Raw genomic sequence first — 206,408 nt, forward strand, 5'->3', positions numbered from 1 at the left:
CGGAGACACTGACCCCTCGCATAGCGCCGATCTCTCTCCTCTTCCCAGGCTCTATAGCCTGGCCGGGCAGCAGTTGCAGCACTTCGGGGTCCTCTCATGGTGGCTGGTGGTTTTTCAGGTCTGGTTTGCATGAAGGTATGCTGGGCGTGCTCAGCCTTACTGGCCAGACAGATCCATTCGTACAATGACTCCGGGTCGTCTCTACACAACGCCCACTGTAGGACGTCCCAGTTGAGTCCCTTTTTAAACTGTTCTATTAAGGTTGACTCAGACCAGTTGGGGATTTTCCCAGCTAAAGCCTTAAACTCCAGGGTGTAATCAGCTACAGACAGCTGGCCCTGGGTAAGATCCTTCAGCGCCCTCTTAGCTCTTGCCTTGGCCAGAGGATCCTCAAAATGCAGCTTTAACACCCCCATGAAGTCCTCAAAATACTCAAGTTCAGGGGAGTCAGCCTCACTTAATTGAACATACCATCAGCTGCTCGACCCTTCAACTTGGTGGCAATGGCAGTTATCTTAGCCTCTTTGGAAGGGAAGTATGCTCCAAACTGCCTCACGTAACTTTTAGCATTGGTTAGAAAGAAAGATAACTTGGTTGGATCCCCATCAAACTTGACAGAAAAGTCTCTCACCCCCACTCCTGTTGGAGCGGAATCGGCAGCTGCTTGAGTGGTTGAGCCCCAGGTTACAGTAGTTCTCCCTCTTCGGGGTGAGGACACTGGTGGTTGAGCTCTGCGGGGTGGATATTCATCCCGGAGCCGGCCCCGGCCCCGCTCTGCCAGCAGTCCCGGTGGGAGGATGGGGGATGGTTGCGTGAAGCTGGGACCTCTGTCGTGCCTCCCCTGCCCCCCCAATGATAGAGACAGGTTTCTTAACATGTACTCCATTGATTCTATTTTGGCCTCCACCACTCTTAGCCTTTCAGGGATTTGAGATTCCTCCCTCCCTCGCGTGTTAGGCTGTCTCTCCATTGATACCGTGGTAGATTCTACATCTGGGGTCAGCGGGAACTGATACTTCCAGGATGCCTGGGACGTCCCTGGCTGGGCTTCTCCCATTTCATCCCAGGTGATCAACTCTGCGGGCGATTCGCTGGGTGCCAGTTGCTCTGGTTCTCCTGCATCGTCAGATTCCTCCACCTCAGGGCTGGAACTCGAATCCTGCCGGAAATCTGAAGGTTCTGGGGTGAGGCTCAGTTCTCTACTCTTGACCGTTGACTCAGGCATCAAACTAGCTGGCTCCTCAAGTCCCCCAGTCGTGAGCTTGGACTCGGCCATCGTTAACTATTTTCCCTCACAAGAAACTGATCTTGGTAGGAGCTAACGGTACAACTTTGGTGATTCTCAGCTTTATGTAATGAATGCCTATTCTAAAACACTCTCAGACTCATGAGCAGGAATTCAAAGATATCTGATTTATTAAAGAATAGTATGCAGGATCACAAAGAAAGCTGAGAATGATAAAAGTGCACCAAATGCAAACTAAAAACCCTCGGTGCAAATGAGATCCCTCCCCCCGTAGAATCTTCCCAAGTTCACAATCTGAGGTGCTCCTAACGGCTTCTGATGGTCTGCGGGAAAAGTCCTTGAACAGAGCACATAACCCAAACACATTCCATTGTAATCAACATAGATACAGAGCTTGGTACAGAGCTTGGTTCACAGCAGCTCCCTCCTAAACAGAAACGCGCGTCAGCACCATGGCATGTGAAACGTTACGATGTACAGTGCACATTGAAACAGTGAACATGACACCCACATCCTTATATGGTGTCCTTTTTATGATGCTCCAAGACATGCTTTGATCTCTCCAATCATTCCTAACTTTGAGGGTCATACTGATAGATTTTATGTTAATTTCTTTTTAAGGGATGCTGACTGTACACTCACACACCAGGTGGACAAATATTTTTATCATGCACGAAACTTTTAATTAGATACTATGTTGTTTCACTGTTTTATTCTTTTCCATTTTTTCCTGATAATGAATTGTGGGACTAAATTATTTTATTTCTTTTATTGTAAAGGCTGGTCAAAGACCGTAATAAAGATATTTGAATTTAAAACAAATAGCAAAAAGCTGAATAAGAATTTAAGAAAGTTTTAAATGGATTAAGGAGCCAGACAAATTTGGAATATTAGGACTTTTGCTAAGATTTTTGAAAGATTGAGTAAATAAAATAATATTTCTGTGGCAAAACAAATTGTTTAGTCTACCAGGAAAGAGACCATTGGTTGAAGGTTGAAGACAAAGTGAAGTAATAATGAAACCTGAGACTTCATTAATATAGAAATGGACCACTAGAGGGGACCGTAGTTCCAGCAGGAAAAATAAAAGTGAAATCTGCAAAATGACAAATAAAGATATGACTCTGGAGTCATTTCAAAGGATTTTTTAAGAGCTAGGAGACAACAATAATCTTTGCACCTGTAAATGTATTTCTTGAAGAAAATTATAGAGAAGATGTGACAAATAAAAATATGGAAGAATTTATGGATAGACAGGATGAAGAGGGGATACAAATCCTAGCTGATAGAGATATATTGGAAAATAAATAAATGGAGGATTATGAGGTAGAGATGACAGTCAGAGTGGAGACACAAATGACAAATCAAGAGATGAAAAAGGACCTGGTCAAGGACTTATTTTTGGATTTACAAAATAAGGTTTCTAAAACCTTGAAAATATCTTTGAGATGGGAGAAGGTCTGCATGGAGATTCAGCCCTATGACAGAAACTTGATGAACTAAAGATTAAGATTGTTAGAAGCAAAAGAAATAAATTTAGAGTTGACTTGTTTGATCAGGGTTAAAATACGCAACATTTTTATAAAATCTGGAAACCTTTATGGACTTTTTGCTGTTATTTGGACAGAAACAATGATAACAATTTTTGGATCTGTGATGGGGGACTTTGGGAAGAAGTGAACCATGTATGTAATCTCATAGGGGGTAGGGAACTATTAATTTGCCTGTACATGTTGCAAGGAAGATTGGCAGTTGCTTCTTTAAATATTCTTTTTTTTCTATCTCTCTTCTTTGCCCTTTTCTTTTTTGCACTTTATATTTCTTTTTTTCTATTTTTTTTCTGATTTCAGTTTGTATTATCTTTTAGCATTGTAAAATTGTTTAAGAAAAAGTATTTTTTAGAAAAGGAAATGTGTGGTAAATAAAAGCATGTACAGTAATAAGTAAATAAGTCTAATGACTTATTGCAGCCAAAAGGTTTCTTGCCTGCATATGAGAAAGAACAGCTCTGTATTCATATTGGATCTATGCCTTCTGTCATGAATCAGAACTGCCACTGGTTTCAGGATTAGTTGGACTCTGGACTGGTAACCTGTCAGACTGATTTGTCCTTTGTTGATTTTATTTTTCTTTAATGAAGTTACAAATATATATTTATTTAGTTTCCAGTTTTTACAATAACGGAGGCATGATCTAAATCAGACTTTCTCAATCTGGCTCCTTCCAGATACATTGAATTTCTATTCCCATACACCCCAGATAAGAAGAAAGAAAGGATACAGGAAATAACAAGTAAAAAACAAGATAGCAAAAGTAAGGAAATGTGCAATCCTGAAGAGAATTCTAAAGTTCAATAAACTGGGCTGGGCTTAGAAGCAGTGGTCCTTTTAAGGTAAGAGAGGCATATTACATCCTCTGAAAACAGGTAGCATTTGAGGTTAGGCAATTGTTTGTTCCAGCTTTGAGAAAAGAAAAGAAAAATGGTGCAGGACTTGTAGCATCTTTATGGTCACATGCATATATTATTAAGGGAGAGAAGGGAATCCAGAAAGACAAAAAAGAGAAATGGGAAGAAAGCTTTGAACTTATGCCTCTTTTATTCATTCATTCATTCATTCATTCATTCATTCATTCATTCATTCATTCATTCACTGATTTAAAACGTATATCTCTTTATCCTCGACTCAGCTTCTCAGGGCAGTTTACAATGAGCATTCCAACAAAATACGGTTAAACATAAAGAAGTTACAAACAGAGTATTTCTAAGAGTCACCTAAACAAGTGAATATGCGCCAGAGTAAAACAGATCAGCAAAAGCAGTAAGTGTGAGAAAATAAAAAGTCAATGATATAAAAATGCAATACTATAGACATCTTTGACATGAGAGAAGCTGGGTTTCCACAGTATGAAATTCCAATTTTTCTTAACTCTGCTTTGGCACTTTGGGATGTAGTAGTCTGCAATGAAAGAAATTAGGTTCTTTGGCAGATCATCTCTTTCCTTATGTTCCATAATAGTCCTCAAGATCATTCAAAAGTATTTCCTGACAAGACATCATGAGAAGTTATTAGAGTCCTCTGAACAGTAATATTCCTTAGATCTGGAAGAGCATTATGTTCTGTGGAGCTTCTGTTCAGACAAGACACCTACTAAGATCCTAGAATCTATATGAAGATGACCAACTCACAGTTTATGGTTTCAATCTTATATCCAAACAATTTTCTCTTGCAGATGTATTAGATTTTAGACAAGGTGTTTTCAATTATTTGCCAAAGCACCTTGAATGGGAAGTTCTGATAATGGGCAAATAAGATTTAGGGTAATCCAAGTTTATCTGTGTACAATTCTAGCTCCTTATTCTATCATACTATATATTGGCAAACATTGGCAAGAGGACAGTAAAATTATCTTGCATGGGAACAAAGCATTGGACCTGACATAATACTAAAGTATTTTATAAAGATAAATTTCCTAGTAGCATGGGACATATCAGTCAGGTGGCCCAAATCAAAGGGTTTTTTTTCTCATACACTCTACATCTGGGTTTTCTTTTCTTTTCTTTTTTTCCTAAAGCCCATGGGCACAGGTGGGGAGCAGCTCCAAAACTTATTGGGTCACCACAGATTTATGTATTCTCCAAAACGATTTTTTAAAAAGGAGGAAAAAGCTTCCCACCCAACTTTATAGCATCTAGACTTCCTGAAAGATGGCTGCTTCAACTGAAGCTTCTTGTCTTTGTCAATAATTTGCCACTGGCTCAAACTAGTAATTACCTTTCTAGGGAAGCAGCAAATCAGTCAAATTTAGTCAAATCAGTGTTGCAAACCATGCCAATAGGTGTCATGGTAGGTAAAGGGACCAGGATATCTGAGGGACCGTCTTATCCCTATTACATCATCCTGCCCCATCCGGTCATGCATGTCATGGGCCCCATCTATAAAAGAATTCCATCTAGCGGGGTCTCAGAAGCATGCCTTCTCTGCTGTAGCTCCTGCCCTTTGGAACATCCTTCCCCCAGAGGTGAGACAAGCCCCCTCACTCCTGGATTTCCGCAAAAGATTAAAGACCTGGTTTTGTAGGCAGGCTTGGAATGGGAGGGCAAATAATTACACCTGGGGATGGCTAGCACCATGAAGTGATTCGGGGGGACCTACCACACTGAAGGACTAATTAAGTTCTCTTCACCATGTAGATTTATTATATTTATATTTTTATTGTATTTCGTAATGGTTTTATATTTTAATCTTGTTTTATTGTAAGCTGCTCAGAGTCCCCCCATAAGGGAGAGATGGGCGGTGAATAAATTTATAAAATAAATAAATAATAAATAAATAAAGATAAAGCATGCCCCCCAGTGCCACTCAATTTCTGAGATCTATCTGGACCCTCCTATGTGCTTGGTTAGCAGCAACATGGAAGCAGATTGGCAACATATTGTTCTAGGCTCTTTTTTCAACTTCTTCGTCTATCCAGCAACCCTGGCATTTTCAGGTAATAGCCCATCCATATATAGAGTTATGACAGAGTAGCAAATGGATAATTATTTATCTTATCCTCATTGTATTTTTTATTTCCAGAAAAGAGGAGAGGGGCCTTGACTTGACTGGCCTTTTGATACAACCTACGTTGACTTGGAAGATCAGTGTTATTTTCAGCTTTGCCTCAGGCTGCAAGATGAGATGTCTCTGATGATTCTAAAATGTAGAAGTTTTACACTTGATGAAGGGAAGGGTACAAAATCCCTAGTTACTTATTTATGTTCCTTTTAAAATATCACATAAAAGCATGTTTTGTAAAAAAACACTTTTGATTAAGGATTATATGCTGGTGCATATTGAAGCTGAAGTCTCCCATGAGGATGCAAGATAAGAGGAAACCACCAGCAGGTATGGAAATATATGAGTTAGGAAGAAAGTGGGAACTTGGAGCCAGCTACAATCTCATCACTATTGTTTCCCACAAGAAGAGGTCAATGAAAAAAAAGAGTGCAGCATTCAAAATATAGAAAGTAAAGCATTGTAATGAATGATGCTATGAAGTTACATTTGTGCAGAGATTTCTGGATTCTGAACAATCCAAAACACAATGCATGTATTTCCAAATAGGCTGAACCTGTCAATATCTTTCATATTAACACACTATTGCTACAGCTATTTACCTCTGCCACCTCTACCGTATACTGCCAATTCAAGACAAAGAAACAGCTCAGTTTCCTGAATCATGTTTCCAAATATTAACTCTAATACTAATACTAAATAGTAAAAGCAAATTTTAAAATGCATTTTCATAGAGTCATTGATTCAAATATAAACTTTTAAAAGGAAGGGAAACTATCCATGCTGGACAAAACAATGCTGAAAGTGTAAATACTTACAAAAAATATATATTTTCCAACCAAACAAGTTGGTAGACTTTATCCTATTAAAACCCCATGTTTTTTCCCCATTAGAATCCACCAGAAATCTTGCAATTTTCCATAAGTATGGCAACACCTTAAAGTGTTATGTCTGTATGCATCTTAAATTCTCTTGTCCGTAAACTGAAACACAGCAAGATTTTCATGGAATAGTATCCTACATAACTGGCATCCTGACAGAGGCATTTCTAAAATATTTGTTTTAGGAGTCCATCATTTTAAGCTTCCTTAAACCAAGCCCAATGGGACTTTGTTCCTGGAATAAATGGCACTGTATGTAAAGATATAATTATACAGACATCTTTGTTTGGCTCACATTGGCCACTGCTAATGTTAGAAAGCACTTATTCTGTGGGTAAGACAGGCTGGAGCAGCATCTACTGCCTAGAAGCACTAGACAGGCAAACAAGATGAACATTCAAGGGTGTTTTTTTTTTTTTGAGAATCTGTAAGCCACAATCACTGACAGATAGTAAATTGCTTTCGGTCTAGATGGAATGAAGAGACAATTTCAATTTATTTTGAAGGAAGCAGTATCTCATTCAGGTGACCTCCAGGCTTAATAACTTTAAAAAGTAACAAAAATATCCTTATCTCTTGCTAATAAACGTGGATTATTTCTGCATCCTGATCCTTTGCATGTTTAATTCAGAGTTAAACTTGAGATTTATTTCCAACTACATATGAACCATAGGATTGCAGCTGGGCATCCTAATTCTAAGAAGCTAATTTGGAAGTAAGTGGGTTGAGTGGGAATTTCTCCCAACTTAAGTTACAATCTTAAGCACATTTACTGATCCACTAAATTCAATAGAACTCACTTCTGAGCAGAGATGCATAGGATTGAGCTATTAGTCTTCTAGAGCAATATCAGGGAGAAAAGATTCAAAATCAACCCCAACTCACACATAAAAAAACCCTTTGAACATTATAGTCAGAACACATTTTGTAATGTTAAAAGAGGTTGGTTAACTATCACTTTGCCAGTAAATAGGTACATATAGGCAAGTTATTTCTGCATCTTCCTCACTTTCCAGATGATCTGGGGACATTTTCTGTTCACATACTGCTAGATTACAGACACAGTGGATCTCTTGAATCCAAATCACTCCCAAAGAACAGCTCTTCACTTTAGATTTCCCTGGAGGTCACTTTTGCTCCTGACACGTTTTTTAAATAGTAATTTTATTAAAGATTATAATTGCAACAGTAAAAACTAATACAAATTGAAAAAAAATAGAAGAAGAAAAAGAAGGTACAGAAAAGAAAGAAGAAAGGGGGGAAATAGAAAGAGAAATTTAAAAGAAATATATAAAGAAGTGACTTCCCACCTTCACAAAAAGTATGACAATTTTAGTAACTTATCCCCTTCTTTTAAAATAGAGCAAATGATCTCTTCTTCCCATATCCCATCTCTTACTTATAAACAAATCCAAAAAGCCTCGTCATTTCAGTTAATGTCAGCAAAAGTCCTTTAAGGGCACCAGAGATAGCAACATATCTATTTTAACCTTGATGAAATAAACCAACTTTACATTCCTTTCTTTTACTTCTAACAATCTTGATCTTTAGTCCCTTCAAATAGTATCCTAGAACTTGATTTCTTTTCATTTTTTTCTTTGTCCCTTCTCACAAAATACTTTAAAGCTTTAACAAGCATCTTTTGTAAATCCAATATAATAAATTATCCAGGTCATTCTCTTGGTTTGTTATTTGTATATGCCTTTTAATTATTAAGACATCAGCTGGTTTCTTTTGTATGCTCAGTGTAATATCTTTTTCCATGTCATTCTTGTAGCCTATCATTTTTTAATCCACTTTCAGTTTAGACTCGATCTTGTCAGGTAGAACTTGTTCCTCTTCCATAACATCTTTTAAATACAGTCTTAAATTAAATTAACTTCTGGGTCCATTGCTCAAAATTATCCTTCAATATATCCAATGTTAAAATATTTTGCTCCATTCTGTATTAATAAGTTAAATTTAAGTGTAGGTAAAGGTAAAGGTTTCCCTTGACATTAAGTCCAGTCGTGTCCGACTCTAGGGGGCGGTGCTCATCTCTGTTTCAAAGCCAAAGAGCCGGCGTTTGTCCGTAGACACTTCCGTGGTCATGTGGCCAGCATGACTACACGGAACGCCGTTACCTGCCCACCGAAGCGGTACCTATTAATCTACTCACATTGGCATGTTTTCGAACTGCTAGGTTGGCAGGAGCTGGGACTAGCAATGGGAGCTCACCCCGTCACGCGGATTCAAATCGCAGACCTTCCGATCAGCAAGCTCAGCAGCTCAGTGGTTTAACCCGCAGCGCCACCGCATCCAAATTTTTTTCAATTTGTATTAGTTTTTACTGTTGTAATTATAATCTTTAATAAAATTACTATTTAAGTGTACTTCTCCTTTAATTGTAATCTTTAGTTCCTTCCTGTTCTCTCTAGTGTCCAACCTTCAAAGTCCCTTCCTATCATGTTTTTTTTTTAAAGAATTCAAAACAAAAGCATTTTCCCACAGGAAGGATTCTTATAATTAATTCCAAAATCTTATTTCAATCCATCTGGACCCTTAGTCCATTTGTAACTTTCCAAAATCAAAGTTTTAATCATCCTTTTGCTGTTTATTAAAGAAAAACATTTTTTTAAATTCTTAAACTTGTAGTTAAAACTTCTTTTGCTAACATTTGAAGGAAACTCACCTGGTGCAGTAAAACTTGTCATTCCAAAGGTTCCTAACAGCTGAAAAGCAGTTAACAAGCAATTTCTGAAAGTGATTAGAAAAGCAAGTATGTGAACCTAGTGTCCTTTTAAAGGCGCTGACTGCAGTTTGAGCAAGATGACTATTTCCTTGTCTCCCAGAGCACTAAACCCGCTGGAGACTATCTTGCAGTCTCCTTGTGAGGAACAACTGGCTGAAGCACTTGTGGGAGATTTCATGTCTTATCCTTTTCCAGAGAGGAATTATCAAATAGACCAGCTCTTCATTCCACCATGGTCATCAGCTCTGCTTTTCGTGGAGCCATCTTCAGTCCACCATTTCTTCCCCAGAAGCCACCTTTGCCCCCAAGACTGAAGGTTTTTATTTCGAGATAATTGCCTAGGAACATGCATACTGCCATCCTAAAAAGCTTGGCTCCTACCTTGGAAGCGGGGTATAGACAACAATGTATTCCATTTGTAACCTCCCCATTTATTCTTCTCAGATTTTGTTTTTCTTTTAACAACAAAATATCTGTTAAGGAAGAAATAAGAAGAGTTGTCCACCATCTTTGATTGATATCACAAAGAGATCTATGTGAAGTACCTTAAGAGAGAATGTTAAATGGACAGTAAGATCCTATTGATACGCTATTGTGTGTTTATGTAAGTTATTTTTGGACTACATTAATTTTGTGACTTTCCCTTCATGTGTACATTCCAATGTTCACTATACAGTACTACTGTACCATAAAAGAGTCATTCTTACCATTTTATTTATTTATTTGTTTGTTTGTTTATCATATTTGTATAGCCACCCATCTCACACAGTGACTGTGGGCGGTGTACATAACAAAACAAAATACATAAAAACAAATACATTAAAACATTAAAACAACAATTTAAATTAAAAGAAAAAACAAGAAAAAAAAAAGATGAAATGGTGGCAAAGCATACAAAAAATATTATCAGTTGACCATCATACAACCATCTAACTGGCTCCATTCTATCATGGGATCCCCAAGTTTGTTGACAAAACCATGTTTTGAGGGCCTTCCAGAAGGCCAACAGGGTTGGGGCCAGCCTCACCTTGGGGAAGAATGATGTTTCACAGGGAGGGGGTACAGCAGAAAAGGCTTTCCTCCTAGGTTCCACCCAACAAAACTCCCTAACTGACAGGACCCACAGCATGACTCTTACCAGACATGATGGGACAGATAGATGTCATGGGGAAAGGCAGGCTGTCAAATAACCTGGTCCCATGCCATGTACAGCTTTAAGGTCATAACCAGCACCTTGAATTGGACCCAGAAGCAAATTGGTAACCAATGCAGCCTGAGAAGCAGAGGTGTGACATGTGCAGTTTTTGGAGTACACATAAATGCCCACGCTGTTGCATTTTGTCCCAGCTGAAGCTTCCAGATACTCTTCAAGGGCAGCCCCATGTACAGTGCACTACAGTAGTCTACCCAGGAGGTGACTAGGGCATGAATAACTGAGAGTAGAGCCTCTCAATCCAGGAATGGATGCAACTGGCGCACAATACGAATCTGTGTAAAGGCCCTTCTGGCCATGTCTGCACCTGCTCTTCAAGCAGGAGTTCTGAGTCCAGAAGAACCTCCAGATTACACACTGGGTCTGTTTGAGGAAGAGCAACACCATCCAGCACCAAAGATGGTACATCCCCAGATACAGAAGGCCCTAAAACCCAAAGCCACTCAGTCTTACCATGGTTTAGTTGAAGGCTGTTTTTCCCCATCCAGAGCTGACAGCCTCTAGGCACTGAGAGAAGACATCAACAGCATCACTTAACTCACCAGAGGGAAAGATATGCGACTGGGTGTCATCAGCATATTGATGAGACCTCACCCCATGGTGGTGGATGTTCTCACCCAGCAGCTTCATGTAGATGTTAAACAGGAGCAGAGAGAGTATCAAGCCCTGTGGCACCCCATATAGCAGGGGCTGAGAGTGAGACCTCTCATTCCCAATCAACACTGACTGGAACTGACCTTGGAGAAAGGAAGAGAACCAATGCAATACTGTGACACCCACTCCCAACTCCCGTAACCAGTCCAGAACAATACCATAATTGATGTATTGAAAGCCACCAAGAGATCAAGTACAGCAAGGACAGATGCACTACCCCTATTTTATTTATTTATTTATTGCATTTCTTCACCGCCCATCTCATACAAACGACCCAATCCCCTATCCCACTCCTACCAGAGATCATCCAAAGCCACAATCAATGCCATTTCCATCCCATATCCAGGCCTGAATCCTGACTGAACGGGGTCCAGATAATCCACTTTATCCAGGGTCCTCTGAAGCTGCTGCATGACCACCTTCTCTACAACCTTCCCTAGAAAGGGAAGGTTGGACACAGGACAAAAATTGTCAAGGATGGTGGGATCCAGTGATGGCCTCTTGAGGAGAGGGTGAACCAATGTCTCTTTAAGAGGTAGAGGGACAACCCCCTCCCTCAAGGATGAATTCACCACCACTAGAACCCACCCACAGGCAGCCTTAGTCAGGAGGGGCATAGTTTTGAAGAGTAGGTGGCCACGCTCACAGTCATAAGGACCCTGTCCACTTCCTCAAGTCCAACAGATTCAAACCGTTCTCAGGTAACAGAGCAAGACTGCATCCCAGGCACCTCCACTGGACCTGTACAACTGCTGGCATGCAACTGAGGGTGAATCTGAATGATTTTATCTGACAGATGCTGTGCAAAATTTTTGGCATGACCCTGAAGGTGAATGTCAGGGCCTGTCTTACCCAGGAGGGCCTGGGCCACCCTAAATTGGGCTGCTGGTTGGCTATCTGCAGACACAATAAAGGCGGAGAAGTACTGATGCTCCACTGCCCTTACCACCATGAGGTAGGCTTTAATAGTGGATCTCACCTGTGTCTGGTAGAGTTCATTCCTCGTTGATCTCCAGTGGCACTCCAGACATCTCTTATTTCATCTCCCTCAGCTCTTCCATAAACCACAGAGAGTGTCAAGATCCATGGGCAGGGATTCATGGGTGCAATCCGGTCCAAGGCCTCAGCCGCCTCTTGTTCCAAGCAACAACCAGGGCCTCAGCCAGACCATGGAACAGACAATCAGGAATAACCCCAGTTCCCTCTGGAAACCATCTGGGTCCATCAGTGGCTGGTGGTGGACCGATTGAATAGATCCTGCCTCCCTGCAATGAGAGGTAGCACCAGAGAATCAAATGGCCACCAGGGAGTGATCGGACCATGACAGGGGCATCATAGAAAACTCCCCCAATTCTAGATCACATTGCCACTGCTCTGACTGGAAAACCAGATCAGGTGTGATGTAGTATAGCTCTGGATGATGTGGGATAGGTCCATGGCTGTCATGGTAGACATGAACTTCTGAGCCTCCTCAGACCCCACTCCCAGGGAAGACAGATTGAAGTCCCCTGGGACCATAAGCCTGGGGAACTCCACTGCCAATCCTGAGCTAGAGTTGAGGAGCTCAGGCAGGGAGGTTATACAGCAGGGAGACTGGTACAGTAGCAACAGTCCCAACTAATCCTTAGAGCTCAATTTAAGGAATAGGGTCTCATATCTGGCAACTTCTGGAGCAGTGACCTGAAAGCCATAAAAGACTCCCAGATGACAATTTCCATACCCCACCCTGCCCTGGAATCATGGCTGATGCCACATCCAAAACCCAGTTGTGCGCATTTCCAAGAGGGGAACCCCCCCTCCATGCCTAGCCAGGTCTCAGTAATACATGCAAGGTCAGTCCTCGTCATCTCTGATTAAATTACAGATGTAAAAGAGCAAAGGTAAAGTTTCCCATTTAGTCGTGTCTAATGACACACTAGGGGGCGGTGCTCATCTCCGTTTCCATGGCTGAATAGCCAGCGTTGTCGAAAGACACTTCCGCATCAAATGGCCAGCATGACAATCATAGAAATGCTGTTACCTTCCCGCCGAAGCAGTACCTATTTATCTACTTGTATTTGCATGTTTTCGAATTGCTAGGTTGCAAGAGCTGGGGTGAGTGCGGAAGTTCACTCCACCGCGCAGCGCTCGGGTCTTGAACCGCTGAACTTGCAACCTTCCGGTCGACAAGCCTGGCGTCTTAACCACTGAGCCACCACGCCCCCTAAATCACAGGTGAGGGAGGCCTTATTACAGACTGACTTGGTGTTTAGCCGCAGCAGCCAAAAGCTAGGGCCTCTGTAGGTCTGCTGACCAGGAAATGGGGCTGAGTTCATGGAACTAGAAGTGACACCAGTATAAGACATCAGGATCGCATTCCTTGAGGACAGCCCACCCCGTCTCCCACCTTCTCTCTCCATACCTGTCACTACCAAGATGTACTGACCCACATCAAGGCCCCCCCTAGGTCCCAACATCCCCCAACCCAGACCTCCTGGTACCCAGAACAGTGTCCCCACATCTCACCACTAGGCACATACAGTACATCCAAGGGAGGGATTTCTGAGTCCTTGGCACTTTAGCACTTGATCTCAATGCCAAGGAACAATGATAAGAGCCACCCTTACCAACCCATCCATCTGCTACCTCCCCACCAGCCACTCTCACCAGGATGGCTAGGGGCTGCCATCCATACAACACACAGGCCCCACTACTGCCCCCCCCAACCAGCTCTGCCCCAGAGGAAGGAATCAGTCCCTTATATAGGGAGGGCCACCCACTATCCATAACCCTATCAATAGCCTGTCAATAGCCATTGGGCCATTCAGATGGTGAAATTCTGACAGCAAAGTCCAACCAGCCACAAACTGGTTGCCAAGCTGTACTTTTTGCACACCTGGGGATGAAGACAACAAGATGGTTCCTGTGAAGGAGGAGCACAAGCCCTCTGCTGCTGCTAAACCTTCTTGGTTAGCCACCCTAGCTCATATTCCTCTGGTTCCCAAAAACGGGAAGCAAAGCCATCTTCTAAGTCCTGGTAAGCCCGCCACTGAAGAGACCATAGAGAGTGCTGCATTTGGCTGCCACCCATCCTCTGCATAAGCCAGCTAGGCACCATCAGAAGCCAACATTAGCTGCGCATGACTACATGCCACTGGTGCCAGACAAATGAATGCCATTGCTGCCGAACCCAGAGCAACTTGCTAAACTCCGGCCGCCACCATCAGGCAATGTGCTTCTGTTGGCAACATTGCTGCCACCAAGGCTTCCAGTGCTGCCGTCGAGCATCGCATCTCCCCCACCATCATTCTGGCCGCTGGCTGCTTCCCTACCTTAACAGTGCAGTCCAGCAAGCCTCCTCCAAAGCAATCCCGGCACAGCTCCTGCTGCCAATGGTAATTCACGGGGGCAAGGAACACACGCAGCTCTCTCCCCTTGCAGCCAATGGTCCAGAGGGGAATCCAAGCCCCACGGTCCAGATGATCCAGCCTAGGATCCAACTCTTAGCAGTCCGGCTATACCAAGGTGCAGCACACAGGTAGGCTCTGGAGCCCCCAAGAAACCACATACCTCTCATCACCTACAACTTACACAAAAACATCCACAGGAGCCCATACCACATCATCTTTCAAAAAAAAAAAATCTGTTTCAGCTTTAGCAAGGCATTGAAGAACTGGCTGTTTCCTCAGGCATTTGGGTCAGGTCAGTAGATGAGCTCTGTTGTTCCTGATGTGTTTCTTCAATGATTGGGGTTATTGTTTATCCCTGGGCACCAGGAGTTATATGTGGTGAGTTTTCTGTATTTTAATCTTTGCAAGCTGCCAAGAGTCACTTGTGTCATATCTTGTGTCATAAATCACATCAATCAATCCATCAAATAAAATTCTTCAGATACTGATTCTTCAATGTAAGGTGAAGGCAAGGGCATCTGATAAATTGCTCACCTTTTCTGTAGCATCACTGGTTCCATTGCTATTGCTAGCTACTTGGCTTCTGAACTGATTAATTACATCAACTCTCGTATCTCAACAGATGTACTCTTTGTACTCAGAACAAAGTTTGTGATACTGGGCAGTAACTCAAAGTGTAACGAAAATATTACAGGATGTTTGGTGGCATGGCCCATATTCCACCCAAACTATGATAAAGAATGTCCAATTTAGACAAAAGCCCTGATGGCAATATGGCAAAAGTATTCACCACTTTGAGTATTTCAGCCAGAAGTTCCCACATACATATTTCATATTTCCAGAATACAAACAATCCAGAAGCAGAGCAGCATCAGAGGTTTATTCAGTTCTGGTCTTGAAAAAGAAAATACAAGTTTCCTGAGACTAGAACATGGAGGGTTACTTTGAACTGTATTGGCTTGGCTTGGCTTGCACACCAGCCCCACGCCGCTCTTCCCTTTGGACTGATGTAGTCACAGTGCCCTCTTCTGTTTCCCTCTGCTTTAGCTGCTGGCTATACTTGTGGTTGTGTTGTACTACAGTGGCTCTCAGGCCCCATCTCCCCTGCGGCCCTCATCCTCCGGACTGCAGCCAAGTGACAAAGAGCAGAGAGTCCCGTGTGCAAATGGACTTGGTTTGTAAAACTCTGGAGACTTTTACAGATGTAATTAGCACTGGCAACTTTCAGTCAGGGGGAGATAGTAACCTCTGCTTAAGCCAAAGTACCCATTTGAAAGCAGTTTTGATTGTGTGCTCCTTGCTGGTTTTCTTGGATTCTTACAAGTAATTGTTTAATGCAATGTAACTGGATCACTCCACCTGCCCAAGATAAAGCCTGAACATGAGAAAGTGAGTGTGCTAGGAAGAGCCTTCAGCATACTTTAATCACTGTTTCTTTATAAACATTTACACTTCAGCATGAATAAATAAAATGAAACTTTCTGCATTTCACTACATTTATAGGTATACTGAATATGTCCATATCATATGGCTTATGAATCAGAAAATGTGGGGCCAGAGTAGGATAATCTCTGTTCAATTTAACAATGCTACAATGATGACTTTTACATGTTTGGACATCAGCTTCCACAGTGCCAAACAACAAATACATATTTTGAAATTGTGGGAGAGGGAGTCGAGCATATTTGTAAGGCATTAGGCTAGGGAAGGATGATTTCATTAATAAAGTTTTCTTTCTTCTGCAGGCCTCCCTCTTGCCTTCCATGCATTAGAATAGTAGAATCAGTCAGCAGTATTTAAGGAGTTAATAGTTGAGTAGAAAAGGAAAAGGTGGAGAAGGGAAGTGGAGTAGAGGAGGTTGAGGTGGGGGCAGGAGGAACAGCCGCCACAATTGCAATCATCAGATCAAATCACCGGGTGGAGGAAGATTTTCCAGATCCTCTGACCTTAAAGTTAGGGAGTAAAAGGAAGAGGAAGCACATTTGCACAGACCTTCTGTAATAGCTTCCTTAGGGAGGGGTGCTCGTCCACGCACATATAAACCTCTCTAAACAAGCACATACGTGAAGTTCAAATTTGAGATCCACAAAAGTACATATAAACAATCATACTCTTTTATTAATATCTTTGATTTCAAATCCTTCACATTCATTAGTCCCAATAAATCATAATTATTATTTTACATTTAGGTTACATTTTCTCCAATTTTTAAAATCCAAATTAGGGAGAGAGCTTGACATGGATCTGTGCTCAACAAAGATCCTATTCTGATCTGAACAGCACTTTATATAATCTCAATATGCTGCCATGATGTGAATCTCCTATAAAATCAGATTGCAGGCAAGCATCTGGAGGCCCCTTGGATGGCAGCAAAGAGTTAGACTTAACATGTATCTCTTCATTGCCCTCTAATGATTATCCAGATTTTTGCAGCCCAAATCTGATATCCCTATGCAAATCTGATATCCCTATGCAAATCTGATATCCCTATGCAAATACTATCTGTTGCAATTCATCTGCGGGCTGCTTTTCAAGGCCAAGCCATCAACAGCCCCTTTAATGTTAATAACTGCATATCAAATAATACCTCTTAGAACAAAGATGTAATGCAGGAATGGATGGGAGGTAGATTAGGATCACCTGATTTGATAGTTGGATGATTGTGCAGGCGGGAATCTGTTCAAAACATTTTGCTTCCTGAAAGGAAGAACAAGATATCCTGAAACAAACTGATCCTATATTTTACTTAATTTTAGCACTGATGAAAGAACAGTGGAATCCACTGTAGCAAAGGGCTGCAGGGTACTTTAAGAGAAACTGGACAAGAGGAACACAGAGCACTGTCTTCCAAAGAAAAGAATAGGAAACACAGGAGGAACGGCCATAAGCTTGCCACTCTGGTCCCAAGTGTTTGCCTCACTCTGACTAATGGTAAAGCCTCCTCTGCTTACAGGACAGCTGCCAGGATTTGATATCCAGATTTATTATTTTTTTAAACAATAGTAGCAAGAAAATGACCTGCACCCTATTCCCCATTTTTAAAAAATCTGATGTCTGATTTTGGAAAATAATATAATTTCAAATGCAAAACTCTACTGACTCTAGGAATCATCTAGGATGTTATTCTGCACATTATATTAAACTTGACATTAATGTTATGTGAATGTGACTGGGCAATCTGCAGGCTTACAAACTCCACTTTTTTTCTTTTTAAATTAGTTTTAATATACATAAGAGAAAATATAAATGAAAAAGAGAACATACATAGATCACATCAATTACATATACTTATTATATTATACACACACACACACACACATATATTATTCTTATTATTCTTATTATTCAAAATTATTTCCACCAAAAGAGAGACTCTGGGCAGTTTACAATAAAATCAAACTACGATCATAAACGTTAAAATTTCATAAAACCAGACACATTACAATTATTATAAAATGCAATAAATAAATATAAAATCCAAGAGGATGTAAAATTCCAAGCTGGTGGGAGGGACTCTAGGGTGTGAGCCACCCCCAAGAATGGTTACCCACTTTCCCACCCCAGGCGAGAGGGCAGAACCAAGTCTTCAGGGCCTTCCAGAAGGTCAGGAGTGAGGGGGCCTGCCTCACCTCAGCGGGCAAGATGTTCCAAAAGGTGAGGGCCACTGCAGAGAAGGCCTGTTTCCTGGACCCCGCCAGATGAAATTCTCTTATGGACGGGGTCCGTAACATGCCCTCTCTGGATGATCGGGTGGGGTAGGTAATGGGGATGAGACAGTCCCTCGGGTAACCTGGCCCCATACCATGTAGGGCTTTAAAGGTGATAACCAGCACCTTGAATTGGACCCGGAAGCAAACTGGCACCCAGTGCAGCTCGTGCAGCAAAGGTGTTATATGTGCTGACCTAGGGGCACCAAAAATGGCCTGTGCGGCTGCATTCTGGACCAGCTGAAGCTTCCGGATACTCTTCAAGGGTAGCCCCATGTAGAGCGCATTGCAGTAGTCTATATGGGAGATGACCAGGGCATGAGTGACTGTTCGGAGGGCTTCTCGTTCCAGGAACGGGTGTAACTGGTGTACAACCTGAAGTTGTGCAAAGGCCCTCCTGGCCACGACTGCTACCTGCTCTTCATGCAGGAGTCATGAGTCCAGGAGAACCCCCAGATTACGCACTGAGTCTATCTGGGGCAGTGCAACCCCATCCAGAACTTAAGATGACAATTTCCCAGAAGGCGAGGCGCCGTCAACAGCCACTCCATCTTACCAGGGTTCAGCTGAAGCCTGTTGTTCCCCATCCAGAACCCTGCAGCCCCCAGACACTGAGAAAGGGCAGTCACTGCATCACTTACCTCACCCGGGATGGAGATATATAATTGGGTATCATCGGCATACCGATGATACCTATCCCGTGGTGATGGATGATCTCACCCAGTGGTTTCGTGTAGATGTTAAATAAGAGAGGAGAGAGAACCGAACCCTGCGGCACCCCACAAGAGAGGAGTTGAGGGTCGGATCTCTCCTCTCCTATCACCACCGATTGGGATCGGCCCTGGAGGAAGGAGGTGAACCAGTGCAGAACTATGGCGCCCACCTCCAACTCCCTGAGCCATCCCAAGAGGATACCATGGTCAATGGTATCAAAAGCTGCTGAGAGGTCAAGGAGAGCAAGGATAGATGCACTGCCTCCATCCTGCTCCCGCCAGAGATCATCCATAAGTGCGACCAATGCAGTTTCTGTCCCATATCCTGGCCTGACACCTGACTGAAAGGGGTCCAGATAATCCGTTTCATCCAGAATCCTCTGGAGTTGCAACATCACCACCTTCTCAACCACCTTCCCCAAAACAGGGAGGTGGGAGACTGGACAAAAATTGTCCAGCACAGTTGGGTCCAGCGATGGCTTCTTGAGGAGGGGGTGCACCAGTGCCTCCTTAAAGGCAGCCGGGAACACTCCCTCACTCAAGGATGTATTTACCATCGGTTGGACCCAACCACACGTCACCTCCTGAGCTGTCTTCGCCAGCCTGGAGGGGCATGGATCTAAATGACAGGTGGTGGCATTCACAATCTGGAGGATCCTGTCCACTTCCTCGGGTCCAACAGGATCAAACTGCTCCCAGATAACAAGGCTAAAACGTTCCCTTGGCAGACCCTGCTTCATGTGTGGAGTCTAACTTGGAACGGATCTGAGTGATTTTATCCTGCAGATGCTCAGAAAACTCTTCTGCATGGCCCTGTAGGTGGGTCACTTGGCCCACCTCCCCCAAAAGGGTACATGTGATCTTAAACAGGGCTGTCGGGCGGCAATCTGTGGATGCAATAAGAGCGGAGAAATACTGCTGTTTGAATGCTCTTACCGCCACAAGGTAGGCCTTAATAGCGGCTCTAGCTTGTGTTCGGTCAGATTCGGTCTTTGTCTTCCTCCAGCAGCGCTCTAGGCATCTCTTAAGCCTCTTCAAAACCCTCAGCTCCTCTGTGAACCATGGGGAGTGTCGGGTTGGATGAGGCAAGAGAGGCCGCACAGGTGCGATCTTGTCCAAGGCCCAGGCCACCTCCCTATTCCAGGCAGCAGCCAGGGCCTCCACTGGACCGTGCAGCAGATCTTCAGGTACAACCCCCAGCTCCCTCTGAAACCTCACTGGGTCCATCAGTCGCCGGGGGCGAACCAACCAAATGGGTCCTGCCTCCCTGCGGAGGGGGGCGGCATAGGACAATCTCAGGGCCACCAGGGTGTGATCTGACCATGACAATGGGGATAGATGCGGCTCTCCCCTCAGATTACGTTGCCACTGCTCCGACAAGAAAACCAAGTCCGGAGTGAGACCACTGTCTCGAGTCAGGTCCCGAATAATCTGGGACAGGCCCGTGGCTGCCATGGTAGCCATGAACTCCTGAGCTGCCTCCGAGGCACACCCCAGGGAAGGCAGATTGAAGTCCCCCAGAACCGTAAGTCTGGGGAACTCCACTGCCAACCCTGAGATGACCTCCAGCATCTCAGGAAGGGAGGTTGCTACGCAGCAGGGAGGCTGGTACAGTAGCAGCACTCCCAACTGTTCTCGGGAACCCAACTTGAAAAACAGGGTCTCACACTCAGCCACTTGTGGCGCAGGGTCCCTGAAGGCTACCAGAGACTCTCTGATGACAACAGCCACCCCTCCTCCCCTACCCTGGTATCTCAGCTGGTGCCACACCTGGAACCCAGCTGGGCACATTTCCAAAAGGGCTACCCCCCCTTCTGAGCCCAGCCAGGTCTCGGTGACACACACCAGGTCTGCCCACTCCTCTGCGATCAAATCACATATGAGTGGGGCCTTGTTGTTAACTGACCTGGCATTAAGGAGCAGCAGCCGGAGACCAGGGCCCTCAAGGATCTGCTGTCCAGGGCCTGGGTCTGAACCTGGAGGGCCAGAACACACCACCAGTAGCAGACTATAATATATAATTATATAATATATATAATCAGTTTTTAACAACAAATTAATGGTGACCATTCAGGGAATATTTCTAGTCACCTTTTTTCATTCTCCTGTAATCATAAGAAGAATGGGAGCTTGTTCCCATGTTTTTAAAACCTATTATTGTTTTACTAATGACAGAATTATTATCCAAGCTAGGACAAACTGCTAAACTATATTTAATGGAAAATGGAAAGATCAGCAACTCAGGCAAAAACAATCAAACAGAAGTTCAAATTAAAAAGGTTGCTGAGAAAATCAAGAAAATGCACCAACTGACATTAATTCTGCCAGATGTTTTGAGGAATAGGGAAAAGAAAGCACATGATTGTGGTATCAAATTCCCCCTTCCCTTTTTTATCTCTCCTGAAATATGGCCAACTTTTAAATAATTAATTAAACATATTTCTGTGTCACTCCAATCAAAAAGACTTTCAGCAGCTCACATAGAAAAAATACAATACATCAATTAACCCCTTAGATTTGGGTCTTAATAAGACTCCAGAAAAAAAAGAGAAAAAATATTCCAGTAACTCTCTTGGTACTCAAAAAAGCAGCATTCATTTTTTCTGCCTGAAGGGGAAAACCAAATGGCATCTCTACTCTATTAAGGGTAAGGCTGAGGCAGAAAATCCGACAAGCACCTTTCCCTGGCAGCAAGAATACATTAAAAATACCAACATTTATAAATAGAGCAAAAATGCTAACAATTTGTTGCCCTTTCAAGTCATCCCAAATTAGCTGCTCTTTTGAGATGTTGTGCATGAAAACATCCTGGGGCCAGGTGAGTTAGCAATACTCTTTCGACAGTTGCACATTTCAGCTGTCTCCATATCCTAGGCCCAGGATCCCTCTCACAGAAAAGATCTCCCCTACCCTAAGTATGCTAAACAAGTAGGGTCCATGCTAATGTGGGCCAGTGTGAGGAGTGTTCAGTGAACGTTTCCATCTTCCCTTTCCATGCCTTCGCTCTGTGGATGTGGATGTGGCACTAGGGCGGTGCTGAAATTCAGAGGCTGCTTTGTTGAACTTAAGTTCATAACAAAGGCAGAGGAGGCAGTGTTTTCAGTCTGAACATTTCTTGGAAATGTTCAGCTGTGAATTCTGTCTGGTTTTAGAGAACTTTTTAGAATAAGTTTTTGGATTTTAAATATTTATAATGTGCCTTTAAAATGTTATTCAACGCTGACACTAAAAAGTGAGCAAACTCTTCCATTTCAGGAGCCAATTTATATTCTCCAGAAAGAGGCATTAGAATGTTTTGCCAATCAAGTGACCTCAGCAGTAGAATATTCTTGAGTGTTTTGCATGCATAATGTATTGCTTCTGACCAGATGTAGTTGCAAGCATATTGTGGCAGAAACATTCAGGCACATTTTAATGAACAGCAAAATCTCATAAAGCAAATAGATTACATGTAATTTAATGGGTCTCACCTCCTCTGTCCTGGTGGGCCCTTTCTGTAATCCATATATGATTCCAAAAGAAAGTTGGTCCTCCTTTTTAGTGCAAACTGTTACTTTAGCAATTCTTCCACAGACATGTTGTCAAGTAGGCATTGCAAGCCCTATCTGGCACAACAGCTTCACTAGCAATTAAATTAAACAACATTTAAAGGAATTGTTCCATTCAGGTTCCTTTAGTGGTGCCAATGTTAACTTGCATGTTCTAGCAAGTAGATCTTAAGACATAGCACAAGATTTATACATCTTATACTGCCACTTCTGAATTTTTTCTTCCAAGAAATATGCCTTCAGTAGATGTGCATTCATGTGTCGACATTAGTATGAGAATGTAGTTATGAAAATGAAGCTATTTCCCACAAATTCCATGCAATGGAGATGGATGGCCATTAAGAAAAGAAATCTAGGATTTCAAAAGAAAACAAAAAAGTCTTGGTTTTTATATTGCTATAGATATAATTATAATGAGTTACTACATCTTGACAAATAGCTTTCCTTTCCCTACTCAGATGAAAGTATTCCCTCAACTACAGTTGGACGTGAATATGAAGACATAAGCAATGATTGCAAGAAAATAGGCTGTTTAAGCAACAAAATTCTAAGCTGGATAAGCTTACATCTATGAACATGATTTACCAAAGACTAATTTTTTTAGAATCTAAACATCACTCATGCTAGATAGAAAGTTAGGTAAACCTTTACTATAGCCACAGACTAAGATAAAAGGGAGCAACTGAATGACACCCATAATTTAAAATAAAATTTACAATAAAAGCACTATGATTGATTATTTGCCATCAAGTCAGTGTTGATTTGTAGTGACCTTATAGACCTTCAGGATGATCAGTCCCCAACTAGGCCCTTCCAATGGCACATCCATTGCTACTGTAAATGAGTCCATCCACCTTGCTGCTGGTTATTGTCTTCTCTTTCTTTCCTCTTTTCCCAGCATTATGGACCTCAAGGGAGCTGTGTGTTTACATAGTGTGTGCAACATACGACTTCAGCCTGGTTATGTGTGCCTCAAGTGAGAAATATGGGTCGATTTATTCTATGATCTGCTTGTTTGTTTTCTTGACTATCCATGGAATTCAAAAGATTCTTCTCCAACACCAGTGTTCAAAGTATATATTTTTTTCCTATCCTTTTAAGTCCAACTTTCACTTCTATAGAGTGTCATAGAGAAAACGATTGCCTGCATGATTCAGATCTTTGTAGGTATAGGCATGTCACAGCATCTGAATGTCTGCATTACTACCCTTTTAAGGTCTTCGTTGTTATCTAACAAACAGCTAGACTGTAACATATTTCTTGACTGATGGTTCCTTTACTGTTGATAGTTAATTTTAAAAGGCAGAAGCTATCCACCACTTTAATAACTTCAATGTCATTTCCAAGGCTGGTTGCTGGACCTGTTGTCATTAGTTTGGTCTTCTTTATACTAAATCATAGCCCCATGTTTAACTAGTCTGCTTGACTTTCATTACTAGAAGATGGAGATCATTTGCATTTCCAACCATGAGAGTAGTGTCATCAGCATACCACAGGGTATTAAAGTTCATTTCTTTAATTTTAAAATTACTCTCATCTTCTTCCAATCCAATATATATTCAGCATCTAGGTTAAATAAATAAGTTAAGAATATAAAGCTTTGTCTCACTCCTCTGCTGACTTGGAGCCAGGCTGTTTTGTCATGTTCTGTCTAGACTGTGGCTTTCCGTCCTGTATATAGGTTTTGCATGAGGACAATGAGATGTTCTGGGTTCTCATCTTCCTAAGGACATTTCACAGACTGACCTGGCTGATACAACTGAAAGACCTTCTATAGTCAATGAAAGACATATTTATTTGTTTTTAGTATTCTTTGGCTTTCTCATTATCCAACATATATCAGCAATAATGCCTCTTGTTCCTTGTACCTTACATCCTATAGTAAAGTAGGATGTGTGCCAGTATAAGGACAAGTTCCATTCCTTTAGTGAATATGCCTTTCAATATGCTGAAGAAAGAATATTACGTTAGGTGAGTGTAAACATTTAAGGAGAATGAGCTGCTCAGGAATTGGCTTGGAACTGGAATTATTTATTGATTTATAATTGGATGCTTCACCAAAAAAATAAAGCTATGCCTAGATATTTCAGACAACAGTTTTAGGAACACAAAATAGGAAAGCAGTATAAGCAAGAAGAAAGCAAGTGTGTGGTATTGGAAACATGGGCTAAGGTGAAGACTATTAGGAATTGAGATTGGAAGCTACGATAACCACAGGCAGAAATCAGAATCCACTTGGACTCACAGTTAAAAATGTACTTTGAGACTAAATACAAGGAAAAGTGCAAGCTTCAGTCCTGAGCAGTAAGGAGCAGTGACTCTGAGCTGAATCAGAGTAGGAGTAGGAATAATGACTGGCTTCATGCAATGTATTAAGCCAAAATGTGGTCTGTTTGATTGTGATTAAGCATGTTGCATATACTCAGCCAATATATGACTTGGAAGATGAATAAGGGTTTTCTGTTGGATTTTGGGGCACATTATTGAATTTAGGCTGCTAGTTAAGCATTTCAGAACTATGCATCAGGAGGAAGTGCACAAGTACTGCTCTATTTTGTTGATTTAGCTGATGATGAGAAGATGATTTGGGATTCAAGCAGTTTTTTAAATAAAGCTTTACCCTGGTCAACCCAGAGTTCTCATTCAAGGCAAAAATGACCAGGCTCAAATTATCCTACTTCAGATACATTTTGCAAAGACCAGCTCTCTGGAGAAGGCTTTAATGCTGGGAAAGGTAGAAGGAAAGAGAAGAAGAGGACAACCAGCAGCAAGGTGGATAGACTCAACTACAGTGGCGATTGGTACACTGTAGCAAGACTTGCTGGCTAGGGTCCAGGATAGGGACAGATCATTCTGCAGAAAATCCATCTATGTGGTCAAGTTGACAGCAACTTGATGGCACATAATCAATCAAATAATCATAGTAATAATAACTACTACAGCACTTCATGTACAACATGTCTCTGGTGCACAACTCAGAATACATATACACTCTAGGAAAAAAAGGAAAGATAAAACCATCTTAGGACTAGTACTTCTTCCACAGAAATATCTACATTACTATTGCACAAACATGCATCAAACAACCTTTAGTTCCTGTTCTTCCCCCCACCCCCACTAGTGTTAAAATCTCATGTCCAAAAAGTTTGTGCCTACCATGGATGTAATTGATTGGTGCAATATCCTTGTTGTGATTATAGTCTGGGTACATAAATTCAGAGGTAATTGTCAACCATTGATCACTAGCCCTAACCCATTTGGGGAGTGGGGGGAGTACAAGACAACCAAAATAAGCAGACATCATCAATTGATGCACAAAACTTACTGGTGAGCAAAAAGTTTTTAGTGGGCAGAAAAGGAACGAGAGTTCAAACTGTTTTAGAAGCAGAGCATGAGGCTGGTTCAGAAGGCCATTTTATAGTGAGTCTAATGTCTTGAGCAAAGAGACCTCTAACAGAAACCTTATTAGAATTTTTGTATTTCCTTACCAGGTTCGCTTCTGAGCCGCAATCAAAGAAAGAGGCAGTTGCATGAAATTAAGTTATTTTTCACCCAAGAGCAAAAGCAATAACAGCAAGCTGTTAGGTGGGCGATCGTGCAGGACCCCCTCCTTACGGCACATTATATACATTCCATTCAACTCCTCCTTTAGAATACCACCCCTTACTCAGTCACCCATGCTCCACTTTAACCTCATTCCATATTAGGAATTTCCTTCCTTCACTCTATCTTAACATCATTCCATATAAGGAACTTCTTTCCATCCTTGCTAGGGCCCCGACTGTTATTAAACAATACCTTTCCTCTGGAGAAGCTATCCTTGGAATGTACACCTTATCTTGTTTCTATGCCCACAGCTATCAATCAGGGCCTGTTAGAAAGGAAGAGTAAGAAAGCCAACAAAGCACTTCAAGGAAATAAAACATGGTTTCAGAGCCAATAACTAAAGTGCAAATGTTTCTAATATATTAATACTAAATATAAAATATATTTGTATCTAAGTTTGATATATGTAAGATCTTCTATCAACCTTGACAGGCTTCAGTTCATCTATGCCAGTGTTTTTCACCCTTGGCAGCTTGAAGATGTGTGGCTGGGGAATTCTGGGAGTTGAAGTCCACACATCTTCAAGCTGCCAAGGGTGAGAAACACTGATCTACACTGTTCCCGTAAGCAGTAGCAAAGGCAATTGCTAAAGTTTGGCCCAGCCCTTACTCCACACCCCAGCTTCTTGAGTTCAGTGGGATTAAAATGATATCCTGGAAAGCAAGACAAAACAAATATAGCAGACAGAGAAAGGCTTTCAGCAAAGACCTGAGTGTGTGTTTTGTATCCAAGACTGAAATCTGATCCACCGTCAGATTTCAGAGTTTGTGAATGTGTTCCCCAGTTAAAACAGTCAAAGTAGGTTCCTTATATTATTTTGAAAAGCAGTAATTAAAACGTTATTTGGTGACACTCCTCCTTAAACCTTTAATTGGTTGACTTAAAAATGAATTGGCCCTCCTAAGAATAGCACCCCTGCAGGTGTGAATCGTAGGCTTCCTACACTGCTTCCATATTGGCATAAATACTGAAAGTCAGTAAAGTAGTAACCTATTGTTTGTGGCTGTTTTTTGTGAACAAGTAAAATACGCCTCCTTTCCGTCTGGAAATCTATCTCAATTTCTGTTAACACTTTGGAGACATACAAAAAAAACAGCCTCTCCCCGTCGGGGAATCGAACCCCGGTCTCCCGCGTGACAGGCGGGGATACTTACCACTATACTAACGAGGAAGCGCTTGATAAGGGTTCTCTTTCTGTCCATTTAAATTACTCTCTTTGAAATTTCGCGATTTGTAATAGGTTGATAGGTTATTTGATCAATATCCTGAAGCCATTCAGCCGTTATGTATCATGGGAGTAGCAGCCTATTTCCTATAGTTGCATGAGCTCCAGACCTCCTAAAGAACTATAACTCCCAGAGGTCTTCTTGAGCCCACCTACAATGGGGGAGGGCCCTACAGCCCACAAGGCGGTCCTAGGACTTTATTAAATTGTGAGCATCGCCTAAGCCCGCGAGTGTGTGGATGTGAAGTGGAATCATGGCTGACGCAGACCCGAGCTCCTTCGCTGCTCCTGATGCCTGTCGCACTCACCATCTCTACTTGCGCTGCCGAGTTAACTTCGAGAGCCGATCACTACGGGGCACCGCGGCCCTCACCGTGCGGTTGGAACGGGACAACCTGAGTTCCCTGGTAACGCCGTCCCTTCCGTTGGCAGCTTCGGGGGCGCTGGGGTTTCGAACTCGGATCGCGGGGCGGGGCGGGCAGAGGCGAGAGCCGATATCCTGGAAACCGGAGTCTCTCGCGCTGTGTTAGGCTTCAACATTCCGAATTCCCCGGGAATTCGGGGGTCGAAGTCGAACCGCAGGGTGGGGAAATAAAAACGGAGGAGGAGGATCATCCCGTCCTCCTCCTACCTTGTTTTCTGCTTGAAATGCCTTAAATCGGAAAGCCGTCTTGCGTAATTACTGACCGTGATTTTGCTCTTTGAGCATTGGAGTGATTGGGTGGAAGACTTTCTTTGGCTTCTATTTTAAGCCGTTGAATTAAAATAATTTTCTTAATGGAGGGACGCGGTGTCGCTGCTACTTACTGGGTAAAATTAGGGCAATCCTTTGATCTTGATTCTTAAAGGAGCAGTGTGGAGTAGGTGGGATGATCATGAATGATGGCTCACACTCAAAATACCATTAAAGGACAATATAAAAATAACTTTAATGCTGTGAATGTGCTGAGCAAGCACTAATCCAATTTTCAGTCTCTTTGGAAGTTGCATTTTATCTCCCTGATAGCAGATGTTGTGCTTGCAAAAGTTCCTTCAAGAACTTTCTGCTAGGTCAAAGGATAGTTCTTGATGAAGTAGTGGGGGACGGTTCTTCCACTGACGTGGGTAATAGTCTTCAAGATGGACCGTTGCCTAGCCCTACTTCTAAGCTGTAAACAAAATTCCCATCCATTTTTCTTGGAACAGAATGTAGGGCTTGCATGTCAGTTTCTGAGATGTGTATAGCACAAAAGAAATGTAAAAATATGTACTCATGTTTTACTTATGCTGCTAGACTGTACATAAAATTCTGACCTTTTCTTCCAAAATATGACACTCTACCCACAAAAATGTATTGTATCTTCGCCAGAATAGTCTCCAAAGAATTTTTGGAATTTCCTCATGTTATTGCTGTTGATAGTATTGTGAAATTATGTTCTGCCTTTGCAGTTTATCCCACAAATTAAAAAATTTGGAACTTAAATTGCACTAGTCTAAATAATATTTTATCCTCTTTTTTATATCTATAAAAAAAGGAAAAAATGGGCCAGAGAGTACCAGTGGTTATATAGCCTTATAACAAATGCTTATACCAGTCTTAAGGCTTGAGCTGACCTAACATTGCAGATATGCATAAATTTGGCTCTTTTAAAAAAATGAGTAGAAAAATGTACAGTAATTAAGTATTTTCTAACTCCTGTCTTCTGTGCCAAAATAGTTTAAATACTTCGTTTAGTAATTAAAAGTTTTAATTTACACTTCAAGAACCTTTTCATTATATTAGAACATTTATTTTTTACAGTAACTCACAGATTTATTTAACAGGTTTTGGACACCAAAGATCTAACAATACAGAATGTGGCTGTTAACAACCAAGTGGCTCAGTTTGTTCTTGGACAACGAGACAGCTTCAAAGGAGCACCACTTGAAATCACATTACCTTTCCACTTGAGGAAGTATGCATTTTTATCTTCATAGTTGAGTTATCTTGCTAACAGCTTGATCTTAGGACTTATGTCAATATATATTACCCTACCCATGCTGAATAAATGATGACTCTAGTATAATACTGCACCATTAACCTAATTCCAGTACTGTAAATATTATTCTGAAGGTGGGGCACAAGATTGTATGTTATCTTTGATGTTTTTGTAACTATGAATATTAAATTAATGCAATGGAAAATGGCTCATATTTTTGTGGACTTTTGATATGATAATAGTTGCTAATGTCATTCTGGGACCTGATGCTAATTTGTATGTACTTTTATTTTGTTATGTGTCTAATACAATTCAGTCAACATATGTAGAACAATACCATAAAATATACAACTATTGGTAGTTACATTAGAAATTTCTGTCCATTTGGTAAGATACAGTTCCTGCGCTCTTTGTTTTTGCTGTTAATAAACTGACCAAAAGTAACAAAGGCTTTTTTCCTCCTTTTCCCCAATACCTTTGTCAACTCTTCTTGCATCCCTCAAAATCTCCAAGATGTTCTCAGCTTTCTATTTTATAACCCACTGTATGTTGCAGTCTAGCACATCTTTTCAGAGGCTCACAGAAATTTACTTTTGATCTTTTATTAACAGCAGATTTTTCTTCATTAAAAAAAAATCAAGTTTTTGCAGAAAAAGTCTTTAAAAATCTTTTGAAAAGTGAAGAACAAATCTATGAAAGTGTTTGAAACGCAATCCACTTGAAAATTGTAGATTGGGAGGCAAAAGAACAGACCTAGAAGTTTACCTTCTGAAAACTGGACTGGTTCCCTACTTCTAAAGCAGAATAGCTATGGAGGAAAAAAATAACTCCAAAATCAGTAGCAGGGTGAATAATATTAAGAGAAATGGTCCGCTAGACAAATTCATTTCCATAAGTTTCTCTTCTAGTATTAAAGTCAGAAATACTTGTTCCCTCAACCCTACCCATTTGCTAATTGGATCCTTCTTGATAATCCTGCTGCAGGGGAATGGGTTGTCAAAAGTCTTCAACTTCCCCTCTAAAGATTTTGGCAAATCATGCCAGAGTCAAGCTGTACCACCACAGAGGTGGTGGTTCATTTGAGCCTTTTGAATGGCAGCTAATCAAAACATACTGCTGAAAGACTCAAAGTCGTCAGAAGCCATGTGTCAATCTGCTGACAAATCTGCAGCAATTTCTGCAGCGTTCTCTTCTTTACTCCAAAAAATATTGTGAATTTAAAAAAAAATCAACATTAAAGGCTTGCACTATAAGCATTATATCAAGAGTAAGCTAAAACCCAGCAGGCTCCTACAGTATGTTGTTGTAACTCTTTGTGCACATATTCAAGAAAAAAAATGCTCACATTCTCTTATTTGTCCATAACCATTAAAATGGTTTTGATAGAAATCTGTTCTGAGAAATTTAGGGCTATGATGATTTGATAGTTTCACTTCATTGTTCATTTCATGTAAATGGGACTCAGCAACTGAGACTATAATAGTTGAACAGCACATTATGAAGTTATCTTGATTTGCTTTAAAAAGTGTAATAGCTTCGGTCCAGACACTGGGTGGTTTTGTTATTTTTTCTTATTCTTCAAGTTAGTAATTTAAATTTTCCCCATGCTCTATTAGTATCTATGAAGTTTTCTTACCCTCTTGCTTTGTATGTGGAATTACTGAACTTAAGAAGAACACCACTAACTACTAAGGTCTTCCAACAGCTATTGATCTTTGTTACAGTTGAGGTTTGATGGATGGTTAAGGAAAGTCTAAGTGATATTCCCAGACTAAATATTTGAATATTTGCAGAGGCCAAGATGTGGTTGTGGAGATCTCTTTTGAAACTTCTCCAAGGTCTTCAGCACTCCAGTGGTTTACTCCAGAGCAGACATCAGGGAAAAGGCATCCATTTCTTTTTAGTCAGTGCCAGGTGAGTAAGTTGCTTCGGCAGTGTCTTTCATAAGTATTAGGAATCTTATTTGATGGTAGCAGCTAAAAGGCTCTTGAGTGTGAGAATGCCTTATTTCTTAAAAGTTCATATGTTGTTAATAACACCCTAACATACAGTAGATGTGCTGTTGAGTGCAAAGACATACTTGGTTGTCATACTTAGTTTAGTACTTGGTTTAACGTACTTAGATGAGCCATATGGCTTTATACATGCTGTCTTAAACGATAAATATACACATCCTGATTTTTATATATAAAACTTGGGATTGGACACTTCAGCTCACACTGCAATTCTTTTTTGAGGCTCTGCTTATAACTCCCTGAGGTACGTACAAGTGATGGCATGCATTTTTGTGATTTTACTGGTTCACTTCCCATGTGCCTGCCAAACTTCATGATTTGCCTAAGAACATGAGGTTAAGCAAGGGGTATATTGACTGGGAAGTGATAAACTGTAGATGCACAATTGAATTAAGGACATGAGCCTGAATGAACTGTGGCTGGATATGATTATGCGAGAATTGGATGCTGGCATTGTAGTATAGAATAAACACTGTACTACTATTAGCAATACCTATGCCCTTAGTGGCTTGCTGCACTATCATACAAAAACTAAACTCTGCCCTTTTCTCTTGATCAGGCTACTCATTGCAGAGCTGTTCTCCCCTGCCAAGATACTCCTTTTGTGAAGTTAACATATTATGCGGAGGTAAGTAATAGTGCTGTTGTGTGCTTTAGGCTCAATTCTGAAAAGGTGCTTTGGAGAGCAAAGGGTCATGAACCTGTCTGTGACTCTTTGAAGTATCTACATCTTTTCCCTGGATCGTATGGCAGCTGCAGAGGTCAACTGTATGATCCTGGGGAAAGATGTGGCTTGAAGAGTTTTAAAAAGTTGCAAATGGATGCTACATTCATGTTCCTGCATACTCTGAAGCACCTTCTTTAAAATTATTCCCAAAGTCCCTAGTAGGTAAGCACTTCAGATTGCAGAACTGCCCCCCTTTTGTACTAGGATTGGTCAAACACAATTGGTATATATTATGCCTCGAAACCTTCAGCAAAGGATTGTTACCTTGTCGTGATGCTGGAGCTTGAGCACCTCAATGATGCCATGAGCTAAACCGTGAAGGGCCACCCAAGACGGGAAGGTCATGACAGAGAGGTCAGACTAAATGCGATCCCTGGGGAAGGTAATGGCAACCCACCCCAGTATTCTTGCTGTGAAAACTAAATGGATCAGTACAACCAGAGATATGTCGGTATACCATCGGAAGATGAGACCCCCAGGTCGGAAGATGGTCAAAATGCTACTGGGGAGGAACAGAGGATGAGCTCAACTAGCCCCAGACGTGATGACGCAGCTAGCTCAAAGCCGAAAGGACGGCTAGCGGCCGACGGTGCTGGTGGTGAACGGCGAATCCGATGTTCTAAGGATCGACACACCATTGGAACCTGGAATGTAAGATCTATGAGCCAGGGCAAATTGGATGTGGTTATTGGTGAGATGTCAAGATTAAAGATAGACATTCTGGGCGTCAGTGAACTGAAATGGACTGGAATGGGCCACTTCACATCAAATGACCACCAGATCTACTACTGTGGACAAGAGGACCACAGAAGAAATGGAGTAGCCTTCATAATTAATAGTAAAGTGGCTAAAGCAGTGCTCGGATACAATCCAAAAAACGACAGAATGATCTCAATTTGAATTCAGGGCAAGCCATCTAACATCACAGTGATCCAAATATACGCCCCAACCACAAATGCTGAAGAAGCTGAAGTAGAGCAGTTCTATGAGGATCTGCAGCACCTACTGGACAACACTCCTAAAAGAGATGTTATTTTCATCACGGGAGACTGGAATGCTAAGGTGGGCAGTCAAATGACACCTCGAATTACAGGTAAGTATGGCCTGGGAGAACAAAACGAAGCAGGACATAGGCTGATAGAATTTTGCCAAGACAACTCAATGTGCATAACAAACACTCTCTTCCAACAACCTAAGAGACGGCTTTATACATGGACTTCACCAGATGGACAACACCGAAATCAGATTGATTACATCCTTTGCAGCCAAAGGTGGCGGACATCTGTACAGTCGGTAAAAACAAGGCCTGGAGCTGACTGTAGTTCAGATCACGAACTTCTTCTTGCACAATTTAGGATCAGACTCCAGAGATCACGAACTTCTTCTTGCACAATTTAGGATCAGACTCAAGAGATTAGGGAAGACCCACAGATCAGCTAGATATGAGCTCACTAATATTCCTAAGGAATATGCAGTGGAGGTGAAGAATAGATTTAAGGGACTGGACTTAGTAGATAGGGTCCCGGAACAACTCTGGACAGAAGTTGGCAGCATTGTTCAGGAGGCAGCAACAAAATACATCCCAAAGAAAGAGAAAACCAAGAAGGCAAAATGGCTGTCTGCTGAAACACTAGAAGTAGCCCAAAAAAGAAGGAAAGCAAAAGGCAACAGTGATAGGGGGAGATATGCCCAATTAAATGCAAAATTCCAGAGGTTAGCCAGAAGAGATAAGGAATTATTTTTAAACAAGCAATGCGCGGAAGTGGAAGAAGACAATAGAATAGGAAGGACAAGAGACCTCTTCCAGAAAATTAGAAACATTGGAGGTAAATTCCAGGCAAAAATGGGTATGATCAAAAACAAAGATGGCAAGGACCTAACAGAAGAAGAAGAGATCAAGAAAAGGTGGCAAGAATATACAGAAGACCTGTATAGGAAGGATAACAATATCGGGGATAGCTTTGACTGTGTGGTCAGTGAGCTAGAGCCAGACATCCTGAAGAGTGAGGTTGAGTGGGCCTTAAGAAGCATTGCTAATAACAAGGCAGCAGGAGACGATGGCATCCCAGCTGAACTGTTCAAAATCTTGCAAGATGATGCTGTCAAGGTAATGCATGCTATATGCCAGCAAATTTGGAAAACACAAGAATGGCCATCAGATTGGAAAAAATCAACTTATATCCCCATACCAAAAAAGGGGAACACTAAAGAATGTTCAAACTATCGAACAGTGGCACTCATTTCACATGCCAGTAAGGTAATGCTCAAGATCCTGCAAGGTAGACTTCAGCAGTTCATGGAGCGAGAATTGCCAGATGTACAAGCTGGGTTTAGAAAAGGCAGAGGAACTAGAGACCAAATTGCCAATATTCGCTGGATAATGGAAAAAGCCAGGGAGTTTCAGAAAAACATCTATTTCTGTTTTATTGACTATTCTAAAGCCTTTGACTGTGTGGACCATAACAAATTGTGGCAAGTTCTTAGTGGTATGGGGATACCAAGTCATCTTGTCTGCCTCCTGAGGAATCTGTATAACGACCAAGTAGCAACAGTAAGAACAGACCACGGAACAACGGACTGGTTTAAGATTGGGAAAGGAGTACGGCAGGGCTGTATACTCTCACCCTACCTATTCAACTTGTATGCAGAACACATCATGCGACAAGCTGGGCTTGAGGAATCCAAGGCTGGAGTTAAAATCTCTGGAAGAAACATTAACAATCTCAGATATGCAGATGATACCACTTTGATGGCTGAAAGTGAAGAGGAACTGAGGAGCCTTATGATGAAGGTGAAAGAAGAAAGTGCAAAAGCTGGTTTGCAGCTAAACCTCAAAAAAACCAAGGTTATGGCAACCAGCTTGATTGATAACTGGCAAATAGAGGGAGAAAATGTAGAAGCAGTGAAAGACTTTGTATTCCTAGGTGCAAAGATTACTGCAGATGCTGACTGCAGTCAGGAAATCAGAAGACGCTTAATCCTTGGGAGAAGAGCAATGACAAAACTTGATAAAATAGTTAAGAGCAGAGACATCACACTGACAACAAAGGCCCGCATAGTTAAAGTAATGGTGTTCCCTGTAGTAACATATGGCTGCGAGAGCTGGACCATAAGGAAGGCTGAGCGAAGGAAGATTGATGCTTTTGAACTGTGGTGTTGGAGGAAAATTCTGAGAGTGCCTTGGACTGCAAGAAGATCAAACCAGTCCATCCTCCAGGAAATAAAGCCAGACTGCTCACTTGAGGGAATGATATTAAAGGCAAAACTGAAATACTTTGGCCACATCATGAGAAGACAGGACACCCTGGAGAAGATGCTGATGCTAGGGAGACTGAAAGGCAAAAGGAAGAGGGGCCGACCAAGGGCAAGATGGATGGATGATATTCTAGAGGTGACGGACTCGTCCCTGGGGTAGCTAGGGGTGTTGACGACCGACAGGAAGCTCTGGCGTGGGCTGGTCCATGAAGTCACGAAGAGTCGGAAGCGACTAAACGAATAAACAACAACAACATGCCTCGAAACTGTATAGATTCTGCCAGATAGACTAAGTTGAGTAAAGAAATGAAGTTAAAAACTGAAAATGTACAAGAGGTATCTGTTAGTCTTGGCAGTAGCAAATTGTGATCTTCTGCTTGTAAAATCTGGATACTTTGATATACACTCCTTTTATGGTTTAGACCAGTGTTTCTCAATCTCGGTGACTTTAAGACCTGTGGACTTCAACTCCCAGAAGTCCCCATCTAGCATGCTGGCTGGGGAATTCTGGGAGTTGAAGTCCACAAGTCTTAAAGTAGCTGAGGATGAGAAACACTGGTTTAGACCCAAGTGGGGTCTGCCTGTTCCCATAGAGTGTGTCCTGTGCTCTCAGGTCTTTGGTAGGCACCTTTTGCAAGTCATATCACAGATACACGTAACATTGAAAATCCATTCTCCTTTTTCCATGGGAGGCCTGTGTAATGAAACAAGCTGCCAGTGGAGCCAGGAGTTTGGGAGAGGTCTCATATTTTTAGTCTGGCCTTTTAAAGGAAATGTTTCCACTGTCTGTGTGCTTTCTAATGATTATTGCATTGTAAGCTACCATTCAGGATTGAACAGCATATGCTTTTATTAAGTACATTTTAAAAAATGGTGTTAACTTAAGTCTCTGCAGCAGGATGCTTCCCATCACAACCTCAACAAAGAACTCTGCATTGCTCTTTATAAAAATTAAAGTTTTCAATACAATAAATTTGTTAGAAGGTACATCCTAATGCTGGAAGGGACCAGAGAAGCATAATGTTTACAGTCTGCTACAAGACAGTATTTCCTGTTTACCATCTATAATCCAATTGTAGAATGAACCATAGACATAATAAAAAAGTTGTAAGAGCTCAAAAAAGGAGGAAGCTGTAGATGAGCAATAAATGTGATAAAAGTTCCAAAATAATTTTCCTGTGTCATTACAAAAAAGTTGGGGCAGTATTTCCACATAAAAGTGCTGAGATTAGCAGATAATTTGCAGCATATAAATGTTCTCCTTGAAATTATCCTGTTTGGTGCATTGTGAATTACATAAAGGTTACCTTCAGGAAAATGTATCTTTTATTGGTGGTGCCTATTATTGGAGCTAGAAATTCCCAGTGTTCTCAAGCCTTTAAACAGAAGGTAACTAGATGCAGTATTGTGTGCATTTTTCATGAATGATCTTTTAAAATAACACAATGAGTAGGCTAGCAAGATAGGAATATAGTGTGGAAGGACCTTCAACTGGAGCTTCTATGCTCTGCCTTGGTAGGGGTTAGCACCATTTACCAATTTGAATAAAACCCACAAGAGCTAAATATATGAAAATCCTATTCATAAACAAATAAATAATTGTAGCCTCAAGCAAAACCAACATTAATTGGGCATATGTATTCTCCCCAGAGATGAGTATTTTAATAGTGAATTATGCTGAATGACCTAATATTAATAAAAAGGAACAAAAGAACAAAAGTAAGTTCTTACGTTTTTTGTGTTATTTTGTATTTATATAGTTTTTTAACAATATTTTATTAGCTTGGAGGTATGGGAATCCCATAAAAGTTACAAGCAATAAAAGTTACACATAAATATGTCAAACAGTCAACAAATCCTTATATCAACAAGACAGCCCAAAAGCCACTTAAAATTACTCAGCTCTCTAACAGTTGATGGAAGCCCAATATTAGACATTGTCATGTTTGCTCCTTCTGATTAAGGATTTTTTAATGTATGTTGTCCTATATTAACATTTGCCAGGCCCCAAGCTGTATAGGGTTTAAAGATAGCAACTAGCACTTGAGTAGCACTAACAAACACACTGCAACCAGTGCATCTCTCACAGCTGTGATATAACAGAGCACTACTGTGATTGGCCAGTGAGCATGCAGGCTGCTGAACCAGCTGAAGTTTCCAGGTGGTCTTCAAAGGCACCCCATGCAGAGCAATTTACAGTAATCTAATAAGGAGATAAAAGAACCAGTTTGGTGTAGTGGTTAGGGCACTTGAATAGAAACTGGGACACTGTGAGTGACTCTCCCCTTGTGTGGAAAACCTCTACATATGTCAAGGCTTTATTTGTACATGCTAAATTCATGGAAGATGCATGTGGTTTTTTAGGACTTATCTGCTAGAAAGCACTTTTTGTTTTTTGTAATGGTTACACTTAAAATAATGTCTTTGAATTAAAGTTGTACACTTAGTTTTCTTGTTAAATGCTAGACAATGCAATGAAAGATTTATTGTAAGGTTATAAAATTGAAGTACCTATAATGTGCCGAATCTTGCTTCAGTGAACTGTTGAAGATACAGTACAGGAGAATCAAAGCTAAAAACATGGCAAGACTTAGAGGGAAGTTTGCATCTGAGCATGTACATAATGCATAACAGAAAAGGAATTCTGAGTTGCATTGTTGCAAAATTAGCATTTTGATTAAAAGGAAAAATGTTACCATATTAGATAGAAATTGCAAATATGTTTTGTGTTTGACTAGATATCTGTTCCAAGTGAACTGGTGGCTCTTATGAGTGCCAAGAGGGATGGAGACTTGCCTGATCCAGAAGACCAAACCAGGAAGATATTCCGTTTCATTCAAAATGTAAGATGGTTCACTATGATATATTGTATCGTATCATATTATATTATATTATATGGGATGACTTTTCTTCAGCAAATAGCCATCTAAATTTAAGCTGTCAAACATGCAGGTCTGCTATAATTTTTTGTTTTTTAGAAGTTGACTTGTTTCCTTTCTTCCTCTGTTTTAGGTTCCAATACCCAGTTATCTGATTGCTTTAGTAGTTGGTGCCTTGGAAAGCAGGTGAGGGGAATATAGTTGAATGCTAAATTCTGGGTAAGTGCGTGAGTAGGATCCTGCATCCTCAGTTGTTGTGTGTGGCTCTCAATCAGTAAAAGAAGGGTGCCTACTTTCTCCACTGGACACATCTCAGGCAATGAACTCGGTACCTGCCAGCCATCTGGTTATTGGTTCAGCTGACTGGGGGGAATCAGATTTCATTTTCTCACTGCAAATGGCAGCAGGAAATTATCAATATTAGCAGCTGGTAAGAGGCATCTGCATGCAACGGGGGCAAGAGTTGAGGGAGAAGAAGGTGAAGCATATTCCTATTCTTTCTGTGGTGATCAATATATTAGTTGAAGAATAATCAAGAAACTTTCCAGCCCATTAGGAACAAAAATAAGTGAAATAATTTCCTAGCAACTGTTGCATTACAATGTTATTTACTGCAACCCACTTGCTCTAGTTATTACAATTTAACAGATACTGCCTTGTATAGTAATGAAATCCAAACAGTATTCTTCATTTATTTAACTGAATTTTGTTCTACAGAGTAATTGGCCCTAGAACTTTGGTGTGGGCTGAAAAGGAACTGGTGGACAAATCAGCTTATGAATTTGCTGAGGTGGGTGAAAATGCTATAATTATTTGATGCTTGCATTTTGTTAAATAGCTGTATGTGCTGGTTTACTTGTTTTTCTTCTTCACAGTCCTATGTTCAAACATTAAGCACTGGTTTGCTCATTCTTGTTTCAGGCTGAAGCTATGTTGAAAATAGCAGAAGATCTGGCAGGCCCTTATGTCTGGGGTCAATATGACTTGCTGGTGTTGCCACCATCATTTCCATATGGTGGTATGGAGAATCCCTGCCTCACTTTCGTAACTCCTACCTTATTGGTAAATTTGACTTTATTATGGGTTGCATCTCCTAGAAAAAATTACGGAATCACTTTGATCCCATTTTGCTTGTAGAACTTTCACAGAGGCTTGGCTTTTGATAAAGCTGTATAAACTAATTTTTGTCCAAATTAGAACATGATATTGTAGAACTGGTATGAATTAAGAGACTAAATTACCATTTTTTTTTGGTCTGTGCAGGCTGGTGACAGATCATTATCTAATGTAAGTATAAATCTAAATTTACACATTCATAATGATGCTATGCTATGAAATCTAAACGGGGTGCTTGAAGCACTAAATCTTACATAAATAGCTTGAGATAATAGATATTATTACTAGCTGTTTAGTTTGAAAATATTCAATACAAGTTAATAGGGAAAACAGCAAAGGGTTTAGTTCAACAGAATTTCATATAGAAAGCTACAACTGACTGAAGCACTTTCAAGAGACTTACGGGATTATATGGAGAATGGGCCTTGGCAAAACTTAACTTTTCCCTCTTCTCCTGGATGCATCCAGTTGATGGCATTCTTCCTCATGTAATTCTGTACTCAGTGCCATAGAAATAAACTAGTAAAATAGGATGTAATTTTGCTCCTGTTCATTGTCTCTTTGAGTAACAGAAGCCACAATACATTTTTATACGTTTCAGGTTATTGCACATGAAATTTCTCATAGCTGGACGGGGAATTTGGTAACAAACAAGACTTGGGAACACTTTTGGTAAGTGAAATCCAAATGTTTGAAGAGTTTGTTGTTGTTCTTTAAGGGTCTATTAAGAGAAATACTCACTCGTCTGCTTTGTGTTTTAGGCTAAACGAGGGGCACACGGTTTATCTAGAACGCAGAATTGGTGGGCAGCTGTTTGGAGAACAATTCAGGCATTTCCAGGCTCTGGGAGGTTGGCGAGAGTTACAAAATACAGTAAGTGAATTATTTATGTATTCTTTAAATTTATAAGGCTACTCCCTTGAAACTTGACTCTGTGCGGCTAACCACTTAAAACAGTTAAAAGTCCTACGCATCTAGGGAAATTCAACACATGTATGAACAGAACACCAGGAACACCCTGCCTAGTGTTCTGCGAGGGAAGAACAAGTCTTAGCACCTTATGAAAGGCCAGCAAGCCTGGGGTCATCTGAATCTTCCAGGTAAACTGAAGATAATATACATAATAATAAATAATAGGAATGTGCAGAATTTCGAAGTTGATCTTCAGAAAGCTAAACATAGCAGTTGTCTACAACAACTTAAAGTAGCTGTTCCCTTTCTTGGGATTGTGTATCAGGCAGCCACATGACTTGGGAAAAGATGCAGCTGCTTTAAAATGCTGGAGATAGATGCCATGTTTATGTGCACAACGATTAAAAAAGAGCAAGAACAATAAATGTAAATAAAAACATACGACCATACCAAAACTACAGGAGAAAAGCTCTCTTCCTGGGTCCCATCAGATGACATTCCTTTTTTTTTTAACAAACTAATAAACTTCGAAAATGAAAGAAACTACAAAACATTAAACACAATAATACTCAGCAATAATGGAGAAGTACAGCAATCAAAGAAAAACACTAAGAAAAAACACTAAGAAAAGAAAACATCACGTAGACATAAACAATTATAAAAGAAAAGAAAAAGAGAAAACAAAAACAAAAAAGGGTGACTTCCAACTATCCGAATTATAAATATATCTAAATTTAAGGTGCTTACTCTCTTGCTACTAATTATATATACATATCACCATTATTTCTATTCCATAAAGTCCTTATTATGAGAAACCCATAGTCATGATTTCATCTTTTTCTGTCTCTAGCAGGTAGTCCACAAATGGTTGCCATGAATCCATAAAACTGGCAATATTTTATCTCTTATCAGGTCCATTAGTTTTGCCATTTGTGCCAAGTCCAGTAATTTGATTATCCAGTCTTCTATTGATAGTATTTGTGAGTCTTTCCAGCGTTGAGCATAAAGTATTCTAGCAGCCGTGATCAAAGGTAGAAGCAAATTCCCATGTTTTTTTCTCTAATTCTTCATCCATGATACCTAGTAGGAACAATTCTGGTTTTTTTGTTATCTTAACTTAAAGTACTTTCTGAATAACAATATAAATCTGATCCCAAAACATTTTTCGCTTTCCTACAAGTCCACCAAAGACGATAAAATGTTCCCTCTCCCTGTGAACATTTCCAACAGACATTTGATATATTTTTAAACATTTTTGATAATTTGTCAGGTGTTAAATACCAACGGAACATCATTTTGTAAAAAAATTAAGTTGTAACTCAACATAAATTTTAACCCTTTTGTCCACATTTTTTCCCATTGGTTCATCATAATATTATAACCCAAATTTCTGGCCCACTTTACTGTATACTCCTTAACTTGTTCATCTTCCAAGTTCATTTGTAGTAACATCTTACACATTTTAGTAATTGTATGTTCATTATTCATACATAATTGTTTCTCAAAAATTGATATCTCATTTACAAATCTAAAATTCTTTTTGTCCAACTTAAAACGGTCAAGTAATTGCATATAACTAAATCAATGGCATAAATAACCTTCTGTCTCCAATTTTTCTCTTGTTTTAAACACAGGTTTACCTTCTTCAAAAATTAATAAAGCTTTGTATCTTAACCATTTTTCTTCTCTCTTCTTATAAATGCCTCCTGAGGAGATAGCAACATGGGTACATTAGGTATCAATCAAAATTTGTATTTATCCCAAATCCTTAATAAAGTCTTTCTAATATAATGATTTTTAAACTTATTTATCTTCACTTTATCATACCATAGGTATGCATGCCATCCAAATCTTAACTCGTGGCCCTCAAGTTGTAACTATTTTTTGTTTTTTAATGTTATCCAATCTTTCAGCCACATAAAACAACATGCCTCAAGATAACATTTTAGATCCAGTAACCCCAAAACCTCCTTGTTCTTTTGCATCCTGGAGCAATTCATATTTAATTCTTGGGTTTTTACCCTGCCAAATAAACTTTGAGATACCTTTTTGCCATTGTTTAAAAATATTATCTGCTGATAGAATTGTATCGTTTGAAAAAGAAACAGCATCCTAGGTAGTACATTCATTTTAATTACAGAAATCCTCCCCAAAAGGGATAGGTGTAGTTTCTCCCATCTTGAAAGATCGTTTTTTCACCTCATTCCAAATTTTATTGTAATTATTTTGAAACAATTCAATATTTTTGGTTGTCAGAACTACTCCCAAATATTTAATCTTTTTCTTAATCTTAAACCCTGTTTTTCCTAATCAACAATTCTTGATTATTTACTGTCATATTTTTAATTAACATTTTTGTTTTTTGTTTGTTTACTTTGAATCCTGCCAGGGATCCATAATCTTTTAATTTTTTCATCAAATGTTCCAGTGGGTCTTGTATTAACCTAAACTAGATCATCGGCAAAAGCCTTTAACTTAAAAACCTCCTTTTTAATTTTTAACCCTTTTAATTGCTCACTGCCTCTGATATCTCTATTAAGAACCTCCAAAACTAAAATAAACAGCAGAGGTGATAATGGACATCCTTGCCTTGTCCTTTTTCTATCTTATAAGCTTCAGTCAATTCTTCATTCACAATTATGTTGGCTCTTTGTGATATATAAATTGACCTAATTCCCTTTGTAAATGAATCTCCAAATTCCATTCATCAGTTGACATGCCTTAGTAGGACCTGTAGTATGCGTCTCTTGCTGGATCTGATGGGACAGGTAGATGTAACCTGGGAGAGGCGATACCTCAAACCAGCCCTATGCTGTGTAGGGCTTTATAGGGCATCACCAGTACCTTGAATTGCACCTGGAAGCATACTGGTAGCCAGTGCAGCTTGCAGAGTAGAGGTGTAATGTCTGCTGCTGATTAGTGCACAAGTTATATGCTAATTAAGGACTCATGACAGTGGTTGTTAAATGACACTAATTTAAAATAATTGTCATAAAACTTTAAATGAGAGTCAAGTTTTCTCCAATTCTACTAATAAGAAAAGTGAATTCCTCATAATATAGTTCAAGAAGTAACTTTCATGCATTTTAAAATGTAACTAGTCTCTGAAGATATTGTATATGCAGAAACTTCTGGCTGCATTCTGAGTAAATAATAAGCTAACATAAATGTAAGATATGTTTGCCTATTTTATAGGTTTGGGATTTGAATGTAGGTTTATTGAGAAGTAGACTCTAGAACAAGTAGCCTCAGGGAAACTGCAGTTCAAAGTGATTGACTATCTGACAGAATAGTCCATAGTTAAGGAGACTGTCAGTTGGTTTCTGTTTGGTTTATAATGAAATAATCTCAGTTTTCCTAACTCTGTTTGTTTTCTAGATTAATACCCTTGGAAGCACAAATCAAGTGACTAACCTGATCCCTAGTCTGAAGGAGGTAGACCCTGATGTTGCATATTCTTCTGTTCCATATGAGAAAGGTTTTGCTTTACTGCTTTACCTGGAACAGCTTCTTGGTGGACCAGGTATTAATTTATTTTTAAAACTACATGACTTTTTTTTTACCTAGGCATTCTACTACTGATTAATATATATCATACACTCGCAGATATCTTCATTGGCTTCTTGAGGGCATACATCCAACAGTTTGCATACAAGAGTATAGTGACTGAAGACTGGAAGAATTTCCTCTACTCGTATTTCAAGGATAAGGTTAGGTGCTATTCTTGTAACTCAAGGTTTTTCCTTACAATTTAAACTAAAAGAAAGTAATGAAAGGAAATGAAACTGCTTCAGTCTTATCAATAAACTGTCTAGTTTACTTACTATCCCTTCTCACCTAGCAGCTACTTGAGTGACTTTTTAGTCTTTTAAACTCAATATACTGAACTAGTGTCTTTAGGTAAGAGAACCACAGGCTGCATATAAAAACATATATTTTACTAGTAAGCAGTTTAGATGGTAATAGTGAATTTATTCTAGCAATGTCATCCTATGACCTATGTTTTCCCATTCTTCATTAGTGGGTAGACAGCCTGTGACCCTCCAGAGATTGCTGAACTGCATCTCACAACATCATTCCTCATTGGTCATGCTTCCTAGGGCTGCAGGTGGTGGAAATTCAGCAACATCTGGGATGGAGCAAGTTGCTTATCCTTGCACTATTCAATAAAAGCAAAGTGTGGTCATAGTACATTACTAGCAAAGTACATTGGTAGCAAAGTACATTACTAAAGGAATGAAAGTTATGTTGGCAGCTGGCACTTAGAAAAATGAAGTACAGTCCAAAATATATCTATGGCAAAGGCTGATTTCTTCAAAGTTGATCAAACTTGCTCATATCCTGAGCAATATGTTAAAGCAAAATATGGGGAAGTAAAATGATAAAGCAGTGCAGTAATTTAGATTCACATATTATTCAGGATTATGGGGCTTGGGATCAGAACAGGTACTACTTTTGAACAAATACACTTAATGTGCATAAAAAGTGTCTTATTTAGATATTTATCAACTCTGTGCCTGAGTGCTTCCAGCAAAGCCAGCCTGTGATTTATCATTCTATTCATTATGAGTGAAATCTGTATCTGACAATCTGGAGACTAGATGACTTCTCAAATTTTCAATTGCATTTAATTTGTTTTGATGACATTTTTAAAAAACTGGGTATGTTACATTGTCTTAAATTGATATGACTTTAAAAACAATTTTGGTTCATTGCCCATATTTTGGGTAACTGGTTTGTTTGTTTGTTTTCCTAGGTTGATGTTCTTAACAAAGTTGACTGGAATGCATGGATGCACACTCCTGGTATGCCACCAGTAAAACCTGAGTAAGATTTTTCCTCTAGTATTTCTCCCCAACTCCTTGTTTATATTCAATCATCTCCTCAAATCTTTTGGTTGTATTTTTAAAGCTATTGCTTGACAAGGTGTTTTTTTCTTTGAATCTAAATTATCTGTTCTGGATCTTTTGTATGCTGTGTTGATACGAGCATTCAGCTGACTGCTTGATAAATATGAGACACGTTATTTTTTTTACATGATCCAAATCTACATATAGAAGAGTTTTGTATAAAAATAATAACAAATCTAATATTAAAAATCAATATTAACTGGTCTATAAAATATTTTAGATTACTTTTTAAATTTTCTGTATCTGTATGCAAAGTTCTTTATATTACATAATCTGTTACAATGCCTGTAGAGCTCTGGACGTGTGCCAGAAATAAACATGTGACTTCATGCAGGTGGACGTGCACACACACACTTTTACATTTGTAAATAAATCCTGTTCTTTTTCCCATTGTCAGATATGATACTACACTGTCAAATACTTGTGTTGCCTTGAGCCAGAGATGGATCAAAGTGAGTTAATGACTTCTAAGGCACAGAAGGTTTATATGTGTGTCAGGTGTCATTTTAGTGTTCCATTTTGCATTGACTTCACCTTTCACAGTACAGTGTTTAATACAATGTCATTGGCCAACTTACCTTTATACTGAAATGTTGTTCCATTAGCTGTTGTTTTAGACTGCTTTTAACAGTAGCTCTTCACATTTTTTCTTGGTGATAGTATATCTGTGGGAGAGATTGCATGGTTTTACTCAGTGGGCCTATGTACCTGCCATAATCCTGTGTTACATAGTTGTTCATAATTATGTGGAATCAGGATCTTAGTTTTCTTTATTGCAACTAGAATAAGTGATACATCCAGTAGGAAGAATATTCTGTCTAATCTTGACTTTGCAGACATTTGTAATCTCTAAAACTGTATATGTAAGTATGTAGAGAACATTTCTTGTCTCAGAAGAGATACTTGGTATTTGATCCTTATTTACCTAAGTGAGGTTTGGTAAATGAAATCATTTTGAACCTAAGCCCTGGTATTTTAAAAACTAAGACCTGCCTTGTACATTCCTGCCTGACGTATTTCACATTTCTTCCCAATTTGGCTTTCTTTAGGCCACTGAAAGTGATCTTGGTTCTTTCAGAAGAGCTGATATAGAAGAGATGTCTTCTCACCAACTGATTGAGTTCCTCGCACTCTTGCTGTTGGAGGTAAGTTGTTGCCAGACATCTGTCCTTTAAACACATATCTGTGTTCAGCAGGCATTGAAAGGAAGGATTTTTTTTTTCAAAGAATGTGGAAAAAATGCACTTAGCAGACTTAGACTGTATTTCATTAATTTGGAAAATCGTTATTTCCAACCTGTAACATGGAGAATGTTTGTTTGTTTATTTGATTTGTTTGGCTGCCCATCTCATCTAAGTAACTCTGGGCAGCTCTCAACTGATAAAAACAAGTTAAAAACTAATATACAAACATATAAAAAAACTATCCATAATCAATTTAAAAACAAAGTCATGATCAGCAGCATAATTCATTCTATATTAGCTCAACATAGCTATTGTAAGAGGTTCCCACCATTGCCAGACTCCCAGGCATGGTGGCAAAGCCATGTCTTCAGGGTCTTCTTAAAGGCTGGGAGGGTCAGGGTCAATTTAAGGTCTGGGGGGGATGATGTTCCCCAAGGCTGGCACCCCAGCAGAAAAGTTTCTCTTCCTGGGTCCCGGCAGATGACACTCTTTCATAGATGGGACCCGTAGCATGCCTCTCCTGATGGGACAAGTATTTGTAACTGGAGAGAGATGGTCTCTCAAATAACCTGGCCCTGTGTCATGTAGCAAACTGGAAACCTGGCAACCAATGCAGCTCATGGAGCTGAGGTGTAATGTGCGCTGATTAAGGAGTGCACATAACTGCCCATGCCACTGCATTCTGTAGCAGTTGCAGCTTCTGGACGCTCTTCAAGGGCAGCCCCATGTAGAACACGTTACAGTAATCTGTTTTAAGTGGTGACCAGGATATGACTGTGAAGAGAGCCTCTAGTCCAGGAACAGGCACAACTGGTGCACAATACAGAGTTCCACAATTTTATTTTTGATTATTATTATGCCAGTGTATAAATAGTGGGAAATGGTAGCTCAATGTGATATTCTTTCATTCATAAACATTGGGGAATGATAACTCAGGCAAGCATTTAATTCAAAAGACATGTCTGCTTCTTCCTTATTTATGTGAGTGTAAAGCAATCATTTACATTACAAATTAACCAACTAATTTTTTTCATACAGGAGATGTTGGTTTAGAAGGGCTCTGGGTATGCTAGAGCAAGAAGAGCAGAGGCACTGGCCTTAGAAGTAGGTTGGGCACCAAAGGAGACAATGCTCGGAATCAGTTACTTAACTGTTCTTGTATCTATCTGACAAATATAGACCAAGGACAAAAGAAAGTTATATAATATTACTGATATCTGCGTGAACTGCACTTTTCTACAATTAGAGTGAGTGAATTTTCAGATACAGAGCTTAGACATTGGCACAGTTATTTCCAATTGAGGATACATTATGATTTTTTTCCCTTTCCCCTCCTCTCCCATCTCTCTCTTTCTCTCTCTCTCTCTCACACACACACACACACACACACACACCCCATTTCAAAATTCCTAGAATCCTCTTCCAGTGAGCCATGTGAAACGAATGCAGGAAATCTATGACTTCAATGCAGCAAACAATTCAGAAATCAGATTCAGGTTGGTTAAAAATGTAGAAATAGTATCTTGAAATGGTTGAAAATCAAGTTTTCCTGTTTAGTCCTATTGCATGTGCATCTAAATATCTCATTATGGAGGTCAGAAATTATACATGGAAACAAATACGTAGAATTAAGTAACTGTTCAGGAGTATGTGTGTATGCACATCATATGTGAGAAGTTTGAAGAAAGTGAAAGTGGATGCCTTTGTTTTCTATTTCCTCTCCATTAGGCTCCTTTAGATAATTAATTATATCTGGCAAAACCATTTGTTTAGTTAAAAACTTTGCAGACTTAATCTATTTACTTTGATGCCAACAAACATAATTGTTAGTTAGAAGGTTACGCTTTTGGCTAAATAAGCCATTATTACATCAGGACTATATATTTTTTCCTTTGCTTTGTCCTTATGCACAGACTTCAGTGCTTTGTTCCAAGTCTCTTTAATTCAAATTTTAAAGCTCTTAATAAATTGACATGAAACCACAATTCCCTGTTTTGGTCTTCAGCAAGAAAAATGGGATTTAAAGAGACCAGAATGAAAGTTCCAAATAGGAGGAAAGGGGAGGGAAGTGACTATGGGCCTGAACAGTCAATCCATAACTTAATAAATCACTGGCATTTGTTAAACCAAGAATGTTACATTGAAATTATCCTTAAATGTGTCTAATCTGCAGAGGGTGCTGCCAATTTTTAAAATTCTAAGTAGTGATTTGATTATTCATTGTTTATACAGTAAGTTATGTGTAGGATTCTTGCATATTTGTTAGGTTGTCCATGATGCACTGAAAAGCAGTCTCTCACTGTCAGTAGATCGATTTGATGTATGTGGTAGAATAGAGCAAACTGACATTTATTTAAAAAAAAAAGTATGAGGACAGGGTGAAAGCACATGTCCAGTGTGTGCTGAAACTGTGAGATAAATGTTAAACACTAAGACTAGGAAAGGGCTTCTTGCCAAGATGTGTTCATCTTGCATGCAGCGTGCTGCTTCTAAACACTACTGCTAGAGGCAGAGTATAATTTTAAATAATTTTTCTTATGTGCCAGTTAAATTTGTTTAATAACTGGATTTCAGAAAAAAGATTAATTATATGAGCAATTATGTATTTATTTTATTATTTTATTTATTTATCATATTTTTATCACCGCCCATCTCCCCCACATGGGGGACCCTGGGCGGTTCACAGTAAAAACAATTTAAAATTCAATAAAATTATAAATAATACTAATATTTCAATAAATATAAAATACAATAAAAGCCAAAGAAGGGCAGATCAAATTCAGCCCATAAGGGATAAGGCTGGTCCCTGCAGGGCTAGGGAACTAACCAGCCCCAGGAATGGCTCTTCCTTTCCCCACTCCAAGCATGGTGACAAAACCAGGTTTTCAGCTGTTTTCTGAAGTCCAGAAGAGAGGGGGCCAACCGTATTTCCGGGGGAAGGATGTTCCAAAGGGCGGGAGCTAATGCAGAGAAGGCCCGCCTCCTGGGCCCTGCCAGATGGAATTCTCTTGCAGACGGGGTCCGTAGCATGCCCTCTCTGCATGACCGGTGGGACAGGTTGATGTGACGGGGATGAGACGGTCCCTTAGGTAACCTGGACCCATGCCATGGGCTTTAAAGGTGATAACCAACACCTTGAATTGGACCTGGAAGCAAACTGGCACCCAACGCAGCTTGCGGAGCAATGGAGTTATATGTGCTGAACTTGAAGCATCTAAAATCATCTGTGCAGCCGCATTTTGGACCATCTGTAGCTTCTGGATACTCTTCAAGGGTAGCCCGATGTAGAGCGCATTACAGTAGTCTATATGGGAGATGACCAGGGCATGAGTGACCATTCGAAGGGCCTCTCGCTCCAGGAAGGGGCGTAACTGACGCACAACACAAAGTTGCACAAAGGCCCTTCTGGCCACGACTGCCACCTGCTCTTCTTAAGCATGTATTTATGCTTAATTTGCATAGTAGTTCACTTTAGAAACAGTATATTGTAGAACCTGGGTTATTATTACTTCTATTATATGTTAAAAGGATTTATATATCACTTCTTCTAAACATGCTGAAGTAGTTTACAGTAATATAAAAGAATACAAAGAAATGGGAAATAAACTTCACTACCTTTCAGATGGCTCCGCCTCTGCATTCAAGCCAAGTGGGAAGATGCCATACCTCTGGCTCTAAAAATGGCTACAGAGCAAGGCCGTATGAAATTTACTCGCCCGCTATTCAAGTAAGACAAATATTAAAATGTGAATGTGCACTCTTAGCTAGGCAAGAGAGGTTCAGTATTAGCCATTTTCCAGATCGCTGACTCATCCTTCACTCAAATTATTTTTGTCTTGAGTTTTTCAAAATCACCAGTACCAGAGCTATAATGCAAATATACAACTTCCTTATTAACCATCTTATTATGGAATGTGTAGCAACTTCTGCTCAGGCTATTTCTTTTCATATGCCAAACAGATAGTTTTCACAACCTGGGTGTTGAAGAGTTAACCTTTTTAATGCTTTATAATGTCATTTTAACACTTAAAATCATTGAGCCATTTTAAAATAATTTTAAAATTATCTGTGAGATCACATAGGAGAATCTAGACCTTGTTAGATTTGGCTGTGAGGTTTTGGCTTTTTGAAATAATAATTGTTATTGGAGATTAATGAGCATCATGTTGATCTCATTTGATTGAAGTTAGCAATCTGTCTATCATCTGTCGCTCCACTTGGGATTTTTAAAATGGCAGACAGTATATACATATTTTACATGAACAATAGCTCTACCTTATACAGAAATGTAACAAGGCAAGTTCTAAAATAGATCTCTGCAAATCTGCTCCTATTTATCATACAGCTTTTTTCTGAAAACTCCAAATAGTTGGAGCAGATGAACTATGTTTGGACGTTACTTAGTTCAGACTACAGTTTATACTGTGCAGCAAACTGTTCTGATTATGGAAACAAAAGCATCTTAGCACTAAAATAATGTGGGTTTTTTTCATTGTTATGTGGAATTTATTATAGGGATCTCTATAAATTTGAAAAATCGCGTGATCAAGCCATCAGTGCTTTCCAGCAGCACAAAATGTCTATGCATCCAGTGACTGCAATGTTGGTGACCAAAGATCTGGGCCTGGAGGGACAAACAGCCTAACTTCTGTGGACTTCATGGTGCTGACCTTGTATAAGAGAACTTTGCTCTTTTTTTCTATCCTCTTAGCAAAAATAATTACAAATAAATAAAATCATGGTAGATCACATCTTTGCTTTCTTACTTCACTTTCTTTTCTGACCCTGCAACAAGGAAGCTCTTTCTAGATTTTCTAGAGCTTCACACTTGTGCCATGTACACATTCTGCAAAACTGGAAAAAAAATCTGTATTTTGCTACATTGCTTGTACTTTTACCACAGCTAGTACAGACACTATTTTTAACCATACAGCTTGAAAAAAATAAAAATGTTATATATATTTTAATCAGTCTTTCTGTGAACTTTATTGTTTCCTGCACTCAAAGAACAGTCATAAAAATAGCTTTTTGAGTTGTCCTACCCACAGTCTTTTTTTAAATTGATACACTTAATAACTTAATCATTGACTTCATCGGAAAATTAAACAATCAACATTTCTGATTGATATTCTTTCCCTAGTAGCAACGCTGGCATAGCTCTAATGTCCGATACATGAGTGGAACCTTTGTCTTGAAAATATAAAGACAGAAATAACTAACTGGCTTATTTTATTTATAAGATTTATATGGCCACACATCTTGCTATGGTGGCTCTGGGTGGTGTACAAGGATTAAAACAAAACACACGGCATGGAACTCCTGGCACCCAAAGGTAAAACAACCATCTCATTCATAGCAAAATACAGCAGCAGCGGAGGGAGCTCACCCAGTCACCTGACCCGAACCCCTGCGGAAGCAGCCAGGTCTTCACTGTCTCGCGAAGGGCTAATGGGGTCAGGGCCTGCTGGATCTTCAGGGGAATGCTGTCCGTAGGGCAGGTGCTGCTACTATGAGAAGACACAACTCCAGGGTCCAACAAGATGTCATTTTTTGATAGAAGGGGATCAGAGCATGCCCTCTCTGCTAGATCTGTTTGGGGTGAGTAGAAACAATGGGAGACAGGTGGTTGTGAAAAGATATGCAGATCCACTTGTTCCATTGTGCTCCAGGTATAGTCACAATCTCCTAGTACCTTTGTGTGTTTTTACACCCATATTTTAATTTTAAAATGGTACAGCTGTCATCCTATTTCATTTCCCCAGATTGTTTATGAGTGGCGGTTGGTTTTTTGGAAGTATGCTGAATAATTTAGTTTAGAGAAAAAAGGGTGTTATTGCCTGCTGTGGGGGGCGGGGAGGAGGTTTTAGAAAAAAACAGAGCTAAAAGCAAATTAGTAGACAGCCCTCCCAATACCACTTCCAGATAAACCCAGAGGATTGTATTGCATACATAAAGCATCACAGTTTCCATGCTCTGTGGTGAAATTTCAATCTAGTTACCCCATAACCATATTTATGATACTAAACATGAATGAGCAGTTTTAGTGGTTTTCTTTTTGTGTGCCTTTTTTGCTTCTGTTTTAAGCTGCATTTCAATATGACATAATACACCAAAGAAATCAGTAATAGCTATAACTTAAAAGTTGTGTATTCACATTTGGATTAATGATTAATATTGATGGGTCTACTATACATAGGACTCTTGTTTGGGCTAAGGTCTAAAGGTTGTTGCATTGCCCTAGTTACCTCATGATCAATACTGATTTTGTCATTAGACTCATGTTTTATATCCTTTGAAAATATGCCCATAGAGAAAATTACAACTTAGTTGAAGGAACACATTATCTTAACTCTAAGCTCATTTCAGAATGGCTTCACCTGGAGTGGAGTTCTGTAGTGAATTTGGGAAGGCAAGCAAATTTATTTCATACAGACCTACTGGCACTATCCCTGGCAGAAGAACAGAAGAGATGAAGACCAAACCAGGAGTTCACATTATTGCTTCCATTATCAACAGGCTAAAAGAAACTACCTTACTTAATTTTGTAGTAAACATACAAAATATGGTTGAGTTGAGTAATGTTTGCTCTACTTGGCTACAACCCAAATTCAAAGCAGCTGCTAACCCAATTTGTTTCCAAGGGGAAATGCCAGGGACTAAACAAAAAGTCTTCCGTCTACTAAACAACAACTGTTGGGTCTTGGGTATGTGTTTTCCTTGAACATGCATACATACATCATACATAAATATTTTTAAAGAAAGTATTGTCTCAGAGCTTCCTGAGCTCCAATATGTCTGGTGACTTGGTGATGTGATCTATAGGTATAGATTGCATTCCTCTAGTGTATAGGAATAACCCCATTTGCTATTAAAGCATGTGAGGTTTTGAGGGTGTGCACTTGGATGATTTGTCATGATGGAATGTTTTAATTAACAGAATATCAAGTTCAGGAAAAAAATGCATTCAAATGGTTATTGCCTTAGCCAAATGTTTGGGATCACTTGAGTTTAGGAGGCAGTTCTTTCAAGCACAACAAAAAACAAAGCAAAGCAGGTTTCAGAACTAGTTTGGCCAGCTAGAGGTAATTTTTATGATGTCTATTTAATTTACGTAGACTTGTCCTCTCTGTGTTTTTCATCAGATGCTTGGCTATGTACATATGCTGATTTATTTGCAGAGCCTGGGAACCTCTGGGTGGGTGGGTAGCTGGCTTTTTGGTCTTCTGATTGGGACAGTAGAATCCAGTCAGGTGGCTTGTGCTGCAGAATGTAGACCAGAGTGGTGCTCAGCCTTCGACTGAAGCTCTCAAGTAACAGGACAACCCTGAGCTGAAGGCAGCTATGCCAAGGTACACAGTGCATGTCCGAGGGGAATGGCTCACTGTCCCTTGTCAAACTTTGACAAGAACTGTGAGATGGCTGGGAAAAGAAGCTCTGAGGCGTTACATCAAAAATAAGCCTGATAATGGAGGGTTTGCTTCAGTGGAAGATATAACATTCTATGTACGGTGCTGCAAAGGACTTGGATTGCTGGACCAGGATGATGCCCTGGAGGATGTCCTAGAGGACAATGAGTTTGTGGAAGTCGGTAAGCAAACTGCTTATTACAGGTCTGAAAATCTCTTGTGTAAATCAAGGGGAAATTATCTATAAATTTCATGAATTAAGAGGGTCAGAAAGGGAAAAGATGGCAGGAAACAATGTCTTAAGCTTGGGTCCAGAGAAGCCACATCAGGAACATGTTTACCTTTAAATGTGCAATATTTTAGTCACCGCTATTTCCAAATATCTAAAAACATTTTTAGAAGGGATGTTACAAACCATGCATTTTCCTTATTTATGGACTGAAAGAAAAGATACTTATCCGAATATATTAGATCTAAACTGCTGTTTTCAATGGGGAGTTAGCTGGCTCGATGAATCCCCTGGCTAAATTTTTATCAAACTCCCTGAGTACTTTTTTCTCAGTTTCTGACATGGTGTATATTTTTGGTTTAGGCAATTTAGCCTCTGGGTCAATTTCAATGGCACAGTCAGTTTTTCTGTGGGGCAGTAACTGGTCTGACTCCTTTTCATCAAACACATCTGCAAAATCAGCGTATTCGCTAGGTATAGCTGCCTCTGCCTCTGCCTTGCCCACCGGCAGCTGACTCAGCAATACCCCTGCCAGCTGGGCATCCCTCTGCTTGTGCGCTTGCGGTGGTGGGCTGCTAACCCTGTCTTTGAAAATTAAGGAACCAGTTCCCCAGTCGACTTGGGTTTTTCTACTTTTTAGCCATGGGAGTCCTAATATGAGTGAATAGTTCGCTATGGGGGCCACAATAAATTGCAATGTCTCTTTGTGCCCCCCCAACCTCATGGCGACGGTTTCAGTTCAAAACTCTACTGGACCCCCACAGGCAGTGAAATCATCCATTTGGCTGAAAATGATGGGTTGCTTAAGTCTCTCAGCGTTGAGGTTCAGTGTGTTGATTAGTGTGGGGTGGATTAAGCATTTAGTACCCCAGAGTCTAACATCGCCATCAAATTGGCTTTGTGGCACATTCTTAAGTTTTTTAACTCTACCCTGATTAGCAACATGGGGCAGTCATCACTCACCAGTGGGTCTTCTCCTTTCTCCTCCTCAGCAGCTGGCATGGTGCGCCCAGGATTTTCCACCTGCTTGCGGGCGTGATTTAGAACAGGTGAAATTCATTTCCTGCCAGCTTTTGTTCCTCTGGTTCCGAGTCCTCACTTGACTCCAGCAGCAGGCTGGGTTCCATGTCTCTGCAGGCTAGCGCGATTGCCGCAGCTCCCTTGAGCTTGGGTGGTGGGGTCTTGGTCAGTTTCGCTCCAGATTTGACTCCCTCTGTCCTCCGCGTGGACACTCTGCTGCCCGATGGGTGTCTTTGCCGCATTTGAAACAGCCGCCTTTCTTCCAGGCACATTCCTTGGTTTCATCTCTCTCAATTCAATTCAGTTCAATTGGTTTTATTACGGTCACTGACCAGTACAAGATACAATTCGATAAAAATATGCACATTAGCCATTAGCCATAAAATATGAGCCATCTAAATTAAAATAATTTTAAATTTGAGTTTACAAGTTCCAATTAAGTGTTAAAATGTGTTTGGATCACAATGTAAGTAAGCCCCTTAATCAAGTTTAAAAACAATCTTATTAATTTGCATTATCATGACTAATGTTCTATCAGGTATAAGTGTCTATAAAAATATATGTAAATTATTAAAAGAAGTGATAAAAAGAGTAAAATATCATATATAAAATATGTTATATAGACCACAAAGTTATTACAAGGGATACATTACTACATTTTTCCAATCATAATCTGACGTATCTTCATAGCAGCTGCGCAGAATCTGGCTACTTGCGCCGTGACAGTTGGATATTCATCTATAAGTAACATTTGCATACAATCTATATCTTTCCATCTAGGGCATTTACTAATCAAAGGTAATATTAGTTTACTCCTGAGCTCTTTATAAAAAGGACAACGGAGAAGCACGTGGTCTGTAGTTTCTATCTCTCCATTGTTACAAGGGCACCGCCTTGCAGCTATTGGGATTTTTTTGTATCTGCCTTCCAAGACTGCAGAAGGGAGTGCATGACTTCAAGCTAGGGAGAAAGCTTTCCACTGGCTAGGAATTTCGAGTTGAGAAAGGTAGTTAGCAATATTGACAATATATTTATTATGCTCTGAAGATAGGAAATGAGGAGCCTTCTGTAAGTCCGTTTGTCTCTCTATGTCCTTTATCCTTTGCTTCAGGGTCAGTTTTGCCTGTTCGTAATCCATCCTAAGAATTGAATCTGTAGAAAGTTTCATCTCTCTTGCGGAACAGCCTTCTCTGCGCAAAGGGAGCCCCGGTATTCCTCCCCGCTGTCTGCGCTCTCAGTTGCCTTCGGAATTGGTACTGGGTGTTCTCGACTTCTCCAGCTAGGCAGATCCATTCCTTTAAGGTGAGGGGGGTCTCCTCTACATAACACCCATCGCAGGATTTCTGGTTGCAAGCTGCCCTTGAAATAGTCAATCTTGATGGTCTCTGACCAATCTATGACTTTCCCTGCCAGGGCTTTGAACTCCATAGCATACTCAGCTACACTCTTCCCCCCTTGTCTAAGTTGCTGGATGGCCGACTTCGCCCTCATCTTATCTAGCGGGTCTTCAGACCTCTCCCTCAGGGTTTTCATGAACTCTCTTAAGTTATGAAGTTCAGGTGCCATGGCATTGTGCAGCTGTACATACCAGTCTGCTGCTGTGCCGCAAAGCCTCACTCCAACTTGGCTCACCTTCTTGTATTCGGTGGGGAAACAAGTCCCAAACTCCCACATGTAAATGGATACATTGGTCAAGAAAAATGCCAACTGCTTGGGGTCGCTGCTGAATTTGACTTGTATCTCCTTCGAGGTTCCCAGGTGCACCACCTCTGTCGTAGGGGCTCCTACCGATCCCTCCTGGCTCTCTGCGTGGCCTCCACTTCTCCTCCATCTGATTGGCGAGTCGAACATCCTCAGGGGGATTACCATGCATTGTCGACCTCGTTGATCCGGTGAGGCCCCCCTGGAGAGCTGGGCGGAGAACTCCCCTGGCGGATAGGCTAGAGTGTCAAGGGCTTTTGATACGTGCTGCATCATCACTTCCATGGCTGACATCCTCGCCTCCAACCCCCGAATCACTTGTGGGGTTCCGTCGCCTTCTGTTGCCATTCCTCGAGACCCCAGGCTCAGCACTCTCACTTGGGCTTCGGGGGGGGGGAGTGCTCTCCCTTCCACCTCCTTCGTGCCAGATTGTGCGGGTCCTGTCTGTGGCTCTTCCACTATAATATCCGGAGTTTCGGGTTCTCTCGCGAAGTTGAGGGTGAAGAGTGCGCTCTCCAACTTGGTGGTGTTCAGCCAGGGTTCTGCTTCACACTCGCTTTCTCCGCTCCTGGAGCTCTCCACTGACTCAACCTTATCTTCTTCTCCCTTGGCGTACAGCACCATCCACTCGGTGGAGGTTGAGGACGATGGCTCCTTCGCTTTGGTTTTTCCATGTTTTGGCATTTTTCATTAACTCTCAACTGGGTAACTTTCCCCAGGAAGAGTTCTCGAATTTAATTAGATTCACAGCTTAATGTCAGCCCTGGCTCATTCAAGCATTCACACAATGACAGTCAGGAGACCTGGGTCCTTTAACTGTTTTAATGAAGCGAAATGATCAGGACAAGAGTAAAGCTGCGAATGGAGAATTCCCGCTAAAACATACATTTAAAACTGCATTCCCTTAATTGCTTTCTTTTCCTTCTTCCCACGGCAGTATGTCACCCTCCCCCCCGCTTCCTACCCAGTTGGTGTTGCTGGAGTATCTCTACTGACTGGCCTTGATGTGTACCACCATAAATCTCTAGCCATAATAATGCAATTCACACTCCATCCCAACACCCCCTCCCATCTGGTGACAGAGAGTCTGACCCAGTGATAAGGAAGCAATGGAAGATGCTCCGATAAGGGGTTCTGTGAACCTTTTGGTCAGAGGAATCTACAGTCACAATCATCATAGCACCCCAGATTTCAGCTGCAATAGTGTCTCAGCTGAAAAGCAAAGATCTTCATGCTGCTTGTCCTGTATCACTCCTCCCTGTTTCCAATCCACTATCAAGCTTTTAAGAATAAGTTTCTGATACAAGGACTTGGTTTCTTGGCTTATGCTTTGCATCAGCCTTCTGTAAGTATTGTTAACAAAATAAATTGGACTGCTATTCCCATAATACCCATTCTCAAGATATTTGTAGGGCACCGATATGGGAAAGATATGTGCAAATAATAAATTAATATTTAGGTCTGACAGAATTATATGCTTCTGTCTGCTATTAAAAAGAGCACAAAGAGCTGGTGTTTCCCCAGGTTCTGGGGTAGAGATAGAAGCCTGTGGATGATCTGATGAGGGCATTCCAGGATAATGGATGAGGCACCCGGTTCCTTGTTTTGATGTTTTTTGTTTTTTCACTGCTTTGTGGTTCTATTGTTGTTGTGAGCTGCCTAGAGTTGTGGTCTAAGGTGGGTGACCATACAAATCTTTTTATAAATAAGGGAATTAGGAAAAAGGGAAGCATAGAGAGACATGGAGAAATGACACAATGAGGTTTGGACTGATTCAGCAAGATGAGGATGAGGATGAGGATGAGGATGAGGAAGAGGAAGAGGAAGAGGAAGAGGAAGAGGAAGAGGAAGAGGAATTAAATTTATATGCCACCCAACTCCCAGTGGATATAGTGTGCTTGATTCTGAATGCAGGGTATGCTTCTCATCAAAAAAAGGTAAGCGAGGCATGACTGGTCTGGACATAGAAATAAAGAAAACCTATGTATTCACAGGATTAATTTCCCTTTCCCCTAGTGATACAAGGAGATGTAATGTCACCAGACTTCATTCCATCTCAACCAGAAGGTGTTCATTTGTATCCTTTGAAAAAAACCCTCAGATTTATCTTTGTTGAGGATTCCTAGATTGGAAAGATTTAGTTTAGTGCATAATTGTACTCTTTATTGCTCATAACAGTAGCCTAAAAAGAAGTTTAAATGAACAAAAGTAAAATAAAAGCTCCAAAATGATCCTAAATGTAAGCCACCACTTGCCATGTTTGTTTTCCTTATATGTTATTTCAGATACAGTAAATATAGAGAGCCGGAACAGGTATGGAGGAATGATGGTTTATCAAGAGTTAGCACAGCCTTCAGCAATTTCATGTCCATGTGATGCAATCAAATTAACAGCATCCCAAACCAGAATGACCATTGATATAGTGGGAACTGAAATTAAAGTCTGCTCCAGGATGGGGCAGGTTGAATATAAATCCAAATGTGCTTGTTTCCTGTTCTCTCCCAATCCTTGTTTTTTCTTCTTACACTATCACTTAGATCATAAATTTGCAGGCTGCCTTGTTTTCGTAATTTTCCAACAGTGACTAAAAAACCTTGGTGCTTTAGTAATAAACCACAACAGGATGACATGTCTGGTCTGGTAATCTAGGTTCTGGTCAACAGAGTGGGATTTACTTCTGAATAAACAGAAGATGCTGAATTCCTAATAATCTCAAGGCTAGTAAATTGGTTGATGTTCAAATGCTGGAAATAAGCATTGCACTCTAATAGTTTTGTGTGTGTGTGTGTTAGATTTATATCCTGCTTTTTGTTCAGGAGCTTAGCAATTTGTTTTTAATTACATGAAAATAGTTCCTTTATCACACAAAATTATTAGTACAATGGCTCAATTTAGGATTATTTTTCTTGTTTTCTTATAAACCACTTTGGGTTCCTCCAGAAGAGAGAGCAATACAAAAATTAAATAAGTAAAAATGAAAGAGAAACTATGATGGTCCCAATTCAACACCTTTGTGCACAAGCATTAGCAATATCTCCACAGATTAGAGTTGGATGCCATTATTGATGTCATGTCCTTCACTCTAATACAATTCTTTTGTTCAGTATCTTTATTTAGATGGGAACAGTTTGACAACAGAAGATTTGGTCAATCTAGGAAAGGGGTTGTATAAAATCAAGGTAAATATCTGGAGAGATTTTGACTCCCCGCCCCCCTTCCCCTTGAGCCATAATTAAAACAGAAAATAAGTAAGGTCAACTTTTTTTCCAGATTACTCCTGAAGCTGAAATTAGAGTTAGAAAATCCAGAGATGTTATTGAAAGTATTATAAATGAAAAAAGAGGTAACCATTACTTTCATTTCATGAAATGGTCTTATGGGTAGCACAGACCAACATTTCCCTTCTTCCACTTCTTATTTTAGATTCCTATAACTTAAGAGCAAAGAAAAAAATCCCATTTGCCAACCTTATTTTGAAACAAACAAAATGCACATATTACAAACCCAAATCATGGCAATATGGTAACAGAAATAGAACTGAGTTTGCATCTGCTGTCCTAATGCTGGATACATATAGCTGGAATGAGCACTATTCAAAGGGAAAACATATTCTTAATATAAAAATAGTAAAGTAAGTATTAACACCCATCAGCTATGCTGCAGTCATTGGGACAGAATGAGTGGTAGGGAGTGGGAAAGGAGTCACCATGGCCATCAACACAATAAGCTGGTGGTATGAAAAAGGTAGCATGAAGGCAGGGCTTCACCAATGACATCATCATCATCATCATCATCATCATCATCTCTGATGTACCATTAAATTCTTTCTGGTGTGCCACATGATGCAGTACTGTAGCCAAAGGGAGGTGACTGCAGCAGGTAAACATGCACATGCCCAGCCAGACCTCCCTGATTATAAAGCATTTTGGGAAGGGAGGAAGAAATAAGGATGCTGCAGTGAACAATATGGATTGTAGTGGCCTCAACATGCCCACCTTCTTCTTTGTTGCTGCCACTATCTGTTCTAAGTGATGTTTTGGGAGGTCCCTTGATAGTCTAAATGCCTAATCCCACCTGGACAATGATTGCAGAAAACATGACAATGTAAGTCTTATTTCTTGAAACAAAAAAATAAAATATCTGTATCTTTCAGTTGTCTATGGAATCACAACAGGCTTTGGGAAGTTTGCACGAACTGTTATTCCAAACAGTAAGCTACAGTATGTCTCTTATGTTCTTTTTAATGTCTATGAAAGAAAACTGTGAAAAACATAGTCAATTTCTAGATGATCATTTTGAGTCAAAATAGCTTTCACTTTAGTGAAAGAATGTCCTTAGTCTTAACATGTAGGTTTTGACTTTTTAATTTTTTTGCATTAAATTTAGTTTCAGAATATAGTTTGAACTGTTTTCTGGTTTTTTCTCTCTGAGGGAGCTTCAAGTGAACTTAGTCCGGTCGCATTCTGCAGGTAATGAAGAGTTCATTTCCAACTATTTCATAGCAATTTTACAATCATTTTCATCCTGATAATCTTGAGGTGATCATTTTCATTTCAGGGGTTGGGAAGCCTTTGATTCCAGAGCGATGCCGTATGCTCTTAGCTCTAAGGATAAATGTCCTAGCCAAAGGCTACAGTGGACTTTCATTAGAAACTCTTCAGCAAGTCATTGAAGCATTTAATGGTAACATAAGTGTTTTCCTGAATTTTTTCATGCTTCAGTATTTTAGTGCAATTGTTATCCTTTTGAAGAAAGTAAAGCTCCTACTAATGGGCTAAGAACTCTTCCAAAAAAGGGAACACAATCTTTCTCCCTTCTCTGTGCCTTTAAAGCAGCAGGTTCCACTCTGAATAAAGCAATAGAATGTTAGAGTTGAAGTGGACCATGCTTGCCAATATAAATTTTATTTATATTCAGTTTTTTCATGTAATGCTCTAGCACAGTGGTAGCCATACCTTTCAAGTAGAGAATGCATGGAGCCCAGGGTTGAACTGTTGGGTTCTTGGTGCTGTCTGAGTTTGGCTGAAGAAGCCTTCCCTCCTTTCCATCTGCCACCTGAAAAATGCACGCACGCACACACACACACATATACACTCCCACAGGTGATCTTATCCCCCCCTCCTCCAAAGTTTTTCATTGGAATTAATGATGAATTGTGTGGAAGACAGAAAATGGTAGCACTTGAAGTGCTTTGGGGAACCCTGGTGGGGTTGTCTGTACAGTATGGTTTAAAAAGTTGAGATGGTGGCTGTGATCAAAGTTTCACCTTTGATCACAGTTTTTTTATGTGTGTTGCCATCTTGACTTTTTTCACCATGTACTTTGGACATTCCTGTAACTTGGGATATTGGTAGTGACTAGAGAAAGCTGAGACTATTGCCCCTGCTGAAAGCCAACAGGGTGACTTGGTTTATGTGTGGCACCCCTACTCAGTGGGAACTATCATTCAAGTGCCCTGCTAAAGGTGAGGAGACAGAATGCATGGATCTCAAAGAAAGAGATGCCCTAACCAAAGTGACTTTCCCCCATAGCTTCCTGCCTGCCCTACATTCCGGAGCAGGGGACTGTCGGGGCCAGTGGAGACTTAGCCCCTCTTTCCCATCTTGCCCTGGGACTTATTGGAGAAGGAAAGATGTGGTCCCCAAAGAGTGGATGGGCTGATGCAAAATACGTAAGAGAGATATTTTCTAATGTAAATGGTACATGTGCTGATGGGAAATTAATTAGGGAGGGTACATTGAAAGGGAAGATTTTTTTAAAAAAAACTCTAACGTCACTTTAGAAATTATCTTAACTACAGAAATGCCACTTCAGAATGTCTAGAAAATCTTCTGTTATAGAACAGCAGAATTTCAAAAATCCTACTAGGGAGGTTCTTTATATACTGTAGTTCAAGATCTGTTCATAGTATATGTTCAAAAAACCCAAGTGTTCTGTATTATTACTACAGCACATAATCTAATCCAATATGCAGCCTGAATAGAGTGAGGCTGTAAGAGACATTGGGCTGCATAAGCCAGCCCTGTTCTCCCAAATCACTAACTTTCCTGTGTTGAGCAGCCTCTATGAGGGGCTTCTACTCCAGCTTGCTTGAAGGTAAATAGGAGTCACTGTGTAAGGGCAAGCACTGATATTTCAGAGTTCCTAGTCATGGGAAAGTTTGTACTTGTGTTGAGGCAAACACACATAGAAGCCACCTCCTGAATGAGGAGAAGCAGTTCACAAAGTTAGGGCAGTTTGAAGAAGGACAGTGGAGCTGGCGTTGCAGCCTCACATCTCTTACAATACAGCTGTGTTAAATGGTGATAGCCAGTAAAAAAAAAAAAACTTCTGTAAAAAGGAATACAGAAGAACCTAGAAATTCAAAACAACAATTCACGTTAAAACTAAAAATTGAATGGAAAGTTAGGGCCACTTCCTCATTTTTGTTCTAGCATGAATGGCTGCTAGATATTTCAAAGTATTTGGGGACAGAATGCTGAGAACATCAATTTATTTAAAAAAACTTTTCTCACTTAATAAGCATTCTTGGTACTGCTTTGCAGGTGCTGGAAGCTCATGGACTCAGACCAATTACTTTGAAGCCAAAGGAGGTAATAAAATGCATGTTTGTTTCCTAATATCACTGTTTCAATAGGCAAATAATTTATTATATAGGTACATAATGCAGCACTGAGTTGTTTTAGTGCAGTTAGGGTGAACCTTTTGGGCTTGGTGTGTCAAAAAATTGGAAAATGCCTAACTTGGCTCTGCTGGCATGTTCACCCCCACCCCCTGAACAAAAGACAAACAATTCTTTACATATTCATTTATTTTTAAAAATGCAGTCCAATGTTGGGTAGTCAAAAGGACAGAGATGGGAGAAAGATAGGTAGGTGGGGGAAGTTGCGGTGCCTTTTGTTTGTTCAGTTTCTTTCACAAATGACAACCTCAAACAGGGAGAATAGTTGTTGGGTGTTGTTGAACGCTGGTGTGTTATCCAGAACGTTGTGGCATGTCACCTTTGACATGAGTGTCATAGGTTCGCCATCACTGTTTTAGTGAATCCATGAGGTCTGATATATTCTGCAAAAAAATATAAAGTTTTTTTAAAATCTTCTTAAAAGTCTTGGGCATAGGGAAATGGTTTATTTCTCCCCTCTTTTTTAGGACTGTGCAATTTTTTCCAGAAGTCCTCCACTAACAGCTCATTCATACCTTCCCTATGCCCAAGGTCAACTCTAGTTCCTTCTACATCTTCTTACTTAGCTGTGGCTAGAATGCTAGTCAGTACTCAGTATAGGATTAATTGATCTCTGCTGGATATAGTGGACGTTTTCCTTACCTACTTGGATGCGATACACTTGAGTGTTTTTGATAGATTTTATTGCATTTGCTCCTTCCCTGAATATATACTTACAGAAAACAGGCCTTACGTTAACTATATGGTGAAAGATCCAAGAGATAGAAATCTCAGGCATTCGTGGAGTTTTCTAAATGGCAGGACTGCTAGAAGGGGGAATTGTGGAGAACCTTGCACACCATGCGCTATGACTGGCAGAGAAGCACCTTCAAGTTAAACAAAGGTTGGAGGGAAGGAGTTAAGCAGCTTGTTTCCCCACCAAAGCAGTTTCCTGAGGCTTCTTTGGGCTGAAGCACAAGAGAAAACATCTTGTGTAGTTTGAGCCAGGAACATATAGGAAGGACACACACATGTCTTTAAAGCAGTGTTTCTCAACCTTGGCAACTTTAAGATAGGTGGACTTCAACTCCCAAGCTGGCTGGGGAATTCTGGGAGTTGAAGTCCACCTATCTTAAAGTTGCCAAGGTTGAGAAACACTGCTTTAAATAGAAGGACTTGCTGAATATAACCCTTGCTGTTTCTTCGAAGGGTCTGGCTCTTATCAATGGAACACAAATGATAACCTCTCTGGGATGCGAAGCAGTTGAAAGGGCCAGTGCGATTGCTAGACAAGCTGACATTGTGGCTGCCCTCACACTGGAAGTCCTCAAGGGCACAACAAGGGCCTTTGATACAGGTTGGTATTTTTAAAGCATGGTATAGACCAAGGTCCGTCTCTCTCTCTCTCTGTGTTAATTTGCTTGTTCATTATTTTCCACATGTTCTTTATTCAGAGACATATTCCAGAAAACTCTTCAACAATTCTAAAACGTACTTCTGATCACACCTACAAGTCACCTGAGCTTGCCACCAAGATAATGAGTAACAGTATTACAGATTTTACACAATGTAAGCCTGTGGTATAACAGTGTCAGCCTAAGGAGGAAAAGCCTATTTTTATCTTTTATCTACATTCAGAGAGAGTTGTTTGGTACACTTAGAGCATTTTGGAGAGCCAGTTTGGTGTAGTGGTTAAGGCAGCAGGCTAGAAACTGTGAGTTCTAGTCCCACCTTAGGCACAAAGCCAGCTGGGTGACCTTGGGCCAGTCACTCCCTCTCAGCCCTAGGAAGCAGGCAATGGCAGACGGCTTCTGAAAAACCTTGCCAAGAAAACCTCAGGGACTTGTCCAGGCAGTCTCCAAGAATCAGACATGATTGAACGGATTAAAAAAACCACACCTAGTGATAGCTTAACTATCAGTCTATGAGTAAAATCACTTAAGGTGATTTTACTCATAGACTGGGACAAGATAAAAACATTATCAAGCAGTTAAAAAGGCAGATGGGGTTGTCAGAGCATATATATTCGCTGTCTACAAGTTGAAGTCCCAAACCAAATGTGACTCTCCCAAATCTTGGGTGCAGTCCCCAAAGTCCTTTAAAAGTTCCCGCTAATATTTAATTGGATTAATGTAATTGGAGAAGATGATAATATGCTAGTTTGCATACCCATGACATATATTTCAACAATACTAATTCTCACTGTGGGCAGCCAAAACGGCATCATCACATACAAGAAGCAACTTCGAAAGAATCCTAAGCTTTGCAGAAGTATGAAAATATTTAGGAAAATACTTTAACAGGAGGGAGACCAAACAACTCAACCAGAATGGGTTATGCTCAGTGGGCACCGATGCTAGCTGATCGCGGAGGGAGCAAGAGTAAAATGGAACTAAATAATCCTTTTTTAAAAAGGAATGGTGTTTGGACCCCAAACAGAAACACTCTGTACACTGCACCATTTTGTTGTGGGTCCCATTTGTCCAAAGAAATAGGAGTATGCTGAATGAATCATCACCAAATCTTCTGTACTACAGAACATTGCTAGAGTTTAATGGATTACAATTTTAAATTATTTTTTTTCCTGCTTTGTATTTCCCTTAAGTGGAGCCTTAAGCTTATACAGAACTAAACAAGAAGGCGTTATTTTCAAAAGCAAAGGGAAACTGTTACCTCTTGATCCTTATTTTAAAACAGATATTCATGCACTGCGACCACATCGTGGGCAGATTGAGGTAGCTTTTCGATTCAGGTCTCTTTTAGACTCTGATCATCATCCTTCTGAAATAGCAGGTGAGTAACCATTGGCAGTAGAAATAGACTTCACTTATCCAGTTAGATGTAATCTTTTTTTTTTTCACTGAGAGTAGTACTTTGAGTCATGAATATTATTTGTTGCTAAAAAAAATCACACATATAGAATATTTAGAATACATTAAACATGTTACAGCATAAATTTAGTCTGAGTGTAGAACTTATCTGTAAGCACATGATATGCAAACTTCATTGTAAAAGTAAAATATTATTGGTACTAAAATTCAATACTCTTGTACGTGTTGCTATGTGAATCCATAGTTACAGAAGTGAAAAGGATTGCCACATAATCTATCTTCAAAACATTTCAATGCAAATCCCATATTTTAATTCAGCATTGTGGAGGTTTAGTCAAAATATTAATGTAGGTCTTCTAAAACAATTGTTGTTTGCTTTGTTTGTTTTACAGAATCGCATAGATTTTGTGATAGAGTGCAAGATGCATACACATTGCGTTGTTGCCCTCAGGTAAAGTTTCAGAAATTCCTTAAGATATACTGTATGTAGTCAGGATCTTAATATACATTCCAAGTTAACAGAAGTTAGTTTTATAAGCAAGTGCAATTCACAAATAACACTGCTGACATTAACAAAAACTGTTAATTTCAGCAGTTGTGCCTAGGAATTGCACTTGTTGATAAGTTGTATCACCTGCATGCAACTAAGTGGCAGCAGCCAGTCAACTTTGGCTGAACTCAGAGAAATTAAGGAAGGTTAGACAGGCAAGCACTTGGACTGGAAATCAGTAGGAAATCCCAGGACTGCAGACTTATTTCAGCAAATGACTTCCTAGATGATGAAGACAGTGATAAATCATTTCCAGATTCTTCCCAGGAAAATTTCACTTAATCTTTACCTGAAAGAGAGTTTAGCATGTGCCTGTACATGTGCACAGTTTCAGTAGGTGACAGCACCTAGCCAATCTTGTCTGAACTTCAAAACTAATCCTGACTGGAGCTACGGTAGTGCTTAGGTCCTACCCTGAAAATCAGGGCTTTAGTACTTGCAAAAAACATCCTGGAAGAAGATAGTAATAAACCACTTCCTATTGTTGCCAACAAATTTTATGGATGTCTCCATGAAGTCACCAGGAGCTAAAGTTGACTTCAGAGAGACTTTACTGTATGCAAAAATGTTTTCCAACCAGGGATTATATTTGTCACAGAACGCACTAGAATCTACAGTATATGGAATTATCATTTCAAAGAATAATAATTCAACAATTAGTTGAATAATTATAGAGAATAATTTAACAATAGTGAAAAATGGTCACTCCTGAATAGATTACTTGCAACCAATTAAACAGTGCTGCATGCACTATAGATATAGGCAAACCTATTGAACACGTGTAGCATGTTGCATAGGAAACTTTATGTAGGGATATTTTTCAGCCTTCGTGTATTCTGAGTGAACAAAATATCTGCCTTTCATTAACTCCGTATGTTCTGCACACATGTGGCTGAACCAAACAACAATCTGACGTAAATCCTGTAAGACTTATGTGCAATGATGAAGTATGCCATGAATATAAGCGGCATACCTTCTAATTTTTGCAAAATATCAGACCTTAGTATGAAGACAGTGCTCCATTTGTAAACAAAGATGGAAAGGGTGGGCTTTTTTCTTATAATCGCCTTTCAAAACTGAAGTCCTCTGGTTATGCTGGCTGAGAATTTGGAGAGTTATAGTTCAACACAAACAGAGGGAGACAGGTTGGGAAGGTTAACTCTAAAATGAATAATGGTTTACCAAAAAATGACTAACTTCTATCTTTTTCTTGTAGGTTCATGGTGTTGTGAATGACACAATTGCTTTTGTAAAGAACGTAATTACCACAGAGATCAACAGTGCAACAGACAATCCTGTATCCTTATTTCTTTTAATACTTACACTGGTCAACAAAAATAGATTTATGGTTTTATCTCCTGAGGAGTTCTGTTACAGTGCATTTGGGGGGGGTGTGTGTGAGAGAGATGATAGATGATAGATGGAGCCATTATGCTATCCTCTCCCAGGTTAAGCAATGTTAGGCAAAGCACATAAAAAGATTACGAAGCAAAAGAAGTTGTAGGACAAAAAAGGTGAATCTAACTAAATCTGATTTATTCCAAAACCATCCACTATACCTCTTCCTATAGTTCTATCTATGCCAACCAGTCTTTTTCAACCTCATCCATACACTGATTTATACATTGCCTTTTGTTCTTTGTACTTCTCACCTCTCCCTTTCTGAGGATTTTGTCAACTCTATCCAACCTCAATTTTCTAAGTCTTTTCTATGTTTTCAACCCATTCATTCTTCCTTCATACTTTTATTTTGTGGTTTGATTCACATGTATTCTCTCCACAGTGTATGATCAAACTATCTCAATGTACTTCTTTTGTACTGGTTACTCTTTTTTGTACTGAATTTTAACTTCTTTCAACAAACATTTATTCCTCACAAGAAGCTACTTAGTATCCACTGTCTTTCTACCAGCATTTCTGCATCTTAAACATTTTTCATCCATTTTCTCATCTTTAATAAATATTTTCCAAAGTTCACAAATTCATCCATTTATTCTAGTTTTTCCCCCATGTAAGTGTACTGTAGCTTGCAATTGTTCACTCTGGTTTCTCTTCCAAATCTTGGTCTTTTACATACTGTATTAAATTTTAATTCCATGCTCTTTCTTTCATCATACAATCTATCTAACATTCACTGCAAACTATTCTATTTCTCAGCCAACAGCATGACATCATCTCAAAAAGATGTATATGCACATTCACATCCCAGTTAACATACCTCTAACATCACCATAAGCAGTCCATATATATTTATTCATAAATACACTAAACAATAAAGGGGGCATCATGCACCCTTGTCTGACTCCCTGCTCAGAACTGAACCATTTGCTAAACATTTCTTTTATGCTCATTCATTTTTTATTTCCATTATTATATCCTTCTTACTATATTTGGTAACTGACATTCTACTCCATATTTGTGCAAAAACTCAAAAATTCAAGCCTATTGACTTTATCATATAGTTTCTATACATCAAAAAAGGTATAAGCTTACCTCTCAGTCAAGATCTACTTTAAAAATTATTTGCTAAGTCCCACCTGTATTATTTAATAAGTAAATGAATTAATACATTAAAATATGGAGTTTAATCTGATCAAAATCATCCTTTTTAAATCTGTCTTGTTAATTCTTAATTTTTTTGGCAAAGATGGTTTTTGCTGACCGGAAGGAGACAATTTCTGGAGGAAATTTCCATGGTGAATACCCAGCCAAGGTAGGTGTCTAAAATACCTTTCTCTAATATGCACTTACTAATATTGGAATTGGGGGTGGGGGGTTGGATAAAAATCCTATGTCTAAAACTGTTTAACTTGCAGGCTTTAGACTACCTTGCAATTGGTGTCCATGAACTTGCTGCAATTAGTGAAAGGAGAATTGAACGACTCTGTAACCCATCACTCAGTGAGTTGCCACCGTTTTTAGTCACAGAAGGAGGTCTAAATTCTGGTTTCATGATTGCACATTGCACAGCAGCTTCCTTGGGTGAGTACTTAGGCCCACAGGCATTTGAATGACTTGGGAAAATATGAATTCACACAGTGCATCCTGTCTGTCTTATGATTGTACTGTAGTGCATACAGCTTTTCTGACAATTTCTCTCTTGTTCATAGCCCTTTGCATCTAGTGATATCAACTGCAAGCTGACACTGTGCCAATACTTCTGTACATTGATAGCATGATTCTCTATATGCAATATCTCTTAGGGTAGATACTGGTGTGGCTTGTAGGCTTATTCCCAGATATGTATGCATAACATTGTGGCACTGTATCTTCCACTCAGGGGACTGGCAGCCTGTGGCATAGGAAATATTGTGTGGGTGGAAGGAAGAATGGATTCAACTATATAGAAACATATCCTAGAAGCTAATATCCCACAATGGTTGGGCTACAATATTTCAGCAAGACAACAGTCTGAAGCATACCTCCAAATCAAAGAGCCAGTTTGGTCTAGTGGTTAAGGTGCTGGGCTAGAAACCAGGAGACTGAGAGTTCCAGTCCCGCCTTAGGCCTGAAAGCCGGCTGGGTGACTGTGGGCCAGTCACCCTCTCTCAGCCCAACTCACCTCACAGGGTTTTTGTTGTGGGGAAAATAGGAGGAGGAAGGAGTATTCGGTATGTTCACCACCTTGAGTTATTTATAAAAACAATAAAGGCAGGATAGAAAATAAATAAATAAAACCAACTATGATAGGAAAGAAGAAAAGATAAAGCTTTTGGAATGGCTTGCACAGTATCTAGACTTGAATATTATTAAAATCTGTATGGAAAATTCAAACATGTAGTGCATGCAAGGAGCTCTGATAATATCTCTGAGCTAGAAGACGTCTGAAAGGAAGAGTGGTAAAACATTCTGAAAGCAGAAATAGAACGATTTTTAGGTTGCTCCAGGAAACATTTGGAAGCTGTTATTTCTGCCAAAGGGAGTATAACAAAATATTGTAACTGGAACCATTTTCAAATTTCTGTACCTGCCATATTCTTTATGTTCTTATTTTGAATCTGTAAACAATTACATATAAATAGGAAGTATGCATTCAGCTTGTACTCAGAAAAATGTCAAATTTAACTATACTAGGTAGAGATTATGTCGGCTTCTGTTCACTTCAGGATTCATTGAAACATACAATATGACCAGTGCCTAAAGTTTTGGATACAACACTATTATCACAAAGACCTTTCATGGCTGACTGTTGTTTATGATGGGACATTGTTTCTATTATTATTTGCTTTTGAGGCCATCATTTATTCCTTCTGGGCTTCCGCAGTTTCAGAGAATAAAGCCTTGTGCCACCCCTCTTCTGTGGATTCTCTTTCAACCAGTGCTGCTACAGAGGACCATGTATCCATGGGAGGATGGGCTGCAAGAAAAGCACTTAAAGTCATAGAGCATGTGGAACAAGGTAAAGCTCAGTTGCAGTTTCCTAGGCAGGATGGGTGAGTCAGTGTAAATTTGATTTCTCTCACTGCTTGCTTTGCAGGGCAAAATCTTGTTTTTAAATAAACTGTCCAGACACAAATTTATTGATCTCTTTAAAGTCTACAGGGAATCTATTTCTTTTGAAAATGTGTAAGACCACCTGGACTCTTGGCCTTTTCTTTCTTTTCACAGTACCACTGGTACATCTCCTATCTTCTAGCAGATTGTAAGATCACTATTACCCATAATGTAGCCAAATTTTGCCTTGCTGCTACCAGAGTAAGGCAACAAATATTGTCCAATAAAATTGCATTTCTTTGACACCTTTAAATTTTCCTCCTCTCCTCTCCTCTCCTCTCCCTTTCCTTTTTTTCTTTTTAACTCTTTTAACTTCTTTTAATTGTTAATTTTTATGATATATCTAGAACTTTTTGTATATACGTGTATATGTACACATGCTGGTGAAAGGCCACAGTAAATTGACCTATCCACCATAGTCCCTCATATTCACAGCAGGCTTTTCTCAGAGGCTGCTTCAGAAAATTCTACAACAGAGAATCAGTCCCTGAGGCGAGCCCACAGTTGCTGTGACTGGGTGGAGTGTTTCTGCTATGAACCTAAAGAAAAAGCAAAGATCCCTGATAATTTCACACATTTTCAACAGTGAGTCAGATTTGGAAGCATGAACTTTAGCGAGACTTTGTTCTTGCTGGCATTCATTTTGCCATGTATCTATGGGGAATTAAAAACTGGCAATTGTTTCCAGCAAGATCTGTGGCTAAATTCTTTAACATTTCTAATGAGCTGGAGGAGAGGTGAAGAGTATGGCATCTAAGTGGTACAGCAAGCTTTTTAAAGTGCAGGCCTATCACGAGGGATATATTTTGGCTCCTTGAGGCAGCCCAGTGCTTTGAAATGGTATTGTAAGTGACTCTAGTATGTAGGGTTTAAGACTACGAAATAGACCAAAAGTAGGTTTTTAGTTGCTGATCTTAGATGGATTGTCATAGTGTGCTTCATTAGAGGCTATTACTAAGGTAGTTCAAGTTGACAAGACTTCTTTCCCCCTTTTATTCTTCTGCAGGTATTTTATTGTGGGGGTTCTGCATTATGAATAGCTTGGTGTGGATGTATTCTTAATGGTATTGGATATTATTAAATCATGTTATGCTGGTCTATGACTGTAATAAAGATTTGATGTTGATGATTTATGGCCATGGTGCTTGCCCTGTTTACTTGTTGTTTATAATGTTGCCTAAAGTTTGCACAATGCATGCTAGTTTGTGGTCTTGAAGTGGCCTAATAGATGTACTGTCTTAGTTTGACTTTTTTCCCTGATATTTTACTTATAGAACAACTTCTTGCATTTCTTGGCAAATGGTAAAACATTTATACAATTGCTTCAGAAGTCCAATTTCAGTCACATCCTCAAAGTGCCAACTGGATTGTGTAACTACAACTGTTGAGTTGGTAACTCAAGGTAAGAGTTAAGGTAACTACAACCTTAAACTCTTTTCAGCTAACAAAGAACTTTCCTATTGCTTTCATTCACTAGTGCTGGCTATAGAACTTCTTGCAGCATGCCAGGGCATTGAGTTTCTACGCCCCCTCAGGACTACAACCCCATTGGAGAAAGTCTATGACCTTGTGCGGTCTGTTGTCAGGTATATCAAACAATGATTCCCACAGATTATAGCTTTTGAGAACATTGGCCAAATATTAACAAAACCAAACTAACGGCTAAATTTAGGATTTCAATTTGACTCTTTTTAGGCCTTGGATGAAAGATCGTTTTATGGCCCCAGACATCGAAGCAGCTCATCGGTTGCTTGTGGATCAGAAGGCAAGTTGCTGAAGTCCATATATATACACATACACATACATACCCACAGACAGACAAACAGACATATAACTGTACATGCCAAGCAATTGCTCCTAATTCCTTACAAGTTTTTAGTATACACTGTTCTATGAAAAATATTTAAATGGATAAATATTAAATATTTAATGATATTCTCCAAATGTGTTAGGACTATAACTCTTCCCAGCCAATATAAATAAGGTTGAATCAGGGTTGTAGCATCTACTGCAAGAAGATAATAGCATATTTATTTCAGATATATTTACCTGCTCTCCAGTGTCAAAAGTTTCCTAGGTTAGCTCATTAATGGTGAATGTTAGAAAACAGAACAAGATGAGAAATAATCAGCAAAAAATAATCAGCAGGTCAGTAAAAATAAATATTCAAACCAAGTAAAGCAAAAATAGAATCTGTAAAATGTGGGTAGATTAGGAAGTCTTCCTTCTCTTTATACCAAAGAGATAAAGTTGGTGGTAGGTAGAGATGTGGCATTTCAGAATAAAAAAGAAAAAATTGGGAGGAGTTTTTATCTTGCCTTTATGATGTGGGCATGCTATTCAAACTGGCTTCAATCAATTAAATTAATAAAATCATAATAAATAAATAAATAAATAAATAAATATCTTTGAGTCAGATTTTATTCCTGTAACTGTATGGATAAATCCATGCAGGGTTTTGTTTTGGTTTTGGTTTTTTTGCAACTTTTGGGGAAGTGGTTTACTACTGCCTTCTTCCTAGGGGCAAGAGAAAAGTTATCCAGTTGGCTTCTGTGCCTAAGGCAGGACTAGAACTCAGGTTTTGCACTCCTAATCCAGTACCATAACCACTAGACTGGCTCTCAGTAAAAGCATACTCTGTGTAAATACTCCACAGACAGGTATATCTTACATGAATTGATAATTTATTTCGCACTGATGTTGTTTGGTTATCTGTGAATGGGTATATATCTTCACAAAGCCATTCAGAATTTTCTGGAGCATGCTGAATTGGTTGAGGATGACTGGTCCCTTTGCAAAATATATACATATGACTAGGCATGGCTCTTGCTGAATCACCTCAGTCCCTAAGGCTGATACAGCACGTCCCACGAGGAACACTGAAAGTGGATTATATGTGCACCCACTGAAGTACAAAACACTGCAGCTCCCTTAGTGATACTGATTGTCACCCCTATGAATTGGATATCTTATCAGGGATAAGATAGACTTTCATAGTTAATTTGGAAACCTGGTCAGGTAAAAAAAGAAGCACTTTTGAACTGTTAGAAAGGTTAGGGTTATAATACCTCATTACTGAAATGTTTAAAATGTAATCAGATTATATCAAACTTAAATACAGTGGAAAAATGTGACGAAAAAAATGAGATCTAAATCAACGAACGACTTGCCACTGTTGGGGTGCCTGCCAACAAACTGAGAGGAGTCAGTGGGAATGGTACAGTATCTAATCTGGTGTGCTGTGCCAGAGAAAGGCTCCCACTAAGAAATTTTGTAAGACCGCAAAGGTTCCAAATGAGCTCTGCACAGGCACACAGCCCATGTGTGTGAATCACAGATATCACAATCAACAGTATTCTTTTAAAAATATATTTATGAAAAAGAGGTATGTTCTAAAAATCAGGTCCTAGTCCATATAAAGCACCCAGATGAAGCAAAAAGTGACTCTGTGTAAAGATCAGAAAGTCTGGATTCGATATTATAAAAGCGAAATGCATTAAGTCAATATACTGTAGAAAGCAATAAGCAAACTAAAATGAAACCATATATAGAGAATTTAAGACTACAACTATATAACTACAATTGAACACTGAAAAGCTCTAAAAGCACTACATTTTTTAAATGCTGGGAAGATTTTTTTTTAAGTTAATGAAGGTGCCAGATGACGGTTTCTAGGAAGGACAGTTTCTAGGAAGGAAACAATTCTACACATGGAAGAACATCACTGAAAAGGCTTTTTCTACTTGCATCATTGTTTTACCTTTCTGTCATATTAGAAATTACAATTCAGCAACTCCTTTTGGAGATCTCTAGTACCAAAGCCAAAGACTGGTTTAGAGCAAATACAAAGAAAAGTTATTGGGCCAGTCACTGTCTCTCAGCCCTAGGAAGCAGGCAATGGCAAACCACTTCTGAAAAATCTTGCCAAGAAAACTGCAAGGACTTATCCAGGCAGTCTCTGAGAATCAGACATGATTGAAGGGACAAAAAAAAAAAGAATCCAGATATGTTTCCATTTTTAAGTGTTATGCCTCCTGTGTCATGCAGATAATAAATCACTGTATAGGAAAATCTTTCTAACCCCACCTGGTTTTCCAGGAAAGACAGCAGGAGGTGAGATTCCAGGAGGCTGGGCTTATTATATTGCATTATTATATTTTCAGGCCAAGGGTCATGCTCAGCTTTGAATTACTTAACAGGAAACCACATTTCATAAAGTAACCAGACCAAGGACAAATGAACAAATGTTATGTAATTGGCCAGTCACTCTCTCTTGGCCCTAGGAAGCAGGCAATGGCAAACCACATCCAAAATCTTGCCAAGAAAACTACAGGAACTTGTCCAGGCAGTCACCAGGAATCAGTACTGATTCGAAGGCACGCATACATACCTATAGTCTGAACTTCAGATAAAAAAACTTGTCCTCTAAATATTCTGGACTTCAGGTCACATAAGCCCTAGCTTGCATAGCCAGTAGCAAGACACCTGTACTGCAAAACACCTGGAGGGCATCAGTTACTTGTTCCTAATTTTAGCGTGTCTCCTATTTATTAGTGATTTTGACATATATTCCAATATTTTGCTGAATTCCAGAATCAGACTTTGTCTTTTCTTCTAACTCACTTTTTTTTTTTAAATTATTTCCTACATCTAGGTTTGGAAAGTAGCTGAACCATACATTGAGAAATACAGAAGGGAACATATTCCAGAATCCAGACCCATTTCCCCAACTGCATTTTCTCTAGCAGCCGGTAAAAGTGCGTCCCATCACCACCACCACCACCACGACAGTGATTCTGAAGCACAAGATGAACAGTGAAAGCTAACAGAACTGAATCTCAGTATTTCATATGCGGGATTGTTTTATGTGTTCTAAAAATTTCCATAGTTTATTCCAAAGGTTTGGGGGAAAAAACCTATTTCCTAAACTAGAAATACTAACAGAAATGTGGCTGAAATAATTTTACAAGTTTAAAAAGATGAATATATACTGTAGATTTAGTTTATTACAAAATTAATGGGGGTGGGACTGGAATGCAAGCCTGTGCGTTAACCACATTTCATGACAAAGTTAATAAAATCAATGTCAAGCCAGAATTAAGCCAGTTAATATGAACAAACTTCCAATATATTAAAAGGAATATATCTAATGTTGCAGTTTTTACAGAAATTAATCCTTAAATCTTTTCCAAGATGGATTCTGAATTCATACTTTTGCAAAATTAATCCAGTACTAGAACTGTATATAATACACAAAAGCAGTGAAAGATATTGTAGAAGTATAGTAAAATACAATTTGGTAGTAATGCCAAGTTTGCAGGCTGTAAGCCATATATCCAAAAGCGCTGTAGGACCAACAGTACTTCTACATGTCCCCTTACCTCCAACCTGGGGATATATAGGTTTGTTAAATAGCTGTTCTTGAAGGACTTATTTGCATGATATAGCCTTCCTCCCATCCCTAGCCCACAGCTAAGGCCAGCTGACTTTGGATTTTTCTGATCCCATATGGAAGCACATTTCCATCTTTTCCAATATAACCTCATTGGTCTTTTTAAAGTCTAGAGGGAATTTACTTCCTCTGAAAATGTGTAAGACCACCTGGACTCTTGGCCTTTTATTTGCACAATATGTGACATTTCAGTGATGACTCTTATGATGCTGCAAAAGAGCTGGGATTTTCCCAGATCCTATTAGATGCTTTTGGCTGCTGCAGGCATGCTCCTTCCTCTCCAGTGGTTGTGAGCTCCCCTCCATGGCTATTTTGTTTTGTGCTGCTGGACCAACATGACACTAGGAGAGGAGTAGCAGCAGTAACATTGCTACAGAAAGGAAGTAACCAGGACTTAAGGACTTCCTGTAGCACATTGGTGCTGCTAGATCTTCTAGTTTAGTGCTTTCTCTGGTGGTATCAAAATAGATGATTACACCAGGGCCCCTCTAAAGCAGAGCATAGTATTTCTGACATATGGCTAAACCTACTGTGCTAGCTGTCTGTCCATCTTGCCTCCCCTCCCAGTCTCAGCAGACATTGTGGAAAGAAATGGTTGGTTGTTTTAATTGCTGATTGGGAAATCCATTAATCACTGAACCTTAAGTTGACGCACAATAAAGTGGATAGACAATACTATGTGTTAGTCTCATGACAAAAGTATAGACTGGCTTCACAGACAAAACAAATTTATGCTGGCTTAGATTGTGTCACCCCATGGACTGGAACAAATCATATCTAACCAGCTGTCTGGATGTGCAGCTGGTGAATCAACTTTGAAACCAGGAGTGTGAAGCAAGCCTTGGGGTTGTGGTGGAGATCAAAAGATATGAAGCCAAACCAAAAAGAAATACACAGACAATATCCTACCTCACACAGGAAGACTTCTGTAGCTCTTGCTGGGTTCAGTTACCAACCCAGATAGATAGGATTGGTCCCATATCTCAGAACACCCAATTGCTATGAAAGTAGTAAATACTAAACTACACTCCTAGGAATTATCACAAAAAGAAACCAAACACAAACCGAGATTTCCTCGTGTGTGTATGCCATATCACTCTCCCATGCCATATGATAAACCGCTCTTCAGCATCCTCTCATTAAACGATAAGGGATGCTATTCAAAAGAAATACAAAATCAACTTCTTCTTGGAGACAAAATAGCAAATGTGCAGTTCTTTGAATCCTGGCTACTATATTCTGACTGTAATGACAAATGGTATTAATGAACTGGAATTGAAAGAAACTGAGGCAGATATTAGACATGCACCAATTTATTTCATAATTTGCTGAGAAACTTTCAGTGTAAAAGTAAAATTATCCATTATTTTTCATTAAAAAATAGAAATGAAAATTGGTTAAATCCTGGAGTTGCATACAGTAAACAGGCATGACATTCAGGTTTTACATAAATGTGAGATCTTGCTGATCACTGTTCTGTGTGCACTTTGGAGGTCTGGAAACTGTTGTATTTATTCTTATAGAGTATATCTAGTATTCCAAAATGCTGTCATTTTTGTAAACTATGTTTCCTTTAATAATTACATACTCAATCAATTCTTGATGGCCGCCGAACTGATAGATTAAATGTTCCCACCTGAAAGAAGTACATAATTATATTTTATACAGAGAACAGAATAAGAAACAATAGATAGTCTACATGATCAGAAAAGATAAACAAGAACAGGATGGTATATTTAAGCGCCTTCCTATTTAAAATATGTGCAACCTTCCACTTTCTGCCCCTTGCACCAGCAATGGTACAGAAGGCAGTTCAGTAGAACTTCTGTGATTATAACAACCTCGGCATTTGAGCAGATGCAAAGGCATTCTTGAAAAGGATGTTGTTGAATCTCCCCTCTCTCACCTAGGAAGATAGGCCTTCAAATCTAGCCAGAGTGAATGCTCATTAATTGCAAATAATTAATAATAATTAATATAATAATTAATAATAAAATAAATAAATAAATAATTTCTGTATTTATTTAATAATAATCAATAATTGCAAATGTGATTGATGAAGTGTTTGGAAAAATTAGTATGATATCATTAACGTAAAAGGTAAAGGGGCCAAGATACATCCTTGCTTGAGGTGGAGATAGGAATCATCAGGTTGCTTGATCATGTACAGTATGTATTTAACAGTCATAGAGGTCTTTTCATAAAGCTTCATTATCAGCTGGAGGACATGATGATCTCTAGATGGGGTTCTAGTCTCCTGCACTGAATCTTTTCTTTGACATCCTAAAGCGGATATTGTTGGATGCCAGTTCCCAGAAAACCTTAGCCAACCTGATGGCAACAGTAGCACAACATCTGAAAGACTACTAGCTCCTCACACTTGTCCTCAAACACTTGTCTCCTCAAACACTTGTCTGAAATTTCCATATACAGTTTGTGTGTTTGTGTTTGTGTGTGTGTGTGTATGTAATGCATGACAATGCTTGCTAGATTACAATTAAATGCCTGTTTGATAATAATCCAGCTGTGATTTGCACCCATCTTCAAAAGTTGCCAATTACATGCTTCAACAAAAGTTCTCTGGAATGGTGGAAGGAGATGAAGCATAGGCTGAATGCTTTCATATAAAAAAGATTATTTATATGAAAGCATTCAGCCCTATGCTTCATCTAATGCATGTAACGGTCTGATCTGGAAAGGACAAAAAATTCTGAATTTCACCCCTAGATTTATTATAGCATTAACTCTTCCACATCCAGAGCTCAAAGTCTCCTTGGCAACTTTTAAAGATGGGTGCAAACCACAGCTGGATTATTATCAAACCCTTATTTTCATTCCTAGTCAGAATTTTCTAAATCATGTGAAAATTCAAATACTCCAAGTGGATAGAATTGTTATTAGTAGTCACTAGGGCCCAACTAGTTAGTAGCACCTAACTGACCTTGGATGATCTCAAAAAGCTAAGCAGAAACAGGCCTGGCTACTACTTGTATAGGAGATTCCTAGGATCTATAGTCTAGATTAAGAAGTGAAAAAAACCAACCAAACAAAAAGCCCCAATCTGGAAGAAAATAATGGCAAACCATTATACTGTTGCTATGAAAACAACACGAACATCTAGGAGGTCACTAGGAACCAAGCGTGACTCAAAGGAGATTTCACCTTTTATTATGAGTAGTAGCATTATTACTCATAATACTTTCCCAGATAGTGCCGTCCAACTTACAGAATTTCTAATAATGTCAACATTAGTGAAGACCTTTCACTCTTACCTTGGAGAGTTAATGATAATGAGATCTCCCTGTTTGCCTTTTTCAATAGAACCATGGGTGTGAGATCTCCCAAGAGCATAAGCAGCATTAATGGTGGCAGCAGCTAAGGCTTCTTTCATGGACATCATCATGTTTACACAGGCTAAATGCATGACCATCAGCTGATGAAAACACCAAAAGTACTATCTGAATTCACTAAATAGATTAATAAATCCAACAGTTACATCAGTCACATCTGAAAGCCTCCAAGTTCAGTTTGGTATGAATTCTAAACTATGGCATGATTCAAACCATAAGCTATGTCAGGAGTTTTAAACTACAGTTTAGAGAATTAGGCGTTCTGGTTCACATAATGGGTCTGTTGGAAGTCACAAATGGGAGCAGGTTGTCCCACTTGGTTTTATTAATTACTTCTTTTGGAAGTTCAATGCCTCAGGGAGCCTGACCAGAATGTAATGATGCCTCCAGAGGGGACAGGAATGACATTTTCAGCCATTTCTTATCACTTTGGGGTGAAGTGGGAGTGGGAGGTGGAGGATTGGGAACTGTTTATATGTTTTGTAGGTGGGTGGTATTCCAAAATTGGCCAAAAATTGCATTGCTGTTACTTAATGGTTTGAAACCACACTTTGGCAATGTAATCTTGGGAAGTTCCAGAGACCACAAAAGCGAGGCTAAAGACCTCTGTATGACCAATTAATTACTCTTGAGAAACTCAAGGTCTATCTGCATGGATTTCAAGTATCCAAAACCAATTTCCTTCTGGAGAGTCTTGTGGAAATCTGCTTTCTGTATGAGGCTACTGCAGCCTATCAGCGTTTCAGTCCCCAGCATTCAGTTCATAATTAAATTGGAAAGATAAATGTACGGCCCCATTTACTCAATGGATTGAAGACCTGATTGTACTTGCCACTTATGAATGGATTGCCTATAGACATAGACTTTGTATGGACAAGTATAATGAGATATGGAACTCAATACAGTAGGTTAAAAAAAACACAAGTCATATAAATGAATCAGAAATACATATATACTTGAATACATACTAGATAAGTATATATAGAATTGTAATCATTTACTGTTATAATGACATATTAACATTTTTTATTTTTGTTGTATTTCTTTCACTTTTTTGTCAAAGCACTTTTTACTGTATGTGTTTTTTTCCTTCTCTTTTTGTAATTAAAAATTTAAAAATAAATAAATTTTAAAAATTCATAGAGCACCAATATAAAAAATGAAACAATATTGTTATATCTCTATTCCAGGACTGAAAGAAGAAAAGGAACAGTGAATGAACAATCATTATGATTCCAATAACAGCCAGTATAGCAGCATTACCATAGAACAGCAGTAAGCATTTGGATTAAAATCACTGCCAAGAGCCACAATTACTCCCTCTTTCAACATTTTTCTAGCTTGAGGCTGTTTCAATCTAAAAGAAAAAGAAAAAAAGTAAAAAAGTATTTCAGTGCCTAAATAAAATGCATTAGATCATTCCCTGTGTAAGACTACAAATATTCTAATATTACAAAGGAAAAAAAAGCCAATTTCTTTCTACAGTAGAACGATACTGATTCAGGGTAGTAAGATTATATTGTAAGTATGTCTTTTAACATTGGCAAAGTTTGAATTAGAAACATTAATACTAGAAAATTAAAAAATGATTTATAATTCAACCCTGTGCATGGCGTTTTGGAAGTAAGACTCATTTAAATCTCACATGAGTGTGGATCCCAATTCAAAGTATTAAAACTGTCAGAAGTTAGAACTAGAATAAATATTTTACACCCAGCTGACAAAAAGAACAATTCAGCAGAGCTTAGTTGCAACTGAGTCTCTCAGAGCATTGGAATTCTTATCTTCATCATTTCCATACAACCATCAGGCAGTTCCTTTAGGCCAGTGTTTCTCAACCTTGACAACTTTAAGATGTGTGGACTACAATTCCCAGAATTCTGGGAGTTGAAGTCCACACATCTTAAAGTTGCTGAGGTTGAGAAACACTGTTCTATACTGTAGTGGATAGTGAGCATGGAACTCCTCCCCTCACTCTTGGGTCCTCATGGTGACCAATGTGTGAGTACTCCATTCACATGGACATTCTAGTTCATTATGGGACAAATAGCTAACTTGACCAGCCCACTCTTTCAGCCTACAACTGCATGTCTAAACTTGGCCAGTATATCACAAATTGCCAAGATGGTTGCTTTCCAGTGCCTGAAAGACCATATCTTCCAGGATAAGAGTCAAGATATTTTAGGAAAAAAATGATAAATAGATAGTACAGACCTGCTAGAACATCCTTATCAAACAGCTGAATTTGTTGACACTGCAAAAATCATGAATTCTTGTTTCATAGGCCAACATTTAGTTTTATTATTATTGTGAGCTGCCCAGAGTTGTGCTCTAAGACGGTGGCCATACAAATCATTTAAACAAATAAATACATTTTAAATTAAGTATATTCTAAACTTGTTCTTGGTTTTAAGTAGTCTCACTCTCTTTCTAGCCATGGAAGGTCAATATTTAAGTTGAAACTGAAGCTATGTAGCACAAACCTAAGCATGCTGACTCAGTCATAGGGCCCACTGAGTACCATGAGAAGTATTCCCTATACAGCCTTCCCTAATATAAAATATTTATATATAGCCATATAGATAGATTAAAGCATTGCACTTACCTCAGGATGTAGGCAGTGGTTGGCAATAGGACAGCTGCACATTTTGCCTGGGCCATGGCAACAATGCCTTCATCACTAATTTCTTCTAGGTGACTTACAGCTTGTGCTCCCAGTTCAGCTCCAAGCTATGGTGCCAAATGTAAGGTGACAAAGAAGCATTACCCAAATGATGCTTAAATGTAACATAAAATCCAAGCATCTGGCACTGACTGGCTCTACCATTAGGCAGAGTGAACCACTCTCCTCAGATAACAGACACTACACCATAAAGCTGTCCCAAGGTCACTCAACTAGCCTGATGCCTCAGATGTGGGGGAAAATGCTACCTGCTCACTGCCAGCCTAAGTATCCGTAGACAGTAAAGAAGAGATCTGGATAGAGATAGGCTCAGGGTTACCCAGTGTACTTTGTGGTAAAGCAGCAAGTACTAGATTAGATGGGTACCAGCCAGACATGTTGGACTTCAGTTTATATATTCCGTGTGAGAGTTGAAATCCAATACAAACAGATGGAAGGCTCCAGGCTGCCAAAGGCTGAGCCACACTTGTGTTCAGCACAATCATCAGGATTCAAAGAACATTTCCACTGAGAGTCCGAGCTCCTCCCATCGCACATTTTCAAATTTCCCTTTCAAAAGCCGTGTCCCATACAGCTTGCATGGAACGCGTGTAACAGCTTGCCCAGCTATTTGGAAAACACATTTCCAAGCTATGCAAATGAGATGAAAAGTTTAAGAATGAAAAAAAAAAGCAGTAGGTTATAAGATGCAAGCTAAAACAGAGTCATGGCTTGAGATATTTCCTGGCCACATTTGCATATCACATGAAAGCATGATTTTACAAGTATGAAACTGATGCCCAGAATATCCAAAAAGCTTCAGAGTAGCCCCCAAAACTCCACCAAAAGCTGCTAGCCAATTGTTGTTGTTTTTTTAAAAATGAGACAAGGGGCAAAGTAATAAAAATATAGGAACTTATTAAATTTAATTGTGAATCCAATTAAATAACATTTGTTAATTGTCCTTGGCCTGGCTACTTTATGAAATGTGGTTTCCTGTTAAGTAATTCAAAGCTGAGCGTGACCCTTGGCCTGAAAATAATAGGAGGATCCTGGCTTAGTGCAATATAATAAGCCCAGCCTCCTGGAATCTCACCCCCTGCTGTCTCTCCTGGAAAACCAGGTGGGGTTAGAAAGATTTTCCCATACAATGGTTTATTATCTGCATGACACAAGAGGCATAACACTTAAAAATGGAAACATATCTGGATTCCTCTTTTTTTTTTTTAGTTCCTTCAATCATGTCTGATTCTCGGAGACTGCCCGGACAAGTCCTTGCAGTGTTCTTGGCAAGGTTTGTCAGAAGTGGTTTGCCATTGCCTGCTTCCTAGGGCTGAGAGAGAGGGACTGGCCCAAGGTCACCCAGCTGGCTTTGTGCCTAAGGTGGGACTAAAACTTAGGTCTCCCAGTTTCTAGACTAATGCCTTAACCACTACACCAAACTGGCTCTCATGGATTCTTCTTAGTCACATGAAAACAGGGAAGGGGAAAGAAAGCATGCAATCTGATTCCCATTGTTTGAAACTATGGTTTGTTTATTTATTTATTTATTATTTATTTATTTTAGTTTTATCCTGCTGTAATTATTTTTATAAATAACTCAAGGTGGTGAACATACCTAATACTCCTTCCTCCTCCTATTTTCCCCACAACAGCAGCAACCCTGTGAGGTGAGTTGGGCTGAGAGGGACTGGCCCAAGGTCACCCAGCCGGCTTTCATGCCTAAGGCGGGACTAGAACTCACAGACTCCTGGTTTCTAGCCTAGCACATTAACCACTAGACCAAACTGGCTTTATCATGATACCTAAATATAGTCATGGTATATTATGATAGAAATTAATGCATAAGCTTTCAGGTGCCTTTAGGGATCACTAAGGAATGTTCTTCTTTTTTTACATGTTTTAATATTTGATTGAGAGTTATTTTTTTAAACATGGATTGCTACCAGAAAAAAGAGATGACATTAAATTATAATCAATATTTTTGTTTTAATTCATTTAATATATCAAACATATTTAGGATATTACCAGCACCTTTTGGATACTAGGTTTAGTTAAAGTTTATATTGGAATATATTTTATAAATTATCAGACAATAGTAATGATAATTTGTGGAACTGAACGAAGTATGATACAGCAACTCTTAAACTGTATATTGGTAATACAATGAAAAAAAGTAAAAAACAGTTCATACTTTAATTTTACATCATAAGGAAAAGGAAAACAACATCAGTATTTGAATGGATTATAAAAAGTGATCAGCAAAGGTTAGGAGGTTCAGCTTTCTAACTGATTAACCTCATATACTGTCTGCCACATTTCTTTGTTACTCATTGCCAAAATGTTGTATTGCACTTTAGCATGGCATGTTTGTCTATTTCAGAACAGAATCAAAAGCAAATGCATCTTAGTAAAGGCATACCTCAGCACATTTCATTGGATGCAGCTCATCCCCATGGAAGTTCATGTGTAACCCTACAGCTTTTCCCGCCTGAAGAATTCTTCTGGTAGAACTCAGATCAAAGACACCCTTCTCACAGAAGACATCTATATTGTCAATATGTATTTCATCATTAAGGTCAAGTTCCTTCAGTTTAGGAAGATGAGTGTTGATAATGTCATTAGCAGCTTCTATAGCATTTTTCCCTCTATTAAGGAAAAAATAAAACAAATCTGCAAAATCAATTGAATTGAACAGTGTATGCTCCTGATTCCCTTATGCATAAAAATCAGTAGATGAAGTAAGATCTGTTTAATTATAAGGTGGCCAAAGGATGTTGTCAATGTCCTGTCTTTCATTATATAATTGTGCTCGCTTCGGCAACACATATACTATGAACTGACCATTATATAATCATCTCTCCCACAGCCTGCAACTCCCTGGCTTCCCACATTCCATTCATTCCTGCAGAAAGGCGTTATGAAGAAACTCCTTCCTTTCATTGTGCTTTTTCAGTAGCAATGCTACTTTCCTCAGTAAGAGGATCTGACTTTAAGAAATGGTTAGATAATTTCTCCTTCCCCGAAGAGATCAAGATAATTCAACCGCACAATTTGCCCAAAAATTTAGTGGAGAACTCTGAAAGGCCATCTGTGCCCAACTCTATCTCAAGTGATATAGACAAAAGAATATATATTACTTAGGTACTGCATGGGCTCCACAGTAAGTAGAAGAAATACCAATGTCCAATTCCCTTTTAGCCTGTTCAATGACTCTGAGCATCTTAATTTCTGTTTCTAGGTTTAAACCATATCCACTTTTGCATTCAACCAAAGTGGTGCCTGCTCTGAGCATCCGTAACAGCCGGATTTTGAAACTTTTGAGGAGCTCATCTTCTTGGGCTTTCTGAGTCTGCTCCACAGTGAAATGTATTCCTCCTCCAGCTTGATGAATATCCATATAGGAAGCACCTGCCAACTTAAAAACAGAATTATCTGTGAAACATGTGTTTGGGGCAAAGTACATAGCACATTGTACAAAAATAATGCTTTTCTGTTGTAAGAGAGGGTATCAGATTAGCATCAGAGAATGTGAAAACTCAGCCTTTCTCCATCAAATTACTTTCATACCTTAATTTCATCTAGATACTTTAAACTGTAAAAGTCTAAACCCACATTTATTAGATGGCCCCAGAACACTGGTATTTGTGCAGCCATGTAAATAGGACAGAGAAAGATGGAAGGGGAAGGATTCAATATCAATTTTCTCCACCATCTCTTTTCTGATTATGAACTATCACAGCTCCAAAAGAACAATTGTTTGGGCTCTGTGACATGCAGTAATGAACATAACTTTATTACAGAAATATATTTCTCCTATAGAATGAAAAACACATAACAAATTAAATTATACACTTGTATTGGAAAACATATATTACTGTAATATTTAAGCCTGAGAAAGATCCTACAAGATATGCAAGCTATCCATCAATATATTTGCTTAATATAGACACTAAAATATTTACAATACTAGTTAGAAAACTACAGAAAGCAATGCCATCTATGATATACCCATCTTGACCTGGATTTATAAAAAATGGACAAGCATCTGCCAGGATTTGCTTGGTGATTGATATTATCCATATAACTAGAAATAAACTGAAATCAGCGATCCTAATTTCATTGGTTGCTGAAAAGACCTTTGATATGGTTGAAGTGTATTTTAAGAAGATCTGAGTTTCTATTCATGAGTTCACTGGATTCAATTTAGTATCTTCATTGTGTGACTACTATTATCACAAATGGATTAGTTTCTCAACCCATTAAATTACATTGTGGAACTCAACAAGGATACCCCAAGTCACCCTTAAACTTCAGTTTGGTTCCAGAACCAATGGCTTCTTCTACTGAGACAATCTCAAGATATTCAGACTGTGCTGGTGCTTAATACTGAATATAAATTGACCTTATTTGCCAATTATATTATGGCTACTCTTGATAATTATGCAATGTCATTACCAAATCTTGCTGGTATATAACAATGTATATAACAACGTTGTTTATATTCTGACTGTATTATTAATTGGAATAAATCTATTTTTTGGGATCTACTATAACTATAGGAGATTAAGATTTATAATTTGTAGAGATTCTATAAATTACCTGGGTTTACTTTAATTCCTAAGCTGGGAAAAGATCACAGGAGGCAATCTCCTATAGACTAATTTCACTTCTTGAGGTAGATTATAAATTATATACAAAAATATTGGCAATCATCTTAAATATATTGTTTAGACATTTTCTTAAGACCAAGGTGGCTTTATTCCAAAAAGAAACATATTCTCCTCTATTAGGAAAATGTTAAATATTGTATGGTTAATATGACTAATTTAGCTATATGTTCACTGGATACATTCAAGGCATTTGATTTCCCAGAGGAAACATTTTTAAAGCAGGTACTAACAAAAAGTAAGTTCAGGCCCTATTTTCTTAATATGATTGATCAGATTTACATTCCTACAAATGTTCAAATAAAGCTTAACAATTAACATATTTCAGTGTAATTTTGCGAGGCACTAAACAAGGATGCCTCCTATCAACTCTTTCATTTAATTTGGCTTTAGAAGCCTTAGCAATTGTACTGCATACTAACAATCAAATTCAAGAGATTAAACTTGGAGATAAATTATATTAATTAATTTGCAGACAATATGGCATTTGCAATGTTAGATTACGTTTCAAATAAGCTTGGAAAAAGATAAATAAATGAAAAGTTGGACTAAACAACACTTGGATATTTTAATATTTACAGATAGCAGCTATAATAATGAAGGTCCTTTCCAAACTTTTCTTATTTCAATCTGTTCCATTAGAAGTTCCAGATAAAATATTAACAATGTGCAAGAAGAAGATTAAAAGCTTTTGTTTCAATTCTAAGAATTCAAAAATCAACAGAGTTTATATTCACCCCAGAAAAAGACAAGCTTGGTGGGGGGGGGGTCCCAAATTTAAAAATCTATTATCATGCAGCACAATTAAGTCATTTGATTCCATTTAAATTAGAAGATCTGACTAAGCAGTGCACTAATACAGATAATATATCAGACCCTGACAATTTTTAAAAATTATATACTTTTTCAGCTGAAAAATTTTCCAAAAATAAATAAAATTAATAATGCCTTTACTAAGACAATGTTTCAGATTTGGAAGAAAAAAATAGTATTTATGGGTGGCATTCCCTGCTCTACACTGCTGAGGATCTTTTTTGGGAGGAAAATCTGATATGGATGAGCTAAATTAAAATTATTAAAGAATTATAACTTTTGTAGGATAAATTACTTTTATACCAGTACTTGGCCACATAATAAGGAAGAGATTCAACAAGGTACTGGATGACAGTAACCTTGTTTTTTCTGGCACCAGCTAACCCTATACTGGGTAGAGAAGCAGTTAGGAATTCTATAACTCGCCTATGTATTATATTTGAGAATTTAATGTCAAATTATTTGAAACAACCAGAAGGAACAATGTTAAAGATTTACATGCTATTATTGCAAAATGAGACCATCTAGTCTAAAGGATACTTGGGATACTGACTTTGGCAACCCTGTGGTTGAACCAAAATGGCAACTGTCTTTTGGTCTCCACCCATGAGTTCCAGCTGAAGGCTTTACATTAGGGCTATTTAAGCCCTGCTGCAGTAGCATACATTTACATGATCATTCTTCAAAATGATGGAGAGGCTATACCCCAAAAGGATCACTTTGCCATCTGTGGCAGACATGTGAAAAGGTGGTACTTTTCTGGTGTAAAATTTGTAGCCAATTACAGAACAAAGTGCCAAATGCTCTGCAGAACTTGGCTTGTTGCATCTATTCCTGTGCCCCAACTGCTCTTAAAAACAAGGAGTCGATGATCTGCTTACTTTTGGCAGCAGAACTAACTATTGCACAACACTGGACATGTCTTGAAATTTTAATGATTTATTTGTGGGTTAAAAGAGCTTTTTCCAATGCTATATTAGAAAAAAGTTACTGAAGAACTAAGAAAAATGAACTTTCAGAGGCAAGAACCACAATTTATCAAGTTTATAAAATGAATATAATGGATAGATTGTATTCAATATGGTAATTGCAACCAGTCTCAAGCCACTATATCATTTCAAAAAACATTTTTAAAAAATCTTTGAATGGAGCATCTCCTTGTCTGGGGCTCGCCTCCTCTAAAACTGGGCTCCCTTATCCCCAGATCTCTTACCCATCTTTCTCACTGGTTGATGATAAAAGCAGTTTCTTCCATTTTAAATACATAAATACATGTGCATCCTTAGATGTGCAGTATGTTTTCTTCTTACACAGATGCACACCTGTAGGAGCACCGTACTTCTACCTATAGGAATCAGCTGTTTTCTGTTGCTCTTGCCTAACAACTACCTTTTAAAAATCTGTCATCATCCTTCATTATTCTGCTGTTACCACTGTCTCAGGCACCTGAAGTTATCTATATTACCATCCAATGACTGCACCACAGCTTACAATATTTCTGCATTTCCAAAATGAACAGAAAAGCCCTGCAGGCATATACAGTGTAACAGAAAGGAACCCAAATCCTCTCTAAATGTCGAGAAACTTACCTTCATTGCAAATTCATGAACCCTGTCACCAGCCCATACAGGATGTGTGTGTGCATCTACTAGACCTAATTAGAAATAATTAAAAAGCACAGTAAATACACTTTCTGGAGTTTTCAAAGTTAGCCATTAGTGCACAAAAGAGAGAGAGATTACCAAAGTTTAATAATGAATCATGCAATCTGCAAATGCCTTACTTTGCATGTTCAGAAATTGAGAAAGTGAAACCAGGAGGGGAGAAATTTGTTTGCTTTTATTTTTTTTGAATTGTGTATGCTTGTATGTAACTTTGTTGCAAATTGACTTGAAAGAAATTAAATATCCATTCCACTTGAAAATCTTAATGTAACTTCCACTGAGCCTGATGGAGAGTTTAATTGTAATTTGATTTATTCATTTACTTGCTACATTTAAATCCCATCTTTCGGCAGGAGCCCAAGGTGGGATATATATAGTACTTCCCAGTCCAATTTTATCTTCACAACAATCCTTTTGGGCTGAGAGATAGTGACTGGCCCAAATATTGTATTTCATTTTTTAATTCCAGCTGCCAAGGAGTGGGATTGTGGGATGATGGATCCATTATGTCCTGCCTGGGGACTTCTGTAATTCTTTTTTATTTATTTGAAAATTTTCTATGTCATCATTCTTGTAAACATGCATCCAGCTGTCCATGGATGGAAATATTAAACCAGATGAAACCTTAATATCCTTCAGGACAACTTTTATGTATTCTTTTTCAGGTTTTGCTAGTGTTTCAGTTCTGAAGCTTCTTGATATGTTAATACTTAATTCTATACTGTTTATCTCATGCCTGCTTAACATATACATATTAGACAGGTGAAGTTCATTCTCTGACCAGGAAAAACTTCAGCTGCACAAAGGAGCTCTCAGGGCAGCAAAGCACAGATGAGTCAATCCTGACAATTCTGTCGGTTCTGTCAAGTTGGGGAGGAATGCCTGGCCCAAGATCTTGCAGACAGCTTTGCAACTGTGGTACTGGCTGAGGGATTGTGGGAATTGAAGTCTCTGGGGATCTCTGGGGAACACCAAGTTGGGGAAAGCCGCAGTTGTAACACATAACTTCCCTGCCCCTAGGCCTCCAAAGGCAATAAAACAAGGAACAATTAAGCACAGGAAGATTTAGACACATTGCTTCATCACATTCAATACTTATGTGGGTAGTCCTAGACATGAGACAATCATAAACTTGGAAGTGGACTTGAAGGTCTTCTACTCCAACCCATTGCTCAGTGCCTCTGCTTAAGTATTTCCAGTGAAGGTAGGTCCACTGTAACTGAAGCTGTTTCACTATTGAACAGGTTATAGTTTAACTCATTTCTGCTGTTTACTCAAAATTAGTTTCCCTGCAATTTCCATTCCTGAGTTTGTCTTGCTCTGTAGAGTCAGCTCCATCTTCTGCACGATGGTCTATCAGCCATTTGAGGATATCATCATTGCTGCGCTTTTCTTCTTCTAAGCTAAACATAGTTTTTATTTATTTTATTAATCTCAAGAATGTATATGGCCACACAGCTTGAACAATGCGACTCTGGGTGGTTTACAAGAAACAAGATAAAACAGCAGTCAACAATAAACAATAAAACCAATAATAGATGACATGGCTCAAATTCAGTTAGCTTTTTCAGCCATGTTGCATGTGATTGAATGTATGTATGCATGTATTTATATAGCCACTCATCTCACATACAGTATGTGATTCTGGGTGGCTTACAATAAAATAGATAAAAACAAATAAAATAGATAATATAAAATAAAAATACATGACAGCTGAGATTTATAAAATAACCACCAGCAAAGCCAAGAAACAGGCTCTATCACACTTCCAGGGCCCCAGGCCCAGGCACAAAATCAACTTTTTAGGGACTTGCGAAAGGCCAGCAGGGTCTGGGCTAAACTAATCTCAGGTGGCATAGTGTTCCACAGGGCAAGGGCCACAACAGCAAAGGCTGTCCTCCTGGGCCCCACCAGACAACACTCCTTAGCCCTCCTGCTGGACTGGGTGGGGCAGGTAGAAACAACTGAGGAGAGACAGTCCCACAAGTAGCCTGTCCCAAGCCATGAAGAACTTTAAAGGTAACTACCAGCGTCTTGAATTGCACTTGGAAGCACACTGGAAACCAATGCAGGTCATGGAGCAGTGTTGTCACATGCACCGAAAACCAACCCCATTAAAACTGCCCCCGCTGCCACATTCTGCACCAGCTGAAGCTTCTGAGTCTGATACTGCATATTCTAGATCAGGGTTTCTCAACCTTGGCTGGAGAATTCTGGGTGTTGAAGTCCACACATCCTAAAGTTGCTAAGGTTGAGAAACCCTGTTCTAGATTAAAGGTCTGGCAGGCTCAGCAGACACACACTAATTGACAGAGACATCTTTCTTTCAGAATGTTCTGTGTCCTTTACTCATCCTTTTCACCTCAAGGGAAGATAAAGGACTGAAGTAGAGGTGCAGCTTGTACCTCCATAAATACATAGCTTTCTGTATGGTGCAGGGAACCTTTAAATCCATACCAACCTGGTAAAATGCACTTCCCTGAACAATCAATTATTTTTTCAAAAGTTACTCCGGAGAATTGCTCACGAATGGCCTTTGCATCACCGACTGCCTTTATACACCCATCTCTGAAAACAAACCACAACCTGAGGTTAAATTTCATAGAATTATCTGTTTCACTCTAATGTTAGATCTCTTTTCTCAAGGAAAGTGCTGAAGATCTTTCTCATTTCTCTTAAGAAAGTGTTTCATCAAGTAGTTTAAGCAGAGTTTTGTGATCTACCAGTATGGAAAGAAGAGTAAGCTGGGGCCTAAATGGGGGTGGGTGAGTGGGTGGGTGGTTACTTACAGATAAGTCTTTTCTGGGGAGATTGTTCTGTCTCATTTTTGCAAGAGGTCTGGTAAAAGTTCTCCTCCTCTGTAACCCTCCAGTCACTTCCCATCTCTTCTTCTTTCTTTTTTTCCATTTTTTTAAAACTCACTTTCAAAGAACTTTTTTTCAGAGAAAATAAGTTATGAAAGAGATGTCCAATCTCTTTACTGATAGCCCCAGAGGTCCATCAATCTGTTCCATCAGGAATAATATTAGGAGAGAGTAAGCTACTGACATCAATGGGGCAACTAATTTAAATGTGTTTCATTCAGGTATGATTGCATCTTGATTGACTCATTAACTAGAAAAATTAAATAGTAGAAATGTCGAACTGGATTTGCACACTATGCCATGTGGATTTCTTGGTTCTGCATTAGCATGTGTGAACCTGCTGTTGGGCTTCATAAACCATGTTTTATGGCAAACCCCCATGGTTAATGCAAGCTATGGCATAGCATGATGGGTGAATTTATCAGAACTGTCCTAAACTTTAGTTCCAAGAGAGTTAATGAAGTAAAGCAATAATCCAACATTGTTGATCGCTTTTTATATGGGGTGGGGGGAGACCCCACTTGCTTCGGGCAACAGTTTCTCTCATTCGCCTGTCCTTTGAAAGGCCAGGGGGCTGGCAGCGGCCATCGGAATGCCGTCTCCGGCCAGCCAGCCGCACACCGCCCCTCCGAAGACACACTTACTTGCCGACCACCACGCTGGCGTTTTCCCGCACGGCCACCTGCTGCATGCCGGCCTCCAGGAGATACTGCTCGCCTTGGGTGCAAACAAGCACCACTTGCTGAGCGCCTTCGAGCAGCAGCTTGTACTCCCCGCCGGCCATCGCCTTGCCCGCCGCAGACCTAAGGCAGGAGCCGGGCAGCAGCCTCCACGGGCGGAGAGCGCGGCGCAAAGTTTGCACGGTCAGAGTCTAACTCCCTCTCCCGCCCTGGCTCTCTGGAAGGGCCGAACTTATTTGCTGGCATTCAGCGCGACAAGGCGCAGCCGGGTTGACACGTAGCGTCTGGTCGCCCTTTGCTTCCTCGCGATCCTGTGCTATCAGACAAGAGTCGGCTTGCTTCGGTCTCAGCAATGTCATGGGGGTGGGTGGGTGGGTGGGAGCGGGGGCTGCTCTCTGGAATAGCCTTCCCCTGCATCCTCTACCTTGCCCGCCTCAAGCAAGCCCTACAAATTTGGTTCTTGGCTCCAGCCCTCAGGTTAGGGGGTCTGGTGAACCTTTTGGGTTGGAGATGTGGGAAGGTAGTTTTTATTTGGGATGACTGTGTTCTTTTTATATAACGTTGTCTTCTTGCTTTTTAATTTTGTGAAGCCACCTAGAGTCATTTTGGAGCTGGGCAAACTTGATAAATGAATGCAAAGCAATTCACAGTAGGCTTAGCACCACTGATATGGCTATGAACTGTGGTTTAGGGCCATAATAGACTGGATCTACAAGGTGGGGTTTGGAATTGTTTGGAATGGGGAAAAAAAGTCATGAGAAATGCTTGAAAAAAGAAATAAATGCCCCACCCATATAAACCAGCCACAGAGAAGCCACCCACTCAGGAACAAGAGGTAAAAGAACTTTTCTAGGTACAGAAGATGCCTTCTGCACTAGAGAGGAAACCTGTGAATCCCAGTCTACTGGGAGGTTTTGAAATGGCAAATGGTATCGCTTTAGTGCCAGTTAGGACAGCTTTTGGAAAGGAAACAAGTATATTAATAAAGAAATGAAGACACAGACAGACAGACAGACAGACAAATCAGCATCACACTTTTCCCACTCTGAGACCAGAACGAATATAAACAGAAAAGAGCGGGCTGTGGTAAAGGTGGAGGGCTAGCCTGGACAGCTGGCAAGGGCCTTGGTTACATCTGCTGGAGCACCACAGGCCAGAACTGCTCTCTTGTGATGGATTGTACTTGCAGGATTTGATTTTATGTGATTGCTTATAATTCAAAAACATTGGAGGGTAAACACTTAGCAAAGAGCTTTAAACTTTTTTTTAAAGATTAACTACAGCAATTTAGTAATGGCATAAGCTTCAGTCCACAACGCTTGCACCATATCAGTGTGCTAGAGTTTAAGCTGCCAGAGTGCTTCACTGTTTTCTCAAAGCACTCTTCGTTAGTTCCAAACTGATCAGTATTTTACTTAAATTGTCAATCTCTCAATCTCAATCTTGTCCTCTTAGAAGGCATGCTCATAACTCTGTGCCTGAGCATTACTGGCTCAATCTTATGCAGGAGCATCAAAGGAAGCAACTCCTGTAGAGTTCAGTGGAGCTGATGTACTCCCTGGGGGGTCTTTAGGCTCCAGTGAACTCTGAGTGGACTTCTGGGGTGGTGTGCATCGGATGACAAGAAATACTTGATTATGGAATTCAGAAGGGTGGGGTTTTAAAGCAAAAGCCAGAGTCTTGCGGAATCTTAATGAGAGTCAGATTTGCTTTTCCTGTTTAGACCACAAACCTGTCAGAGCAACAGAAAGAAAAGTAGCCACTTGCATCTACAATACACTATAGCCCTAGCTAGATTTACCCGTCGTATTTTAACTACATAGGGTCGCCATGCGTCGTAAACGACTCGACGGCAACTAACAACAGAAGGGAAGAATCTCAAACTCTATGATTAATCATAAAGGCATATGCACATGTCAGTTACAGGGAAAATGTTCTCTTTTCCTGGCAATGCACTTGCCCTTAAGAATTTGAAGAATTTGCTCGACGCGAGCCACGAGCTCTCCTTCGTAGTTCAGCCGCGGTAGGTGAGAAATGGGGACGAAGCCTCAGGGGGAAGTAGCTGAACTGCAGAGTTGCGTCCTTTTTCACTGGCGGAGTCAAGTTCGGGCTTTTAGAAATGGCCCAGGTTCCCTGGTCCAGCCACCGTGACCGCAGTCCCGACTACTAGAACCGACTAAAACCCACGCGGCCCACGAAAGCAAAGGAGAACGGCGTGGGGAAGAGAGATCCGACGCCCGCCCCGTTCTATGGCTGAAGCAAGACGAAGGTCCCTCCGGCGAAGAACTCCGACCTTCCAGCGCGCCAAAGGGCTTTTCTCCCGGAGACGGACAGGCAACTTCTGCCGCCCTGCAGGCCCGGGGCTGGCGGGTGCCCGAGAACGGCCGCAATCCAAGCCAGAGTTCCGTGGGAATCCTCGCCTCGTGCCCAGCAGCCGGGCTCAACCGTCTCCCCGTGGGAAGGCCAGCCTGATCGGGACGAGCGCAGGCGCTTCGGCTGCGCCGGCAGGTCTCGCTTGCCTGCGGCTGCGGTTGCCATCGCCCGAGGGAGCTCTGTTGGTTAAGGTGAGCGGGGCCCTTTTCCGGGCTGTTTTGAGCTGTGCAGGTGCCGGAGGGTCGGGCGGCTGCAGCCGTTGCGCCTCCCGACTGTGCCCATCTCCCTCTGAGTGGTTTGGGAGGCAGGCAGGCAGACGCTGACTTGTCTGGCCAGGCAGTGGCTGTTCCCTCCTATGGCAGCATGGAGGCCTCATTCAGAAGTGCTGGAATCGGCTAGGTCAAATCAGTCTTGGAGAAAGACATTCTGCACATTGAGGACTTGAGGATGAAATAACTTCGAGTGATTTTATTAGATCCTAGGAATTCTGCAAGTCTTACACCTTCCCCTTTGCTAAGCCACCAAGGCAGTATTGAACAAATGTAAAGTACAGGTAGTCCTCAGTTAATGATGGTAATTGGGATTGGCAACTCTGTTGCTAAGCGATGCAGTCATAAAGCGAGATGTCATGTGACCGCACCGATTTATGATGGCAGTTCCGGTTGTGGTCATTAGCCAAATCCCACACAGATGTTAGGCATGACATTACGTGATTGTCATTTGCAGCCTCCTGCCAGCTTCCCCATTGACTTTGTTGGAAGCCAACAGTGAAGGTTGCAAATGGTGATCACATGACCATGGAACACTGCAACCTTAATTGGGAACTGGTTGCCAAGCAACTGAATCCTGATCAAGTGACTGTGGGGTTGCTGTGAAGGCTGCAACCTTGAGGACTGAGTATAAGCCTCCTCGTTCAGTGCTGTTGTAACTTTGAACAGTCACTGAACAAATGGTCCTTAACTGAGGACTACCTCTAAAACTAAATTCACAGTAAATAGAATAGAAATAGGAAGCATTAAAGCATAAAACAAAAGAACACTGATGTTAATTTAAAAGGATATGTTCAGCAAAAGTATAGAAAATATAACTTTTAGTATAATAACTTTTCTAAAGGCCAGTCATGGCTGTAGAGGAAATTATTCTAAAATTGTAGCTCTGAAGCTAATGTATTTCACAATTTAGGAGCAACAAATGTTAACTCTCAAATTGTGTTTGACAAGATGAGATCCCAAGGCACAGATGAGCAACAGTGTTGATAATGAATAGAGGCTGTTCAAGCCTGAAGCTTGTTCCCTATCATAAGACAGGTGGAGCCACATACTTTTATATTTTATATTTGTCTGCCAATATCTCTCCACTGCCACCACCATTAACTTTAGCTCAACATAAACTGTAGATAAGTCAACATAAGAAAAAAAGGAAACTGTAGGTAAGCATACAAATGTAAGAAAAAAGGGAAACCAAAAATTAATTTTTGATGCAACATTTCTTATTTTAAAATATAAATGTGTGACACACACATACACACACATGTGAATTTTCAGGATATCAACTGTATTACAGCTAATTATTCAATTATTTACTTGCAGATTGAATAAAATGTGATTTCAGTCCTTCTTGCTATTGTGTTTCTCTGTTTTGCTAGATCTAAGAAGAATTTTATGGTACGAAGATGGCATCAACAAATATTACGCGTTCTCCTTTTGTGGAACTCGATGGTAATGGTAACAACATTGTAACCTTAGTAATTATAAGATAAAATTATAATTAGAGGAGCTGCCTGATTCTAGAAAATGCATATCAGGAGATTTATTAAGGAAAAATGTGATGATGCATTCTTGATAGATTCTCGGTACATTATTTAGAGAGATTGAAATGAACCCTGGTGAAATAATCAGATATATGGAAGGAATGAATCCAATTGTTAGGTTAAGAAGCTGTCTGCCGTATGGACCTCTCACATACAAGGTATATCTATGACAGTGGAATCTGTGGTTCTCTAAACCTGGCACTTCAGTGTGGTCTTGAGGACCCCAGTGTGCTTTGTGACCTTGAGGTTCCATGCCCACCTGAAAAATAAGTGCCCATTTTATTTTGTGACTGGCCATGCCACCATGGCAGCCATTTTGTGAACCAGCAAATCCCCGATTTCCACAGCAGCTTTAACACATACCAAACGTCCTCAACATTCAAAATATGCCTGTTTTCCAAAATGGTTGAAGACATATTGGAGGATGGGAAAGGAGGCAGGAACTTTCTAGACAAGCACTAAATTTCTTCTCTAAATTACAATGTTTATTGCTTTTAAGTAAATAATTTCTGTTTATTTCTGATATATATAGTGGCCTCAGCTTATCAAAGCATACATATATTTCTCTACAGAGATTTTTACTGCTTCTTAACTGTCCTGCTTGCTCCCTTTCTGATTCCACAGGCATTCCTTATATAACTCTGATATATTCTGTTAGACAGGATCAGTACTAGAAAAGAGAAAGAGTGAAAATATTTTTTTCATGAGCTTCTTGGGATTCCAGTCCCTTTGTCAAAATATGTTCACTGATATCTGATCTTGCCTTTCCAAATGCAGCAGTCTTGGCCACCAGCAGTCCACTCTTCTGATTTCACTTTCAGGTCCTTCTGGCCCTCAGCTGCAGATCCCTCCTCCAACAATCCCTTGACTCATCTAGAATGTCCAGTCTACATAGCACAAATATACCTTCAGCAATGTCCAACATCCACCACAACATACTCCACTGCCTAAGAAGTCTGTCCTTTATATAGTTTCACTAAAAGGCAGACATGACTGATCTCAGGTGTCTCAATTCTCAGTGTTTGTATGACATTATGCATTGTGCTGGCAAATAAGAACAAAAAAACCCCTTTAATATTGAGACTACTTTATAAGTCCATCATCTTACTCTGCCACAGGACCTTTGCTGGAGATGTTGCTGAACAGTCTTAGGCACTGTGGTCAGTGGTGAGAGATGCCTGGAATAATAGTTCAGTAACATCTGGGGGGCTACTGATTCCTTATTCCCTTTCCTAAGGGAATTGTAGTTCCTTAAATAACATAACCTTGTATACTTAGGACATGTGCAAATACATAAAGCTTGTTTCGTGATAATCCTATTTCACAGGATTCCAAAATGCTCCAGAATAAGAGGAACTGTTTTGGGGTGGGTTGCCAAAGAATTCTGTCAGAGATCACTGAAGTGCTATCATTAGAGATCATGGTGGGGAAAAGAGGTTATCCCCAGGTTTTCCACTTACAGCTCTGAACTAAAAATCTCTACTTCATCCTTTATATCATGAATGTCAAGTAACATAACAGCCCCCCCCTTCAAATAAACTGCAACTGTGCTTTTATTTTTTACATTTAATATCAATTGTTTTTCGGTTTCCTCCCTTTTATATCTGAATCTAAATTATTTATTTACCTTGGATCTTATAACATCTAACAGAGTTATTTATTTAATTTCTATTATACAGCATGAAGTGCATACTTCTGTTAGGGCATAGAATACAGAGGTATCTGAAGAAGTGGACTGTAGTTATATTATGGCATAAGTTTTTATGAACTAGAGTCCACCAGATATTATCTGTTGGTGTTTAAGATGCCAAAAACAGACTCTGCTATTTTTGCTGCAACAGACTCATATGGATGGCCATCTGGAAATTAATTACTTGGTTGATGTGTCCTTGAGATGAGCATGTTTACCTGTTACAGATTCTAGCCTTGTAAGACAAAACTGTTTTTACCTGATGTTAGTGCTGACATTGTTAAATGTACTAAATACTTTTCTTTAATATTTTGTGTAAGAAGAATGCAGACAAAGAAGCCCTTTTGAAAGGATGAACACTGAAATCTACCTTTACAGAGATATTGAATGTACAGAGAAAGAAATAGTAAGTATTCTACTGGTCAGCTATTGCTGATTATAATGCCTTCTTGACCCCTTTGTTTGGATCAGTTTCACATATCCCATTGAACCATGGTTTGTTTTACCCAGAAAAAAAAGTAAGGACAGTCTCACAGGCAAACCAAAGTCATCATGGTTTCTTACTAATAATAAGAAATAATAATACTAATGATGATGGTTATAATAGCAGTTATGATGCATTAGTGTATACCTGGAGATAGCTAATAGTAAGATGAACTGCCAGCCATATTACACTGAACCTACTCCACCTTATGTTAGATCAGCAGATCTAAGTAAGATATTTTACTCTGAGGATTTCCTTATGTTAGATCAGCAGTCAAAAATCTGCTTAAAATCCACTAAAACTGCTTTAGCTGGTTGGATATACTTTTGATCAGATGGAAAAGCACTGATCCAAAGTGGATCAAACTGATCCAAACATCTGCCCACCTGTGTTCTTCCCCTCTGGCTAGTCTAGCAGCTTTCAGTTCAAATAAAAACCTTGCTACTTACTAGGCTGACAGGATAGTAGTTAACCAGCTCATCTTTCCTGACCTTCTTGAAAATGGGGATAATTATGGCCAAACCTCACTTTTTGGGTTTACAAAGTGATCTCTCAGTATAACTGCCCACCATCAGAAAGAACTTATATCTATTCAGTAGGGATTAAATGCCATTCTGAATTTTCTTCTGAGTTTTAGGTACCTACTTAATTCCTATACTGCTGAAATCCTGACTGGTAGCAAATCAGACAGCTGGTTATTGTTCACCTCTAGACCAGGAGAAAGTGGCTTTCTTGCACATTTAGTCCTCAAAAATGGTCATCCCAGATAGTTGCTTGGTTATTGCAATTAAGTGGGAAGGCTGAGCATTCATTTCCCACTGCTGCAACTCATCAAAATTTGATCAGGTTGTTTGCTTCATGGATGGTTATTAATTGCTTCTAGGCAGCTTTTCTTCTGCTCCTCTTCCTCCTCCTCTTCCTCCAGTATTTAGAATGCCTCTTTTGAAGGTTTACTTTCATAAATGGACCCTGCCTATAGACCCATAAATGACAGTGCTTTTTCACAGTCCTGATCAAATCAGTGTTTTGATCTATGCTAGTCAACATATTGCTAATTAAAGTAAAAATGGGTTATTATCTGCCAGCCAAATCTAAATTTCATAGCACCAAAAGTTTTTGTGTGTTTGTAATGATTTAGGAGTGGGACAATAGTGATTGATCAAAGTTTGGAATCTCAGTCAAGAATGTTATTTCTTTATGAGACTTTATACCACCTGAATTGCAATCTACTCTAAGTTATATCTATAGACTAAAACTAATATACAGAGTGAAAATCAACAATTTAAAATAAGACAGTAATAATAACAATAGCAATAACAATAGCAATAACAATAATAATACAAATAATCATAAATAATACAAACCAGGAACTTTCTCTGTGTCCTAAAGATTCATTTTGGAAAACCAAAAGGGAAAAGACTATTTCTTTCTTTGGTATCAAAGAATAAAAATAGCATATTTTGTGGCTAATACTGCTCCTTAAATCAAGTGTCTTGGCTCCTCCTCCTCCTCCTCTTCCTCCTCCTCCATTTCTTATCTTGCTCCTTCTCCTGTTCTTTCCTCTTCAGTGAATTACTGGAAACCACTAAATATGGAACTTCAACTGTTGTTTGAGAACTAACATGAAGAGAACACATTAAATCAATCCCAGGACAATTCTCTTGGCTACCATTTAGTTTCTCATTTAATTTGAAGTTTCAATAGTTTACTTTCAAATTTCATAGAACTATGACATACTATACCTTCAGAATTACTATGCTTTTGAGAACAACATGCAGAGTCAATAAAATTGGGCTAAATTGTTTTTTTTAAAACTCCTTTTCCTGATCTACCACTCTTCATCCCACCCCAGTCATGTGGAGTTGGGAATGACAAAACATGTGGATTTTTTATAAACACTGGTGGGGCTTTAAAAATATTTGTAATATGCTTTTATTATTTTTAAAAACTGTTTTGACTTTGTAAGCCACATTGGGAAATCAAATCAAGTCTTTATTATGATCAAAGACCAGCATACACATTGGGAAGACAATGGATTTGGAAGGCAGGTAGGAAATGCATTATACATTGTCCAAAACTAGACAATAAACATGGATTTCAATTTTAGATTAGAAAAAGTAAGCAGAGTCTGAGGTCATATGAACGGAGCACCATTTCCTCAAGAGCCCGATCTCGAAAGGCTTTGAGAAAACTAGAAGAAGCCATTGAACAAGAAGCAACAGCAACAATGGAAAAAGATGTTCCTGCTCTGAACTGGGCTCTTGCTTTTGCAAAGTGTGAGTAAATATTTTAAAGAAATAATAAACCACAGGAACACTGAGGAATTTTGAGATTTTGCAGTCTTGGTTGAGTTGGCTTTTTGATAGATGTGTGGGTAGTTGAAGTATCCCATTATTGTCTCTTCTCTCTAAAACCTCTGTAATTTGGTTCAGGATCTTCTGACCAGCTTGGTTGTCTCTAATACACAGTTGTTTCCCTTTTCTGGTATTCTTACCCAAATACTCTGGGCTGGATTCCTGTGCTTCAGTCCCTGGATCTCAAAAATGTGTGAACTTCTTTCACATGTAATGTCACTCCTGCTCCATTGGAGTAAGTGGTACCCTTCAATCCTTGCATTCCACTCATGAATTTTGTCCCACCAGGTGTTAGTAATGCCTATTACATCATATCTGCCTTTCTTCATTAAGACTTCTAGTTTTTCCTGTTTGTTCTTCATACTCTCTAATTATATAAAGACCCTGGAAACCTTGAATCCTATCTTTCAGTGAGGCAGCTCTATAGAAACCAACTTCCTTAAATGTCTCCTGAAGCTGCCTTCCCTAGCTCAACAGGAAGCAGTGCTCCAATCACACCCAGTGAACAGTCAGGAAAAATCACTAATAGCAACTGGTAATCTCTCCTGCTCCTTGGTTCTTCCTTCCTTCACTTGAACTACTCTTCCAAACTCCTGTTGGGTCACTCAGTTCTAATAAATTCTCAGTTTGGGCTTTATTTCTATCATAGCTTTTTTATCCTCTGGTTTGGTATTATACAACTTCAATTTAGTTTCTGGAGAAACAATTAATATTTCAAATTTTAAAATGTCAATTTAATTGTGTTAAGTCATTGATAACATATAGTTTATTTAAATATATAGGCTGCAGAGTATCGGGGGGAAAATCACAAAATTCATTTTTTTAAAGGTTGTCAAAGTGACAAACAATCTATAGCAGATTACATCAGTGAAGAGAAGGAGCTATTTCTATTGGAGGTAATAGTTTCTATAAACCATGTATAACAGTGTAAGAATATATGTCTCTGCTGGCATTCTAGACAGCTTTCAAGACCTGGCTGTTCCCCCAGGCCTTGGGTTAGGGTGGTTGGAACTCTTGCTGAATTGTGTGTGGGGGTGGTTAGTTGGATCATTTATTTTTGTATAATTCTTGTATTTGGTTTTTATATTGTTGGCTTTATTGTACACTACCAGAGTAGATTGGAGTTGGGTAGTATCTACATTGAATAAATTAAGTCTCTATCTTTATAGCATTTCTTCATATGAAAATTTTCAGATCTATATTATTTTGTTAGGATATTTTATACTTACTAGCAGCTCCCAACAGGGCATTTCTCATTGTCCCCAGACCTTTGCAGGGCCTTCTCTTCCTGTCTTCCCCTGCCATCTTTCAGTCACTGACAATGTCCTTGGCTTTTTCCTATTTTCTCTCTGCCCAGTACAACTATCTTTCAGTATCCAGAACAAAGCAGCCCAACTTATTTTCATACTCAGACCAAACATACAGAACATCTTTTAGCTGCAGCACAAACTGCCTGAAACCAGATTTATCATGTACAGACTTGGGTGTGCAGTTTTGCACATCTCTTATTTTACTGCATAATCACTGGGCTGAGAGAGAAGGCAGGAGTGGGTCACAGCTGATAAAGGGAAAGTGGACTTTGCTGGAATACCAAAAAAAAAAAAATTAACGGAAAGATCCAATTTGGAGAGCTGAAGCAGGAAAATAATCATTGGGCTGTTGACAAACAGCTGGAATATTTTGAAGACAAGCTATGTAGTTGCAGCTGATAGAGAATAGAAGAAAGAATCCTGATGCTGGTGGGAAGATTTCATTAAATGGGATGTGAATGAACTGATCATTCCCCTTTACTAATTACAGAACCAGGAAAAGGACATGTCAGACTACCAGTTAATAATGCAATTTCAAGATGTTGCAGACTTTTTTTTTAAAAAAAGGAAAAAGAATAGACATACGTAGTAATATGCTGGTTCACATTTCTGAATCTATTTATATAGGGGTAAATGGCATTCATAATTTTCATCACAAAAGCTCACACAACATGTGTAAGAAATGACCGCAGGGAAGTAATTGTGGGAAAGTGATCGGTGGCTTGACAGGAATATACTGTATAGGCTGGTCTTTCTCACACATATACCCATGCAATCCAACTGACTATTTAAAAAGCATATAGGATTTAGGTAATCAATATCTGAGTCTTAAAAAACAAAAGAACAGCAACATTTAATCAAGTCCTCTTTGGGAGGGCTTACTGCCAAGTAAGTGTGCTTGGGAATGACCTTGGGTACAACAAGTTACTGTACGTTAAGAATTTTTTATACTTAACATTTTGCAATTGTTTTCTTCCTCCAGTACTCCGTTAAAGTAAAACAGCGCACCATGGCAAAGCTGGAGAAGATGGCAGCAAAGGAGGAGAGGAGAACCAGAATTGCTGAAACAAAATTAGAAGAAGATACCCTTGCATTTGAGGAGTTTCTCAAAGAAAATGATAGGAGCTCTGTAGATGCCCTTAAATTGTTAGTTACAGTTCTGTTTTTAACTCTGCAGCTGACTGTAGTGGCCACATTTGGAGGGTGGCTTCAGAAGTTCATTGTCTGGTTCCTTCTTCTGTTCTCCCAAGTAAAAAGCCCTCAAAGAGTAATTGCAGGAAATGTACGCTCTCTCTTATATTTCTTAGGTGGTAGAACTTTTTTGGGTAATGGGTAATTGGTCATCTTTGGCTTTTGAATGGTGTCATGGAGGTCACATTCTAAAATGTGAATGTCCAGGACAAGGCAGTCTTTTAGACCAGCCATATGCTTGATTTAATTTTGCTTATATTAAATTAAATAAAAATAAACATGGTTAAAAATGGTCTCTATGATTACCCTCCATGGCATTAATAATGTCCCCGTGTCACATTATAAACACTGTAATTCAGCAACTTTTGGAGGGGCTTAAGGAACCAAACATAAGGCATTCAGGACTGTACTTTCCTTTTACAGAATATGAATAAACATACATAAAAGCCCATAAAGAAAGAGCTGTTTTGTAAACTGCATCCATGCATTCCTTGCAGCAGGCAGCCGAAATAAGGAGTCTTACTTTGCCCTAACCTGGTTCCTTGTATGAACTTCAGCCCACCTCTATGTTCATTCCTGCCTCCCCACCAAAATGCCCCAAATCTGCCTTTACTCCAAGCATCATATTTGCAACAGTAGCTCTTGGTTATGTCCCCACATCAATCATTGTCACTATATTTACAATACAGAATTGCAGTGGGCTTGTACCCTCATATACACTCTGAATGATCCCAAAAGAGGCTCCACTGCCCTAGCATCATGATCAGCCCAATTTTGTACAAGTCCTTCTTCAAGCATGATTTGCCTGAAAAATCAGTGAATGTATTTAGAGGAACTAAATGTATTCTGTGTGGCCATATAAATTTCTATAACAACAACAACAACAACAACAACAACTGCAGAGTAGTGGTGGTGGCATGGGTATGCATTTGAAAATAATAATAATAATAATAATAATAATAATAATAATAATAATAATAATTTCTTCCATTAGGTGACTGCCACTTATCAGATTTCGGATCTTTCTAGCTTATGCAACTAGATCTTAGACGTAATATTGTATAATCAATCATTGCCAACAGCTAAAAGGGTGAGAGCTAATAGGAACTAACAGAAAATGAACTAATTTAGTTTTAAAAACAGTATTCCATAAAAGTAAAGAAACTGTTTCTATAGATGAGATTTCACTGTCTACCTCATCACACACAAAATGAATGGGGAAAGAGAGTTCCCAAAGATTCCTGAAGAATTTCTGATTATAAAAAGAAGCTGATATTCGGGTTCAGCTATGGTATTATTTCCTTTAGACAATGTGTTTACATCAAGGGAATTTTTCTGATTGTTTTTTTCACTTTTAGAATTTTCAGGTAATAACAGCCATTGCTGAATGAATTTGCCACATTGGATTTATTTTTCAGTTTTTGCCATTCATCAATTGTTTGATTGCTTATTTGTTTTTGTTTTTTTAAGTTTTCTTTAAAATTATCCGCAGACTATTTTAGTGTATTAGTTAAGGCATTAGGCTAGAAACCGGGAGGCCGTGAGTTCTAGTCCCGCCTTGGGCACGAAGCCAGCTGGGTGACCTTGGGCCAGTCGCTCTCCCTCAGCCCTAGGAAGGAGGCAAGGGCAAACCACTTATGAAAAAGCTTGCCAAGAAAACTGCAGGGACTTGTCCAAGCAGTCTATGAGAACTGGACACAATTGAATAGATTAAAAAAAAAAAAATTTCTAACTAATTTTCTGGACTACCACTATTTTTTAGAACTATCATCTCTTACTACTAATTTGAGAAGACAAAAGATAGTACTTCTTTCCTGGGTTAAGAGGCATAAACTGCATCAGTATAACTATTTCGATATTGGGGGGGGGGGTGCCTTCAAGTGTTGACTCCTGGTGACTGCTTAGACTAGTCCCTGCAGTTTTCCTGGCAAGATTTTAGAAGTGGTTTGCCACTGCCCGCTTCCTAAGGCTGAGAGAGACTGGCCCAAGGTCACCCAGCTGGCTTCATGCCTAAGGTGGGACTAGAACTTACAGATTCCCAGTTTCTAGCCTGATGCCTTAACTAGCACACCAAACTGGTTCTCTCTTTCAATATTAACACCTCTATATTAAAATAACATATACCCTTTTTTAGGGCAACTCAGGAAGCAAAATCTAAAATGGAAGTGACAACAGAACTGAGGTCAGCAATGAATGAACTGTTCTCTCTTAAAAGGTGAGCATTTTCTCGTTGCTTTATGAGAGAGTTTAGTGGGAAGGATTCTTGATGTGATTCTCAGTATATTTTCCCACAATGCAGCATCTTCTTGCTGCATGAAGAAGTTGCATTTCAAGTACCGGATGTGTACATCTGTCTAAATGTAGCTTAATTTTTTTTTGCATGGTGCTCTGAAGTAAGAAGTAATAGCCCTTTTCTGAATGGAAGGCACCTTTCTGCATATAGAAGGCACCAAAAGGCCTAGTTCGCCATCTTCAAAATAATGTAGTAACGCGCATGATACTATGAACAATTGAGAAGTAACAGCTAATTGAGATTAAGAAAGCTGAATCTTTAGGACTATAAAATAAATTCAGAATCAAGTATATGTTCTTATTAAGCCCAAGCTAACAGTTTCGGTTCCTTTTATAAAGCATATTCGGTTGTGATTTCTTTAATTTCTGAGCAGGTGCACAGAAGTTTGTGGTAAAGGACAGAAAGCTTCTTGATGAAATAACCTTTCCTTCACTCTCCTCCACAAATTAAAATTGTTGTCCAGGCATAGCATTATAGCTCAGATGTTAATAACAATTATTATAAAACCATATAATTCAGAGGAAATGTTTTCCTCAGCTTTTTCAGGTATGTTTTTAAGTGTCTCCTAGGCATTGTACTTCTGTAATGTCTGAGGACTTGCTTCTTGTATCCCTTGTTCTCTTTTGACGTCTGCAGTGAAATTGTGAACACCGAAGATCTTTTGAAGCTGTATTTTTCCTACGAAGCCTTTTTGTTCAGTATTTCTCCCAAAGCATGGCAAGAGCAACAGATGGCAAAGAGGAAGAAAGACAGGAAAAAAGGCCACTCAAAATCAATAATTTCTTTCCCATTAACTCCTGATAAAACTAAGCCAGTGCCAACCTCTACTTTAGTACAAAATAGATTAAGTAAGTATGTGGTTTTCAGTGGTCCATTGACCGTTTAAATTACAGTATGGGGGAGAACTGCTTTGTTGTAATCATTCTAGCAATCACACTGACTAGGAATTCTGAGTGTTGCAAGGCCAACACATCTGGAGCACCAAATTGAAAAAGGATAATATATAAAGTGGAGGCAGGAAGGTCCTTAAGTTTTAATATATATAAAAAAAGAAGGGAAGGCATTGAACTTTCTCTCATTAATATGAGATAGCCTGGTGAGTAAAGTTTCTGAATAACCGGAGGGAATTTAGCGTACTTTCTCTATGATACCGTTTACCATATTCCCATCTCCTGCTTTATGTTTGCAGGGAAGGAGGCAGACAGGAGCAAATACATACGTAACTTGGGCTTGAATCATATTGACTGGTTCATATATAATGATTGCAGTCCATGAGGCACAGTTTACTGGAGAGGGATAATTACACTGCTCTGGTTGTACCTTAAAGCACTGGGATATTTGATTCCAAAGACATCCTGCATGTTGATTTTTTCCAGCCAATTTGTTCAATATACTGGGACTGCTCACACTAATCAAAGGAGACTAAGATGGTTGGAGGCTCATCAAGATATTAAAACTATAATTGAAAAAAAATCCATCAGTGGAAAAAAGATAGAAGAAAAAGCATGTTACATGCTTTTATGTTTAACATACTGCACAAAAAGTATGTTAAAGACCATAATACAAGAAAGGACACATACAGGGGATGGAACACAGACAGGTCACCAAAGAAGAATGCATATGAGTAGCCCATAGAGAGGGTAGTTGAACAAGTTAAACTCAAAATGAGCTGAGGTTGGCAAAGGATACTAAAAAGAATAGAAAATACTTCTTTAGATGTGTTTAAAGCAAAACAAACGAACAAACAATCAGTATAACAGCTGCTAAGTGGAAACAGCAAAATGCTAACAGGTAAAAAAGAAGAGACAGAATGACTTCACTTTACTCATGTTTTGGCTCAGTCTTCCCTGAGAAAACATCATGTGTTCCACCAGGTAAATAGCAGAAGCAGGTGGCAGGACCTAAGTCTGAGAATGATAGAAAGATGATCAGGGAATACTTCTTTATCTTAAATGAGTTTTAATTTCCAGAACTAGATGAATTGTCTAGGGTACTAAAGGAAGTTGCTGATTGGTTGAGAATCCAATATTTTGTAATGTGTAGTAATACTTTACCTATTATCTTAAAGAAATCCTAGATAACAAGTGATACACTAAACAACCAAAGGAAATAAAATATTGTTGTCTTCTTCAAAAAAAGGAAAAATTAAGGATTCGGGGAACTATTGGATTAGTCAGTCTGGCATCACTACCTGAGAAGTTTCCAGAGTAGGAAATCATGAAATGAAAACATTATAGTGATTGCCTGAAATCAAAATTTGCCAAAACCAAGTCTTGCCAGACTAAACTTATAGTTATATATAGGCTGGATTGTATGACAATTAAATGTGTACAGAGTGGCTCAAAAATCATATTCAGAGAGCACTCATTAATAATGTTAATCTAACAAGAGAATGATAATTCCAGTGGGATGCCACACAACTCAGTCCTGGATTTCTATTTCTCAATATTTTTATTAATAATATGGATGAACAAATGTGGAAATGGGATTTTGTTCCTTTTTTACTCTCCCAAAAGTTTTGCCTACCAGTGAGTTTTGAGCACCAATCAGTTATGTCCACTTATTTCAGCTGTCTCACACTTTTTGCTGCCAACTGGGTTCGGGTAGGATTAGGATTATCAATCAATGGTTGACAGTTACCTCTGTGAATTGATGAACCCATGCCATAATCATAACAAGGATATCTGACCTATGGATTATGTCCATGGCTGGCAAAAACTTTTTGGACATGAGTTCTTTTCCTTTAGTTGAAAGTTCCATAAAGCCAAAGGCTAAAGCCTATCCCTAAATAATACAGATTTATAGTAAAGTGATTTATGCTTCATGCTAGAAAATTAGTGGAAGATACTGAAATACTAATTTAATTATAATAGACTGTAGGGAAAGCAGGATTTTAGGTGAATGAGAGAAACTTAAAAAGGACAATATCTAAAAGATAAGGCTATATAAAATCAGCCTTGGCAATTTTAAGATGTTTGGACTTTGGACTTCTGATGGGGACGTGGCAGACTGAACAACTGTGCCCACAGGCTCTGCGGGCAGAACTGACAACATGGCAGTTTTTTGGGGCTCAGGCAGGTTTTTCCTGATGCCCTGGAGTGTTTTCCCAGATAAAGAAAATACTCAGAATCATCCCATCTGTCCTCCAGAACAGCGTCTTGCAGCCAGAGGATCAGAAACAGTGTTCGCACTAATCTAGTAAGAGATGCTGGGAGGATGGGACGTCACCATTTCCAAGCCGCGCTGTAGCCTTAAAGGGACATTAAGACCGGCCACCCCATTTCTAAATCACCCAATTTATATTTTTTTAAGTTTATGTACCCTAAGAGAGGCTTTCTACAGCAAGGAGAAGTGATCTCTCTTGGTGCTTATCGTTATTTTTGGGATTAATTTTTAAACATCTTTTTAAAGTTTTGGCTTGTTTCCCATCCAAATACTAAGGAGGATTGAGAATAAATAATTGTCTCCCTGATATTATTTCTGCACTGAATTTGAAGATTTTAATATTTTCCTACACATTGAGTCTGCTGTTTTGAACCTTCAGCTTTCTGCTGCTACTTTCCCTGGGGAACTGCCTGTTATCATACTTTCACTTGTGTAAACATGTTCTGGAATTATTCTATTATCTCCTACTTTCACCGGTTAAGTACCTAGGGGGATCCATAATCTACTGCATGAGACATGGAAGATTTCAAGCAGACTTTCTCAGATTTCCATTGAGAACTTAAATAGATTCTTTTTAATTCTTGTCAAGTTATTATGCAAGATATTTGGGCATTGTAGAAAACGTCAGCTCTAAAATGTGTCATCTGGCTTGGGATGTCATGGAAGACATCGAAGAGCTTGACAACAATAGAAATGTTTCTACTGACAGTGAGACTGAGGTTTCTGTTCAAATGCCAGGCAACGACTAGATTGTTGAGTTGAAGAAATTAAAGGGACAGATTGAATTGCAAACCATAAGTGAAATTGTCTTTCTGATGGAATGTTATGGGAAGGAAGGAGTTGTTATCTATGGGAGGTTTTCTGCTAGAAGTCAGAGTTTTTAAGGGGGGCAGTTGGGCTGTTTGATTTCTTTATGAAAAATGCTTTGTGCGCACTATGGAGATACGTAAATGCTTTGGTTTATTTTGAAGTGGGGTAAGGGTTTAAAAATATTTATTTGTATTGCTTCTAGGGCTGGTTTGACTTCATTCCTTTTTAATGATTTGGATTAAGATTAAGAAGGTATAATAATAATAAATGCTTGGGTTTAGGTTTAATATGATTAAGATTGTTATAATTGTAGTATTATTAATTATAACAGCAGACAATGTATATGCTTTTTAGTTTATTTATAGAAGTAATGTGATTTTGGTTTGATATAGAGTAAGGGATTGATTATGGAAATTGCTGTATATTCTTGCTATTAGAAGTCAGAAGTCACCTCTTTATGTAATCTTTTTTAAAAATTTCTTTTTGTGTTTTCACACCTTTTTAGTTTTCTTCTTTTTCTTTCTGTAGTTTTTTGCTTTTTTGTACTTTTTATCTTTGCTTTAAATCTAATAAAATTCTTATTTTAAAAAAATGTGTGGACTTCAACTCCCAGAATTCCCCAGCCAGCCATCTTAAAGTTGCCAAGGTTGAGAATCACTGGTCTATTTGCTTCTGTTCAGCTTTTTAAAAAAAGATGTTTTAACCAATTGTATGCCCCCGGAGTAATTTTTGATTAGATAACTTTATAATTTGAATAAATAATTAGTAGTAGTGGCATTACATCAAGATTAAAAAAACCCTAATAGCATAATTGGTCTGTTGATGTATGAGAGAAACAATGTATAAGCATTCTTACTGCTTGTGCTACATCCTTAATCTTAGTGTGAATGATTTCCCTAGGCTTCCTGCATTGTAGTTCATTATCCAGTCTGTGTAATTTGGCTATTTACTTTGTCTGCCAGCACTTTACAGTTGCAGATTGTTCACACTTCCTGTCAATGTTTGGATTTAGTAAGGACTAACAGAACTGACAGCCTGTTCGTTTTTGTTCTTTTTACAAATATGTGACTTTGTGTTATTTGGCTACCACCTTTAAACAAATGGGCACATCATAAAGAGTCCCAGCCTGCCAAGAAAACGGTACTAGGGAAATCAGCCTCAGTCATCTTTAGCAATAATGAGGAAAAGAAGAAAGTTTCACAGACCCAAGGTAAGGAATAAGGAAGACCTATGAAGGGAAGGAATCTAATATTCATCTGCACAGAAATTCTTGATGGGAGGAATCTTCAGTGGTTGAAGCATAGGCTGTGATTTAAGAAGCTATATGTTATCATGTGACCTGAACTCCATTTGTGTGTACAAATAGTCCTCATTTAGCGTCCACAGTTGGAACCGGCAACTGTTGTTAAGTGAAGCAGTCACTAAGTGAAACTGCAATTGTGCTTATGATCTTAGTTCAGCTTTGCTTTGCTTTACAGGCTTGCAAAGATAGTAAATGCATCATAACTGCAAACGGTTGCTGTACAAGGCAATTGCTAAATGAGGATTACCTGTATATGCTTGTGTACATATACAGATAAATAATATAACAACATTTCTCTGCCTTGAATGAATTTCTACTTCTATGAATAGCTTTGGAAAGTTTTTCCTGTTTCAGAAATTTGTCTTACTGCACAGAGACCTGCCCTATTAGAATAAAAAATCCAAATCCTCATTGGTCAGTTCTTTGTATCCCATTAATGTATAAAATTAATCTAAGAAGTTGATGTGGCTGACTTTTTCACAGTGCCCAAAATATGCTATTTAAAGCAACTGGCCCACTCTGCTTTCATAACCTTATCAGCCCTGGATGCGGAACGGCAAATGAAATTTAGGACCCTATAGCAGAGAGATCATAGGGCAATTGCTATTTTCCATCAATCCTGAACTTTACAAGAACAGCAGAGTTATGTGATCCTTCCATTGTCCTTTCTGGCAACAGTTTTTAAAGCACATCAGTCCTTTCGTGAGGAAAAAACACAACTATAACTTAGTTTGAATAAACACATTGGCAGCCATAGACCATTTCCACATTTGTTAGATACAGTGTTTTATCATCCCTAGCCAATGGATGATGACAGCTATGGTTCAGAATGCCATAAAAGGACTAAATTGAAGAAGACCTTTGCAGAGGAAACTTGATGAGAAATCTTTATTTCATCCATTGTGGGGTATGGCGTTAGGTGGCACCTTTACTAACTTAGGAAATAGGTATATACAATTCACAGGAATCAATTAGCAAATGAAAATGAATGCAGACAAATTTTCCAAAGTCTGTTGGGATTTGCCACCCATATTTTCACTGCAAATGGCGATGATATGACTTGCTTTATGCTCAAAATATAGCTCCTAATTCATGCTATTGATCTGTTTATTTATGTCTCACATTTTTGTACAGCCAAAATTCAAAGACACCTGGCAGTTTACAACAATAAAAATGTAAGGAATATTGATATATTCCTTTTATGAAAATGCATGAGATAGTCATTAGACAATGACTACTTATTGCATAGGATGCTTCCATTTTTGTTTAAGGGCCCAGGGATATCACCCAGTTTGCACTGGGAGACTTAGGGTTTTTAAGGGGTAAAATAGATGCTTTAATCCTTGCAGAAGTTTAATGTACTTGTTTTGTGCCTTATTACAGCAGAACATTCTGTAAATATTCTAGAGGCCACCAGAAAAAAGTGGAATTGGGAGCTATGTGTCCCATGGTTGACCATCCCTGCTTAGGGCAGTGCTTCCATACCTGATTCATTTCTCCAGTAAATATATTAAAATATATTGTATCTAAGATATAATTCTAGTAAATTCCTGTTGTCAAATAAGAATGATAATGTATGTTGTCTTTTTTTTTGCAGGAGACTATAGGTTCTTTAGAAAGCCATCACGAATAATACCAGACCCAAAATTATTCATGGATGAGAAAAATAAATCAGAAAGGTGATAGTAATCTGAGTTTGAAAGTTCCTTCTGTGTCTAGTTGCAAATGTGGCAAGGGAGAGCTCCATTAAACAATACATGCCCATCTATGTATACAGGCTTCACTTTATGCTATGATATTTGACCTAAAATAAATAAATTGGGAATTCTGTGAATTGGCAACATGGTTCATGAGCATTATCAAGTTTTACATCAAGAAGAGTAATTTTCTTTTACATCAAGAAGAGTAAATTGCAGTAAATTCTTCCCTTCCCTTCCCTTCCCTTCCCTTCCCTTCCCTTCCCTTCCCTTCCCTTCCCTTCAAGTGGGATCTTTGTTTTACCCAGCATAATCTTCCTTCTTGGCATTAAACACTGACTTGGCAAGCTTCATGGTATAAACACAAATTATATCTAAGTCAAATTTTCTTTTAGTAACAGCTGTCTAAGTGAACAAAGTGTCTCTCTATCTTCAGAAGATAATTTTTGCTTGGATGATATCCAGAATAGTGAGGAGGTAAGGCATTTATCTTTCCAATAGAAGAGAATCTATGGGTTGAACTGTGGAGTCCTTGGTGCTCTCTGAGCTTGGTTGTTTGCTTGCAGATGTTTCATTACCCAACTTGGTAACATCATCAGTAATGTCATCATCAGTGATCAGTGATGATGTTACCAAATTGGGTAACGAAACATCTGCAAGCAAACAACCAAGCTCAGAGAGCACCAAGGACTCTGCATCTACCTTTATTTTTTTTATGAATCATATTTGGACTGACACTAAGGTTATTATTAATTCAGTTGTACAACATGAGAATTTCTGGGTGAAATCTTCTGCAATAATGTAACCAATAGCTGTGGGTATGGATCTTTCCACGTAAGATTCCATTTTTTCACAAACTCTTGCATTTACTTCTTTGCTCATTTCACAAGTATGGATTTTCTTCTTTTGATGTGAAAGAAGTCATATAGGAAATGACTGGACATAGCTCAAAATCTAGTTTAGTTTACTCAGTGATTTGCACTAAATAAAAAATGAGCTGCACATTTGAGAGATTTGCAGTTGTGGTTGTGTCTTAAGGCACTGTAAATCACATATCTCATAAAACCACATTTTAGCTAGTGGTCTAACTAAACCATGAAGTAGAAAATGGATTTCCTTTTTAATGCAGAAATCACACTGGCATTATAATAATCCCAGCCTTCTTTACATGTCCTCCTGTAGTCATAACTGAAGAAATAGAAATACTGCAGTTTTTGAAAAGGAAGTGTGCCACTAGATACCAGTTAATACCCACAGCTTTTCAGATCTCATCTGTATAACCTGAACAATGTACAGTACTTTCAGTGCTGTAGGGATCCAAGCAGCAGAAAACAGTACCTAATAAATGAAGCAAATCATTATTTCATTCATTCATTCATTCATTCATTCATTCATTCATTCATTCAGAACAAGGTATTTGGATTAGAAGGAAAAAATAGTATCTTTTGTTTTGTATATTTCACCCAGTAGGTCTTTAGTGGATAGTCAATCCAGTGATCCTTGTAAATGAACTTATTTTGCTGTGTTCACTATAGCAAACACTGGTGTCTGTAAATATGCTATAAATTTGTGTCAGTGAGAGGTACTTATGCAGCACTTCAGTGCATATCAATCATCCTGTTCCCATCACGTTTAAGCATGTTACTAGAAAATAGGTGGCATAGCAAACCATGTCTTCTGTATAATATATAAATTGACCATTGAAATTAATGTTTTTACTGATTTATACATTCAGTAATGAGGCAAACATGGTCCTTTATAGCCAGTACAGCAGAATCCTCAACTGCCCTCCTTTACTTTAGCATATTTCAATTTTTCAAAAAATGTTTGCAAATAGATGTGGAATTCCAGAGAAATTGCATTCCAGAAATTATGCATTACCATTTCTCCTTCATTAGGAGCCAGAGATATATTTCAAAGACCCAGAAGAGATACTTCAGATGTTCAGATATCTTGAAGAGCAAAACCTTTCATTGTTCCAAAACATTCAAGATATTAGTGGTACATTGGAGGAAAGCCAGCAGAGAGAAAAAATAGTTAAGCAGCACATGTAAGTTACTAATTTAATAGGGTTGTTTTGTTTTGTTTTGTTTTGTTTTTTGTTTTGTTTTGTTTTGTTGTGTTTTGTTTTGAAGTAATCTTCCATTGCCCTCTTGAGATGGCTTGCAGAATTATAAAACACATGAAAATAAAAACACAATTTCATGAAGAGGAGAGAGAAGGCCAAATGTGTGGTCAGAAATTATTTTGAAAAAAGAAGACCACGACGAAGCAAGATCCCATGTTATGTAGTCAGTCATTCCAGTAGAGAAAGAAGAACCTTATGTACAAAGAGCCCACCCTGGTTGTAAGCATGCTAGACTTTCGCTAAATCAAAGTGGAAAAGATCCTTCAGGTACCTTGAACTTGTTTAAAAAGTGTAATTCCCATCTTCTTCCATCACCTTAGCAAATGTATATCTGTAATTTTTTTTAATCCTTAAAGAAAAAAATTCTGGACCAGAAAGCTGGCCTGCCAAGCCAAATGAAGCAGAATTTGGGGGATTTGTGCACACACAAATGTTTCTTTGAATATATACAGTATCTTCAAAGTGTGGACATATATAAACACTAATAGCAGTGTGTGCTCTAAACAACCTCACTGAGATCTTGTGATTTAGCCAGGAAGAACGGAAGCTGAATTCATTATGGTGCTCTCTTTCAGGCACAGCTGACTAGCATAATTTTAAGTGGGGGTGGGGATGCGGCACAGCTTCTGCTCTTGAAGAGTTAACAAAGGGGGAAAGGGATTTAATGTTAGAATGGAGAAGCTAATCAGTATGATGTGCCTCAAAAATGTAACGAGTTCTGGTTTTAAAAATGAACCATTAGAACACTGAATAATCTTAATCATTCTAGACTTTAGTTAGAGAATTTTGGGAGGAGAACACCCTGCCTTCCCCACCACGACCTTTTTAAAATGTTTGTATTTCATGGAAGCTATTTGGCGCAAGACCAAGCAACATTTCGTTCTGTTATACAGAGGGTCGCCCTGAGTTGTAAAGGACTCGATGACAACGAACAACAACAACAACATCCTCCACAAAAAGCCTTTCCACGTAAAAAAAAATAAAAAATAGGGAATACAACACTGCCCAATGAAATTAAGATTGTTGCAATGGGAAATAATACAGTTAGGAAATGTAGAGAATATGATTAGGAAATTATATTATTACATGAGTATATTACATTTTCAGAGGACCAGTACACAAGATCAGTTTTTGTGAAACTGCAAGTAAGGGGTGTGTATATGTGTGTGTTTTAAATATTGTGATTGTGGCACCAATACAGAACTGGCTCAAGAGATTCTGCTGCCTGAAGCAAACCACAATTCCATGTGCTGAAGGTGGTTGGACTGGTGATGGAATCTTAATCCAGTGCTGGTAATCAAACAATACCCTCCACTCTTCACAAGGGTAGCAGACCATGCAGGGCAGCCTTTGTGGCACATGTGAAAAGAGGCACAGTGGGGCTCAGAAGGAACAGCCAGAGAGCTGCCACAGCTGCCCCTCCAGCACCTGCCTCCTCCAGTGGCTGCCTTCTGCCAAACGCAGGATAGCTCCTGGCTCCCCTTCAGTACAATCGCTGATGCTTCCACTATACCCTATTCTACCAGATGTGTCTTGCATTGCATTTTTTCACAGGTTCTTCTAAAAAATGTTTTCAGTTTTAAAAAAACTGATGCCCTCTCTAATCAAGGGGTCTTGGCTCTTAATAGCAGACCATCTGCATAATTATTTTACAGCATTAGTCAGTTTGTAATGACACCTCTACAAACTCAGGACCATTTCTGCCACAAATCACTCTATGACAATTTCTAGGAATCCCTGAGTCAGAAATTCCTATTAAATCAGTTTGGCTTTAGTAAAAATGTGTTGTTTCCTCTGCTGAAAATAGAATAGAAAAGCTTGATGAGTGAGTCAGCTATTTATAACACAGACAAGCTAATTTAAAATTCTAGCTATAACTTTTTATAGCCTCTTTTAATAGGGAACAAAAAATAAAGCACCTTGTAGACCAAAAAGAAGCCCTAATAGCTGCTGGCCTCAAAGAAGATGGGAAAAGTGCTGAATTGGTGTTAAAAGCAAACATGTTTTCTGCAGGAGAATATAATCCAGTATCCATGGTAGGTTTGAATGCATCAACCATCTTCATCATGATACAGATTTTTCAGCCTAAAAAGGTACAGGAAGTCCTCACTTAATAACCATTTGTTTAGTGATGGTTCAGACTTACAACAGGGCTGAAAAAACTTACTTACAACTGGTCCTCACACTTACAACCATCACAGTGTCCCCACAGTCACATGATCATGATTTGGGCACTTGGCAACTGGTTTACATTTACAACTATCACAGTGTCCCATGATCACCATTTTCAACCTTCCCAGCTGGCTTCTGGCAAGCAAAATCAATAGGGAACCATGTAATTCACTTAACAACCACTTGGTTCACCTAACACCCATGGTGATTCACTTAACAGCTGCCACAAAAAGGTCATAAAATCGAGTTGGATTCACTTAATGACTGTTTCACTTAGCAATCAAAATTCCTGTCCCAATTGTGGTTGTTAAGTAAGGACTACCTGTAGTTCACAGTTTGTGCTGGTGCCCTTGTATCTCTTATCTGTATGTAATACCCTGGTGCCTCAGGTGGCAGTGCCTAGCCAACCTTGTCTAAGCCCAGAAGTTAAGCAGGGTCAGGCCTGATTTGTCCTTCAATGGGAGAAATATCAAGGTTTTAGGTTAGTTAGACTGGGAAGTCAAAAAACATCCCAGAAGGCAGCGATGGCAAAGCACTTCCATTCTGATGCCAGGAAAGCTGTGGGGATGCGTACGGGAATTCACAAGAAAGTGAGTTTGAACCACAAACTTCACCTTTTCGTGCCACTGACACAAATAGATTTGGGGGGTTGGGGGTTGACTCAGGCTCATCACTGATGGACAAAGGAAACCAATCCTATCAATATGCCAGTGGGCAACATTTAGCTTAAAAAATGCTAGTGTGGCAGTTAAATACTGACTATAATTAACATTGCAGTACATCCAAAATGACCATCAGTAATTTTTTATTGGTACTGATTACAGAGTAATGGTACCAATTGCCACTATAGTATCTGGTGGTGGTAATTAAATGATTGGTTTATTGATTTATTATACGCTATCAAGTCAGGGTCAATTCTTAGCAATCACATAGATTTTCTCCATGACAATCTGTCCCTAACTTGGCCCTTCAGGTCTTCCAATGGTGGACCCATTGCCACTTAACTGAATCCCTCCATCTTGCTGCTGGTCATCCTCTTCTCCTTCCTTGCACCTTTCCCACCATTAGCACCTCTCCCAGAGAGCGAGGTAAATAGGTAAGGGAACTAAAAGACCAGAAGGTGTCTAGGCTACAATTCCAAGTCTTACATTTTACAGCCTTTTTTGTAACTGACATGAAATCCTACTTACTGCTTCTCTTAATAAGGAATAGGCTTTTCCAGATTTAGCAGAAGCAGCAAGACCTTGAAATGGATGATTCAAATCCCCATTTCGCAGTTCTGGTTGGGTCAGAACAGCCAATGCCAACACTAGAACTTTTTCAATGAGTTCAGGACAGGGCACTGAGGAGCAGGATGTTTTAACTTTGAAATATTATGTACACCTCTTCTTCCAATGTGCACTGGGTTCTTCCATTTGTGTTTGCATCCATATTGGTTTTATGCCAAACTACATTTATTTTTAACATTTATGCTTTTGAATCTGCATAATGTATGTTGCCAGCTTTCTATTGTTAGGTTTTGTTCATGAGTGAACACCATCTTTGCTTATACATTATATTCATTTTCTTCCTTTTTAACAGTGTTTAGAATTATATAATGAACAGCTTACTCTAAATTTGTGAAATGCTCACCTATAGAATTTGAGTATTTTAGAATTCAGGTTTAATATTTCACTGTAAGCTTTGATTCATTTTTTCTAATATAATCTAAGAATTTGCCTCACATTGTTTATGTATTTGTTCACTAAAATGGATGCCCTATTCAGTTCCCAAGACTATGAATAGCTAATGATATTAATGTTCTTCTTTATATCATAAGAATAAAACACTGGATTCACTTACTAAAAAAGTAGCAGAAGTATACAAAGTTTGCTGTGGAACTGATGAAATATCCAGCATGACCTCATTCCAAATGCTAAAAAACATAGAATTACGAGTTTCAGAACTCTGTGAGATGTTTGAAATACTTCCAAAAGAATATCTTGAGATCATTGAAGTCACTGAAAAGCTCAGGGCAAAAGAAAGACGACAAAGGTAAGTTTAATACAAGAGTCTGCCAAAATATCTCATCACTGAACAGAATTTAACTCTGAATTCCAACACCATTTCCAACCAATATCAAGATTGCCCATGTCTCCAGCTTTTGGCCTAAAGGCAGAGAGCTTCAGAAAGAATGAAAAGTTTTTGTTTGCTGAATGCTTTGTGGATGCCTAAGGCCCTTTTAGGGTAAAACAAAAATGGTATAAGCAGAGTCAGGGTGAACAGTTAGAGAATGTTGAACATGTCTGAAGAGATCAGTCAGACTACAGGGGATGACAGCCACTAATGCTGAGACTCTACAAGTGACGGAGAATAGGGACAGATGGAAAGATTATTCCCAAGAATCTCAACATATGGTTGGTGACATAACGGAAGATGGTATTTGCTGAATTATAAGGAGTGATAGTATAAACATGGAGCCTCCAATAAAGGTCAGAAAGCTTTTAGAGAGTGTTTCTCAACCTTGGCAACTTTAAGATCTGTAGACTTCAACTCCCAGAATTCCCCAGCCAGCAACACTGATTTAGAGGATTCAGAAATAATAGCAAAATAATAGACTATTAGGGAAAATAGTCTATGATTAAAAGCTGCAGGATGTTCAGCCAGTAGCACTGGAACTCAAGCAAGGGAAAATTACGTGAACTAGTAGAAGAGGGCAGGGGAGGGCAGGCATTATATTGGTGAGAAAGAACTTCCTGTTCTTTCTCACCAATATAATGCATAAGATTTCCCATCTAGTGGGACAATATTGGTGTGGATTTCTCTTGTAAAATATTATTCTTGTCCTGTAAGGATGTTCAGCTTTGTTTTGTCTTCTAAAATGAACAAATGTAGCACTTTCTTAGCGCAAAACAGATGTATAACTGATGTAATTATGTAAGGATGAGGTGCTAAGTCCTTTTCATTAGACCACCTTTTGGCACCAATGCCAAAAGCTGTACCCAGAATGCATGAAGAAAAAGGACCCAGATTTCCTTCTGACTGGAGCAAGAAGGAAGAGGATGAAGTGCAATCCCTCACCCAGTCAGGATGTGTCTCTGGCAGGATTCCAATAAGCCAGCCACTATCACCTTTGGTTTAAGAGTTCTCCCTCTCTTTCTCTGGTGTAACATTTTATAGATTCTTTCCTGAGTTCTTCAGATTTAAATATAATAAAATGCCACACCACCAGGGAGCATTAAAAACAAAGGAAGCTTCCTTCAGACAATAAACTAGAAGTCTTTTCATTTTCAAAATCTTTCCTTTTTCCATTCTTGAAGGGTGCGTGAAGACAAATTGAAAGAACTCAGAAGAATTCAGGAAGAACGGCTGAAGCTTGCGCTTGAGAGAGCAATTGCAGAACCAAAGAAAAGGGTTGGTAGCAGTGCTTTAAAGATTATGTGTTCTTAGATTGTGCCTTAGACAAACCTTGCCAATGGTATAAGAATGGAAGGTTGCCTAGCTACATAGTCAAAGCCTAAACTACTTGTAGTTAAAAGTTTTTACGAGCATCTTAAGTTATACCTAATTATGCATATTGTTGGCTTGTGAATAAAGTTATACTTGTTATTCAAAAAAGATGCATCACAATGCATGGGAGCACAGAAAGCACCAGTTTTGGGATCATGAAGATATTTATTTGCAAGGCTTGCTTGACTGTTTCAGAAGCTGCTCCCAGCTGTCTTCATGTGCATGTAACTTTAGCAAAGTGGCTGTGCATGTATACGTACATGTAGATAGGTAACAGCAACTTCTGAAGCAGCTGCACAAACCTGGAAAATATTGTCAGTTTTAAGTTTGCATACATTACTGTACATTGTGAAGCACCTCTTGAATACTCTGCTGTAACTCAGTATTAAATAGGGCAGGGTTTCTTAAGCTTAGCAACTTGAAGATGTGTGGACATCAACCCCCAGAATTCCCCAGCCAGCCAGCCAAAGAAGAAATGAAAGGGCAAATGGAGCCCACAATGAGGGTACTTGGCTTACCGACTACCACCCACTAATCTGAGGATGACTGTTTGGTTCAGCCATAGTATATATTCTCAGTAAAGACCAGCCTTCCCACCCCTGACACCTCCATATCTGTTGGATTATAATCCCCTCATCTCCAGTCAGGTAACAGTGTAACATCTCTAGATAACAGTGTTCCGTGACATTCATGCTGGCCACATGACGCGGAAGTGTCCTTAGACAATGCTAGCTCTTCGGCCATGGAAACGGAAATGAGCACCGCCCCCTAGTGTGTTATTTGACACGACTAAATGGGAATTTTTACCTTTACCTTTTTACCATCTCCAGTCAACATGGCCAGTTGGCCCAACATCATTAAAGAAAATACAGCCTTGGAGGTTACCAAGTTATGTTGTGGATGTCACGAGCATCAGATGCCTCCTCCAAGCACTAGGTTTAGCAAAAGTTGATACTCTCCTTGCCACATATGCTGCATGGCTGGGTAGCACCAATCCACACACTTCAGACTGCAAATATCTGTTAAGGGACAGGGAGCCTCATCTTGAAAAGGTGCCTCTAACAAATCCTGAAATTCAGCTACCAGAACCATCAGTGACGTCAGATGTTTTGTAGTTATTTGTATGCATGGGATCCAAAGAGGACAAATAATTGGGCCCTAAGTGCAGCCTCATCGCACTTATCTCCAACCTTCACACATTAAGGCGGGAGCGTTGGGGATACACTCACTTTCAATTCTGGTCCGTGTGTGATCAAGGGCCTGATAAAGCAAGGTCATGGATTGTGCTGACAGTTGTATCCATGTTCCATGTTCAAGCAGGTTCAACTCACTTTCAGAACTTCCATCTGAACACATGGACATTGGACAGAGATTAGGGCAGGGCTGTGTACTTACACCACTTCTTGCTTCACTTTGAATTCTCCATACATTCAGGCAAATAATTGAATTCAACGAAACTGAATTCAGCTTGTTCTCCCACATTCAGTTCATTAGCAATGTTGTCCAAACTCAGAAAATTGGGTTTTGTTAATGTTATATGCGTTATGTGAACACAACAAAATTCACCTAAATTTAAAAGAAAATTATCCAATGTGGTACAAGAAATTAAAGATGCTGCACAGCTGCTTAATCCAAACCAAAAGAAAATTAGTTTATGAATTCAGAATGAGTGTGAATACATCTTTCCGAAAGGAAGACAACCCCAAATTTAAGACAATTCCCCTCATACACACATACATGACAGAATGATTCCATTTATTTGTCATATTTATATGCCACTCATCTCACAATCAAGTAACTCTGGGTAGCATACAACAAAGTTAAAAACAATATATATAAATTAATATTGTTATTAACATCAAAAACTTTAGCATTATAAAAAGCACAAAACTAAGAATAAAGATTAGGCAAAGAGCAGGTGTTAATTTCACTGGGACCTCTCAATACTTCACCAGTCCCCTGGGGTCCTTAAGCCTGATGACACAACCAGGTCTTGAGGGACTTCCAGAAAGTTGAGAGAGATGAAGCCAGCCTCACTTCGGGGGGATGTTCCATAAAGTGGGGGCCACAGCAGAAAAGTCCTGCCGTTTAGGACCCACCAAATTAAGCTCCCTAGCTGACAAGACCCACAGTATGCCCTCTCTGCTGGATCTGGTAGGACAGGAAGATCTAATCGGGGAGAGGTGGTCCCTCAAATAACCCGGTCCCAATACAAGTATATCAGGTAAAATACCAACTGATGCAGCAATACATTTATCTGCACTAAATAATGAGTATATGTGGGGACACTATGTCTCTTCCTGAAAGAAAGTGACCTTGTATTTGCACAAGCTAACTTCCACACCTTTGTGTCTAGTTCAGAAACTTAAAACTGCCATATAACTCAGCAGCCAGATTAGTCTCTGGAATAACTCAAAAATCACATTATTCCTGTTAAAAACATTGCACTGACCACAGTACCTCTGTTCCAGGAAAACTAGTACAAGGGCTAATCATTATTTTTAAAACCCTCTAAAGGTTGTTGGGGTCAGGCCACCTGGGAAAACACTTCTTTTCTGCATTTCCATGTCCACCCACACAAAGGAAACCACCACTGCTGCTGCTGCGAATATTTGGATGGCATTCTGAGCTGAGCAAGGGATTTATTTCTCCACTTTTTAAAAGGCCATTAGATTCTCTTTTAAATAAAGTTGTAATTGTTTTAATATTATTGGTTTTAATTCTGATTTCCATTCTGAAAGATTAGGATATTATAAAATAAATAATACTGTAGACAGTGTGTGTCTAAATAACTTTTTATTAGTTTCTTAATCATAGTCTACTACAAAAATGTGCACCTAGTTTCTGGACCAATACCAGCCACAACATAATTGCAATCAAAGCAGGATATTAATATGATCTAGCTTTAAGATACATATCCATGTTACTGGGGCCAAGTTAGTCATAACTACTTTGTCCTACTGATTTAAGTGGTCTATGCTACTCATCACTGTGTCTGGTTACATCACCTTATCTTCAACTAATGTTTTCAATCATGTCGCAGAAACAAAACAAAGTACAAACACTGCCAAAACTCTTCCCTGCGAAGTATTTTCTAAATGTACGTAAGACTCAGGTCTATTGAATTCAAATACAGTGGGGGAAGGTGTCCAGTGATGTGACATTACTGGGTTTCCTGTCCAAAAGTGCTGGGCACTTTTTTGCAGAGCTGAGCAATCTTAAGCACTGAAATGTGTTTTGCCTCACAGAAGCTCAATGTATACATGGCCATCTTCTTGTTTTGCTACAATTAACAACCCCCTCTCCCCATGTTTTGTTCTAAGTAAATCTACCTAAAGGAATCCATTTCAAGCATTTCTATGATTGCAGAAAGTATAACTGAAAGATTAGATATTAAACTTTAACAGGAAAACTAAGGCTGATTTTAAAAGTCCGTGCATATGAAGATTTTATATTTTCTGGCTTTCTTTCAGATGGGAAGAAAACTAGTTTACCGGTCACAGCCTCCAAAGACTAAGCAAGAAGCACAAGAAGTTATAGATGCAACTACAAAAAGTGAAGATGATTACTACTTTACTTGAATTTTTTTGTAAAATGTATTTTTGGACTAGTTATAGAGCTCATTCCTAGCTTAGTGCAACAGTCACACAAAGTAAATGGTGACAGAATAAATATGATCCTGTTTGCTTTAAAACTTTTGAACTAAGACTAAATAATCCTGGTTTTAGGAACTATCACCCCTGTTGTTTATTTTTCATATTGATTGTTTCTTTCAACAATATGTAGTTTTCTGCTCCCAAGTTTAAAGTTACATGAAATTTTTTAGAAAGCTATAACTGAATATATATTTAACACAATAAAAAAAACCACAAGATTTTCCAGCATTATTCTCTCATTTCTCCATCTTCTTCTTCTTCCTCTACACCCCTTATATACAGGACATTGTTGCACCTGGCAAAAAAGATATGTCATTTTTTATATAATTCACATGAATTTAAAAGACTGTTTTCTATAGGTGGTTTGCATTCAAATATAATTTTGAATTCTGTATTTGGCACTATGTTTAATTAATATTAAAACTGCCTGTTCATTGCATTTGCATCATTGCTTTTGTACATTTTTCTATTGCTGTCAGATACATTAGTGCACAAATTTCAAATTAGTATAAAAAAGCAATAAAGAAGCAGAGCTTTATTTATAAAGAATGAAATCAGGTGAGAAACAAGCAAACTTTGGCTCATGCAACAGGTCTTTCTAGTATTCTGCTTCCCTAGACCTGTGCGTTCCATTTTCACTTGTCATTAAAATCTTGGGGACCCCAGTAGAGCATATCCTGTTTGCTTTAAAACTTTTGAAGACTAAATAATCCTGGTTTTAGGAACTATCAGACATATCACCTTTGTTTATCTTTCGTACATTTGGGCATATTATGAAGGTGGAAAGGGAATACTGGAGAGAGGAAGAAACAGTACCTTCTGATTGTTCTAAAAGAACCATGTAATTAAATTTCATCCAGAGCACTGTTTCTCAACCTTGGCAACTTCAAGCTGTGTGGACTTCAACTCCTAGAATTCCCCAACCAGCCATGCTGAAGTACACACAGCTTGAAGTCGCCAAGATTGAAAAACACTCATCTAGAGACTTAATATTTAAAATTTAAATTTACCTTAGGGATATAATAAAGTCTTAATTTAACATTAAACATTTAATTTAAAATTAAGACTTTATTATATCCCTAAGGTATTTGATTAGTGTACATTTTCAGATACCAAGTACTATACAGTAGTTGATAAATGTTATTTATTTGTTAGATTTATAACTCAAATTTTCTCCAAGAGTTTAAGACAATTCACATGGAGGCTTCCTCTCATTTTATTCCCACAATAATCTGGCAAGGTAGATTGGGACTAAAATGTAGCAATTGGCCCAACATTTTCCAATAAGCTTCCACAGCTGAGGGTGGATTTTACCTTTTCTCCCTCTGCTCCTCATCCAGCATTTCAACCACTATTACCACACTTCATTTTAACCCACTAATTTACATGCTGAAGTTACCTTATCAGAACTTCACCAAGATGTCCAGACAGTGCACCATCAATATATTCTTCTGTATTGGCAAGCTTTATGAAAATAAATGAATATTATTGCATGGGAGAGTGACATGTATTCCTTTCAGAAAATACTTTCTACAACCCATTCTTAAAATTTAATAGAATTTCAAACATTTAGTATTCGGTGGTTCCCAAACCATGAACTGCAGACTTCTGGGATCTTATAAGGCATCTATCATGTGCACAAAATATAGAAAACTTTTTTTTTAAAGAAAGCATTACACAGCTCTTCAGCTGACATATATAGTGATCAAGAGATACTTCATCGCCTGGCATGAGGTGGCAGGGAGAGAAAAAATAGGCTTAGGAGGTAGATTAGAAGGAAGAGCACCAGCCAATTTGGGAAGGCTACTCCTGGCCAGCACTGACATTTCCCTCCCTGTATACAATATATGCCATCTGTTCCTGCTGCTGCCACACTCCTGACATCATGCCTGGTTGTGATCCACCTAAGCAGCCCATAAATGCTCTCGTACCATAACAGCAATGCTGTTGTGTAGGTGCCGCCAGACCTACCCAGCTAACCCACAAGGCTCCTGGTGCATCCTATCACTTTCTTTTGTTTCCCTTCTCACATAAATTTTGACACCCCTCAGCCTTAATTACGAGGGTCATGCCAACAGACTTTTTTCTCTGTCCCCCTTCCTCACTCGAAGGGCCATAAGGCTGAGGGTCCCTGCAGAAATGGAGAAGGTAGCCTGCAGTCCCACTTAGCCAACCAACAGCATCCCCACAGGCAAAGCCCCTTTTGTCTGCTTAGTATCCACCACTGCACACACACTCGCCTGGGGAGTTAGTGCAGAACAAGTGCAAGTGCGCCTGCCCACACCTGGCAGGGAAACGGGGTGCACTGGCCTCCCTAAGCCAGCACAAAGGACTCGAGCCAAAAAAGAAAGTAAGTACACAGGTGGGGAGTGCATTCGGTCATTAAAAATATTTCTAATTTGTTTCTGACTTTATTTATTTAATCTTTTCTGAACAAGTGTGTATATATGTGTAGAGGAGGGGAGGAGTCTATGGAAGGGGAGGACAATGTCACAGCCCTTTGGGACTATTTCTGTAGGTTGCTAAAAGATTTCCTTTCCTGGGCAGGAAATAACGGTAACCTTCTGTAGACCAAATAATTACTTGAAGTTAAGTAATACTATTTTTCAGATGGTACATGGTTAATAAAAAAACAAATTCATTTAAAAGCATCATTCATGACTGAATTCACAGCTTTTTTACTTTTATCTTTTATTTCAGTCAGTAGATATACAATTACTATCATATAGGGGTCTGCAAACTTTTTTTTTGTTACAAAGGTCTTCATACTCAAAAATCACTGTCTTAAATTTAATATATAAATAAATTGTGAAAAAGTGAATTTAAGAAAACTCTAGCTGTACCTCCTAATAATACATATGTGTACATGCAAATTCTATGTAGGCTAGCAAGCAGTCCTGCACCAGGAAGAGAGAGTAGACTGTTTATTTTCCATTCTGGCCATAGAAGAAGAGTCCACTTCTTTGTCTATCATGTAAATACAACAGGCTGGTAGACATGGAACAGATAATTCTGTTCTTCCTCTACCAGTCAGCTTGGGAAAAACTGGTTTATTTGTTTGGGGTTTTGATAAACTAAGAATCTAATTTGTATTTCAATGCTATCCACAAAGGAGACCTCCCCTCCTCCAAGTCCAGGATTTGGTTCGTAATTCTTATGGACATCCATGAGTTTATAAAGGTAAGTTTGTGGATGCTATATTTCATATATTTTAGTTTACTTTGTTAGCAATAACACTATACAGTATGAACATTGCAAAAGTACAAACAACAAAGCACGAATCCTAAGTTAAATTGGCAATAAAATGTAGAGATAAACCTGACTGCTAACCTTAGCAATTGGGCTTCATATTTTGTTTGTTTTTGCAGTGTTCATACAGTTCAATGCTATATTTGCATAGATTAAGCCTCAATTTATTTGCTCAAATCTAATCCTTTACTGTACTCAGGTACAGCATCTTCTCCCTATATTTTTGCCAGCTGGATAACATGGGTATATTGTTCCAGCCTGACTTACCTGCATATTCATGTAGCCATCAACTGATACAAGGTAGCCCTTGTATTCCATTCCCCACTTCAATTTCACCATTACTGGCTTCCCAGTCAGCCCATTTAGGAATGGCTTTGGATTGAGAGGCAAACTCTGCATGGACAATGAAATAAAAGAAGAAACGCCCCCCCCCCTAGTTAGACTCTTGTCTAGATGACAGTTTTATTTCTAAGATTTATTGATTACAAGTTTAAGATAGCATTTCAACAACTGTTGCTGAGAGCTACCATTTTTTTTTAGATGTTTATCCTACCTTAAGGCAGGGAACATACCTAATGCTCCTTCCGCCTCCTATTTTCCCCACAACAACCCTGTGAGGTGAGTTGGGCTGAGAGAGTGACTGGCCCAAAGTCACGCAGCCAACTTTCATGGCTTTAATTCTATAAATGCCACATAGGCATCTTGACTTGACTTTTAGGAATTTTATTTTTATGACAGCCATAACCTAACCTACTGGTCTCAGTATTTGGGACATTATTTCCCAGAGACGTGCTAAGGATTATGGGAATTACAGTGCAACCAATCTGAAAGCAGCCAAGTTGGGCTCTAAAAATCTGTCTAATCCTCTTTTAAAGTTGTCCAAACTGGTGGGCATAATTAGCTGTTGTATTACTGTAGTGAATTCCAATGCTTCTTTCCAAAGATGTACTGTTTCCTCTACCTTAAGTCTTTCACTAAACGCTTCACACTTGAGTTCTAGTACCATAGTACCATCCAGACCATGAATAATTTGATACACCTTTAGCAGGCCTTATCTTACTGGCTTTTTAAGCTTTAGCTAAACAAGGCCCAAACACTGTGACAAGAACCATATATGGTATTCTAACTATAATCAAGCCATATATTTATCTGAAGGCATCCTAACCCAGGAATTTTATTTATATCCCCCAGGAGGGGCATGCTGCAGGTTCCATCTCCAAAGGAGCTCCATCTGATGGGACCCAGGTGACATGCCTTTTCTCCCTCTGGAACATCATTCCTCCCAAGTGAGATTAGCTCCATCTTAGCCTTCTGGAAGGTCCTTAAAACAAGGTTTTCCATCAATCTTGGGGATCCCATGGGAAGCCTGCAAGGTGGTTGTATGTGGTCAAGTGACTGTTGTTCTCCTGAAATCTTGGGTTTTATGTTTTTTATTGTATTTATGCCTGGTTGTTTTGAGATTGATATGTAGTTTTAATTGTTACGTTCGTACTTTTCACGAGATGGGTGTTCCAGCATGGTGTAAGCAATAAAAGTTGCAAGCAATTTCCATGAAGAGTGGGGCCCATTATTCCCCCCACCCTATGCACAGGCACAGGTAAGGTAAAGGTTTCCCTTGACATTAAGTCCACTCGTGTCCGACTCCGACTCCAGGGGGCGGTGCTCATCTCCGTTTCAAAGCCGAAGAGCCGGCGTTTGTCCTTCCGTGGTCATGTGGCCGGCATGACTAAACGGAACGCCGTTACCTGCCCGCCGAAGCGGTACCTATTAATCTACTCACATTTGCATGTTTTCGAACTGCTAGGTTGGCAGGAGCTGGGACTAGCAACGGGAGCTCACCCCGTCACGCGGATTCGAACCGCCGACCTTCCGATCGGCAAGCTCAGCGGTTTAACCGGCAACGCCACCGCGCAGACCCACACAGAAAACTAGGAATCTGCAAAGACCAGAGGCAGTCCTCTGGTCATTCTAGCTAGGTACTGTGTTCAACAGCCTTTCCCAGCATGGTGGGTCCATCCAGCTACGAGTGGTAAGAACTCTACCCCAACACATTTGTTGGGATAAAAGCTTCGTAGTAAATGCGAAGGCTGGGTACACCAACCCGTAGCACCCCGCCAATACTGCAGCCAAGAGACTCTTTCTAAGCCGTGTTCGCAAATGCAACACCCCGAACCCAGGATCTTCCGAACGCGCTCCACTTCCCTCCTCTCCTACTCACCATAGTAACCCGACCAGGAGAGAGGGGCGCTGCGACTGCAAAAAGTGTACTCCTGCGTCCAAGTGCACTCCTGCGTTCAATGCAAAAAATGCACTCCTGCGTCCAAGTGCACTACTCCGTTCACTGCACTACTCCGTTCAGTGCTCTACTCCGTTCTCCGTTCAGTGCTCTACTCCGTTCACTGCAGTAGTCGGTTCCGTGCACACACTCGGTAAAGTGTACTTCTCCGTTCAATGCAAAAAGTGCTCTCCTGCGTACAGTGAAGTCGCAAAAGAAAAAGGCGGGAAGTGGCGTCACGCGCCGTCTCTTTACTCGAGGAAAGAGGCCTTCCTGTTGACCTTTCACCTGAACGGAATAACTTTCCCTCGTCCTGCTCATAGATTTACATGTTTTCCTATCTCTATGGTCCCAAGCGAAGGCGGGAAGAAAAGGCACATTCCGATAGGGGAGTTTCCAGAGACAAGGGGGAAAGGCGGGGCTAGAGCGATTGAGTTTGGCTGGAGCTGGAGAGAGTAGAGAGCGAGTGGCTGCTTGTGTCCGTGCAGCGCTTTTGGCCAGTGTATCCAACTATGGGATCTTCAAGATATGCTGGCTGAGGAATTCTGGGAATTGAAGTCCACACATCTTGAAGTGGCCAAGGTTGAGAAACACTGCTTTAGGCGGTATCCTTTATAACCAAAATCAGTTGCCTGGGTTCACACAGTGAACTAATACTATTAGCATACACCAACCACATTGGGTTTAGAGTAGTGAATGCAGCCACAATGAGAATGCTTTTAATCAGTGCCATTGGCTATGATTTCTTACATGGTACAGTGGGGTCCTCCAATCCTTGGCATCCAGATTGTAAAAACTGGCAGTGCATCTTTTCAGTGAAAGTAGAAATTCTGTTCTATTTTAGGCTGAAACTAACTGCAGTTGTCGGCTATAATGGTGCATAACTTTCTCACTGGAAGATTTGGAGTATTTTCATTAAGAAGATTCCTTCTGGCTTTCCTGCAATTGAAGAGCCTGTGGAGCAGGACCAGGAGATGTAATCACTCTAATGTTCACTGTCGTGCACCCATTTATAAACCCTGTCCCTTTCGGCAGTGAATGACTAATTATTAACTCTGTAGTCATGAGCGTGTTTGCTTCAGGTTTTTCCATGCATCCTCGTCACCATGGTAGAAAGACTTCTTTCACTGGTTGTAGAAGGCATGTCCCCCCAACGTCACCTCTTATATCAATGCCAACCCACTGCTGAATGCAGCCTGAATAGGCTTAGATATTCCAGTGTGAAAGTGGTGTTTTTCCTCTCATCCTAACTCAACACACCGCTCTGTTCTGCATGCACATAAATGACGTGCTGCAGGGGCAGCACAATTACGATATAATTTCCTCCTGGCTCTGAGAAAAAAGAAGCACAGCAAAGTGTCTGTCTGGATTAGTCCTTAGAAATAAGCTCCGTATAACCAGTAGAACATTACCCAAGAGGACAATCTGGGGTACACTGAGCAGGAGCCTTTGGATGAGCGGGCAAGGTTGGCATTCTGCTCAACTCCAATTGTCCCAGCAAGTCTCCTGTGGGAGTGACAGTGAAACTCAGTGCTATCACTGGGAGTTAGGTCTCCAGGGCCATTTGGCTATTACTGCAAGAAAGAACAGACACTTGCACAGGTGATTCCTTCTCTGGGGTAGGGTTGGACATGGGGATATAAATATCATGGAAGATTCAGTGTGGATCTTCTAAGGGATATTTATTTCCATTGGTAAAATATATATATATAAACGTACAAAATATTTGTCCCTTAAAGATTCCAGAAGACTTATTTCAGCTCCTTCCATCACAAGATGCAACCCCTTTACCAGCCTGCATGGCCTTCAGATTTATGGATTTCAACTCTCAGAATTCTCTGCAATGGTCATCCTCCCTCAAAATTCTGGGAAAGCTTAGGTAAGTTAAGGAATCAAACAATCTTGTAACATTACAAATTTATTTGATAGCAACAGTGGAAACACCTTCATTTCTGAGCTGTACTTGTTTCTATTTTAAACTAATTGTTGTGGTGCAAGTTGCATCCTCTAAGGTTACCTCCAACCTGGACAATGTTTAAGAATATAATGATTAATGGTCATATTTTAATCATTCCATCAGAAAAAATTGTTAGTGTATGAATGGCTGTGGTAGGAAATTTTTGTGTCTGTTTGCTGTGATCTTGTCCACTGGAGGCACTCTGGTAAGAAACATCTATAAAGCTTATGTATCTTAGCTTACTTTTAATTGTCAAGAATAAATCTATTGTGCTGAACTATTTCTACTGGAAATGGTTTTGTATTTTATTTTTTATAGTATGTGTGTATGTGTATGTAAACATAAACATAACATCCTTTCCTTGCGAGCGCAGTTTAAAGATTAAGCAATATATGATGCACTATTATTAATTTGCAGCAAGTTGGATTTCTAGTACAGTAGATTTGTTGTGGTTGTGAGGAACATAAGATCCATGGCATCTTGTAGTATGGAATGTCAAACATGTTTCTAAAGATTGTAGGTTACGATGAGTCATTGGTCTCTTGTATCAAATGGAGCCAAAAGCAAAACTCCCAAGGTTACATAGATCTTATATGGAATGTTGATATGTATAAGAGCCTGCACACATTCCACAGAGACCCCAGATACATTATAATTAATAAGGATGCATGATAACAAAAACTGAGGCATGGGTATCATTCAAAGTGTGAAGACACTACAATAAAATTCTTTGAAATTTAACATAGCAACTTTGATATACAAAAGGTGTTAAGAAGCTAATTGTTATTTTAACTAGCAAAAAGTCAGAAGAAGTCTAGTAGTACATTTTCTGGCTAATGAACCGTATTCAAAGATATAAGCTTTCATGAGCTACAGATCACTTCATCAAATGCCATGGGGTGGCTAGACTGAGGTAGGATTTAAATTGGGATAAGGTGTGTGAGATAAGGTGATGACTGGGGAAGGCAATGGCAAACCACCCCGCTATAGTCTGCCAAGAAAACGTCATGAAAGCGGTGTCCCGCCAAAAGGTCAGACATGACTTGTTGCTTGCCCAGGGGACTTTTCACCTTTCACTCACAAGATGTGTGAAAGGAGGAAGAGGGAAGTCAGAGTGGTTATGTGAGACAGATTACCTCATCAATTAACAGTTATAATGTTCTTTTAAAAATCTACAGTATTGTATTTGTTGAGACCTTCAGAGATAACCTGAAACCTTTTGAAGTACGTGAGTTCAACAATATCTAGCTCAGTAGTGCTGGGAAATTTACTTTTTCAAGATGAGAATGAGATCTGTAATGGGGTGTCCTGGGAAGTTAAAATGCTTTAATATTACTTGGTCCTTGCTTGAGTCCTGATGCCAAATATGTGTCCATTAATTTTTTTGTGCAAAATTCAGTCTGTTTCTTCTATGTAGAATCCTGAGGGTTATTGCTGGCAGGTGATGGCATATATCACATAAAGGAAAAGCATGGGAAGGTACTTCTAATCCTGTAGACAAAGTTGTTAGGTTGATGGTGCTGTTAGTATAAAAGTGGGGCATTGTTATTCTAACAAGCTGTGTACTTAATTGCAGAGGGACAGAGAAGCAGTCACTACACAGCCTTGAATCTGTTACATTTCACTAAAAACTTAAATTCTATAAGTATTAGGGTTAATTGACAGAACTTGGCAAAACTATAAAGAATCCTCACAATTAAATGAACAACTAAAGAATAAATGATACTCTGATTACATATCATGAAGTCAACTATTGTTATAGCAAGCATGATGGGTTTTTTTGTTTCAATTCTATTTCATCCCTCCATAAAAAGATTTAAAAACTCAAAACCTATTATTAAATCTTAGAAACTGTGCATTGTGCTGGTTTCTGTAGATAAAAAAACTTGAGAGGTTTCTTCACAAACCTTTCCAGAATAACAATCCAATCTGAAAAAGTTTGGATCATTCTGTGGTATCATCTTTCTAGGCTCATTTCAACTCAGGGCAGTTTCAGAAGGTGAACCATGGAGATCAAAATTAGAGAAAAATATTAATTGACTTGATATGTCAGCATGAACCCAGCTTCAGGAATGCATATGTATAATATTGGCAAAGAAATAGTGCTATGGTATTTATGGGCTTTCCATGTGTTAATGCTTAGCACTTCATCAGACATGAATGAAAAAAGCCATTTGATTTATTCACTGAAGACTATAAAAATTCAAGATTTTGCAAATAGGTCTAGTTCTGATTACATCATACCAGATCTAGCTGTAGCAAAATGCAGTTTATATTTGTGTACAAACTGAAGGCTTGGGCAGAAGTAGGTCAGTGGTAGAATTCATTTTTTCCTCAGAACTGGGACTGTAATTTGCCATGCTTGATTTTACTGTACAACAAATTTGATCTCACTGGTAGAAGTGTATAGCAGGCCCACATTTTAAAAAAGAAAAGAAATACAAAAATGATGTATTAGAGCCAGATTATAGATACTCTATTAGAGTCAATTAGAGTAGATTAGACTAAGTCAGCAGGATAATTTGAAAAGAGATGTTCTCAGAAATATCTGGGATATAAAGTACAAAAGGAATAAGCTATTTTGCTGTGTGGTAAATGTGAGGATTGAATGCAGTTAGGTGTACTACATGTTCCAAAGCAGTCTTGTAGCATGGTTGATAACTGTGTTATCCCAAGTAAGTTTGCACAACTCGTAATCTACCAAGTCAAATGTAGAACACTAACCAAATATTATTAGTATCCTTTTGGTGCCAGGGGCTGCAAAAAGAGGAATTCATCCAGAAATATATAGGCTGCAATCCAAGACTTTGTAGCTATGTATGTAGCTTTGTAGCAAAGGGTGATCACAAGTTCTGCAGGCTTGATTGCAAGGCAATAGAATAATAAGAGATCTACAGATCCTTCCCTGCTTCACCAGACTGAAAAGAGGGAACTTGGGCTTGTCCAAAGAAAAGTGTAATATGACAGAAGGGATGAAATAAGGCAGTTGACAAGAATTTGTGTAGTACAGTGTGATTCCTCTAAAGACATCTGTCTTTGTTTCTATGGAGGCAAGGGTAATAGAGGTGGAAAGGGCTCTTTTGGTGGGTAGATTCCCAGGACCTCCCTTCTTAAATACCAGGTGGATTGCTCTCTTCTGTGAATCTATAATGGACATTCCAAATGACCCATTTATAAATGTGTCAATCAGGATAACTTCCTCGGCTTAGCCAAATGTAGCCACTTTCACATGGAAATAATGCTGACACCATAATGTGCTATTTGTGCTCAAATGGATTACACAAGCAAGGCCTCTGCCGGGCCTGATATTATTATATCAATAGGACATTCCTTTTCCTTCGAAGCTTAAAATTCCATCAAAGAAACTTAATTCCAGTGATACCACAAGCACTTTGTGTGAAACTGTCAGTTTCCTTGCATAAGTACTGTGAACTTTAATTTGCTTGTTACACTAAAGCGTCCACAGCCACTGTGTCAAAAGATGAAAACAAAGCAAAACAAAACAAAAAAACAGCCTCTCATCAGCTTCAGACTTTTATTGTTTCAAATGCTAGGGTTTTTTTTTTCTTTTTAAGAAAAAAAACAATGCTACATGATTACATCATGGTCCTGCTGAAATCAGTACAGTATAAAGACTACTGTGGGCTTCTGAGTGTTTGAATAATCTTTCCGATAGATATCTGGAAATAAAAAAGCATTCTGAGGATCATTTAAAACCAACAGTTGATAGTTTCAAATAGAAAATGCACGTATTTTCTGCATTTCTCTCTTGCATATGTGGTTTATGGTCACACTGGCTTGCAAATATATATAATAAAATTACACATACACAAACCTGGAAAAGAATTCAGCAGGTGCTGAGAAAAGGATACATTACCCATCTGTCTCTGCAGAAACAGTTGATGCATTGATACTACATGGTCACTTCTCATTTTAACCTTTCCTGGTATTTTCCATCATTTTGACACTCTTTATTAAAAGATAACACATTATTCATTCTCAGGGGGTATTCAGAGACAGTTCTAATAAGCAAACAATTCCTTTGCCAATCTTCAACCTTCAATGAAGGTAGTGATTCTAACAGAAGACTTTGTCATATAATTGTCACCAGTTCATTTCCTGGTTCAGCATGCCACGGCATCCTTGCTACTAACTCCTTTAAAAGGTTTAATAAAAATGGAATTCAAAGTGGAATGTTCAAATGAGCATGTCACCATGTTCAATTCATGTTGCCAAAGCAAAAAAAATTACAAACTTATAACCCCAAAGATCTGTGTATCTTTCATTAACTTTCTCATTTTTAAAGCTCTATATGAACAATAATGTTTTAATTTTATAAGGAACTTTTACAGAAATATTATACATATTTTTAAAATTGTCCTATTCCAGTAAGTAGGGCATAAGCAATAAAAAGTACATCACCATCCTGTTTTGGCTCTTCTTTTATTGTAATTTTTTCCTCAGACATTATGTATTCATATTGTCTATCCAGATACAGAAAATTTAGACATAATAGATATAGATATAATGGCTATCACTATGTCTACATATAGATAGTAATACTTATCATATCTATAGAATTGAAGGTTGGATTATTGCAATGCATACTACATTGAGTTGCCCTTGATGAATATTTGGAAACTTTGCGTAGCTCAAGTAGTAATAGCCATGTAATACCTTTGCTTTGAATGCTACACTGATTACTAGTTGACGTCAAGGTGTTTGTTGTTACCTTTCCAACCCTTCATGGCTCAGGGCCTGGGTATCTGTGGGATTACTTTCTCCCAGTTCAGTAAGATCACATAGGGAAGAGATGCTCTGTGTGTCTTCTCTTAGGGATTGCCATTTGCAGAGTGTACCTTCTCAGTCACAAGTGTGTGCCTTTTCAGTCACAAATGCTGTTCTAGAATACTTTGCTGCAGGACATCTGAATGGCCCTCTCCCTCCTGGTTTTAGATAGTGCATAAAAATATGGCTGTTTCATCAGACCTTGGTGCTGGAATGTTATAACTACTACCTCTAGAGAAGAATGGTGTTTTTAACATTGGACTGTTGATTGTTGCATATTCCCTTTTTTTTACATATTGTTTGTTCTTTGGATTTTCAGGATTATTATTTCTCATGTTCCTTTATTATTTTGTTTTAATCTGTATTTATAAAGATGGGAATTCTATACTCTTGAGTCAGTTTTGACTGAAGCAACTTAGAACCCTTGTAAAATAAATACATACTTGTTTTTCAAGGAGACAACAAGGAGAATGCCCAGTTGGGCAAAATAAATTTAATTAACAAAGGATTATAAACATTCTGGAATAATTGCTCAAGTTATTATTGGATCCATGGTTCTCCGTTCAAGTTATCAGATTACAGACAGAAATTTTAAATAATGTAATTATTTAAATAGAGCTAAAAACCTGCTTAATAATGGATGTTGAATTTCATAACTGAAAATATAGATTGGTATTTAAATAACCAGATTAGCAGAAATGGCTGCTTGTTTTATAATTGTCCACTATGAAATGATTGGCATCTTGTCTGTAAGCAAAATCCTTAAAAATATTAATAACAGTTGAGATCACATGATATTTGAAAATACATGAGCTCAACTGAGAGTTGTCATGAGGGTTTCAAAATGGATAAATTTAGCTTAAGAATATTTGGGATGAAGATGAGGTGAAGTATGGAGTTTGAAATTTTGAAGTTACATCCAGCAATTTCCTTATAGGCTATATTTTTCCTATTTAGATTAAGTCAGTTCCCTGGACAAAGAGAATACATATGTTTTCTATAACATGTATTGTAAGTAAAGATATATGTTGCTCAGAACATCAGAATAACAATTTAATTATTTTTCAGTACCTCTCCCGACCAAAAAAAGGAAAATACAATAAAGAATGAATGCCAAAAGTTGAGTTTACAGTCTAGGATCCTTGACACTCAGAGTTACACTATAAAGGTAGGACATGATTATTATTACAAGATATGTAAGGCATATTAGAAACACAGATAAATGTTTATGCGTCTGAATTTAGCCAATTTTTCAATGAAGCCTTCTTCAACTTGTGCTCAATTCCTGAAGACTTCATGGATATATCCATGTAGTTTTCATAAGCTGGGATGGCCTGGTTGCTATTTCATTCATGCATGCATTCATTGCAGAGGCTGTCCCACTCCATAAGAGTCAGAGTGGATTATAGCATTAAAAGTAAAGCAATAAAACAAAGGAACAAAGTTCATATGTGATTGGAAGAAAGAAGATATTTATTTGGACCAGTAGATTTCCTGTTTGAAGGAATGTAGCATGGCAGGTGAACTGGACAGCACACTTGCACTGGCACAAACCAGAAAACATTATTTCTGATGTGTAGCAAAAAAAAAAAGACAGGCAAAGGTTGCCTTGTTGGTGGACTGCCACATGTAGAGGATGACATTGTACATTCCTGTCCTAAAAAATGCCCAGCAGTTCATATCTGCACTAGCACAAGCTGGCCAGCCCATACTAACTGGCTCCAGTGAATCATGCCCTCATAACCATTGAGATAACTGCAATGCAGTTGTAGAAAGGTCTGTTCTTAAAGAGGTCCCATCACTTCAGTTAGTACAAAATATAGTAGCTGAGGGGCTGGATCTAGGTGACATGATCATATCCTGCCAGTATTATGTCATTTTTATTGACTTCCAGATCATTTTATGGTCTCACATCAAAATACCTGAATGAGTACCTCTTCTTATTTTTATTTGAGCTCTGAGACTATAATCAGACATCTGTTCAGGGTTTGTCACAAACTGCCATGAACTGGTTGATTTAGTCCTGAAGGGACAGAGATACACATCACAAGAACGTTTGGAAGAAAAGAGTTGGTTTATTCTTCCGAGCAGAACTGAATGCTGGAGAACTGAATATCTCTTACAGGTTCTTAACACCTTTGATAAGAAATCTGTCCTTTAAACTACAATTCTAAATTGGCAATTGCTGAATTGAAAGCTGCAGACAAGGACTACATATTTTTCTTTGGATTAAAATAGTTGATTGGCTTGCACTGTTTTGTGTTAAAATAAGCTATTTGCATTTGACTCTAATGTTTATGTATCTGTACTAAAACAAAATGGTGTTCAGTTTGAATGTTATTACTTTCATTCCAGTTAAGCTTGATAGGATTCATATATGCTATGATATAACATTTGAAGGTTAATCTTTTCAGAGGTAGTTCCCCATTTATGGCTCTAAAAACCTGGCTCTAAAGATCTGGCATTTGGGCTAGGAGGTTAGGCAAGATCTGCTGGCAATGTAGCTTTTGTTGTTTCAGTTTATTGTTTTAACCTTGGGCATCATGGGTTAGATAGTTGTTGTGGTTGCTTTAACTTTGACTGCTACCCATAGTCACTGTTTGTGAGATAGGCAGCCATGTAAATTGTCCAAATAAATAAACAAATATTCTTCCTAGTGGTATCCTCATGATACCTACATGGTTATTCTTTGGGCATCAGGGCATTTTTTTGTTTTTTGTTTTAATTCTCAGATCAGGACTTCCAGGGAAGAAATTGCAGACTGAAGATGGCTCCAGAAATAGTGAAGCTGATGACTGCAAGTGGAATGAAAAGCCAGTGAGTAGACTGGCTCTTTGTAATTCATCTCCAGACAAGGAGAGGACTTGAGATCGCCCACAAGTGCTCCATACAGTTGCATTCAGCATCTTTAAAAGGACACTGGGTTCACTTACTTCCTTTTCTAATCACTTCTAGAAATTGCTTGTCAACTGCTGTTCAGCTATTAGGAACCTTTGGATTGATAAGTTTTACAGCACTCGGTGAGTTTCCTTCAATCCTTACAGAAAGAAGTTTTAACTACAAGTGTAAGAATGTTTTAAAAATACTTTTTTTGGAATAAACAGCAAAAGGGTGATTAAAATTTTGATTTTAAAAAGTTACAAATGGACTAAGTGTCCAGATAAATTTGAAGTAAGATTTTGGAATTAATTATAAAGAATCTTTTATAATCCCATTTCCCATGGGAAAATGCTCTTGTTTTGAATTAAAAAAAGAAGACTTTAAAAATTGGACACTAGAGGGAACCAGAGGGAATGAAAGATTATAATTAAAGGAAAAGAACACTCAAAGTCAACTTACAGTTACAGAATGAAGCAAAATATTTTAACATTGGAGATACTGAAGGATATTTGTAAACAATGGACCCAGAAGTTAATTTTAAGAGTGTCTGCCTCTATAGACAGACTGTGTTTAAAATATGTTATGGAAGAGGAACAAATTCTACCTGACAAGATCGAGTCTGAGCTGAAAGTGGATTTAGAAATGATAGGCTACAAGAATGACATGGAAAAAGATGTTACACTGGACATACAAAAGAAACCGGCTGATGTCTTGATAATTAGAAGGGATATACAAATAACAAACCAAGAGAGTGACCTGGATAATTTTCCTATATTGGATTTACAAAAGAGGCTTGTTAAAGCTTTGAGAAGGGACAAAGAAAAAAATGAAAAGAAATAAAGTTTTAGGACATTATTTGAAGGAACTAAATAAATGATAAGACTTTATGGATTTGTTTATAGATAAGAGATGGGATATGGGGAGAAGAGATCATTTGTTGTATTTTAAGAGAAGCTGATAAGTAACTAAAATTGTTTATACTTGTGGTAAACGGGGAAGTCACTTCTTTATATAGTTCTTTTCTTTTTTTTTACTATATTCTTATTTTTTCTTTTCTGTTTCTGTTTCTGTTTTCTCTTTTTGTCTTTTCTGCACCTTCGTTTTTTCTTTTTATTGTTTTTTAGTTTAAATTAGTTTTTACTGCTGTAATTGTAATTCTCAGACTGGTGTAATACTCTGCTATGTTATATGTGTTTTAAAATACTTGTTCAAAATATAGTTTGCAAATACTTTGGAAGTTACTCAGGAAGTTCAAGTATGGTCATTACATCTAGAGAATTTTTTAAAATTTATTTATCAGCACAGTATATTATCATAGTATAAACTTGTTATTTTTTCTAGCTATTAGACAATTTTTAGTCATTAACAGCCAGATATTGATGAAAAGAAGTATTGTTTTCTGAAAAGGACTACTGTACAACATTACAACTTAGAGATCAGGCATTTTCAGCTCGAATTCGTCATGAGCAAGAACTCTTTCAAACCACTTTCACTGCTTTCAACAAAATTAAGCATCTGTCTCCATCCCATGATTCACAATGAAGGTATTTTTGCAAACTGCCTTCCTTTCTCTGCTCCAGAGTAATACCTATTGTAAGACAGCTGTAACTTAGAAAATTTAGTGGGTTGACTAGTTAGGAATTTAAATTGTCTAATTAACTGTCATGAAATAAATCCATTTGAAACATGGACTATGGAGGAGCTACATATTGCCTGTTCCTCTCTGAAGTGTCAAAAAGATACTGAAACACATTGCTTCCTATGTGTATGTTTGACAAGTAATAATTTTATTAAATATATCTAGATCTGTCTTTTCAGACAGGCAAAGACAATTTAGTAGACTCATTCCCTGATTCCTTTCTTAGGCCAACAATAATCATATTAAGCCAGACTTGATAATTACAATTTTATTTTTTAAAATGTACTATAGAACTTGGTTTATGCATGAAGGCACAATATAGGGTTAAGTGTTATATCTATAATCATTATCCTGACTGATGTATGAGTGTGGACTAACCATGGGAGCTAATTCAGTCTCAAATATATGTGAACTAAGTATAATTGCTACACATTCCTAAGCAGCTAAAATTATTTGACTCTTGAATTCATACCTTAAAGCACAAAGTAAAACATACAATAAGTGCTTTGAAATTATTTGGCAGGAACTCGTGTCTGCCTTGTGTTTAATTGTTTTATATTCATTTGAGAGAATTTTTCCCAGATAGCCTTATAATTCACTGTGTTGAAAAAAGGCAAAACCTGACTAGCAAGAGAAGTGAAGGGGCAGAGATGGTGAGTTGGAAAAAAAAAATCAGTTTTTCAGTTCAGTGGAAGAGAATAGAGTATCTAGGCAAAGCAAGGATGAGGCAATACCAAATGTACTGTTTGTGAAACAAAACAGCTTGGGAGGAAGACCCAATATGTATTGTAAGGATGTTAGGAAAAATAATACTTGAAATGGAGAAAATAAATCATAAAGTAAAATTATTATTCTGGCAATATTTTTATCTTTGAGGAGCATCTTCTTGTTTCAGAGGAATACTGAAGGGAAGTGGGGACAGAATATAGAGGGCCACAATCCGTAGAAGGCTATCTGGATTAGCTTCACAGTCTGCAATAGTTTTTTTCTGACCTGGTGCCATTCAGATCTGCTGAGATTAAAACTTCCAGAAGGTTCTAATCAGCTTTGCCAAGAAACTGGTTTTGCAGTAACAATTGTAACTCAATTAGTAAAATGGAATTGACAGAAAAATACCTTCATTGTGAATCGTGGGATGGAGATAGATGCTTAATTTTGTTGAAAGCAATGAAAGTGGTTTGAAAGAGTTCTTGCTCAAGACGAATGGATTCAGTCCACTTTTACCTGTGATAAACAGATTTACTGGTTTTATATTGTTTCATATACCTTCAAAAATGTTGTCAATTAGAAGTGAGTGGGGTATGAAAAATATATTCCACTGTATACTGTGTACTGTGAGAAATAATACTTCTCTCTTACTCAGCCATTGTTTAAAATCAATCATTCCTCCAGGGAGAATAGCTAAGAGCTATTCCTGAATCCAGTAAGAATAACAGGGGGATCATCACAAGGACATTCTTTTCTCCCCCCCACCCCCCTGCCCCTAGTTCTTAAGCATGTACCTACTCAAAACTTTGAACTATGGAAAAATTTAAGATCTCTAGTCCCTGCTATGCAAATATTAGGGTTAGTATAGTGTAAGAAAATAGTGGCCTTCCATGATCTCAGGCCAGGGTCAGCCCAAGACATTTCACTGGCTGAAGTAAGGGTGTGCCCCACCCCATATTCCATTGAAGAGAAGCTGGCTGGACTACAGCTGAATCTTAACTGAGTGCTGAGGAGAGCACAGAACCTTCTACAGCAGAAATGGGCAAAACTTTTGCAGCCTGGGGCACTCCAGTTGGACAGGCTGATGATGCAAAGTAGGTGGAACATCTGGTCATTGACCATAATAAAGGATCTGATAACACTGATTTGATAAAAAGTAGGTAGGGACAGAATTTTCTGACTGCATTGCTTGAGGGTTGGGAGTTGGATGGGTTCTTTGTTCTTTTTTGTTCAATTTATGTTATATCCATTTGAAAGCTTCCCTTATGCAGCTCAAATGACAGGAAACCACACTGCAGTTATGGGCAGTTGTTTTTGGAGAGGGTTCTTAAGGATGTAAACAAGGAGCCTCTGGCCTGCCCAGGGCCTTGGGGCTGTAGGTGGCTTACCCTCTCTTTAGGACTTGGGTAAATAGAGTTCTGGGGAGCTGTGGGCTCTGGGCTAGCTGTGCAGTGCCTACAGTTCTCTCTTCTAACAGGGTGGAATGCACCAATCATACTTTCCTTTTTTTTCCTAAGTATTAAACTTCAAGCATTGTGAAAATATAGAAAGATAGCTGAGTAACTGTCTCTGAACGCTCCATAAATCACAGTTGTTGTACACACACCCTTATTAAAGGAATCTGCGGCAAGATGAGAGAGCTGATCTCCCTCCAGGGTAACTGTTCTAGTTTGCCTGTACTGTGTGTTGTATCCTACCTTTTACCTTGCTAAGAAACTGGCAAGGAACCAAGTGGCTTGCAGCCATAAGTGACAGCAAAGGAATTCTTAGCATTTTTCATTTAAAGTGTATATGCCAATAGAAATTCTTTGTTCTGAAGTACTATTTAAAATTACCAAGCAACAATTTTGGTCAGCATACTCATATGCATTGGGCAGGTAATGAGTAACAAAACCTGTCTACTAGGAGCAATAATAGTAATGTATTGCTTGTACTTTTTCAACTGAAAATAATCACACTGCAAACTAGCATATTCTTAGATTTTCCCCAAATGCTTTTTCCGGAATGAAAATGTGAAAAGGCAACAGGTTGGGAAAAGCTGATCTAGCCCATCTGTCACAAGCAACAGCAAATGGAAGTAATTCTCAATGGGACAATAGTATAGTGTAACAGTCATGACATTCATTATATGTCTCGTTGATCAGTATGTATTCTTTCACAACTGCCTTTCCCTGGAGGACTGGAACCCTGATTCAAGCACACTTCAGGGAAGTCAGTTTTAGTGACTGCAACAGTTCCAATGCAAGCAAACTGTGCAATTTGCTGAACTTTCTGATTAAGTTAAAATTCAAGTTAGAATTTGAAAAGGAGCTCATTTGTCTTCCTGGTAGGCTCCAGAACTTGGATATATCGTCAGTCAGAACAAATCTGACTGCTTGAACCAAATAATCATATAGCAATATATTTAAATATTTTGTGACCAAATCCACCATGAGGATAGTTTAAAAGAAAGTCATATGTGTAGGTAATGGTATTGAATATTACATGTGGTTCTATTTAATTCTTTAGATGTGGAATTTATAATTATAGTAATTATAATAGTAAATAATAAAGGTGGGATAGAAAACAAACAAACAAACAAACAAATAATGAACTACTTGGATAAATTTCACTTGAAGAGGTCTAGGCCCTGAAAGAATTACAGTAAAGGAAAGTTAGAAAATCTGTCTATCCAGATAGTGGGTGGAAGAAACTGAAGCCCAGGAAAATTAAAAAAAAATGAGGAGCCAATCAAGAGTGTGGGTTTTCCCTCCCAGATGACTTTTCATAAGGGCAGTCTCCATTTTTTGCTTCATCTTTTGGAGTATGTGTTTTCTCTTATGAGGCTGGTTGAAATAAGGTAACAGGGTTGGATCTAGTAATTTGAACAGCGAGCTATCTGGACATAATTAGGTTGACCCTTAAATGCTTTACCTAAACTTTTGTGGACTACCACCCTAATTGGAAAAAGTGCTTACAACATCTGCTGCTTCCTATTGCCACAGAGCACCAACTCACCATATTTTGGGGTCCTTGCTGGGTCCTTGCACAGCCATTTTGGCTCATACTTCCCCATTATGTTTGTCAGTATAACAAGACAAAGTCTAATAGAGTCTAGCAACATTCAGCTTCTTTGTTGATACACTCCATCAACATGGACAAGGACTTACTACAGCTTATACCGACACTATATACAGTTTTAGTGGTGTTCTTTTCTTAACCAGCTAATGCTTAACCCCCTCCATTTTTAAATTCAATGTATGCAATTCTATAATTGCATTAAGGCATTTACTTCTCAAGATCCTGTTATGTGGAGAACACGTCTATGCATGCCAGCCTTGCTGACGCCATTCATGTCATTACTCAGATGCTCCAGCACTGGATTTGAGAGAGAAAGCCAGTAAATGAGTAGACCCTCCAAATAATGATTCCACAGAGTTTCACATCTGCATGTGGAAACTACTCATATGCATGTGAACTATTTGTGTGGAGCAGGCTCCATAACTTCAAACCGTCCCCCTCCAATATAATACAGGGAAAAAGTGTGGCTTAAAGACTTAATTACGTTTCTTTCTCCCTACTGCTTTTTTCTGGTTTTTTTTACCACCTAGCCTGAATGAATGAGAGCCAGTTTGGTGTAGTGGTTAAGACACCAGGCTAGAAACCAAGAAACCATGAGTTCTAGTCCTACCATAGGCACAAAGGGTGACCTTGGGACAGTCACTCTCTCAGCCCTAGGAGAGAGGCCATGGCAAACCACTTCCAAAAACATTGCCAAGAAGACTGCAGGGACTGGTCCAGGCAGTTGCCAGGAGTCAACACTGTCTCAAACACACACACACACACACAATCTGATGAATAGTTCTCCTTGAAAATATGGAAGTTTCTACATTCTCTTCTACTGGAGTTTCTACATTATTTTATTTCTAGATTATTTTTGTTTAGAAAGTTTCCAAATTATCATGAAGTATTCTAATAAATATATTGCCTTAATATTAATTTTAAATTGTGTAATTTATAATCCAGATAGAATCTTTCCACCTTTTTCCACAATGAGGGTATGGGAAGAATTCCAAACAACTCTGTCCATTGTTGAGGCTGTCTTTACATTTACCTATCAGATGTAGTAGAGTTTTTGTAGAAAGGATTACATATCATACCATGTTCTGTGGCTAAGATTCATATACATAGACCAGTGGAATAGTATTACAAAATATAATTTGTAAGTTACTAATAATATACAGAATATGACAGATATAAACAGCAAGTGACTATTATATACAAATTTGATTTAATTACCCATATAATTTGGATTCAGAAATCAACTAATATGCCTTTTTTTTAAAGTATTGTCTGAATTTTGACTGGTTCATTCTTGTAGCTGATGCTAGATGTCACCATCATTATTCAATTATGAATAATTCTTTTTTTTTCTTTTAATTAGGACTTTTCCACATAATTTAAGTTGGGTCTCACAATTTCTTGTTATTTAGCCTATTCTGTTTCATGTGCACACTGGCACTGTGGTCAAGATTCAGTAGCAATTCTACATTATTTCTGATAAATTTTAATTGAATAAGTTCAGATAAGTAAATGTTCTGATCGCACTGGTGCAATTCACAGCATTTAAGTTTTAATGGAAGAATTGTAAAATGATAAACACAATGCTTTCTGTACTTTTCAGTACATTAGTCATGGAGCCACGTATTAGTCTTGTTAATTTAACTGAATTCTGAAAAAGTTGCCAACCAATATAGTTGCATAATATTGCATATATTGTGGGATACATCGGGGCATTGCCAGTAAAGGGAAAACTCTGGAGACTCCGTATTGGTATGATGCTTCACTTTTCTCTTCACAAAGCAATGAATGAAAGAGGCATGGAGACAGAAGTGCAAAGAGGGGTTAACCTTTCCATAAAAAGTCATAAAAGAATTTGGATTGAGTGTTACATTCCCAAATAGGAACCTATTTTTCAGCCTCCACCTTTCATCTCTGTAAATTATTTGAAAAAAATATGCTTAGGTCAAGCAGGGCCTTGGGACACGTTTAACTTTTCAAGCTAGGTTCAGATGCATAAGGATAGTACGTTTTCTGAATTCTACTGAGGAAAGGAAATAGCTGGATATGAGAAATAATGTTGTGGGGACAACTATGTTTACCCCTATTTTCACCACTTTTCTATTCTAATTTGGCCACATCCATTGATTAGCAGTTACAAGACTGATAGTTGATTTCAGTAATATTAATTCTAATACAGGAAATTAGACTCAAGCATGGAATCCTGTTGGCTTGAAAAATTTTCAAAGCTTTCTAAAAAGGAAGCTTCAGTCACTCTGCAGTCTCTGGTGAATTCATATATTAGAGAAAAGCCAAGGAAGAAAACTCTCTACAACTCTAACAACAAAATCAACTGTGTTGTTTAATTTATGTTTCTTGGATATTCCTTTTAGTCCTTTACAGAAAGGTCAAAAGCAAATACACACAGGTAGCAGGGCATTAACACAAAAGGATTGGTTTCTCGTGACTCTTAGCTCAGCCACCTGTATATTAGATCCATATCCCTCCTGACTGGCTAAGGTCTCCAGGGAGAAGGTGTGTGGCTGGGTTGTGGCAGTGGAGAATTCTTCCTTGAAGGAGAGGGTGGTGTTACTATCTCTTAAAGAGACAATAGTTCATCCCCTCCTAAATAACCCATTGCTAGACCCAAAATTGTCCATTACTGGACAATTTTCATCCAGGCTTCAACCTTCCTTTTTTAGGGAAGGTTGTAGAGAAGTTAGTTGCATGAAGTTAGTTGCATGGTACTCTTCCTTCCTCTGTGGCTGGTTCCAGTCAGTGCTGATGGAGGGGAGAGGTCCACCCTGCAGCCACTGCTTTGTGGTGTTCTACAGGGTTTGGTACTCTTTCCACTCCTGTTCTACATGAAGGCACTGGAGTGAGGTCATCCAACAGCATGGGGTGAGGTAGCTTTAGTATGCTGATGTTACCCAGCTTTATATCTCCACCCGGCAGCCCAAGTGATGTTGTGGAGGTTCTGTCTCGGTGTCTGGAAGCTGTGGGGGTTTGGATGGGGAACAACAGGCTTCAACTCAACCCTAGCAATACTGAGTGCCTTTGAGTATTAGGGCCTTCTAGTTCCAGGGACTTTCCATTTTTAGTTCTGGATGGAATTGCACTACTTCAAACAGTACTAATGTACAATTTGGAGGTCTTCCTGAACTCAGGGCTCCTGTTCGAGGTGGCAGCCATGGTCAGGAGGGCCTCCTAGTTCCAGGGACTTTCCATTTTTAGTTCTGGATGGAATTGCACTACTTCAAACAGTACAAATGTACAATTTAGGGGTCCTCCTGAACTCAGGGCTCCTGTTCGAGGTGGCAGCCATGGTCAGGAGGGCCTTTGCAGAACTTTATGTTGTGTGCCAATTGTGCTTATTCCTGGACCAGAAGGTATGCTCATGGTCACTCCTGCCTTATTTACCTCCCAAATGGACTACTGCAATGTGCTTTAAATGGAGCTGCCCTTGAAGAGCATCAGGAAGCTACAGCTGGTATAGGCAGGGAGTGTCATCTGGCAGGGCCCAGGAAGATAGCCTTTTCTGTTGTGGCACCTTCTCTTTGGAATATCACCTCCCAAGAGATTAGACTGGCCCCAAACCTGGTAGCCTTTCATAAGGCCTTAAAGGCATGGTTTTGTTACCAATCCTGTGCAATGGTTATGTTGATTAATTGTTGGTTGTTCTGTTTTTCACATCAGCTGATGATTATGTGTGTCGTGTTTTTATTGCTGTATTTTTATGGTGTTTTAAACTGTTGTTAGCCATCCAGAGTCATGAATTTGAGACGGGTGGCCATATAAATTGAATACATACATACAGGTAGTCCTCGCTTAACAACTGCCCTGTTTAGCGACTGTTTGAAGTTATGATGGTGCTGAAAAAGTAACTTTATGACTGGTCCTCACACTTATGACCATTGCAGCATCCCTGTGGTCACATAATCAAGATTTGTGCACTTCACAGCTGGTGGGCATTTACAACTGTCACAATGTCCTACAATCGCATGATTGCCATTTGCGTGCTTTACAGCCAGCTTCTAACAAGCAGAGTCAATGGAGAAGCCGGCAGTAAAATTGCAAGTCGTGTTAATGTGATGTCTCATTTAATGACTGTGTCGCTTATTTGCGGAGTTGCTAGTTCCAGTTGTGGTTGTTAAGTGAGGATTACCCGTACATACATACACACATACATACATTCCAGAGGAACTTCACTGGAAAAAAATGGGAGGCTGGCCAAAAATGGGGAAGAAACCAGAATGCTTGGAAATATGGAGTCAGACACCTATATTTTCATTAAATCTTCTTTATCATTTGGCAGGTGATATTGACAGTTTTAGACTTTCTTATCATGAATGGAGTTAATCCCAGACTGGTTTAGTGATACAGATGAAGCCATTTTGTTCTACCAGAAAAAATATTTTTAGTTTTCAAAAATATAGGTTTGCAAGTACTTCAGTTCTATATCTATGCAATTTAGAAATCTTAATTTGTGTGGTTATGCTACCTTCTAGAGCACTTCCACATCTCCCTTGTTTCCATTCCCCAATCTTCGCAAAGTCATTACTAGTCAAACTGTATTAATCTTCATTTCTGCTTATCTTGAAAAGATGATAATGTGAAAGGAACACTGAGCCAATCAGGGGAATATAAAAAATATCATCCAATTAGTGTTTTTCCTTTGAGCCACTGCAGATCTGGGAGCAAAAATAAATCCACTCAGCCTCTCTCCAGACACAAAAGAAATATAACTTGCTAGCACCTCCCATCCCTGTTTTTAGGGTTCATTGTGTGCATTGTCTGAATGGTTGCTTTGAAGAAAATCTTTCTGTCTGGAAAGCTGCCTTTCATTCTGGAGTTAACATCTACTTCCATGCTGTGAAGGAAGAAGAACAGGAATTGGCATTTCTGCAACAAGCACTTTTCCTACTATCGTTAACCGTGGTGCATGCTGCAGGTTGAGGAGGAGAAAAAGGAAGTTACATTCTAAGCAATGCCTATGGACAGGCAGCAGGTACTGGCCACTGAAGTTCAGAGCTGAAAGACAGAATTGTTGCTTCTGCCAACAGGAAAATGAGCAACCACAAGCTTTGTAAAGTTGTAAAAGAAAAGGCCACCTTTATGCTCAAACTGGTGTGGAACAAGAACAACAAAGCCTCAGCTCTCAAACACTAAGAGAGTCATGATAAGATGGGGAGGGATGGTTAGAGCTAATTTGGCCCTGGCACATATAGTCCCTGAAGAAGTGTCCATACACTGGCTTGTAGACATATAATAATTGCCTTCTTGGAGCTGAAAATCTGGCTTATTACAATTAAATGTCAATTAAGGGAATTCGGGTCAGGGTAACCTCTTGTGGTTGTTTTACTAGATATGAACACGTCTACTGCATAGCCTTTAACACAAATTGAATTTCAGGTTCAGAGAGGAAAATTGACCAAAAAAAATTGACCAAACCAAACCAATCACATGACACTACAGATAGCTAAAAGAATCTGAATAACTGCACCCCATGCAAAGACATCTTGTTAAACTATAACAAGAATGCTACATACTTATACAGATGCCAATATATTAAAAAGTGAACTTTGGTCAGGCTTGTAGTTAAAAAATAAACCTTATTGTCCACTTTTAATTTTTTATGATAAAATGTTTCAATTGCCCTAATAGAAAAACAAAGTAAGTATCCCTGCAGAAATATTTGTTTCCAATTCTTTCCCAAACACTTCAGAGTACCAAATGTTGTCTTTGGTCCACGAGTAGAATTCCCTACCTACTGGCAGTTTTCACAAATCAGAAACGTTTCCATGTCTAGGCCAGGTCCACACTTTTTGCTTGCCCTATTGCCAGAACTGCCATCATTTCTTGAAAGCAGGAATAGACATAATTGTTTTCCACCCACTTCCAGGCCACTGCAAATGCCCACTTGCCTGTGTTTTGAAGCTTTGCTTTGCTTCAAAAGTACTATTTCCCAGTCTGAGCTGTCTTAAGGCCATCTCTGTCAAGCATCATTCCAGTCTAGCAACATCCTCAGCTCCAACTGGCTACAGCATCTAGCACACCTGTCCCTCCAGCAGCTGATCACTGTCATGTTCACTGTTTCAATGTGCACTGTACATCGTAACATTTCACATGCCATGGTGCTGACGTGCGTTTCTGTTGGGAGGGAGCTGCTGTGGAACATTGTGCCAAGCTCTGTATCTATGTTCATTTCAATGGAATGGGTTTGGGTTATGTGCTCTGCTCAAGGACTTTTCCCGCGGACCATCAGGAGCCGTTAGGAGCACCTGGGATTGTGAACTTGGGAAGATTCTACGGGAGGGATCTCATTTGTACCGAGGGTTTTTTAGTTTGCATTTGGCGTGCTTTTTTCATTCTCAGCTTTCTTTGTGATCCTGCATACTATTCTTTAATAAATCAGATACCTTTGTGATCCTGCTCGTGAGTCTGATGGTGTTCTAGAATAGGCAAGCATTACAATCACTGTATGGCCATTTCATCCTGGGTTGCTGGCTGCTATGTTCTCAGCTGGTCAGCAGCTTCCTTTTTTTTTTTTCTTCCCAAGCATGGCCAATAAGGACATGAAGTTCAGTAAATCTTCAGGCTACCAGGTTTTCCTCACCTCTTTAGCCAGCACACCTTCTTTCTGCTCTGACATCTCCTAATGGGCATCCCTTCAGTTTCCGCCCAAGCTGGGTGAAGCATCCTCCCCTTTCTTACTCACTCTCTATCCCGTCTAATGCAATCCTTCCCTCCCCTGCCCTCCTCTCCCCTTCTTAATTTTAAGTTGCAACATGTGCATGTTGAAATCAAGTTACAAAGTATCCCTGAATCCTGTTTATTGCTCTTGATTTGAACTATCAGTTCTTAGTTGCTACAATGTTTCTATTGTCCCACAGTGGAATGAAGGAACCAAGAAACAACACATTCCCTTTGTTTTAATCATTATAATATCAAAGAAACAATAATACAATGAGGGTAGAGAGGAGAAGTATCTGCACTATTATCAAAGGAGAGATTATGGGAAGGGAGTGTGAAGGCATCTAAGTGGTCAAATATCTGGGAAAGTAAATGAAAAGAATGGGGATAGCAAGGAGGGAAGAAGCTCTTGGCAGGCAGGTACTCACCCCTGTGAGGTTGGCCTTCCCCACAGGAATGGGAAGGGCAAGAGGCAGGGGAACAACCCATCAGGGCCTGTAGTAGTCATTGTCTGGAGTCAGTACCAACCCTGCCCCTTGACAAGCCACTGCAATCCAGACAGGATTTTTTAAAGTTGCTCCAGAAACAGCTGAGAGCAGCATGGGAGGCAAGCAATTTAGGCTGTCTTGTAGAATAACTTTGGATATGATATCTAGTCCTTTTTTCCTTAGCTTTCTCCTTAATGAAGGGTCGGGGGGAGGAATCTGCAACATTACCAACATTATTATGACAGGGGCTTTTTTCATGGGGGGATTTCTCATCATGCCCGCTGCCTCCCAACATCTCTGCCCAGTTGTAGCATTTCATTTCTATGTGAATTGAACAGCATCTGCAATCAGGTTCTTCTTTTCTGCCCACAATAATGGGCACAATGGGGGTGGCTGCTATAGACCACTCCTCCCACACTTGGACTGTTTTAGATTATTTTGCCACCTGCACTTTTTTATTTTTATTTTTTACTCTTATTTATATTATTTATTACTGTAATTTTATATTGTATATTTTATTCATTGTATGATTGTTGTTTTGATTGATTACTGTAAACCACCCAGAGTCCCCTGAAGGGAGGAGATGGGTGGGAACAAATTGGATAAATAAATAAATAACATCAGCCAAAAACAGCAACAACAAGAGAGCATATCTTGGGAAGATATTCTGCATCTACAGTTTTACCCCCTCCTGCCAATTCAAATCTCCAGCTGCAAAAGAATTGTAAGAGGGGGGAAAAAACCTTCAATCATTGGGGGCCCTGACCTGCCATCATGAAGTGATGCCATAATTTCCCAAAGCAGCCTGCCTGTTTCAGGTAGGCTGGGCTGCTGTTTTCTATGTTCAGTTATTGGATAATTCAGGCTGAGCAGTGATCTCATGAAGATTCTGTCTGCAAACTGTAGATATATGAGCAAAAGCCGGGTAAAAGTATCTATAATCAACAATGGGTACTAATAGCAGGTATAACAGAGCAAAATGCAGACTGGGTCTATGGTTGCAGATCAAACTTGTAGTATGGTGGAGCTCAAAACCATGGTATAGTGCTAGTTCCCCCCAATCACAGTCATCTTGGCACAGAAGGAAGAAATTCCCAAATGGTAATGGGGTAGCTCTGACTGTGAACCTTTACCCACACAAACATGTAACAGGCACACAGATACAGTAACACTAGATGTCTAATGCAGGAGCACTGTGGCACAGGCAGCAAGCAAGTACTGATCAAGCCATGTGTCCATATCCTTAGTGAGCAGTCTTATTCAGCTGTCTCTCCGCTTTCCTATTTTGAAAGGCTGGACATTGAAAATAAGGGGAGAAAATAATGAATTTCACTAATAGATACACTTCTACAGATATTCCAGAGACTACATGTGATACTAGAAGTTGCCAGCTGGTGGGGAACATTCAGCAGTCACAGCACAGCTTTGATTGGCAGATATTTTCACAGCTGGCTGTTGCTATTGGCTCTCTCTTAGCCCTTGCTCCTAAGCAAGCCCAGGCCTGCTGCAGACTCTCAGGCAAAGCAGGGACAAGTTTCTACAGTACTCCAGCTTTGACTGGGCAAACCTGATCAGCTTTTTTAAAAAATGGACCCCCTTCTAAGTGGCTTGTGACTACCGAACGGTTGCAACCCACAGCTTGTGAACTCCTGTTATAGAAAGATTAATCCCTGAGTCCCTCCTCAGGGGGGAGATGGGCAGTGATAAAAATTTGATAAATAATCAATCAATCAATCAATTGAATAAAGAGATATTTTCAGCACCCATTTTAAAGCACCCAATAAAGAAAATAGTTTTTTAAAACTTCCTTTAGTGGAATAATGTTCTCCAAAGACCTAAGTATGTATAATATGGCCAATGAAGAGCATTAATGGCCAAGTCAAGTCTGCACACTCCATCTTTAGTATCTAAACTGGAGAGTTGCCTTAATTCTTTTTAAGAATTTTTTCTTTTTAAGACTTTTTTTTAAATGGAAGTGGGTTAGGGAGAAGGTGTGGGAAACAACCAGAGAGAGAAAAAGACGACGACCCAGGTGGAAGGCTATTGTGTCGGCCAGGCGGTCAAGGCAAGAGTACCTTCAGGGATGGCCGTGGCGACGGAGGGCAAGGTGGTCAGTCGCACTCGGAGGCAAGCTGGGAGGGAAGAGAACAGCAAGGCCGGGGAAGACGGCAACGGGGTGGACGGCGGCCGGCTGAGGGGGGAAAAAGGTGGGGAAACCCCTCCTCTCCCCTTCCCGCTCGCCCCCCAGCACTACCCGTCCGGCCGAGGCACCTTCGCCTGCCGCGAAGTGGCAGCGGGGGAAAAGTCAGCGGTTTTGAGGAATGCTGCGAGGGGAGACGGGAGGGCAGCGGCTGGGTGCCACGGGGCAGCCCGCTCTTTGCTCCACCGCTGCACCAGGCCCCCTAGAGGGCAGAGGCGGGCTGAGGGAGGCGGGAAGGAAGGCGGCGGCCAGGGCAGCGGGGAAGGGCGAGCGGGAGACGGGGAAGGCGGTCTCGACTCCCCACTATGACAGAACGGGAGGGGTGGGAGCAGCTGAAGCCGGCCCTTCCTCCTCCTCCTCCTCCTCCTCCTGGGGCTCCGCCGCCGCTCTAGTATGAGCCGCCGCCGCCACTCCCCTCTCAGGGCTGTCACTCGGGACGAGGAGACGAGCCGGAGGGGCGGGACAGGAGGGTCGGCGCCTCTTCTTAATGCACCTGGCCGGGGATCCCCCAGCGGGGAGAAGCAGGCGGCGGCGGGCGGCGAAGGAGCGACTCATAGCCGAGCTGGCGGCGATCGGCTACGGCGAGGAGCGAGAAAGATGCCCGCGGTAGCCCATGCAGCTCGGGTTGGCTCGAGGGGTCCTCCGGCCGTCGCCCCGCGGGGGCCTGTGGCGAGGGAGCCTGGCTGTCGTCCTTAGCGGCGGGTAGGCGCGCAGATAGAGCGGCCACAGGCAGCCCTCGCGTTCGCGCCCCACAGGACTGCATGCCTGCTCTTCGCCCCGCGCTCCACCATGGGGAGTCCGTTCTGGCACCTCGTGTTGCTGGGCTGCTCGGCAGCGGCTGCAGGTGGGTGTCTCGGAGCCGGGGTGCGTGCGTGCCTGTGGTAGCTCTTCCCCTCGCAGGTCTGCTGGTAGGCGGAGAAGAGATGCTTTTGGAAACGGTTCCTTGCGGGAGACGTTGGAGCGCAGTTAACTCGGGGGTGTTTCACGCGCACCGCTCCGTAGTTTGCTTAGGACAACGTGAAAAGCGTCGCCTCTCGCCCGCAGCGTTCCTTCCTCGACCGAACTCAGATCGAAGCGCTTTTCCCCCTGTGAATGAGATAATAGTCGCTTTCTCAACATCGCTAGCGGTTCCGTGACTTTAGAAGAAAATCCTAAAGGGCTAGAGCTGTGCAAGAAAGAAAGTCGAATTTCTTAAAATAACTCGGCAGATAATATACCGCGTTTTGCATATGACTCAGCATAACCTTGGGAAATAGAATTTTAAAACCACCGAATATAAGAATATTATATTATAATATTAAGGAGTGACTTTGCAGCTTTCCTTCCACACTTGAAAAATGGTAAACTGGAATAGTGAGCATCTATGGTAAAAAAGATAGAGCCAGTTGATGTAGTGGTTAAGACACCAGGCTAGAAACCGGGAGACCGTGAGTTCTAGTCCTGCCATAGGCACAAAGCCAGCTGGGTGACCTTGGGCCAATCATTCTCTCTCAGGCCTAGGAAGGAGGCCATGGCAAACCACTTCTGAAATCTTGCCAAGAAAACTGCAGGGACTAGTCCCGGCAGCAGCCAGGAGTCAACATTGACTGGGAGGCAAAAAAAAAAAATGGTATACAGAACTGTTGATCTACCTTCCCTCACTGGCAGAGTGCAACAACAGATGCACTTAGTAATTGCCAGTCTTTCAACAGAAGGTATACCCAGAGCTAAATATATAGCTCTGGATCCTAAATGGGCATTATTAGTCCCACTGAATCAACAAGAAATGTGTAATTTGCCCCAGTGATTTAAGTGGAATTAAAGAAAGGCTAACACAGTCTGTATTGGCATATAAAGTGAATCTATAGATGCTAAGTAAATAGCACAAATGTTTAAACAGAAGCAGAAGAAGGCAATTCCAATGGCATGATTTCTAGAGCTTACAGAAGTTCTGGGAGCTGCTCTTTGGAATGTGTGTGACAATTGTTTTCCTCTGATTTTCTTATCAGTTGCAATGAACACCGTTTGTGATTTGCTGGCATTCTTTGGATATTGACCTTCCTTCTGAATATTTATTGGAAGACTATAGTTTTGCACTCCTATCCATTCTATGAATGCCACATGCTGCATTTTATTCTTTAAATGGTATGAAATATATAGATTTGAGGAATGGAACAGAAATAAGAAAGCTACTTCCATACATTATTATTTCTTCATACTCAGACTAGACAACACAGTTTAGAAAAAGTGCTGCAAGGATTACTTGAGGGACTTGGACTACGCTGTCCAGAGACTGAAGGAAGAAACTCAACCTCACCCTGCCTTGATTTTGCTTCAGTGTAATAGGGGAGAGAGAAACTTGGACAGGTTTTCAAGCTTCTATTGATATACCCTACAACAATAAAGGAGCATTCTAGGAATCTCTGCAGTGCCTGTTTCTTGCCCTGGCCTACTTCAAAGGGCTGGCATCAGTCTGGAAGGTCTGTCCAAGTTTCTCTCTGTTTTGTTTTTTGTTTATACTAAACAAAATCAAAATGGGGTTATTTTGAGTTTCTTTTTCATGCTACCTTCTAACTCTGGACTCTGTAATCTTGTCAAAGTCTCTCCTTAATGGCTTGCTCCTTTCTTCCACCATGTTCAACCACTCTTTCTTGCCACAGACCTCCAAATACTCATTCCTCCCACTGAGGTGCCTTCTCCCTTCTTGTGCCCCTCCCTTACTGACCCTGCCTCTGGATGACTTCCTGTGCCCTGTTCCTCAGAGGCCTCATTCTGTCAGCCTTTGTGGAAAGCTGTTTGTGTGGTACTGCTGTGTTTGTCATGTTCCCTGATGTGTCTAAAAAAGAAAGGCTGGCCTCCATTTCTTTCACTCTTTTCTTCTACAAGGAGAAATGCTAGTATTTGCCACAGAGGTAATTAGTATAGTCTTCTGGTAAATGTAGCACACAGCTTCCAAGTTACCACTGCTGCACGGATACTACTGATAACATCCTTTTGACAGAATCTGAAGTCAGCTTGTTCCTTTCCTTGACAAAACTCTCCTATTCCTGTTTTACTCTCCTGTCTGCTTGCTCTGGTTGTGAGCTCCCTGCTGCCTATTTTTCTAAAGAGTGTTGGCTAAGACTCAAGCATCATGAGCCTAACTTTGCATGTTTTCAACATGTTATTTATCCCTGTATGGATTAGACATTTGAGTTTAAAAGCCAAGGCAAGCTTTTTCAAAAAAGATTCTATGTGTATCAGATTGCATGCAGTTGTATTTTAACTCACAGAATATACATATAGTTTTATATTTGAGTTGTAAAGTAAGTTTTTTTATGTTTCAGATTTTTCCTTTACTAGATGGCTATAAAATGGAATAGATCAAGTTGCTACAGTAAGCCTATTTATACAGCAGGTAAATGGTCTACATAGCATAATGAAAGTGAAGAATTTTAGCAGCCAGCATGTTAACTAAGGCAATCTATGGCAATTGTAGCTGATAAGACACCTGCAAATTCCTCCTTACTTCTCAGGATACCTATACAGATTAGTTAATGTTTGTACAGCACTTGGGAAAGGGTTGGATATTATAATGTGACCTTTATCAGTGTACTTGTTTACTTATGTTGGCATAAGTGTGCTGTCTGCATCTAAGCTAGGAAAGGAATTTTTTTCTGACATAAAAATCAACCTTGATTCTAAACACATATTCTTAGAAATAAGTACCATTTATTGCAAAGGAACATTCCATGTATGCTTTCTAAGAAAAGAGTCATAAGATGAAAGGGGCACAAGAAGAAATGACTGGAGGAGACAGCCTCTGAAAAAAGTATGTATTCATTTGCTGTTCAGATATGGAAAACAGCTCAGTCCTCTGGATATCCTAATGAAAAGGCTATAGAAAAGGAAAGGAAACAAAAGCAGGAAGTGAAAGACACCAATTTATTGACTGTTTATCAATAGGATAAGGCTAATAAGGTCATAGATTGTGGCAGGACGGGTTATGCCCATATTGCAAGCACCTGGGATCAGGGCCGCAACTAGGGTCTGTGTCACCCGGGGCAAACATGGATTCCAAGCCCATTTTGGCACCCCCCCAGTGCTCATTTTGGCGCCCCCCCCAGAGTGGTGCCTGGGGCACATGCCCCACTTGCCCCCCCTCCCCAGTTGCATCCCTGCCTGGGATTGCTCTCCTCCCTTTGTTACTCCTACGTCCCTCAGCATAAGGACAGCAGGGCTGCTATTAAAAAGCCCTGTGTTTGGAACAGCTGTGTGGGTATGCGTGGGAGAGAAGGAGGAGGTAAGAGGCAACAAGGGAAAAAGCAGTAAGGGTTTACAGAAATGCAAGAGAGAAAGAACAGGAGATTCTGTCCTCTGAAAGGAATATTGTATTCAGGAGCAGAACTGTAGACATGTTAGTGTGTAGTAGCTATTGCAGTAGAGTTTAGTAGTTACAGTAATAGGGTATTAAAGAAACAGTCATAGTTTAGTGATATAATGTATTAGTTAGGAATAAGCACTGTGTAGAGTAGTTGTAGTAACAGAAATATAGGTCAGGAGATAGGAAATCATATAATGTATTAGTTGGTCACTTAGGTAGGCAGAGCACTTTTACATTACAAATAGTTGGTTACAAGTAAAGTACCCCCCAATATAAAAGGGGAAAACCAAAGTTCTTGCGTGCAATGTCTTATTGGGGAACGTCTTGGGGTGAGTCTGAATAAACAATCCCTTGGGTATCAAACGAACCTGTGACATAAATAAAGAAAAAGAATATGAAAGAAAAATATAAACAACATTTAAAAGAAAAACATAAATTGCATACTACAGAAAGATGGATGACATTTAAATCTAATAATAGGAAAAAAGAAGAATAGTAAAGGATGGAGGATATGTTTGAAAGTCAATTCAGTATGAGAAGTACAAAAAGTGGAGTGAAGAAAGAAGAAACTAAGAAAAAGCCTGAAAAGTTTGTAAGAAAGTATCTGGAAAGCAAAAATAAAATTGTTAAAAATTCGTATAATTATAGTTAAGTTGAAAATAATTATAAGATAAATAAGAAATAATAAAAATGACATATATCAAAAACATCTTAGGAAAATCAAAATGAAAATTTTAGAAAGTTCATTCAGAAAAATGACATGAGAAAAATATATTTAGTGTATTAGAATGGGGCTTAGATATCACCTTAATGTGAAAGCTCAGACTATATATGACCACCCGATCATGCAGAGAGCACATGTTACGGACCCCGTCTGTAACAGAATTCCATCTGGTGGGGTCCAGGAGGCGGGCCTTCTCTGCAGTAGCTCCCACCCTGTAGAACTTGCTGCCCCCGGAGGTGAGATTGGCCCCATCACTCCTGGCCTTCCAGAGGAACCTGAAGACCTGGTTCTGCCACCTTGCTTGGGGTGGAGAGGGGAGTAGCTCCACGTGGGGATGGCTGGTACTGTAGACCGCTCCTCCCACATATGGACTATATTAGACCCTCCTGCCACTTGGATTTTATTTTTATTTTTATTCTTATTTTTATACTTATTTTAAGGGTATTTATATATTTATATATTTATATAAATATATAAATATTTATATATATTATATTGTATGTTTGTTGTTTTAATTGATAATTTTATTGTTAACCACCCAGAATTCCCCGATGGGAGGAGATGGGTGGAGATAAATTTAATAAATTAAAAAATAATAATATCAAGAATAAAAAAGAGAAGGATATTGTATTAAAAGATATACAGAAAAATTATTTTGAGATTTAGCATTGAATAGATGGCAAAGAATGGTTTTCTTGAAGAGGCTATCCATCCACATTTGCTCTATATCGGATTGTGGCCCAGAATTTATTCTGTTGTTACTGTACTGTCTCTTGCATATACTATTCCTTACCTGAGACTTCAGTGGAGAGATCCATGGAGGGAGTACTGTATGTTCTTCAGTGAGAACCTGGATATCTTCCCCCAAACAGTCTAATTGGAAAACTAATCAGAAACAAGTATTTAATATGAGATAGTATTCCATTTTCTGAATTCTTATTTGCTTACCTATTCACTTCTAAATTGGCTGTGTTTGCACAACATGTTTAATTAAGTTCTGGGTTCACTGAACCATATACTAACCAAACTGGGTATGTTTACATAGCATGCTAAGCCACAAGAACCTAAGCAGAATTAAAATTAACTAGACTTAACAGGTTGGGTGAATGCCTTAGCTAATCTTTTCCTGATCCTGTAAAGAGTTCTATGTGATGATAGCCACTCAGCTGTAACTAGTTACAAGAATCCATAAGTCATCTCTCCAAAATGGTACTAAGAGTGCTTTGGTCACCTTAATGGATGACTTATATCAGAAAATAGATGAAGGAAATATACCCCGGCTAGTATTCCTGAGCCTCTGGGTGCCTTCTAGAATTCTTCTGGGACTTTTGGTGGGGTTGGGTCATGGGAGTTCTTTTGCAATGGTTCTAGACTTTCTTTTCAGTCATATTCCAGAAGTTCAATACCTATCAAACTGTGATGTTCCACAAGATTCTGTCTTCTTTCATTTGTTGTTTAACACCTACATGAAATCATTGGGCAAGGTCATTTGGAGCTTTGGAATGGAGTGTCATCAAGTAGGCTAAGGACCTCCAGCTCTACTGCTCCTTACCATCTAATTTCAAGGAAGAAGTCAGTGCCCCTGAATGCTTCACATCTACATAAAACAATTGGAAGAATCTTTGGAGTTTTGGAAGGGCGGGCCATCAGTAGGCTGATGGTACTTGGCTGAATCCTTGCCATTTAATTTAAATGCTCCCTACCATTTAATTACAAGGAAGCAATAATTTTGCTTTATCCTTCAATTCCACCTGATCTCACGAATTGACTGGATGATGGAGAACAATCTAAAATTAAAGATTTAAGATAAGATGAGGTGCTACTGGTAAGAAAAAAAAAACTAGATTCACAGATTGAGCTGAAACCTGGCCCTTCTCTAGAAAAAGTGCATACACAGTTTGAAAGTGCTCCTTGAATCCCAGCTATCACCAGATTGTAGCTATGCCCTGCATACATAACTATGGCTTATACACCAAATGTGACTTTTCCTAAGTTGTCTGAACTTGGCAACAGTTAAAACATGTTGGTTTTAACTCATTTCAACTATTACAACGTGTTCTACATGACAGTACTGTTAAAAAGTGTCCAGAATTGCAATTGATGCAAAATGCTAACTGGTACAAGGTAAAGGAACCATATTATACCTGTACTAAAAGATCAACACTTTGCAAATTGCCTACTGGACACCATTTGAAGTGCTAGTATTGCCCTTTAAAGTCCTAAATGGGTTCTGGCTTGATTTTCTGAAGGACTGATTGGTTACTTATATCAGCAGGAGAAGCCCTTTTGAAGATGCCAGTGCTGCCAAATGCTCAGTTAACTTGTACATGGGACACAGCCTTCGCTTGTGTGGCACCCAGACTATGGAATGTCCTCCCCAAGGAAGTTCATTTGGCCCCCACTCTTCCAGTAGTTAAGAAAAAAAAACCTCTTTTGCCAAGCTGTTTACTGTTAATTGAATATTTTAACTAATGATCTTACTGTCTTGTTTTAACTTTGTTTTAACTGAGTGCTTATATAAGCAGAAAGATTGGCAATACATTGAATAACTTTTAGTAATTTCTTGATAATGTGAAGTGTAGCATTTTGCAATGTTTAGACTTGCATGAGAACTCAAGAAATTGCTTTATACTGAGCCAGTCATCCATTCTTCCCCAAATGACTGGCAGTGATCCTTCAGGGTTTCTGGCAGAAGAGTTTTGTACTTGGCAATGCTAATAATTGAACATGAGGACTTCTGCATGAAAAGTATGTGCTACACCACTGAGCTATAATATATCTGCAAATAAAGACCCTTGAAGTAATTTACTTACAATGAAATTGTCTATTTCAAGAGTTTTGGACAAATTTATTTCTTGGTAAAAGCATTTCATAGAACTCATTTCAGATGGTCAATATTTTTAACAAAAAAATTATCACAATTATCACTCCCTAAAACAGCCTTATAAAATTGTTGAGTATCATTATCTATCTAGATATACAATAGAGCATGGTCTGAGATTGAGAATATAATAGGTCCATTGTTACATCTGACTACACTTCCTTATTTTGTAAGATTACAAACTCAATATCTCACTGTGGATTGGATACAGATGAGGAGTACTAATCTATGCTCTTTTTTTTGTCCTATTTAGGATTGAGTGGTATTCTTGGAACTGGGTCGCACTGTGAGAAGGCATGCAATCCTCAAATGGGAAACCTAGGTTACGGACGTCAGTTGTGGACAGATACAACATGTGGATACAACTCCACAGAACTTTACTGTTCCTACAGTGAAAATACAGACTTCCTATGCAAATGGCCTACGTGTAGCAAATGCAACTCTATGAATGCACATCTGGCTCATCTACCTTCTGCCATGGTTGATTCATCTTTTAGGTTGCCACACACATGGTGGCAGTCAGCACAAGGAGTGCAGAGGGAGAAGATCCAGCTCAACTTGGAAACTGAATTTTATTTCACTCACTTGATCATGATATTCAAATCACCAAGACCAGCAGCCATGGTCCTGGAGAGATCTCAGGATTTTGGGAAAACTTGGAAACCTTATAAGTATTTTTCCATCAACTGCTCAGCAACCTTTGGGCTGGATGATGATGTAACTAAGAAAGAGGCACTTTGCACTTCAAGATACTCCAGCCATTTCCCCTGCACTGGAGGAGAGGTGAGTTCATTAGGATATCCAAGATCAATAAACAATTAAAAGTTGTTTGAAAACTGTCAGTCCCCCACTTCATATTTCTAAGTAAAAGGTAAAGAAGCTCCCAGTCTAGCCTACAATGCTAGCATTACCTGGAAGTGTCACATCCAATTATTAAGCAGCTTCAGCTCTGGGGATCTTCCAAATGCCAGCCAAAGTTGGCCAGGTGCTGCCACCTGCTGAGACTTTATTTTTAAGTACTATGCTTAAAAGGAATATCAGTTATTGTTATAACTCATGGGAAGATAAAAGATAAAGATTTGTTCATGTATTTATATTTCCAGGCACAACGTTGCTTGCTTGAAGCCTTGGGAGCTTTCTTTGGGTATAGCTGTATATTTTGTTATAATACTTTGCCAGTGACAACAATTTTCTTTATATGATGAGAAAATCATGGTAAAGCCAATGACTTCACCTATTATAATAGAAAACCAACCTGTTATTGGCAAGTAGAGTGTGCTTGGCAAGTTCTGCATCTCATACCCACAGTCCCTCACATCAGCCAGCTTCTGACATATCCTTCTGGGACTTCCTGCCATTTTATTCCCCTGTCAGAAAGCCATACTAAAGAAGTTAACTATCTAATGTAGCAGTAGCTTCACACTCAGTAGCAAAACTGATCAAAACTGGTTGGTAGATGTGAGCTAATGGGGATGTCCTTACTATGCTAATTATATGCTGGTCTATTTGATCTGAAGTTCTTTCGATTGTTCTAGAGTGTTGTCACATAACAGTAAGTGACCTAGTGTAACAGATGACTAGAAGAAGGAAATACAAGCCTTTCTCTGTGCTCATGCTTTTTCATAGACTGAGCTCAAATTATTTAGTATAAGCTGGGTAATCACACTGCACAAGCTCAAGAATTAGTAACTGGAAAGAAGTAAAATATTTTTAGTCTCAGTAAAAGCAGGTGCACACTCCTTGGAATGCAAAGATTAGTTGGGAGAAATAGTGATCAACTGCAGGAGAGTTACAGATCAAAAGCTCTTTGTTCCTTTCCATAATGAACCAAAAATGAAATGTAAAGTTATCAAATATGTATGCAAATAATATGATTTATGTACATTGCACGTCCACATTTCATATGGAAGAATGTCTGTGCATCTTGATGTTCTAACTTGTATATATAAATTTATATATGTGTGCATACTGTTCACGTGTATGTATGCGTCATGTGCCATACACCCCCCCACACACAAACATATATATGCATATACATACCCAAATACACATAAAAGTATGTGTCCACGCACGGAAGAGAAAGTGATTGTCCATTGCTTTCCTGGAACAGAAAGGTAGGTGGGCACAGCAGCAGAATTGTCCAGTGTGGTAGCCTGCTGTCCAGGCTGAATACAATACAGTACAAGCTGCTGACACAGTCTGGTTTTCTTCAGCTGGCTTAGATTCAAGCTGTCTTGAGCACAGGACATGAACAGTTTAAACAGCAAGTGTGGATATGAATAAATAAATCCCTAACTATCTACAGTATGTCCCATTGCACCTTATAACCAGTAGGTTATGAAGTGCAAAAAAGTAGGTGCCACTGAAGTCTCACTTCCAATAAAAATAATGCAGAATTATGGAGTTGCCAGCCTGTTTGTTTTTTTCTTAGCCAAAGCTGCAGGGCAGACAGGGGAGTAACAAGAGCAAGTTTCCCCACATTTAATGTCCTGCATTGGTTGTTTGCATTCCCTGCACTTGGGAAAGGCAGAGATGCCCATGAAGAACATCTGCTGGTTTCTCAATCATTGCAGGTGTGGGAGCAGGAGAAACAGGAGGCAAGCAGGGGCTAAAGGGTGGGTGCAGGAGAAAGTGTAAAAAGAAAGTGCAGGTAAAATGTGGGAGCAGGAGAAGCAGGAGGCAAGCAGGGTCCCCCGAGTGGGGGAGTTGGGCGGTAATAAAAATATGATAAATAAATATGATAAATATGATAAATAAATAAAGATCTAATTTAGAAGTTTTTAACTTTAAAATATTCAAGATGACTCACTTTTTATATGTTTTTTTCTATATCCTATCCATAAGCTGCCCAGAGGCATTGAGAAGAGTTTAACTACTACTTATTATTATTTTCCTTTTTCATTTGTTTTCTATGGCTATGGGCCTCAAAAACAGAAAATGACTTGGGCCCCCCTGGATTTCTGAGGGGGCCCATGGCAACCTGCAAAAATGACATAAAGAGGTAGAATTACATTAAAAACTCCAAATGAAGTAAATGGAGAGTCTTAGACGGCTGCCTTCAGCTTTTCTATACATGGTCATGATAAAGCCCCAAGGAAGTCTTAATTTAACTTCTGTCTTCTCCAATTATTTTATCCTCTGATTAGTTGCTGCTGTCTTTCCCAATGAGCAGTTATGGGATAATAGATAAAGGACTGCAATGTTTTCCTTCCTGAAGTGCAGAGTTTCAATGACTGCTTGTAACAGCTATGTACGATTGATACAGATCCAGCATGTGAATAAAATTTTGTATAATAAGATATGCCACTTGAGGGTTGCTTCACTTTCTTTGGGTCAAGACACACACTATTAGCTAAACATGTAAGCGAGTGCATGCAAAGAGGACGTACTCCCAAAAGAGTCACCCAAAGCATGTAGCTCATCCCAGAAGCCCACCAGTCATCTATGTTGGGCAGCAGCAATACAGTAACATGCTGCAGGCAGATGATCACTTTAGTGACAGCTTCATTTCATACAGGGTGGGAGAAGGCCGTGGTATTCTCTACTTACAAGAACTTCTAGTACTAGAAAATGAAGTCAGATCAGCACTCCAGTCATAATCAAGGAAGAAGGCTACAAGCATTGGTGGAATGTCTATAGAAATATGGCAAGCAACCAAAAAGGATCAGTAAAGATTCTAACTAAGCTATGCCAGGATATCTGGAGAACAACACAGAAGTGGTCTGTTTACATACCAGTCTCAAAGGAGACTTTCTTAACAAAGTGTGCAAACTATCATACTATTTCACATGCTAGCAAAATAATGATTAGGATCATCCGTACATGGAAAGGGAGATGCCAAATGTTCAAACTTTTTAGAAGGAACAAGATACATTATTGTTGATGCACGCTGGATAATTGAGAAGCCAAAATATGCTTTATTAACTATAGAAAAGCTTTAAGTTGTGTTGATCAGATCAAGCTGTGGAATATCCTTCAGAAAATGGGAATCACAGAATATGTATCTCATTTTCTTCATGCAAAATCTGTACAGTCTGAATGGAAGCCACAGTCTGGACAGAACATGGCAAAATAGCCAATTGGAAGATCTGAAGGGTCTTATGCATTAAAACATTGTGTAAGAGGAATATATTAGTTTATTCCATTGTATATAGAATAAACTGATCAAAACTTTTTCTGTACTCGCACTGCCACTCTTGTAAACCTTACAAGCCAATATCCGATTCTGCAGGCCTTTGCTTTTGTACGTATGTGATGCTCAGTGATAGAAGATCGTTCTGTGGTTCTTCTGATGATTTTGCATCTAAACTAGAAAGCAAAGCCACTCATCCAGCCCTCAATCTTTGGCTTAGTTTTGGAATGAAGTTCTTTTTTTTTTTTGATCTGACATACCGTACATCAACACATAATTATGGCATTTATTTATTTATTTATTATTTTCTATCCCGCCTTTATTATTTTTATAAATAACTCAAGGTGGGGAACATACCTAATACTCCTTCCTCCTCCTATTTCCCCACAACAACAACCCTGTGAAGTGGGTTGGGCTGAGAGAGAGTGACTGGCCCAGAGTCACCCAGCCGGCTTTCATGCCTAAGGTGGGACTAGAACTCACAGCCTCCTGGTTTGCAGCCCGTTGCCTTAAACACTAGACCAAACTGGCATGCCAAATCTAAGAACGTAAATCTTTGGAGAAAGGATGAAACTTGCCTGAAGAAACTTGCCTTTCCTTTTAAATCTGATCTGATCATCAAGGAGTGGGCAGACCTGGCATGCATCACCAAGAACCTGGCTGGGCCCTGAAGAGGGGGTGCCCTTTTTGGAAATGTGCATGGCTGGGTTTATGGTATGGCACCAGCTGAGACCCCAGGGCAGGGGAGGAGGTGTGGCTGTTGTCATCTGGGAGTCTCTGGTGGCCTTCAGGGGCGCTGCTCCACAAGTGGCCGGCTGTGAGACCCTGTTCTTCAAGTTGGATGCCTGAGAACAGTTGGGAGTGTTGCTGCTGTATCAGCCTCCCTGCTGCGTAGCAACCTCCCTGCCTGAGCTGCTGGAGGCCGTCTCAGGGCTGGTGGTAGAGTTCCCCAGACTTATGGTGTTGGGGGACTTCAATCTGCCATCCCTGGGGCATGCCTTGGAGGTGGCTCGGGAGTTCACGGCTACCATGGAGGCCATGGACCTGTCCCAGTTTATTCAGGACCTGACTCAGGACAGTGGCCTCACACTGGTTTTCTTGTCAGAGCAGTGGCAATGTGATCTGAGGGGAGACTTACAGCTGTCCCCTTTGTCATGGTCAGATCATGCCCTGGTGGCCTTGAGATTCTCCTATGCCACCACCCCCCTCTGCAGGGAGGCTGGACCCATTCAATAGGTCCACCCACGGCAACTGATGGACCCAGCAGGATTTCAGAGGGAGCTGGGGGTTATCCCCCAGGATCTGCACGGTCCAGTGGAGGCCCTGGCTGCTGGCTGGAATAGGGAGACGCTGGGGCCTTGGACAGGATCGCGCCCGTGCGACCTCTCTCATCCCATCAAACCCGACACTCTCCGTGGCTTACGGAGGAGTTGAGGGTTCTGAAGAGGATTAAGAGATGCCTAGAGCACTGCTGGAGGAAGACGAAGATTGAATCCGACCGAACACAAGCTAGAGTCGCCATTAAGGCCTACCTTGTGGCGATAAGAGCAGTGAAACATCAATATTTCTCCACTCTTATTGCATCTGCAGAATGCCGCCTGAGGGCCCTGTTTAAAATCACTCGATCCCTTTTGGGGAAGGTAGGCCCAGTGACCCACCTACAGGGCTGAGCTGAGGAGTTTTCTGGGCATCTGGAGGATAAAATCACTTGGATCCATTCCAAGTTGAATTCCAAGCATGAGGCAGGGTCTGAGGAGATGCCTGGGGAGCGTACTTACCCTGTTTTCTGGGAATGGTTTGATCTTGTTGGGCCTGAGGAAGCAGACAGGGTTCTTCAGACTATAAATGCCACCACTTGTCAATTAGATCCCTGTCCCTCCTGGCTGGTGAAGGCAGCTTGGGAGGTGATGGGTGGGTGGGTCCAGACGATGGTGAATGCATCTTTGGAGGAGGGAGTGTTCCCAGCTGCTTTTAAAGAGGCACTGGTGCACCCCCTCCTCAAGAAACCATTGCTGGATCCCACCATGCTGGACAATTTTCGTCCAGTCTCCCACCTCCCCTTTTTAGGGAAGGTGGTCGAGAAAGTAGTGGCGTTGCAGCTCCAGAGGATCTTGGATGAAACGGATTATCTAGACCCTTTTCAGTCAGGTTTCAGGCCCAGATATGGGATGGAAACAGCTTTGGTTGCACTTTTGGATGATCTCGGGATGGGAACAGTGCATCCATCCTGGCTATTCTTGACTTCTCAGCGGCTTTCGATACCATCAACCATGGTATCCTTTTGGAGTGACTCGGGGAGTTGGGGGTGGGCAGCATGGTTCTGCACTGGTTCACCTCCTTCCTCCAGGGCCAGTTCCAATCGGTGGTAATAGGGAGTGAGAGATCTGGTCTGCAGCCCCTCCTTTGTGGGGTGCTGCAGGGTTCAGTAGTCTCTCCTCTCCTCTTTAACATCTACATGAAACCATTGGGTGAGATCATCCGTCACCATGGGTTGAGGTATCATCAATATGCTAATGATACCCAATTATACATCTCCATCCTGGGTGACTTAAGTGATGCTGTGACCACCCTCTCTCAGTGCCTGGAGGCTGTAGTGGTCTGGATGGGGAACAGGTGAACCCTGGTAAGATGGAGTGGCTGTGGGTTGGGGGCTCCTTGGTATCCAGGAACTCACCATCTTTGGTTCTGGATGGGGTCACAGTGCCCCAGACAGACCCGGTGCATAACCTGAGGGTTCTCCTGGACTCATGGCTCCTGCTTGAAGAGCAGGTGGCAGCCGTGGCCAGGGGAGCCTTTGCCCAACTTCGTGTTGTGTGCCAGTTACAACCTTTCCTGGATCAGGAGTCCCTCCGGTTAGTCACTCATGCCCTGGTCATCTCCCGTATAGACTATTGCAATGCGCTCTACATGGGGCTACCCTTGAAGAGTATCTGGAAGCTACAGCTGGTCAGAATGCGGCCATGCAAGCAGTTTTGGGAGCCCCAAAGGCTGCCCATATAACACCTTTTTCTCCAAGAGCTACATTGGGTGCCAGTTTGTTTCCAGGTCTAATTCAAGGTGTTGGTTATCACCTTTAAAGCCCTACATGGCATGGGTCCAGGTTACCTGAGGGACCGCCTCACCCCCATTACATCGACCTGTCCCGCCCATTCAGGCAGAAAGGGCGTGTTGCAGACCCTGTCCATGAGACAGTGTCGATTGGCAGGGTCCAGGAGGACGGCCTTCTCTGCTGTAGTTCCCGCCATTTTGAATAAGCTACCCCCAGAGATAAGGCAAGCCCCTACCCTCCTGGCCTTCTGGAAGGGGCTTAAGACGTGGCTGTGCCACCTCACTTGGGGCGGAAGAGGTGATAGTTCGTCATGGGGGTAGCTGGTGCCAGAATACAGCCCTGGGGAATTTGAACATCTTTCATCTTGGGTTTTAGATTTTTACTTTATATATTTTATAATACTTATATATTTTTAGAGTTTTTATATTGTATATTTATATTTTATAATGTTTTAATTGATATGAACCATTGTTGTTTTAATGTATTGTAAGCTGCGCAGAGTTTTGTTTGAGATGGGCAGTGGAAAAATGTGCTAAATAAATAAAATAAATAAATAAAGGTCCAAAAACCTTCAAAGTTCAGGATAGAGTTATTTTTATACTTTCCCATGCAGTATAGTGAACCTTTTTTTGAAAATAAAGATGCAAGATTAAAGAACTAATTAAAAGGAGGATATTGACAGTATCTACAATTATCTTCTGCAAGGAAACACAGAATGTATCTATTTATTACCAAGAAAGGAGATTCTATGTATTTTTCCTTAAATACATAAAATATGAATAAATTGTACGTGCATATTTGTTATGAAATAAGCTAGGCTGAGAAAGAATAACTGGTCCAAAGCCATTCAGTAAGCTTCCATGGCTGAGGGTGGATTTGAACCAAGGTCTCAAATCAGCCCCTAGTCCAACATCTTTACCACTATGCCAGACTAGTTCTGGGTATGTCAGATCAACCTCTAAAGTTTTTACTTCTTGGTCTAAAATTATTCTATGTCTTTTATATATGAAGAGTTCCTGCACTCCAAATGTTGCTAAATTATAACTCCCAACAACCCATATTATTCCAGAATGGGAACCCTCAACATGCTCTCCCTCAAAGAAAAACTAAGTAGGATATGGGTATTTTCCTATTTTTTCCCCCTCATTTAGGGTACTGTTTTTAATCTGTAAGTATCCTGTATAACAGAGCTGTTGATGTTTGAATGAAAACTAGTATTACAGGTAAACTCTTAAATTTGGTTCTACTTCTAAAGTTTGGAATATTTAGTAACCTATCTCCTTCCTAAAATCTTACAGATTTTCACCAAGAGAAAAAGTAAAATAAAAGGGGCTGGGTATTGTGGTTTTTTGTTGGTCAATGAACCAGTTATGAAGGAAGTACTTACATGATGAAGGTGGGAAGATGAAGAATTGGCTCATCTCTTAGACCACACACAGGGAAATTGGAGGTGGAACTGTGACAGTAAGCCACTTGCATAAAAAAACCCAATATAATATAAAACTAATAAGGATTTTCTAAGGCTACTTGCAGATAGAGATTTCTTGTGGAATCACCGTGGCTTATTCAGTCAGTTTATGGGAGTTTTCTGGATGGTACTGTTGACCGTTTGTAGATGACTTATGCTATTCTTCTCTCCTTTTAAAGAGATTGCTTTTTAGGACATGGTGAGCCATTAGGCAGGTGAGCCTGTCTTAGCTCTCACATATTATAATGCACATTACATATTACTTATGATGGATGCTCATTATAATCACTTACTGAAAAATCAACACTTCTCTGAATACATACCTTCTTTTTAAAAAATTGTAAACGTGGAAGAATAGCACTGTTGTGAAGTGAGCATATTATAGTAGCATATGATTATTTGAGCTTTATAGTTCCTCAGCATAGGAATATTTACTATGCAATGAGGTTGATTTATCCAGTTATTTCTTAGTTGTTTTAATCCAGTTGATGCACAGTGGGATTATAAACCGCTCTGAGCCAATTACCCACTGAAGAAGCATATAAGCCTAGTAAAATATAATAAACATGTGCATGGAAGAAATGGAATGTACTTCTATAATGCAGAAAGGCACTTGCCATTCTATTTGTAACTTATAGAGGAAGAACAAGGAAGATTTATTACCACTAGCAGTCATGTGTCTGGAAATACCCCAGGTCAACTAATGAGATTAAATGGATTCTAAATAAAGACGTCATCCTTTGAATAGGAAACCATTTATCTCTCATGTTATTTGCTTTATAAACATTAGCAAAAAGATGGAGAAAGCACTGCACAATTTATAACACAATTAGATCCTTTTATGAAACAATGTTGAGCATGCACTTTATAATTTGCAGCTTATTATTTATGATGTCACCTCTTCTGACCTTTTTTTGGTATTTTATGAAATAGTACAACATGACACATGAAGTGTACACTGCAGCTATATAAATACATATCCCATTAGTGAGGTTCATTACAAAGAGAGAGGCACCTGTCACCCAGTATCCACTTCATCTAATAATGGGACAAAAATACTATACAGTGGAAAAGGACTCTAAACACAATAGTCCACTTAAAGCTTGATACACTTCCTGTATCTTATTAATCATTTACAGTTTTTGCCAAGAAGACTCTTTGCAAAAGGCATTCTATATGCAAGTTTACAGTGTATTCTCATTTCATGTAATATTTGAAGGAAAATATGTCAAAAAAGTCAAATAAATCTTTGATATTTGCAACAAGATGTTAGTTATAGTGGAAGTAAGTTATGTAAGTATTTTATTATAGCTTCACCTTAGGGCTATGCAGCATATGACATCTGATTTCCAACATTTCAGAGCGTGCAAGAAAAGATGTGTTTTTTTTAAGATGTTGCAGAGCAATACTATGTACTTAGATGGTTTCGGAAGCATCTTTTGGAAATTGAGTCTGAAGTGTTGCATAGCACTACTCTACATATAAATACTTAAGGCAGATTTCATAAAATCTGGATATGACTATTTAAGCCATAAAGTATGATCCTCTGCACAGTGCAGGGATCCAAATTAAAGCAGGCCTGTCAGGCGGTTGCCTGCTCTCTGCTTATATAGTCAGCAGTGGGCTGCCCGGCACTTCCCTGCATAACCGGTTCCACTATCAAACTGCTCTTGCCATTCAAAGCAGATTCAACTGGAATCTTCTTTTCTGTAACTTTAATCCATTACTTCATGTTCTGCACTCTGGAATGGTGAAGAATCAGACTTGTCCTTCTGTATGATATTGTTTTAGTATTTAGAGCGCTATAATAAACCCAGCCCACCCCATCTTCTCTTCTCATGGCTAAATATTCCCAGTTCCTTCAGTATTTCATAGGTCTTAAATTTCTAGGTCTTTGATGATCCTTTTTTTACTTTTTTCAGAGACTGTATTAGTGTGTCTGAAATTTTCCCAAAGGTGCATTTCGCACTGATGGTAAAGGGAAGATCTAAATGTTATTAGAGTGCAAAGCAGCTGGCAAGAAAGGAAATTTTATTTTAAAGTGCTTGTTGTGTGTGCTTGAATATATGTGGATTTTGATGCTTTATTTAATTTTGTATATATAAATTTAACCTTAGTTAAATACACAAAAATATATGTCCACTAAGACCCAACCATAGGAAGGAGAGTGATTGGCAATACCTTTCCTGGAACAGAGAGGTGGGAGGCCACATCAGTGGAAGAACTGTCCAGTGGGAGGATGTGGTAGCCTGCAGTCCAGACTAAATAACTTGCAAGCTGTTGCAAAGGGTTTCAGCCCAAATATATTTTGTTTAAACACAAACCATTTTAGACTTAAGCAGTCATGAGCACAAGAAAGGAGCAGTTTAAAACAAGAAGTTCAGATACTGTATGCTCTTTGTGACAAATAGCACATTGATTATAGCAAGCCATTGGGAAGTGTGGGATTTATATTTCAAAACATCTGGAAGGCACCAGGGTCTTTTAGGACTTTCTGTTTTAGGAACTCCCTGATTAGAAGATGAAGGAGGGGTTAGGGAAATTTCTGCCTCTATAGACATGAAAGATCCATTTTTCAGCCATGGGGGTACTCAGCTCAGAAGTACTGAAAGAAATTTGGGAAATGTCCAATTAATGGGCTAAGAATGCATGAACAGAAGAACATGATTCTTGATCTGTTACATATGGCAGAATATCCTTTGAAGTAGGGCTGTGTGACTTGGACACTGCCCACAACCACATTTTCCTATTGGCAAGCCACATTTTATATTTAATTTTAAACATGTAACCTGGCTTGTTTCTAATACATGTAATATACATTTTATTGTTACCAGTTAATTTTTTAAAATGAAAATCAAAAGCAACAGCCACATCTAGACATTTACTTATGGAAATTCTTCCCTGTGGTACACAAGTTTTTCTCCTTCCCCAATAACAGTTCCTATAAATACATCCAAGTGCAAGCTGCAGATTTCTATAATCACCCTTCCTCTGCCAAGAAGTGATTACTTTGAACCTTTATATCACTCTATAAATAGAGCTTAGTTGGCCCAATACAATCATCCATTTATGATTTTCATATAAGAATAATAAACATTAAAGCACATTACCTTTAAATGTATTTTCTACTGGGAAATAGGGCAATTATTGGGAAGACCTGTATGTATTTAAAAAATATATATGAGGTTGAAACGGGTACTATAGGTGGTCCTTGAGATGACAGCACTGATAATTTTTGTTAATTTCTGCTAAATTACTTAAAGTTCTAAATGAGATTAGAAAGTAAACTTCATTCACTGCACGTATACAGAACAGAAACAGTGCCTAGGAAATAATTAATGATATTTAATATTAATATATATTTAAGTTTTTGTCAGACTGTTAAAAAGAACTGCTCGCTTACCTTTAATATTATTTTAAATATATTAACCAAACTTTATGTTTCAAAGATAGGTGGCTCTTAATTTTGTCTGATGTTTATATAGTTTGAAAGTTTAAATTATAAGAGGACTGAGACGTGAGGTTACAAATAAACAACTTGTTATATATGTTATACCATTTTATGCATTTCTTCCATTTCTTAATTCATGCCGTTTGCCATTGCTTTTCTTAAATTTCTAGTTACAATCTTCTGCATGCCATCGTCATCTCCAGACAGGTCCACAGATATTGACCTCCTCTGCCCAACATGGCTTTTGTCAACTGGGACTTCCATATAATGCTTTTTAATCAGATAGAGATGGTATAGACTGGGTTACCAGAGTTAGCGACAACTGTGCCACATTCAACATTTTCTGCTAGCAGTAAGGATAATATTGGTCAGTTCTGGCATTTCTGGCCTGTTACGCCACAAACATAGTCAAAGCCCAGGTTTACCACAGTGATGCTCATGCTATTCGATGTAAGCTATAGTCATGAGATTAATTTGCAAGGCACTGTTCTGTTGCCTGCATCTCACTAACTAGTAGGTATTTGCAGCATACTGACACACACACTCAGGATGCTATAATTTTCATAGCCCAAATTAAGAGCAATGCCATTGCTGAAAGCAGAGAACAATAGACAATTGCTTAGCAAAAGACCCAGGTAGTGGTGATAAAAGGGAGCAATACTGGACTTTGCAGAAAAGGGAATGAATCCCTAGTTTTTTTAACACCCAGCCAGAAATCCTTCTACTTTGTAGCTCCAGGCAAGCAATGTGGAAAAGAGGCAGGCAGCAGTGGTGGTAGAGGCAGGCTGCTTAATCTTGAATTACTGCTACTTTGTTGTGGCCTCTGGGAGGTAGGAAGCTGTGCAGTAAGAAATTATATATCTTTCCCAGGGAGGATCCACTCCTTTTTGATGCCAGATTTGATTCCTTACTTCTAGTAATCTTAATTGTGTGCTTTTATATATTTTCCTAGCATTCATTTAGGGTGGCAGTCTTAGAAATGTCTTTACAGAATTCTGCCAAATGTTACGAATTATTTTAATTTCTAAAATGAAGTCATAAAATAATGAACAAGTGCTGTTTTGCCTTTAACTATAAACCGTGATTGCCTACCCATACATTTATAAACTGCAGTTAGTAGAGACTAATAAAACTATGACCAATATAAATTATTGTATGCATCAACATTCTTTTCCCCTTAAAATCTGATTTTAAAAATAAACTAACCAGAAAGAATAAAGAAATATACCATGCAGATTTATTTTTAATCAAAGGAAATATAAGTGTTCTTTTTCTTGAAAAATTATCAACCTTGAATTTTCCATATTCAGCAAAAAGAAAATTGTCTAAAACTCTATTGTGATCTAGGCTAATTTCTTCCATATCTTAAGGCATCTTATGTTCCCATAGCTGCTAAAAAGTCATTGTAGTTGCGAGTGTATGGCACTAAAATGTGAAAAAGCAGAATATCCTCAAGGATGTACACAAGTTCTAGAGCACAACCCATGAGTATTGTTTTCTCAGTGCCTTTCCCACTCTTAACTTGTTCCCTTCTTCCATTTTAATTATTATTTGAAGAATGATGGCAGCATTATTAGTCCTTACAACATACAGTATATCTAATTTCAATACACTCCAAAAAAAATATTTGATGTACAAAGTGCCACTCTTACATATATCCAGCAGACTATTTTTATTATTATTTTACATGATACAACCCTTAGATATGTTCTAAAGTCATGTTAGCTGGCATTCAAATATCCAATTGTGTCTGTCTCTGTCACATTGGCTGCTGCCAAATTTGGCATGCTGACAGAATGGACAAAAGCACACTGCATTCATTCAGCTCAGAAATGTAAATTATCTAAACCCTTTTCTTTTCTCTTACAACTCATCTCCACCCCAAGTGGCCCCAGTCTCTAAGGGTAGTTCAAAAAGGAAGCCAATTCTTGGTCAGGAGAGAATCCAACTAGATGAAAAAGTGGTTAGACAGGACAATCTTGGAATCAACACCATATCTCTACAGCAGTTAGGAGACAAAAACAATCTGACAATTCAGTGTGGTGGTGGAATCAGAAACCCAACTAAGCATTCCATCGCAATTATTACAAGGAAAGGCTCTGGACTAGGATTGCATCAGCTTTGTAGAGATGTCACTTTTATTATTTTAAAAAGAGGGTTTAAATAACACAAGAGGGTTCCCCTGCTTATTCCACCAAAAATATATTGGCCATGTGTAATGAAAATAAACTTAGTTTACATTTTTTTAAAATAAGATGTGCTGCTTTATTTATTTATTTATATTTGTCTACTCATTTATTTATATTTATCTACTTTTTTATTTATTTTGCCAAACTTTCCTGGAGCTGTATTATCTAACCTGTTTTTCCATATAACCCTTGTGATTACCTCTTCCATAGCTGTTTTGGGTGACTTACAGTACTGATTATTCATACTATACCAATCAAATTATATCCTAGATCTTACCTCTGACTGATATTGTACGTCTATATTTATTTAGCACCAGCCACGTCTATTGAATTCCTTAAAAAAAACAAAACATACATCTGAGCACATTTTTCTTGCAGTACCAATGGAGCTTTTCAACTCACAATCTGTTTTTCTTTTGCATGAAAGGAAGGAGAATATGATCTAGTGATCAGCCAAGTCTTTGATGCCTATAAATAAGGACAGTTAACAAAAGTAAGATTTATAAAGGAAAAATACACATTTTCAAATACACGAACAGGAAAATGCCAGCATTGCTGCACAAGTAGCCTAGGCAAATGTGGCTTTCAAAGAGCTTACTCACGATCTGAAAAAAAGTCACATACAGGAAAAGGAAAGAGTGCCAGATCACATACAGTTCTGGCTTACCTACCTAGGGTGCAGGTAGGTAAGCCAGAACTGTAGAGGTGGACTCAGAAATGTTCAGAATGAGCAGAAGTTAGTAGAGGATGCTAAAAATAGTAAAGAGGTGCTTTGTGTGTGTGTGTTTAGATCTCTCCAAAATCAGAGGTAAAGAAAATAATCAGTATAGTTGTTCAGTCAAAAAAACAAAATGCTAATGGGTAACAAATAAAAGAGAGAATTAACTCCTATTTTGGTTCAATCCTTCCTAATAAAATTTGCTTTCCACCAGGAAATTGTAAAGGGCAGGAGGAAGAGGCAATAAAATCTGCAAGAAACTATCTACAGTTTGCTCTAATTGTGTTTGATAGTGGTAGCAGCTCTCCTTGCAAGCATTCTTAAACTCTAGCTGGCATACTTGTTTTATTTCACTGATTATGCCTTACCTATTATTTTCAGGTTATATATCGAGCTCTGTCACCTCCAAACTCTGCTGATGACCCTTACAGTCCTAAAATTCAGGCACAGTTGAAAATCACCAACCTTCGAGTGCAACTGCTGAAGCGACAATCCTGCCCATGTCACAGCAATGATCTGAATGCAAACCCACCACAGCTGACTTACTACGCAGTCTATGATTTTATTGTGAAAGGGAGCTGCTTCTGCAATGGCCATGCGGATCGCTGTGTGCCTGTTAAAGATTTTAAGGCTGTTAAAGCAGCAGGAGTCTTCCATGTGGTAAGTTTGTGTTGTCCAAATCTCGGAAGGACAGTCTCAAGACCTTGTGCTGAACTAGGTGCCACTTTGATGGAACGTTAGTTCTGTAAAGATGCAAAATAGTTTCCAGATCTGTCCTCTGAAATATTGGATGTCCTCGAATAAGGATGAAGATAAGTAAGTGATTCCTTATTAGAAGGAGCCTATAGCAAATTCGGCCACTTCAAAATTACTGTTGTCTGTTACAATGATAGCCCATAACATCAAAACAGACTGTAAGTGTAACATTAACAGCCAGTGCTTTGGCAGACTCCTTCCGCTATTAGGATCTATAATACAAACGCCAGAACAAGCTAATGGTTTTATTGACTTTCTTTGTATTGATAAGTACCCATGTCACAAATACTTAGGAGCTGCAGGATCCAGTATAAGGCTTTTAGTTTTTCATAATTCCTTGCTTCTCTTTGTAACTTCTGCTGTTCAAGAGTCATGAATTACGTGGGAATGAAGGATATTTATGATTGCTAAATGTCTATAGTATGGGACTAACTACAGAACAAATCCTGATTCTATTTTATGTATGCACATGTGATTCTATGCCACATATCTATTAAATACCATTCCAGAAGGTATTTGCAAGGAGTGATAGTTGGAGCAGAAAAATATCAGACAAGAAAAAATGCTTTTGTTAAATGTACAGCAAACTGGAATCATAGATTTTATATCACTCCCATTTGCTGTTTTAACGATATGACCATATTGTTATACAAGAAAGAGGAGAGCTCTAGGATATTTTATAATTCCAGTCTGCTCCAGTACAATAGAAGTACCTATCTGAACATGAATCACACAAATTATTCCTCACTTCTCTGAAAAACCTCAAGGGTTTTTGTCTGGAAAATTGAAATATTCACACAACTTTAGTGACAAATGCTATGGCTTTTATGGAACTTGAGATCACTTTGAAATAAGAATGATTTGTAAACTCATCTCTGTAATAGTCACTAATTACAGAGACTTGGCTCTACATAGATGAGCCAGCTATAATGGCAGATTTTACTTCTGCTAGCTTATGTCATCAGGTGCCTTATGATAAAGGAAGATGTCTTATTAATATTGTGAATGGGAATATGTCGTGGGCATCCAGCAGGACCTCAAATCCAAACCTTTTGAAGTAGCATCACAAGTTCTTGAAAATCTATCTGGGCTGCTTGTATTTAGCAGTCCCCTGGAACTCATCCCTTGTTTCAGATGGAATTCTTCTCCTGACTGAATGCTTTGTTGGAACTAGTTATGCCACTCCATACTTTTGGAGCTTTTAGCACACCCTTGGTTTTTTTTCCCAGAATATTTTTTTTCAGTTGCTTGGGTTATTAATGATGTTCATTATTTTCTCTTTATCTATGCATCTGAAGAGTGGTGTGCAGGATATGATCATAAAAGGTCTGAAAGTTTTTTTTTTTTTTTGCTATACTGGATTGTAATCTTTTAGACCATATTCTAATATACTGTATTTTTCAATTGCTGCCCCTTCTCTCCTTCTCCCCACTTCATATTAATACCATCTGAGTAACATTTAGACAGGCAATATTTGAAGGGTTGGACAATCCTGAGAAATCCTTCTGTTGATGAATTAACATACATCTTCACTGTTACAATAGTTAGTTTTAAAAATGTTGAAGAGCACCAGGTCCAGGACAGAACTCTGAGGTATCCCACTCTTATCTCTTTCCATGTAAAGAGATTTATTTAGGACCACACACTAGATATGGTTGTTCATACACTGCAAATCCACCTGGTAGTGGGACCATCCATCCCACATTGTTCTATTCATCAAGGAAGGAAGCTATGGTCAACTTTATCAAATGCTTTACTGAAGTCTTGGTACACTACATCCGCAGCATTGCTTTGATCTACTAAACTAGTCAATTTGCCAAAAAAAAAAAGTTTAATTTGCCACAAACCCATGTGGACTTCTAGAGAATTGCCTTGTCTCTTCTAAGTGTTTGCAAACTCACTGCTTGGTGATCTTTTTTAGGATTTTTCCAGGTATTGAGGTCAAGCTGATTGGTCTATAGTCTGGGTTTACTTTTTTCCTTTTTAAAAAGATAGGAACAATGTTAGTTTTTCTGCAGTCTTCCAGCACTTCCCCTGTACTCCAGAAGTTCTCAAAAATTACAGTTAGTGGTTCTGATAGTATCCTAGGATAATCCTTCTAGTCCCAGCAACTTCATTAAAAGCACCTAGATGTTATCTCATCACTTCCTTGCCTATTTTAACCTGCATTTCTCTTCTGTGCCCCCATGGTGCACTTTCTGATAGGTTGGACTACTTTTTTCTTTTGCTTAAAGGGAGATGCAAAGAAGGAATTAAGCAGTTCAGCCTTCTCCAAGTTGTTCACCACCATCTTGCCATCTTTTCCAGCCAGCAACCTGGCAACTTCCTTGACTTGCTTCTGGTTTCACATATATCCAACAACCACTTTTTGTTATTTTTTTACATCCATTGCAAGCCTCCGCTGATTCTGAGCCCTTTAAAAGGGCTTTTTAGAACCTGGCCACAGGGCTCTAAAATCAGCTTCTTAATAATCTTTGAAACAGCTGATTTTAAATATTTTAAAAGGTTTTTCAAAAACCACATTTATGTCAGTTCAGGGATGTAGTCAAATAATAATTTACAAATCATTCTTATTTCAAAGTGATCTCAGTAAGCTGTTCACAGCTTGCACAATACTGTAACATCTCATTGTTAATCAGGCATATAACATGTTGACATTTAAATGTTATTGTTAATGTATTCCTTATTTAATAGAAACCTTTCATTCATAATTTTAATAGGATTTGGATTACAAGTTCAATTGGTTTTGATGTTGTGGTTGTAAATTCTCTGATTTTTATAAAGTTGCTATGTTGTTGCGAGTGTTTGTGTAAATGTTTGTATTTTATTTATTTAGTTTACATGCTTCTCTAACTGCATCTCACTCTGAGTGGCATATAAGTCTTTATTTATTTATATATGCAATCATTTATATAATTTTTATTTTATTTTATTTTTCAAATTTTGCCACCGCCCATCTCCCCCCACAAAAGGGACGTTTAAGTTTACTTCTCAGAACTCAAGGTGGATATTTGTAGTCTCTGATATTATGACTTTTTAATTTTAGAATTGCCTGTTTGTTCCACACCTTGTTGAATGATACATTTTTGTTGTTATTTAATTGTAACATGTTATCTAGATTTGGTACCATTATATCACTAGTCATCAAAAGAGTTTTCATTTAGAAGTACAATACAATATTTGGTTGACAGATAAATAGTGTGACGTAAAAGCTTCACAGACTGAACAATGACAACAAAAGAGAAACTGCTAACAAAACTGGAGGAAAAAAGCTTTTTTATTTTGGAAATACATTTCCATTTAAGCATTCTCATTGATCACTGTAATTATAAGATACCCAAAATAAAAAATGTAGTTAATCAAACTAGATTCAAAGTGGCTGCAAAATAGGTCATACAGTACAAAAAGCTTTATTTTGTGTAGTTCCTGATGGATGATATTTATTGCTGTGGCATTTTGCCTTTCATACTCTTGAAAAGAGTGTAGTGGAAGATTGATGGTTTAAAAACATTTCCTAAGGATGGTTTTCTGTTATTCTTTTGATATTGTTTCAGAAGGCTTTTACTTTTTCAGCATGCATTTCTATGACTTCTATTAAAAACAAACTCCCTGCAGTTGTAAGTTAAAATCCAAGACATCTTTCAGTACAATTAAGAATAATCAAAAGGGGTATAGAAAAGGCAACTTAGTCTACAACTGATTAGTCACTCCTTTCTTGGTATAGTATATGCAGGAACATAAGTCATGAAGGATTTTCTTAAAAAACAACAACAGGCAATTTGAAAAGAACTAATTGAATATATTAATTCAAGAACAAAAAGGCAATGGAAGGAAACATGCCCTAGCAACTGTCTTCATGTGTGAAAATCAGTCACTCGTTTATCTTGCACGGGTCAACTTTTGTAACACTGTTTGCCTTGTATAGCGTAATAAATGACATTACGAGAGAGCTGTCAAGCTAAGAAGAAAAGCAGTCTGTAAGTGAAGTAAAAAGGAAAGGCCTAGTGACAGAATGAAAAATAGTGTGAGTGAAAAAGTATTCTGGTTAAATGAACTTGCTTATGTCGGTTCACAAAATAATGAAACAGCCTGGGAAATGTGTCTGTTTGACCATGCCTTATAAAAATTTCAAATGGCAATATTTAGATCAGTGTTCACCTGGTATCCACTGGGATGTTGGCATTCAACTCTCAGTACTTGTAGCTGGCATGCCTTTCATGAATACGGTATCACTTACGATGTACTACATGGGATCCTGCCTTCTATCACTAGATAGAAATGCTGTAGATCTGATTTTTCATTTTTACCAAAGGAAATGTTTACATTCCAAAACTACACTACAGATCTTAGTTGACAATCATGCAAAATATGTGTGTATATAAGAATTAGGACCTTAAAGTCTCTGCAAAAAGACATTCTGTTTGTTGAAGCTTGAAACAGAACCGACTGCTACGAATGCCTCCTACGCATTCTACTTCCATTCATCTGTAGAGGACACTGGCTCCAATGTGTACATCACATCATCAGTGCAAATATGGAATTACTCCATGTGAATGATGAAATTCAACTGAATAGACAAATCTCCTGTTTGAGTCTCCTAAGCCTTATAGTTGACATGTGGGCATAATAACACTGGAGTATTAAGTCCCCTTGCTGTTATGTACCCTTGACATAATATTCAAGCAAATTAGAATATAGTTGCATTATAGCATCGTAAGACTATTTTATAACATTGTCTTCGTGGATGTCCTTCTAATGAATCCTTGCCCACTACAATCATGCCTTCTTAAGGATATCTTGAAGGATGTGGAATAATCTTGAATGCATATTTTCTGAAGAAAATATTTCTGACTGCAATACTTTCCCTAGCTTCATCTTCCACAGATTGCATTTTCCTTTTCTAGCTTGATTCTACAACACAAATGATACACAGAGCAAAGTGTGTAAAGCAGATGGCCATTCCTGTTTACTACTTTGGAACCAAAATAAAACTGAAGTCACAAAGTTCTCTACTGAGAAAAATAATATAGAAAAGAACAAACAAGTATTTTAATAGAAGGCAACTATAATGGGCATCATGTTAGATGTACTAGATTGTTTAACACACACACACACAAACACACCTTACTTTTCAATAGGATTTAAAAATAGGAATCAGTCATTCCAAGATTATTAAACAAATGTAACATTATTGCTTCTTCTCTACAGAATGTTTTTGTGATGCTTAAATGGTACTTTGCACTAGAAAAATGCATTTTATTTTTGGCAGCATTTTCTTTAGCTACTATGTTGAGAAGGTTGCCCAGTATAACAAGCATTTAATGGATGATTGGGATATGAATCATGGTCAGTATCACTGCAACCCTGTCTTCCTTCCCCAATTATTCATGTTGTTTCCCCATGCTCTACAATTTACCTACCTGTAGCATCCTCTCCCTACCCTCAGTTTCCCACAGTCTATGCATCTGCATAATCCTGTGAAAAACATACAGCCCATTGGTTGTATAGGAAACAGCATTAGATTATAAAATCCTCTTAAAACTAGAGGGAGTTACATGCAGTGAAATTCATGGTAGAGAGTGCACTGATTATTATCTGGATAAGCTCCCAGTCATCAATTTTCAAAAAGGAATTAATTTAGTTACAAAAGGCTATTCTGTTGCCTTAGAGTAGCACATACTCTGTGAAATGGTGTAATAGGTGATTCTGAATGTTGAAATCTCTACATGTGCCATTGTAGACATAGTGGTTATGGTTGTTTTCCATTGTTAGGTCCATGGGAGATGCATTTGCAAACATAATACTGCAGGAACTCATTGTCAGCATTGTGCTCCTCTTTACAATGACCAGCCCTGGCATGCTGCAAATGGCCGAACAGGAGCTCCAAATGGATGCAAATGTAAGTACGAAACCAAACTTCATGGAAGCACTTATAGGCTATTGTGTATAAACAGAATTCCCTTCTGCAAATAACGGTGTAAAATCGTTTAGCAAGGCAAAACTAGAACTACCATCTGCATCCTTTTAAATAATTTCTCAGTTTACAAAGACAGGAACATACATTTACTGAGAAGACAGTTTTAAGTTTCCATAACCTGGTGCCCTTGAGATATCTTGGATTTCAACTCTTCTAATCTCAAATGGACCATGTTAATTAAGAATTACAATCATAGTGCTATAGAATATATTATTTGGAGAGGACCTTATAGGTAATCTAGTTCTACCCATTGCTCAGTGAAGGGATCCTGTTTGAAAATCTTCAGCAAGGGAAAGCTCACTGCTTTAAAGAATGTTCCAGTCCTTAACATTATTTAGTACACATGGAAAGCACAGTATTGAAGAAAGTTGTATTGTTTGGTCTATGGAAAAGTCAAAGAACTGTTATTTATATTTTCCCACAGCATCTAAATAAAATGTTCTGAAAATTAAAACTGGAAGATTTGCTGTCTTCATTTAAAATACATATACACAGAAATAAACATTAATTACAGTGATCCTTAATATATGCCAAGAAAAGTGATCCTTGAAATTTGATTAAATTTAACATTTTGAACTGACATTGAAATCTTTCACTGTTTTTTCTTACTTTTAGAATATTTTGTTGGAAATATTATTTAAATAAAAGGATATCTGTCTATTCATCCATCCATCCATACAAATAAAATTGTAATTTTAGCAGTTTCACATTTGACAAGCTAGATATACTGGAAAAACTAAATAGTAATATAATCTGCCCATTTTACAAACACATATATTCTAATATGATTTGCTTTCAGTATTTACTGTACAGCTTTCATGTTGTGTACTCATTTCTCTTTACAAAACAGCAAAATCCTGATTTTCTTTCTCCTCCACCCTCCTTAATCTTGGATATGTTTCAGCTTGTAAATGCAATGGGCATTCTGACACTTGTCACTTTGATATGGACACCTGGCTGGCATCAGGGAACCAAAGTGGAGGCATCTGTGACAACTGTCAACACAACACTGAAGGGCAACACTGTGAACGTTGCAAGCCAGGCTATTATCGAGATCTTAGAAAGCCTTTTTCTGCTCCAGACACCTGCAAATGTAAGCCAATACTAATTTTGCAAGCTTCCAGCATTTGGGGGATTTTTAATTAATAAGTCAGGGTTTTATCTTGTATTTGTATGAATTGCAAATAGATGCTTTATTTACATTCCTATGTGTTTCAAAGTATTTTTTCCAAATCAAACCTATAGCATTGCACAGTCCTCATGTTTATAAATCTATTGTTTCCATTAGAATTTCTGCTCTTAGCTAATTATGACCAAAGCTTTAATGAGAAATGCTAAAATTGACTAAAGATGCTATCCCAAGTTTAATCTTTAATTTACAGAATTAATAGTATGTAAAGATCAGCAAACTCACCAGCAGCTATAAACAACTAGAATGAAAAGTTTTAAAATCTTATCAACACATGAAGATGTACAGGTCAAATGATTAGTGGATATTTTAATAACATAATGAAAGTTATTAACACTGGGCAATACATAATTTTTCCTCATTCCATTCTTAAAAACTTAACAAAACAGCCATGAACACTTTTAATAAAAGTGAGGATTACATTTCCCCAAAATGTTTTTCCCAAAAGTCAATAAACATAATACAGCAAGAACATAAAATAATTGTATACATGTCTATACAATGTATACATGTCTATTCAAAAATTGGTTTCAGTAATATGACTTCCCAGTTAAACAGAGATATGATTACAGAATCTGTAATCACAGATTCTGGTAGTATTTAGCTCTTTTATATTTCTTATTAAATTGTTTGCCAAATGTAATTCATAGAACTAAAACATATTGGTAACATTTGGCTTCTGTTATATGCTTGCATTCCATAAATGTTAACAAAGTGGTAGACATCAAATAATATAAAAAACATCAACTATAGAAACAACATTAAAATGTACAGTTAGCAATTCAAACCATCAAATTAAAATGATGAATTTGGTCTTTTCAAAATATTTAGAGCACTCCAGAGTTTTGAGAGTGACACCAAAAAGGTCTAAATAATATGTAGTGTTATAGCCAAATCAGAAATGATGGAATCAAACACATGTTTATAGCAATGTAAAGAGCAGAAATATTAGAGGAATGAGCAGGGTAATAGCTGATGTTTATCTACATGCTGGCCTTTTCCTCAAGGGTTTGATTCTAGTGTTTCAGACAAACTGGATTCTGTTACATGAGCTCAGCTGAGAATAAGGCCCATGTTGTTAGTGGTATACCATGGGTGCAAGATTTAATACACTTGATTTATGTTTGTCTTCTTGAACCTGATGCCCCCTCTTTCTATATGGTTGGGATTGAAATGTACACATTTAGTTAATTTAACCTGTGTTGCTTCATATTTAGCTTTAAGCTCTAGTATAATTAAGAAGAGATGGGGAGAAGCATAATTTTTAGGAGCAAGCTTAAGAGGAAAATTTGGAAGACTCTAGAGAAATATTTCCCCTGTTTTGAATTCAGAAATAAAAAAACCAAGAGGAATAATACTAAGGAAGGAGTATTAGGTATGTTCGCCACCTTGAGTTATTTATAAAAATAATAAAGGCAGGATAAAAATAAAATAAAATAAAAAAACTCAGGCAAGAAAGCAAGCTACAATTTCTATTGAATCGGAAGAACTGTCTCTCATATACATGTTCTGATATTGCAGTGTGCTATTGCAACCCCATTGGATCAGCTGTGCTTCCTTTTAGCAACAGCACTTTCTGTGACCCCAGCAATGGTGATTGTCCCTGCAAACCTGGAGTGACTGGTCCTCAGTGTGATACATGTATGGTAGGATACTGGGGGTTTGGACATTATGGCTGTCAACCATGTGATTGTGCAGGAAGCTGTGACTCAATCACTGGAGACTGCATCAACAGGTGAGTAGAAAAACTGAACAAGTTGGTTAATTATAATGGGAACAGGGAATTTACCTGTAATAATCATATGTCTGAAGTAGAGGTCACATAAGAGCAGAAATTTACAAATTCAATATGTAATTGAATTACATATCAATATTGCTTTGTTTTTATAGTAACAATTCATATTTATTTCATTCCTCCTATTTTATGAATGAAAGTAAAAGAAGCATAGTACTTGACTGCAAGATATTTGTTGTTGTTTATTCATTTAGTCGCTTCTGACTCTTCGTGACTTCATGGACCAGCCCACGCCAGAGCTTCCTGTCGGTCGTCAACACCCCTAGCTACCCCAGGGACAAGTCCGTCACCTCTAGAATATCATCCATCCATCTTGCCCTTGGTCGGCCCCTCTTCCTTTTGCCTTTCAGTCTCCCTAGCATCAGCATCTTCTCCAGGGTGTCCTGTCTTCTCATGATGTGGCCAAAGTATTTCAGTTTTGCCTTTAATATCATTCCCTCAAGTGAGCAGTCTGGCTTTATTTCCTGGAGGATGGACTGGTTTGATCTTCTTGCAGTCCAAGGCACTCTCAGAATTTTCCTCCAACACCACAGTTCAAAAGCATCAATCTTCCTTCGCTCAGCCTTCCTTATGGTCCAGCTCTCGCAGCCATATGTTACTACAGGGAACACCATTGCTTTAACTATGCGGGCCTTTGTTGTCAGTGTGATGTCTCTGCTCTTAACTATTTTATCGAGATTTGTCATTGCTCTTCTCCCAAGGATTAAGCGTCTTCTGATTTCCTGACTGCAGTCAGCATCTGCAGTAATCTTTGCACCTAGGAATACAAAGTCTTTCACTGCTTCTACATTTTCTCCCTCTATTTGCCAGTTATCAATCAAGCTGGTTGCCATAATCTTGGTTTTTTTGAGGTTTAGCTGCAAACCAGCTTTTGCACTTTCTTCTTTCACCTTCATCATAAGGCTCCTCAGTTCCTCTTCACTTTCAGCCATCAAAGTGGTATCATCTGCATATCTGAGATTGTTAATGTTTCTTCCAGAGATTTTAACTCCAGCCTTGGATTCCTCAAGGCCAGCTTGTCGCATGATGTGTTCTGCATACAAGTTGAATAGGTAGGGTGAGAGTATACAGCCCTGCCATACTCCTTTCCCAATCTTAAACCAGTCCGTTGTTCCGTGGTCTGTTCTTACTGTTGCTACTTGGTCGTTATACAGATTCTTCAGGAGGCAGACAAGATGACTTGGTATCCCCATACCACTAAGAACTTGCCACAATTTGTTATGGTCCACACAGTCAAAGGCTTTAGAATAGTCAATAAAACAGAAATAGATGTTTTTCTAAACTCCCTGGCTTTTTCCATTATCCAGCGGATATTGGCAATTTGGTCTCTAGTTCCTCTGCCTTTTCTAAACCCAGCTTGTACATCTGGCAATTCTCGCTCCATGAACTGCTGAAGTCTACCTTGCAGGATCTTGAGCATTACCTTACTGGCATGTGAAATGAGTGTTCGATAGTTTGAACATTCTTTAGTGTTTCCCTTTTTTGGTATGGGGATATAAGTTGATTTTTTCCAATCTGATGGCCATTCTTGTGTTTTCCAAATTTGCTGGCATATAGCATGCATTACCTTGACAGCATCATCTTGCAAGATTTTGAACAGTTCAGCTGGGATGCCGTCGCCTCCTGCTGCCTTGTTATTAGCAATGCTTCTTAAGGCCCACTCAACCTCACTCTTCAGGATTTCTGGCTCTAGCTCACTGACCACACCGTCAAAGCTATCCCCGATATTGTTATCCTTCCTATACAGGTCTTCTGTATATGCTTGCCACCTTTTCTTGATCTCTTCTTCTTCTGTTAGGTCCTTGCCATCTTTGTTTTTGATCATGCCCATTTTTGAAAATAAGATGTAAGTATCAAACTTCACTTGGAATCACTGACCTAAAAGGTAGCATCAATGGATGCATGGCACTTTCCCCAACTGGATATTGTATTCCCCCAGATGTGTTTGAATTACAAATGTCATAATTCTTAGCTGGCCAAACCCTATGGGAGTTGTAATCCCAACATATATGAAGGATGTCAGATTAGGGAAACTTGAGACCTGATAAACTCTTGAGGTTCTGCTTGGCACTGCTGGAAATGTCATCCAAATAATTTTGCTCTGTAAGGGCAATTAATGTTCCTTTTCATGATTATATTCAAAAGAATTGACACAGGAATACTTAATATGATTATTTTTAAAATTTACTTCTGATTCCCTAGATCTTATGAAAACAGTTCTATATAATAACTATACTAAAAACTGATTTCATAAGAAATATTTCACATTATTTCTTTGATTTTAGCAATGCAGACATAGACCGGTACCATGAAATCCCTGATCTCCATTCTGCACATAACAAGAGTGAAGTAGCATGGAAGTGGGAGGATGAACAAGGATACTCTGCCCTTCGACATTCAGGTAAGATTATGTTCTCAGGCCTGCTAGCCATCTCCCTAAGAAGATAATCTTACTGATGAATAAACAGTGAAAAGTTGATTTTGAGAAGTGGTGGGGAAAGCATCAGGTGGTCACGGATATAAGACAAAATCTTTAGTAAATGAAACAAGATCTTACTTGGACCACCTAAAAACAATTATTGTTTTTATCCTTATGAAGTGGTTTTCATTGCACATATTTCTAGGCCTATGTTTCGAAAAGCCAGAAAGTTAAGAAAAAACTGAGCAATTAGACCATGGGAGGACACGTGTGTCCTTTTTTTGAAGGACACATTCCCTTCTTGGCCCAGATGAAGTCTCTCTAATAATTGTTTCTGCAATGACCTTTAACCGTGTGCTGAAACCCAAGTTCTTATGCAAATAAGTAGTAAGTAACTAGTTTAGCTAGGCTTACATCATTGATTTTAATTAGACTTTTATGTGTATCAGTGTTGCCTTCTCTTCTTTTCCATTTTTTCCCCCAAATCAATTCCTTTTAAAAATTTGGTTTGGTTTAAAAAAAAGATTATCTCATTAAAACCATGACATGCAGGATTGTGTAAGTTACCCCTTGTGATTTCACATTGGCAAAAGATTAGTTAAAGTGAGTTTTGCTGGATTGGACGGGAATATCCAAAGCATCTTGCTTTTTACATTTTTTCTAGTGCACAGCTGATGAGAGAAGTCATTGTTAGAATGACTAGAAACACCACACAGACTATGAAGTGTCAAAAGATTTAGTCTGAATTAGCCTATCATAAGTTTCTTTTCCTGAGAAAACTTTGTAAGAATGAGTCTGGCAGTTGGGTTTTAAATTAACTCCCCTCCTAGGCTGTATGAATTGTTGGTAGTGGTTGGATATATTCTGAAGCTTTCACTTTCTTTTATGAAACAAACAAACAAGAAACACTTGAAAACCTGGGGGGAATGTCACAAGGACTTAAGAAAAGCACTGCTGGATCAGGCCAAGGCCTATCTTATCTTAGTATTTTGTTTCTCACAGTAGTCATCCAGATGCCTCTGGGGCATTCACAAGCAGGAGAGGGAGACCTACCTTCTCCCAGTTTTCCCCCTACAACTGGTATTTGGAGTCATGCTGCTCCCAATTTGGAGGTAACTTTGAGTCTTCAGGACCAATAGCCCTAGGTAGACTTCCTCCAATCCCCTTATACAGCCACCCAAATTAGTGGTAATCCCACACATTTATGGTTGCTGTGTGGAAAAGGGCTTCCTTTTGCCTGTTTTAAATCCTTCCAGTCAGCTTCTGATCCTACCCTTTTGAGAGAGGGAGAATAACTTCTGCTTGGTTTCTCCATGCTGTGCATACTTCTATACATGTGGCCATATCTCCTAGTCACCTTTTCCCAAATGAAAGGGTCCCCAAAATTCCACCTTTTTGTTGTAGGGAAGGTGTCTGAGCCTTCTGATAATTTTGGTTGCTCTCCCCTGTACTTTTTCCAGATCTATTATACCTTTTTTTGACAAACAGAACTATATACAGAACTCAGAACTCCAGATCCTGGCATACTATGTGTGACATATAAGGCATTACAATGTTGACATTTTTATTTTCAGTCCCTTTGATAATGATAACTAGGATTGAATTTGCCTTTTTCTCAGCAGCCACACACTGAGTGGACATCTTCATTGTGCTATTCACTGTGACCCCAAGCTCTTTTCCTTGGTTAGTTACAGCCCGCTCAGAGTCTATACATGTGATTTTAGTGTTTGTTGCTCAATTTGCATCACTTTGCACTTACACAATTGAATTGCATTTGCCATTTGGTTGACCATTTATTCAGTTTAAAGAGATCCTTCCTGAACTCTTCACAATTACTTTTCTCGCCCCCCACCTCACAATAGTCTGGTATCATCCCAAACTTGGCCAGCTCACAAGTTAAGTCAATGATCTCTAGATTAATTCAATGATCCCAAAGTCAAGATAATATATAAACAAAGTAAAAAGGACTGGCCAACACAGTGCTTTGGAGGCTTCTGGAAGGTCTCATCTATACACTTATCTCGTTCTCCAAGCATCGCCAACTCAGCCACATTGGTTTGAAGGGGATGGACTTGCACCAAGCACCACCTGCAACTTATGCTCAGGTAGATTAATGAACATCAGCAAAGACATATAATAAACTGAATAGCACCCTTTCCCCTGTTGGATTTCTACCTTCATATTAGTTATTGTTGGTATCTTAGTATTCTTCAGGAACTGTTTGAACCATATTATTCTTTTATATGGCTTGGAACCTTAGCTTCATCATCAGTAGCTAAATTCACCTTGATGCTTAGTCTCTAGAGATGGAACACAGTGTGTTCCTTCCCTGCTGTCTTCCCTTGCTAAAGTCCCTGTTCTGATTTGCCTTCTGTTTGCTTGCTCTGGTTGCAAACTTTTTCCAAAGAGTGCTGGCTTGGACTAGGATGAGCAATGGGCTGAAGTGATCCATCCACAAGTTAATCACTTGAATAGCTGCAGATACATATAGAAATTCTATAGGTTTTTTTCATTCCCAAGCTATCAAATCTAAGAATCTGCAGGGGATTTTTTAAAAAGCAAGAGATGTCCTGTCAAATTTAACATTTTATCAAATATAACATTTAAACAAATACATTGTAACATTTGTACTTAATGCTCCCTTCAGATTGAAAAAGAAATGAATAAATGGGACTAAAATGTCCATTTTTGGACATTTATTTACAAAAGTTTAAATAGCAACATATTTTTCTTTTTAATATATGTACAGCTACTGCTTTCCAACTTATATCTTATATCAAATATATTTAACATGACTGACTCTTAAAGTTTGAATAGTGGAGATCCTTTTGAAAATTGCAAGTCTTATTAATTTATCAAATCAGAATCTTCCTGACCTATTTAGAAACTGAAAGTCAGAACTCCTTTCAGCTGATTGATAAATACATGGGATATAGCAGGACTGCATTTGCCAGATTTACACATATTCACATGAAGTTTAAAAGATGCCCTGCAGGTAGAGCTGCATGTACGTATGTGCCAAAGTTCTTGCCAGGCATTTAGGGATCTTAACTGATCAAACAAAAAATGTTGTATGCACTATACAGTACTCAAAAGGAATCTTTCAGATAAGAAAGCATGATGTCTTTCCTCCCAGAGGTTCATCTAACTTTTCAAAACAGCTATAAAGTAAGTGAAATTATTTCCACTGATCCAGTGCATAGCTAGAATTTCAGAAACATTAATCCCAAAATTAACCTCCCTCAAAATCCTCCCCATTTGTAGCGTATTAAGACTTGAATGAGCATCTTCAAATATTCTGAGTAATTCAGGATTGCAGTTGTTAGTATCATGCTATTGCCATGATCCAGAAACAGTATTTCATGCAAAAATAATAAATTTCTTGAAATAAATGAATCCTTCAAACTATAACATGTTAAATATTCTATTCCTTCCAAGTTCAGTTAAGGGAATATGGACAACCATAACATTCATTTGGTGACTGTAAAATAAAGTAATAGCAGTTCGAAGAGATTGTCAAATGGTGATTCATAATAACAGGTGTTTGGTGTTTCCACAGGAAAGTGCGAATGTAAAGACCAAGTTCTGCAAAATTTTAAGATCTTCTGTGCCATGAAATATACATATGGTGAGTTAAAATTCATGTGTGTGTATACCCACATACACATTTCATATATGTACATACATTATATATAATCATTTTCTAATTAATAGAAAATTAATCAAAACTGCTGTAATTGAAAGAATAAGAAATAGATGATGCCACGTGCCCAAATGCAGAATTTTCAAAGCTTTGGTAGTAGTTCACTAAATATATATATACAAACACACACACACACACACTCATTTACATTTACATTTACATTTATTCTGCCAGAAAATAAGGACTGTAAAGGTATAGTCTGAGACCCTGGAGTTTCAGAACTGGAAGTTCTTCCCCACAATAGGATGTTACAGTAGGAAGATGTTCAAGAGCTGCCTTACCCACATAACCAAATAATCCACTTGGAAAATAACTCAATCTGTTTTGTGTTAATCTGGGGGTGGCTCATCCTGTCTGAAACCTGATTCTAGATCATTATTTGGAAAAACTAGAGCTCCACTCTTTGAATATTTAGAATGGAAGAAAAATTAATCCCTTAACTGCGTGATTAGCTTTATGCAGCAGAATATGCATGGAGAAACAAATATAAATAAAGCAATTCACAGAATTTCTGGGAAATAGTAAAGAAAGAGAAACTTTATTAGAAAATTAGGAGGAAATCCTAAATGCCTGATCTACCTGAATTTTAGTTAAAGAATTAAAGGCCATGTGATTTGCTAGACAACATGGAGCCTGGCATGGTATTTGTTCCATGAACAAGAAATGACAATCCCCAAAATATCAGTCCAACCAGTTAGAGGCACGCTAAGTTATATCAAAGGGGGAATGTAAAGGAGTCATCAAAGAAGGAATCCCTACACTTACATACATTCCAACTGTTGTCCTGGTGGCTACAGGTTGAGAAGGTTCAGTGAAGCAACATATGCAGAATTGAATCTTCCAACACTCTGTCTTATTCATGACTTTTATCACTTCATGTAGGCTCTGGAACTGGTCTCTGGGGAGAGGTTTAAAAAGAACATCTGCTATCATTTCTTCTGTCAGAAGCACTTCATTTCAACAGGGTTGTGTTGCACTTTATTTATTTGCATACTTATTGACAATATTTTCAACCCACCCTAATGCTAATGGACTCAGGGTAGAGAAAAATAAAGCCAATAATGTAAAAATACAGTGCATCCATAGTAAATATATTGTGGAAGTTTTGCTGTAATCCTATCCATATTTTGGTGAGTATCCTTTGGCAACTAGCCTGGCTTCATAGTATTTGATATCCTGTTCTGCATCTCATTTGATGGTGAAAATCTATGTCTAATGATCTTTCTCCCTTGAGCTACCTCTTCTTTCTTGCCTAGTACTCATTTTTGTGCTTCGGCATCTAGCGTTCCCTTAGTATTCTGCCATAAGGAGGTCTCAAGTGTCTCTTCCTTTCTGGATAAAAGAAAAGGTCTTTTGGGTGGCACCTCTTTATTGCCTTGAGCATCTTCTCTCTGGTCATCCATTTCCACTGAAGATCACAGTCTCTTATGGCAGAAGCTGCACGATAATTGCCTCTATTTTTTGAGGTTCTGCACTGTTTCTTCTCCTGGTGGAATGTCTGAATTAATTTATGACATCCAACCCATTAGTATTTGGCTTCTATCTTTCCATATTATATAATATAACTTTGGCGGATCAATGATTCTGTATCCTTTGCAGCCCAGCTCATTAACTGGCTAGGTAATATGCTGTCATATTAATTATGCAATATAGTTTGTCCTTCATTACTTTGGGAACCTGAGCATACACTTTAGATACAAACACCCTAATGTGTTGTGGATCTAAACTTTTAGTTTAGATCCACAACACAATTCACGTGCTGCTGCTTCTCTGTCTTTAGTGAGCAATCCTTTGGCAAATCAGTCAGTTATGCCTGTTCCCTCCCAGTGTTTGCTTGGTAGTCTAGCATCAAGAAGCATGCTTTTTATAATTCCAAAAGTGTTTCATTCTTTCTTTTTGCCACACCATTTTGTTCTAGGAATATATAAAATTGTTTTCTCATGCTTAATGCTTTGTTCCTTTAAGCCCTGTTCAGTGTCTTTTGCATTGGATGCTCCATTATTATCAGCATTTTCCATGATAATCAATATGGAGTCTTAGGCTTTCTTCCAAATGTATTGTTCATCTGGCCACATACATTTTGAGCATTCGTAACACATCACTTTTTTTTAAGATGGGAAATGAATACATATTTTGGAACATTATTTATTTATTTTTGCAATAAGTATTAAGTTTGAAAGAAAGATAAGAACTACAAAAAACTACAAAACTACAGAAAGAAAAAAAACTTTAAAAGTTCAAAATGTAAGAAAAAAGTTTGGAGATTACATAAAGTGACTTCTTTCAACAAGAATATACAGCAATTTCCATATTCAATCCCTTACTCTATATCAAACCAAAATCAAATTATTTCTATAAATCCTTCCATTAGCATAAATACAAATCACTAATGCAATTGCTCCTTCCCCTTACAGAAAAAAAGAAGAAATATATAGATCTCTAAATCAACTTCCCTCCCCCCAGAAAAGCAACATTTAATTATTTCCTTCCTACCACTATTCTATATATTTCTGTCCACTATAGAATCAAATTATAAAAACATATAAATTGTCTACTTTTATAATTAATAATACTACAACAAACTTAACCCTATTAAACCTAAAAACCAAGCAATTATTATTATACCTTATAAATACCTTATAAACCTTATATATCAAACCTTTAAAAAATCCAGTCAAATCATTAAAGAAAAATGGAATAATATAAGCCTTAATATCAAACCAAATACATATTCTTAATTTTTATCCCACACTGAAATATACCAGAACATTTAGGTAAAGGTAAAGGTTTCCCTTGACGTAAAGTCCAGTCGTGTCCGACTCTAGGGGGCGGTGCTCATCTCCGTTTCAAAGCCTTGGAGCCGGCGTTGTCCATAGGACACTTCCGGGTCATGTGGCCAGCATGACTCACGGAACGCCGTTACCTTCCCGCCGAAGCGGTACCAATTAATCTACTCACATTTGCATGTTTTCGAACTGCTTGGTGTGCAGGAGCTGGGACTAGCAACGGGAGCTCACCCCGCCGCGCGGTTTCGAACCGCCGACCTTCCGATCGACAGCTCAGCGGTTTAACCCGCAGCGCCACCGCGTCCCACCGCGTCCAGAACATTTACTTGTCTCCATATTACACATAAGGTATTTTTCATAAAAAAATCAAACAGCCCAACTGCCCCCCTTAAGATATCAGACTCCTTAGCAGAAAGCCTCCCACAGAGCCATTTTGTTCCCAAAACAATCCCTGAGAAAAACAAGCCAGTCAGTATCTTGCAAGTCAAACTGTCTTAACCCCTTCATCACCTGGCATTTCTTCAGAGAGTCCAATCTCACTGTTGGTAATGAACTCTTCTTCTTCCTCCAGAACATCCTCAGCCCATTGACAGATTTTAAAACTGATATTTTCTGCAATATTCCAAATATCTTGCAGAATAACTTGAAGGATGTCATGGAAAATCTGTTTGAAATCACAACAAAACTCAGAACGAAGCTCTGAGAAAATCTCCTTGAAATCCTCCATGTTTCAGGCAGTAGATTATGGTGCCCCCTGGATACTTGGCTAGTGCAGTTAGGAGTTAATGGGTTAATGAAAGGCTTCAGAGAGTAACTGACAAAAAGGAAAGTATGCTAGCCAGCAGCTATGGCTCCCAAGGAAATTGCACAGAAAACTGAACAGTCAAAATGGCAGCTTCAACATGCAGGAAAATGTTAAATCCTTCAAATTACATACAAAAATAATAGCGGGGAGATGATTATTTATTCTCAGTCCTCCTTAATGTTTAAATGGGAAAAAAGCCAAAGTTTAAAAAAAGATTTTGAAATTAATCCAGAAATAATGATAAGCACCAAGAGATTCGCTTCTTCTTGCTGTAGAAAGCCTCTCTTGGGGTACAATAGCCATTAGATTTATTCATCACTTCTGTGGTCAAATTTATAATGCCACAATCCCATAAAATTGTTATGGGAACACTCCTTTTGCCATAATTGTTGCCATACATTCTGCTTAATAGAAATCCTCCTCCTATAACTTCATCCCCTTATGGCCTGGCAAGGGCAAAAACTATCATGTTTTTCTTGGCAGGGTTCCAGAGTTTTTACCTGTTGCATCAGATCCAGCAGTTAATTGGACAAAGATTTTCCTGACATGGAGATGAAATGGTTAAAAAAAAAACCCCAGACCGGTGTTAAGGACAGGGATCTTACAAGGAATCAGTTGGCAACAGTAACAAGAGTCAAGTACACTTTTTCTCTTGCAAAGGATTCCCTAGCAGACATTTATTCATTTCAAATACTTTAATGCTGCAACCACGATTAACAAAAATAAATAGAAATGACTTTATAATGGACATGTAAGAAGGTAACTTAACTTCTATCATGATTTCCAACATCTCTGTTGAGAACCTGGATAGGACAGGACAGGACAGGACAGGACAGGACAGGACAGGACAGGACAGGACAGGACAGGACAGAACTTAGCTTGGAGCAACAGCTTGATTCTTTCTGATAGGAAATTGCATTTGCTCCAACTACATATGCCTTATTTTAAGGCAGCAATGTATGGATTTCTTCCTTTCTTAGTCTGGTCTAAGTTTTAAAATAGCCTGAGGAGAAATGAATAAGAATGAGGTCTACAGTCCCAAACTTTTACTGTAAATTGCTTCAGGGCAAATAACATGGGTCTAATTATAGCTAGGCAGCATTCTGTACAAGTGCAGCAGCAATACCATACTTTTCTATGATGGGTTTCACAATATTTTCTCTTCAGGCTGGATGTTAAGACAAAGAAACAGGGAGAAGGCAAATAAGTTGTGGTCATGTTAAAAAAAAAACCAGGCTGCTCTCTGCTGCAGTCTTAAAATGGAGAAGGGAAGAATCTTATGAGGTGTTAGGTGCACAAAATATTCCAGCCGCAACAGCAGCAGCAAATCCTATTATGATAAAGAAGATACTCCTTTGACAATTTAGAAAGTAGTAGACATTCAGACTTCTCTCTGCTTCTACCAGCAGATCCCATCTTCAATATAAAACCTATAGGTGTAGATATCAGCAGGAAATAAGTCAAAATACCAGGAGAAATTTGCATACAAGAGTATATATGAAAGGGGCTATTCCTGATATTAGCAAAAGTGGATATTAGTGTGAAATGGTATACTAATTATGCAGACAACAGAATTCAAAGTGGAAATTTGCTTATAAGGGCACTACATCTTTCAACTGCTAGGCTACATTATACACTTTGATTTGGAGATTCCTTTTTAATAGACTGTCAAAGCTACCCACACATTTTGAGTGCTATTTATAGTTTTTCCAACAGATTATGTTCTATTATTGGTGTGTGTCCTATTAATAAGACATGTTCCATGAAAAAAGCACAATTTGATATAAGATATCAATTCTAATAGGGACGCGGTGGCGCTGCGGGTTAAACCGCTGAGCTGTCGATCGGAAGGTCGGCGGTTCGAAACCGCGCGGCGGGGTGAGCTCCCGTTGCTCGTCCCAGCTTCTGCACACCAAGCAGTTCGAAAACATGCAAATGTGAGTAGATTAATTGGTACCGCTTCGGCGGGAAGGTAACGGCGTTCCGTGAGTCATGCTGGCCACATGACCCGGAAGTGTCCTATGGACAACGCCGGCTCCAAGGCTTTGAAACGGAGATGAGCACCGCCCCCTAGAGTCGGACACGACTGGACTTTACGTCAAGGGAAACCTTTACCTTTACTATCAATTCTATTCTTCCCTAATGTACATCACTTTACTGCTGGCAGTTATTTGAATTGTGATGACAGATAGAAGCTCCTTTAGAAGAACTAATTCTAGGCTTCTAACCTGAAAAATATTCATGTTCAAGGGGGCAAGAAATAAGCAGAAACTCCCAGGAATTTTTTATTTACCAAGATAACTTTAAATGGCTGAATTATTTTGCTTGCCAGAAATTAACTTGTTTTATAATAACATTGTAGAAAAGCATCATTTGGTTTTCTGATTTTGTGCAAAAATCTAAAATTATGAACAAGCTGGAGCTCATAGTATCCCAAAAAGAGAGAAACAACAATATATACTCCTTAGCAATCAGGTCATAGAACAAATCAAGTTTATCAAAGACAGGATCTGACACTATTTCTTTGATTGCACTCTTTTCTTTTTGCATCACATATATTTGTGTGCATGCATGCATTATGCAGTATTACTACAGAATACAGAAATATATAGAAACATCACTATATGGCTCTTAAAAATAATTAAAATAATTCTGAAGGGAATGAAGGAGCAGTTTATAGTGTACATGTTGCTTTTGGTCAATATTTATGTTTCATTCCATTCCAGTAGAATAAAAAGAGAAGATATATTCTTCCTTCTGAAATTGTCTTCCCACAGTGGTAAAGGCAAAGATTTTGTCTGCTCATGATAAAGGGTCTCATGCTGAGGTCAATGTGATGATCCAGAAAGTACTGAAATCTACAAAATTTAAGATTTTCCGAGGAAAACGGATTCTTTACCCAGAATCATGGACTAACAGAGGTTGCACCTGCCCAATACTTAATCCTGGTAGGTATTTATTCTGAAGAACATACTTATTTCATTAATTCTTAATTATATATCATTCATTGTATAAATCATACACATAGGCATATGATTGCATATACCTGTTTTTATATTATGTAAATTTTGTTTTATTCTACATACTAGAAAAAAGCTTGATTTTTCAGAAAATGAAACTGCCAACACTGCCTATACTAGTAAAGCAATTTAATATGATACTAGGCAATTCCTTCACTGCTTACCAATTATAACATGTATTAACTACTTTTGTCAGTGTGGATCTTCAACAAAATTATTTTCCCAACAAAATTTAATTTGAACCTGCAAAATAGTACAGGTAAGTTAATTTTTCAGAGAAACAAAAGAAACTTCCACTACAACTCTTTAATTAACGAAACATTATGCCTTTTCCCATGTAATTCTCCTGAAGCCATATACAATTAACAAAACAAACATTGCAATATACTAATAAAACTATAATACATTTGAAAGAGTTAAAATAAGAACATATCTTATTTACTTGTTAAGGAATAAAGTTACTAGTATACAAATTTGGTTTTGCCCTACTGATATTGCAGATGTTTTATCTCCCAAAAAAGAAAAACAGGGCAAAGTTCAATTAAGCAGACCACATAGGCATAGTTTAAAGAATGTTGGTCTTAAACTATGATAGAACTTCACTCAGATCCTTATTTAATCATAAATGCATTGGAAAAATCTTAGTTCAGCCTCAATCTTTCAGCCTTTTCTATTGTGATAGGGATGCAAAAAGATATCGAGAGTGACATATCTCTCAAAATTTCTTGGAGAAAGGGCAGAATACACATGCAATGAATAAAATAATCTGAACAGAGTTTATTAGGAAACTAACTAATAAATTATAAAGCATTTTTTAAAAAGGTCTAGAAAATATTTGTAACTTTGAAGAACAGGAAAACATCTTTTTATCTTTACATTTTTTACATAACAGCAAAGGTTTCATAAAGCATAAATAAATAGCAAAAATTGCTGTCTTATGGGAAAAAATCACCATATTTTATTTCAAAGGAGATATTATAAATATAGTTTCTTGAAAATGACACTTGCTATAATAATGTTGACATCATCATGGAACTATCATGCAATAACAAACAAAAATATTGACAAACTGGCAACCAAGAATTGTATTTGTTACAATAAATACAATAAAAATTCTATCTAAAAATATTACCCTCATGTACTCCATTTCTCTCTCTTGTATATATCACCTTCACAAATAATATTTTAATCCTTCATGATAAGTAATATTTATCCAATTTATGTTAGGCATTAAACCAATAAGATATACTATATGCTTATTTTATCTGCAGGTCTGAAATATCTTGTGGCTGGATATGAAGATGTTCACACAAGCAGACTGATAGTCAATATGAAAAGCTTTGTTCACCAGTGGAAATCAGCTCTGGGGAAAAAGATCTTACAGATTTTTAAAAAATGTAGCTGAAGATGCCAAACAGGGCATTTGTTTATCCATTAAATGTAAAACTTTATGAACAACCTCTGAGATTAAAACTGGAATGTTAAGGGAATAGTGCCAAATATAGTGTAAAAAGAATTTTAATTCACCACCCATTCACCCTGACTCAAAACACCACATTTCAGATTGCAGAAACAGTTTGGAGCTTCCTTACACAGCCCAGTTTTCTAGGCAATTAGATGAAAAGTGTGAACTAGATGTAACAATCAACAAGTGAGGTAATAGGGTATACATCCTTTTCTGCAGCTCTGCCCTTTCCATTTTATCAACAATCCTCAGTTTGGTGCGTTCAAAGAATCTTTTGAACAGAATTTTCTCACTGGCCTTTTCTGGACTGGACCAATCTACTTAGAAGTAAAGCCCATTAATTTAGTAGAATTTGCCTTACCATCATTTCCTTAAAGTCCTCATAATCAATATTTAATGTCCAGTTTAAATGCTTTATTTGATCCACAAAGAGGTGTATGGATAGGACTCAAAACAACTGAGTTATTTAGAAGTTGAAGCTTTCATTTTCTTCTTTGAAAATATGTGTAAACACTTGTGATGGATAAAGTAATTGCTGTTATTTGTACTGGTGTAATGAGCAAGGTTAACTGGATGCTACCCTAGTGTATTATAATCATAAAGGAGAATTTGCTTAGATTTATATTCAGGTTTCTGTGGGTACAAATGGAAATTACCAATATTTTAATGGTCAAATTCTATTGGAAAGCAAATAGAGTTGCGTCCTGACTTGGTTTAGTCCCACTGAAATCAGTGGACCAAGTTAATAATGACCAATTTAATACTCATTGATTTTAGTGACATTAAGCTATAACTAATTTATTTTGCATCCAGTTCATAAATCTGTAATGTCATGATAACTAATCAGAATATGTCTTTCTCCAACTGATATCCAAAAGGTATTTTATAAAAGCAGTTCATAGGCTGTCACTGAAGTACAAAAGAGTGCTAACTCAAATTTTGCAGTCAGTTAAATCAATGCATTGCGTTTTGGGGGTGGTGAGGGGTGTTGTTGCAATCATGAGCACTTGAGACAACAGATAAACATAGAATCTATCCTTTTACCAGAATTTTGACTTCAAGTATTTCATGTATAAAGCACTTTATTGTCTGCCCCCTTCCAGGGTGAGCATTCTAATACTGGGGAACAGGGACAGCACAGGGGGAAAGAATGTAGGAACAGAATCATGCCAAACCTACTAGGATAATTGCTTTCCATAAGACATACAAAAGCCATTCAGAAAAGCTAAAGATAACTTGTGAAAAACAGTGGAGCCCCAACTTCAAAAGAATAATTTGATTCCCTTGATACCAGCTATGGTGAGACTTCATAAACATCAAAACAAGAATAATGAAAGTTCTACTTGTTAAAATGTGGTGAACTTGTCTATCATTATGCTGGACTTAGTTTCTGTTTTTGTAATATTTAAACCGTTTTCTTAAGTTATCATCTTCTGTTTCTACATGTAGCACATGCTTTTCCAAAATTGCACAAATTTATGTATCAAGAATTTCTTCACTAGTGTCTACACCGTTCTGTTAACACAAAACACTAGTATAAAAATATCCTATTTATATGAACACACAAAAAATAAAGGAAGAGGCACAGTACAATGTAAACAAAACAGTCATCCATGGCTCATCTGTTATTTTTTATTATAATCTATTGTGATCCTATGGAGTCACAAAAATGACACTGTTTTTAAATTTTGTTTTTCTATCTTACGTATATAATAAATATGTTATAATTCTAAAAATTGTGCATGATATGTTTTTACAATATTATATCCTGTCAAAATCTAAAATGTAAAATAATTGGAAACCAGTAAATTTTCTGTATATTCAAGTTGCAATATTGGTCACTAGGATATATGGGATTCTTTCCACACATGATGTTTACATGCAAACATACACCTGTTAATGGGTAAACTAGTCCTGCTGAAACCCAAGATATATGGATGTAGGACTGCAGCCTAATTTCTATTATGGAACTAAATACCAAGTATAGTAGTTTCCTGTTTGAAATTGCCTTTAATGTATGAGGGATAGTGACACAGTTCTCTGCAGATAATTGCTATTCTGTGGTCATTTAGGCTATCTTTCAAATTTCAATGAAGTCTCTGAACTAGCAAGAAAAAACTTTTTGAAATTATTTGCAGCAGCTTTATTCCTTCTGTGAAGGGTTGGTTGGCTTGTCTAAGATGAAATGAAGTGAATGTTTGCCAATTACACTTGACCCCCCAAAATAGCCTTATTGCCTCTCATTTGAATGACTGAATTTGGTTACATATATTGGTCTTGCAATGTAAGTAGTGTAATGATAATTCCACTTACAATTTCTACATTTTCAGTGTGCTTAACAGTAGAAAATATAACAAATCCTTAATTTTATATGCTCAAATAAACATAACAAAACGAATACTGCCAAACTCCATTCACAATACCTATATGGGAGGGGTGGGAAATGTCCCTTTAAATAAAGCAAGAAAAGATATGCTTCATCTTCCCAGGACTGAAACAAAAAGACATTAAATTCTTACTTAAAAGATGAGGAATTTAGCAACATTTTTAATGTAAAAAAAGACATTCCTCCTATTCTATGAATCACCTGATCATTTGCTATTGGGATATACGCAATGTCAATTGTTTCTTGTTAAATCAGTAGGTGCACAATAGAAAGGAAGCTATTTAATTAACAGCAGCTAATGTAATGTACTGTATGATGTTATGAGTCATTCTAAGCAAATGTGAAATGGAAAAATATAAATGGGGAAAGATCCTGCAAGTCATGGAATACATCTATTGTATGACATATAATAGCATATGCATGTACATCTATTACAAATTGGGATGGTAATAATTTAAAACATGACTGTCCAGTTTTAATGAGAAATTGACCTACTGCTAACCAATCTAGATAAAATAACTAATTTACTGGAAAAACAGAATACAGGAGAACAGGAAGTGGCAATAACTGCACATATAGAATTCTGCCTAAAATCAATACAGTTGGCCCAGCTAAGTTAATTACCAATAACCTATTTGAACAAGACTTGTTAGGCATGGCAAATCATGGGTGAACCTGTCATGGCTAAATGTGACATTTCAAAATAATGTCAGCACAATTGACACAAAATATTCAATACGCCAAGAAGTTTACAAACTTGGCCACTTTTCAGCAGAATGCTACTCACTTAACTGCTTATTATGAGGCAACTGCTTGGGTAATAAAGAAATAATCTGAATTTTTCTCATAAACCATATAAGGTAATGATTTTAAAGGGAGACTCAATAATCTCCCTCAAGAGTCCCCCTTTGGGGGAGATGGGTGGTGACAAAATTTGAAATATAAATATAAATAAAATAATGATGTGAAGGAAATGTCTACCTCTCCACACACCCATCAATTTCTTCTGAATGTGTTCTTCTGGTCATTTTCCAAGTTAGTTGCTAAACTCTAGCAGAATGGGGAAAAGGCCATAATCTCTGCCAGTACAATTATGTTGTTAGTACAGACCAGCCTTCTCCAGCCTGGTGCCTAGGAAGCCATTCTACTCTTAGTAATTAGCAAAGGAACCTTCACCAATTGTGGCAGGTAAGCCACCATGGGAATTTGAGTAAAACTATGGTTCTTCAGTGGGGAAGTACTTCAACCTTAAGTCTTTTATCCTGCAAGTATGCAACTGCCTAGATTGTTTTCAATGGAAAATTACATGAACAAGATTGTATTTTAATATAATTACTTCAGAAGACTACATCTATCCATTACTGAAAATGATAGAACATCTAGTACTACCAAAGTGTCTAAATGGAGAGCTAGCATTGCCATAAATAACCAGTACTTTTGGAACAAATACACAGGCTATATTTTTAGATATTCAGGGCTTCCATTAAATACAGTCAAGTGATTTTTTTAGAACTACTCTCACCTTAAATATCAGTCTTCTTCTTAGCACATTAAAGAGATAGTTTACTGATAAGCAACCACATTTGCTGCTACTCAAGGTTTCTGTATTTTCGTGCTGATTTTTTCAGTGACAGTGAGTTCTGAAATCTAACCTTGCAGAAAGGTCAACTCCTTTCCCACAGTTCAGTAAGAAAAATATTTATGACTGTTCTTCATTAATCCAGGGGAGGGAAGAGCCATATAGAAAAAAAAGAAAAGAAAAAATATTTCTGGAAATATCCTATATTTGGAAACACTTCCAGACATGCTGAAATATTAGTATACTGTAATCTAGTGCTCA

General features: G+C 38.8%; 6 protein-coding genes and 1 non-coding gene across 9 annotated transcripts; 4 read left to right on the top strand and 3 right to left on the bottom strand.

Annotated features, from left to right (window-relative positions):
- Positions 1-27,343: 27,343 nt before the first annotated feature.
- On the bottom strand, positions 27,344-27,415 carry TRNAD-GUC (transfer RNA aspartic acid (anticodon GUC)). Its single transcript has one exon. It is a non-coding gene; the product is annotated as a tRNA-Asp (tRNA).
- Positions 27,416-27,693: 278 nt separating this feature from the next.
- Positions 27,694-51,176, top strand: LTA4H (leukotriene A4 hydrolase). The gene is made up of 19 exons (XM_063308810.1): positions 27,694-27,876; positions 29,273-29,403; positions 31,221-31,341; positions 32,002-32,070; positions 38,163-38,267; positions 38,437-38,489; positions 39,021-39,093; positions 39,225-39,365; positions 39,567-39,590; positions 40,021-40,091; positions 40,181-40,292; positions 43,710-43,854; positions 43,938-44,041; positions 45,088-45,158; positions 45,639-45,693; positions 46,291-46,386; positions 47,839-47,921; positions 50,048-50,152; positions 50,941-51,176. Exons 1-19 carry the CDS (start codon positions 27,724-27,726, stop codon positions 51,068-51,070), a joined length of 1,842 nt encoding a protein of 613 aa, XP_063164880.1. The 5' UTR covers positions 27,694-27,723; the 3' UTR covers positions 51,071-51,176.
- Positions 51,177-53,683: 2,507 nt separating this feature from the next.
- HAL (histidine ammonia-lyase) lies at positions 53,684-76,222 on the top strand. 3 transcript variants are annotated; one of them, XM_063308812.1, is made up of 20 exons: positions 53,684-54,013; positions 58,798-58,858; positions 59,067-59,121; positions 59,886-59,960; positions 60,052-60,124; positions 60,935-61,001; positions 61,213-61,250; positions 61,339-61,464; positions 62,313-62,452; positions 63,327-63,374; positions 64,652-64,799; positions 66,140-66,235; positions 66,666-66,724; positions 68,040-68,120; positions 69,471-69,536; positions 69,640-69,805; positions 71,088-71,222; positions 72,795-72,903; positions 73,013-73,082; positions 75,972-76,222. In XM_063308812.1, the coding sequence occupies exons 1-20, from the start codon at positions 53,767-53,769 to the stop codon at positions 76,134-76,136; spliced, it is 2,025 nt and encodes a 674-aa protein (XP_063164882.1). In that variant the 5' UTR covers positions 53,684-53,766; the 3' UTR covers positions 76,137-76,222. The 3 variants fall into 3 exon arrangements, with proteins under 3 accessions (XP_063164882.1, XP_063164883.1, XP_063164885.1); XM_063308813.1 differs by having other exon boundaries at positions 59,067-59,094; XM_063308815.1 differs by lacking the exons at positions 53,684-54,013; positions 58,798-58,858; positions 59,067-59,121; positions 59,886-59,960; positions 60,052-60,124 and having other exon boundaries at positions 60,579-60,991.
- Positions 76,223-78,066: 1,844 nt separating this feature from the next.
- AMDHD1 (amidohydrolase domain containing 1) lies at positions 78,067-93,779 on the bottom strand. Its single transcript, XM_063308817.1, has 9 exons — positions 93,437-93,779; positions 92,390-92,496; positions 89,854-89,918; positions 85,922-86,199; positions 85,204-85,429; positions 82,725-82,849; positions 81,383-81,476; positions 80,042-80,202; positions 78,067-78,405 (listed from the first exon to the last, which is right to left on the bottom strand). Exons 1-9 carry the CDS (start codon positions 93,574-93,576, stop codon positions 78,300-78,302), a joined length of 1,302 nt encoding a protein of 433 aa, XP_063164887.1. The 5' UTR covers positions 93,577-93,779; the 3' UTR covers positions 78,067-78,299.
- A 91-nt stretch (positions 93,780-93,870) lies between these two features.
- CCDC38 (coiled-coil domain containing 38) lies at positions 93,871-125,836 on the top strand. Its single transcript, XM_063309329.1, has 16 exons — positions 93,871-96,036; positions 97,491-97,563; positions 99,669-99,751; positions 101,937-102,105; positions 103,012-103,079; positions 104,476-104,639; positions 106,819-106,899; positions 107,614-107,836; positions 112,024-112,162; positions 113,853-113,934; positions 114,348-114,429; positions 115,851-116,002; positions 117,981-118,116; positions 120,072-120,286; positions 121,552-121,645; positions 125,215-125,836. Exons 2-16 carry the CDS (start codon positions 97,518-97,520, stop codon positions 125,320-125,322), a joined length of 1,842 nt encoding a protein of 613 aa, XP_063165399.1. The 5' UTR covers positions 93,871-96,036; positions 97,491-97,517; the 3' UTR covers positions 125,323-125,836.
- On the bottom strand, positions 125,298-129,045 carry SNRPF (small nuclear ribonucleoprotein polypeptide F). The gene is made up of 3 exons (XM_063309330.1): positions 128,914-129,045; positions 126,797-126,861; positions 125,298-125,692 (listed from the first exon to the last, which is right to left on the bottom strand). The coding sequence occupies exons 1-3, from the start codon at positions 129,043-129,045 to the stop codon at positions 125,626-125,628; spliced, it is 264 nt and encodes an 87-aa protein (XP_063165400.1). The 3' UTR covers positions 125,298-125,625.
- A 26,534-nt stretch (positions 129,046-155,579) lies between these two features.
- NTN4 (netrin 4) lies at positions 155,580-203,786 on the top strand. The gene is made up of 10 exons (XM_063308829.1): positions 155,580-156,157; positions 163,514-164,043; positions 178,649-178,927; positions 184,796-184,922; positions 185,905-186,093; positions 187,711-187,924; positions 190,270-190,385; positions 193,963-194,031; positions 200,475-200,645; positions 201,989-203,786. The coding sequence occupies exons 1-10, from the start codon at positions 156,103-156,105 to the stop codon at positions 202,120-202,122; spliced, it is 1,884 nt and encodes a 627-aa protein (XP_063164899.1). The 5' UTR covers positions 155,580-156,102; the 3' UTR covers positions 202,123-203,786.
- The last annotated feature ends 2,622 nt before the right edge of the window (positions 203,787-206,408 follow it).

Source organism: Candoia aspera, chromosome 7 (assembly GCF_035149785.1).
Source record: "Candoia aspera isolate rCanAsp1 chromosome 7, rCanAsp1.hap2, whole genome shotgun sequence".
In the NCBI taxonomy this organism is placed as follows: domain Eukaryota; kingdom Metazoa; phylum Chordata; class Lepidosauria; order Squamata; family Boidae; genus Candoia; species Candoia aspera.

Excerpts from the sequence above, each read along its gene's own strand:
- NTN4 (XM_063308829.1), top strand. The coding sequence starts at position 156,103 with ATGGGGAGTCCGTTCTGGCACCTCGTGTTGCTGGGCTGCTCGGCAGCG. Across the intron at positions 178,928-184,795 it reads CAGCAGGAGTCTTCCATGTG|GTCCATGGGAGATGCATTTG; the intron begins GTAAGTTTGTGT and ends TTCCATTGTTAG. Across the intron at positions 190,386-193,962 it reads CTCTGCCCTTCGACATTCAG|GAAAGTGCGAATGTAAAGAC; the intron begins GTAAGATTATGT and ends GTGTTTCCACAG.
- AMDHD1 (XM_063308817.1), bottom strand. The coding sequence starts at position 93,576 with ATGGCCGGCGGGGAGTACAAGCTGCTGCTCGAAGGCGCTCAGCAAGTG. Across the intron at positions 81,477-82,724 it reads ACCACTGCCTACATCCTGAG|ATTGAAACAGCCTCAAGCTA; the intron begins GTAAGTGCAATG and ends TTTTTCTTTTAG. Across the intron at positions 80,203-81,382 it reads ATGCTTACTGCTGTTCTATG|CTGATGGTCATGCATTTAGC; the intron begins GTAATGCTGCTA and ends TGTTTTCATCAG.
- HAL (XM_063308812.1), top strand. The coding sequence starts at position 53,767 with ATGCCAAGGTACACAGTGCATGTCCGAGGGGAATGGCTCACTGTCCCT. Across the intron at positions 61,251-61,338 it reads AGTCCGGTCGCATTCTGCAG|GGGTTGGGAAGCCTTTGATT; the intron begins GTAATGAAGAGT and ends TTTTCATTTCAG. Across the intron at positions 66,725-68,039 it reads CATTGCGTTGTTGCCCTCAG|GTTCATGGTGTTGTGAATGA; the intron begins GTAAAGTTTCAG and ends TTTTTCTTGTAG.
- SNRPF (XM_063309330.1), bottom strand. The coding sequence starts at position 129,045 with ATGCAGAGTTTGCCTCTCAATCCAAAGCCATTCCTAAATGGGCTGACT. Across the intron at positions 126,862-128,913 it reads ATGGCTACATGAATATGCAG|CTTGCCAATACAGAAGAATA; the intron begins GTAAGTCAGGCT and ends ATTTTCATAAAG. Across the intron at positions 125,693-126,796 it reads CTTGGTGAAGTTCTGATAAG|GTGCAACAATGTCCTGTATA; the intron begins GTAACTTCAGCA and ends CTTTTTTGCCAG.
- CCDC38 (XM_063309329.1), top strand. The coding sequence starts at position 97,518 with ATGGCATCAACAAATATTACGCGTTCTCCTTTTGTGGAACTCGATG. Across the intron at positions 99,752-101,936 it reads AATGTACAGAGAAAGAAATA|ATTAGAAAAAGTAAGCAGAG; the intron begins GTAAGTATTCTA and ends TTTCAATTTTAG. Across the intron at positions 103,080-104,475 it reads AGGAGCTATTTCTATTGGAG|TACTCCGTTAAAGTAAAACA; the intron begins GTAATAGTTTCT and ends TTCTTCCTCCAG.
- LTA4H (XM_063308810.1), top strand. The coding sequence starts at position 27,724 with ATGGCTGACGCAGACCCGAGCTCCTTCGCTGCTCCTGATGCCTGTCGC. Across the intron at positions 39,366-39,566 it reads TCGTAACTCCTACCTTATTG|GCTGGTGACAGATCATTATC; the intron begins GTAAATTTGACT and ends TGGTCTGTGCAG. Across the intron at positions 44,042-45,087 it reads ACTCGTATTTCAAGGATAAG|GTTGATGTTCTTAACAAAGT; the intron begins GTTAGGTGCTAT and ends TTGTTTTCCTAG.